The following is a 271,708-nucleotide window of genomic DNA, read 5'->3' as shown; positions in this document are numbered from 1 at the left end:
TTTAAAAACTCCAGTCATGTATTTCCATCGTGGTTAGATGGAACTATTTGAATGCTGGCGGCGAACCTTGTTGGAGTTACTTGGCACACAAACAATTCATCTCTTGGCCGTTATGATACGAATTTACAATGAAGTCTTTGGAGGAACATTTCCATAATTTTATCAATCTCAACAAAACTGGGGAAAATCAGGCCTTCATAATGGCGTGTTCAGTGGAATGCCCAGGAATTTTGTAAAGGAAATGATTATGTTTTCATTTATATTGGCAGTTATTCTTGTATTTCCCCATATTTTTCTGCATTCGACCTCCTATTTTATGACACTTTCGCCAAAGGCGTGATCGAGATGAGCTAGCAAAATTTTAGCAAAGCATCCCCCAGGTGTCTCATTGTAACGATGTTAAATCATAGGAGTACCCCCTCCCCAGTCGGCCTACGTGGAGGAGTGGTTAGCACACCGTGCTACGATGCTATAAGAGCCCAGGTTCGAATCCTGGCCTGGACATGGATATTTGTGAGTGCCCATTCATCAATTTCATCATATCATCACCCATTCTCATCTTCGCAAATTAGCCAAAAGTGGCACGAAAGGCGAAGTAAAATAATGTAAATCAATCACCCCCCCCCCCCTCAGCATGGGCGGAGTTTGAGCTTTTGCTTTGGGGGGCCAGACTCTGGGAGAAGCATATGATATTATAAACTAGGGGATATTCAATAACCCTCAGGTATTGAATATACCCTCATTTATAAGGGGTCTGGAGGCCTTTCCCCGGAAATAAAAAAAAACGAATTTAAAAACACTGCGTTTTAGGCCTTTTAGATTTGAAAATGTTAAATTTCCTCACTTAAGCAAACAAATATTAATTAGTATATTTGTTGTCAGTTTTAAAAGAAGCAAAACAGTACGATTACTGCAATTTATATTTCATTATTTTTTTATTGATACAATACTCATATTACTTTAAAAAAGTTACGGTACAATAGTAAGGTTCAGAAATTTTAGAAAAATTAAATTGAAAAGTTCTTTTGATGCCTCAGCAGTAATGTTGACTCAACACAAAGTAATTTTACATTTTTCTTTCTTCAAACTGTACACATCAATCAAATCGTCTAAGACCCGCTATTGCGGCACAATTACTGCACATGCCATCATGTCGAACGTCAAGATTTGCGGTATGGCTTCATAACAAAAATGTAGTAACTGAAATTAGTCGTGTGTTTTTTAGACTTTTTTAAGTAGGGGGGCCTGTCCGCCTATGCCCCTCAGCTAACCCCAAAGCTCGACCAAACACTTCCCCGACCCCAGCTAACATTTTTCACTACAAGAGCACAGCCTCATGAACCCCTCCTGAGCACTCCAACTGTCCCATGCCATCTTTCATGCATACCTAGGTTACAGCAGTGGCATATATAAGAATATAGTCTTCCATTTTACCACCAGCAAACCAACTTTTTTCATACATGTATAAATTGATGGAAAATTTGAAATTGTCGGACTACTGTATTTTTTCTTGTGTGACTGCACTGCTTTGGTGTTTTATTTCTATCTAATTAATATATAATAAATACAGTTGAACCTGACATATGCCGAGGTGAAGAGAAAATAATATGTTTGAGAATTACTTACAAATCAGATTTATATACCATGTCATATCATTATTAGAATACAGTAATTGTATCTATCTGTCATAAACATAACTATCATCCTATTCCTAATAATCAGGGAGGCAGTGGTGTTTTTTGTAATTTCATTCATTCTCTATCTCAACCACCTAACTTATTACTTCAATTCCTTTAGCTAACAGGGCTCCCACATAGTCAAATGGTTAGTTAGCACTCTTGACTTTTGTGTAAGCGCTTGTTGGTTCATTTCTCAGTGGGAGCCCCCAAACTTTTGACATTGACAGCATCATGAGGACAATTGGACCCTTTCCCCTTGTGTAGATCTGGCCCGATATTTTGCTCTTTCCACTTGTAAGTTGGACCTCATCCTACATGGACCTCTAAAGCTCCTCTGTTGAACTGAGTCAAACTTTCAGAATATTCCGCAGAGTATCAGTACTTAGTGAAATTAGTCACATTTGGCAGCATTGAATATCACCAACAGTTGCATAAATACATATTGCTTTGGTCAGTTTTTCATTGTTGTTTGATCTAATTGTTGGAAAAAAAGAAGACTGTACTACTGTAGTTTTGTTCAAAGAATCCCAGCCTCCTACTTGCTGAATGTTTTGAAATATACTATAACATGCTATACAAAATACAGGGTGAGTCAAAAGTCCTGACCACCCCTTATAAAATGAAATGGAGTATAGATTGCAGCAATTGGTCATGGTAGTAATATGTTACGCCTAAGGGGAATCTTTTTGGTGCATGTCATGACAACGTCCGCCATCTTGGATCCAATTTCATTTCTTTCAATGGGAAGGGGGAGTGACAGCTCGTGGTGAACCAAAGTGGAGGGGCGATAGCTCACAAATTTGGTCTATTTTACTTTGCCTTTTGTGCCACATTTGGCTAATTTGCGAAAATGGAGATGAGTGATATGATGAAATTGATGAATGGACACTCAGAAACATCCATGGCCATACCAGGATTCGAACCCGGGACCCCTGGTGTTGTAGCACTTTGTGCTAACCACTCCGCCACGGGGACCGGCACAAATTTGCTCTACTAGTAATGTAAGTTTAAATGATGAATTTCGTATAACAGTCAACGTGATAAGAAATTGATATGTTCTTGTTTACCGAATATCATGTTTTACACGTTTGCACATATGATAATAAATTAATAATTATTTAACAGTAATGCAAAGAAGCTGGAAGAAGAAATAGAATTCTAACAGATTTAGTCGTTTAACAGAGGGGAAAATTCATAAGAAGGGATATTAATTTTTACACAACTTGATAAGCACAATGACGAATATTTAAATGCATTGATCGTGAAAATTTCTAGTAAAAAAGTTACACAGAAAATGTTTCCTGTCCAACATGACTAATTAATATGTGAAATAGGGCACCAAAATAAATATCTCACTGGAAAGGTGATATCTGCGTTACCGAAAGCTCTAAAGTAAAAACTTCAAACTTACCAGAAATCTTCAGACATGCTTGTAACTGAAATTCATCCTTCTGTCCTTAAACGTGAAATTTGCGAGTGAACTCACAACCTTACTTCTTTGACACTTGTTCTAGATTCAAATTCGGCGTAGGTTTTTTATGTTTATTTTTTCATTCAGACTTCTGGTAGAAAAACTTCAAACCAACAATTTCTCCACACTGTTCATCGCGACAAATGCACAACTACAGCACACAAGTACCGAAGAAGCTTCACTTTTCCATGGAAAATGAAGAAACAAGTGTCAATACAATACTATCGTTTTCCCATCCGGTCGTTTTATTGCTTCGGGGTTGCCAGACAATTTTGCCAAATTTTAAGAAATTTGTAGTTCACAGGTTCCTGTAGCTGCTCTTGGTGAGTTTAGATGACGAGTTTCCAATTTATTTAACATCCACCTTGAAAAGAAATTGGACTACTTGGACACATTATCAGGATTTTTTTCAAACATGCTAATCAAAACATGTAATTAAATCTACATGATGTACTTTTCACTAAACTCAGAAAAAATACAACACACATATACGATAATTTTGCGTGTAACAAGAATCTATAGCTGACTTCCGTGGCTAGCATACCGCATTACAAAGCCAGGGCTCCTGGGTTTGAATCCCGGCATGGGTATGTGTGTTTTTTGTGAGTGCCCCTCTATCAATTTCATTATATCATCACTCATCCTCATCGTCGTGATTACCGAAAAGTAGCAGAAAGCGACGGTAAATAACAATTAAGCAAGAGTCTGTACATTTTCAGTTACCGATATTTTCTTTCCTCATTGGAAATTGCGTTATTTATTGCTCTGCTCTTGTGTCATAAGTGAATAAGATTATGGAATACAGAATGATTTTTTCAACGGTTGGTAATGTTCTTTCTTATGTTAACTTCATTGCTTCTGGCAACTCTTCATTGTTTACCGTTCGACGGAGAGGGGGCCAGTTTCGCCTAGGGGGTGGGTTTCGGATGACAAACCCTCCATCCTCCAAGCAGAGATCCCGCGCGTGTTATTCCCTCCAGTTCCCTCGCGACCCGGCCTGAGAATGCTCTACGTCTCCTAAAGTAGGAGGACGGCACCCCGCCACATTTCTCTCCAAGTTGCGTATTCCCCGCACGGTGGCATGCAAACTTCGCAATTGTTGCGGAAGAATGAATACAGAACCGACTAACCAACGATTTATAAGCAATGGAATATTTGCAATTCAGACAATGTAAAAGCTAATATATAAATGTTAATGTAATGTTTATTCACTTGTGGTTACACATGGAAGTGCCGCGTCCGTATCGTCCTTATGAGCGGCTGCCCCTGGGAAGGGGGGGCATGTGGGGGTATGGTTTTGGACTAGAATTTCACTAGGAATTCAGTGGTGAAGTCAAATTTATGAAAACTTTAATGAGGTAAGTTTAATTTTATTTATCCCAACACTATACTTGCTAATAATTTTAAGACTTGTAAACAATAAAAATGATTGATAACTAATGAAAACTTAAAAATGAAGAAAAATATTCCAAGCTAGGGAACGGCAGATATGGTAGTTTTATTCAGAGTTGAAAGGATTAAAAGAGTGTGTTGGCTCATTAACCTGGAGAGGTTTTCTCTATGTGCAGACAACACTAATTGTATGCCAAAAAAATATAAAATGGAATTTGTCGATTACACCATTCTCTATGTTTTTGATTATATTTTTGGCTTGACAATATATAAATAATAATTAGCTTTTACACCATACAAGTGGCATTTTATTTGTTCTACAAGTTAAATTGCTATAGAAGTGCACACTTGGGGAACAGAACCTCCCCACTGCAACACTGAACATCAACATTCACCCAAAATCATTTCCTTTTGTGACATTTCCTACAGAGAAGTGTACAGTCCATTCTTCTTTGTGAAGAGAACTGTTACGGACATGAGCTATCTTGACATGTTGCAACATTGTACATTTTCAGAGTTGGAAATCCCATTCAGCAAGATGGAAGTTTTGTCTCACTTTCAGAAGTGGGTCTGAAGTTATCTAAATGCACATCTTCCAAACGTTAGACATGCTACTCAACATGACCGGTTTTTTGGCAATTGGCCACTACTATGACCAGACCTAACACCCTACCTTTTGGCATGTTAAGACAACTATGTGCTTGCCACAGTTGGAGCAATGAATCCATCCGGAAGCAAGTGATAATGGCACAGGAGCTGAACATTTCACAACAATCAATGTCCAGGGTACTTAATGAAGACCTTGGAATTGGAGCATACCGGTGGAGTAATGGAAATTTCCCTCTGAAGAAGCAGAGGGAACTGAAATCGAGACGGCTCCTGCAGCGGTACGTTGCCAATGGGCATTGCAGGATTCTCTTCACTGAAAAAAGTTTTAACCGCCAAAATGAAAGGGTGTATGCTTCAAACCCTTGAGAAGTTTGTGAGAGAGTTGCCAAAAATCAGAGATGCCATCAGCCCTCCTCAGTCAGCCAATGAACACCTTGGAATTGGAGCATACTGGTGGAGTAATGGAAATTTCCCTCTGAAGAAGCAGAGGGAACTGAAATCGAGATGGCTCCTGCAGCAGTTTGGTGGGGGACCAGGCCTCATTTTTTAGAAAAGGGCTTAAAAGCCGTGCAAAAATGTATGTGGAAAATGTCCTGGACCCTCTCGTGACACTGTTCACGAGAATCCTCGACGTTCAAGAAATATTCTGCCCCAGCTCATAAGGCAAGGATGGCGCGGCAGTGACTGGAGACCGGTGTATTCGATTTCATCTCCACTTATAATTGGCCATCTGATAGCCATTATCTCAGTACCTTGGACTACAAACTGTGCCCAGAGCTAGAGGGGACTGTCTGCAAGAAGAGGCACCCTATAACTGAAAGTTAAAAGTGCTCCTTGATAGCAGCAGGGGTGGACTTTCCCATCAAGACCATCCATGCTGAAATAGATGCCTGGCCAGGAAGACTTCGAGCCTGTGTGAGGGCGAAAAGTGTACATTTTGAAAACTGATTGGTGCTATTTGTGTAATATACAGGGTGATTTTTTATACATGGCACCATTTGTTTTGTGTACAGAAAGTAGTGATATTTGTGTTCTCAGGAAGAAGTGTGTTGGGGAAAGTGTCGAGAACCATATTCAAAAGCATCGTTGCATTGTAGCGGCGACCGGCACACCTATCATTCCACAAAACAGGACACAAGTTCAGATGAGCTGCGTAGAATAATCGTGCACCCATATGCAAACGTTGCTGAATGTTGTCGATTCTTCCACCTGCTGGTTTCAACAAGATGGTGGGAGCCCTCACACGGCAACAATAGTTCGTGATTATCTTGAGGAGATGTTTGATGACCATGTGTTGTCTAATCGTTATCACCAAGTGCACAGGAAGGGGTTTGAATGGCCACCAATGTCACTGGATATGACCCCTATGACTATTTTCTTTGGGGTTACCTTAAAGACATAGTATTTCAGACTAACACTACAACAATTCAAGAACTGAAAAATGCCGTAGAAGCAGAAATATTCAATATTTTTGAGGAGACATTAGCAGCAATGGTGTGCAATTTTGTTGTCAGGTTGTGCCATGTCTGTGATAGGCAAGAGGCACACATTGAACATATTGTGGTTTAAACTCCCAAGTCTGTAGAACATTCCACTGAAATTTGAAAGGTGTATGACACGTGGTTCGTAAATTATGGCTAATTCCAATGGTTCCATGTATAAAAAATCACCCTGTATGTAAGTGTAACACTAAAAGAACATTTAAAAATCTGAAACCATATTCAATTTATTCAGAAAACAGTGTGTAACAGTATTTATGGCAAGACTAGGTAGACAGTTTTGCCCAGAGACAACACTTGGATCTGTCTCTTCTAGTGAAAATTTCATCTCTTCTCATGTCTAGTCTCGTGAACAACACTAATAATACATAGTAACTGTTATAATTCCCTTGGGAATACACTACTTGCTATTCATATAGTAGAGATGCTTTAATGACAACGTAATCAACTTCCATCCTCCATTGCTCTATTGTTTATTCAGTCAAATTTTCCTCACAATCCCCCCTCCCCCCCACACACAAGTTAAGTGGACCAAACCAGCTCCCACAAACCTGCCTGTGGGCACCCTTATTTCACAACGTACTGATTTATTTCTTGCAGATGTAAAGAAATTGACCCCCCACTTTACTCAGTATGGCCTTAAAAGTTTTCTTTCTAAATTTAAAGTTGTTTAAAGGGTTTGTGAACTTCCTCACATTCCTCCTAGTGTAGTTCAAAGATTTATAAGACTCGGAACTGGAATCCTAATAAGCAACATCAGTGTCGAAGCAAAGTTACCAAATTGAAGAAGTTAAAGTGAAAACAGCTCCTCCCCCACTCCTAAATGCGAGCAATAGATAAGTTTTTCTTTTTTACATTTTCTATATATCCATAACTTTTGTTCAATCGTTACGAGGGTTACTATTTATATTTTGAGCTTGGCAACACTGATTGAAGTTAGGCGCGATTTGACGTTTGCACGGAATCGTCTGGCATTATTGACCATAACGTACTTCAAATGTTTTGTCAATAGCTTCATTTGTGTTGTTTATGTTGCCTTGGAAATTGCACGACAACAATAAAATGGAATTAACTCGTGAACATTTTCGTGCGATGACTTTTTACGATTTTCAACGTGGATTATCAAGACAAGAGTGCATCGATCAACTTACTTCCACATTTGGCGATGAAGCCCCATCCTTTGCCACTGTGAAATGCTGGTATAACGAATTTAATCGTGGCCGCCATTCGCTCACCGACGAGATTCGCGAAGGTCGTCCAAAATCAGTTGTTGTTCAAGAAAACATTGATGCTGTGCAAAACCTAATACTGCAAGATTGTCATGTGACATACTGTGAGATTGAGGCAACCATAGGCATTAGTTCCACCAGCATATATTTGGATCCCACACAATTTGACAAAAACTCAAAAGGACGCTCGCGTCAATTGGTGCAAACAAATGCTCAATAAATACAATCGTGGTGCTTCAAAAGACGTATACAAGATTGTAACAGGTGACGAATCATGGATATATGCATATGAGCCGGAACGTAAACAGCAGTCGACTGTATGGGTGTTTCAAGATGAACCCAATCCAACACAAGTTGTTCGCGCTCGAAGCACATCGAAACAAATGGTCGCCTGTTTTTTCGGGAAAACTGGTCATGTGGCAACTGTGCCTTTAGAGGAACGTAGAACAGTCAACTCTGAATGGTACACAACAATTTGTTTGCCAGAGGTCTTCGGTCAAATACGGAAAACAAACAAAAGCGTCGGATCATTCTTCATCAAGACAATGCCAGCTGTCACACATCTCATCTAACAACCGACTTTATGAACAGTCAAAAAATCAAATTGATGGGTCATCCGCCGTACAGTCCTGATTTGGCACCCAATGACTTCTTCTTGTTCCCAAATGTCAAGAATAAATTGCATGGACAACGATTTTCGTCGGCGGAAGACGCCGTTGATGTGTTCAAAAACCATATTATGGAGGTGTCTCAAGAAGATTGGAAAAACTGCTTTGACAAATGATTCGAATGAATGCAAAAGTGTATTGACCATAAAGGAGAATACTTCGAAAAACAATAAAGCAGTTTTCAATGCCAAATTCCTGTTTTTTCATTGTTAGGCTCAAAATATAAATAGTGACCCTCGTGCTGTTTTGATGTTGAATTCCAAATTGAGGAGATTAAACAGCCTTCAAATGTGTAAGTTCCTTCTTTGAACAATGGTTACAGTTGAGTAAAAATGCAACTCTGTTTGGTAATATGAAAAACATAGTTTATTGCCATCACAGGATAGTGTCTGTGGTTTACCTGGCTGTAATAACTTAAATCTACAAAAGTATTAAATAAGATTGTTCAGGTTCTTTTTTAACATATAATATATAATACATTTGAAAAATACAAGGAATCACACTTTTTCTTGTATATGAACACAGAGATTTATCTGTGGTGTTTTCAAGAAACAGGAGGAGGGGGTGCAAAAACGACAATTTTTTTTTTGCAAACATACTCAACACAGAAATCTATGTTATCTGTAATAATCTATACAAAAACACACATGATGCTTGGGTAACAATAAAATATGCAAGTTTCATATACTGAAAAACATGGTATCTATTTAAACATAGTATCAAGCACTTATCTCAATATAATCCCTGCTTGCAGGAGGTTTTTATCTTCTGGAATGACTGAGGATGTGGGGGAAATCGAAAGGAACGATAAAACCAGGAGTGAAAAAGAAAACGCCCCACAGTTATTTGCATCAGATCAAAACAGAAAGCCTCCTGCTATTATTTAATGCCTGGGATATGCTTTGAGAAATGCTTCCAGGCACCACTAATTTTTCCCTCATCACAGTTTTTGATCCCATGATTTGGCAAAAAAAAAAAAAACACAATTCATTCAATCCTCAATTTATGCAATGACTTAGATACAAAAAAAACAAACAAATAGAGGTGAAAACTGGCAAAAAATTAACATGAGACTCTTATTCACAAATATCAACATATTATTTTTCCCTTTGCACTTATGTTATCCTCTACCAAGTTCATTGCCTCAAAGAAAATCCTATTAATTATTAATTACAACTGCAGTGCAACAGAAGAGGCAAATTTATTTCTAGAAGCCTCAGGACAGAAAATTTTTACTCCAACCAGAGAAATCACCACTTTAAAAAACTAGAAGAGCACTTCAGCTAAAAGATGACGACTCAAAGATACTACATGTGCATAAAAATCAATCTCACAGGTCCCCTGGTCTCTAAAAACATTCCCTCCACCATTCACAAACAAAACACCTTAAAAAACACCATATTGCAGTTGGAAGTATTGAGACAGCAGGCTCATGAAATGCTAGTATTCACCCGGAATTTCTTTCAGTCTTCCTACACTTTTCCACTTCACGTCCCTAATTTTCATGCTAAGTTAGTAACATCTGATATTAACGGTAGTATTACATATATTTTTTTTAAATAATGGTGAATTTCCCCACAAATTATATTAAATTACGGTGCTACCTGTATTCTATTGTATGAAAAAATGCATATTGAACAAGAAGTTGAACCTTATGGATTCCTGGTCAGACCTCTGCTTTTCACAAATGAATTCCTGTTTCTTTCATTCTAACAAAATATAATCAACGGTATCTATAAATAACATTGGGGAAATGTTTTGTCATACATATAATAATAGATTTTAATGTGTTCTAATTGTTCATTCTTAATTAACTCATAGATCTACAACTTTCCTATAGCTTTCCATATTCGTATTGCTTCAGTAGGTGAAATGTCAGATAAGCTAACAAACAATCAGACTAATTTAATTGTCAGTGATCAACAATAAGTCAACTGTAAAATGACAAAATCAGATCTGGACCATTGACTTAGGCAGTTCAATATTCACTGTGAACTTGACAATTATGTTCAGCACGAGTTAAAAGTCAATTCTGTTATGAAAATTTGTTTTTCTAGTCAAGAAAACACAGGCTGCGATATTCAGCACTACCAGTAAACTACATACGTATTAAAGTGTCTGATCCTACTTCAGAGATAGTAAAATTCATTCTACATTATATCACATAACATTGCATTTTTTCCAACAACAATCATTACATTACATGTATGAGTTTACTTTGTACTAAAATTATACATAGAATGAAGCCAGGAAGTGAAAATATAAACCTCAGTAATATAAACAAAGATTACATATATTTATCATTAATTCATCTGGCTGACTGTGAACATCTCCATGACTTCAAAAAGACACAATTGTAGTTTATTATATTTGCTTGATTAATGTGAGACTGTTCAAAAATTGACATGGAACCACATTTACTTGTGAAATGAACTGACAAAACTTTAATTAATTCAACCAATACAAAATGAGCAGATCCAATTTATACAATTTTATTATTCCTAATGAATTTTCATCATCATGTCTGACATACAATCACCTCCTTAACACAATTTACACAACTAAGTCAAAGGAGGTAAAAAACAAATTAGCAAAATAGAAGGGGGTGCAGGAAGACTGTCAACATGGGGCAACCAAGTGTCATACAGATTTCAATCTTTATTACTGTGAAACTTTAATAGGATTTTTCTCCCCCAAACCACAAGAACTTGGTAAGGACAAGTCTCTTACTTTTATTTCTTACTTTTCTAGATAGGCACAGCAAATATTCAGACTTTGTGATTCATTGTTTACAAAAACATCCCACTATAAGCTCTGTTATTCCACCTATAATTTTTCACATACTCTCCTACAGCAGCACAGTACAAAACTCATCAAATAAATAATTTCCTTGCTGGAACATGTGACCAACAATCACATACTTAATATAGAAACGAGTATTTTATAGGCCTTTTCAACGACATCTGCCACGAAATGGTCTACCAAAAAAGGAAACAAACGCACTTAAAAAAAAAAATTAAACGTACTCACTAGAATGCAACAATAGAATAATAATAGTAATAAAAACAGGTGGGTTTGTTTCGTTCTTATGTAGAACAAAAGTGCAAACTTCAAATTGTTGCTTCAGTCTATTCGTCAACATGGTATTTTATCTGCTTTTAATACTTAAGTTTCTTTCAGAACCTTTTTCTCATGCTACACATACAGCAATGGCAGTACACCACTCTCAACACAGAGCACACTTACACACTACACACATGTTTGTTCTTGCAGACATCTGGGAAATTTCACACTTTTTTTAATATCTTTCGCATCGAAAAACAGTTTTTTCTTTCACTCATACTTTCTCTCGCATGCTCCCTCACACAAAATATGTTAAAGAAGTACAAGATGATCAATCCAAACTTTCTTCACTATCATAATCTTCTTCACAACATTCTTCCTCATCCTCAACTTCAATATGTTCTAGCTTTCGTTTAACACCATGTCTCGTTAAATTTGCACTGGGAGCAGCACCTTTGTCCAGTTCTGAAGGCTCTTTCCTAAATTCATAGACTAGAGGAAATATGTGTTCTATAGCAGCCTGCACATCTGCGACACGAGGAGCTGAGGAGAGAAACACACGTGAACTAAAATTGGTAGATACACATGTATAACAGAAGATTCCAAATACAGCATTAGCCATTTTACATTAGAACGTATTAACAACAGAACATAACGACAAAAATAATAACAATATAAAATTACATGTGGTTAAGAAACGTACATACTTTTAGTTAACATTCTTCTAAAACGTGCCGAATTTTCAAAAATCTCTGACTTGTTAGATTATTATATTGGCTAGGCAGACTATGGAACAGAATGCTGGATCAGTCACTCGGCTTCTGAGAAGCGAAACGTTAAGTGCTCCTTGTCGAGCGGGCAGGCACTCGAAAGTGAATTTCCTGGAGAAGGCAGTCATTTCTGATGTTGCCATTCACTAATTTATGCAGGAATATATGGTCTGCCAGTCTATGTTTCTCGTGAGGAGGATGGATATTTAACATTTGCAGAAGGATGGTCTTTTCCAAATGTTGTGTGGACGGAATTCGGTGTCGAACAATGGCCAGAAAGAAATTTAGGATGGAATTTAGTCTAAGTTTGAGGGCGTGCCATAGACCAGATCAGAGAGCAGTATTCAATTTTTGGTGAAACAAAAGATTTGTAAAAAGTGCTGAGAGCAGACAGATTGTTTAGTTTGGTAAAACAATAGAGTAGACTCAGCATATGCATGGAACCCTTAGTGACTGCGGAAATACCCTTAGATGGTGGGCTGCTTTCTAAGGTACGTATTAGCCTCACTGTCGAGGTTGTCCTCAGAGCAAAATCTGAATGATTGATGGATTGAAATCAATTTTTTGGGTGCGTCAACACTTACACTCATCACATTATATGGGACCTAGCCCTTATTGTAACTAAAATCAACACTTGTCTCTAGAAGAACTAAAATCTCCTTCCCCATAGCAGATTCTGTAAAGGGCTATCAGCACATATAAGGACAAAACACAACCCAGTCCCTTACAACCTGAAACTAATGATAGTAGTCACAAAAGATACCTTGTTTTGTTCAGAATAGATCAGCATGCTTGCTAATGACAAAACTGTGTATGTAATTAGAAAAATAAAATTTAAAAGCTTTTTCTTCAATAAAAATCAAGTTTGAATGCAGTTATGAATAGAAAAATGTGTACATAACCAGGACAATTATCAACGGAACTAATGAAATAGTAAAAAGTGCATGGTTATATTTTAAGTTGTCCTTGCTACAGGTTTGAAACCTTAACAGATCTTCTTTCAAACATCACTCATCAAAAGTAACAGCTCTTCTATCAAACATCACTCATCAAAAGTACTTCACCTATCATTTCCTATTTTTAAAAAAAATTCAGCATGTTAGATATTCTAATGCTACACATGACATGGTATCATTACAATGATACATTTTTATTATATACTTATGGAGTTTATTGTGTCTGAAAGGTTCTTGCAACACACACTGTCCCAAGAGAACATGACTTTTTGCCTTAGATCACATGCACCTACAGATTAGGTGAATCAATAAAACAAACATCTCTCCACTAGAGTTTTGCATGAGACCACTTTTACTCACTCGTAATCATTCGAGCCTCGCACCCTTGAGCATATACAATCAAAACATTTTAATGTGACAATTATTGTAAAATATCCATCCTGGCAGTTTCAGCCCACAATTATCTATTTCATTTTCATATATCACTGTGTATTGGTAAAATAGACAAAACTACATTTGGAGATGATAACTATGTTCACTTTCCCTGCATCTTTCACTTCACGATCCATATTTGAGAGCCCACTGCCACAGACAAATGACAGTTAAACATGTACTACTGGGCATCGAGAGTATGTCGCTCGTTTTACCCGGTTGAGCATTTTTCGTTCACGTCGTCATGGCAAGTGAAGAGCTCTCAATTTCGTATGCTATCTAGCATAGTTCCTGCAAACTATTGGTTGCTCGAGCAAAAAGCTCTTGCTGCAGCACTCTCTCTCCCTCTTATTACCAAGGTTAGACCCAGCATTCACAGCACATAGAAATATTACCACTTTGAGCACTGAATATGCAAGCAAGTAGCTGTGGGCGTGCAGCTTCGCAGTAATGCAAATCCATCATTTTGCTGCAGAGTGTATTAAGATATCTGATACTTGCGTATATAATTTCAAGTTTGCCATGTTCTGTGGACAATAGAAATTTTGAAAGGACACTTAAACAAACATCTTCCTTACATATTTATTACCTACTGCACATCCAACCACAATCTCTTATAGTGGCACTACCCACAGTGAAACTACCCACTCATTCAGAGTGCAGGTAATATTTACAGCTCTTGCTTTGTAGTGAATTGGTCATGAATTTATTCCATGTTGAGGCACAAATTCAATCACCAAGGTTTGCATGCAAAACAAAGTGGGTTCAGCCAAAGTGAACACCTAGTTTGCATAATTCAGCAAACATTCTGCATTTTTTTAAAAAAAATATCCATTATGATAACATTTGGGCATAATGGATTTCATTAGAATATATCACTTCCAGATCACAATTGGTAGGTCCAGCTGATCTCCATCTGTAGTTCTTTTGCACATTACACTTCAAGCACGGACCAGGATTGTTTCAGGGATATGAATGAGATGTGATCTCTCTGTAAACAAAACAGGGATTGTCAACCAAGTCCTTGTAGAATGGGTTCCAAGTTCAAGCCCTTGTGGAGGCACATTGCATAGTGGTTAGAACTTTAAACTGTAGGTCCAGTCCTGATTAGCCTATATGAAAATAAAGTAAACAAAACAACTCTATGACATTGCTGTTCTACCTCGTGGGTATATCGTGATAAGGATGAATGACAAATGGAAAATTTGGCACACACATAACGAAACTGTCCATGCCTTGTAGACATAATCATTACAATGATCACTTCATGATGGAGGCTTGATACAAACATGTTAAAACAATGGTGATTAAAATGTTCTGATATATTTGAGAGAAATTAAATAAACACATTACTGGGCATTGAGCAACAAGAGAAAATATCTTTTGAAACATTATTAGGGGAAATATCAAAATTCTTGAAATGCACACAGATTCACATTACTAAATAAAAGTAAAAGTAGTTTTTTTTTAAGGGATTATCACAAAAATTTAATGAAGGTCCAAACAAGAGTCTACTATATTGGGCAGATTTCACAACAATTTAACAACCGTTAAATAAGAGAAAAGTTGCAAGGATCAGGAAGTGTGCTATACAGAATGGATATTCTGCTCAAGAATAACACCATTAAGCCTTGTTTCCATGATTATGAAAAACTAACTGATAACTGATAACTACTTGATACAGAGTCTGAAGAAGACCTTGCTAGAAGGTTGAAACGTTACGTTTAGTTTTTGTTTTTAATAAAATAAATTACTGCCTTGGTCAGCATATTTAGTTTTTCATGCTCAAGAAATTGATACAATTATTATCTGTAAGACAGAAAAAAGTTGCCAAAAGGAACAAAAAGAGGGCAATAAAAAAAAAGTATTTATTGAATAAGATGCCCTACACGTCCTCATGCATTCTGCAAAGATTTGTTAATGACTGCACACCAAGATAATCATTGGTCAGACTTTATGTTCATGATACAGGCTATTTCCAGAATTTTCAGTTTATTGACAATTGTTAGCATAAGAAGATAGAAGGTAACTAAAAATGGGATGAAAATAATGCAATGTGAAAAACATAAACAGAAGATATTGACGTCAATAACTCTAAGATTATTCATTTCCTAAAGTTGGTGTCAGAATGAACATTTGCAACGAATTTATCAAAATTCAATACTGACAATAAAAGAACACACAGCATTGAAACCTACAATATATATTTTTTGTGCATTAAATAACTCATTTTAAATTAACGTATTGGATCTTGTCAAATAAATATTCCAGGTGAAAAAAATCAATTTAAGATTGTTTCAGTGATCATTCTATTCTATTCAGTAGTCCAGACTTTAAAAAAAATTGGGGGACACAAGATTGACAAAAATGCTATTTATATATGTATCATATATCATATCACCTTTTGAGGAATGTGTTGTTATCCATTCTATTATATTTGATACATGAAACCTACATACCTGTTACAGTGACACTGCCTGTGGAAAATATTTTCAGCGTCGCCTTTGGTTCTTTCAATTTGTATGTGACTCCTGGGTGAAGCTCTGGTTCATAGCTAAAATTGAACATGGTTGTCAATACAAAATAGCAAGCCAATCCGTTACTTTCTTACACACAAGGAATTAATCCTACTGCTTGGCTCCCTCACATATAACTAAAATCATTTTTCTATTTTAAAAACACAGACAGAACGACCAAATTTTCAAGAATTAGATCTGTTCGGCGTTCCATCCCAGAAGTCTGTGGATCCATGCTGTGCATAATGATAGAGAAGGGGAGAAAGCGAGTGGGTGAAGCAAAGCAATGCACGTTGTTGCGGACAGCTGATGGCTGAAGCCTTGTTGTTCCCTCCATGCAACTCCCTTCCCCCCCATGTGCTCATTGGTCGAGCCCTCTCGAGTCACTTCTTGCACACAAGACTTGTTTTCGGTCAATTGCTCCACAGACTCCTGGGACAGAGTGCAATAGTCTTGAGGTGCTGTAAACCTTATTTCTATTGCAAGAATATAGGAAACTGTGGATGCAATCATCATAAACTTTACCCCGAATGGCCTATGAGGAATTCCAAGTAGACATATATTTTGAACTATAAGCAGGATTATTCAAAAGTAGAGACTGTTCTTTAAAAAAATATTTCTGTTTTGAAAATGCCATAAATGATCCTAGTCCAAGGTCAAATGGAATCTTAAGTTCAACTATTAGTTCTAGGTGTCTAGAAAATTTAAAAAAACACTTTTTCCAGAAGCTAATATTTCTATAAACAGACACTGGGTGCGTTCCAAAAGTCTTCATGAAACTAACGCATTCAACAAAAATAACTAGGCTCGTGAATCTGGTGAAACCCGTTATTTTACAGACTTACGGGACACTCTAGGCAAAAGCGCAGGCTTTAGAGAAAGTTTCCACATGGCATCCAGGGAAGGAATATCCTTATGGCAAAAATAAACTATAATGTGGACTCTGTTACTCATTTTAATCACATTCTAAGAACGGTTAAGGCATACTCATCTTGTGCATGTTGTTTCATATATCACTTTCTGTTAATATTATAATACATATTCCTAACTAGTGCAGTTTGAATCCATCACCATATGCGTTGTCTGCATGCAGCAGATGATTCTCAGCTAACAAACCAGCCTCCTGGCCTGTGTGTTTGGTGAATCTCATTCTTGCACGAAATGCACGGAATGAGAATTTTGGGACAGCATAATGAAACTCACGGAAGCACTTATGGGACAGCCAGTTACCACAACTCATTTAACACGTTAAATGCATGCGACTTTTATTGACACAGGAAAATCATCTTATGCCTCATTTCATTCGCAATTTAAATAACACATTCACCCCTTCGATAGATGTATACAATCAGATGACATGGATGGATTTTAAACTTTGTCTATAGAAATGTATTTATAAACATCTACACAAAATTTGCTTCCATATTTATATGGATAATGAAATAACAACAGTGAAAGTTGACACTACTTAATTTACAATAGAGACTGAGGATTTAAAAACATTTACTGTATTTTAATCGTACTTTTGGCACATCTTTTATATATCATTTTTCTCTTGTATCAAATAGATATTACAAAATGAAAAGAAACAAGGGTACACAGTTAAGGCATTAAGCCACTCACAGTCTAGTGTATATCACAGTCTAATCTAGCTGGCAATGGATCTGTGTGTGTACTTCATTGCATGATGGGCCTCCCCAATGGTGTATTGATAACACAAGGGCTCCCGGGTTCAAACCCTGGTGAAAGCATGTTGGACAGTGGTTTGGACTTCACTTTAAGCTGTTGGCCCAGTCCTGCTTAGCCTATTTGAGCATGAAGTGCACTTGACACAAACTACTGACATTTCATGATGAGTGTTTGATACATGAAAAAAATATGCGTAAAAAGATTAGGAGATACCACTGCAGTTGCCTTCACTGTCGGCACTATCAGTAGTGTCACATGACCAGTTAAACAAGACGTTCACTTGTCAGGTGGAAGAACGTGTTACTCCCTCACTGGCCACAAGGAAGTCTAGATCTAACACCCTGTGCTGCCTCCCCCATTTTTCTTAGTTGGTATATTTCATAGTCAAGAGTTTCACTGATCCACTTCCTGTATTCCTGTAAATGAACAGGATCTGAAACGAGACATCACAAGAGCTATTGCAAGTGTTGACAAAGACAAGATCCGTGGTGGCAATGAACTGATCTTGGCTACAGCTACTTTTCCATGTAACCGAGGATGCACACACAGAACATCTGCCACATCAGTGGCCAAGCATGTTTAACGGTTAACCTGGAGATATTTCACACTGAAGTGACATGTGACAAAGAACAAGTAGCAAGTGGCAGGCAACATGCGAAGTTTGGAGTTTCACATCAACAGTCTGGATAAAGCAAAGAGCTTAAGCAGTAGTGTGGCTCCATGTTGACTGTCTAGTTGACACACACAGTCACATCCCAATGTAGCATTCATGGCAGCACCTTAAGTGGAAAATGTTAGCTGGGGGATGCACCAATGGTTTAACACGGTGACAATGACACAACTGGGGCGGATAACATCTCCTTCACTTCAAGAATTGTACAAAGATATATTCCAGCCGATACGTGCACAAGCAAAAATGATACAGCCAAAAGAACATTCTATTTAAATTCTTAAACACTGTACATATTGATTCTTATTTCAGGTTCAAAATATTTCACTGCCAGTTAGCTTCTTATCTAGAGTTTTGGTACACAAGAGTCATTGATTGCACATGTGCGACTGTGGTGATACCATGCAACCTATATAAAAATGATCTGGTCCGAGTGCAACCCATGCAACAAAGCAGCATATCACTGCCAAGAGGTATGTAGTGTATCGCTTGTCACTTCGACCTCACCAACATGGGTTCCCCATGAGTGTACTGGCCTGGGTGTTTCTTTGCGAATGTCAGTTCGACAATTTCAGCTAAACATTAAAATTGGCCACTTGTGGTAGAAAAGGAGGGGACTGCACAAATTATTTTATTCGCATAGTATTTCCGCTGTAACTAACAGACAGCATAAGGAATTGATAAAGTATATTTTATGACTGGCTAAAACTTTTCTCAAAACATATAGGCCTAGGTTTTTATACAGAGCATTCCCTGACATTCACTACGAGACTCGGCGGCAAGCGGCCCGGCATCAGTGCTTGTCTTTCCCGGTGAACGGGTCCGTGACACTTGCACACTACAGTCTGTTTTTTTCGCTCTCTTTCCCTTTCTGTTGACGTTGCAGACTGACGCCAGTATAATCCTCCCTCGGAAGTTGTGTTGTGTCGTGTCCGTGTTCAACATTGTGGCTTAATATGGCACCACAAAAGTTTACATTACAACAAAGGATTTATCTTGTCCAGTGTTACTTCGTAAAGAAGAATTGTGGAGTAGTGCAACGTTTTGCAACAAAATTTCCTGGTGTTCCCGTTCCACATAGGACCACTATATTAAACCTCGTAAAAAGTTTAGAGTAACAGGGTCAGTTCTGAATAAAAGTGGAAAGAAAAATGGGGAAATTTAAAAAAATAAAGTATACAAAGACAATCCGCACATCATCCGTGAGTTAAAAGAGAGTATTGTATGAGAAATCGGGAGAATTACAGTAGACGAACTTGCACGAGTAAATGTCAATTTCCTTCGGAGATGACAGGAATGTGTTGCGGCAGAGGGATGTCATTTTCAACACCTTCTGTAGTCAAGGTTAGTACACAATATGAAAACTGTAATTTTAATAGCTGACCCTTGCGACTGTCGCGGACCCGTTCACCGGGAAAGACAAATGCTGATGCCGGGCCGCTTGCCGCTGAGTCTTGTAGCAAATGTCAGGGAATGTTCTGTATATTCATTACATGTCAGTGATATGTTCTTCAGGTGCCTTTCGCTAAAAATTTACAATGCTGGAAAATATAGAATCCAAAAATATATAATTGGGGTTGTATAGAATCATAAATATTCTTAGAAGTACTGATTCAGTCATGGTGATAGAGTCGGTAGGGTATCCGGCTGCCATGCGGGAGACTCAGGTTCGATCTGAGTGGGTGATATAAGATTGGAATTTCTCTCACCTTGTCCCAATATGAACGTGGCTCTGGGGTTCACTCTCTAATAAATAGGTACCTGGATGATAAACCCTGGGAATTGTGGGGGCCTACATTAATGGCACATGGATCTTTACCTTATTTACCTCAGAAGTACTGATTCAGTAAAATTATTGGCAAATTAACATACCAATACATAAATATTGTAGGTTATTAATCAATACCAACGGATTAATGGGCTAATCTCAGCACTCTTTGTGATTATATCAGTAGTGGCTTACATTGTATAGCCTGGTAAAAACAATGTTGGCAAAAAAGGAATGGGACTACGATCAAAAGTTAATATTTTTTAAGGGCTTACCTGGCATTTTCCCTATGCCGCATTGAAAATGGTGTAATTTTTATCGCAAAAGGCATCGAACAGGTTCCTAAAACATTTACAACTCTAAAGTTGTTGAATCTGGTGTTAAAGCCTAGCTTCTGTAAACACCTTGCAAATTTCCTTGCAGCTATTTTGGCTTGATCTTCACTAGTCGCTCCTGTGCAGGTGATTTTTCCTGATGACCAAATTGATGCAGTTGTAAGTGGTTTCCGCAACTTCATTGTTACCATCTGCGGAGAAAGAACATCTGTGAGATGTGTCAAAGTAATTGGTGAGTTATAATTCATGTAATAAGTTTTGCGATACACATGGAAATATGGCATACTGTATTTTTTTTTCAGATAATATGTTAATCTTTCTATTAGCACTCATTTTCATCATCACAGAAAAGAAACACTAAGTAACAAAAATACAAATACAACATTGTCATACATAGTCATCATGCACTTTTTCCTTAATATTGGAAAGACATGGTGAATAACACAGTAAGAAGCAGAGAATAAAACAGCCATTACACTCTCTTATTTAATAAAACATTAAAATGCTGACAAATATATTTTTTATACTATATAAGTTTGCCTTGGTCATAATTTTAATGTTTTATTAACATGGAGACAAGGCTTAACAGCGTTTCTATTATTTAAGTTTCGCAGCACTTAAGGAAAACCAATGTTCAAGAAAGACTTTCATAATGTAGCCAACTTGACAACATAATAATTGTTAATCGGCACCACTGACTATGTTATTTAATTCTGCATAATGGTATTGCAGATAACTGCATAGGACGAAATTCCTGGATCCTGTACTCTGGAGCACAGAAAGTGTAACATTGTTCACAGCTGCTTCAACATTCCAGGGTGAATGTCAGACATTTCTTGTGCACTCACATACAAGCTTTAAGGGGGAAAATACTGTTCCTTGCTATGTTGGTGCTCTGTATGAAGCAAAACCAGAGATCATCCCCAATATTGATGAAGTTATACGGTCGGATGGACCATCATCAGAATTCAAAAATAGATTCATGACCCTTTTTGTACAATAACTTTGTCGTAAATACAGAAAAACATTCGTCTGGAAGTATTTTGCACATGGGAAGGGAGTAGTGGATGTAATTGGCAGACAAGCGTATAGTAATAACTTGTTCATACTCATGTAATAAGTAAAAGTAAATCTGTGTAAATTGTAGAGACTGCTTCAGATTTTCATAACTAATTAGAAACTTCATGCCAAAAACTAAAGTTATTTGATAAATGAAGAAGCAATTTCACAAGAGAGAACTTGGGATGATGTTCAGCCAATTGCAGGCATCAAATCAGTGCATACCACAAAAGCTATTCCAGGTAGAAGTTTATATATCCTTGAGAATGCTGTAACTACTGAATTAGAAATTTATGTGAATGCGAATGCAAACAATAGCATATGTGACTGGGTCAGAGTAAGATATTATGACGAACACTATCCAGGTGAAGTTATGAGAAAGGTTGCTGATGAATATGATATATCCGTAATGGTGAAGGCTGGTGATACCAACCACTGGAAATGGACTTTGAAGACTGATAAGTTATTGTACCCAATCAGGCAACTTGTAAAAAAAAAATTATGCTTCCTCTCCTAGTTAATTCCAGAGGACAGTTCAAGTTTCAAGATGTTATGTTTTGAAGTGTGATGCACGGGACACACAAACTATTTGCACTGGTGCAATGGCTTGTATGGAACTGTAATAATTGCATGTCCAGTTCGTTATGCAGTATATTGAAAGAATATTTTAGTGTGGGAATGTTTTTCTACAAATAATTCCTGGTCCAGAAGAAAAAGTTGCTATTTTGCGTGATGCACGGGACAAGGATGCAGGGTACTTCAAAAAGGTCAGTTTTGCAGTTTATAAAAACACTAATTATTTTACTTTCATATTCAATATGCAGCTAAGTAACCCTATATTTGATAAATAAAAATAATTCAGATATGCTAATTATATACATCTATAAAAATGTATCTGTACCTCAGGTATAGTTTCAGAGTTTTTCGCTTGTAAAATGACAATCAACGTTATAGATGTTTTTTAAAGAATATTTTCTAAATATTTACCTGTTTTTTGTTTTTCATGATGATTTAGACTTTACTCTACCTAAATACCATGGATAAAAATTTAATATTGCAATTTTGTTATTTGATATCCTGGTTTCACTTTTCAGATAAAAGTAAAAAAAAGTAAAACCCAAGAACTTTTATTTTACAAAAATTCCATTTACTGTTAAAGTTAAATGAGAAGACAACCACTGACTTATTTTTAATAGCCTGGATGACTGATGTGGGGGTACCTCCTCTCATGTGCCCCCTGGGTATGACATATACTCTTCTTCCTTTCGGATTTATATTATTTTTCCCATCGCATATTCAGTGCCAACTTTGCGATTCAGTGCCAAAGTGTAAGGGGAAGGAGTTATTTTATTCTTCAAGCCTTCTCCTGGACTAGGATAACAATGTTTCCAAAAAAAAAAAAAAAAAAAATTTTCTTTCTTTTGCATCATTTTCCAGAATTACAACAGCACTATTTCCATCTCGCTTATTCTAATTGTGTTTTTTTCTTCTTTTTCTTTTTTGTTATTTTGTGTTGCTATTCTTCCATTTTCGGCTACTCGCAAAGATAAAGAGAGAACACACATGCCCAGGCCAAATTCGAACCCGGGGTCCTTGCATTCTAACGTATTGTGAAAACAACTTCATCACGAACGTCAAAAATGCATTTTCTTAAAATATATTTTTCACATTTACATTACTTTGATTATAGACGTGGACAGTCCAGTTAATTAATATTTACGCTACAATCTTTCCATTAGCCCTTTTCTTTGAGACTGAGAGACACCAAATTCCCTGCATGTGGTTAAAATGTTTGATAGTAAGCAACACTGCTGCTTTCCGAACACTTACTACGACTGTACTGCCAGACACGAAGCTGGACTTCAACTCAAACAAGTGTGCCACTTTCTCTGAACAGAAGTGTACAAGGTAGGCTAGGTGGGTCAGGAAGTTGGTGATGGGGTTGTGAGGTTTGGGTCTGCTATTGAGGTAGAATTCTATGGAGCGGAGGCCATGGGAGAGGGGTATGTTGGTGTAGAGGGAAGTGACGTCGATGGTGGCAAGGATGGTGTTTGAGGGGAATGGTGGAAGGGTGCGTATTTTCTGGAGGAAGTGGTTGGTGTCAGGGAGGTAGGAGGGCAGAGCTTTCACAAGAGGCTGGAAGTCAACAAAGGCTGAGATTCTTTGGGTAGGTGAGTTGTGGCTGGACACAATGGGTCTGCCAGAATTGCCAGGTTTGTGAATTTTGGGCAGTAGGTAGGTGGGCATGCGGGGGTTGTCAGGAATAAACATGGCTCTGATAGGAGCTGTCAGGCCTTGAGGGGGGCCATGGGTGTGGATTCCACCTCATCCCCCCTTCCCAATCTTCACCTGCCCCACCACTCACAGTTTTCGATGAGCCTGGTGACAGAACAGTGTTTTTTCAGTTTTACGCACTACTTCTTCTTCGATCAAGACCTAGCAACTCTGCAGGTCTCTAACTTCCGGTTCCATTTTTTCGCCTAACACTGAAGATACAGCGAAGGAGTCTGCGAAATTTCAAATTTCTTCCACTGTCTGGTGAGTGTTTCCTTTCTCCTTCTTTGCTTTATATAGACAGGGTGTAACATAAATATATGTCAATACTTGGGAGACATATTCTTCACATGAGACGATGAAATAATGTTATATGAACATGGGTCCAGAAATGAGTCATTGACGCGTGAGAGTGCATTTTCGAAAACGCTGTCAGATGCCACATACCCCACATCTGAACTGGCGAGAAACATGTGGGAGACATTGGCATTGACCCTGGGTGAAATTGGGAGGGATTCGAGAAACATATCGTAGTCAGGAAACGCTTTATTGACATGTTACAGTTCGTATGCTACATACTACACAACATCCCATACCAGACCTGTAAGTAAAAACAAACAGGTTCACAAGAAATGTTCAAAATGTCCACCATGTGCACGGAGACATGCAGAAACCCGCTGTTGCATACACTCCCGAATGTGCTCATGAATCCCTGGAGAGAATTCCGTATCGTATCGCATCCGTCCAGAATACAGACACGAAGACTCTCAGCATCGTGCTCCGGTGTTGCATACACAAAAGCCTTTAAATGCCCCCACAAAAAAAAGTCTAGTGGGTTGGGTTCTGGAGAGTGTGGAGGCCACAGAATTGGTCCACCACTGCCGATCCACCTACCACGGAAATGTCGATGCAGAAACCGACGAACATTCACACTGAAATGGGCAGCAGCTCCATCGTGCATGAGGCACATGTGTCGTGGTATATCAAGTGGCACTTGTTCCAATTGCACAGGTAAGGTGTTCCGGAAGAACGCTTTGTATGTCCGTCTGTTAAGCCTTGGGGGGGGGGGGGGGGACACATAGGGCCCCACCAAGCAATCACCCACAATGCCAGCCCACACATTGACGGCGAACCGGTGTCGATGACGTGATTGCACAATCGCATGCGGATTCGAGTCAGCCCATATGTGTTGATTGTAGAAATTCACAATCTGGTCACGTTGGAAGGCCGCCTCATCGGTAAACATCACAGTTGCAGGGTTTGCACATTGCTGGTGAAACCATTCACAGAACACTACTCCTGCGGGGAAATCGGCATGGTACGGGTACAACCGGTTGTCACGCAATACTCTCCAGACAGTGATGTGGTTCACATTACGTCTGGCTGCTAATTGTCTTGTGCTGACACTCAGTTCGCCTTCAACGGCTTGCAGAATCCCCTCCTCCAGTTGTGGCGTCCTCATCCTCCTCAGCCTCCCCCTGTCACATGTGGCAGGCATGAATGTTCCTTGTTCCCTCAGACGACGATGTATTGCCTGAAACATTCTCCTGTCTGGGCACTGTCATTCTGGGTATCTCTCACGGTACAAATGCTGACACGACTACTATTGCCATATGCTAACCCATACAGGAAATTGGCATCAGCCAATTCTGCATTTGAATGCCTGTGCATTTGACTGTACCTGCACCCATGTCCGTGATGAACACACAACAACTGACAGTACTTCCTTGATGCTGGTCCGGCAAGCATTGACGTAATTCACATGGCAAGCTTACTACGTCTTCCTGTTCACACGGGTGCCACTTGTGGTGAACCGTCAAACTGATGCATTGTACCTTCCCCTCCTCCGTAGGTTCATCCAGGGTTCACCAGAACGTCTACTACATAACATGCAGACTGTGTGTTCTGGTATGGGGTGTTATGTAGTATTTGGCATACGAACTGTAACGTGTCAATGAAGTGTTTCCTGACTACGATGTGTTTCTCGAATTCCCCCCTCCCCAAATTTCAACCGGAATGAATGCCAATGTCTCCCACCATGTTTCCTGCCAGTTCAGATGTGGGGTATGTGGTATCTGACAGCTTTTTCGACATTCCACACTACACCGCTTTCGCCTCGCACAGTGTACAGCGTTTTCGAAAATGCGCTCTCACGTGTCAATGACGCATTTGTGGACCCATGTTCATATAACATTATTTCATCGTCTGCATGTGATGAATATGTCCCCCAAGTATTGACATATATTTATGTTACACCCTGATTATATAAAATAGAATGGAGAAAGAGCCAAATAAATATATGTAAGTAGGAGAGAGTAAACACTTGCTAAATACAGAAGAAAACAGATGGCATCAATGCAACAAGTGATAGGTGACAGGTGTCAATGAGGAAAGTTCTTTAGCGAGTGTTTACTGCATGATTGGTGTTAGGTGAAGTTCGGGAAGGAAAAGAGGGGGGGGGGTGTTAAGTTTAGTCCGAGAGTATAGTGGCATGCAAGCCTGATACGTAGGTCTTTCCCATCGCCTGTGGAAGGTGGTGTCTGTGGATGAGGGTTGTCGTATACCAATTGAACATATACGCCAGACTTGATCTGCATCAGCAGTGAACACCAGACCTGGTTATTGAATGTTGTCAGTTATCAGTCTGTGTATTGCTTCTCTCATGTATGTCTCAAAATCATAGCCGTTCTTCGTGACGAGACTTCTTTCATTTATACCAATATGTAAGTTGTTGTACTTGTTCTGTTACTGTGTTCCTGAATTATACACTTTTGTTTGTGTTACAAATTATGTCTTATTCTTAACTCCATTTCTTGGATAATCGAAGAACTGAAAGAACCCGAAACTCAACAAGGGTAATACGTGCATAATAGCTACATGGAAAGTCCTGAAAGGCAGTGTTATGGCTGTTGGTGTGGGCCAGAGTTTTGGGTTGAAGAAAGGTTTGTTTCCGTGTGGCTATTATCCACTTATTACTCGCATCCCCAGACAACTCCTCCCGCAGGCGATGAGAAAGGTCCTACATATCAGGCACACATGCCACTATATCCCCAGACTATACCAAACCAACCAATAATCAATCCTTTTACTTCCACCTAGCACGAACCATGCAGTAAATACTGACTAAAGAACTTTTCTTGTTGATGCCCGTCACCTATCACTTCTTTCTGGCTACACTGCTACACTGATGCCATCCGTTTTCTTCTGTGAACATGCAACCAGACTGCGAAATTGGGGTTTACTGTCTCCTACTTACTACTTACAGACCTAGATGGAAAAGTAACTTTACCTGATACTGTGATACTGCTGACCATTTACCACCCCCTGTAGCATGTGTGGATAACAACGGCAATTACTAGCGGTTAAGCATATATTCACAAACCAACAGAGATAATACATACCCCATTTTCCCTCCTATATTCCACATTGGCCCCATTTAAAGCTATTTGTCGTAGGTTCAAGTGGCATCTAACACTAAAGCTGCAAACCACATTGTTAATTACAATATCTATTTCAGGAGCATCGGAGTCTGGCTCGGCGGGATCTAGAGCTTCCCCCTCGTCAGCCGTCTCATCCTTCTTCTCATCTCCTACCTCCGTGTGATCAACGTGATTCAAGTTTCCATTCGCCAGAGTGTTCATGCCATTCTTCTGGAGAATTGTAGCCATGTTATTCGCAACTGGCACTGTAACAGAAAACAAAAGTGGATTATTAAAACGACCATTGAGAATTTACTCTCATTTTAATTGGCTAACCATGACCATGTATTTAACAGGGCTGTACCAATGTGAAACTTTCATCAATGTACATACTGTGTCAGTATTTGGAAGTAACAGTTACTTTCACTGTATCACACACTTAAGAGTTATATGGAATAAAGTAATCATACAGGTAAACTTACAGTAACTTTCTTTAACTAAGTTTTTTTAAGTTCACTTCATGCACGGTAAGGCTAATTGGGACAGGACCTACAGTTTAAAGTGGGATCTATATTCACTGCTCGAAAAATCTTCATCAGAGCTAGGCAGCAGCTCTGAAATTCAGGTGCCAGGAAACCACCTACTGGCAATTGTGCATACTATAAGAAGTTGAGCATCACCGTATTCAAAACATTGCTAAATCATGTGAGAAAGCAGAAAATTTGGGGTTGGGGGACAAAAGAGTAAGGAATAATTACTGATTCTATGAAATGTTCACAACGTTGATAAAAAAATCATAACACCATTAAGCCTTGTTTCCATGATATGAAAAACTCAATATGCTGACCAAGGCAGAAATTTATTTTATTATAAAACATAAACTAAACGTAACGTTTCAACCTTGTAGCAAGGTCTTCTGTACACCCAACGATAAAAGAAACAGTAGGCGAATTGTCCACCACCATTTTCATTCGGTCTGAATTACACGATTGAATTACACGATATGATGACACTGAATTGAAATAATAACTTCAATATGCAAAGAACAATGTGTGCTTCGAACCAACATAGTTTCATTACTTAAAACAACACAGGATGTAGAATAAAAAAGTAAATAAAATAGCGGTGGACAATTTGCTTACCATTATCTTTGCCATTGACTTTACTTGGCACAGAGTCTGAAGAAGACCTTGCTAGACGGTTGAAACGTTACGTTTAGTTTATGTTTTAAAATAAAATAAATTTCTGCCTTTGTCAGCATATTGAGTTTTTCAAAAAAATTATTTGCTAACTTGCTATACTGCAATTTGAACTTAGAATCTTCAAAATTTCGTACATGCAAACTTAAAAGAACGGCGACATTACAGCAAAAGATCACAGTCACCAGGCTGAATTTTTTAGTCGCCATGGCAACCTGGCGACTGGGATTTTTAGAGCCCTGTCTATATCACTATGTGCCCCACCTGGTATTGAACTCTGGACCCCTTGATTGCAAGGGAACAATGTTGCCACTGCACCACTGGGGAGCACAGCAACTCAGCTAGATTTAAAAAGTAACTTTCCAAAACTGGAGTATACAGTATAGTGGAACCACAAGCAAAAAAACCTGTGGAGAACCCCGACTCCTGTGCACCGTACTCCTGCATGGAGGGGAGGAGCATATTGAAGCATGCTTTCTTATGGCCAAAGCGAATGGAGGAAGGGAAAAGTGCATGGAGACTTTTTGTCGAAGGTTCTTTTCGTTGTGGTCGCTCTATAGAACCTCAATTTTATTTTTCAGAAGACTAAGGTGAAAAAACTTGAAATGTAAAATCTGGGAAAATTTAGTAACATTTTTGCTATATTGGGACCATAAATACTGAATGTACAATGCGGAAAAATGTAAAATTCAGGAGCAGAAATCAGGGTTTCACAGTATATGTAAACTTTACTAATATTGTTGCACTAAACAATAATTTAATAACAGGATATAGATAACATTTCATGAAAACAACGTGTACATCATAGTAATCCTAACCTACTCAAATAAATACTTACTGGTACACTGCAAGGAGTGCTAGAAATGGGAGGATATGCATGAGTGTGTTTGCGAGTGCCTCTTCAACAATTTGATCTAATCAACACTCACCCCCATTGTTGAAATTAGCCAAAAGTGACAGAAATGCAATGTGAAATAACGAAAGTACAAAATACAAAACTGAACGTGCAGGTTAATATGAACACATGGTGTTGGTTACTGTAATTTTATCACTTTGAGGATTTCCAAAGGATGATTTAGATAAATGGACAAGGATTACAGGGGGGAGCTGTAATCAAAACATGCCCCAAAAGTATAATGATGCAAAATGTTTAGGAAAGCATAGTGCAATTAGAATAATCTAAGGAAATCAAATATATAAGTTAATCTTCTAATGCAAGAGAAAGGCACAAGACAATGACATGATTAGCAATTCTAGAGTTAACTATAATGAAATAGCTACTGGTCATTCACAAAATGCAGAAGCATGCTTGATGGAAAAAACATTCTACATTCATGATGCAGCAAGAATATAGCATTCACTTCAAGCTAGCAAGTATCCATTGATTTCCAAGACTTGGATAAAAATGATATTGTTGTTCTGTCACTTTAGGATGAAAAGATAGGAATAGCCAGTCCTTGAACCTAGAACATCCATTGGGATCATGAATCAAATACTCAATGTGATCAAATCGACTATCAAGGCAGCACACCGAGTATAGTGTCTGTGCAGGAAGTTAGGTTCAATCTCGTGGAAAGCATATTGCACAAATGAATAAAGCATATTTTTCCAGCATGGGAAACATATTTTCACATGCAGGAATAGTAAGGTATTCAAACCTAACAATTCTAACCTACTCAAAACATGAAGGTTTACACTGTATGAAGCTTAGCCTAATTAATATGCTGAGAGAAACAGCCCTGACCCATCCATTCAAGATGCTGACATAGGCACATAAGAGCATGATTATGCTTCCAAGTAAATATTCAGAGAAAAAAATAATGGGATGGATGTAGAAATGCAGGACTCCCTTAACCCATTCTGCCCATAATTTTTTAGGGGGGTGGGGCAAATATGACAATTTTGACATATATTACAAGCTTATGATAGTATTCAAGCAGTGTGTGTCAATTGCCCATTTTATTTTTTACATGCTTTTACAGTGGGCAAATCTATTACACAAATTAACAAATGAGTCATCTACTAAATAATTACATGCATTTTTGTTACACATCTTCATGAATATTTTTCATTGCTGAATGAATCACCCTTTGTGTGAGTATCAATAATATGCATAAGAAATAATTTCCAACGATTTACATATAATGTGCAGAGAAACACATCCAGTCCTCATATACAACTAAACAGAAATGGTTTTACTGTGTGGAAGTGGTTGTATATTTCCGCTGAACTTATTGAAAGGCAAGGAATTTGACTCATACGGCTTCCAAGGATTTATGCACACTACTACTTATGATAATATGCCAGGGCTGTTGCTTTTACACAAATTTTGGCGATCTTAACTACATGTAAATTACATAATGAATAGATGATGTTATGGATCTATTCTTTTACAATTTCTTACATATTCATGTAATAATAACAATGCAATATTATTAATTTACATATTTAATTAATAGTATTTTAATTGAATATAATTATTCTAATTATATTATTATTATTGAGACACTTGGTCAGACCCCCCAAAATGTATTTCTAGATACGTGCCTGTCACATTGGTATGCTTTCCTTCTAGGCTCAGTGGTGGAGGCACATAGTGGTTTGGATCCCACTTTAAACTGTAGGTCCAGTCCCGATTAGCCTTACTGTGCATAAGTGGACTTAAAACACCAAATCAATCAAACCTTTTAGGCTCAGAGTTCAACCTTAGATGCAAAAAAATAAGGTTCATTGTTGTGTATGTAGGAAGCGAAGATAGTTTTGTCGAAAGTGTTTATTTGCTGTTTTGTTCGAGAAAAGGCGTTGAGAAGCATTTTGAGACGTGGTTCGTTGACATTCTACCCAAACTGAACCAAACAGCGTAATTACCATGGATAATCGATAATAGGTATCATTCTGTTCGCAATGAGAATGTACCAAACAATGCTTCAAGAATAAATTACATCAATAGTGGCTTTCGTGGAAGACTGGTAAAAACAAAGTTTACTTTATATCAGTACTTCGTTTATTACACGTATTCCAATCACTAAAAATCCGTTAGTTTCTCAGTCAAAATATATTTTTAAACTTTGTCACGTGGGAGGTAATTTGTTTCTCTGTTCGTGTTCGTATTTCGTTAGCGCCAAGCGTTGACATTTCTCCGCATGAAGATCAGCTGCACGCAAGAACGTTCCACTCCTCGTATGTGCTTTCTCTGCGGACTCTGAGATGCAAATGTGACTGAGAGAATTTTTCATGCTTGACGCGGAGTGATACATCAAGTTGTAGTGCGGTCCCAGCTGACGTCACTGTCAAGATAGGTTATACCTGAGTGTAATTATTCTAGAAAACATGCAAAATTTGATTCTTTTTTTAAAAAAAATCTTTTGCGCAATTTTCACATGAAAAGATGGATTTTGTGATCATATAACATGTATTTTAATATTCTGATGTAATTCTTGAATATTTACAAGCAAATTTCTTAGCAAATTGATATATGTATAATTGGAGTAGAATAATTGATAGGTTTTGATCAATATTTTGAACAACTTTGAATTATTTCAATTTTCAAGTATCGGTGGGAATTGGAATTGGTTCAAACTGGTATCGGTTCAGCTCTAGTTTCACGTTATGTCTGCAATAATTATTTACAATCAGGGTAATCAACCTGATACATACTGCATTTCTCCTTTACCAGATTTACTAGGAATGTAAAAACCAGCTTTTATACACTAACTATATAGGGTACATGTGTATTACAGGGCATCTGGAAACCCTATTCTACACAATGGCTGACAAGGTTTGTTGTACTATCTCTTGACAAATCTGTTCAACTGACACATTACTTTAACATGCCTTTCTTCTGCATCTACTACAATGTACCCAACATCATATCTTCATTATTCATTCCGATATCTTGCAGTTTGTTATTTGTACTGATTCTATGGCACGGTGTGTTCTTATTAAGGCAGTTGAACCCTTTGTCTTTTCCAGCGTAACATTATTAACTTTTTGGAAATTCATTAATTTCACTTGCTGCAAATTTCTTTGTTACATATATTAACTTATTCCCCATACAAATTACGTTCTTCCCGTTCACATGCTACTTTGTTATTTTCTCTCCATCGCACTTCATTTGTTCATGTCATTTAAAGGTGTTGGGTGTCCACCGTCCAGTTTCGCAAATATATTTAGTATATATACAAGGCACTCCATACATACCTTGTAGCCATATAATTTCAGGATTTCTTTATATCAGGTTTTAATTGATTGCTTTATTTTACTTCCCTTTTTGTGCCACCTTTGGCAAATTTGCAAACTTGGGATGAGTGATATGATTAAATTGATGAATGGACACTCACAAATATTCATGTTCAGCCAGGATTCGAACCTGGGTGCCTTTGCCATTGTAGCGCGATGTGCTAACCACTCCGCCATGGGGGCTAGCTTTTCAACGAGGTATTGATACTGCTGTTAAAATATATGTTCTACTTAACTATATATTTTTCTTCCCCTTTTAAATTCTAATGTATTTGTCTCCTTCTGGCTATTTTTTTCTTCATTTTTCTCAAGTCTTTATTGTACTTTCATGAGGATTTTTTATATTACCCCAGGCAATAATCATTCTCATATTTTGTTTCCTTGCTTCTTTTCTCATTCGGAACACACAGCATGCTACGATGCCAGGGGTCCTGGGTTCGAATCCTGGCCTGGGCAGGGGTATTTGTTGTGAGTGTCAATTTATTACTTTCTTCATATCATCACTCATCCTCGCGATTAGCCAATGGTGGCAGAAAAGCAAAGTAAATCAATCAATCATTCGGGGCATTCCACTAATCCATTTAAATAGCAAAATGAATTAATCTGAAAATCATTAATGTCTTAATATCCTTAAGGTATAAATGTTTGTGATGTGTATATTTTACCAACAAAAAAATATTAGCACCTGCAGTCTATACACTTCACAAACAAATGAAGTTATCCACTTATATGATGCTGGGTGGGCACTAGAGCCACTTGAACAGGTGGAAAAAAATCCCGGTTCTCTCCCATCGAACCTGGGTCTCTCGCATGGTAGTCAGATGCTCTAACAACTGAGCTAATGTGGCTTTTTCATGAAATCACTTGATTATGAATATTTTAATCCAATATCATATCCAGAACCTTACATTTTGTGTGTGAAATGTCACATACATAATGCTGGAATGCCTTCCTGCAAGTCTCTTAAGATAAAAGAGTTTTGTCTCCACATGTAAGAACAAATCCAAATAACGTATGTTTGCTTCTTTCAACTTTGAAAACAATGGATATGATCCTCTTGTGTCCAACATTTAGCACATTATTCTGTGGTATGATAGCTTTAAATTTTACTGCAATATAATGGAATATCATCTCATGACCTGCACGTAACAAGAAAATTAAGAATTTAACAGTAATTCCAAATAACGAAACTGTGAATGAGTGTAACAATACAAAATTTTTAGGTGTGTGGACTGATCAAAACATATCATGGAATGTACATGTAGACAATTTAACTAAAAAAAAATAAGTAAATTGTTTTATGGCGAGGATTTGAAGAAATGTTTTATTTATAAATGATTTAAAAACAGTTCATTTTGGACAATACATCCAGTGTTATCATTTGGTCTCAGTTTTGGTGAAAATCCATCAAAATTGCAAAAGGTGTTTGTCTGGCAAAAAATAATCTTAAACACAAAGTTCCCTAGGATATAAAGGTTTAAAGATGTATAACAAGTATCACAAGAAATAAGCAGCTATAATAAAAAAAATTAAAACAGAAATAGGTAAATTATTAATACCTAATATATTCCATGGAAGTAAAAAATCATAATGTCTGATTTTCATCAAAAATATGAATCATATCTACACAGGATCTATTTATTTCTATTTTCTACACATACATAAACAACTCCTGAACAAGTTCTGTAATCGCTTATCCTGTTTCATCATGTACAAATTATAAGGGAATGTTTTATTTTTGTAATAGCAATGTAACTATCATCTTGATTGGTATTGTGACTATTATTCACATGTAACATAAACATTTTATAGTTTTTAGATACTTAGTAGTTCTAAGACTGACCTGTTTAATATCATTGTACATTTTATACTACTAACGATCATATGGATGGTAATAAATCAAATATTCTAAAACAAAATAACTTCCAATATGTTAATACCTTGAGGAACACCTTTACTTGTTTTATATGTATTCAATTGAATTATATACATGACAAGCACCATCAGGTATTATTCATGAGTATCATGCTACAGATTCATTTTCCAATTTGCAATGTTTACCCTTATGGCTTCTATCATGTTCTCATGATGGCCTAATGATGTTTGAAGGTTTAGTTTTTTTGTGCCAGCCTTTTGAGATATATATATGGCATTGCTTGACCTCATGGCTTTCATTGTCCTCAGTCAAAATTACAGAGTCGAACTCAAATGTTTACTTCCACAGGCGAAGATATATCAATTTTGCTGATGCTAACTACAAAAGCAGCATGGGGGTAAATGTGGCTAGAAAGGTGTATGCTTGAAACTTTTGCATTGATTTAATTTCAGAAATACTTATAATTTTGATATAAGAAGTGCAGATAGTGTAATTCCTATTATTTTTCATACGACTACCGCATTAAGTAACCCCCCCTTCACCTTTCTCTTGTACTGTTTATGAAGCATGTATGTCTGGCGAAAATTGTGCACTCCTCAAGAATCAATGCCAATGTAATATATCACATAATAAAAGTAAGCATGCATATAATATTGGGACACACCCGTTGCGACACTTTGTCGGTCTATACTGCAGCAATTCTCTACAAATCATATAATGTAATGACAAGGCATCCAACACATTCAGCAGTAGTGTCAGTACATAGGTTTAGTAAAGGTCCTATCCAAGTGAATGTATTCAAAAGGAGTAAATTCAAATCATGTTATTACCGCCTGGGAACATATACGGCAATAAAAACACACATAATTTATTACAGCATCATTATACTGGACTATATTCAATGTGAATTGTAAAAGGATATCCCAGGATACGTTTTCCCATGCAACGCCATCCTCGTATTTTGCCTCCCACGAAGTCAACCCAGAGCTAACTTGTGGGATGCAAGCATGTTCGTGCTCTTGTTTAGTATTCATTCTTTGCAACCTGGAATTTTACTTACAAATAAAGATGCTGCTTTCAGCGAAATTTCATTAATTGAAGCACAACATAACACACATTACGAGAGCCTGCTTTTGTCGTACACTACTCCAATCATTGTGCTCAGCTCGTTCGCCAATAATCCAATGTAACGAAATATTTGATTGGTGCGTACGCCGACCATCCTACATTCTAGACATATCACATAATTTCTTTGAAAATGCAGAGTTATTTAATTGTATGAAAAATCTCTGCACCAAATTATTTCCTGTCCTGTTGTATATTTGATAAATCCAACATTTAAATTAAAATGAATACATCTTATAACATTACAACGAATCAAAACCCTATTCTAATATCACTTTATGTTTTGTTTAAGATGAATTTCAAATAGATCTTATGCTGGCATGAAAAATTTTGATTTTGAATGTTTTTACATCCATCACGGAATGATATTGACAGAAAAACATGTGTTTCAAGATCAACGTGTGGTGTAAATTTTATCCGATTTTTTTTAGTATTAATAATATGTACAGAAAATATATCATTCGTCATTCACTTTTTCATCTCAAGAAGTTTATTACAAATTAGTTCGTTTATTTAGACTGGCAGACTCAAATGGAGTTAATCGTATTTATTAGATGACCTTTCTATAAGATGAATATTTCCCCAATGAATCACCAAGTATTTACCGTAGAGTAAGCTATGTATATACTGCTGACGCTGAGAAACTCTGTGAGGCCAAAGTAAATTACATAGGCATGTGTAATTTAGGGATTTACGGTGCGGGAACCACTATCGCAAAAACCTTTTACACTGTCGGTGGGAAAATTCCAGAAATTAAAAAATCGCTGGACAGGGGAAGAATAACGTGTAAAATTGGAGATTTTCAGTGTCTACACATTTTGAAGAATCCAATGTAAATTATTAAATATAAATAAATTTGCAAATGTTAAAGCTAAAATACAGCGCCTTGCTAAAAGTTGGTGTAGGTTACTCTAATTACTGCATGAAACAGCACCATTATTTCCTACGGAATTCCTATGAATATTTTATGAATGTTGCCATGTGCCGTTCATTTAATTGCAAAATCTTATCACATAGGGTTTAGTTCGCTATTCTATGCATGTATGTTTTGTCATAAACTTGATGCTTTGGGCTCCAATGGTGCTGTGTTGGCTGTAAGTTACGTACATAGTTCTACAATGAACTTTGTGTGTTTCGGGTGTGCGCATAATTGAAGACGTAATCGGTAACGCTTTTTGGAGTTTTATGTCCACATATAAGAAAAATGGAAATAAATTGATGTGTTGCCAACGGTGAATATTACCCACAAAGACTGTTGACAAATTTTAAGGATGTTATACGTTGTGCTTTGCTTGAAAAGAAGAATCGGGTAAAGTGTAGACAATATGGCGTATTCTTTCGCGCTGTAAATCACGCTGTTATCGGACCGAGCGTTGAAGAAGAGGAAAAGGTAGTTAAAGGTATGGACGAAATATACAAACATTGGTAATGTAATATTGCATAAGAATTGCCAAGTGTTAATCTAACTTGAGTTAAATTTGCATGTAAATTTAATGGGTAGCGATTCAACATCAACAATCGGGTTTTTATGTGAATATTGCCTGTTTTCTTAGAAAATAGACAACTCATTTATTTGCCGTACTTTTTAATAGAAATATCATAATATACTTACTCTGAGCTCATTTGGGTAACAGTTTGTTACATCGGAGACACATTTCTTCATTTTTACACAAGGGTAAATATGCGATATCGCCCGAACGGATTTATTCAAATTTACAGGAGAAACTAGGTACTGAAATCAGTTTTTGTAGCATTGTCGAAGTTCTTCGAGGTATTTTCTTTCACGGAAATAGAATGCTGCAGAACAACAAATAATAACTTTTTATGTAAGAAACTTGCATTTTCTGTAAAGCAACAACATTACGCCCTTGTTTCCATTATGTACCTGCAGATGGCGCGAGCGTTGAAAGTCACGCGGTCTCGCCAGTGTTTCCAAACGTGCCTTTTTTTACGAGAATTTTTTTAACTCTGCTTACTAACCTAACCTAACTTTGGCGGAAATGGTTCGTGGGGCTGTCGTGAATGTTTTTTTGGGGGGGCTATCCGTCAATGGTTTGTGATGACATAATGAACATGAAAGTAGGTATTTTTCGATTAAGAAGGTTGAAACACTGCATACCCACTTCAAATCGACAAAACACAAGCACGACGTGCGTTGATACATGACGAGTGCACGCCATATTGTCTGTTACCCAAGTGGAACAAGGAAGACAAATAATGACTTGTAATATGAAAAGTTGACACTATTTTATGGAAAAAGGCATAACTTCACCTTAAAGAATCTTCCTCAATGCAGAATAGGTATGCTAAAATTAACGAAATAAACAAGTGAGAGGCGATAACGCATAATTACCGAAACGACATATGGAAATGAGTTTCTCTAAGGTTTCTAACGTTCGTCGAGGTATTTTCTTTCATCGTTGAATCTATTTGTCTGCACAATTGCCATTGCTTTCCTACGTGAAGCGGATGCTCCATACGTTTGATGACGTAACCCCCTGTCAGTGTTTCCAACCCCCCCCCTTTTTAACTATGCTTTCCTAACCTAATTTTATCGGAAATGTTTCGTGGGGCTATCCGTGAATGGTTCGTGGGGCTATCCGTCAGCTACCTGTGCATAATGTACAATTTGCACACGTGGCGAACACGATAGTAGGTATTTTTCAGTGAATAAGGTTGGAAACACTGCATACCGACAACGGTAGTTAACGTGTGCCCACCATATTGTGTGTTAGGGAAGAGGAAAAAGGAATAACAAAAACTACTCTATCTGGCGATAAGGTGTGGTTAGGTTAGGCAAGCATAGTTAGAAAAACATAAACTAAACCGAAGAGAAACATGCCTGTGAATGATAATCTTCCCAACTCACTAAAAATTTTCAAGTTTCTCGGTGTACAGAGGGTCACCATCACCTTAAATGCTTTGAATCCATTGTAGCAGTTATGTACAATTTCAACTAATATTTTGATCAATTTAATGTAATTGCAATATTTATGAAAAAGTGTTTCAACAATTTTATTGATAGAACAACAGGATAATTTTAAAACATATGCAGGAACACCCACAAAATAGCTGGGGACTAAGTTGAAATCACTGTCTAACAAAGAGGAGAGAGAAGTTCTTCTTTACCGCATTTAGAAAACCTTGATAAATATTGGAAGCCTTATCCTGTAATCTCTAGACATAAAGGTGGGCCAAAGCTCCTTTTGTTTTATTGCAATTTCATGTTGTTTTTTTTAACATGGTACGATTTTGATTTACTTCTGTTAGCACATACTGCGGAGTTTTAGCGAATACTTAAGATTTTGTTCAATATATGCTTTCCTAGTTAGGTTAGGCAGGCCAAGTTTGGTTCTCTTAGCAAGTACATTCCTAAGTACATTCTGCTAATGTTCCGATTTACTTCTACATTAATTCCTACTAGTGTAAGATACTTAACAATGTCTTGTCAATGGAAAATACATTGTCCGTGGGGAGCGCACATGCTTGCGTAAGGTAATTTTTAAGTTGTTTCAACATAAATATCTTTTATTATTATTTTTTCCAAAATCCAAAAAAGTGCTGATTACTTTAAGATAGGTTCAAATTTTGTGATAATGATTTCCAAAATTCTACGATAATTAGTCTTCCTGCTAGGAGAATTTGAAGAAAATCATAAAACAATCGGAACCATTACCCAAAGGTGCTAAAATTATATTCTGCTGAGGCAAATTGATCCACCAGAAATAAGTAAAAGTCTGAGATGAGCATGTGTAAATTGCAGCTGAAATCATTGGCAGTAACAATCTAATGTGATTGAAAACTGCATGTCAATAGTTTATTTCTGATGTTTTGTCATAAATGTCTGTATCGCAGGAAACATAAACTGGACAGTTATTTTGAAATTCAGCGCAATGCTACATTTACAAAAGGATAAATGAATGTTTAACATGAAAATATTCAAAAACTATTGTTTGATCTTCCCCTTTTCCATAGAGAGTGACACAGGAGGAAGTCAAAAAGAGACAAAAGTGTGACCTGAGAGATCAGAAAGTAGTGAGGCAAAGTATATGGAGAGATAAAAGGGTAAAAATTGATTTTTCCAAGAGGGGGTGGGGGAAGGATATTTTGCCCCCTTATATTTCCTCGCCTACCACCAAGGGAAAGGGTGAAGAACAGAGAGACAAGGAAATACAAAGTGTGAAGATAGGAAGGTAGACAGGAAAAGAGATTCTACTCCCAATAACTAGCACCGCTTGGAAACTGGAATGCACCTGCACTATGCTCGGTGTCAAAAATTGTGGTGAACTAGACATGGCTATTATAATAAGTAATTCTGATTAAACTGAGTACTGAATAATTTATAACTTAACAGTTATCAATAAATTATGTGTCCCTTGTGACATAGTGGTCATATGTTGCAGTGTAATCAAGGGGTCCCAGATTCAGTACCTGGTGGAGGCACATAGTGGGCCGGCCCCCACTTTGTATTATTGAAAACAAAATTCACCTTATGTGTATAATTTCTTTTGTGGAATGGAAGTCAGTAAATGTGAAATGAAATATCAAGGGAATCAATGGCAAATGATATTTGCATTGACAGTTCTTATTTTATAAATTAATTAAAGCTCTTTTTTTTTTTTCAGACTAGTTACAATAATAAGAAACATAAACATTAGTTAGAAAGCCTGACAATGGTGAGAAGAAGTGGAAGATTAGAGAAAAGCAGGGAAAAATCCAAGTCATCAGAAATTAAGCCAGCTGATGATAAGACTTCAGAACAAAAGTCAGATCGTAGAGCACTTTCTGACCACAAGCAGAGTACCTCAAGCAAATCCCATAAGCATACCCACCGCCATTCCAAGGAAGATAAACAGAGGAAGAAATCAGTTGAAAATGACTCTGACGACTCTGGAACCGAGAAGAAGAAATCCAAGAAAGAACATGCATCGAAAAGGAAGGAGAATGCAGAGAAACGCAAGGATGCCAAAGTAATTAACGATGAGAAACCAGATTCCGAAAACAACATAGAGGAGCAAGAGGAATTGCCCGTCTCCAATGATGTAAATAAGGTTGAAGTACCGGAATTTAGATTGTGTGATGTTCCGCTTCCAAACGAGGATGCTCCTCCCTTGCCAAAGATGTCGCCAGCTAGGAGGCGGGACTCGGAACCTGATCAGCAACAGGAGCAAGTGGAAACTGAAGAGCCAAAGCCTGTTGACGAGGATGGGTGGAAGGAAGATAAGTCTTTCTGGGAAGAAGGAACAGTTCAGGTAAGTTGTAGAGCAATAGGAAATGTATCCCTGTTTGTGTGAGCCATAATGGTCTGGTCTTTAGGGCATCTGACTCCCATGCAGGAGACCCAGGTTCAGTTCACGGTATGGATGATCTAAGGTTGGAATTTTCCTGTCTTGTCCCTGCACAAAGTGGTGCTCTGGGACCTACCCAACCTCAAATCGATGGGTGCCTTTGGTTAACCCTGGCAGGGTAAAGGCAGCAAGAGCATGCTGCTGATCACATCACTACACATTCCCTAAATCTTCTTTCATGGCACAGTGCTGTATGCAGAGGGAACTTTACCCTTAATGAACCTAACATGCCAAATTTTGGAAAATAGGAACTGATAGGTGAAGTTCTTTTGATGAGTGATGTTTGAAAGAAGATCTCTTAATGATTCAAACCTGTAGCATATTGCCATGTTCATGCAAGCACAGCCTAAGATATAACCATGTACTTTTTACTATTTCATTAGTTCCATTGAAAGGCAACAAAAATTAAGAAATGTTTCACTTCAATTGATCTTGCCATGTTGTCACATTCTTCAGACATGTTCTTTATATTTTTGCATTTACATAGATCGGTAGCCATATTTATTGTAAAATATAAAGTCAATGTATGTTCGGAACGCAGGTTTAGTCCGTGCTGTTTAAGAAATCACTTGGCTAAATTTGTTTTTTTTTTTCCTTAAGGGTCAAATGAAATTCACTTTTCCTGGAAAACATCTCGTATTATTTAAATTTAATTTTAATTGCTCTGATGTAGAATAGTGCGTATTCCAATTTTCTCTTAATAAATCTGTCAAAATATAAAAATCAAAACCCAAAAAAGTGCAGATTTCTATCCTGAGTTGTATGCAGATTACTACCGTGCGTTCATTTCGATCTTCAGCCGAGAGATCGGGAGAAGCATGGCGGGCGGCACTGACGGAGATGCCGTCATTTGCGGCCTGTAATGCCCACTTATTTTTATGGACATATGCAGACATTTATATAAATATTGCAAAACGAGCACTAACCTTTGTTATAAGAGTACTGTTTTAATTTTTGTACCTTAGTGGCTGTATGTGCTAATGATTTTGACACGCCCATCTCCTGTGAAACACGGCGTAGAGGTTTGTTTGGAGAACGTTCTAACACTGCACCAATTTCATCGAGTTTTGCTTCAGTTAGAATCAATTGTTTTTGCTTAGGTGTTTTAAAATTTAACGATCCATTTTATCGTAATTTAAGGACAATATGACTAACCGTATCTCTATGTGGAGGTGAAACGCTTGGGAATTTATGTACAAATTGCCTAGACACGACTCGACACGAGTCTGTTTTCACGTAAGTGTCATACATAAAAATTCTTTGTTCTAACGTGAACCTTGCAGCTGGCATTCCAATTGTCTCACTGACACAACACACATACACACTGCAATAACACAAGTAACGGCAAGTAACCAAGAATAACACTCTTGCGCACAGTACGAAATTAACACGCTCTTGGTATACATCTGCTCGCCACTATATTCACAGCTCTGTCTTAATCTAGTCGCGAAGGAACAAAAACTCGAGCTTGGAGATTTCGGATTGCAAGGAAGCTCACGAAAACCATTGACTTTTAAAGGTTTCGTCTGCAGCGTAATCTTGATACAGTGTTGCACATTCGAAACCTCCAAACGATCCCCATCAATACAAAACTCTTTCAAGGATATAAACTTAAGCAGGACGTTACTGGTCAAAACTATGATTAAAATGTTTTATTATCTGTGACTCTTAACATCGTTTTTAGAGCGTATTTATTTGTGTGATGAATTACAGAAGAACTTTTGCATGTTATAACACAGGTTAGTGCTCGTTTTGCAATATTTATATAAATGTCTGCATATCTCCATAAAAATAAGCGGGCATTACAGGCCGCAAATGTCGACATCTCCGTCAGCGCCGCCCACTACGCTTCTCCCGATCTCTCGGCTGAAGATTGAAATGAACGCATGGTAATACTTAGCAAAATGAACGCATGGTAATACTTAGCACTCCAATTTATATTCAAAGATTGTGTGCATTTTGTGAAAATTTTTTAATAATCATTGTATTTATTTATCTGTTATTACTCTAACTGCCTATCTTTAGTCATGTTTTACAGATAAATGCAAATTCACAGTGAACATTGGTCATATCGAGAAGAAATTCCTTGTCAGAAATGAAATGCCACTGCCGATTCTTGTAGGAAGCTACTCTGTAGTTTCTGGTCACTTCATCAGAATCCCTAAAAAAACTCCCCATTTTCAAAGTTATGCAGTTATAAAAGCAACACTTCTACCACAAGAGATTAACCAGCAGATTACCACCAGAACACAAAGTTTCCCAAACATATGCTTTACAATATTTCAAATGACATCCATTGGGGAAAATATGAACAGAGCCCTGACATGATAAAAACTGAGAAGTACAAGAAAAAAAAGCCAACAAAAGTGGTTTGTTAATCCACTAAGATATATTATAAAGAAGGTTGTTCGCTTTATATCTGAACGTTTTCGATTTCTATGCTGCCACCTGGTGTAGTATCGTGCTGGCAGTAGCAGTGTTGTGTCTGACCTTGTAGGTGCTGGTAGTGAATGTTATCAAATGCCGCCAAAAATCAACCGGTATTGGGAGGGTTACGCAATGGCCCTTTTCCATGCTAAGTTTTCATACGTACGCATTGTGAAACAGTGTCGGGAGAATGGGTTAACACTCGGGGTGACTACTGTGAAAGCTATTGTGGCCAGTTACACACAACAGGCTCTCCTTGCGAAACATTCACCCACGAAAACCACCAGGAGAAGGGCTGCAAGCAAAGTGTCATTAGGAATTCATGTCATTCCGTTTGAAGACATTCCTGTGAAAAGCCCAGATGCCAGTCCAATGGATTTTTGCGCATTTGGACTGTTGAAACGACGTCTTCAACATCGCCGCCCGCGCACCCTGGATGGTCTATGGAAAGCTTGCAGGGAGGAGTGGTACAGAATTCCCATGCCTGTCCTGCACCGTTGCTTGCTGCAATGGAAACTGCAATGCTGGGGGTCCAATAGAACATGATCGGTGGTGGTGGCATGGTATCTCTTAAGGTGAGTACCCGTCAAAAATGGTCGGATATAAAGCGAACAACCCTGTAATCACTGTGTGAACCACCTTCCTAGCTGACTATAGTTCAATGGCTAGCTACCTGATCTACATTAAACCGCAATCGTCTACAAAAAGCAAAATTATGCAAGAATGTTACCGTGATTATTTCATGGGTCACACTTAATTCTAATTGATTATGATTAATGTTCTGGTTTCAGCCTTATGTATTTTAACACAAGTAACATTTTTTTTTGTAGCAGTCTGAAGATAATAAGGAAGATAAAACTGAAGAGATGAAATCTGAAGTTGAGACACCTGAGAGAAGTGATAAGCCTAAACTGCAAAGACGTAGATCATCCAGTCATGATATGGAAGAAAGCAAAGAGGAAAGTGAAGAGAGTCCAAAAGAGGAACCAAAGAGAAGGTGAGTTATATTTTGAACAAACATGTAAAGTTCATTACTAGCAATATCTTGATAAAGTGGGGAACATAAACAGTTACACTGATATGCTTATCTTGGCCAGTAACTATGACTGAACAGAAACCACAGACACACTACAGATGCAGTTTTTCACACAATTCTGGTGCAGAATAAATGAAAACTTCAAATGTTATATATATTTTTAGGATAATTAGACTGTGTAAGTATTGTGCAGTACCGCACCGTAGCCATACTGTCTTAAGGCATCAGGCCTTGGGCTCGTGCTACAGAACGCATGCTGGTTCGAGTCTCCTGGGGGAATTGTAACAACTTTTCTCCTGAAATTTTGGCCAGTGTATGGGACGAGTGCCCAGCCGCCATCATGAAGAAATTGGGGAGCTACGAATGATTAGCGTAACCCGATCAGGGAAAACCTACAACTACTACGGGTTCGTTCTGCTGACCACGCATCACCCCATAACTGATTGGATGATCTCCCACCTCTGCTGAGGCATTTAGGACTGAAGCGGGCAGTTGGTAGGCATGCCCTGGCCCTCCCGGACTGTTGCGCTACAGATTGTTGTTCTTTTTATTATTATTAAGTATTGTGCACATTTTTGCAGACCCCACAAAAGAACAAAATGCCTTTTTGGGTTACAAAAATTCCGACTGATACTTTCCAATACATCAACCAACTCAGTCTGAACGATAACCATAAAGGATTGATTAATCTGTGCAATCTATATTTTTCATTATAGATCTAGAACTGTTTCAAGGGAAAGTCAGCCAGAATCTGGAAAGGAAAGTGACAGTAATGTTGAAAAGAAGGAAGAAAGTCCCTCTAGGAGTCCAGAAAGGATGGTGGAGGCCGACTCTCCAAAAACCCAGGAAGAGCAATGTGTCAGCTCACCAAAAAGTCCAGAAAACAAAGATGAGGGTGAAGTACAAGCTGCTACTCCTGTCAAGTATGTTTATCGTCAGAATATCTAAGCATGTTTTCTTTTGTTTCTCAGTTACATTCAAAGACGTCAATTTTTTTTTGTAAGTCCAAATTGCATGATTGATAGTATTTTTTCTTCTTCTTGGTTCTGGGTATGTATTTATATCCTAATCTTGTTTTTTTTTAACCTTTTGAATGTGTGTAATACTGATTTTTTTTTCCTCCTCATATCGCTCTCTTGAGAATTTTATGTTTTGTTTGTTAAGTTAGTTCCCATAGTTTTAAGAAGTTTTCAGTGTTATGGAAATTGCTCTTGAAAGCAGACAAGCTTCTCACCAACTGAAAATCCTGGAAAAATCAGGAATGCGCCCTATAATGAAACCATTGTCAAACTTTGAGAATTTTGTAAGATTTTAAAAACAAGGAAAGTTTAAGGATTTTTTCCCTTTGCCAGTATACAAGATCTTAAAAAACATATTACATTTTTTTCCCTACAACCAGCTCCATGTGATCATTTTTTCGGTAAAACAGCAGGGAAGAAACTTGCTTATTGAAATTTGCAGATGCTCCATTCTGTATTACAATAATGCTGTAGTATGTGTATTTATACATTTATACTCAGATGCATCTAAATTTTCAACTTCCGGAACTCATGGGGAAGAAAGATATGAAAAGAAAAGGGGGGGGGGAAGCATAGGTGCCGACTCCATGGGGCTTGGGAGGCTCGAGCCCCCCCAATGTTAACGATGTGGGGGCAGAGCCCCCAAATAATTTTGCTTTAGAGGATCTTGTATTATTTTGCTTCTCTTGTAAAGTTTACTCTGAATTGTGCCACATGAATTTAACTTTAAATACACATTTGAAATGTTGTAGACCATCAATTTGGGGGTCTGAGACCGCTAAACCATCAACTTTGGGGAGGGCTATGACCAGAGACAGCAAAACACATGACTTATTACTATATACTAAGTATGTAATTATTAGTATTGTTAAAATTTTTACTAAAAAGAGTTTCAAGAGACGATGTGCATGAACTAGGGTAGTGGATGGGACGTTTGGGCTGCAAATGGCTCTAACATGACACTCAGAACGAGATCATTGATATATTAGGGAGATCTGTTTTGCGCTCCGTGGTAGCAGATATTAAAAGTCGGGAATATTTTGCTATTATGGTTGACGAAACTTGTGACATATCCATCCGTGGACAATTAATATTCTCCATTAGAACTGTGCATAAAAATTTTGATATTTTTGAGGAATTCGTGGGCTTTTATGAGATTCCGAACTCTGAGGCCAAAAGTTAAAAAAGGGAGAGAATGAGTCATTCATTAACTTATTTCAGTGATCAGAGCCCCCCTCCCCAATAATTTTGACAAGTCGGCGCCCATGGGGGGAAGTGTGCTGTTCCCAGATTTTACATTTTCCTGCATTGTATATATTCAATCTTAATGGTCCTAACAGCAAAATGTTATAAAATTTTCCTCAGTTTTACGTTTTCCTGCATTTTGTTTTTTTTAGCTTGATCCCCTGAAAAACATAAAATTTATTACCATGTTGAAGCATTATAGAGTGGTCTGGGAAGTTATATTAAAGTTCATGGAAAAGTAATGGAATTTACATAATTTTTAAATTGTGCCAAATGGATTTAGCACATTATTTTTCCAGCACAATGTGTCAAATCATGGAATTTCAATTGATACGACGACTGGGAACTGTCCCAGAGGTTGATCTTGTGCACCTATGTTTGGCAGAGCATTGGCAAGGACCCATGTTTGATCACTGGACATGATTCCAAGTTAATTATGTGCAGTTTGTAATTGTGGATTTAATTCCAGGGAACAGAAGGTGAAGTCTGATGGAGAAATCAGCGACGGGAGCAGAAGCAGAGACTCAAGTCGTAGTAGGAGCAGAAGCAGCAGCAGGGAAAGTAAGAGATCTATCAGCAAGTCTCCTAGTCCAGTTCGGAAATATGAGAAAGTTTCTCTTAAAAGACCGAGGTGAGAAACATTAAAACAAGAAGGTTCATATTCTCAGATGACATTTAAGTTAAGTTCATTATTTTCCTGTAGTTTACGGTTATTACAAGCATAAGAAAACAGTTTTTCTTTGTGACGTTTCAGGAGAACACACACTCCTTTCATGAGACATTTATTTTCATTTTGACTAAAGATACAGTTATAACAATGGTTAGTAATTTTTTAAACAAAAAGAATCCATTATATAATGGATGTTGTCAATGTTACATTGTAATATAGCAACTTAACTGTGAAAAGAAGCAGTCTGTTTTATTTTTATTTCAGATTTTTTTTTAAAATTATGAATCCCAAATATCGTCATGTAATTCAAATTCATCATTGTTTTCAAAAAGTCTCTTGATGTTTTCTGTTACATTAAATTTTCAAGATGGTGGCTTACTCCATTTGTGAGAAAGAAAACTCCATACTGGATCTATGTTACCATTTTCATTATTTAATTTATTCCAGTGTTCTTCTGCAATGAACGAAGCTTCCCAGACATTCAACTCTGTGTTTCCCGTTAATCTTTTTAAAACCCTTCTCTTTTTAATCAAATGCTTCTCTTCGATGATATGAGTTGACAAACCTGTTCTTGGGTTTAGATTTATAATGTTCAAATCATGTTCGTGCCATCTTATTGCCATTTTCCTTGCTGTTTGTCCCACATAATCCTTTGAACATGAACAACTTATATTATATATTCCTGTGGTTTCCACATCTGGTAGAGTTTCTCATTTTGAATTCATTACATGTACATTCCAAATTTCTTGGTGATTTAAAAACAATTTTGAAATTAAAACTTCTAAAAAATTTTGCAATTTTATATGAGAATCCCTTCTGGAATAGAATACACACAAATTTATTTTCAACAGATTTTTCATCTTTGTCTGTATTTCTCTTTTCCTTTAGTTTTCTTGTGACTTGTTAAGTTGCTATATTATTACAATGTAACATTGACAACATCCATTATATAACGGATTCTTTTTATTTAAAAAATTACTAACCATTGTTATAACTGTATCTTTAGTCAAATTAAAAATAAATGTCTGATGAAAGGAGCGTGTGTTCTCCTGAAACGTCACAAAGAAAAACTGTTTTCTTATGCTTGTAATAACCGTAAACTACAGGAAAATAATTCTACAATGCAAGCAATGCGTACATACAAGAAAAACTATTAAGTTAAGGCAGGGCGCGAAATTTCCGGTCGCCAGGTCGCCATTGGCGACCAAAAGTTTGGGGCTGGCGACTAAAATTTCGTTGTTTCAAATATGTGTCAAACACGCCCGAACATCTCAATCCAACGTTCGTACATGGTTTTGGAAAGCGAGCCGATTGAAAACCCCGCGTCCATTCAATGCCGACACCATCTAATCGGCACAACAGTTCTGCAACTGTTGGGATGCTACCACTTTGGATGCACATGCAACCAAACCCAACCCATTTTCCCTGCTTTGCTTTTCCTCCACTCGGACTTAAGGTGGGGAGGGGAGGGGTAGAGTGGAGCAGACCGTGGCTCAACCGAGACTCCTTGCTTGTGCACGGAAAAACCCTGTTTTCACAGTTGTGAACTGCTCTCGCGCGTGCCAGTGTCCAGTCTTTGTTGACAAAAGGATGCGATAACTGCACTCGTGAAGGTTGGTTGACGTGGTAGTAAATTCGTTCTGTTTACCTTTTTTTTTGGTTCGGTGGTAGTTGCCTGTGAGTGAAGTGGTTCCAGAGAAATACATACATCAATCAGCCTTCTGATTGATGGATGTGTGTGTTCGATATGTGAATGCAAATGATCGGTCACATCAAGGAGGACATTTTAGGAATAATAGAGCTTCCAAACTCTACTTCTGCTGGCTACTTCACAGCCATAACTGATTATTTAGATAAGGCAATAGGTTCAAATAAATACAGAAACAAGTGTTAAATTGTAGGCTTGGGTACTGCAGCAAATATGGTCGGGCACAAATCAGGATAGGCTGTGCAAATTAAAGCTATTTGTAATAAAATGATAAATATTCACTGCCTTGCACACCGTTTGCAGTTAGCTGTGCTGGATGCGTGTGGTGAAGTTGAATATCTTAGAGCATTTGATTCCGTGATTAGGAATATTTTTCAGTGTTATAATGGCTCTTCTAAAAGACTTCACCTCTTGAGAGAAACGGCAGAAGTTATAGAAGAAATTCTAAAACTGAGTGATATCCACACTATTAGGTGGCTAGCCAGCAAGAAGTGCTGTAAGAGCTCTCTTGCAATCATGAAAGCTTGAATAGGTGGCCCATGGAAAAGACAATGATGGCGCTAAAGCTAAGGGTTTGCTGAAAAGTTTGAAGCAATTTAAATTTGTTAAGCTTCTGTACTTCCCTTTTGGATTTCTGCAGGAAATTGAACCCTTGAAGGGTGGCACTATAAAATAAGAATCTTTTGATTGCATCTCTGAAAATAAGAATTGAACACTGGATGACTTACAATCTAATGTTGGACCAAGCGAACAAGATTTCTTGGACCATGTATCCATTTCAGGGAAGATCAGGGATGTGCAAGAGTTTCAGACTGTTAGAGGAAACTTAATTAACAATGCGAAGGTGTACGTCACAGAAAGATTGCAATCTATATCAACAGATGTGATTGCATCTCTGCATGTTTTCGACACCTTGGGTTGGCCTCCCAAAGAAAATATTCTTCAGTTTGAGATAGAAGAAATAAAGAAGCTCTACATGTACTTGAACCCGAGCCTTTATAATGAGAAAATGGATGTTCTGTTAGCAGAGTGGACAGAATACAAACTTTTGTTTCCTTCTCTGACTTTGAATCAGATGCTGGAGAAAATTCACAGTGAGGAGTGTTCAACAAGATTCCCCAATTTGCTCTAGATTTTGACATTTTGTGCTGTTCTACCAGTGAGCACAGTTTCATGTGAGAGAGGTTTCAGCTGTCACAACAGACTGAAGACTACTTAATTACAGGAACTCTCTAAAGATTGAGACACTGGATGAGTTGCTCAGAGTTTTTGTAAATAGACCCCCCCCCTGTCAGAGTTTGACCCAGCAGCTGCGATTGATAAGTGGTACTTCAGTGCAGAACGACAGCGCTAAACAAACATTAATTCTTTTTAATACTTGCTCATATTTTTATTACTTACCAATATAAAATAGTGGCGACCAAAGATTTTAGTCTGGCGACTGACTTCAAACTTTAAATTTCATGCCCTGAGTTAAGGTCTTTTGAACAATTGGTGTGTCTGAAATAATTCACCTGTGCAAAAGCTAATAGTATTTACGTACTAAATTCTTAACCTTAAGGTGTATGCCCACTATGCTGGTTGGTAAGGCCGAGCTCCAAAGCCCTTCTCCTTTGCAGATATCGATGTTCATTTTCCTTATTTCGTAATTTTTATCAAAAATTTGATGATCTTATGAAAGGTTTATTGATTTTTATTACTATTGTTACAGGTCAACTGCAAAACTTATCAGCCCTAGTAAGTCAGAGGATTCTGAAAATAGAACAGATAAGGATGATACACAACCAAGCATTGAAGGTGAAAATAAGGTAAGCTGTTTCAGTATATGTTTTTACTAAGGTAAATGGTGTCTTAGAACTAATTAGGAGGCAAACTTTGATCTTTCGCAAATGCAATAAAACTGAAAAATGTTAATTGATGCAAAAAAGGAGTTTATCTGTGTGCATTGTAATGTTCTAAACATGTTTTTCTTGCATTTGAAATAAGGTAACTTTGGCACGAAATGCAAATTGTGCTCCTTTTCGCAAATTACAACACATTTTATGCTTAAGAAATAAATGTACCATATTTACACATGTAGAATGTGCACTTGTAACAATTTTTTTTCCCCTTAAAAATTATGTGGTAGTTGAAGCTCCATGAAACCATGTGAAAGTGGCTGTTGCCCATGATTTTTCACCTTCTATCCGAATATTATGCATCGCCGATCAAAGCTTTTTTTCTTTTCTTACTGTTATGCCGGAAGGAATGGTAACATCACTACATGCCACTCAAGAAATAACTTCTGACTGAAACTGTCACAGGCATAACTTGGAAAGCTTGCTTCTTGGATGGGGCTTCCTTCATCTTGTCTCCTTGCTTCTGCCACTTGTCTCAGCGACATAAAATTTTCAAGCTGCAACCTGCTGCTGTTTCCGTCTGTGTTCCGCAGAACTTGCAATTTGAAAGCCGCAGTATAACTTGCCCTCTTTTTCATCCTGACCTTAAGCTCTTCCACTACAGAATAAATGGTGAGCTTAAAAGAGTGAAAGGTGAATTTTCTGGGGAAAACATAACTAATGGTTAGGTATATTTATGCATTTCTTACAAGTTCTCATCACTATCTCCACTCATGTTTTTTTTTTATTTATTTTTTATTGTTTTTATTGATGCAAGTATGAACTCTACTTCAGAATACATATGTTCATATATCCAGTATTTGACCTGAAATATACACGATAGGAAGTGTTGACATTCTCTAAGTTGAAATCAAATTATGCTACTTTTTTTGCATGCAATTTGCTTTTTTGGTATTGTTCACAGTTAACTGTTTGCTGTATTATTTGAGAGTATCTTAATTCTGCTTATAGCACACTTTTTTATTAATCAATATTCTAATGCCTTGTAATAACTAAGAAGATAATATATACTATGGTGATATTTGTGCCACAAATAGGAAAGCTAGTGAAAATATTTAATATTGTGTTGTGTAACTATAGCCTTTGATCTCAGGCGTAATGAGCAATGATTTTGCTTCCTGTTCTAGCAGTGATTCATATCTATATGAACATACATACACATGTAGTACTTTCAGTTGTTTTATAAGTAATTTTTGTTATTTCTATTTTTCAGGAGAACATGAGCTTAACAGAGAATACAGGTGAGTAAATTAGTTGTTAACACGCGTAGTTTGTTGAACAAAGGTGGTAAACAGATTATTATGGGTGTCAGACCAGGTTTATAAAAGAACAACACAGAACACAAGAATTGAACAGTCAATGTTTTATTATGTCTGTTTTTGTCTGGATTTGTAAAGGTAAATGAAGAGAAGATTAAAAAAAATCATAAAGGAGAATGCATGAAAGAGAAGCACACCGTTGGTCAATTATAATCTACTTCCTCCGTGTATTATCCAGTGTGGCCTAATTAATTCAGTGTTTTTTGTGTTGTAATGGTTAACCCCAAAAATAAAGTTACTTGTCCACATTTCTTTGTGAAAATGAATTTGGAAACAGGAACATTACATGTAAAATTTGCAAATTTTGCTGATTATTTGCTAATCTATTGGTATTAACTGATAGTGAACTCTGTGAATAAATGTCAGTTATTTTATTATTAAGATTATTTCATATGTAAAATTATGATTATTTAAAAGGACAACTGAGCCATGAACCTGGTGAAACCAGTTATTTTGCAGACTTACGGCATGCTCTAGACTAAAGCGCAGGTGCAACATTTTGTTTACATAAAGTTTCCACATGGTGTCCAGTGGAAGGCATGCCCTTTTGGCAGAAATAAACTCTACTGCTGATACTGTTACTCATTTTAATCACGTAAGAACAGTTAAGGCACGCTCATCTTGTGCATGTTGCTTCATATCGCTCTCTGTTAAAATTGTAATACATTTTTCGAACTAGTGCAGTTCGATTCCATCATGCACGCACGTTGGTCTGCAAGCAGGAGACGATTCTCACCGAACAAACTAGTCTCCTGGCCTGTGTGTTTAGTGAATCTCGTTCTTGCACGGAAAGCAACTTTTTGGACAGCATAACGAACCTCAGGAAAAGTACGAGGACACTTATGGGATGGCCAGTTACCATAACTCGTTTAACATGTTAAACTTGTGCGACTATCGGAACGGGCCCATTATGTAACTGGCAGATTGTTATGATCGAGTATCATTGGTCTGTAATTAGATATTAAAAATTTATAAATATTTTAAACTATGTTAAGTTGTTATAAACCAGTTTGATAGTTGTGAGTTTTAAGTGGTATTTTTTTTTATTGCTAATAATCCAATAGTGTACAACTAGCACAATAACGGAAACTCTTTTTCAGATAGTACAGGTCAAATTTCACCAGACAAAAAGAATTTGATACCTAGAAAGAGGAAGTGGAGAAGCGCTGGATCAGCTGCTAAGAAACCTGTTCTGTCTATTTCCACGGCCTCTTTAAAGGTAAGTAGATTTTGAGCATTTAGAATATGTACATGTTGTTTCCTCTTCACATTAATATTAGAAACAAGCAAGAAAATACATTAATAAGAAACTTCTCTCCTGAGTCTGTATAAAACAAAAACTACACTTCCAGAAATATGTTCTTAAAAATAATGGAAAGCGAGAAACAACTGAATAATCTGTTAATATTGTGCAAAACTTTTCACAGGGATGGCAAAGTTGAGAATAAAACAAATCTAAGTGAAAAATACATTTTCGACCAGGGCTCTGCCCAAACTTTATGAATATAATGGAATAATTAATGTACCTTGATTTTGTAAGGTATATTTCTAAATTTGGAGTTCTTTCTTTTTCTGACAAAATCCATTGCAATTACCTCTTTACATTTATTAACGAAATGGCCAAGTCTTTTATGGAATGTTGGGTATTTAATTTCAATACAATATCAATTATGACAATGAGTTAATGTTACAGTTGTCCTTTATTGGTATTGTTATAGTTTCATATTAGTCCCTTGCTAATGGGACTAGTTATTATTATTAAGTGTGGGTGTGGAAGAAAAATTTTCTTTAACTTGTTCTTGTTCCTGAACAATTGGGAAATTTTGAATGATTATGTATTAAGTGTTTAATTCTTGAAGTTGTTTGTACCATAAGTGTTTTAAAACTTAATGGAAATGGGTATTTTCATGCCAGAAATACAAAAATAATCACTTGAGGAAAAAAATGTGTAGAATTCAAGATATTCGCTGCCAGGAAGTCCAGAAATAGTAGCATATCACATCCCAATCATCGATATTTTTTTTAATTTCCCGTCCTAATGAAAATGTTTAGTCTTGCACACCCTTAATTATTATTTATTATTTTTAACAGATTGTGTTGTTCACATGGTTTGGTTAAATTGTCTCTTCAGAGCTTGATCCCCGAAGCAAGACCTGTCTCCCCAAGTGAGCTTCAGCTGTTGGAGGAAGGAGAATTGGTTGAAGGCCAGGATGCTGAGACTGTTGATCTACCTCCTATGAGGCCGGTTGTTCCTGCTGCCCTTCCCCCGGAACCTCCAAAGCAGCAGCAGCCTGCAATGAGAGAAGAGCCCAGGGGTAAGACTTTTTGTAGAAATATAAAACATTGGCCTTTGTTGTTCTGGCAGGGGGACCTAAATACCAGAAGGAGTGACGCGATGAGGAAATGTTGTAATTGTATGAGTAGTAGGGATGGACCAATATGACATTTTGGCCAATATCAAATTTACCAATACCGATAACAGATATTCTACCGATCCGATATAAAATTAGAAATGTTTCTTGAAGAACATGAAATGTTCATTGATCTTCTTAATAAATGTGTGTTTGGAGTGCAGTGCAAAAGAAGTTGAATATTTAGATATTTACTTTTTTTAGAAAGTAGGGCATGGAGAGTATGCATAAAAATTACAACAAAATGGCAGAATTTTGCACTAAATTATAAGATATTTATCGATATATCGAATCGTTAAACTAATCGGTAATTTTATCGATACACCGATATGCCTATATTGCCCAATACCAATAGAGTATCGATTAATCGGTCCCATTCCTAATGAATAGTAATTGCAAGTGTCATCTTACATTCTAATTAGTGTAAAATCAAATGAAAACTGAAGAAGCAAATACTCTCTCGGCCATGGCTCTTCAAAGTGAATATATATATATGGATAAAAGCAAGGAGGGCCAAAAGGTCTAAGTAAAAATCAAAGAAAGTAAAAGGAAACACTCACCGGACAGTGAAAAAATTGAAAATTTTCGCTAACTTTCGTGTGAGAAGAAAGAGACGGAACCGGAAATTGGAACCCTGCAGAGTTGCCAGGTCCCCATCGAAGAAGAAGCGGACGTCAAACGAAAATAACACTGTTTCGTCACCAGGCTCGCCGGAAACTTTGAGTGGGTGGTATGGGTTGGGAGGGAGGGTGGGCTAAGGTGGGGGCGTTACTGGTTGGACTTGTTCAAGCCAGGTGGAGTAGTTGCACTCATGGCCGATATGTAGGCCCTCTCCCTACTTTTGCGAACAGAGGTGTTGGCTGGTTGGGGTAGGAGATCGATGATTGCTACCCGGAAGCAGTCGTTGAAAGGGATGTTGTGGTGGTTGGTGTGGATGGCGACAGTGAAGTCCAGGTTGTGGGTGGAGGAGCGGTAGTTATTGATGCAGAGGTTGAGGGCAATAGATGTTTCCCCCAGATGTTACAGGTGAGGATGTAGATCAGGTTTGAGGTGTGGCAGGTCCCTTTGGGGTGGAGGGTAAATTTGCCAGTGGCCCTGTGCACCTGGAGGGTGTGAGAGGTAATGAGGATGGGACAGGTTTTGCACCTAGGGCGGTTGCATTTATGGGCAGGCGGGTGTTGGTTGTGTGGTGAAGGAGTGTTGTGGACCTGGATGTTTTGGAGGTTGGGGGGGGAGGGTGTTTGAAAACCACTCTGGGCTTGTCGGGAAATATGTTTTTGGTTTCAGGATCACTGTGGAGAATGGGGAGAAGAGAGAGTAGTGTGTGCCTGATTTCATTGAGGTGGGTATGATATTGGGTGATGAGTGCAGGTGCGTTGGTGGCAGCAATTTCTTGGTGGTAGTGGTGTGTGAGGCAGCTCGCGATATTTGCTTGGTGACCAGGATGGAGGGATAATAATAATTCCCATTATTACATTACATTACATATTGAATTTGCATTATCATATAATTATAAACAATTATCAACCATAAGCAACCAATATACACGTATTACAGCTATTCGTTACATGTAATAAGGGGGGAACCCCCGAAGTAAGCCCGCCTCCTCCCGCATACATTCGAGGGTATGTTATTGTCCTGGTTCCTAAAGATACACAAGGACGTCAGTTGCTCCGAATTTGACTTTATTTTCTCTATTTATTATTATTTGATTGCATTTTAAAATAGGTATAATAATAAATTGTAATGCTATACAAAGGAATATATACATGACACAATTGATGTATACAATACTTTATGTGATATTATTTCTGTTCTGGCATGCAGAACAAAGGCCATGAACCCCATGAGTGACATTACATTACATGTACACATTTTTTTTTAAACCAATTGTGAATAGTGTGAATATAACATTTTCCATTATTGTACTGTTTCTAATTTCGACTCTTATGTTTACATGGTAGGACAGTATTAACAATATTAATAATAATATTTTTAACAACATTATCAAGAACATCTTCAATAACATTCTCAATAACGTTTCCCGGGCAGTGAGACAGGCATGCATAATCTCGGAGTCGCAGTGGATTCCGTTCCGGCATTCCAGAGCGGTTTGATATACAAGATTATTTTCTTCATCAAATTCTCAGAACCCAACTCACAAGTCCTGAACCCCAGTCTGGCATACCAGAGCAGGGAGCCCAAAAGAAGACCCATCCTGCACCCTCACTAATTGCTATTCATTCAGTAAGGAAGAAGAGAGAAAATAAAATTTGGAGAGTGAGATTTGTATTTGAATATTGGTTTCCTTCTCGCTTGTTCTTTAGGATCGTTGCCGCCGCGTGCCCAACTTCTTATCTGGCACACGTCGATACAAGAGTGCAGCGTCTGCATTCCACGGAGGGGACAAGGGATCACGACCGACAAGGAGCAATGTCCGTGTGAAGAACGATGCTTTATTGTCTTTGCGTCTCCACATTATTCTAAGGGCCATGCATTATGTTTCCTGCATCGAGTTTGTTGAAAATGCCAAAAATAAGATAACGTGTAATTAAAATAAAATTGCATCCTATCACACCCGTCTCACTACCTGGGGTCATATCAACGAAAATCAAGTCTGATATCATATTGTAGATTTAACTATTTTAGACTGGTAGACTCGGTGTTTTTGAATTTGCTCCAAGTATGAGATTAACATCATATAACTTAATTTGGAAAACGTAAATGACTCAATTATAAGAACTTTTTGTTTTATTACATTATTATTTAATTATTTAATCAATGTAATGGGAGTAAAAGTACGTGATTAATGTTTATGAAAATAAAAATATGATTTCCCTGTATTACCTTCACCTGTTAAAATTATATATGTGTAAAGTACAGAAAATATAAACATATTAATATTACATACGAAAAATAAAATACCAATTTTGCATATTGTTTGTGAATATTATATTGTGAGATATATATATATAATGACAAAATTACGTTATATGATATAATGTAAAGAAGAAAGAAACATATGTAATTATCATTTCCCTGCGTTACCGTCCCCTATTGCAATAATATATGAGCATTTTAACATTCCATGAAGAACAAATTTGAACGCAATGAACATAGTTAATTACAACAATTGCATAGACCTCTATAATAAATTAGATAAATATGTTAGTTGTTGTTAAATTATAATCTTAAATTCTAATCTCAGTCCCGAGCCCAATTCCCAGGGAGTCCACTGGCTTCCAGCGGTGATTCATTTATTTGATTTAATTTGATCACAAGCTTTCATAAGTAAATTAAAAAATCTCCAGAAGGGAAGCTCCTGGGATGTCAATTTCTTTGTTTTGGGAATTTTGTTTAAAGTTGTTAAATTAGCATTTTTTGGTCCTCCCCGGGGATCGAGCTGAGATCGTTTACTTAATACTGCTTGTTCCTCCTAACGCCGTATCGTCCGTCTCGTGTAGTCCCTTTGTCGCTCCCCAGGTATGTGGGGTGGGTGGATTCTTCTCTTGGCCTCCTCCCTTCGTCCAGCAGCGACGCCCCGATGCATCCTCCGGCGACTCCTCTTCGTGTTGCCCCTGTTTGGGGAGGGGCTTGGGAGGGGGTGCAGGGATTCCTTCTTGGTGTTTCGGTGGGGGCTGGGTGGGGCAGGGGGTCAAAAGGTCGCCAGCGATTGTCTCGCATGAATATCTTCAGCTCCGCATCGGATACCATGTCTGCCAGAGCATTTAGTTTATCAAAATGTGGACTCCTTAGCAGATTGTAGACATCCGGGTGGGGAAGTTCCCGCCTCGCTGCGATGATACTTTTGTCCGAAGCTTGGCAGAAAAATATCTTGTGCTCTGGGGTGTTGATTTCCGTAGAATATCCACGGTTGACCAGGGCCTGGCGAAGGCGGAGGTTAAAATTCTGGCGGGAGGTGGGTGAAGTGTTCAGGTGCTGGCCCCTGAGGGCCAGAGAGAATGGAATGGCTTTTTTGGTGTGGAGCGGGTGGGAGCTGGAGAAGTGTAGGTATTGCATGTCGTGTGTGTGTGTGTGTATATATATATATATATATATATCATAAAATTGCAGCAAGATTAACTTTCAAGCATGTAGAAATTATATTATTTATTATCTCTTATTGCAGGTAAAATTCAGAGGAAGATATCGATAGTGTCAGATGATGCACACGGCCTCCAAAGAACCCCTAGTCCTCCCAGGAACAAAATGTCAAATATCCTGCAGATAACTAACCTTGTTCGTCCCTTCACTGTGAACCAGCTGAAGGAGTTACTGGCACGGACGGGGAAGATTAAGGAAGGTGGCTTCTGGATAAACAACATTAAGTCTGTGTGCTTTGTGGAGGTGTGTTGTGTGTGTTTACAATATATTTTTTTTTCCTTTTACAATGAAGAAATTAAACAAATGGCACCATCCGATCTTTTAGCCTTCCTCCATTTATTTCTTAATAAATCAGTGAAATGTTGGACTTTATTCTGCCCAGTGCATTTAATTTGGTTCCAGGACAAACAATTTAGATCAGAAAATTTATCAGTGACAAATAAAGTGTCAACAAATTGATCCCTTCCCTACTCTTTATACACGAACACTGTTATGATTAGATCATGAATATTGGACCCCTCCAATGGCATGGTGGTAAAGTCGTCGCCTTGTAATCAAGGGGTCCCGGGTTCTATATTCCATGGAAACACTTAGTGGTTTGGATCCCACTTTAAACTGTAGGTCCACTCCCAATTAGCCTATCTGTGCATAAAAGTGGACTTAAAACAAACAAACAAAATCATGAATATTGCCCTAAATTCTATTGTTCCTAAAATTATCTATTTCGAGTATAGCCCATAAATACCTAAAATGCTTTAAAATGGACAGAGAACAACATGTTAAGTGTGAAAAGTATGTTTTGATGCTCAGAACAAAGTCCATGGGTGAATGAAAAGAATGTGAGAAAAAGAGAATACATAGGAAAATGAAATTCAAAATACACGTACCTTGTTTCATGCTGAATACATGATCGTCACAGCAGGTGCTGCAAGTGTCTTCCCTGCACGTCCAGACATGTTTATACATGGCGTTCCACATTGTGAAAAGTCCGATGTAGAGTCTCCGGTGTGATCTCGTGAATCGCATTCTCGATGTTGTTTCGCAACTCTTGCAGTGATCGTGGTTTGTTTCTGTAGACACAACCTTTAAGGAAACCCCATAAAAATAAATCCGGAGGTTTCAAATCTGGGGATCTTGGCGGCCACAATCCTTTGGAGATGATTCTGTCACCAAAAAAGGACTCAATTTCTGCCATGGACACGTTGGAAGTATGCCATGTCGCTCCGTCTTGTTGGAAATCACTGAGACGCAGTTATTCATCATCCAGCTGATTCACAAATGCACTGAAGATGTGTAAGTAAACTTATGTGTTTACTGTATCTTCAAAGAAGATGTGTCCAATGATACGCTGTCGGGAAATTGCACACTAAACTCCCACCTTCAATGGTCCTTTACGGCATCCAAATTCACGTTGAACGGTCTGATACGATCCCGATATCCAATATTTGTTTACAGTGAACACGGGTTCTGGTACGGTTACCGATCCATCCTGGCGATGCAGGGACTCGCGCATCACACTAACCCACACGCGCCACCTACCGTCTTTGTTTTGACACGTGCGTTTATGTTCAACCCTGCCTCGTGTTCAGCATGAAACAAGGTACGTGTATTGTGAATTTCATTTTCCTATGTATGTTTGTTCGGAAATTATAATGTTTTTTTTCGGGTTCGAAAGCTAGTGGGACACCGTTATATTACAAACTTGTAGTCAGTGAATGTTGCAGAAGTACAGTAGAGTTTTGATAATAGGATGCTGTGCATAATCCGAGGCACAAAGCATCATGCTGTTTTGGAAGTACCCATGCCCTATGTGAAACAACAGCCAGGGGCAACACCTGCTAACAGTCTGTTTCTCGGACAATGGTGTGACATCCTGAAGCAGAATGCACTTGACCATTTCTTTAAAATATAAATTCAATATTGCTTAACTTTTTCCCCCCTAACATCAATACTGAACAATGTAAATACAATTATCATAACAATACTGCATTTTCCATTTTTCAGATACTGTATTTTCCCTCCTCCCTCCCTCTTCGAATTTTCCATAGATTATTCCATATAGTCAGAGTTTTATGTAATGTAAGGTTGTCTCAGTCCCTCCTTGAATTGTCGGCACTGTACTGTATTAAATTTTGAATGTGAAAGTTTCAAAGTCCAAGTTGAAATCCTGGCTGTCGTTACAATTAATTATGCATTCTAAACATAGTATTTAGTGCGAACATTTATGTGAATGTGTATATTTAGAAGCACAACATTCATTTGGAAAGCTCTTTAATGTTGGAGACCTTTCATGAACCATGTTTTTTTTATTTTTAATCCATGAATTATCCTCATAATTTTGACAATTTATTCTGTAAAACCTGGTGTTGCTTTTTCAGTCATGAACTATAATTATTTTTCTTTTCAGTATGAAACCGAAGATCAAGCGATCGAAACTCGGCATGCGTTGCATGGTGTACGGTGGCCTGTGTCCAATCCCAAGACTCTTTGTGTTGATTTTGGAAGTAGAGAAAACATGAATTCGCATCGCTCAAAGTCTGATATTGATTCAATTCCAAGGAAAACAGAACCTTTAAGAATAGAGCGGTCGGTTAATGATTGGATGGACATTCCCCGAGAGCACCCTGTGTCTGCTCCGGAAGTTTCAGAGAGGAGAATACATAAGGTGAGTGTGATTGATGGTTTGGTTGCCAAAGAAATTACTATCACGATAAATTGTTTACATTTGGTAGTTATGTGACTACATGGGAAATTTACTGATTTGGATAAACTTTCTTATTTAACAGAAATACAAGGGGCATGCTGAAAGTAATGAGCAACAATTTTTCATGGTTTTTCTTGTATGTATGTATTGCTTGCATTCTAGAATTATTTTTCTTGTAGTCTACGGTTATTACAAGCATAAAAACACAATTTTTGGTAAATAAAAAAGCAAAATTTCTGTACAAAAACAGGATCAGTTTCGGGTTCAAAAGTGGTAAACAAAATAAAATTTTGGTGTTATAGCAGTGAAAAATTGGATCAAAAGCGGTATGTAAAAATGAGATATTGGTTTGAAAATTGTGAATATAATCCTAAATTTGATTTAAAAATGCACTTTTTGCACAAAATAAACATATCCCTGCTAATAGTACATTTACGTAGTTAACAGAGTATTAAGTTTATTCCTGAATAAAGGGTCCATTTTTGCTTCTCAAATATTTACACAAAATTGATCAATTTTCTGTGAATTGCATAACTTGCTGGATAATTCAAACTTCAGAAAGTGTCGAGTCTGTAAATAAACACTAAATTTAGTTTTTAAGAGTATATTTGTCATTTTGCATCATTTCGTGAGGAAAATGCACCTCACACCTTTCTGAAACATGAAAAATTAACATTACAATGTGTTATTTCGTACTTTGTGTTTTTGTCAAAAACGAAATATGCATGTCTCTAATCATCACTCATCCTTACCTTCGAGGAGAGCCAAAAGTGACAGGAAAGCAAATCAAATCAAAAACATTGCAAAACTTGCCAAAGCATTTCTTCATACCTTTCCACACCTTCATCAAAGTTTTCTGATTTCATTTCCTTGACAGTGTATTTTAATTTGTTTCCGTGTTCCAACAAATTGAAAACTGTATTATGTCCGAGCTATGAGCCTTAATTTATAACTCGTGTGTGCATGCCTTTAATTTTATTTGTAAAATTTGCTTTATTTCTGCAGCAGCCACCACCGGTACGAGAATGGGATCTGGACAAAATAGTTCAGATGTCCCCAGATGAGAAGGATTTAAGGTTAGAGAGAGAGAGGAGGGAAAGGGAAAGAGAGCGGGAGAGGGCAAAAGACAAGGAGAGGAAGAGCCGCAAAGAGAGAGGCAGACGAAGTCGAAGTTCTACTCCTCATGAAGTCCAAGGTAAAAAAGTTTTGTTACTTAAAAAACTCTAAAGTAACAATGCACAAGTTATAGTTTCCTACAATGTAAGAGATAATTTGCTGATGTAGTGTTTTGGTCCATTCAGTTTTGAGGGCAAGTGGTTACAGTTGAACCCCAGTTTTATGTTTCCGGTATTTTCATTTTCTCGCATTATACGTTCATTCTTGATGATCCCAATATAGCAAAATGTTATAAAATTTTCCCCAATTTTACATTTTCTCACATTTTAATTGTTTTTCAGATATGAGCAGAAAGAGTAGTATCAATAAAGTTACACAGCATTTTCTATGTAGTTGTTACATAAAAGTACACAGGAAACCGTATCAAGTTGAAACAAAAAAAATGCACCACTAAGTTGGGCCCAATGAATCCGTAGAAAGTATTTGCAACAGCCCGAAAGCCACCCTTTGTGGTTTTAGTGGAGGGCACATGTCCCGTTCGTGCGATTTTCAAATGGGAAGGGTATGTTTGGAATGCAGATTCGGAAAGGCGGGGAAAAAATACAATTGTCATATGAAACATTTGTCTGTACCACCTATTTTCTGTGTAGAAAATGGTTTTGCAAGAAAAGGAAGGTGAGCCAAATCGAGTATACCGAGCTTAACAATTAAGAAAAGTGCAGCATCATAACAGTTTCGGAAAGTTCAGGACACAAGCTTTCCAATGATATGCCACATGACAACTTGACTGCGGGACTAAAAAAGGATGAAACCGTGTGACCCAAAAAAGGGGGTTTAAAGTTAGGGAAGAACTCAAAAATTTCAAATGGCAAGGGGGGGTCGAGTAATACCTCGTTTTAAAGGTCACAGAAAAAGTGAAAAGGATGCAAACATGATTTTGTAATCCACTGACCGGTTTCAAAATGGCGACCAAAACAATTCCGACCCCTGAAGTTGGTGTTCAAAAGTGAGGAATTACGTACGTAAATAGCAAAACACAAACACTGGAGAGAGTACATAAGATCCTGTACAAACAATTATGGTAATGGGTCTGCTCTTGAAACACCATACTACTGTAAGCTTTGTTTGAACTGCAACTTTGACCACCCTTCACACTTTCTCCAGGCTTAGGACTGGCAACGAATGGTGTACTGTCACGCACAATAAGGAATTTGTTGGCATGTTTAACGGCTGCTTCACCAACGAAAAAGGTCCTTTTCTCACAATTGATTGCCAAACCATTGTTTGACTAGAGAAATAGGCCTAACTGAAATGATAAGAAAAACAAAAGAGTAATCAGAAACCAATGAACAACGAAAACGAGAAGAATAGGTAAAGCACCCAGTGTGATGCACATTTACCAACTTACAGTAGATGTTCGAATTGTCTTTTCTCGGTCTCGGTGCATTTCTGCACACGGACACTGAAATCATTCTGTGCTGCAATAACTTCTGCCTCACAAATCTGCCTGCATGCAGCAACTATGCGCCCGATCATGTCGTGCCTCGTTGTAGGGCTGTGAACTGGTGAATGAGAAAATATATCATACGTTTTCATAACCCCTTATTCATAACTTTTGATAACAATCATGACCGAGAAACCAGTGCAAAATAAACCCCCCTCCTGGAAGAGAACACTTTCATTAAATCACACTTTGTTGCATGCTGTACACTTAGGAGCATATTCTGGTTCTATATAAACACAACATCGGAAGATAAATTATGTATTTTTATTTATTCTGAACAACAATGAGCATGATATCCAGCGACAAAACGTGGAAATTACCATAAGTTACCACCGATCAGATGACAAGTTATTTTACATTGTTTGTACTTTATATCTTTTTCATGTAGACAAATATCGGCATAGCCGTTCTTGAAAATCAGCTGATTGAGCAACCTGCGTCTGACTTTATGTACAGTACATGTACTTAACCAAACCAGACGACGGATTAACACACATGAATTCAGCCTAAAGAACTACCAAATTCCGATAGTTTTAATATTGCTCGACAAATTATAAGTTCGTTTGCACTTGAATATTCATAAACTTGAAATGAGATTCTTAACTGCAATCCCTCAGACACACCAGTTTGTACCAGCTGACAGACGTTTACTTACATCACAGAACCCCTCAACAAACACATGACAAGAGCTGGGAACAATCCAGACGACGAGATAAAAACACTAAGACATAGAATTAAAGATTATATACAATGATGATTATTTACAACATCTGTTTTCGCTCTGATGTATATGCTCGCCAAGATGGCTACTCGAAGCATACACTTCCCACCCAAATTAACAATGCCTTGAATTCCCGCATTATGGCCATAATGTACCGCACACGAGAGCTAGCTATATTTACGAAGTAGAGGTTATCTGTTGATCCAAGGATTGACTTGCAATAATGCAATAGCACTTAGGATATGTAAAGTTTGCTACTTACATCTGCTCCTGATACCACAATCCAATGTTCATCGAACAAACGAAGAAAAACTCAAATATCTGTCCCACCTTACTTTTGCGCACAAATATTTTTCGAGTGGTAGGTGTCCTTGACCTTCATGTAATGTTAGCACCATATGGATTTCCTGGATAACTTAAGGATGCTTGGATATTCCTTGATATCCCGTTCATGTACCAAAGTCTACATGTCTTCCTCCATTCTTTCCTTGCGTTCGCACCACGAGTTGTTCCTCCAGGACCCGTTCATGCCTTAAAGAATCCGTTCCTAGATTCCTACGTACAGAGTTGCCATCATCTCACTGGTTAGGTCCATATTTTTACATTTACGACATGTTTGAACTTTACATATCACCTATTTCCAGAACTTTACATATCACTAGAGGCACATATTTTTGGTAAATAAAAAAGCAAAATTTCGGTACAAAAACTGAGTCAATTTCGGGTTCAAAAGCGGTAAATAAAATAAAATATCGGTGTTATAGCGGTGAAAAAATGGATGAAAAGTGGTATATATAAAGACATATTGGTTTTAAAATTGTGAATATAATCCTAAATTTGATTTAAAAACTACACTTATTCCACAGAATTAACATTTCACTTCTAATAGCACATTTATGTAGTTATCATAGTATTAAGTTTATTTCTGTGTAAAGGAGTCCAATTTTGCTTCTCCAAAATTAACAGCAGAATTAATCAATTTTCCGGGAATTGCATAAGTCTCAGGATAATTCAGACCTCAGAAGGTGTCGCGTCGGTGAATAAACCCTGAATTTCGTGTTTAAGAGTTAATTTCGCTTTTTGCAGTTCATTTCACATTATTTCGTGACAAAATATGGTCACAAAATGCATCTCACACCTTTCAAAAACATGAAAAATTAACACTACAATGTGTTTTTTCAAATTTCGTTTTTTTGTCAAAAACGAAATATGCATGCCTCTACATATCACCTATTACCAGATATGACACATAAATTAAAATAATACGAGATCGACTTATGTAAGTGAACGGTTCAGACAAACTGATTCACTTGCTGTCCTTCATACAGCTACCATCAGGTGTATGGAATTTACACTTGTCAATTCATCATGATGAAAGACAAGCGCTTTCCAACAGTTTTGACGAAATTGTCTCCAACATACATAAATCAAAGAAATATGAAAAAAGTATTCACTCAAATTAGATCATTATGACGACATACGTCATAATTGTGGAGAAAAATGTATTTTTGGTTTACATATCAGGTATTTTAATACAGCGAAACCTTGATTGTACGTTTTTTATGGGACAAAGTTGAAAAACTTTGCTGAACAACGTAAAATCTGGGAAATTTTTATAGTATTATGCATATTGGGCCAATCCAGATTAAATGTATAGTGTGAGAAAATGTCAAACTAGGGAATGTAAAATTTAGGTTCCACTGTATGCCTTTAAACTACAAAATCCCTTAAGTGAAAAAGTCCAAAGGGAATAGTTAAAGCACAAGACCTTAGCCTGATTTTTACCCCTCCATTGTCTCAAATGATAGGAATGTGGCAAAGGGGTTGATGTAACGTGCTATGGAATGGAGGTTCCTAGATTTAATTCTTGTATATTCCATTTGAGATACTGTGGCACCACTACTTGTACAGTCATGGACACTTATGCGTTGTAAAGGCCTCATTGAATATCTGGGAGGGGGAGGGGGTTACAATCCAGAAGAATCCATGATACATCACCAAATGCTCATGGTTATTCTTGCTCCTTTATATATATAAACAGAAAGTCCTGTAGCCCACAGAATTTATCTTGACATATTCTTGATTTAATTTCAGCTCGTAAGTCAAAGAAAAAAGAGGAGGATGCACCGGCAAAACTTCTGGATGACTTATTCAGAAAGACAAAATCTACTCCTTGCATATATTGGCTTCCCCTCACCCAAGAACAAGTAAGTTCAGCTACAATAATTTCATGTCAGTTTAATTATTACTTTTAACGGCATTACTTCAGAATTAAACTTCTCATACATTATAGTTACCGATGAGGCAGATTGATCAGTATTCTATCAGTTTCAGGCATATCAGTATAATGTTGCAATATTTATCTATAAATAGTCTAATCTAGTAGTATTAGTTATTTTATTGGATATAAAAATATAGTTCATGCCCCTTAGTTTTTTATAGTACAGAAATGCCTAATTTTGCAGTTCATTTTCAAAACCAAAACCCATTTCTGTCACCAGGTTTCATGCAATAATTAAGGAACTTTTGCAATTTTACATTGGATTGGTAAAATATCTGTTACCGGTATTGGAAAGTTTTATATCAGTACTGTATTGTTTTTGGCAAAAATTACATATTGGTCCATCTTTAATTATAATGGCTTTGTTAATTGTCTATTGTTATTCTTGTAGCAGTAATAATTTCTTTCAACCAGGCGAGAGATCATTTACTGGTATTCTGCTAGTATTAAGTGATGTTGGCATGTAGAATTTTCAATAAAATTGCCAATATTTTTATAGTGTTGGATTGCACAGCTCTTCAATTTCTTTACAATTTTTCATAAAGTCTTGAGCTCATGAGTGTCATAGTTATATAAGAAGCTAATGAATCATAAGGTTCTGTATGGAATGTGTGTTATTTTATATTTGTTTATTTCATGTCGTACTCTACTAGTGTCAATGAAAATTTCGCATACGTTGAAAACTCAGTTTTAAGTTCTTGTATTTAATAGATTTAACACTTTCCCTCATTTTAAGTTGTTTCAACATGGTCAATGCAAAATCTTGTTTCCACTGTTTGAACATTTTCATTACCCATTTTGTGTTCTGCACATTATGTATGCATATTCTTTAATTTTTGTTTTCAAACCTATCGTATAATCTAGGAGTGGCCAAGTCTGGTTAAAATTTTATCTGGATATCGGAATTGTCCAGATTGTCCGAAAGGGTGCATTATCCATATAGTTTTATTGTTCATCCGTTTTAAGGACTATCCACATTATTTTATTAATCATTTTCATGTTTCACTACAGATTTTCTACAAATTGTTCATCAAATCTGGTCTATGTGGATATCAAGATATTTGGATTACTTGGATATCTAGATTATCTGTTGCATTCAAAATAGATATTGGATAATTTGAAATCTGGATTTAGTGGTCATCCCTACTGTGATCATCACCCAAACCCCAAATTAGTCCATTTAGCTAAAATGTTAGTCTTATTTGCCTTAGATGGTAATATCTTCACTTCTTGTTTTGCAGATAGCTGTGAAAGAAGAAATGCGTAGAAAGCACATGGCAGAACATGAAAGGAGAAGGGCAGAGTTAAAGAAAGCTGATAAAGAAAGAGAAAGAGAGAGAGAAAAACAAAGATTCCAACGACGGAATGACAGATCTCGGCAGCGTCCTACAACAAACAGACGCCGTAGTTCCACCAGTCCAAAGAAATAATAGAATCTTTTGAAACATGGCTGTCAACACCCAATTCCAATCAGATGTTATTCTGTGGGATTAATAGCAGAGTGCAGGAAGATAGACCAGAGTTAGCAGACTCTCAACTACCTGGACAAACTTCCGCCAAATATTTTACATTCCCTTGCACACGTCAGGCCATGTCTGCGACAATCTTACCCAGGGATAAAGTTGAGCATCAAGCAAGCGCAGCTGCTATTATAACTGGTCGGTTAATAATCTCAGTTTATTTTTAATTTTTTTTTTAAATTTGAGAATTGGCTTATCTTTGCATTAATGATTAAGAAGGTTTGTTATTTCAGTTTCCCAGAGTTAAAAATGATACAAAATACTCTCTTCAAGTAAAACTTAAATATTCTCTTCCTAATTTGAAAACAAAACTAGCTTTTAGAGCTGAAAGATTACAGTTTTGATGAAAACAATAGAATTTATACATATGTAAAAAAAAAAAAAGTCTTAATTTGTTTTGGGAAAAGATCACTTTACAATTAATTCTAGGTACCCCCTCTGGGTTGAAAAGTTATTTCATGAAACAGAACATACGATCTTGTTGGTTGGGTGACTTTTTTTTTTTTTATTGTTTAAACTTTATAGAGCCATGTTGAATTAGAACAAGGGGACAGAAATGTACATACCCACTGACACAAACATATTCGCTAAATACAAGTAGAAATTCCAAAGTACATGAAGCATGTATATCTGTAGGTTAACTTAGGAAGGATGTCGCTACATTGTTTGTGTATAACATGTACTACCTTACCCTTGTCAACCCACAATTCCTGTCGTTATTCTCTCTCTTTCACCTTTTGTAGATTTTCTTTTCAGGTATTCATCGGCATTGCGTCGACATATGCAGTTTGTGGAAACAGTAACTGCAGCTGTTTATTTTGTCTCATCAGGAAGGTGATCACGCTCCTGGAGGGAATGGCTAGGGTGTATGTGTTGTTTGGAGGCATCTCCATCCCCCCTTAACGCTGGGGACATATTTACAAGGGGTCATTTTTGACCATGAAGAGATGATGCAGAAACGGAAGTAGAGTTGCTTTACCGTGGAAAAAATAATTGGATAATCATCAGCACAAATTATGTACTTCCATGATTAAACCAAGAAAACGTAGACTAACGAAAAGTGGTCATGGAACATTCTTTCAACAAATAAATTTCATACGCAATAAACAACATCGAACATGGATGCTTTTTTAAGAAATGACTGCTTGTTTGTGATCGGAGAAGATATCAAGCCTCTGTATACATGCTTGACAACTTGTATGATGTAATAAAACGTGCTGAATCAAGGAAACTTTTGTTGTGTGATGGTGTTTTGTTAGCTGAAGAAATTGAAGTGTGTGTGTCTACAGTTTTAGAAGGCTTTTGTTTTCATGTAGTAAAGCAACAGAGACACCTTGTGCGTAGGAAGTGAACTGAAAAGTTATTGTCTGTCAATAAAATGTTACGATTGTGTGCAGAATGTGAATGGTTTAAGTATTTCTTGAATTATATGCTTATTTTTAAATGCAAATCTGTCTTTTATTGATAAGCATCATCCCCTGAAGGTACGCAGAAGTTATAAAGAGGATATCTAGGTGGAAAAATGCACTGATCTGAAAAATTCCACCCCAAAAAATGGAATTTTAAAATATCTAAGAGATCAATCAATTCATTACATGTATTTTATCCTGTAGTGGATGGAAGAGATATACACATTGTGGCAATTTGAAATAGAGACTGGTGCTGTAAAAAATAAACAAGTGTTCATAGAAAGTTACTTACCTGGGATTATTCAAAGTAGGACCCTCCTGCATACACACATCATTGCACCCTGCCTACCAAGTGCATGGAAGGATTGCTGAAATTCGTTTTGTGTAATGCTGTTTAAAATCCTTGTCGTAGCCCTTTTGATGGTTGGTACGTCATCAAAGTAAGAACCTTTGAGTGCAGATTTTAGTTCTGGAAATAGAAAATAATCACATGGGACCAGATCTGGTGAATAGGCAGGATGCAACAATGTATGGATTTCCTTTTGGGTCAAAAAGTCTTTATGAATTACAGCCTTGAGACTTTGGACATCGTCATGAAGCAGACATCAGCTGCCATCATCCAGATACTCGGGCATCACATGTGTTATTCTTTGCATCAAACGTTTCATAACCTCAAGATAAAATACAGCAGTAAGAGTCTGTTTGTAATTTCAGTCTTTAGGAATGATTGTCCTCATTTACTCAACCAATTCTAGTGTTCTCACCATCCTTGCTGCACCCGGATACTCTTTATCTTCAATTGACTCCCATCCTTTATGTGAAACACATGTGCCATTCAAATACATGCATACGGGATAAACAATTATCCCCAGGCACATTCAAAACATGTTTGCTCTTTAAATCACGATGCACTTTCAAGACACGTGCCCACATTCAACAATGTCACTCAAGGTCAACGAGCTCTGCACCAATTGTTCGTGAGATATCCCTCACTTATTCGGCACAGTGGTGCCACCTACCGAGGAAAAAATCAGTCAATTTCAAATTGCCGCACTGTGTATATGTCGTGTGAGAACCAATTTATTAAATTTACAGGAGAAAAATAATGTATTCTTAGGGAATATGTCTGACTTAACATGACTACACCTTAGTGCTAAGGATTAAAAGTGAAGAAGATATCTCGATCCGAGTCCAAATAGAGATCATCTTCAGAGGAGTTTATTTAAACAAAAATGGAAGCTGCATTTTTGGAGTTACATTCTATGGTTCTCATATAATGGATATATCCCAGCACATGATATTTCAGTTCTGTCTTTTTTGTTCATTGGTATACATATGAAGGTATGATGTACTCAAATTACAAAACAATATATTCACTATTATTAACAAGCAACCATTGAAAAAGTCCTTTGTTTCCCTCTGTTGTATTATGGGATAGACATGTTCTTAAAGGTTCGCATAACCACTTTTTCGAGATGCAAAATAATCTAACAGTTATTTTTAGTGGTTTTTATTTTATCTGCGACGTTCCATCCTGGTTTCATTCACAGTCGTTAGAAGTTTAGAGTGACTAGCCATGTGACATTGTGTTGTTGTATGTGTATCTTGGTGTAGCTTGAAAAAGTTGTGGGAAACCAGGACAAAATGTCGCAGATAAAATAAAAAGCACTAAAAATAACTGTTAGATTATTTTGCACTTATGGGATAGATTTTATAAAATGGGCTCGTAACTCCTCAACCACTTTTTTTTTTTTTTTTTGTTATATTGCACTTTTACATGTAATATTGAGAACAAAGAACACTTGAACAATGTATGACAGTTATGAGTTACATCTTTCGAAAAGGTTGCTTTTTTCCCAATACATATATTTTGTCATACTTCTCTCTAAATTTGGTCCATAGGGCTGACACTACTTCCAGAAATTGTTGTCGGTGGGAACACTGCCACTTTTATACGTTTTGTTATTTTTTCCCCCAAGAAGTATTGGTTTGTTTTCAACAAAACTTTGCAAGGTCGTACCACTGCTACACTACAATTTTTATCATTCACTTCAGTAAATTGTGGTGGGTACAGGGGCATGCAATTTTTTTTTTTTTAATTTAGATTTTCTTTTCTTCCTTTAACATTCATTATTGGGAGGCACAATGTATAAATTTCACCTCAACTAAAAGCCTTGTGTTTGAGAAAGAAAAACAGATTTCATCTCTCATTGGTTATAGAGCTATGTCCCCCCCGCAAGTTTGAAAAGCAGCACACCTTTCGCTGAGTCTAGATGCCCCCAAACTATTTCGTTTCATGGTGCCAAAGTCAGAATGTAGGCCTATCTAACACTTGCAATGCTCAGTGTGGTTAGGTCGCTTGCCTTAAGTTAAAAAATAAACACACATTTCAAATTCAGAAACATTTTATGTGTAAAAAAGTACTTCGAACAGTGTTAATTCAGTGAAAATATTGGAACATTTTGCACGCAAACTTTGGGCACCACTGGATTAAAGGATTGTCATGGTACATATAAATCCCAATTTATTCAAGGTAGAAATCATAGTGTCTTGACAATCTAAGACAATTTTTCTTATGGCTAAAGCTTCCAAATCCCATGCAAGAAGTCTATTTATCCTGGAAATTGAACAAGTTTTCATTTATTTTGCACCAGCACCAGCATTCCTTTTTTTTTGTGTACGTACCAGGTATTTTAATATTTTCGTGTAATTCTTGAATATTTTCAAGATCAGGCATGTAATTGCAGTACAAAACTTAACAAAATAATATTAATATTTAAATAACTTTTAATTGTTACAATTTTGAACCATTTGTATCTGAGTAAATCAATGAGAATATCAACATTGGTATAGATGTCTGTTCAGTCCTGCTTTGAACTTGACTACATGGATTTTACTTTCATTTTCATAAAATTCATGACAAAATGAGACTTCAGCATTCACTTAGGGAGATTTCACACCAAAGTGGCAGGTGACACATGCCACTTTAGGATTTCACCAATCGACTGCAGGCTTGTGTGCCCTGTCGTACTGCTATGGTGTGAACAGTGGTAATTATTTGGCTCATTCCCAAGCAAAATATGTCTCTTCTGTCTGAAATATATCTTACAGGCTGTTTATATCAAGTGCTTCGAAAGTTGTGCAGCCCTCATTTATTGGATTATAGCATGAAAACTAGAAGATTCCATCCAGGTTTTCTGCATTGTCGTGCTTCATATATTGAAATATTTTTTGCTTTTCATTGCTAGTCAACTCTGTGTTCAGGATAGATTCTTTAATAAAGTAAGATTTGACACTTCAGAAATGAAATTACACTTGCATATTTCTGAAAACTTATGTATTTAATAGAAAGATAAATGTTTCATTCAGTATATACAGTTCAAGTATAAAGCATAAAACACACATAAATCTCAATAATTTCAACACAACAATGATTAATTCTAGTTTGCAGAAAGCAAAAATATGTACATATAGTCATACACATGGTCATATATTACTTAAATGCATTTTAGGTACACATTGTTAAAGTATTATTTATTTCAAGGGTATTAGATACTCTATATATCAAACAACAAACATAGCATTAAAGCTCTTAAAAGCACAGTTAAAAAATGAGAACTAAACATACTCTTCCCTTTGATGTTAATTTATACAACAAATTTAATGTTAACTAATGTCTCCCAACCATCTTCCACGTAACATTTTATTATTAATGACATTCTGTACTATTTTTCAAGAGGCAACATTCATTCAAGACCTATATGCATATTTTTCCAAATAATACTTTTTTGTACAATAAGATAATACCTGGGGTATGTTTCTCATGGGGCATGAATGTTCATTAACTCCTTTATAAGTTTCTACCTGCAGGAAAGGTCATAGTAGCAATTGCACTAAAAAAATTGGCCCTCACTCAACAGATAATTAAAAAATAACGCGAGTTGACAAAGTACATAATTTCCATATACTATGTTAACATGAATTAATGTTAATTACTTCACATATTATTTACTGCTCTTTATCAAAATTATCTGTTCTGCATTCACAAAAGAATCAAGAAAATTCCAAAGCATGACCTCAAATGCTCATACTATGGAAACATTCGTCTTTTTAACATTCATTTGAGAAAAATTGTCCTGCAGAGAGGCACATATTTTTGGTAAACATAAAAGCAAAATTTCGGTACAAAAACAGTCAATTTCGGGTTCAAAAGCGGTAAATAAAATGAAATTTTGCTGTTATAGCGGTGAAAAAGCACCATATAAAATGACATTTTGGTTTTAAAAAATGTGAATATAATCCCAAATTTGATTTAAAGACTGCACTATTACACAAAATAAACATATCCCTTCTAATAGTACATTAAATCATTACCAGAATATTAAGTTTATTCCTGTATAAAGGGGTCCATTTTTGCTTCTCAAATATTTACATTAGAATTAAATCAATTTTCCGTAAATTGCATAACTTGCAGGATACTTCAGAAAGTGTCGCGTCTGTATATAAACCGTAAATTTCGTGTTTAAGAGTATTTCACATTTTGCAATTCATTTCGCATATTTCGTGACAAAACGGGTAGGAAAATGCACCTGACACATTTCAGAAACATTAAAAATTAACAGAATGTGTTATCTCACATTTCGTGTTTTCGTCAAAAACTAAATATGCATGCCTCTACCGATTATGGTATTAAAACTTGGACATTTAAGTTTTTTTATGGGAGGATAGGAACATGCTACCTGTTGTATGAGAATAACAACGTATGTTTTCAACCTCAAGCTAAGAACAGTTATGTTATGTCAAAATCAAATTGCTTCTATTGTTAGGAAAACATTGTGTTCAACCTTGAGAATAATATTACATATAAAAAAAAAAACATTATTACACTAATTGGAAAGATGCACATTGTAAATTAACAAGTGTAAAGTGGTAACACCAACATATAAACACTGTGTTCTTTTTATCTCACAATTTTCTTATCATTTAAGCAGCAAACCTTTTGAAGCATTTTTGATTGCCATTCTATAACGTTGGTTCATATATTAAAAGTTCATCTGCAATATGATATAACTTAAAGGGTTGTAAAATTAAACTCTCACTATGCTGTCAAGGAAGAAAATTCTAGCGCAATAATGAGGCTAAGTGCATTTCGTTTAATGAATAGAGTTGTTGAATGCCATGCAGAAGACTCAGGTTTGATTCCGGTGATCGCAGATGGAAATTTTTCCTGAATAAATTGTCCTGGGTGATTTGACATGGAATAAAATGAGGAGTTGCTCCTCTTGTAGCAATTTACTCTATATTCAATGCCAGAAATCACAGTACTTGCCAAATTATCTTTTACTAATGCTGCTTAAATAATTGGCAGTTACATAAGCTAGGGATGGACTGATATGAAATTTTACAGATATACAAATTTACCAATAACTGATACTCCACTGATCCGATATAAAATTCCAAATGGTGTTTGAAGAACCTGAATGGTTCATTGACCTCCTTAATACATCCATGTTACCATGCAAATGCAATGCAAAAGCTGGATATTTAGACATTTGGTTTTTAACTAAATACGGAATGGACATTATGGTATAAAAATTATAATAAAATAGCAGAATATTGCACTAATTATAAGATATTCATAGATATATCAAATCAGTAACAAAGCAATACACCTACATCGGCTGGCACCGATAGAGTACAGATCAATCTCATCCTTATTAAAAACATATCCATATATTACTAAAAAACAACATGCAGAGTGAATGTCACTTACATTATGGAACACTTATATAAAGTTAAATAAAGTATCATGAACACTTTCCAAGCTGAAAAGAATTAATGGCAAATCTTTGGTGATAGCATTACTCCATACAACCCCTGTTAATGTTTCTGTTTGAGAGTTCAACACTTTTCTGAAGCCCAGTTTGGAATTCTATGTTATCTGGCTCCAGATTCACAGCTTCTTTCATGTCATATATTGCTTTGTCAATGCTTCCTGGAAAGTAAACATACATAACGATATTCACATAGATACATCATGTGCTGAACAGGATATGCATATCACCCGATTATATCAAGTAAGACGAACATGCATAATGATAGTGCAAGGTAGGAAAAATAATGTGTATATGTGGGGCCTGTAACTAAAAATGGTCCAGAAGAATTCAGAACTTGGTTTCTCAGTCTTAAACTTAGCAACATAAACAAAACTTGGTGGGGGCAAGGGGGGTTGGAGCAGCCCCCAAAATCTTCAGGTTACAAAATTTAAAAGTGAAGGATAATTTTTCTAATCTGTAACCTGAGGAGTAAAGAATTGAAGTGTGTTTTTATAATTGCACAAATGTAAGTTATATAAGCAAAATAGTCCTGGATGCTATTTTTACTTGTCGAATCTGTCCCCCCATGCTTAGTAATATTATATACTTAATAGTATAATATTCAATTTGTGCTGACCTTCATTGAGGAGTGGTTACATCATGCTATGATGCCAGGGGTCCCGAGTTTGTGTTTTTGTGTGATGTCCTTTCATCATATCATCACTCATCCTCATCTTTGCGATTAGCTAGTAGTGGCAGAAAAGTGAGGTAAAATAAACCAAATCAATTTGTATCTTTGCTTGATTCCCTAGTGCTTAATGGGAAAAACACTCACTGATAGCATTGTTGAAAAAAGGCAGTTGGTAATTTCACTGTGTTGCAAGTACACGGGCAGACCAATGAAAGCTCAGGCCAATTACTTCTAAAATCAAATACTGTTCAAAACATTCTTTGTGAGCCTGTATGGCAGTGATATATTTTGAAAATTTGAATTGGTTTATTACAACAATTCTTATTTATTGTATATATTTATTATGTATTGTATATATAAAACATCAATGCAAGTAAAACAAAAGATGTCTGACAACTTCAAATTTTCCAGCAATTTCTATAAACATGATAAAAGTTGGTTTATCATTAGTAACATTATACACACACAAATCATGAAAATATATCTGAACCAGAATTTATGCTGAGAGGAAGGACCTATAACCAATGAAATTTGTTTTATGAGCTCTGGAGGAATTGAAAATATTAGTTTCACAAATTTTAGCACTAATGTCCTGTAAGCTCATAATAAATATTTAATTTATAGTTGGTATGGGACCTCAAAACTAGTGTCGGAAATCTGCAAATTGAGATTATTATGTAAACATATATAAATAAACACACACATGAAACTATGTGTACACTAAACTAAATTCTGCACAGCCCTTTAAGAGCTAAAACCTGCCAAGCAGCTTTTCACTTGATGATGCAAGGTTAGGAGTGTTTGGATGTAACAGTAACTTTTTTGATGAATTCTAATTGTAACTAGCTGTTTTTAAAAATAAGTAGCTGTAACAGTTACTATTCATAATAGAAGTAAGATTATCAACAATTACTTTACGACACTTAAATCGTTAACTTGAAAGTTTGTAACATGGGGAAAGGCTAAATTTGGCAACCATGTTTTCAAATATGTCTTCTCTGGATGCTAAGGTGAAATAATTTTCGTGCAATCACCTATGGCAGGGAAGCCACGCCTTACTGCATGCTAAATTGAGAACATCCACACTTTATTGCAATTTGTCATTTATAACTGCACTTGAAGACTTCAATGTTTTGTTCTTTTTTAATTTGTAATTACATTAATATATGAAGACTTATATTACATAGCAGAGACATAAATAACACACCACATATTTATTTTATTAAGATTAATGACCAATCATTGACCACTGATTGTGTGTAATTTGTTTGGGAGAAAATTTCCAGCAGAAAGTAACTGTAAAAGTAATTACAGTTAGTTTGCAGTTACCAGTGACTGTAACACAGTTACTTATTAAAATGCTAATTGCTTGATTAGTTTCAAAAAGCAACTTTCTGAACACTGATGGTCAACACATCAAGTCCCATTGCCACAGTTGTCTGGATTTCTAGGCTGAAGTTCACTACCTTCTTTTTAAGTAACTCCCCAATTATCCTAACGATGCTAGGCTAACATGGAAATTTTGAGGTTCACATGGGGAACAATTGCACTAAAAGCAACAGTGCTAACCATTTGAATCAAATGTAAGGGAAGCCATATATATGCACACCAAACAATATTTTTTTTAAAAAATAGTTCATATTCACAATATCAAAATCTTTATTCCTACCTGATACTAAGTTTCTATTGAATCCTTGATACATGGATTGAGTCTGAAAACCAAATTTTATTTTTCTCCACAGGACTCGTGTGAGTAAAAAAAAAACTCTTTAAAACAATGTCAATTACTTCTGTATTGAAGCCGAAATCAATGAATATTGTGTTTTGAACTAATGTGGAAGATCTTCAGGGTGAGCAACAGTAAATTTCCTTTTTGTTGCAGACATTAGAAATTTATAAATGAATATCTTCTATAATGTCTGTGTAAATGTTTTTTATACTGGGAGTTAATACCATATTAAAAAAGAAATTAAGAAAAAATGTCCAGTAGTGGTTAGGCTAGGTCTCTTTCTAAAATAAATAAATTAAATATTTATTATTTTACACTTTTACTTCCATTCCTCAACATTCTGCACTCTAATCTAGTAGTAGTAGGGAAAAAGAAAGTTGGCACTAAATTCCCACTCTGTGACATCTTGGTTCACCCTTCATTTGTTAAGTTTACCTCTTATTTTTAAATGAGTATCGTCATTCAAGGGCTATCAGGGTGCCTAAATAACATAGATGTAGAGGTGTCATGTGGAAAATGGCACCATGAACTCAAAACAAATTGGGAACCAACTCTTTTGTAATGTTCACTTAGAAGTAACTTACACAATTTCTTTGATCTTAGAAATGTTTATCAAACACTATATTACAGAGAGTAAGCAAGATCAACAGTGTAAAATAATATATATTTTAGGAGTTTCATCATTTGTCACATTGTGAAAATTGAGCTACATTTCTGGTGAACTTCACAGTGGATTAGCTAAACTTTGCACAAAACTGAACATCTATTTTTCAAATACTTTGAAATGACAAGCAACTGTTGCTCTATGATTGTGTGGAATATCACACATAAGGCACAGAACTAATGTCATTATTAGGGCTCGGAAGTTGAAGACCTATAAATTGCGAAAAAAAGACCTATAAAAAGACCTAAAAATATTTTAAAAAAAGGACATATAAATGTGATCCAAATTACTCCCTCTGTCCCATAATTATTGTCCGGTACACCTTTGGTTGTTGTCTCATAATAATTGCCCGATATTCAAACTGTGACATTGGTGCATACAGAAGAAGAACATGGAACAAGGGAATGAGTCATACAACTTTACTACTCAAGGATCAGTACAAATTGTGCTTTCCATCTGCCTCTTCGTCTGTCATTCCTGTACTACCATTTTGGCATACCGGACTATAATTATGGGACAGAGGGAGTAATTAATAACTTCAGTTTTAACCTCCCCACCCCCTCCCTCTGCACGGAGCCTTGAGATCTTTGCAGGCGTGTGCTGTCTGGTTGTATACACAGTGCTGAAAGCTTCAAAACAAGAGAAAGTTGCTACTTAGAGCGCGACCTTCCAGACAACTTACAGTTAAAGGATCTTGTACCGTACATGCTTCAGTCGTCCAAAAATGTTTTTCTCTCGTTTCAGGGATCGGTTCAAATATATTTATTTCTCCCTCTTTTTTTATTTCTTTACTACAGAAATGTTTAAGAGGTGATGAACTGATGATGATTCGAATTGAGAATGGGCAGTAAAAACTTAGTCGAAAGAAGGTGAAGTTGCAAAAAAAAAGCCGTTAAGACCTAAAAAAAAAAAAAGGCTAAAAAAGGACCAATGAGCAAAAAATGCTAAAAAAGGACAAATAAAACCCACCTTTTTCTTGCCTACAATGACCCAAAATGAACATATATTATGTTGGGCCTCGTCTTCGGACACTAGGAAAAAAAAGGATTTTTCCTCAACTTCCGAGCCCTAGTCATTAGCTACTAGCTTAACAGCCTGCAATGGTTACCAATAATTAGCAGGTCATGGCTATCTATGACTTCATCGGTATCAAATGGGCTCTGCACAATGTAAACACATTTATAGGTTGTAACATTCATTGGGCCACCTCGAAATGTCACCAATAAAAAACATCAACATCAATTTGATCAATTGATGGTTCGTGACAAATCCAAGTTGAAACCACAATTATCATCACTAGTGCTCGGAAGTTCAGGAAAAATCCTTTTTTTCCTAGTGTCCGAAGACGAGACTCAACATAATGTTCATTTTGGGTCATTGTAGGCCAGAAAAAGGTGGGTTTAATTTGTCCTTATTTGCCTTTTTCGGCATTTTTTGGCTTATTGGTCCTTTCTTAGCCTATTTTAAGGTCTTAATGGCTTTTTTTTTTTTGCAACTTCACCTTCTTTCGACTATGTTTTTACTGTCCATTCTCAATTCGAATCATCATCAGTTCATCACCTATTAAACATCCTTTCTGTAGTAAAGAAATAAAAAAAAAAAAAGAAAGAAAAAATATATTTTTGGACGACTGAAGCAGGTACGGTACAAGGTCCTTTAACCGTAACTTGTCTGGAAGGTCTCTTGTTTTGAAGCTTTCGGTTTTTCGCACTGTGTGTTCCATACCACCAGAATTTTGTATTTTTTTATTCATTAAATATGTAATTAAAACTGGTTATTAATTAATTTGGATCACATTTATACGTCTTTTTTTTCAGTTTTTAGGTCCTTTTTTTGACATTCCCTAATCATCACCTACTGCTACTTAAGAGACTGACAACATTCCGGTCTAATTCTTTGTGCTACTTCTGCTCCATACCCCCAATGACCTAGGGGCAATAATGTATCATGCTTTTTTGAGCATTATGCATCTCTTATCATAGGATGAAAAGTTTTCATCTCTATCAAAATTAGAGATACCATTTTTTTCAAAGGGGTTGCGAAGCACTTTAATTTTGCTAGTTATTTGATATGTAGCTGGCTTCTAATACTGTTGGTGTAGCAATAATAAACTTACAGAAGCTCTACAGCCCTGTTTCAAAATCACCATGCCTTGCCCTAAAGCAGGCCGAACTTCAAGGCAGAGTGGTTAGAACAGTGCACACATCGGTGATCACTGACGTACAGTGCGCTATGATGCCAGGGGCCATAGGTTCGAATCCTAACCTGTGCATGGGTGTTCTTTGCGAGTGTCCCTTCGATTTCAACATACCATTCCTCATCATCTTCGCGATTAGCCACAAGTGGCAGAATCTTTGTGATTAGCCAAAAGCGGCAGAAAAGCAAAGTAAAATTAACCAAATCAATCAATTACCATAAATTTAGAGTGGACTCTTGTACCAGGCTATCCAGTAATGTGTATAATTTTATATTTACATAGAAGTAGTAAGTATTATGTCACAACATTATGTTTCATGGTTTCAAAAAGTAGTAAACACACAAGCATATATAACCAAATCATGCTCCTAGGATTATTAGTTATATAACTACTGCTATTAGTAAAGTGGTCATTACTTACCCAAGCGATAATGAATTGTTCCTCTGTTGTAGTATGCTGCAGCTAAATTGGGATTGTATTTTAGTGCTTCATTGTAATCTTGGACTGCATCATTAAATTCCACTTGCATATATTTCGAGTGTCCTCGGTTATTATATGCAACTGCTATATTATCATTGCTGTAATGGAATAAGGAGAAGTTAATATAGTACACGAAAAAAAAAAAAAACTTTTTGTACACAAGAGTGAAACCACAACATTAGTTAAATAATTCAGCCACAAGCTCATGCAACGCATGTTTTAATTCTAGAAAAACCTTCTCATAAAATATAACTAATTTGATATGCACGGTTTCGTATTCAAATATGCAATAAATAAATAAAGTACAAAGGGACCACATTGTTTAGTTCCAGGCAGGGTTTACGAGTTGTATAATGACAACAAAATGTACAAGTTTAACTGTTCGTTATATCGGAGACACATTTCTTCATTTTTACAGAAGAAACTACGTTAAATGTCTGTTATATCGGAGACACATTTCTATCGGATATTTTCAGTTTCAAATGGTTCGTACTTACCAATTGTGTATTGCGGAACATAGTTGAAGGTGCCATTATGCTTTTTACATGAAAGTAACTTCGATTTTTCACATTACGAGTAATTCTTTTGGGTCCTTTCTTCCGTTGCGGAACATACAATATGGCGTGCACAGCTGTGGATCATCGCACGTTGTGCTTGTGTTTGTCGATTTGGAGTGGGTATGCAGTGTTTCAACCTTCTTAACTGAAAAATACCTAATTTTGTGTTCATTATGTCATCACAAACCATTGACGGATAGCCCCACGGACCATTTCCGGCAAGGTTAGGTTAGGTTGGATTGGGTTAGGTTAGCATAAAGTAAATGTAAAGTGCTCCCCTGTGCATAGCACCATGCCATGAAGGCGTATAGGGGGTGTGGGGGTAACGCCCCACACTTTCTTGATCCGGTCGTGAGTGGGGGTGATGTGATCAGCATCATGCCCCTGGCCTCCTTTACCCCCCAGGGTTTCCCCCAGGTACCCATGTTATTCGACGCTGGGTGGGCGCCGGGGCCACTTCCATCGTTAGAAAAGTTGGCTAGAATGTACAATATAGAGAAAGTCTCCCATTTCGTTAATTTTCGGTATACTAACTAATTTTGGCCTCCTAATCACTAATCTGTTGTAAAAAACCGGGGGTCACGTCTGGAAATTGTACATTTTGATGAAAAATTGTTCGTTAGCAGCAAAAACCATCCACGGGTAGCCCCACAAACCATTGACATTAGCCCCAAAAACCATCCACGGGTAGCCCCACGAACCATTCACACGAGGTTAGGTTAGGCCTGTTAGGTTAGGTTCCATTAGCACTCATTTCACCCCTAAATTCATCGAATAAATAGGGATCGTACTAGAATTGAACATCATAAATCATTTTCTTGTAAAACAACGGCGTGGTTGGACACAATGACAGGATATTACATTTTTGTTCGTAAAACTACGCATATACACCTATATATATAAAAAATTCAATCGGCTTTTTTTCAAATTTTCAGACGTGACCCCCATTTTCTTTCAACAGATTCGTGATTAGGGGGTCAAAATTAGTTAGTATACCGAAAATTAACAAAATTGGAGACTTTCTCTATATTGTAAATTCGCTCCTAAAAGTTCCCGGATTTGAACCGGCCGGGGATCGAACCCGGGACCTTTAGCATGGTAGTCAGACGCGTTACCGACTGAGCCACCGCGGCTCATCAGGTTAGGTAAGCATAGTTAAAAAAATATTCTCGTAAAAAAAGGCACGTTTGGAAACACTGGCGAGACCTCATGACTTTCGGCGCTCATGCCATCTGCAGGTACATAATGGAAACAGCGGCATAATGTTGTCGCTTTGCACAAAATGCAAGTTTATTATACCAAAAGTGCTTATTTCTTGTTGTGCAGCATTGTACGGTGAGAAAATACCTCCACGAACTTTCAAAATGCTACAAAAACTCATTTCCGGGTACCGTAAGTAGTTTCTTCTGTAACAATGAAGAAATGTGTCTCCGATATAACAGACATTTACCGAAACTACTTATGGAAATGAGTTTCTCTAAGGTTTCCAAAGTTCGTCGAGGTATTTTCTTTCATCGTGGAATCTGTTTGACCGGGAAATCATGTATTTTTCAAGAGAAATATCTCACCGACGCACAAGTTCCATTGCTTTCGCTACGTGAACCGGATGCTGCATACGTTTGATGACGTAACCCCCTGTCAGCCCCATGAACCATTTCCGATAAGGTTAGGTTAGGTTTGGCTACGTTAGGCAAGCATAGTAAGAAAAAAGGGGGTTGAACACTGACAGGGGCTTACGTCATCAAACGTATGCAGCATCTGGTTGTCATAGGGCAAGCAAATGAAAGCAATGGCAATTTTGCGTCGGTGAGATATTTCTCTTGAAAATACACGATTTTCCGGTCAAATAGACTCCACGATGAAAGAAAATACCTCGACGAACGTTGTAACCTTGGAAAAACTCATTTCCGTAAGTAGTTTCTTGTGTAAAATTGAAGAAATGTGTCTCCGATGTATGAAACTGTTAGTAAGTACGAACCATGCAAAACACAAAATATCCGATTTTAATGTGTCTCCGATATAACGAACTGTTACCTTTATTTATTCGTACAACCACATGTGATACTCCTATAGCGTGTAATACATCTGTGCAAAATTTACTAACTTGTCAGAATCTTACCTGATATTTCGATTTTGCAGATGCGTGTCTATGTATTCAGAATATACTTTCTCTGCTGTTCCAAACGCGTTGTTCTTGTAAGCTTTAGTGGCAACATTAACGCAATTTTCTAATTTATCCATTGTCAAGGCCAAGTTTGTTTACATGTTGACGTGAGTAAATATTAGCAATCCTGCGGTCCCATCGAATCGAATCACGACTACCCGCTCCTCTATAGACCGACTCGTCGACAATTACATTCATATGAACGAATCGTTTAAATCGTTCTATTATTTTATTTCGTTCGCAATGCGAACCAGTAGATGATGCGAACTTCGCATCACGAATGAAAGAACGACAATTCAAGGCTACTCCTCATCGAGTTTGTTTCTTTTTCCTTCCCTGTAGGAGTTCCATTTTTTTTTACAAATACATCGGTGATCGAGTCGATCTCCGGGGTGGAGTCGGAGTGATTATTACAGCTTGGGGTCGAATACCTGCAAGCATATTGGTGTTCTTTGTGAGTGTTCCTTCATTAATTTCATCATATCATCATGCTTATCCTCATCGTTGCGCTCTTTGCGCTTAGCCAAAAGTGGCAGAAAACCAACGCTAAATAATGAAAGTCAAATCAAACCTCAGCGATCGAGTGCGCGATATCGTCACGGTAGATTCTGGGGTTGAATACGAGCCTACAGGCCCGTACCTAGAGGGGGGCAGGGGGGGCAACTGCCCTCTCTGAGAGCCTGTTTTGCCACTCCTGTGAGAAATACAGAACACATTCCTACCTGAAGTTCTCAATAATCTTTGCAATTATATCATGTGTTACTCTAGCAACATAACAAAGACATTTATTGATTTTGTGATTTATTAGGGTGTATGGGATTCCGTATAATGTCGTATCGTGAGGGGGGGAGTGGAATTCCCTTCCAGATTCAGATTCGGAAAATGATTTCGCAATTTTCAGTATCTAGAACAGTTGTGACATTTTGAGTAGTCTTGTATTAAAGGTGCCTAAAGGTGTCGGATGTTTTTCTTGGATGTGTTGCTATGAACTTGGAACTGCTTAAATTTTTCTTTCCCAAGTCTACCTTTTGGTAATAGTGATTCATGTGGTAGAGAGAGGGAGTGGATATTTGATTTTTGTTACTTATCGTTGCTTTTCTGCCACTTCTAGCTAATCGCAACAATGAGTGATGACGTGAAATTGATGAAGAGACATTCATAAACAGTGCCGCAACCACAGGGAGGATTGTCCCCCCCCCCCCGACCTTGGACGGAAGTCCATTCTAGGGGAAGCAAACATTGAAGTAAAAAAAAACAAGACTAGGAGAATCTAAGAATAGCAGGACAATTGGACTACTCATGATATAATTAGTTTTTGCGTGTTCCTTGCATTTTTCTTCCAGACTGCCAAGGGCACTTGCAAGGGGCACAAAGGGACAACTGCCCTCCTCAATTTCAAATTTTATTCAAATGAAAATACATTTCGTAATATTTTCTTGCTCGCTTCGCTCGCAATTTCTGCTGTTCTTATAGTCCAACTTTAGAGCCATGGCTATGGGGCGGCGGGAGTCGGCCCTGGGAGCCAAACGATCTATAGTAAAAAAAAAAAAAAAGTGTTAAGGAGAATGCCATGGCGGCCCGTCAAGTTATTTGCGCCCTATTAAAACAATTTCTTTCTATGAAACTTAATATGAAATATTAATGATGATACCGTAATCCAAGAAGTCATTGATCAATCAAGGGATTCCTATTTGTTTGTCAGGTGTCAAAACATGTATTTCAACTATAATATAATACAATTCACACAATATTTTGCAAAATGGTTAACGTAACCAGTAGGTAAACATTGTCTGTAGTGATGCAAGAGTCTCCCCTTTGAAGGAAATAGAGTCCGTGCTGGACTAAGGGACCTATGTTTTAATGATTTAGCAAGTACAAAAAAATGTAATACAATTTTTTACACAATTTTAGATCAAAGTGTAGATAATATGTAACCATTATTATTTAATTACAGTAATTCGATTTTTCTTGCATACTGGAAACTAGAGGGAATAATTATGAAGCGTGAATTATAAAGGACTCCCTTATTCAGTTTTGCAGAGAGGCCCAAAGCTGTTCGTACATATTAATCATCTATTAACATTATCGACCTGTAAATATCAAGTAGATACAGTCCCTATTAGCTTATTTATGTTAAACTTTATATTCTTTGCAGTGGCGTTCCCAGGATTTTCGAAAGGGAGAGATTATGTCTACATTTCTAAGTAGTCAGTCCTCATTTTGCCATATTTTCCTGCCTTTGACGTTTTTTTAAAAAAATATTATCGAAATATTGCTATTTGATGTTGGTCGAAGTTTTTATTGTTCCTTGCAGTTTCAAGATATCATCCCTTTTCTGTTACTTCTCTCTTTTGGGGGAGGGGGCAAGTGCCTCTGTGTACCCTGATATATCTGCCAATGCGAGACAATATATTAAGAAATTGCCCCCTCTAGGATTGACTTCGCCCCCCCCCCCTACAAAGAATTCCTGGCTATGGGCCTGCGAGCCTAGGCATATGTGTTAAAGGCAGCTTTCAGACCGAAGCGACACGCGATACATGTGGCTTGGAACGAGCCAATCAACAGTAACGTTTCACACCGGCGCTGTACCTGCGTTCGATAGGTGAAGTTCTCAAGCGACACGTGTCGCGTGCAATAATAATTATTTTAAGCTAGCAACGCCTATGGTGGACAACATTAGTTTGCAATATTTCTCTTTCGCGTTCATTCTGATGTAGCGCATCATTTTCGCGATTAATACGACGCTTCACGGTTTTCCTCTTGCTTTGCTTCTTACCAGGAACAGTGTGGGAGGGAGACCAGCAGTCGGTAGGTAAGCCAAGGGCTGTAGCGCTGTGGAGTTATGGTTTCATATTTCATTATAATCACAGATCATATATCCCCTGAGGATTATAATTCCCTTCCCCCTCCGTGCTTATCCTCATTTAGTTCAAGATCTCTGGGATAGATGGCAGCACCAAAATGATTCTGCTGAACCGTAAGTAAGAACCAAGTTACGGTCGGCCAATCGCGAGCTGAGAGCTGTGCGCAGAGAAGGAGGAATTGAGGTGTTGGGGTGATACACAGAACTCAAATGCCGTTTCGTTGAAGAACCAGTTATCGTGCAGCGTAGTGAAACTTGTGTCAAGTGTGAAAGAACTGAAAACAGAAGTATTGGAATACGCGTTGGCACGGTAAGTACCTACTGAAATGACATGTTAATTCGATGTATAAAGTTTATTTAAATGTACTGTATGTGTACCAAGACGCGACAAAAAAGAGCAGTTTCAAATTGCGGACAATGTTTGGGTCTTCTTGTTCAGGCATACATTGCCTTATTTGGGGATGAAAATTGAAATTAAGTGCTAGACTATACTTTATTGGAAATTTTACAATTTATCAAAAATATCATTAAATATATAAGTTAGAACAACAATTTTAGTTGGAAAAAACTGTGACTGGCTTGTAGAATTTAAAATTTCGTATTTTTACTTTAGTATTGGTGCCAAAAAGTAAATGTTGACCGTTATTTTGTGAAATTTTCGAGCTTTATAGTCGTTTCGGAGAACAGATGATGAGTATGTGAAGATTGAAAACAAAGGTGAAAGTTTTTGTTCTTTGAACGTAGGTGTACCTGTTGCGTAGGCAAGAACAGGTGAGTTTTATTTGCCATCGTAGGCTACACGCGAAGTCTGGATAAAATACCTACCAGATCTCTGAGCCCTAAGCAGTAAAATTGCATTTATCTTGCACCTCTGTGGAAATGAAATAGTGTACGTGGCCTTTTGGGGGCGGTTATAGGACAAAATATATCCGGTACACCTGTTGGATTGAGAATAGGCGGGAAATGCAGACGGACGCTAAAGAAAAAAACACTGGTTTGAAGCGACTAGAAGTGGTTCGTCTTGTAAAATTAAAGGTCATCTGAACAATAGATTGTCACATAGGACTACTTCTAGCTTCGAATAACCCTATTGGAATATTCAAGAATACATGGTACGACAAAACCAAATACTTATTAAATGTTGTACCAAAAGATAATCGTGGATATGAGTGACACGGTTCACACATCAGGTCAAATATCTGCAATTTCACGAGTCTGAAAAATTAATATATAAGACCCCAAATACTTTTCATTAAATATATTTTTTATTGATGAGCTGTGTTTGGTCACAAGTTGCCTCGTTAGAATTAATATCATTGTTAACTGCTACGATGCAGATGTAATAAGCTGCAGCAGTGGCGGCGATTGGGTTCCAAAAATGGGATTGGGGCAAGTTGTCTAAACGGGGTGGGGGGGGGGCATGGACAGTTTACTTTCCCTTGATACATAAAGGTTTAGCATAGTAGGAGGGCGTAATCGCCGCCACTGAGCTGCACAAATTCTAACGTACATTTGCAACCATGAAATTCGAATCTTGGACGACTGTTTTCGGAGTGCACTTCACTAGTATTTTCAGAACTTAAATATACATATTGGACCACGACAATAACTGAAGGCTGGATTACACTGTAGAATGACATAAATTGGGGTAATAAAGGTGTTCTGTTATCGATACCCGCTGGAGGCAAATGTAACTTCCGTTGTTTTCTACTTGAGAAAAATCAATAGCCTTACGAATTCAACATATACAATAAGTAGTTTAGGTTATTGACCTGGCATGAAATATATCGGAGTTAAAGTTAGACTCGCAAATCGCAACCTGAATCCACTGAGTGGAAAGAAATTTCACTTCGCATTTTCTTTGGACGTGTTTTATTGCATACTCATCTAATCGCTACGTCATACTAAACAGATCGTCAAATTTCCAGAAAGATTGAACCGCTTTCCACATTTGCATATGCATGATGAACCAAGGGTGATTGACTTTATTATAATTTATTGTTTCGTAGAAACTTAATCGATTTTTATTAAATAGACAGACAAGGCAATAAAGAAATGTATCACGATAATCCTATCTTTGTAAGATCTTTAACTTTAGAAACTTTTAGATCCTATTTACTAAAATTAATAGAGGCCTGATACTTCTATTGCACTATGATCTAATTTAAGTATTCAACTTGACTCTGAGATATCGACAAATCAATTTAGTTTGATTGTTCTCTCTTACGGCCAGGTAGATCAATCTTGTTAATTTTTGTTGCCGTAAAGTACATTTTTTTAATAAAAAAAAAGTTGATCAGCCCATCTACTGAAGCATAAGGGTGTTTTCTTCAGTTTTGCTAATTGGTACCGTAAAATTCGTTATTTTTATTGTTACGCGAGTGATCAATGTTAAGGTTTATTTGTGCTCTAGACTTGGAAGGATTCTCGTGTAGTGAAGCATTATTGTTACGATTGATTTCTCCTAGTAATTTTGACCTAGCATGATGATGACGTGATGGAGATCCCTGTCCTAGCGTAGCACGAATTTTGTTATTTTGTGCCTCGCACAAACGTCAATGCATAACCTCTCAGGAATCTGAAGCGCGTGTTGGTATGGAAATAAATATTTTCGAGCATGACACATTGCATGCCAACGTGAGCCCGAACGTGAGTTGTGGGCAGCTACGTTGCCGCTTCTGATACTGGGGAAAATGTACTGAACGGATTTTCGACAAGTTGCACATTTCTCATCGTTGAAATTCTAAATGCTGAGTAGTTGTGCTTAGAATTGAGAACATTTACTGTGGTTTTTACAAGGTTATAACGAAACCATTGTAGATATCTAGACAATGAAGTATTTATTTCATGCAGACACTGCAGTATTGTAGGTGATATTTTAAATGGATATATTTTTTAGAATTTAGGAGAAAATCATTGCTGAGGCAAGTTCGAAGGTTCCACCCCTAAGAGTGAATGGCGATCACCCCATCCACACTCCCAGGATAATGACAACTACCCCCTCCCCCACCCTCAAGAAAAAGGTTTGCCCAGGCATGTGCTCAAATGGGCTATTCTCAACTGAAGCTCATTTAAATTGCTATCCTAACCACTAAACTGCACCGGGATTCGAACCCGGGACACCTTAAATACAAGATGACACTATTGTGTCCGAGCCTGTGTGTGTGCGCGCACGGAGAAGAAATTCTTCTGCAGGCATATTCGTTTCACAACTGTTAAAGGAAAGATTCGCGAGGAAATAGGTCCCTCTCGTTTTTCCTTTTGTTCTGCAGGGAAGCTTACCCCACCCACCCCACCTGTTCGTTTTCCCCTCCGTCTGCTGACCGAATACGGAAGTTGGCACTGAGTGCTGTGTGGCAACAACGAGACGACAAAGACCCTCAGGGCATTGGAGTCTCTGGCCCAGAAAGTAGAGCTACGTGCGAGAGTCTGAGTTGTCTTCGCTGTCATTGTCATTACCAGCGTTGAAATCTCCTTCGTGCTCTCTCATTCAACTTGTACACAGGCACGTAGCCAGGGGGAGGGCTCAGGGGGCTGAAGCACCCTTCGAAATCCTACAAATATTTAATTTAAATAGTATGTGATGGTAATTAATTTTATATAGTTATACTGAGAAATTAATCTTCAGAGCTTCTACCCCCTCCCGACCTTTTCATCTTTAGAAAGCGGCTGCTGATAAGAAGGGATAATAAGACCCTCCGAAAGTAAAATTCTCGCTACGGGCCTGCTCGTACGTACAGTGGGATCCATGAGTATTACCGTTCAAATTGTCCATAATCATGTTCGTGCACTTTATTTGACCCAATAAGAACTTCAAGAATTAAAAGGAAACTCAAAACAAGCTGTCTACAACTTCTGCACAAGCATACATAATAATCCATATATTAAGAACACACAGGATGTAAGAGATACATTAATGAAAATAGTCATGGACAATTTGCACTGTAATACTCATGGATTCCACTGTACAGTTTGAAATAATTTCTGATCTCGGTCGCTGGTAATCAAATTTTCCTTTAGCGGATCACCAGCATGCGGCACCTTTTATATTAGTAATTCTATGTTTTTCTACATATTAGTGACTGTTTTATCTAGAATTTTTCGTTAGGGGATGTAGAGTAAATTTTGTGTCAAAATGTCCATGAATATTTATCTCTAAAAGATTTGTAGGGGAGTTAGGAAAACCTGAGGGTGTTAGGGGTATGTTTATAAATTATTCTCTAGCAGTGGCGTGTCCAAGAAGGAGTTGGCGGAGGTCATAACCCCATTTTGGTCCAATAATCCTCGGTAACACGTCTGACTACCATGCTAAAGGTCCCGGGTTCGATCCCCGGCCGGTTCAAATCCGGGAACTTTTCTAACGGTGGAAGCGGCCCCGGCGCGCACCCAGCGTCGAATAACATGGGTACCTGGGGGAAACCCTGGTGGGTAAAGGCGGTCAGGGGCGTGATGCTGATCACATCACCCCCACTCACGACCGGATCAAGAAAGTGTGGGGCGTTACCCCCGCACCCCCTATACGCCTTCATGGCGTGGTGATATGCACAGGGGAACACTTTACCTTTTACCTTTACCTTTTTAATCCTATAAAAAAGAACGTCAACGGCAGGAATAGATGGCAAAATGAGGGCTCACTACTAAAAAAAGTACAGGTGACCGCCCCTTTTCGAAAATCCTGGGTGCGCCACTGTAGTGATCAAATGGACGAGAAAAGACGCACAAAACAAAATCGGTGCATTACCAGTGGCGGATCCGAAATACTACTTGGGAGGACGTTTTTCGGCTGGAAGTCTGTTCAACCAGGACTTCCGCGTGGCTAAGTGGTTAGCGTTCTCGCCTTTGGTGTGAGCGGTCCCGGATTCGATTCCAGGTGGGAGCTCAAAGCCAGAAAAGATCGGGTTTTCAAGATTATTCAGATTTCATTTTGGAGGCTAGTTGCCGCTTCCTGATGTCATTCGATCGTACTGAACGCAGAAGGCGTTGCAGTGCGTAGGAATGGTCATATTTACATTGTAAATTGGTAATGTGATGTCACACGACAGTTTTTCTTGGGGTGGGGTGGGGGTATGTCTTTTGAAAACTTCACCTTCGCTGCGCCTCTGTTCATTGCGAAAAGCTTCTTAGCAAGGTGTGGATGACCAGTTGCGTAATGTCTATGCGTATTGGATCACACATTAACTTGCTTTTTCACCGAGAGAAATGGTCCACAAGGATATATTGTAATTCTGGTGATTCATGGTGTTGGAAACGTTAGTGACTTACCCACTTCCATGAGTCACTGGCACAGCCCATAACCAATCGCCCTGTTCGGTGAACGCCAAATTTTCAGTTGAACATTTGTGTGGTACCGAGAAAGCCTCGTGGTCAATAAGCAAAGCAAGTTGATCCTAGTTTTGGTGTATTTCAGTAGATATTAATTTTGATTTGGAGCATCAGGTAAGTCCTCAGTGTTTATGTGGAGCATATACATTGTTGAAAAGTCAATTCAGGCGAGCATATTTCAACTCTTCAAGAATATCAAGTTGAGTCTGGGCCATGGTGAGAAGTACGTAAAACTTGAGGACGCATTTTCTTACTTCATTGTGCGTGATACTTAGTGTTGAATTTTGTAAAGATCTAATTTTATTACCTCACGATGTACAATGGTAATGCAAGTCTACAGTTTTTCTTTGTCTTTGTGGGCTTTCGTAAACATTGTCATATCTAATGCAACACGTCGTTGTCTGGCAATAACCATGATGCATTAAACATGTAATGTACACGAGTATGGTTTTGGTTAAAGTCTACTCCATGTTAAGACAGGTTACTCAAGACTCAGTTTAAGTGAGATCCGAACCACACCACTGTGCAGTGCACCTTCTCCGGGAATCGAAACCATTACCCCTGATGGTATGTCCAGACATTTCGTTGGTTGATTGATTGAGTGAGTTGGAGTTTTAAGCCTCGGCTGGATGTTTCTCTCAACAGCTGAAAACTGCTTCTCGTTCTGTTGACAAAATCTCCTAACATATGCCTCCAATTTCGGTGATACTCTGCAAGGCTTTTCTAGAAGGATACACGAAGGGATGTATTGAATAAAAAATCGAATTGGGATTCTAGTTTAGCGTACAAAAAATTGGAAATGCAGCATTAATTTGATGTGAAAGCAGCTTTAAATGGGGCGTTTGAAGAATTTTAAACCATCTTACGGTTTAGGTTCAACATTGTGCATCTTAGTGTCGTGAATTTAGATAGATAATTCCAAGCGTTTGCACAATATCTTCAACAGAAATTACATAATTTTATTACAAAAAATACAAGTATTTAGTTCCCACGCCTTCTAGAAGTTCGAGGATTTTCCGCTTATGGCGCTGCTGTCGCTTATGGGCAAGCAACCCTCTGAATGTGTATTCTCCCATCTGCGGCACCGGTCATGTGCCGCTCGGAGCGGAGGAGGGGGGGGGGAGGGTTAAACACCGCAATTTGCAAACTTATCTTGCTTTGACATCTGGTTTATGTTTTGTCCGCGCAAAGACCTTGGAAACTCAGGGAAGTGCATTCATTCCTTCAGTGGGTGGCTACGTTCAAAATACAAGACAGACAGTCTTGCAAGTCGAGGAAGTGAATCGCCATCACTTAGTTTACACAAATTACGTCGGTTTACAAGTCTGATCCAAAACAAGAAAGCCAGTTACTTCGTTGACTTACTCTGTGATGCTCTCCGATTTTTTTTACATATCTAGGTTATGCATCATAATGGGAATTGAAGAAAATGTAGGATGGAAGAGAGTGGTTCAGAGATTCCCATTTTCGCATTTTGACTTTTTTTTACCTAATACAATTATATTACTTATACTAAATCTTTTGCGGCGCGGTGAGACCCAAGAACTGATTTATTTTAATTTATTGAAGCTCAAAGTAAATAATAGAATAAAAATTTAAATTAACATTCATCATATTATTATTATTATGATCATCATGCGTATTATTATTATTATTATGAAACGTATAAAGCGCAAAATTTAATAGGACGACAATGCTCTGTCTGAGTTTGGTGTGAAGTAACAACATTTTAATAAATTTATTTCCAAACCATGAATTTCATCTGAAATTAATGCTCCCCGATCGCATAGTGGTAACGTCATCACCTTGTAATCAAGAGTTCCCAGGTTAGGGTCCCACTTTAAACTGTAGGTCCAATCCCAATTAGCCTATCTGTGCATAACGTAGGACTTAATACAAAAATTAATGTAATATTATGTAAAAATTGACAATTTTGACTGACGTGTCGGCGTTAAATGAACCTAAAAATTAAAATACAAATTATACAAAAATAACAGAAAATTTACGAAGGGGAAAATTAAAGTTACTGGTTTGAAGATGTAGAGGCTGGGGAAAATGAGACAGGAGACACTTTCCTGGAATCCCCTTCAATTTGAACAGTGACTTGACATTGGTAACATTAACTAAGGAAGCATTCATTCATTAACTGACATTCGAGCCTATTGGACTTATGACTTTGCGGTGCATCACAGTCAGAAATCTGGTGAAATCTTAATATTTAGTTTCAAGTGGGATCCAAACCACTCCTTCGGGAGCGGCGTTCCTTCAACGGCTATTGAACCCGGGGCCCTCTGATTACAAGTAGGCCCTCCTTGGTAATGGTGCATAATATTTGAATACAATTGAATTGTATTCCTTTTCCAGCAGTTTAGCGAGTAAAATTTTAAAATTTCATTTACACTCGAAACTAGGGCGACTTTTTTTTTCGCCTCATTTGAGCTGGAATGAGACTTGGGAGAGTCTAGAACTTGTAATACAGAAAACTCAATTTTATTTATAACTCTTTTATCTCTCTCTGTGTGTAAAACCATAGTATCTTTTTCACGATTAGGTCTTGTTCCATTTTCCCTCCTCCGTTCTTTGCTCTCTCTCCCTGGCTCTTCAGATATAGAGCATCCTTCATTTCTTGCCCTTCTCTTTCTCTCTCTCCCTCCACTTGCTCGTTCTCTATTTCGTTTTCTACCTTTTGTTTCTGTTTCTCATTCTCTCTTTCTATAGATTTCTCTGTATGCCTCTCTTTTTGTTTCTCTTCCTTCCTTTATCTCTTTATCGTTCTGTACTGTTTCTTTTCTTTGTTCCTATTCTCACTCCATCGTGAGAAATGTTTATCTTCATTTCTCTCAATCCACCCCTCCCTCTGTTATTATAGTATGTTTTGGTTGGTTTTCCACTTCCTTTTCTTCTCTTTCAGTCTGTTTTGCCTCTTTATTTCCACTGGAGGCACATGGCACAGTGGTTCGGATCCCACTTTAAACTGTAGGTCCACTCCCGATTAGCCTTTCTGTGCATAAAGTTGACATAAAACCACAAATCAATCAATCAATCTTTATTTTCACTTTCATTCTCTATCCTTTGGTTTTTAAGCATCACGCTCCAGCCTGCTTTAGCCTTCCCCCGCCCCTAGAAGTGTCGTCCTCCACTGGTACCTATTTATTTGAGAATGAGTGAACCCCAGAGCCGTTTTATGCAGAGAGAAGGCCGCAAAAATCCGACCTTACAAAACACGCCCAGGAATCTAATCTTAGTCTCCTGCAGGCCAGTGAGACGCCCAGCCGACTTTACAAAGGGAAAACTTCCCTGTTATTGTCCTTCAATACTTTCTTTTTTTCAAATCAACTTTAATCTCTATTTTCTCATTCGAAAAAGAATAGTTTCGGAGAATTAGAGATTAGAAAAAGGAATTCACCTTGGCTTTTCTGTCACTTTTGAGGCGAGGACTATTTAGGGGAGGGAGATCCAGAGGGCACTGGCATGCATACGCAGAGGGGGTGCTGAAGGATCTACAGCCCCCCCCGAAATTTTTAGAAAATAAAATATTCAAATGAAGGTAGTAATAAAGTCGAAAAAACTCAAAATGGCCCCCAATAACAATTTTTGTGTTTGAATTACTTTTAAAACGAAGGTTTAAAATTTTGAGCTCATACCAAATGAAAATAAAACACCAACACTGAAATTGATTTACGGCAATGTATTCTATCATTTAACCAAATATTTAATCTCCCTCTGTTCAGTAAAGGTTAGATTTATGGCACGGAACCCGCATTCACATTCAGTTGTAGATATTGGTACAATTTCAATTGAATTCACATAATACTTGAGTGAGGTGAAAATGTGTTTTGGCTGACATGACATGTTTCCTGACATGTTTCCATAAAACACACGTTCTTAATCATCTAAATGCCATGTGTGTGCATTTAATAGGACTATATTAAAAAATAAACCTGTCTTCAAAGCGGCCATTCATACTGTGCAACGAAGATTGAAAACAATGCTTTCAAACGTATGGTTTTCCTAGATCGGGGACCACCTCGACTTATTTTTATAAAACACAACAAAATACTACAGATTTCAACAAGCTCTCGAAGAAGATTAAATGACCAAGCAACTCAACATACGTCAGATACACCGCCCAGTTTTAGTGTTCGATACAAGAATACTTGTGAATCACCAGAAGTCTGAAAAAATACCGAATACATGGCATTTAAAAGAGACAGTCAGGGGTGCCAATTTTTTAAAAAAAAAACACTGGGTGGGCTCAAAAATTTGAATTCACAAATCACATAAATTATTGGGTGGACTCGGGTCCCACAGACCCGTATAAATTGGTGTCACTGTACACAGTCACCATAAATTGCATAACGAGATTTTTTTGTATGTACGTAGCTATGGTGTGGTAAACTTAAATGAATCCAAATGGAAAACCATAAGTACGATATAGTTTACAAGTGGGTTGAAAATAATGATCCCAGGTTGAGATGTGTCACTCATAACTAGAAATTTGATGTTTCAAAACAAGACGGGGGGCAGAGGCATGGCGTGCATGTAGCCGCTGTTACCGCAGGTAACACCAAAATATAAAGAATTGAAGAACCTGTCTTAAAATATTATTACGTACATAAACTGCTAATATTGTCGTAAAGTAAACATTGCAGACTGACATTTTTTCTGACACCGGCAAAAGCGAAGAGGAGGACTGATCCGGTACCCTCCTCAGGCAACATGAGGAAAGGGCCCTGAGCCCACCCAAGGAAGACTTTCCGTCGCGGCAAAGACTGTTACGGCGGGAGGAGGAGGCGGGTTATTGCCATGACTGTTTAGCCGCCGCAGTTGCCGGTGATCCTTACCGGATACAGATCAGTGTTGCCATATTCAATTGACAGAAAAGAGCTAAGTCGCCTAATCGGGTCTATCTTACTCTGAAGGTGTCCAGTCACACTGGGGAACGATGGCGCAGTGGTAGTGTTGCAGCCTTATAATCAAGGGATTCCGGGTTCGATACCCGGTGGAGGCACAAGTGGTTCGGATCCAAATTTTAAACTGTCCCGATTAGCATTACTGTGCATGAAGTGGACTTAAATTGCCAAATCAAAATTTTAAAAAATCAAATCACACTGGGGGAAAAGCAAGCTACCAAGTGATATTTTGTATTTACTCTAAATATCAGCAATTACGAAAGTCCTCTTTGTCCTTCTTCGACATCATGGGCGAGAAGGAGAGGAGAGGGATGGGTATGATCAAGGGGTCCGCTGTCCTTCTAAAAATGTCAACCTAAAATTCTATATTTCATACATATAATATTATTTCGGTTACAGAAATTTCTGATAATTGTTGAAAGGTCCAATTGAGATTGACATACGTTGTCGCAGGAATTAAATAATTTCGGATTGAAGCAATGTTCTTGAGATGGTAGAACTGTTTTTTGGTGAAAACATTACTTACAAGCATAATTTCCCGATTGTTATCTTAGCACGCTCTGAACTGTCAGGTGTCCCAGGTTCGAATCCTCAGCAAGAAATGGTTATTCAATGTTCGTTGTTATTATTTTACTTACATAATTATAAAAAATAATAATTACATACACAAATAAATAATAATTTTATTTCAATAATTCACCATGCATCCTCATCGTCACGATTATCCTATAAAGCGAAAGCCTTAAAGGTAGCAAAGGACGTAAAATATACGAAATAGTAGTGGTGTCAGAAATGAGATTTCAGTGGATTTAGCGAAACATGGGAGTGGGAGTAGTTAGGAAACAGATGAAGACTACATCACTCTACATACGTCTTATTTGAAACGAAAAGTTTCGCGCTTTGGGCAAATCTGGTTTCAAATGAACTAAGATGGCACCAGTAGTAGAACTGCACTTCTTGCAGGTTCCGAAGGAAATATTGGGGAAGGGCAGATGCTGAGAGGGGAGGGGGCAAGGAGGGTGCTTCACGTGTTACAAAAGTAAACAACGGTTTGTGGGAGGGACTGTGCAGTGCGAGTTTTGTGAGTGGTGTCTTTCGTCTTTATGTTGTTTTCGGGCATTGTCAATTAATTAATGGAGCTTGCTTCGAGTTCCGAGGTGGCGGGTTCATCCTATCTGAACAGTGTGTGTAATCGTGCGATAGAAGATATTTTGAAGCAATCTTCCGGTTCGTTCTTTTGCAGAAAAAATCGAAATTGTGGTGAAAGGGAGGCCAAAGCCTATTTTGAACGATTTAAAAACCAAATCGTCTGCTGGATATGACCGACATTTCAATGTTTCGTGGTATAACGACTATCCATGGTTATGTGGATGTGCGCAGTTGTCGAAACTCTTTTTTTGGCCATGTACTCAATTTTCGGGTGAAAAAAAAAAAAACTTGTGGAATTCAGGTGTGGATAACATGGACCATGACCATGACGCACCCAAAAATTCAAATTCAAATGAAAGACTTCACTTTATGACAGCATCATAGAACTTTTTTGATTTGATTTGATTGATTTTGCTTTCCTTGTGCCACTTTTGGCTAATTTGCGAAGATGGGGATGAGTGATGATATGATGAAATTGATGAATTGCAGACGTACCAGATTAATATTATATGAACTACTTGGAAGACATTGGGGGGGGGGGGGGCATGAGGTGGGGAGGCGCCCAAGTCTCCCTTAAATGTCCTACTGATAACCGGTAACACTTTTAAAAATCCCACGCCACGCCACTGACGGGGGAAAATCCTTCCTATTGTCCCTTCAAATGTCACCCTGCATTAAAATTATTAGAAATTCGCTACTTTCAAATGACAAAACTCTGATTTTCCGTTTTATATATATATATATATATATATATATATATATATATATATATATATATATATATATATATATATATAATATTGAGGACGAATTTTGTACCTTACAGATGAAAAATGTTCCTGTGCCACTGTTTATGCACGATCCAAGTTCACAAGTTCAGCCCCCCAAAACAAAATATATAGGAAAATATAATTATAATCTCTAATTCATCGTACACAAGTACTGAAATTAAATAATAAAAATATACGTTTTTAGTACTTGTTGTATAATCGAAGGTTATTTATTTCTGCCGAACTTATTGGAAGGCAACGATTATATTGGGAACATACGGTTGTTAAGGCCAGTGTCAAAGAAGATTTATGGAACTAACCAAGAAATTTACTTTTCGTCTACTGGATCCAACCTTCTTTTTTGTTATTCAATAAATATTCGATCCTTGATCTATTTGACATTTATTTCCCCATTTCATTTTTTTGCGATATTAACTACACCTAAATAAAGAATACGTTTTGTTATATCCCTGTTTCTACACCGTCTTTTTGCCTATTCAAGTAATAATAATAATAATAATACATTAATTTACATATTTAATTAATGTCATTAATCTAATGTGAATACTTTAATTTAATCATTTATATTATTACTAATATTATTTCTGAGACTTGGTTCGGACACCCCCCCCGAAATATATTTCTTGATACGTACCTGCTTTTGACTAATCTTGATTGATTGATTTGTTGTTTTAAGTCCACTTTATGCACAGGAAGGCTAATCGAGACTGGACCTACAGTTTAAAGTGGGATCCGAACCACTGTGCCATGTGCCTACAACGGGTATCGAACAGACTAATATTGAGTAATAGAGATCCCGAGTTCGGGGGTTATGTACAGAATGGTATTTTAACGGGAAGGGGAAGTCCTCCATCTACTTGCTAACATTTGGTTATTGTGGGGAGACTATATATGTACAATTTATAATATATCGATGCTTCAAGAGTAGTTGCAGGAAATTTTACAAATACCTCACTCTTTACGTGCATCTATCCATTTTGGACACTTATCAATATCACCAACTATTAGAGCACAGCTAATCATAATTGTGAACTGATAGCAAAACGTTTGTTTGTTAAACTTGTTTTAAGACCAATTATATTCACAGAAAGGCAAATCGGGACTGGACGTATAGTTTAAAGTGGGATCCGAGCCACTCAGTGGCGTAGCGCAGATATTTGGGCCCACCTGCAAGTAAAATATTGAGGGGCCCCATTAGTGCCAAAAAAAAATATGATGCCAGAGTGGGACGGAAGTACAATAGTTAGCTGCCCTCCCCCCTTCGTTGTACAAGAAATTAACTTTTACCTCAAATATTATGCCTTCCCATTTTTTTGTTATCGACTTATATCACTGTAGTACTTTCTTGAAACTAAATCAGGATGGGCTGAATCTCTGAAAAATAACTGGAAGAAGAATCTGGAAATATTTTCTCTACTTCAACGCAGCGACACAGCCAGGAATCACTTTTGGAGGAGGGGGAAGCTTCCAGCTGCCAAATATTTTGTTCGTGATGCTTTGTATTTTTGCTTGAAATATGTTTTATGAAGTTACATATATTACACAGATATTAAAAAGTACTGTTTTGGTGGAATTGTAAAAAAATAGTAAACACTCCTCTTTCGGACTTTGAGGTGAATGTGCCTTCAGCCCCTGGTTCCTCCAGGCCAAGATTCAACGTAAGAGTCGCTCATATTAGCCTTCTAATACTGAGTGAGTAGCCCTAATATACTCAAGCAACAAACTTATCCTTCAGTAATGGGGGTTGAACCGGACATCTAGATTGTCGGTAGTAACCTATCACAAGGTAAATTTCCATCTGCTACGAAGAAATAACTGCGGACTCTAGTCTTTGAGTGATAGATAATAAAGCTGCGAAGGAACTCTATTCACTGAAAATTTATCACTCAATGAAATGTAGCTTCGAAGGACTGAGCCCATCCCAAAATAAAATAAGGTTGCCACAGGTTAGTAGACCTCAACATCATTATTCATAATTTTAACGCTGCCATTCTTTTTTCGATAGACCAGTGATCATACTTTCTTAAAGACTTTTTCATGAAACAAGAACCTTTTTATTAATAGACCATCAGTGCTCGAATTTGCATAATCATTCTCCTTCATCTACTTCATTATCTTCAAGTTGCTCCACACAAGGATCCTTCCTTCTATCCCCAACGCGAACAAGGAAATTTGCAGCTAGGAATTTTCCTTTCGAACACTGCAGATAACAAAATCGTAACACATTAGAAAATAAGAACTAGTTCGACAGAAATGTCCACAAAATGCCAAATTGTAAGAAATATGAACTTACAAAATTACACAAAATAATGGTCACATTCAACTCATAAGTTGTATACCCTGCGTGGCAGAGGATGGAATAATGGTCTTTACAGCAAAGGGATAATTTACTATGGGTCCCACCTTTAACTGAGGTTTTCAGCCCCTTTGAAGTAAAACAAGTGTAGACAATGTGGGAAATTCATTTCAGCTCTTATTTCAATATGAAAAGAATTGGGCCCCTCCTTGAAAATATTTGGTGGGAAGTTACATTTTAAATATCACGTGTAAAACTAAAAGGTTACGAATTAACAATTTTGATGTTTGTTGTAAAATAAGGATCGACTGGTTGAGCAACTGAATATTTCTACTGGATTCCTAACTGTAGACAATTGACACGCTACACTACGTTTACGACAAACTGCGTAGATACAAAGGTATGAGATGAGGGATATTTTCCTATCGATTGACATCTGCGAGCAAGTAAGTTAATTCTGCATTTCGGAGGGGGGCCCATATGACAAGTTACCGGGGCGCCTCTGGCTGAGATAATACGTCACTGCTTGTTATCGCAGACGTCGTATATGATGTTACTGGGAACCAGATTTCTGTTTCGTAAATCTATTTTTTTTATAAGCGACACTATCTGTGGAATTTCTGCGATTATATAAAAAAATCAAGAGCACATTGTGGGGCCCCTACACCTCGCCCCTTCGTATTTTACTACATAATCTATGTTAGTTGGCCATTTTACTGTAACTTAATGAATGTACCGACGGAAACAAAAAGAAACATGCAGCTTCACAGTGCATAGGCTGGTGATCTCAAAGGACGATGTGTAAGCTTTTTTTCAACTAAGGAAAGGAAAACAGTTATTCTTCAGGGTTCCGGAACATCTGTCAATGGCCAGTGGGTACGACCATTCCATTCTCCCCCTCCCTGCAAGATCGTAAAAGCAGCGAGGTAACGATGGTAAGAATATGGGAGGGTTTGTGGCTGGGAAGAAGGAGAATTTCTTGAAAGCGACGTCAGCGCCTCCCTCGTGTTCCCTTGGTACTGTTGTTAGAACGGAACTAACGACACCCTAGAAATTTGGTTTTCTTTCAACATCCAGCCGAGGCTTAAGTCCACTTTATGCACAGTAAGGCTAATGGGACTGGACCTACAGTTTAAAGTGGGATCCGAACCACTATGTGCCTCCCGGGTATCGAACCCGAGACCCCTTGATTACAAGGCGCCGACGCTACCACTACGCCATCGGGGAGGCCTCCAGACATTTCATAAGGGGGAGTAGCCCATTACTTTTTTTCTGATAGTAGTCACTCTGTTTTACTACCACCTTACGCACCCCCATACTCTATTTATTACATGAAAATGTTTAACACAATACTAACTATGGATTGGGCTTCTCCGTTAGCGAAGTGGTAACGTCGTCTCCTTGTAATCCAGTGGTCTCAGGTGCTATACCCGATGGAGGCACCTAGTGGTTCGTATCCCACTTTAAATTGTGGACTCAGCCCTGATTAGCCTATCTCTGCATAAAGTGGACTTTAAACCAAAACTCATCGCGAATACTGACTCAGTGATATATCCGCGCACCCAACATCTTCCTTTAATCGCATCAAAATTTCCTCAACACCCCCAAACCTATTGACCAAATTGATGGTCATTTTATCTCTAAATTTACCCTCACATTTCATAAATATAGTTGGGAAATTCTGTATAAACACCTGGAAAGACCAAATGACATTAGAGCAACCGGCGCGTTACTTCAATAATAGATTTTGTTGTTGGGAAAGCGGCCCTGCCCCTCCTGGCGTCGTCACTCTATCGAGGAGAGGCGAATAGTGTAACATTTGTAATTGAATAGGAAGCAGTCAACACGAGAGAACTGTAGATGTTTGTTCTTTCGCAGCGGAAGTATTGACCTGCGAGGTCGTGTGAAGAAGTTAGCGATGCATCAAATATCAGGGCGGTAAACATGAAATACCGAGTGTTGCCAGTGTTAACAAAATTATGTAAGAAAATGGAATGAATATCTTCATCCTCGTGTAGGTTCTTGGAAGAAAAGCTTCTCGACTGTGCAATGGTTTTACAGTTACCCCCTTCCCCCCAATATTGCTATCTAATAAAACAGGAGTGTGACAGAGAAGGGTTGCCTCGTTTTGATATACTGAACTAGAGACGCGCTTGAACCATATTACGTTATTTTGTAACCAGATACCAACCACAAACTGGCGTACGCAGAGGGGGTGGGCTGATTGGACTACAACCCCCCTTTGAAATTTTGAGAGTGGAAAGTTCTAATAATACTAATTATCTTCTTGTGTATGTAGGCCCCTGGAAAGAGGCTATGTGCTATGCATCTTTACAATTCCAGCCTCTCTCGAAAAACAATCTTTCGTACGCCAGTGCAACCACACTGTGAACATGCATAATTTTGATTGATTGATTTTATTTTACTTCGATTCTTGTGCCACTTTTGGGTAATTTGCGAAGATGTGGATGAGTGATATGATGAAATTGATGAATGGACACTCACAAACATCCATGTCCAGGCCAGGATTCAAACCTGGGACTTCTGTCATCGTAGCGCGATGTGCTAACCACTTCGCCACGGGGGGCAGCGAACCTTCATACTGTCTGTATTGCCACACATATGTATTACATTTGAAACTTCAACGATATTTATCGTTGTGGTAAAAATAACCCATTGTGTATATATAATACAGCAACTTGAATTTCTTACAATCTGAACGATAGCGGATAACTTCGTTATTTCAGTTCCTTAGCAAAATTTGACATTTCACCTTGCCAGTGGTTCATTGGAATAAACTATGCCAATGATTCTTGACTGGGGTTCAAACACGGGCTCCTCGGTTTTGTAGAGCGTTACAATAACCGCTACGCCACGTAGGTCAATTCAACCGTATAAGATTGGCAGGTTAACATAGGCAGTTTGCAACAATATATTCTTGTTACTTTGCTTCTTTCGAGCGAGTTGTAAATATCTTAACTGTGTTTCTGTGTTACAGATAAAGTTTGCATGCTCCGTTTCGTATGTGTGTTAACAGTGGCATTCCTAAATATAGAATATTGTTTAAAGCCATCTGCAAACCTGTGTGTAATTGTATCATTCATTTGCAGCATTATTTACGTATTCTGTTCATATTTTTTCTATTAACTAATTTTTCTTCCGTTTCTCCTGAAAGTTAATCGCGACGATGAGGATGGAAGACTGTCGAAGAAATATGCATTAACTGAATTTGTGAACCCATTTTCCTGGCATAATGCCTTACGCTAACCTCTTGACTATAGTGTTGCCCACGGGACGAGACGGGACAGGCTTTTAAAAATTCGAGACGAGACGAGATTGATCATGTGCCCCGAGACAAACTAATATTTTCGAGACGAGACAGCATTTCACAGCATTTCCACGAGACGAGACAGGCCAAAGTCTCGTCTCGTGGGCAACACTACTTGACTAGGGATCACCAAGTAAAATTTTGTACGGATTATAAGCATATCCGAATTATCAGAGCATTCGGATTACCCGAAATGTCCGGATATCCGAATGTGTGCATTCAGTGACGTGCCCACGATTTTCGAAAGGAGGGGGTTACGCATTTTGCCATCTTTTCCTGCCTTTGGCTCTTGTTTTAGGATTGCAGGGCCAAAGGGGGGGGGTTACAACCCCCCCCCTTGGGCTCTCCACTGTGTGCATTATCCGGACAGTTTTACAGGCTATTCACATATTCTTTTATTCGTCGTAATTAATTAATTAATAATATGCCTACTTATAATTAATTATTAACATGCCTACTTTTAATTAATTTAATTACTACTAATAATACCACTACTACTATTAAGTAGTAGAGATCTACATTAATATATTTATGAAAGTAATAGAACAAAATTACTTTCTAGTCATTCGATTTTTAACGAATTCTAGGTGCATTTTTTTGTTTCTTCGTTACGAAATACTTGTTTAGTCAACGAGGCGAGACTTTTTAAGTGTGAAGAAAATCAAAACAAGAAAATATGTTAAAATAAATTTTAATAATCAAAGTATGGAGCTCATCCAAGGTGGACTAGTCGATAAGGCGTCTGACAACCATGCTGGAGATCCGGCTTCGATTTCCGGAATTGATTAGATTTTATTCTGGGGCTCCAGGGCTCACTCAGCCTCATATCAATGAGTACCTGTTGGCAACCCTGGGGGTTAAAGGCTGCCGGAGTGTGGTGCTGATCACATTACCTCCAAAATGGCCGAGATCGAGAATGCGTGGGACCCCAACCTTACATGTGCCTTCATGGCACGGTGCTATATGCAGGAGGAAATTTACATTACCTTTACCTATGGAACTGACCCAGGATGATGATGATGATGCACGATGTACGAGAATACATGTTGCTGAATTCCACCGAGTCTATTCTTGCGTACAAAAGTAAGTTAAAAGACATTCCAACACATTTATCACTTCTAGTGATTCACAAAGCACTTCTTAAACATTATTTTGTGATGTGGATGTAGATTCAGCATCACTTGAGAGTTCACAAGGGGATGCGAAATCAGTATAATATCACAATAACGTCGACACACAGCGACGAAGCAAGGAATTTTCAAAAAAAAAAAAATGCAAAATCGAACTTTGCGGTCGCTTAGATTGTTTTGACATATCGACGGATCCCAAACGACACTATAGATTTATGAGAAACGCGCCAATACCGCCCTCAAAATCTACCATGCATATGCACGATAATTCACATCTGAATTTACTTGCTGTTCTTACCAACAAAACATTTTACAATAGTTCAGCTTATTGTTGTTCGAATTCAGAAATTCAAATGTGCCACGGTAAAAAAAAATGGGAAGGCCTGGTGACTGTATTGTTGTCAGTGGTCTGGCCTTTGTGTGCATTAGCCGCTTACAACGAACCAAGAATTTTCTTTAGTTAATTCTCATTGTTCACAGAAAAAAATAGATGCTTATTGAACATTGTTGCAGCTGAGGTACAAAACAACTTTTTTTCTCTTTTAAATCCTGGTTGCCCTCATATTTTATGTTCAGCAATTCGTGTTAATTTTTCAAAGCATTCACTCTTAAAGACGCGTGTGTTTGGAATGCTGTGCTTTTCTGTGCTGCATCGGAATAATAATTCAAATTATTATTATTATTAGTAGTAGTAGTATTGTTGAAGATCTTTGGCTGTGTTAAATTGGCCATTTTCATTTTTTTTTTCAACAGCATTTTTCATATTTCAAAAGCTCAAGCAGGGGGTTAAACCCGGTAACCCCCCCCTTGCGTAAGCCACTGGCCTGAATTCCTTCCCGATTCACCGATCATGACCCCCGGCGGAGTGTGACACGTGCAGTCTTATCGAAACTCTTCCAGATTAACAGATTTCTCCCCTTCCCCCGTCCACAATACGCGCCTACCTTCTAACCGAACTTGGCATGTAGAGGAAGAAGGCAAAATATGTCGAGCTTGACAGAAGGATCGGCTTAGCGTTGACTCGGTAATACGAGACCGATAATGGCATTGGGAAACTTCTCAGGAATCTCGGCTATATGATGAAACTGCAGTAAAGGTTGGCTTGTAGGATCAGACGACGTGCAATTTGCAACGAGAATAGATGACATATCGGTGCGACCTCTTACAATCAAGAAAGTGGAGAGGGTAGGGGTGAAATCTATGAATTAGGAACGGGTTCTGCACTTGAAGAGAAGACTGCACGTGTCACACTCCGCCGGGTGAATCGGGAAGGAATTCAGGCAGTCTGTGAATTGGGAATCTGTGAACTGGAAAGACACCCTCGGGAAGTCTACCTCTGTACGTCTTGTGCTTGTATGTTAATTTTAACGCATTTGGATACACACCTCGAGGATGAATGAACAGCATCTACACCTTGACCAGGATCCGAACCTGGCGCGATCCACTGGCAGGTTTTTGGATATATTATATCTAATATATTTTAAGACTAAAATGTTCTGTCTTTTACCACCAAGTTTACAGGCTCGACAATATTTTTAAAATATTCCACTTTATGCTCATGACAGGCCACTCGGACTGGACCTACTGTTTAAATTTGGATCCGAACCACTGTAAAATATGCCTCAAAAGGAGAGTCGATTGATTGATTTGGTTTATTTTACTTCGCTTTTCTTCCGCTCTTGGCTAATCGCGAAGAAGAGGAGTGATATGGTGAAATTGATGATGAGGTACTCATAAAAAGCACATATGCCCAGGACCGGATTCAAACCCTGGACTCCTGGCGTCTTAGCTTGCTGTAAACCACTCCACCATGGAGGTTGACAAAAGGGGGTTCGAACCCGAGACCCCTTGAGACAATAGGTTTTTGTTTTCTTTGTTTATTCACTTCTCATATATGATTGTTCAGTTTACCCTGGTAATGGAGGGAATTAGATACTCAGGCTCAGAAAAGCGAAATAATACAACATTTAATTCTGACATTTCGACAATAGGATCAAAACTTGATTTTTCGAGAAATTGATATTTGGGTCAATTGTAAAGTTTTTAGAAAAATATTTCTACTTAAAAGGGACGAGGAGTAAAAGCTTGGTAGCTCGGCACGCAGACGTTATGGAAATGTATGTTTCACCTGTCCATACTGCAGGGTTTGGGGGGGGGGGGGGAGTGGTTTGACGCAAATCACAAATAGAATTCAACGACAATTCTATTATTCTCCCAATAAGAACGGCTTCTTCTTTTCTTCTAATTTTGCGTATAACAAATTTCAGTATTTTCGTATCGTACGCCGAACTTCTGCTAGATTACGACAAACTCATTCCTCTCGCATTAATGTTTTTCTGTATTTGCAGTCAGACGACATGATTATTAAAACCTACCACTACTTTCAATTGATGATTTAGGCTAACTTTTAAACCCTATTTCCATTTTAGTTCATTTCCTCTTTGTACAAAAATGTTTGTTTGGCATTTTGAAAGTTCGTGGAAGTATTTTCGCAGCTTATTACTTTTATTACACTCTGTTAAACAATTTGAAAATCGAAATTTTCAAAAATGCCCTCTTTGTAATGACAAAACCATTTTCTTGCCCTGATTTCCAAAAAAATTGTCAATTTTTAGTCCGCGCCCGAGACTTTCATGGATAATTGCTCTGACATTTCGACAATAGGATCAAAACTTACTTTTTTTCTCCCTTCTCTGGCTTTTGAAGGTCGTCTGAAATCTCCAACCCGCCAATACGTCAAATACAGAGATGAATATCTTTCATATAATCAACTTGTAATCCCAAAATTATTTGTTTTGTAGTTCTCTGGCTGCCGCTAGGTACTACATAATTTGTATTCATGTCCAGATATTCGCCTCATTACATAGTCCCCCCTTCCTGAAGAGAGGAAAATGAAAGTTTCTTCCTCCATTATTTTGGAGGGTTTGTGAAGTTCATTTTTCTTTAGTTGTAATCCACATTCTTTGCACAAAACAAACATTAGTCATAAGTCATCACTAGAGCCCGGAAGTTCAGGCATTTATTTTCGTTAAAATAGGTAGGCAAAAAGGCATTTATAATGTGGAAAATAGGCACTAAAAATGTAAAAAAGGCAAAATAAACCGAAAAAATGGCACATTTGGAAGTCGCTTACTTTTATATATAATTTCTGGCAACATGTTAAAATCTACATTGGGAAGAGCATTTCAATTTTCTCCGTCTTGATTGCACATAATCACTACAAGGTGTTTTTTTTAAGTTCTCAACATTCATTGATAGTCGTCTGTCAGAGAGAGTGTTTTTCATAATAGAAAATGATCTTTCTACTTCGACAGAAGTTATTGGAGCATACATAGAACAAGCTAATGTAGCTGGACTCATTTTGGTAACAGCATTTTCATCTTTTAGAATATCACAAATTGTTTTCAATTGTTTCAAGTCCTTATTTGCACTCATTACCCGTTTGCACTTTTCCGCAACAGCTGACCCCTTTTCTCCTGGCACGTCCATCATCTGCTGCATAGATTCCTCGAAGATTTTCATGGATGCTACAAGAGTCTCACCTCTTTTTTCTAGCTTTGTAATTGTCTCTGGCAATGCACCATAATGTGCAAAAATAAACGACAGTTCATTCTTCAGTTCTGAATAGCACAGGACTTTTTCACTTCATGAATTGAAGCCGCTTAATTTGGATGAGCATCGATCACCTCACTGATTTTTTCAAGGTTGTTAGCATAATATATAGCTGCTGATATCCAGGTTCCCCATCTCGTCAAGACTGGTTGCGGAGGTAAACTAAGCTCAGGCGTAACTTCCTGAAATTTTCGGGTTTGAGACGGAGATTTCAGAAATATCTTCTTTGTGTTCGAAATCAACCTTTCCACTTCAGCAGTCAATCATGCACAAGGAAATGTTAACCGAAAGGCAATATCCTAACTCAGCATGAAATACTTTTTTCTCACACTTTTCTCCTTCAGCAATGTTGAAACATGCGTGAGTTCAATATTACTTAAATAAGGTGAAAATTATTCACGTAATAAACGGAAGAAAAATAAATGTCAACATTTTTTTTTAAAAAAAATGGTCAAATTTCATTGAAAAAGGCATTATAATTAAAAATAGGCAGTGGGGTCCCAAATAGGCAAAATGAAAAGGCTTCTAAAACATTCGAAACAACATAAAAAACGTATATCCGGAAAAAAATTATCAATATATGCAGTAAATAAAAAGAGGCATTTTGCCAAACTTTCGGGCTCTAGTCATCACCCAACCCCATCTTCGCAAATTATATATATAACAAAAAAGAAACAACCTATTCCAGCCCTGGTTCCCTATTTTTGCAAAACAAAATAGTACGATTTATTGTTTATATAGATAGAATAGTGCAACTGTAGGTTCGAATTGATTCTCGAGGCAGTGAGGTACCTGACTGAAATTCCCCCTTCCACCTGTAACTTCCAAATCCCACGATCACTGAATTGGCAACGTGCTGTAAATCCCTAATTATTACATTTTTTTGGTGTGTGTAGAAGTTATGCAATTACGCGATTACTTTGGAGAAAATGCTGAAGTCTGTTGTGGTCCCTGAAGGAATCCAGATTTATCGGCCAGCTGATCAAGAAACGCTCTTCTCGATGACTAAGCAGAACTCTGTTCCTCCCAGCATTCCAGGGACCAAGGGAAAAAACAACTGAAAGTCCGAGAGAGAAGTTCAGGCCTTCGATTAGCGGCTGTTACACGAATACAGTTTGTCGCAGCAGTCAACTGTGTAAGTTCGTTTACTGCATCAGCGATTTTCCGGATTCCTTGACTACGAAACGCTTCCTGTATTTTTTCAAAGTTGTTTGATATATAAGCAGACACGTTTATTTTATAAACATAACCTAAAAACAGTATTTCAGGATGGTTTTGCTGATTCTGGTCCCGAGTTTTGTGGCAATTTGTTCTTGAATATCTATTTTGTCTGTTTTAGTCACCCATGCTGACAACCTATTTTGCCTCTTATATTACATCCATACATGGAAGTTTGATTTATTATACGTAATGTACGTAATGCACCATTATAATAATCATAAACAGAGTTTCTGGGTTATTGGGTGGCACTATCATATGTAGGATTTTTTTCGGGGGGTCTGGATTTATAAGGGTGGATATTACTTAAACCTGTATTCTATGGGGGCAAGGTTAGCTACGCAATACAATATTTCGCAATTAGCATTTTAACCTTTGTTTTAAAAGTTGAAAAACAAAAATTGTAATCCACTTTGTTTTTCCCCCCGAGTTATTTACTGCTTTCGTTTGAAAGTTTGGATTTTCTTAACATTTCGTAGGGGGCTGTAGTTCCATCAGCTCCCCCTGCGTACGCCAGTTTTGAGTGGTGCCCGTGTATCTATCACATTTATGTACAAAAGTCTATGGTTTTGACATTGTAGGAGATTGATTTGTAATGTACCCAATGTACAGGGTGATTCATACATCAGTCCCTAGTTTTAGCAGGAAATCACTAACTAAAAGTTACAAACGAGCAATAAAAGCATCATTATGCATTACCAATTAAGATCATGTGAATTTACAATGTAAAAGTAAACACACAAGTCTTATACATGATTATTCTGAGGCCAAAACATTTATAGAGCGGAGTCGGAATAATGGTATCTGAAACCGTAGCTAGACTGTCACAGAGTTTACTTTCTATCCATTGGTTCATTTGTAGCTTTCAGTATCTCTCTATACTGCGCAGAAGGAAGCATATTACTACTTTCCGAAAAGCCCTTAGGATTTTATGTTCCACATTGTGGAACTGAAAGCTATCACAACAGTCCAAGTTTGGTTATTTCCCCCGGATGCGATATATCAGAACCAAATTTACGTGTTTTTTAAAGCTCAGATAGAATTGTTCCCCTAACATGTTAGAATTGTTCCCCTAACATGTATTCACGCACATGCACTCATGCCTGATTCTGGGACAAATGAGATAAGGAAAAATAATTTAACCTTCACTCTATTCTCAATTTTTTTCACGTGCTCGTGTAGGGAAACTACCTTCCTAACTTCCTGTAAGTGCACATTATTGTACACTCTCGATCTGCTTTTTTTGCAAAAAAGCAACGCAATAAGTTGACAGATTCGTCATACTCTGAATGAGCGAATGTTTTTCATGCGAATGTCGAAATTTCAGTAACTTTTTATGTAGTAATAACTCATATTAGAAACTATAAATATTATGCTTACGAATCGTATTTTACACTTTGCTTAACATTTCTGCTCGATCGAATTTCTACCATGGAAAATGAAGAAATCTTATAGCATTTTGATGCCATAGCATATTCCTTGGCATATTTCACAAGCATCTCGTATAGCATAACCAATCAGAAGCGAGCTCTTTGGCCCTCCCCGGTGATGTAGTGGTAGTGTCGTCACCTTGTAATCAAGGGGTCCAGGGTTCGATATCCGGTGGAGGCACATAGTGGTTCGGATCCCACTTTAAACTGTAGGTCCAGTCCCGATTAGCCTTACTGTACATAAAATGGACTTAAAACACCAACTTACTCAATCAATTAATCAGAAGCGAGCTTAAATCGATGGCGCTGCTTAAATACATACCTTTTAGCGCATACTGTACAGTATGGAAGAATACATTAGTTGTTTCAATTATAAACCCCGGACACTGGCCCATGGACAGAAATATTTAAATATATAGGTGAGGTTGATTGCTACTAAATGGACGAAGAGGAGGGAACAAAGTAACAATTAATTGAAAGAGTCAATGAAAGAAATGTCTTATGAGATTTCAGTTCAAGTGTCTGCCTGCAACAGCAGGAGGTGGACAAGAAAAACAACTTGTTGTTCCAGTTAGTTTACACGATATCTCATTAATTAAATAAGCATTTGCTCTCTTAAATTGCATCTCTTCCTCTTTAAATTTAATAACCGTTTAACTCAATGTGTCTTTCGTGATGTATATATTTAATGTTTTCTCAACGTTTCGCATCGCAATCGCAAATGATAACCGGAATGTTAGAGGAAACGCTTACGTGCAAAGTACTGTCTGTTATTTAAAAATTGCTGTACAGCATTGATGCTAGCAAAAATGTTGAAGGAAATTCTTCAGTCTAAAGCGGGCCTAAAGCTAAAGGCTACAGTTACTTATCTTAGCTTTCCCCTACCTGCTGTTGCAGTCAGGATCTTGAACTGAAATCTCATAAGACATTTCTTTCATCGACTCTTTCAATTAATTGTTACTATGTTGTTCCCTCCTCTTCGTCCATTTAGTATAAGACATGCTTAGGAGAAAATATCGTTAGATTTTTCACAGTAAACTAACTTCTTGCATTATTAATACATTAGAGTGAATTATTTGTTTGATGTATTGCACCATAACATTTCCTGGCAGAGAATCCGAACGCATTTTGTTCGAGTCCAACGAGCGTCGCACGAAAATTCCAGAACAAAAAGTCTCTCATCGGCATTATATATTTATTCACCTTGGACGTGACCGTTGACGAAAGCTAGGCCAGTCAGAAAGAGATGAATGAACGGGCATTCCACAAGGATTACTTTCTCTTCGACTGGCAGAATGCCAGTGCAATGCAGTGCAGTTGTTACGCAATTGGGAGATAAGTTCCGGGAATGTCGTGCACACTCTTTGATATTTAATCTCTCAAACAAAATTATGTTTTGACTTTACATGTACTCGTATCGCGACCTGCAAATTCCTAGCGAGGTTGCAGTGTTATCCTTAAACGTAATGAAATGAATGGAAAAAGTTGAAATAAAGGTTAGCTTCCAACTTTGGTACTTGCAATGTCTGTTTCAATACGTTCTTTCCTATGAATAAATAACAATTATGTAACCGGTCAACCTTTATAGTCTTTCATTTATTTCAAAGTTCATCCAAGTAATGTATATAAAATGTACATAAAACTTACGAACAATAAGTTAAGTAAAGTGTGAAATACATGCTTGCTGCAGAGGCGTCTCGTGAACGCATGCGTCAATTGTGGGAAAAAGTACAACTTGCTCTGCGACGACATTCATGAGCATTTCTACATTATAATTTCTTCATATAGGAGAAGTATTTATTTTACACGAGAGGGCTGAACTAAGCTTATATTACATTTCTTGGATCTGAAGTGAAAGAAAGTAATAATTCTTTTCCCCAAATTGATGCATGCGTCATTCATTCGAATGTAGAAATGCTCATGAATGTCGTCGCAGAGCAAGCTGTCCTTTTTTCCACAATTGACGCATGCGCAGCATGCACCGCATTCGTTCACGAGATGCCTCTGTTTCTGCAGTTCTAATTATTGTCAAATTGAGCATTTCCACAAGCGATTCGGGGTGTAAGGGGCTACTCCTCCTAAGGGCACCAAAATGTCAACCTTTCTTCCTGGATTTCAGACGTTTGAACTAGAGATTAGCCAAAAGTAGAACCATTTGGATGTAGCTCTTCTGCCAAAGAATCTAGGTTGGCCCATACTCATTTATTCCTAAGATCAAACGGAATCTATCATGATGAGTCCCAATGACCTTTGCTCATATTTTCTTAGAATTGAGGGTTTCCAAAGGTCGCACGAAAGTGACCTATCCCACGAAGGTAATATGCAAGGGAAAGCTAAGTACTGTTAAGGGCTCAAAGCCGTACATTATATACGAAACACAGTTAAGCCGGAAATGATGCTGTTCATCAACTCTTGCACTAATGTGCTCAACTATAAATCTTGTTTCTAGTTCTTTATTATCGAGGATATCGGAAGCATCACACAAGGAACTTTTGAAGTTGTAATTATTACTTTGGACATTGTCATTAAACCACCTGCAGTTTAACCCTAAAGCTGTGCTAATCAGTCGAAATACTATAGTTTAATAAATGTTAATATTTAATTTCGGTGGTTGTGATCTGAAAAATACCAAGTATGGGGTATGAAAAATTTCCAGTGGAGGGGAAATTTTAGTAACTACTCTTGAAGCTTACGGATATGATATATATTATATGTACGTATATGCATATACTGTAGTTAGTTAGTGCCCCCTCTTCCCAAATGCCAAAAGATAGCAACCACGTGGAAAATGCAGAAACCAAAGAGGGGAATTCCCCCTTTCAAATACCAGACATTCAGTGTATTTTTGCAAGAAGTATTGCACCATTAAAAACCTAGCATCGTAGAAATTTATTCTGGTAAATCTAGAATTATACTTTTGTGTGTTTGTTATTTAACATCGCTTTTCTGCCCCCTGTTTCTAATCGCGTCGACGAAGGTGAGATGATTAGATAAAATTGATGAAGGGGCACGCAAATAGCACCCAGGTCAGGACTTGAACCCGCGAACTTCGGTGGCCGACGAGAATAGCTATCGTGAGAATGGAGCGTCCATTCACAAGGAAGACCCAGTCCAGACGTCTGAAAACAGGTTTTATCGTCTGACCACCGGGTTGGCATAACGGTAGGTTGAACGTAAACTAGACGTATCTTTCTGAAGTTAGGACGGGAGATTGTTGCTGTTGGTGAATGGAAACAACAAAGTACTTGAATTTAGATTAAGAGATGTAGGGTACGTTACGTACTAATGGATTATACGGGTATTTGAGATCGAGACCATCGTTTTACATGCAGCCAACGCTGCATTCAGACATGGACGTCCGGAATGAGAGTTCACGCCCCCACTCCAATTGAAAATTAAGCAAGCCAAAAGTATATATTTCACACATAGAATTTAATTTGCGTGTATTATAAGGAACTGACAATGACAAGTACGTCTCGTACAGGGTCGTTACAAGAACGATAAAACTTTTGATTTTTGTCGGGCCAGCACAGTTTTCTTATGTCTGGAAAAATTTCTACGGGCACCCATGCATCCAACTGCTTACGAGAATGCAAGCAAGTCCAAATAAATAGTGAGCTGCACCCCCTCCCCCCGATTGTACAGAACATAATTGTTTTCTTTTACATTTTGACAAAAATGTAAATGAAATCACATTATTTATGCATATTTTGGTAATTTTTTCATAAATCCATATTTTGTTTTATTTTGCTCATGAAGTGCATATTTAGTCCAGGATTGTTAATCTTTTTGCCCAAATGTCCTCTCTTCCACAAAGTACACCCTGAACTGCATTTTCAGACAAACTAGAATCTGACATCTGTACTCGCATCCAGATAAACCTCTGTGGAGGTGTCGTATTCTGTTCATGTGTATTTGTGCTTCTCCCTTCATCCATTTCATCTTATCATCATTCATCTTCATCTTCGAGATTAGCCAAAAATGACAGAAAAGTGAAGTAAAATTAATCGCATCAATCTACTTCTTCGTTAATCGCGACGATGAAGATCGATGATCATGAGAAATTCAACGACACATGCACTTAACACTTCGGCACAGGCTTGACAACAGCAAGAGCAGATATACCTTGCCTCCTTGATGGCGCACTGGTAACTTCGTCGCCTTGTAATCAAGGTGTCCTGGGTTCGACACCCGAAACCCGGTTCATAGTTGTTCGGAATCCACATTAAACTGTAGTTTCAGTCCCGATTAGCCTACCTGTGCATAAAATGGTCTTAAAACAAAGAACTAAAATCACAAACCAAGAGCAGACAATGCCCCGCTTCATGATTTTTTTTTTAAATAAAAGGGTGAAAAAACTCTTAGTTTGTCTGCTTTCCTATCGGCCAGACTGCACAAAATTCTCATTCTGTTTATCCCAGCTTTTTCTCCCTTACGGAACGCTATAGATACAGTTAAGCGACGCTGTGGACCAGTCGCGGTGAACAGTTGCTTTCATCCTCAGAAAGAAAACTTCCCGTTAAAATGTTTTGTTTCGTTCCCAGCGGACAGAGGGCTCTGACGAGACGACGCACCAGAAAGCATCGATGCATTAAATTGGTTCTCAACCCCTGAATTTCTGTGGTGGGAGGATTTAATTGCTTCATTACGAAGTCTGGAGGCGATCTCCATTGTGTTTTGTTCTTTTCCTTTCGCCAGTTGGTTTCTTTTTTCCTGCCGTTGATCCACTTTGGAATCCAACTGATCGAAACGAACTCTCGAGTGGAAACTACTAATCGTACGATAGCGTGACCATTGCAATATTCTTTTTTCTCCTCCTCAATACCAGATCTTACCGAATTACTGTCAGAAATTGTATCGAGATGTAGTAAAAGCCTTTTCTTCCGAAAACTCCATGTGACAAACACTAATATATATTATTTCAGAAAAAAATATACTATGAAATACGGAAATCAAATAACCCCATGCTATTGTGTACGTACGTTTGTTCACGGGGAGGTGGGGTCTACAGCCCCGAGCCTTCATTGCAAAGGTGCCGCACAAGATGGGATACTTTGAAAAGGGCCATAAGGTGAGGAAAAACACTTTTGACCTGTGGTAAATATATATAAAATATAATAATAATAACCCGTGGCTCGACAGGCCTTGGAGGGCCTTGGCCTATCTCCCGGCTGCCAGTCTCCCTCCCACAATCCTACCTAGAGGTGTGGAGATCTTCAACCGGTAATTGGGTGACGTGGGGTCAGCATGTCGAACCCCCAGACGTTATAGGGGATTTCCGAGACCTGGTTACGCTACTCACTCGTAGCTCTCCACTTTCCTCACGATTGTGGGTTGCCAGTACCGGTCCTATACACAGGCCCAGGCGGACTCGAACCCAGGCTGTCCCGCAGTTGGGAGTCCAAAGCACAGCGCCTTAGACCGCACGGCCGCGGAGGAGGACTAAAAATATAACTTGACCTAATAATTATAACTAAAACCGTTATAGCTACATAAAATCAGTTGTCTGTAAGGGAGCCCGAGATGTGGTTACTTCTGGGCCTACACATACATAAACCCCCTTCTTTCTGTGTGTGTGTGTGTGTGTGTGTGTGCGTGTGTTAAAGTATATTTATTTTACGTTTTAGAAATTAAATAATTGCGCTTCCCGTTCTTATGTAATATCTTCTGTTAATTTGGAAAGTCTAGAAATAAAAAAAATGGTAACTACTAATGGTAATAGTTTTCGGGAGGCTTAAGGGGAGTTGATAAGCTCTAAGAAAATATAGGTAGCAAGAGGAAGACAATAAGGGAGAAATAGGCCCAGAAAAGAAGATAACAGATGAAATGAAAGAAAATAAAGTAAACGGTGTAGAAGGTTTTACAATAGAATATCAAAATAAAATTAAAAAATCTTGTTTATTTTTCTCCAAACTGGTCGGTATAAGCTTTCAGTATATAGGGTATATGTTTGAAATACAAAGAAACCCTCATAAAGTGTAATGCAAAAGATAATAGAATCAATATAGGCCACTCTCCAACACAGTAGCATACGTTTCTGTACCCTTAAACGAAATAGGCAACTTCAGTATATCTGTTCTTTCATAATCACTAGAGACCGGATGTTAGGCAAAATGCCTATTCTTTCCTGTTAGAGATATGATGAAAACGAATGTTGCGAAGGCCAGGAGGGAGGAATTAGCTTCATTTAAAGCCAATTTAATTTTGCCTATTTTGCCTATTTCATACGATATTGCCTATATTATTTCATAAATGCCAGATATTGCCTATTTTAGGCATTTTCTTTAAAATTGGGACATGACTGAACTCTGTGCATACAATTTCCTGTTCCCAGGATTAGTTTCCGATGCTTCCAAGAAATTTAAAAATAACAGTTAGCGAGTTATTGCAGCTCAATGAGAACTTGGACAAATTAAGGGCAATTCAACAAGTTCTGAAAGCTGAAAATATACAAACTGAGTTAGATCCACATGTTCTCGCGTGCTTTAAGTATGCTCCGGTAACATCTGCGGAGGTTGAAAGATCTTTTTCAATTCTAAAAAATGTGTTGTCCGATCGCAGACATAACTTGTCGGTTGATCACCTGAAGAAATACCTTGTACCCCAATTAGTGCTTCTTATTCAGAGACTGCCAAACCGTACAGTACAAACTTGAAATGCATTTAAACAGTTTCTTAGTTCGAACTGCCGTGTGGAATATATAGTGTAAATTTTTTAACTGAAATAACCCTGTGTGCAGTGATAAAGTGTATATTTAAATAATTTGCGTACTGGTTGGAAGTAGCCAACAATTTATTTTGTCAGACTATTGTATGTAGCCATTATACAATAAAAAAATTTGGGCTGGCGTGACTCCTGTTTGCAGTGATTTATTAAGTACAACATTGGACTGTTGTCTCTAATGATGAGCTCCTTGTTTATTTTAAGCAACTATAAAGAATGTACAGGTAAGTCTTTATATTATTTAAACACCTATTTCTTTTTGTATGTCTATCTTCATTATTTTGAGTTAAATTTCATTGCCTTTTTATTGCCTATTTGTATTTTAATGCCTATTTTACTGCCTATTTTGAAAATTATAAGTGCTTATTTGCCTGCCTATTTTATATGTTTTTAGTGCCTAAACATCCGGTCTCTAATAATCACCATTTCCCTTTTCTATAAAACTACACGAAGACATCCCTGTTGAATCGTAACAAATGATATTCATGGCATACTGCATAACAGTGGAGAACAACACAGTATTTACTTCATTCTTTTCCTGGTTTTGGTGGAGATAATGAACAGCATCATGAATTTAAAATGAGGCTACAACGAAAAAGGTGCAAATTATAAATAAAGTTGTGATACATAGTGTAATTGTCAAGTTTCATGTAGTCTGATTGTGTCAGTCCTTCATATCCTGCTTCTTTTTATTTTCAGATACTCCAGCAGCCATGTTAATCTGGCGCCTTCTTGCTGTAGTGTCCTTCTATTCGGCAGGAGTTGTTTGCCAGGGGTAAGTAAATATGATGCGTTTTCTTTTTTCATTCATCTTATGAGTGGCGTGTGCAGGAATTTCGAAGGGGGAGAATGTGACGTTTTAAACAGTGAGCACTATATTTGCCAGCTTTCCTACATTGGATGTTTTAAAATTTGAGCTAAAGTGGGATTGTTACTCCGTACCGACCCCTCCGGACACGCCACTGATATTTTCATGTAAATAATATATTGCTAACTCGCTGTGGGTATGGTAGACGAACATACCAATCAGAGGTAATTGTTTCAGATGGTTAATAGAGTATATTGTGATGCGTGAGAATAAGACGGAAGTGGAAGAATGTAGTTTTCAATATTCACAGGCTACAAACTGAACAAAGCAAGAATGAACTGATTTGGAAAAGAGATGATGCCGAAACCCGGAACCGAGGGTATTGGCTTCATCTTGATTTCAAAACTCTCTTCTTATTCTTGTCTTGATTTGGCCTAATTTTCAAATACCCTGAAATCAATTTTAACTACATCATGGAAGAGACTAAGATTTTTTTTTATCACCACCAGTAGGAGAGCTGCGCTATGGTTAGGGATAGACAAGTTCCAAGAAATGTTTTCCAAAAATCGAATAAAAAGCTTGGATGTTATTCTTCCATTTGGATCATGCATGTATTGACAGTCACATAAATAAGCTGAAGTGTCCTTAGCAGGCCGGTATCATTGATTTCAGCATTCTTCAGTGAGATGTCGACTCATGCCAGGAAATTTCTTGGACTGCTGGTATCAGTCTACACCGATTTTATGTATTATGCATTTCTGAGGGCAGTTTAAATTGTTTTTAGAACACTGAACGACCGCTCTTGGCCGACATTTGATTGTAACATACTCACAAAAATTATCTGAGCAATGTCAAGATTTGGGAAAAGCACTGTCATATGTGTGATGTAAGAAGTTATTCAAACGCTAGAAACTCCTCCATTCTTTAATGAAATAAGCAACTAAAACGACTTGACATGTTTTATTTTGCTATTATCACAATATTAGGGGATTTTAACAGTCGATGATTTTTGTCTTTTGTCACTTCCGCTCCTTCAGCGTCTCATTGACAGATGGTACTCAAGTTGCAATATTTCTCTCATGTATTGACCGACTAGATTAGCTCGAGAGAACGAATCTACACGCTGTATGGGAATTAAGTAGAAACATGCGGAAAACCATGCTGTAGATTTCAGATCAGTTTCGGATTGCGTTTGTAGCCGTGCTATTCTTTGGTTTATTGTATCACTCGCTTTGATGTGTTTGTGATTTTTTTTTATTTTACAACTCCTAACCCACTGGCAACACTCCCAGGAAATGATGCAGAGTGAACTCGGGCAGAAACTCGTAAAATCGGCGAACCTATCTACAATTTTTAATCTCCAAAACAGCACCATCTAGCGGTCGAGATTAAAAGTTTCAGCCATGGAATCATGCCGTTAATACATGGAAGCTGGCGAACGGTGGCCTGAAAAGGTTTGGTGGGTGATCACAGCTTACCTGGCTGGGAATAACAATAAGCAACGAAGTCATTAGTCATTGTCACACATCCTTTACCGCAATCATATTCTTCAAACGTGAGGTTGAACCGCAAGAAGTAAATGGCCCAGTAACGTCACGCAGCTGATAGTAGGGTATCCTGAAAGTAGGGTATGATAATATTGGACCTGACTTGGCTGCTTCATATAGCAGCTGTGCATTCTAACGTGACCCAAGAGGCAATAAACACGGATGCGTTTTGCTGACGAAGGGGGTGGATGGAAAGCACGGTTCTCTCAGATAGCCGACGTGATCCAAAGCGAAATATGGGAAGATGTTTCGCGGCTGAATTTTCGAGAATAACACAACCGGTGGTGCTGGGTGGTGTTTTGGTGTAAGCACCACCCTCTTTCTTGATTTGCACCTTCGACTGAAAAATAAAATTTGCGTACACCGTATATTTGGCGGTGCAGGTGTTTTCTCTTCTTTGTGAAATTACACTATAACGACATATTCTCAGAATTAATGTGACTCAACCAGAGTTGTTCGTTTTTAATCACACGCGCCCTCGACCTCACCCTGCCGACTTCCGTGGCGAAGTGGTTAGCACAGCGCGCTAGGATGCCAGAGGTCCCGGGTTCCAATCCCGGCCAGGGCATGGGTGTTCTTTGTGAATGTCAGATTATCAGTTTCGTATAGTCATTACTTATCCTCACCGTCGTGATTATCCAAAGAGAGCAGCCTCATCTTTTGAAAATCCTTTCTCCCTGTGTCTGCACAGTCGCACGTTTAGTTTATTTTCCTTCACGCAACTATATCTTCTTGATTTTGTTATCTGATAATGTTAAAACTTGTGTGAAGAGAGGATGTAATGTATCAGTAAACTTTAGGAATTTGCGTAGGTGAAAATTTTATCAGTTCCCGAATCACTGACGTGTGCACTAGCCATCACACATCATGCTTCACAGTTGACTACGAACCTTTTCCTTCCGGAAGTACCATGCTCCAAACCGGAAGACGAGAAACGCTGCTCAAATGTTAGAACCGCAATTTCAAAGCACCGTACACAATGGGAAAAACCAGTGCGTGCTTTCTCAGTAAAATGCAATGATGTACTCTTCCCTCAGTTTATTACGGTGTAACTTCTGAGAGTTGGTTTCGACTCTTGCATCCCAGTATCGCAGAACAATAACGGGCTTTACATGTTGCGTTGTGACATTGAGAAAAAAAAAACATGAAAATTGCGTGCAATTCTTTAACCTTCATGTGAAATTCAAATGCCTTTAGAGAAAGCATTTGCTCATCTCTCCCGTCCATAGTACAGAGTAGACCGCATAAATGATGAACCAGACGTTTCAGTAGAGTGACCAAACGTCCCGTTTTGACCGGGACAGTCCCGTTTCATAGGCTTGTCCCAGTGGTCCCGTTGATATTATTTAAATAGCACTATTTGTCCCTTTATTGGTACTTCTGACAAATACATCTGGTATTCTCTGTTCAGAAAGGACCGCAAACACGATATAATAATTATTACCTTTTGACCACGGGCGAACATTTATTTATTTCATTTATTGTCTACGATGTATAATTTATGTGATCCTTACAGTTTAATAACTAATAATAAATAATACGTTAATAACAATAATTTCATAATTAAGCCTAACCGAATTTTGAGGCGGTAAACTGACCTCCTTGGGATGCCCCATTTTGGGGTTAAAATATTATGGTCACCCTATAGTATAGGTTGGAGTAAAAAGATCTATTGTGTAACTATTGTTTCGTATCGTATATGTTATTTAATACAATTAGTAATTGTTCATCATTGCTTTTGAATATTCAACGTATGGAGTTCGCAATATAGTACATTTGTATTCTCAAAATGTAGTATATTAGTACAACTATTTTAAGCATCTGGTCAAATGTTTGATTATGAAATTATCATTATTCAGTGACCGGATGCACGAGTTTAATAAAAGGATTTAGAAGATATGAAATCTGTTGACATCAGTAAGGCATACATTTCAGTGCATACATCCTCAGTGTTCGAAATTGGAGCCGCAAAAATGTTTTAAAGTTGGCTTTATGTTCAGATAAGCTAATCTATATCTGTAGTTTAAAGTGGCATCCTAACCACTGTTCAATGTGTCCTGTCAGGAATCGAGCTCGCGACCTCTTAAGTACAAGTAGACCTCGTTAGCCACTTCGCTATTCGGAAGGCCTTAAATTAGAGGTCCCGATATGAGACCGATTCTTCTTTAGCGACTATGTACGTAGAATGTAAATACGACGTTTTTGAAGACTCCGCAGTCGTCATTTGGGGTCATTAGTAGGGAGCGCATACTACGTGTATGTTCATCCAACCCGTCTCTTATGCCAGGATTTAACGTGAGAATGACAAAATAAGAAGCAATGAAACAGTGCACATTTTTGTATTAATGACATTAAACCTTATTAGTCAACAATAACATTTACTTTAAATATTTTTGAGCTTTTGTTTACAATAAGGCGAGGAGGCTTGGGGGGAGGGAAGGAGTCATGCGTCTGGAGGAGGAGGAGGTGAAACCAGTTTGTCCGACCCCCTTTGGAAATTAGCATCGTCGATTTCAAATTACAAAAAAGCAGAAAGGTTTTTATTTTTTTACAGTTAATAACAGAGAGAAAGTTCAATTAGTATTAGAGCAGATTAACCAAGCTAAAAAATTACGGTAGATCGAATAATTGATTGTAATGTACAGGAACCACTTATGTTTTCATATTCTACCATTTAATAATAATAATAAAAGTTTTCAAAATTCCAAAAACTAAAGTTTTATGTGGTAGGTCACACAAAATAGACTGTACGACTAAAATTTCCCTTTTCTTGAACGAGTTGTGTGAACGCTTACAACAAAATAGAATTACTGCATTTCAATACACTGATTTTTTTTTTTAATGAGAAGCAGTTGTGCTGGTTCATTTATCTGGTTTCACTTATCTGGTGGATCGAGTAGAAAATTCTCCCATTTGGAATAAAATTGGTTTATAATGGTTATTATTGTATAACAATAATCACAATGAAGATAGTTTTGTCAATGTCCACACCCTTACAAAAATTTCTTGCGACGTCCATGGTTCGTCGCATCCCTCCGTTGTTTCGCACACTGGTTGTACACCTGCAAGATTTTTCTGCCCACTTTGAGGTGATGAAGCATTGTGGTTCGAAAGACAATGCCCTGTAGAAATGGCAAACTCGCAAACCAGAACAACCACCACCACCACCCTTCCGCCCCTCCTGTGCATGGCGTGACTCCATGCGATTTCCTCTTGACCTGCCAAATCGAACTGGAATGCTAACCTTGCACTCTGGCTGGAACGCCTTTCCATGGAATCTCACTGAAGTATGTTGCAGCGAAGAAAACTGTTTTATCTTTGTGCAAGATCGTATGCCTGGCAGCCGATAGAGATATCGAGGTGATTTGTGGGAATGCACACGTCGGACAAAAGCTATTGTGAGGGAAGTTTCCTTGTTGGGATGGTAGAGTTGCTTCTGGCTTTGTTTATTTGCATTTGCAAAATAATATTTGCATTTCCGACAGTTGGTTGCTCCTTTCCAATTACCTGCGAATAATAAAAATGATAGTTTGTTGTTCCATTCTTTCGGCCATTAAACACGTGCAAGCAGTGGTCCGCGAATTGGTACCAACAACCACCCAAAACTTTCCACAAAGATGTTCATTCTGACGGTACGTTACCCTAAAGCTTGACAGCCACTGAGACGCGGAGAGACGTGGCAACAACGCAACAGACCCGTTTCCGGCATCTCAGTGGGCGATAACCTGCAGGCTTCTGGCACGGAAATTTCCGTTTCGGTTCCGCGCTTTTTACCTGAACAGCATGGAATTGTACTTGTCAGTTGATTTTGATTTAGTACACAGAAAGGAGGCCCAAATAGTCAATAAAAATGTATGATACCGTAAGTAAAGGCTGTGTATGTGGGGTTCATGTGACGTCAGGATTCGCACAACCTTTGTTTGTCGTGTGCAAGGAAATATCGTGGAATTTTGTGCCCCCTGCCCCGATTTTCGGACGCCTATGTCCATAGCATAAATGGCAGACAATCAGTGTTCAGATAATATTCACAAGGTTGCTAGGTATTACTTCATGAAAGCCACAAATTAACACCAGTTCCTTTGCAAAAGAAGGGAAATAATTTATCTGGATATGTACTGCATCCTTTCTCAGGTTTCAAACCTCAAACCTTAAGCCCTTAAGGTGGGGATTGATGTGGTTTATTTTACTTTGCTTTTCTGCCACTTTTGACTAATCGCGAAGCTGAGGATGAGTGATGATATGAAGGGACACTCACAAAGAACACCCATGCCGGGACTGATCCCGATACTCTGGCGTCGTAGTTTAGGTGGAAGGGCGTGGGGGGGGGGGTCGGTTTACATATATAATTTACATAATATAATTGCATTTCGAATCAAGTTACTGAAATTTCCCCCTCACAGTACAACGCCGCTTATTACCCCGGAGTTGAAACCTGACACTGTAGTAACAAAAGCATTGAAGTGACGAGCGTGTGGGCACTGGCTTAGCAACGTCTCATACAGACTTCCACGGCCACTGCCCAAGGAGCTGAGGTTATCCACTCTGAGGGACTCCTGACGTCACACGTGGAGAACGCACCTCAAAAACGTTTAAAAGGAAAAGGTACCAGTCCAGTTACTCTTGAATCGCCGACGGCCTTTCCGTTGACACCTACGACTGCTGGGACAAGGCAACTTTTCTTTTGTTGAAGAGAGGGAGACAGGTTCTGCGAAGAGACAGCCGAGGCATTCTCGTGAGAGTGTGGGAAGGAAACTAAAATAGCCTCAAACCGATGTCTTATAATTGTGAAGTTCCAAATTTTATAAAGAATGACGTAACTCGGAAAACATAGTTTGCAGGTAATCAACTAAAACTATCTGCACCCTTCGTCTCTTGCTGTAATTAGACAATAATCATGTATATTGTAGGCAAAAATATGTGAATATTTTCATCCCCAAACTATTTTCCGAGTTACGCACTACTTCTGGCTATTAATTAAATTAACTCAATTTTTATTTTTAAATATTGAAATTAAATTTAATCAATTATTTAAAAATTGAAATTAAATTTAATTAATATAATTATATCAAGCGTAAAGACACGGGTTATAAACTTATGATCCCCCCTTGCCCTTCGCCGCTCCCCTGTAGGTCTGTTAAGAACTAACGAAAATTATAAAAGTATGATTGTTGAAACATGTAAATAATATTAAGAAAAGTTATTCATAGACAGAAAGGAACATCAAGATTGTGGTAGATGGATCATGAAAATGTTATAAAAATCTGGAGAAGTGAAGGCTGTGTGTGGAACACAATAATTGCACGTACAGTCACGGACACTTCTGGGTTATAACAGTATCACTGACTCAATGGAATCGTTACAACCCAGAATTGTCCATGACTGTACCAGACATATTCGAATAACTTGTTTGTCAGCGTTGAAAGTATTACCAAAAACAAAACCAAGAAAATCTTGTTTCTACAGTATATCCCAGGTGCACAGTCATGTATCAAAGTCTGAAATCCTAGTCGTTTCAGCATGGATTTAACTTGTCCCGCGCATATGTAGCACAAGCTCCCACGCTTCGATGCATGACGTCACAGAAATGTGTGGAATGTACGGAAGTAACCTAACCTACTCATAACAATAGGAGTAATATGTCAACAGGACAAGGTATACTACATCCACGCGCTGTAAACTTGACGTTTCATGGTGTTGCTAATAGATTTAGATTATTATTTGTGTGACGACATACATTTGCTTGTGAAAAGTGAAAACCTACCAAACGCTTCGGATTTCAGAGTGAACTTCAAGACTCATTCAGTGACTCTTGGTGCATAATTACGATTTATGATATTCCATGTAAATGTATGGCCAACACTTTCGACCTGCGAGTTTTGCCAGCTGAACTGATGTGCCTCTAAAGGGGCACGTTTTCACTTAACTCCCATATCCGTACTTAGTGGCGGCGATTGGGTTCCCAAACAAGGGGGACAAAGTGCCAAAACTGGGGGTGGAGACAATTTACTTTTCCCTCGAAGGTAAGGTTTAGCATAGTGCGGGGGCAAAAGTGGCAAATGGGGGGGGGCAATTGCCCCCTCACCCCCTAAACGCCGCCACTGTCCGTACTCCTAAACCCATCAATTGCTGCACATGACCCGATAGATTAACATGGCATCAATTATCAGGCGTCTAATTATGACCCTTCGATAGTTTCTTCTGAGTGGGGGGTTGGGGTTAGGGGTTATGCTTGCTTCTGCTATTGCTTGATTTATATAATTTCTTGTATAATGTGAACTGGTAATTTAAGTATTGAAAAACGAATCTAGGACAATTGCGATAGCGGACAATTGCGATGAAGCCAAAATCACGGACAATTGCGATGATTTTGACGGTGAAGGTCATTTTACAAATTAATGGTAGGACAATGCGACGATCAGGACTTAACCTAACACAGAACTAATAATTCTGTAGAAGGTTGGAACAACAAAATATAGGTGGCTTGGAAGACCGCATCCAAAAATTCATATGTTCTGTCTGGCCTGCCTCAAGAGCCAAGCAGAAGACACCAACATCCAGTACATGCGGATGGAACTTAATCTAGAAGGTTAAAGAAGGAAGAAGCGTGACATTAAAATCGACGAGAGAGTTGGAAAGTGTATTCGCACATATGAGGAAACGGGTCACTTCAAAAGGTGTCTGTTGGCTCTAGCCCATGCTCAAAAACTTGATTGAACCAAATTCCCAGCCGAAAATATCAATATTTTTACATAATTCTCTTGTAAGAGGTATTGTACGGGGTGTTAAGTCACCCTTCAATTTGATAGAAAATTTAATATGTCATCGCAATTGTCCACCCGTCCTTTCACTTCTGTGTTCATCGAAATTGTCCGGCACCTTGAAAAACATCTGAATGGATGAAGCTTTGTAATGCAGCGATCAAAATTTGGATTGCGCTACTTTTGAAACTCTCTGCATTACTAGTATGTGTGGGCACGAAAGTACTTTTGCTGAGTAATCTATAAGAATAGTACCCCTTTCTTTCTACATTATTTGTTTTAGAATGCGTTCCAGGAAAAGCTGACTCACTTCGACTTGAATCTTATAAGGCCAGGTTGACACGGGAATGCATCATGCGATACAGTCTGCTTGCTAAACCTTGTATGGGTTACTGCTTAAAAAATCTTTGTAGCTGTACTATGTACAGTCATGGATAAAAATACTTCCCCCATACAGCCTTAATAGTAATAGTCTTATGTGGGAAGTATTTATTTTAACGACTGTACCGTCACTAGCAATTGGAGCTCTTCAACCGAGTGCGTAGTAGCGGATAATTATATTTAAGTAAATTTTTAACTAGTTAAATGTAATTTTATTTTGTCATTTGTGCAATTTCGCCAAATATTCTCATTCGGCTTGCTTGAAAACAATGCAAGCGACTTCATTTTGACCTTCATTTGGGAAAGACCCACGGAAATCTTCCACGTAGGCCATTAATGCGTGCACAGCCTACTGCCATGCGTCAAATGAGCATTGCATGCAAGCGGCACTTTTTAGGTGCGGATGTTAACCTTCGTTCCTCATCATAATGTGTATGGTTCAAGAATTGTACAAGGTTAAAAAGTTTTATCAATTTGCTTAAAACGTTTTAGCCCCCGTTGCCGTTCAACAATGAAAAACTTTCACGGCGCCTACAGAATATCGAAGTAAAACAACTTTTCTTAATCTTTTGCTCTGTTGAGGTAACGTTTCGAATGATAAGAGCCTTCGAATGACTATATTTTTTATCCTTGTGTGTACGAAACCACGCGATACAGATACTGTTCCCACTGATATTTAAATTTTCTGCGGGAAACTACATTGCGGTCACACTAGTATAATCATGAGAATGTCCGATCTGAGGTCTGTGAATTACTATTGAGAAAAAAAACTTATAATGCAAAAACATGGAATGTATAACGTAGGCATGAATTAAGGGGGAGGGGTTAAAGGCTACTACAACTTCACCCTGGTTGAATTTCTCCTGCCATGATGTTTCCATAGTTTATTCTCGCCTTTCACGTGTTGTTACAGAAAAAAAAAACTGGCAATAATGAGTGTGCAGCGTGGTTGTCTTCACACACGCTAAAAATGATATTTTGCGAGGTGTGTCAGCCTCAACGAATAAATTGTTAAGACGAAGTTGTTCTTTGTCCTCTTCAGACTGTGAATGTCTGTCTGTCAGAGTTGTGGTTTACATAAATATCTCCTGTTCCAACCCGGACAAATACCATCATTTGCTCTCTCTCGCTCTTATTGCCTTTGGGCCGATCTCCGTGACGGTCGAGTTCTGGCCTTGGCACGGGTACTCTATGTAACTGTCCCTTCATGAATTTCATATCACACATCCTTACAAATTTACCAAAAATGGCAGAAAAGTTAAGTAAAATAAATAAACCAAGCAATCGGTTTTTGCCTTTGCACTTCCGTTCTCCTTTCTGGGCCTCCACGATAACGTAATTAGTGTTGCCCACGGGACGAGACGGGACAGGCTTTTAAAAATTCGAGACGAGACGAGATTGACCATGTGTCATAAGACAAACGAATATTTTCGAGACGAGACAGCATTTCCACGAGACTCCACGAGACGAGACAGGCCAAAGTCTCGTCTCGTGGGCAACACTAAACGTAATGGTAATGTCGTAGCCTTATACCCTGGCTCCGGGTTCGTTACCCAGCGGAGGTACGTACATGGTGGTTCGAATTCCACTTTAAACTGTAGATCCAGTATGGATTAGTCTATGTGTGAATAAAGTGTGCTGAAAGCAAACATAAAAAAATATACATAAAATAAACGTCAAACTTATTTTCATTTGTCTTTTTTGTGTGCATATAATGCCCACGGGGGATCGTCTCCCCCAATATTTTTCCTAATTTCGAAAATCGTATTAGTTTTTGAAAGAATGAAGTAATGTTTTTTTGTTTGTTTTTTTCGAAAATAATGGTTTATCGAGTTGAACTATACTCATAAGCATGTATAAGCAGTGGAATAGTGTCTGTCTATAGTCATCGATTTTTTTTTTTTTTTTTTTTTTGTACATCCTGAGAGACTATCTCTTTATTTCATTCATTAGAAGGTGTATTTTCTTTAAAACCATCTCTGAAAACTTAAATGCATTTACATAACTTTTAATTCTTAAAAAGTCCATGACAATTAAAGAATCTGATTCCTGACAGGCAACTTAGTAACACAAAAATACGAAAACGCCGAAATGAATAGAGAGCCGTGCGTGGTATTCTTTACCGCTAACCATACTTACGCTTTCGTCTGCTTTCTGTTGACATGATTCTTACATTTCCAACGTGAGGATCGACAAAGTGGGTGGCGGGCGGCATAGTAAGAAAGTTAAGGAACCGATAAGGTTGTTAATTAACGGCATTTGATTGTTATACTGAAATGTTTCTTTGTCGAAGTTCTGCTATCGTAACTTCTCGAAACGTGAGCATTGTTTACAAGGTCTTTTGTAGAATAAATGTTGCTGTTCTTTCTTCGATCAAAACGTGTGGTTTAAGATTTCGACAACGAAGCCGTACCCTGCTGCAGTTACCATTCCTTGCTTGTTGATTTCATGTGACTGTCTCCTCTTCAGACATTGAATATGGACAGATTTGTAATAAAGATCACAAACACCGATAGTGGTAAGGAGTTGGATACAGAGAGACCAAAGAAGAAGATAAAAGAAGACAGTGGAAATGGGAGTGCGCCTCGTGATAATAGTGGAATGGGAGTGCGCCTCATCAGTTGAAATTACGGCTTCTGAGTGCAGTGCCAGTAATCAACATCAGGCGTCTTCAACAGCATCAGCATGACCAGTTACACAAGATTGTCAATTTCGAATTGCTGCATGTCCTGAAACGGGGGTAAGTACGCCTATGTTTTGCCTATGTTTTCCAGTTCGCCACTGAAGCCAAATCATGTACTGCCACACGTTTTTAGCAATCAACAGGACGTGTTTTAAAATTTCAACCAAAATGGTTTGACTCTTACAAGTGGCTTCATGTTATTAATGGCAAGGTTACTGCCACAAATACCATAGTATCGTCCCAACGAAATTGTTTAGTGACAAAAATGAACTTTGCCTTTGTGACTGCAGGTTTTCGTAATTGGAAGAAAGCATTAGAAAAGTTTTCTGCACACGAAAAGAGCTCAGCTCACCTACAATCGGTTTTGAGACATTATTTCTTTTATGTAATTTTGATAATATTGATAGTCAGTAGCAAACATTGTAATATTTGTAGACGCAGTGAGTAACATTGACCAATCAAGAGAAAAATGTTGCATAATGGTTCATTTCATATTAATAAGTTAGTTTACCGTATTGGTTATATCCTGTATATTAATTAAACATCTGTTACATAAACTTACTTCTTCCATTGTATGGTTTCAATTTCTTGCGCCCCCCCCCAATAATTAGTACCTACCGACGGCCTTGCTAATGCGCTTTCAGGAAGCTTGAGATTTCGTTGTATTCCACCTGTCCCCTTTTTACAAAATGCAATTGTTGTTCCTACTCGAGGTAAACCATGTTCTCTATTACTCCAACACCCTTCATTCCTTACCCAAACTCGCCGAACTTGTGAACGTGCGATTCAGCTTGACATTATGCATTAAAAAAAACTTCAGAATTGATTAATAAATCGTGCAGTTCGCGCAGTATAACGTTGAATTAAACTTCGATGAACGCACACCAGGAGAATTAGAACGTTAATTCCAAGACATGAATTCCTCTAACAAACACAATGCAGCTGACCGGATTCATGGAGCGAGCTACATACATTGTCGACGGCCATGCATGAATCATCTCTCTCGTGTGGGTGGTGTTGCCTGCTCTACTCACTTTCATTTTATCACAGCGGATTTACATCCTGTTTTCACCTGACTTCCTTCACAGTTCTATCAGCGTCATCTGAGAGTTTCTTTACATAATACCTTTTCATATCAGGTACTGAACCTGGCAGATGACGTCGTATTATCTGCACATCTGTACCGTCCTCTTTCTGCCACGATGATTGTAATCCAGTGTTGCCAAAACTTTTTCGTTTCACGGCGCCCTAGTGTTTCAAGATTTTTCCGTAGCACCCATCTAGGCCTATCTAAAGCCCCTATCACACGGAACTGGATTTCTAGTTGGAATGCCCTAGTTGGCGATGAACTGACTTTCTAGGTAGAAATTATGGCCGCCTGGCTGACTGCTTGACTGGTTTTGAGGAATAGGACATGTTCTAATTGCTACTAACTTCTTCGACTAGATTCTGTGGAACAGCCAATCAGAGCAAAGTTTGGCCATGTGAAGATAATCTGTGAGTTTGCGAAGTAGCCTTTTTTGTCTGTGATTTCCGAGTGCATACAGCACGAAAGGCATGTTTACAATTGAAAAAGCTAAAATATTCTTCCATACGTGTATAGTAAACGTTGTAAAGTATGTATTTTATCAGCGCAGTTCTTCTCTACCTAAAACCATTTAATACGAAGCGATATTCCTCTCGGTTGAATAGTTATCGTATTTTAAAAGTGTGAAGTGATACGTTGTTTACATCTCGCGCGGCCGCCATTATGGGAACGAAAGACTATCGACAAGTACGGTGTAACAAGTACCGTGTGAGGCGAAAACTAGCAAATGGGTATAGCCAGTCCAGCGCCAACTAGAGCGTTCCTACTAGAAATCCAGTTCCGTGTGATAGGGGCTTAACACTTGCAACCATGACGTCGCTAGAATTTTTTGTAGGGGGGGGTCGGGCAAATGATTAAAGTTGAATACTAGAAAAATAATAAGTATTATTACCACGGTTATAAATGTTATTATATTATTCGAAATAATAATAATTATTATTATATAAATGGGGAGACTCGATCCACCAATCGAGTCAATACAAACACAACTATTTTCCATTATTTCTTTTGCATTTTATGCAGTTAGTATCTGAAGGCATTTTGATGTTAACCTTTGCACGTCTTCATAATGTTTGTTGTGTGACCTACAACTGTAATTATTAGAATTTTGAAAACTGTGGAACCATTTATTCTTTGGATGAATTGATAGAATATAACCTTGTTGCTGTATTTTTCACTCAACGTTTTCGATCCAATGCATTCTTACTTTGATTATCTAACGAAATGAACTTGATTTCTGTTCTTAACAATAAGAGTACAAACGGCTTTCTTGTATCTTCAAATGAACGATGTCAATTTCCAGGGGGGGGGGGGCACCGACCCGTTCGACCTCCCCTCCCGACGCCCATGCTTGCAACGCTCGCTTAGTGTGGTTAGGTTGCTTGCCTTAAGTTAAAAAATAAACGCATATTTCAAATTCAGAAGCATTTTATTTGTGAAAATCCCTAAAGAAGCACATATTTGGAACAACCATATCATTGATTGAATTTCGCATACTTTGGGAACCACAGTTGTAAAATCAAAAGGGGCAGTAAAAACCGTTAAAATTGGCGCCAAAAGTTATTAAAATAAACATGAACGTGCAATTTGAATTTTATTACGTCACTTTGTCATCAATTGGGATGAACACCCAGATAGCACAGACAACTTGCTGCAAGCATGAAGCAAGCTTACCATGGCAAGCTAAGTAGCTAGCAGCAAGCTTGCATTAAGGAATCTAGTTACCACAATTGGAAGTTGCAGCAAGCTTGCAAAGGCATGCTTGCATCAAGCTTTTCATAACTAGCTGTAAGCTTACAGAATGCAATGCTCGAAGTAAGCCATAATGTGTATCTTTAAGCTAAATTTATTTATATATCTCTGTCTAAACATGGCTGTAATGTACATTGTATACACACATATGTATAACAGCAAAACTAGAAACAATTGGGGCTAATTAACAACAAACACCCATGTTTGTAACATCAAAGTTTCTCTTTGCAGCTTATAAAACTTTTTGATGCTCCCCCCAAATAGGCAATAGTTAGGCTGAAGAGTTCCATGAATTAATCAATCTCAAACTATACACTGGCAATCAATTTTTTTTTTTTTTCTTTTTTTCGAGTGTTAACCTGTTGAGAGGGTTATGCCCTCACTTCGGTAATCTTTGTAGTACTTAGCTCCTGATTATATAGTCTGGGATAAATATATTTATCATGGGAGTTTCATTTTTATTCACCACATTTTATTTTCTGATCTTCGTTGCAACTTCAATATTCACACATCTTTCGAAGGATAATAAAACACATTTCTTCACTAACTACAATTAAAGTTATCCTTATTTATGTTACTAAAACTTATGTTTGTTTTACATTTGAGTCGCACAGCCATCTAGTGTAAGCCGCATGAAATAAAAGCTTTGGTGCTTTATTCACACTGGAAATCATTCCACTGTATTTCGGTTTTATTTTATTTTGTTACTGTTGTTTATGTTTAGTAAGTATCTCTATTGTTATATTAAATGGGTGTCTGTATTGTTTTATTTTTTTTAAAAAGCATCCTATCATGCTAGTTATCACATGCATCAGGCTTACGTCCAGCTTGCCATGTCAAGCTTGCTTTGACAAGCTAAAAGGAAGCTATAGCAAGCTTGCCACAAGCTTATGTGCTATCTGGGTACAGTTGGTGACCAAGTATTTTCCACAGGGTGTAAGGGGTAACCAAAAGTCAACCCCACTTTCCCGCAGTACTCCCCGGTAACTGCTTCTAGCAGGCCAACGAGGCTCTGGCGCCTGGATCCACGGCCAGGATAATCCTCTATTACAGCCTCAGCTTTTAACAGGTAAGGAGATTTTAACCTCGGAAACATTAATATTTTAGTTCCTGTTGAGTAATGAATGAGTAAGTTTAAAAAACTGACTGAGGAAATTTTAATGGGCATCTTTTATTTTCTTGTTACGGGCCTGTCTTCAATTTTGTTTTAGTTAAGGGGCTTATCCCCGCATTGTGTGATGGGCAAAATAGCCCATGTGCTTCTATGCCCATAATATAAAAGTAAATGATCCAATCGCCAGGAGTCCCGAGTTCGAATCCCGGCCTGGGCATGATTGTTCTTTGCGAGTCTCTCTTCATCAATGTCATCACATCATCGCGATTAGCCAAAAGTGACAGAAAAGCAAAGTAAAATAAACCAAATCAGCCAATCAATGACCCAATCAAATTTTTCCACAGTAAATGAGTTCTCGTGTCTGTTAAGATGTCCCTGTATTACGAAAAATAAAAATGCTAGAGAATAATCTGTCCCCAATCTATAACTTAGAGAAATTCTTTCTTTGTAATGTATTTACTTTTAGTACCATTGCGAGTGAATCGTGTTCGGTGTGGACAGGGAAGAAATGTTAATAGTCACTGCCAAAATATTAGCCCCTCCGTCCAAAATAAAATCGTAAATACGTCACTATTCCTCGTAGCTAAACTTCGAGAATAACACAATAGCTCGACAGAATTCTGAAGCCGCCTTCAAATCCCCTACAAATGTGCATGTGGTAAAAGGAGTGGGTTGGCATCTGATTGACGTCACATTGTCAAGGTATGATTCATCAACTAACTATCCAGGTTGCTCATTCTGATAAAGGGAAATAAGGAATTCCCAGAATCTTACATCCGTTTCCATGTGGTAAATGCCACCTTTTCATTTCACCATGAACAAGACATTTGTTTCTACGATGTACTGAAAGCCCAAGCTGCAAAAAAGGCATAAGTATCAAAAAATACCAAAATAAATAGTTTAGGAAATATATCAAATAGGCATTTGTAGGCATTATAAAAATTTGTAATTAGGCTCTAAACAACATGAAACTATTTTTAAGACAAAGTATTTCATTCACTACACGGGAATAAAATAGGCAAAAATCAACATTCTCATTTACCATCAAGTGCTAATGAGGACACGATGACGACAAATCGCGTTTAGGATTCCCCAGGCTTGAAGAGAACGGAAATTTCCACCAAATGTACGGAACTTCCCCAAACATTTGATTTCATATATTCCTACTAATGACGTCAGAAACAACACACAAACCTCAAATTAACGTTCGTTTGTATCAGACTTCGGCCAACACGTTTCGATAAACCGAGAACTTTTGCAATCTGTGCTAGCAGAGCGAACTTACTAGGAAACAAATTGATGCAATGAGACGAATTCATGACTTCTGTTGGGACATTCACATACATAGGCGCCAACTTAATTGGGGGGAGTCATTTTCTGCCCCCCCCCCCATTTACGTAGAGGTACAGATTTTATATAAATTACACATAAAAAAATATTGTTTATGCCAACCTTGCCTCCCCAAAATTTATCTTAAGTTGACGGCTCTGCTCACATAACATGCTTTTATTGCACGAATGCTCGATTCACAATTTCACTGCAGAAGGTTCTGGCTTAGTGCCCTCACCATCGTGATTAACGTAAAAGGCACAAACAAAAGCGAATTTAATGAACCAAATTTACAATATATTTATTCTGGTAGTTGTAATGTTAAATCAACATATATCTAGGTGTGTAATATACACACTTTTCTATTTAAATATTAATCTGCTTTAAATTACTATTGTATTTTTGTGAACAAATGTTGTATTGACAGTTATCGGATTTTAAAAATAAACTTAAAATTTCAACATTATGGAGATTTGTGTGTTTCATATGAGAAATGTATAAGCCCTACTGCCTTGGCCTGAGATGCCAGGAAAGATAGCAACGAGAAGTCTTGTTACATAATATACAATAATGAAAGAAACTTTGAAAAACACGCCACTACAGTAGTATATAATGTAATTGTATCTCAAGTAATTAACTTTCTTTATCACTCGCGACATATCGATTAAGATGGCCCCATGAAATGCCTAGTTTCAATTTACTCTGATGCCTCATCTTTTTAAGGTCTTTCCACCTTTAAATTTAGTTGGACACCTGTACCCGACCAAACACTACTATGCTTTTGAACGACCGTGATGTTCACATGGCATAGCAATATGATCTGGGAGAGTCAAAAGAGTTGTCACCGTTCTTACATGACTTTGTGGACTACCATCTGGGCGATAAAGCGAAGATGATTATTATGGTAAATCCATAGAGGATAAAGAATAAAAGGATTGTAGATGCTTCTGAATCGGCTATCAGAAAGATACCAAAGAAGCAAGGATGTGTGTAGGCACTTGAAATCAGGGTTGTTAAAGGTTCAGGAATTTTAAATAAATTCAATTCCGGTCCAGGAGAGAAAATCAGCAAACATAAATGGGTTCTGGACCGTAAAGAACCTTTATATCTGTAAAGTATTTCATTTCGGCTCTGGAATTGTTTTCCTGATCGATTTAAATACAGCCTAGGAACCTTTTTTGCGGATGAATTTAAATACGGTCCAGAAACTTTTTTTTTTTTCGGATGAATTTAAATACAGCCCAGGAACCTTTTTTGCGGATGAATTTAAATACAGCCCAGGAACCTTTTTTGCGGATGAATTTAAATACGGTCCAGAAACCTTTTTCCCCCGGATGAATTGAAATACGGTCCAGAAACCTTTTTTTTCCCGGATGAATTTAAATACAGCCCAGGAACCTTTTTTGCGGATGAATTTAAATACGGTCTAGAAACCCTTTTCCCCCGGATGAATTTAAATACGGTCCAGAAACCTTTTTTTTCCGGATGAATTTAAATACGGTCCAGAAACCTTTTTTCCCCGGATGAATTTAAATACGGTCCAGAAACCTTTTTTTCCCCGGATGAATTTAAATACGGTCCAGAAACTTTTTTTTTCGGATGAATTTAAATGCAGCCCAGGAACCTTTTTTGCTGATGAATTTAAATACGGTCCAGAAACCCTTTCCCCCCGGATGAATTTAAATACGGTCCAGAAACCTTTTTTTCCCGGATGAATTTAAATACAGCCCAGGAACCTTTTTTGCGGATGAATTTAAATACGGTCTAGAAACCCTTTTCCCCCGGATGAATTTAAATACGGTCCAGAAACTTTTTTTTCCGGATGAATTTAAATACGGTCCAGAAACCTTTTTTTCCCGGATGAATTTAAATACAGCCCAGGAACCTTTTTTGCGGATGAATTTAAATACGGTCTAGAAACCCTTTTCCCCCGGATGAATTTAAATACGGTCCAGAAACCTTTTTTCCCGGATGAATTTAAATACAGCCCAGGAACCTTTTTTGAGGATGAATTTAAATACGGTCCAGAAACCCTTTTCCCCCGGTTGAATTTAAATACGGTCCATAAACCTTTTTTTCCCGGATGAATTTAAATACGGCCCAGAAACCTTTTTTTCCCCGTTTGAATTTAAATACGGTCCAGAAACTTTTTTTTCCCGGATGAATTTAAATACAGAGCAAGGAACCTTTTTTGCGGATGAATTTAAATACGGTCCAGAAACATTTTTTCCCCCGGATGAGTTTAAATACGGTCCAGAAACCTTTTTTCCCCGGATGAATTTAAATACGGTCCAGAAACCTTTTTTCCCCGGATGAATTTAAATACGGTCCAGAAACCTTTTCTTTCCGGATGAATTTAAATACGGTCCAGAAACCTTTTTCCCCCCGGATGAATTTAAATACGGTCCAGGAACTTTTTCCCCCGGATGAATTTAAATACGGTCCAGGAACTTTTCCCCCGGATGAATTTAAATACGGTCCAGGAACATTCCCCCCCCCCCGGATGAATTTAAATACGGTCCAGGAACCTTTTTCTCCCCGGATGAATTTAAATACGGTCCAGGAATTTTTTTCCCCGGATGAATTTAATTACGGTGCAGGAATTTTTTCCCGCGGATGAATTTAAATACGGTCCAGGAACTTTTTCCCCCGGATGAATTTAAATACGGTCCAGGAACCTTTTACCCCCGGATGAATTTAAATACGGTCCAGGAACATTCCCCCCCGGATGAATTTAAATACGGTCCAGAAACCTTTTTCCCCGGATGAATTTAAATACGGTCCAGAAACCTTTTTCCCCCGGATAAATTTAAATACGGTCCAGAAACCTTTTTTCCCCGGATGAATTTAAATACAGCCCAGGAACTTTTTTTGCGGATGAATTTAAATATGGTCCAGAAACCTTTTTTCCCCGGATGAATTTAAATACGGTCCAGAAACATTTTTTCCCCGGATGAATTTAAATACGGTCCAGGAACCTTTTTCCCCCGGATGAATTTAAATACGGTCCAGAAACCTTTTTTCCCCGGATGAATTTAAATACGGTCCAGAAACATTTTTTCCCCGGATGAATTTAAATACGGTCCAGAAACATTTTTCCCCCGGATGAATTTAAATACGGTCCAGAAACATTTTTCCCCCGGATGAATTTAAATACGGTCCAGGAACCTTTTACCCCCGGATGAATTTAAATACGGTCCAGAAACCTTTTTCCCCCGGATGAATTTAAATACGGTCCAGGAATTTTTTTCCCCGGATGAATTTAATTACGGTGCAGGAATTTTTTCCCGCGGATGAATTTAAATACGGTCCAGGAACTTTTTCCCCCGGATGAATTTAAATACGGTCCAGGAACCTTTTACCCCCGGATGAATTTAAATACGGTCCAGGAACATTTCCCCCCCCGGATGAATTTAAATACGGTCCAGAAACCTTTTTTCCCCGGATGAATTTAAATACGGTCCAGAAACCTTTTTCCCCCGGATAAATTTAAATACGGTCCAGAAACCTTTTTGCCCGGATGAATTTAAATACAGCCCAGGAACTTTTTTTGCGGATGAATTTAAATATGGTCCAGAAACCTTTTTTCCCCGGATGAATTTAAATACGGTCCAGAAACATTTTTCCCCGGATGAATTTAAATACGGTCCAGAAACCTTTTTCCCCCGGATGAATTTAAATACGGTCCAGAAACATTTTTTCCCCGGATGAATTTAAATACGGTCCAGAAACATTTTTTCCCCGGATGAATTTAAATACGGTCCAGAAACATTTTTCCCCCGGATGAATTTAAACACGGTCCAGGAACCTTTTACCCCAGGATGAATTTAAATACGGTCCAGGATCCTTTTTCCCCCGGATGAATTTAAATACGGTCCAGAAACATTTTTTCCCCGGATGAATTTAAATACGGTCCAGGAACCTTTTTCCCCCGGATGAATTTAAATACGGTCCAGAAACCTTTTTCCCCCGGATGAATTTAAATACGGTCCAGAAACATTTTTCCCCCGGATGAATTTAAATACGGTCCAGAAACATTTTTCCCCCGGATGAATTTAAATACGGTCCAGGATCCTTTTACCCCCGGATGAATTTAAATACGGTCCAGAAACCTTTTTCCCCCGGATGAATTTAAATACGGTCCAGAAACATTTTTTCCCCGGATGAATTTAAATACGGTCCAGAAACCTTTTTCCCCCGGATGAATTTAAATACGGTCCAGAAACATTTTTTCCCCGGATGAATTTAAATACGGTCCAGAAACATTTTTTCCCCGGATGAATTTAAATACGGTCCAGGAACCTTTTTTCAATGAAACAATACGCAACTTGGACCAATTTTAAATTGTGCAAAAAAAAAAAAAAAAGTTCCTGTCCTGTTGCGGAACCCAATAGAACCCGTTAGAATTTATGGGTTATTGAACCTTGAACAACCCTGCTTGAAATTTTTCAACACCGGATAATACATTGCTTTTTCTTTGTGATTGTTTTTTGGCTATTTTATCACTCATTACATTCTCGATTAAACTAAAGAGGTAGAATAACTAAAATTCGACACATGCAGAGGAAGTGCAATTTCCATGTGGAAAATAGACGCCCAAAGATGAGAAATAGGGCACTGAAGTCATGTGTTCTTTGAATGTGTCCCTCTTCAATTTCATCGTATCATCACTCATCCTCATCTTCGCAATTAGCCAAAAATGGCAGAAAAGCGAAGTAAAATAAATCAACCAATCAAGCTGCAGGGAAAATCAATGTTAGAACAGCATTGTCTGTACTGTGCATGCAAGCTAGACAAGTAACTATAAATACACAGCTCCTACTGATAATAACCTTGGTGCTTTTCATTTGCCTGGAAATCCCAACTCCCCTCTTCCATCAAAGGAAAATATCATAGTTGCATTGCGCCACCGGTTGCACACAGTAATGTTCTCGGTGACCATCTGCAAGCGACCTCTTGAGCCAATTCTCGGCAGAGACCTTCGCTGGATGTCGCTTTTCCTTCATGCAACCAGCCTTCAAGGTTGGGAGCAACACCCACGTGACCCAGAATCTTCTGCGGAGACTCCATTGCCTCGATCACGGCTGCTACGTAACAGTGATGAAACAGCGATTTCTCATCAGTGCCAAGAGACAGAATTGCCTTTGTAGGTTAGTGCAATGCGGCAAAAAAAGAGATTTTTTTCTAGATTGCCGCAGGCAGTCACGATGCGCTCTTCGCAAGCTTTTTGCGGAAGCGCTGTTTGAAATTACTCTGTTGGTAATCTTTAGGAAAATGACCTGCGCTTTCTCTAATTATGGTTTGATTCGTATAAACGACGATACGTAAATGCCCTTCGTCAACATAATGGTCATGAAAACAAAAATATCACAACATATTATAAACTTTGATCTTTTTTCTTATTTAGCGTCCCTTTTCTGTTACTTTTGGCCAATCTCGATTGATTGATTTGGTGTTCTTTATGCACAGTAAGGCTAATTGGGACTGGTCCTACAGTGTAAAGTGGGACCCGAACCACTATGTGCCTCCGCCGGGTATCAAACCCGGGAGACCTTGATTACAAGGCAACGACGCTACCACTGCGCCATTGGAGAGGCCCGGCCAATCTCGAAAATGAGGATGAGTGATATAATGAAATTGATGAAGGGTCACTGACAAAGAGCACCCATGCCCAGTTCCATCCGAAATTTTGAGAAAATCAACATTTCCAAATAAAATAAGTGAAGAACTTTGGAAAAACCAGAGTGATAAATTCAAACTCTCCTTAAAAAGACCCCCGATTGCTATTTTTGAAATTAAGAAGTTCTAAAAATACGGAATATCTTATTGTGTATGAAACCCTTCTACAAAGTAGCTATGTACGTACTATCCACCTTTACAATTTCAGCCCCTCCCGAAAAAAATCCTGCGTATGCTAGTGGTCCTGTATTTTGGAGTTAAATGTTTATATTTCTATTTTGGTTATTTTTCATCGCTTTTCTACCTCTTTGGTTAATCGCGGCGATGAATGACTCACTGATGGAATGGACGATGGGACAAACACAATGATACACACATGCCTGACAGGGTTCGATCCTAGGGCCTCAGGCTTCGTAGTGCGTAACTCTGCCACGGAAGCCAGCGAGATGATTGAATTTGAATCTATCTTTTTCGTTTATGGTTATCCACAGACGTCATCTAGAAAGGCGGTTGAAGAATGATTACCATGTCGCCTGGTACAATATGGGAACTCCATTCGTCCGTTCAGTTTGTTTTCTTACTTGTGCTTGCGTCATTCATATCTCTATGGAGCAAGTCTTCCCCGATGGGCATGGTGCTAACGACGTTGCCTTGTAATCAAGGAGTCCCGTTTTCGATACCTGGTGGCGAGACATAGTGGTTCGGATCCAATTTTAAACTGCAGTCCCAGTCCCGATTAGCCTTTCTGTGCACAAATTGGACTTGGAAACAAACTTAACAACATATAATTTTGTGGAGTTTAAAGATTCAGTATATGGGAATTCACCGAGGAAGGCTGCTTTAACCGTTAACCTGCGTCCTAAATAGTGGGTCTATAATCAGAGTATATTTCTGCCAATATATTTTAGCAGTGTTTCATTAATTTCAAACATAGCAGTTATTAAATGCCTAGGAAGTGGTTGTTGGAAACATGATTACATGTTGCGAGATCATTGTCGGTTACCTTCGGGAAGTAAGAAACGTGTGGCCGTCACTTTTCCTTAAGTGATTTGCAAGTCTGGAGTGTGGGAGGATAGGTGTCGAATGCGTAGGTCTTGTGTCCTTCGATATGTTTGCTGGCATCCTGCTGGGCGTAACCGGGCTCCTCCCTGCGCTACCTGTCCCATTAACCCTTAGCAGTATCCGTCAGGGTAGACATTGCCGTATCCTTTGCGCAAGGATTGCAATCGGTCGCTGCGGTTTAGTAAGTTGCATCATGTGTCTTTGCCCTTTCCGTTATCTTATTTTAGGTATTGACTATGGTCACTGGCGTACGCAGAGGGGGCTGATGAGGCTGCAACCCCTCCGAAATTTTGAGAAAATCGACATTTTCAAATATAAACAGTGAATAATTGCCATTTTTGAGAGTGGAAATATCTTATTGTGTATATCGCTCCTTAGAAAGCAGCCATGTGCTCTCCACCTTTACAATTCCAGCCAATCCCGAAATAAAATCCTGCGTACGCCAGTGACTATGATCAGTCATTCCCTGACGCCCAAATACCGTGCGTCCATTTCGATCTGCAGCCGAGAGATCGGGAGAAGCGTGGCGGGCGGCACTGACGGAGATGCCGACATTTGCGGCCTGAAATGCCCGCTTATTTTTATGGACATATGCAGACATTTATATAAATATTGCAAAACGAGCACTAACCTGTGTTATAAGAGTATGGTTTTAATTTTAGTAGCTTAGTGACTGTATGTGCCGATGATTTTGACACGCCCACCTCTTGTGAAACACGGGGTAGAGGTTTGTTTGGAGAACGTTCTAACGCTGCACCAATATCATCGAGTTTTGGTTCGGTTAGAATCCGTCGTTTTTGCTTAGGTGTTTTAAAATTTAACGATACAGTTTCTCGTAATTTAAGGACAAGATATCTAACCGTATCTCTGTGTGGAGTTGAAACGCATGGGAATTTCTGTACAAATTACCTACACACGTCTCTACACGAGTTTGTTTTCACGTAGGTACGTGTCATACATAAAAAATCTTTGTTCTAACGTGAATCTTGCGGCTGGCATTCCAATCGTCTCACTGACACGTCACACATACACACTACAATAACACAAACAAGTAACTGCAAGTAACCAAGAATAACACTCTTGCGCACAGTACGAAATTAACACGCTCTTGGTTTACATTGTTCGCCACTATATTTACAACTCTGTCTTCATCTAGTCGCGAAGGAACAAAAAACTCGAGCTCGGATATTTCGGATTGCGAGGAAGCTCACGAAAACCATTCACTTTTATCGGTTTCGTCTGCAGTGTAATCCTGATACAGTGTTGCACATTCGAAACCTCCAAACGATTCCCATCGCCACAAAACTCTTTCAAGGATATAAACTTAAGCAGGACGTTACTGATCAAAACCATGATTAAAATGCTTTTTTATCTGTGGCTCTTAACATCGTGTCTATAGCGTATTTATTTGTGTATATAAGAGCAGAACTTGGATGAATTACAGAAGAACTTTTGCGTGTTATAACACAGGTTAGTGATCGTTTTGCAATATTTATATAAATGTCTGCATATGTCTATAAAAATAAGCGGGCATTACAGGCCGCAAATGTCGGCTTCTCCGTCAGCGCCGCCCGCCACGCTTCTCCCGATCTCTCGGCTGCAGATCGAAATGGACGCACGGTATTTCAAGATCGGTTAGAAAGGTGCATTCAGAAACAAACCGAGACCCCTTGACACGGCGCGATTTGAAATTTTATTAGAGAAGGGGACAATGGGTTTTGCTATCTTCATAATCTTACAAATGTTTGCCAATATCTCCCCAGAAAATATTTAGTAATAGGTTGCTAATTCACAAACTTGTATGCAGTACCTTTTAGCCTTTATACAGAGCATTCCCTGACATTCGCTACGAGACTTGGCGGCAAGCGGCCCGGCTTCAGCGCTTGTCTTTCCCGGTGAACGGGTCCGCGACAGTCTGTAGAGTCGGCTATTCAAATTACAGTTTTCATATTGTGTACTTACCTTGACTACAGAAGGTGTTGAAAATGATGTCCCTCTGCTGCAACACATTCCTGGCATCTCCGAAGGAAATTGGCATTTACACGTGCAAGTTCGTTTACTGTAATTCTCGTACAATACTCTCTTTTAACTCACGGATGGTGTGCGGATTGTCTTTGTATATTTTATTTTTTAGATTTCCCATTTTTCTTTCGAGGTTTAATATAGTGGTCCTATGTGGAACATGAACACCAGCAAATTTCGGTGCAAAACGTCGTCGCACTTCTCTACAATTCCTCTTTCCGAGGTAACACTCGATAAATCCTTTGTTGTAATGTAAACTTTTGTGGTGCCATATGAAGCCACAATCTTAAACACACGGACACGACACAACACAACTTCCGAGGGAGGATTATACTGGCGTCAGTCTGCAACGTCAACAGAAACTGAAAGAGAGCGAAAAAAAACAACAGCCTGTAGCGTGCGACTGTCGCGGACCCGTTCACTGGGAGAGACAAGCGCTGATTCCAGGCCGCTTGCCGCCGAGTCTCGTAGCGAATGTCAGGAATGCTCTGTATTATGCATGCTTATAATTGAACGTAAATGGCTTAGAATCTAATATTGATATAAAATGAAACCCAGATCAACACCATTGTAGGTTACATTCCAAAATAAAACTATAACATGTTTAAGTTTTTGACTTATATAAAGGTTCGTCAAAAAAAACCTATTAAATTTATTGTTACTGCTAGCGTGCATATGATAAGAGTAATAGCCGCCCCCGTGACGGAATGGTTAGCACATCGCGCTACGACGCCAGGTGTTCTGGGTTCGAATCCCGGTCTGGGCATGGATGTTTGTGAGTGTCCATTCATCTCTAGTTGGGATGTCATTCATAACCAGAGGGTGGGGTAGTTGAAGACCATGGGGGGAAGTACCCCTAAATCGCACCTTGGTTACAAGGCATGTGTTCTGCAGCAAGCAAATGCAAGCATACCCTTAGTTGCCTCTTATATTCCGTCACATGGTTTCGCTGCTTTCTTTGCCCACCCGGATGCATATTGGAGTTTCCTAAATGGCGTCACAAGCGTGCCTAAGAATACTTACGAGTTCATTCTTCCTAAGGCGTATTAGTTTTATAATTCACGTCCTACGTCTGGAGTCTTGTTTTGGAAACACCTCAGGTGCGAGAGCCAGGGGCTATTGTTCGAGGCTCATGAGTCGTCACAGCTCCAGCGACAGTTGTGCGTGCGTGCGTGGCGGTCGGAATATGATCGCGTACGCCAAGGGCGAATATCCACGAACTGTGTGCTTTGGAATAAAATGAATGCGAGATTTAATGCGTAATAGGCCCATGAAAACTGAGCATGTACTCAAAATCGGCAGCCAACATCCGTGACGGAGTGGTTAGCACAAGCGCCCGGGATCGATTCCCGGCCTGGACGTGGGTGTTCTTTGCAAGCGCCCCTTCATCAATCCTTCATCAATATCTTCATATCATCACTCATCCTCCTATACAACTTTTCCGGAATGTCTGGAGTAGCGACGCGCAGAGGGGAAAGCTTGTGGGCGGGGCCAGACTAGGTGGAGAAGGGTGCGATTGGCTAGTCGAGTCGCCCCTTCCCGCGCGACCCCTCCCCACGTTCATTTGATGGAGGCACAAACCCGCAACGTGCGCCCAGGACGAGTTCGCGTTCTCTTACTCCAGACATTCCGGAAAAGGAATATAGTCGCGATTAGTAGCGGACAACACCCGTAGAACACACATGATCATAATCAAGGCTCGGAAGTTGGCTTACAAATTCTAAAATAATATGAGCCATGTTTGAAATGACATTAAAAAAAAAAAAAACTACCCATTAATTTACCTTAGATGTTAAGGTTAAGTTTTTCGTACTTGAACAATTCGACACAGCCTGAACTTGGCTGATTAAAAGGTGTAGCCAGGCGGGTGGGTGGGGCAGTTAAAAGCTACTGTAAATTTTATTTTGACTGTGTAGTAGCTATCCACCCTCTTGCCTGCTTTCTCTGCATTTCAGCTGAAGTAAAATTGGATTTTACATTATTTAACTGTGGAATCCTCTCGGATATGACTAAAATGTCTATGAAGCAGCGAAATGCAGTTAAAGAACATCAGAAGTTATAACATAATTAAGCCTTGTTTCCATGATATGAAAAAATCAATATGCTGACCAAGGCAGAAAATTTATTTTATTATAAAACATAAACTAAACCTAACGTTTCAACCTTCTAGCAAGATCTTCTTCAGAATCTGCACCAAGTACAAGTGAAACAAGGCACAAAACAGGACGATATATATATACACAAAAATCACTCCCCTCCAGACACAAGACTATTAGAAAGTTGTTTCCCTGGAACATTCCAGCAGGTGGCCTTCCCATGTCAACAGGCGATTTAGTTAAACATTTTCTTTCATCTGGAAGGTGGTTGGACTTTTTATCTCACGCTCTTTTTCCTTTCTTCATTCTTCTTCACTCCTGTTTCTCTCTTGTCCTTTCCACTCTTTCTAACACCCTCTTCCATTCTTTGTTTATCTTCAGTCCCCCATTCCAGTACATTGTGTCTTCTTCACCTTTCTTCTCTATTTCCTTGGTCTCCTTCCATTTTCTCACTAGTATTCTCTTCTCCCTTCCTTAGCCTCATCCCACTCTGTCATGTTCTGTTTCTCTCGTGTGTTTAAATATCGCATTTCTCTCTCTCTTAAGTCGTGCATCATCCCTATGTTGTTTCATTCAACCTGTCTTTGTCTCTTTTTCGTTTCCCCTATGTCACACTCTGACATTCTTTACATTTCACTTCGTATATAATCCCTTCCTCGTCTCCTTCTCTGTTTTCCTTTTTCTTATTTGTATTCTTCGCTATTCTTAAGATGCTTCTCCCTCCCTTCCTGTAAGTTTTAATGCCCGCTTTCCTAAGCACTTTGCATATCTTTTCTGTGGTCTTACCCATACTCCTTATTTCAAACCACCTCTCTTTTTCTTTCTCTTCCAATTTTCCCCTGCCACTTTTCTTCCTTCTGTTTATGTCCAGTCTATCCTCCTCCTCGTAGGCATTCTTTTCCAGCTGTTGCCATGGGCTATTTATTTTGCCTTCTTTTTCACATTCTTTCGTGCATATTTTCTTGATTCTGTCCTCCATATTCTTTATAAAATTTATTTTTGTCACCTCACTTACATCACTTATTTTGTGGCAGAATACCCCTGCTGCATACTTCTTCTGATGCCAAGCGGTTTCAATTTCTTGTCCTCTCTTCCTTTTCATCAATATATCTAGGTAGCTTATCTTGTCTTCTTCTATTTCAAGTTCCAACAATATCCCTCTTTCTTCATCTTGTATTTCTTTGGCAAATATGTCGAGCTGCCTCTTCGTTCCCTTCCATATGCCAAAACAATCGTCCACATATCTACAAAACATAATTATTTTGTCACCTCCTTTTTCTACCACTTTCTTTTCCCATTCATTCATAACCAATTCAGCCAATGCTGGGCTTAGGCTAGAACCTATATTCAGTCCTTCACTCTTTAACATTATTTTATCCCTCATTTTACTGTAACCGTTATTCCAAATGGTTTCCAGCGCCTTCACTACCCTTTCACTATCCCATTCTCCTAGAATTTCTTGTCCCATTTTCAAGGAAATAAATGAAAGGTGAAGAAGACACAATGAACTGTAATGGGGGACTGAAGATAAACAAAGAATGGAAGAAGGTGTTAGAAAGAGGAGAGAAGAAGGAAGAAAGAAAGGAAAAAGAGCGTGAGATAAAGAGTCCAACCACCTTCCAAATGAAAGAAAAATATTTAGCTAAATCGCCTGTCAGGTGAAAGTATAGTTGACAAGGGAAGACCACATGCTGGAATGTTGCAGGGAAACAACTTTCTAATAGTCTTGTCTGGAGGGAGTGATTTTTGTGTATATATATCGTCCTGTTTTGTACCTTGTTTCATTTGCACTTTGTGCAAAGTCTGAAGAAGACCTTGCTAGAAGGTTGAAACGTTACGTTTAGTTTGTTTTATAGTAAAATAAATTTTCTGCCTTGGTCAGCATATTGATTTTTTCACCTCAGAAGTGATAAGTATGCATTAAAAACTACAAAAGTTACTGGGAATGGCCAAGAAACAAACAATATATATACTGGCTCTGAATAAAGGTCAACTGAATATTAGGTCCAGCATCGGTTTCAAGGCATCAGTTTCAGAGCCCTAAACAAATGGCAGATAAGAGAGTATCTGTAACATGGATGAAAATTTCGTATTATCTTCCATGGTATTTACTCAGTTGACAAATGAGTCGATGACTTAAACTCAAACCACCAAAATTATTTTAAAAAATCTCATTATATCCTTGGGTAACTGTGGATATTACTAATGATAATCATAATGGCAGTTAAATCTTTAAAATTCCTGAATATGAACCATGAAACGAGACTATATTTTATGAGAGAAAGATGATTATATTACAGATTATTTTTGAGGACCGATCAAATATAGAAACAATCTTGATTCCTTTGGGCTTGTCTCTGAGAATCAACTGGCGTCCTGGTCTAGTTGTTAGCATAACATACTATAAAACCATGGGAGTTCACTCATCTTCTTCAAATCGTTGAAAAGACAGGACAGCCTGTAGGGGGGTGGTCATTTGCTTTCTTTGAGCATTGTGTGATGGGTGACAAATGTTGGCAAATTCTTTGTGAATTTTAAATAGCGAACTAAGATGACATCAGTATTACCTATTTATAGAGAAATTCATATATTTTTGTAGTAGACATTGTCAACATTGCAGTTCAAAAGATTGAAACATTATGTATCAATTTCTGTGTACAGACTGGTAAAGCCAAGAAACTGGCTGGTGTAATTTCTGCTTACAGTCGTGCTCTGTGCATATATGCTCTGTTGTTTGAATAGTTTTAGGGATATTGTTAATGATAAGGTTTTACGATTGCTACAACATGATCTATCTACGTATGCATGTATGCGGTTTACGATAGTCTCAATAGAGAGGGAAGTTCGTTGTGAATAAAGTATTTTATGGAGTCATAAAAAAAACCGACAGACAATAGTTTATTCTGCCGAGGAACAAAATACAATCGAAAACGAGCCATTGTGCGATTTTTGTTCCTTAGTATTGTTCATGTTATTGCTCAGTGCACACGGGGAAAGTACATGGTTATAGGATGTAGGTCAAGTTGCCGAACAAGTAGTGCTTCTTTCTCTCCTTTTTGTAATACAAGCACACTGAAACAATGTTTTGCATTCGGTGAAATTATTTACCAAGCCGTCCGTCATAAGCTTGAAGTGGAAAGCCTTCCTAAATTGAAAATAAGGCGCACGTTTGGAAACCAATATTCAGATTGAAATGCCACTAAGATTTCAGACTGACCTGAACTTCAAGTGCGTCCCTGTGAACAATAAATAAAAATATTGAATTTCCAACGTAAAAGTTTGTCCTCTTTGTGCTCAGGTAGGATAATAGGAATTGGATCCACAGTTTGAAGTGGGATCCGAACCACTGTGCAATGTGCCTCCGCATCCATTGCAAAGAGACGCTGTTACCACTACACCATCTGCGGGGCCTGAGTTTTCGTCGTCTTCGTCTTAATTTTATTAATTATGAAAAAGGTATGGGCATGATATTTGTAATAGTTTCGACTATATAATCCGATTGTACTAATTTAGTACTAATAGTACTTATTTAGATTTTAGATAACATCGAGTGCAAGCCAAATGAAGATTGTCCTGAATACGCTATGACGTATGAGAGAGAGAATACATCATAGTGTATTTAGGACAACACAACGATGAATCAGTCATTATAATTATTTCCTGTCATCATGTTGGTTATGTGAATTTATTCAAGTCTATTTCAATTGCTGAACTTGTCAGTCTTCGTCGTGATACACGCACACACACGCATATATACATATAATATGATGTTAGCGTGTTCCTTTGAAACTAGACATTTTCGACAAATAATTATTTGACACAGGTCCAAGATATAGCCTGATTTTAATACATAAATAACCATTTGGAAAAGCTGACCCTTGTAATAAACTGATGTCGGTGGACGCGCATTGCGCAGTGGTTCAGTGCCCTCTCTTATTAAGCTGAGATTGAAAATTTTAGGTGAAAAATCACTTTAAAGTACGAAAGCTAATCAATACTAAGGTAACCAAGTTTGACCAGAACACATCTTTACTAAAGAAAAGATATAAAAAATATGATCTGTACTTTTTTTTTTTTTTTTTTTACTTCTTTCAAGGCGGTTGTTTTCTTAAATCGTCACTTAGTAAAGACATTTGTAGTAAAACTAAAACTTACATAAAGAAGACAATGCCAATTACACTTATGTTCAGTTTTTGGACTTTTAACCACTGTATTAAATATTTAAGTACCTACACTTCGGAGGCAGAATCGCCTGCCCCCGTGGCGGAGTTGTTAGCACATCGCGCTACGACGCCAGCAGTTCCGGGTTCGAATCTCGGCCTAGGCATGGATGTTTGTGTGTGTGTCCATTCATCAATTTCATCATATCATCCATCATTCTCATCTTCGCAAATTAGCCAAAAGTGGCACAAAAAAGCGAGGTAAAATAAAGCAAATCAATCAATCGGAGGCAGAATCAGTCTCCGAAACGTAGGTACTTAAATATTTAATACAGTGGTTGAAGTCCAAATACTCAAGATGAATGAATCACCACTGATCAACTACAAAGACCAATTACATTTGTACCCGGCACTGAAAACATATTACATGTACATGATTTTGTTTTTGTACATTACCATTTGGCATTAAAACTTGTTAGAACCTATCTTGACAAAGACCAGGGAGGATTTGCCCGAGAAACAGGCGAACCTTGCAGTGTCAAAACCGAGACGGTAACCCTGCTTGCGACAGAATCCCGAATCAAATGCTATGAGTCTCCGCTGGGCCTCTTGATCACGAAACTGCAGCATAATAACTGCTCATGAACCCACTTTCTAAGGTTCTTGTTTTTCCTACAAGCCAGTTTGATGGATTTCTCACGTTCCAAGATTTTTACAATTTCTTAGTAAAACCAGGCCCGTAACTTGATTTCAGCCACCCCTGAGGCAAGCTATACTTGTCGCCCCAGGTTTTTGGACTATGCTGTTATGTGATAAATTCTAAAGAAAGAGTAACTACATTTTCAAAAGTTGTTCTTTTTGTTTCTGTATCTCGGTGACTGAGTAACGAAGCATTCAGTTATGCAGGAGGATTCAAAGATATTTATTATGTACAGTGGGATCCATGAGTATTACCGTGCAAATTGTCCATCACCATGTTCGTGCACTTTATTTGACCCAATAAGAGCTTCAAGAATTAAAAGAAAACTCAAAACAAGCTGTTGACAACTTCTGCACCAGCATACATAAAAATCCATCGCTTAAAAACATATAGGGCGCAAGAGAAAAGTTAATGAAAATAGTCATAGACAATTTGCACGGTAATACTCATGAATCCCACTGTACAAGCTTGAAGCCTTATACGAGTTTGTATACACCAAACAGCAAAAGTAATAGCATGTGAATTGTCCCATTACCATTTTGCCTCGGTTTGTTTTCTACAATATGATTATCATGTATTGAAACAAAAATGCCAATAAACAGGGAGTAACACCTGCTTCGCACCAACGTAATTTCATTATTAAAAAAAATTAAAGAATGAAATATAGTGATGGACAATTTGTCTATTATTATCTTTGCGGTTGTCTGTAAACAATCATGGGTCTACCTTAGAACCTAACCTTGGGGAGGAGGGGACAGAATCGAACTTGGGGCTTAACTTGGGAAGGGGGGAAGAATCACAAAGTTACCTACCCCGTAAAAATAGCGTGCAGGACTATTTTACGAAATAACTTTTTGCGAAATCATCAAAATTACTCATTACTTTGCTCTCAGGTCTGAGGAGATTAACAAAGGTGTCATTAACTTGTACATTTTTTTAATAAGCCTGCAAATTCTTGACGGCAAGTGCTCTCTTTATCCCGCCAAGTTATGCCTATGTATACAATAATGAAACTGATAATCAACATATAAATCATTTAATACTTCACTGTTTAAGCCTAAAATGTTCCATTCAACAAAAATTATAGTAATTTAATAATAGCACGATAGAAATGCAGTTATTCAAGTTGGAGATAATATATACTCTCAAAGAGTTCTCTTAGTGTGCATGTATTAATGCTGCTACATTATCGAAATTTAGCAATCCTTTGAAAGAGCAGTACCTACTTAGGCAGTTAACCATGGAGAATTGTCATCTTGACAGGAAGACAATGAACGATACTTCCAAACGTGCAACGCAAATGATGAGAAAATGTAAACCACATTACATTTTCAACGCATTTAACATACTGATGACAAATTATGTATGCTAACAATAAAAGCTTGGTGAGCAGAAGGCTAGAAGACCTTAATTCATTCTAGAGGAAACTTGGAAAGACAACTTCCGTACACGCGATGTTCCCTCAAGCGGCAAGATAATTATGAGTGTTATGTAACTTTTATTTTCAACCCATGGGAACATCCTCTGATGTTGTCTTTGTGTATATTCACAAAGCACAGTGTTACTTTCTTTCAAGTTAAGCCTATCATCATTGAGGAAAACAGTTGGGGAGGATTTACAGTCCTATATCGTGGTTCACCTTACCGGAGGTGAAATAATTATCCTTCCACAGCGTTTATTGTTCATCAGCAGCAACTGCTCAATCTTAGAAATTGTTAGAACTACAAGGTCAAAATTTGGTGCTCTTGAAATGCTAACCAAATGCGAACGTTTCCAGCTTATATCAGTGTGCAAATTATACGGGGGGGGGGGGGGGGGGTGCAATGCATTGTTCGATTCAGGTGTAAACAAAAATGTGTGCGTCCTTTTTGAGAGTAGATAAACACACATTACTATGAATACTAACTGTAACAAAACATTATTTCATTTATTTCTTCACCCCAATAACTTAGTAGAGCGTTTGCTGTTCTACCGTTGGATAGTACTTATTTTGTAATTTTATTTTTCACTAATTCTTATTTCATTTTAGAACACGTGTATTAGTTTTTATGTTAAGCAACAAGTTTTTATAGCCAATATTTAAATTAAATTACCATTTTTTGATCTTCCTTTATATGCGAATTACCGAGAAGAGTTAATCAGCTCAATCTTCTTGTGTAAGGATTTAATGTGAGAATGACTAAATGATGAGCCTTGCAGTGATATAATTTTCCTGCCTCATAAATTCCTTTCGTGAAAACTAGTAATATACGTAGTTGAACCTTGATTTTACGTTTTTCAGGGGAAATGCGGGAAAAAGTAAAATGGAGGAAAATTTTATAACGTTTTGCTGTGTTGAGGTCATCAAGATTGAATGTTTAAGCAGGAACATGTAAAATGCGGAAACGTAAAATCGGAGTTCCACTGTAAATACTCTACCCCTCCCCAATAATAACAAATACTTAAAATATTGTTGAGAATTTCTTGATCGCAAGATCTGTATTGCCGTCCGTTCGTTCGCACCCTTACTTACATTATCTCAATTCGTTTGTCTGCACACCCGTGTTAACCTCAGTTGCGTGTTTTTCGGCATTCATTGTAAAGGCAAACAAAATGCAACACAAGGAGGTTCAGCTCGGCACGTTGTATGGGCAGATCTCCGAAAGACTAGTAACCTCCCCGAAAGACGCATGGAATATTTCACATGGCGTTTGGCTCGTTCAGAGTGCCATAGTTGGCATGGACGTCCGGAAGGGGGGGGGGGGCTTCCCTTGGAAAATGAAAGTCAACCAAAAAGAACATTTCACACACACAATTTCATTTCTGTCACAATAATATATGTTAATTATTGCAAGGGCATTGCAGGAACATGATAACTTCAAACTCAAGCATTGTTTTTCGAGGGGATTTACTATTATAGGGGGAAATGTGCCTAGTTTGTCTTCTTGGAAAAAGAAATTTTTTGTTTGTCTCTTCCTCGAAAAAAATCCTGCGGACGTCCATGTATGGGCGTAGTAACTTGGAGAGGGGGTGGGGGGGCAGAATCGAACTTGGGCCTAACCTTAGGGGTTAAACTAAAAAAGTTGAAAATTTTCACCCCGTAAAAATAGCGCCCAGAACTATTTAGATAAGTAACCATTATATTTGTAAACTCATAAGAATTACTATTTGCCTGCACCTTGGGTCTCCAGAGGTTAACAAAAAAATATCCTCAACTTGTAAATTTTAATAAACCTGAAAATTTTAGGGGTGAGAGCCCCCTGTCCCCCAAGTTACGCCTAGGATAATGGGCCATAAGGTTAATAGTGCTAGAGATGGGAAATTTAGAGGACTTGAAACTATAAAATAATATGGCAAGATTTACCTGCTCATATGCAACCTCTAAAACAAAATGATCACCGACAGCTCCCCTTCTTCAGGGTCTTCAATTAATGAGAGAGTAAAGAAGGATCTCTCTCCTTCCGTAACGTCCTACCAGGTCTTCAATGAACATAATGAGATACTTCAAGGAAATCCCCAGATTCTCGGATGTTGCCATGGTGGTAACACTGTTACCTTCTAATGAAGGAATCCAAGGTTCAATCCCCAGTGGAGGCATATTGCACAGTAGTTCAGATCCCACTTTAAACTATAGGTCCAGTACCAATTAGCCTATCTGAGCATAAAGTTGACTTAAACAAACTTTGACATCCTGAATTGCTTATCAATGAGAGGATTTTCCACAGATCCTCTTTATGAATGAAAAGATTCCTACCTGAGGTCACCCACCTGCACATTGTTGAACCCATGCTTCATTGAGAGAGGACAATCTGAAATCTCAAACCAGAGTTTGTTTTTTTCACTCAGTTGCAATTTCATTCAAATTGAGATTGCCTTCCTCCCTTCGACCAAACAGCGAAGAATGATTGGTACAACATTTTTTGTAGTGATTTTCATGAATTGTTTATCTTTGTGTTATTCTACACTAAACTGTATTCTTTTCTTTCTTTTTGCAGATATTACACTATAATTGCACCAAAAGTTTTAAGGCCAAATTCTGAGTTTCATGTAGGTGTGAGTTTACAAGGAACTTCACAGCCAACAACAGTTAAAGTAGAAGTAACTGGAACACAAGATAGTGGAGGAAACTTTATTACAAGTCAGACTGTGGTAGTGGAACCCTATTCTACACATATAATAAAGTTGGAGGTAATTAATTTTCATAATTCTTATTTATCCATTAAGTCATTACAGAAATTTTGCAGGGAATCACACAATAAAGATAAATAGATAATGCATACAGTTCCACAATAATTTAAAGGTAACAGAGGACATGTATGTAAGTCTCATGGATATCCTAATGCATCAGCAAGTTAGTTGTTGTATGAATAGATGCATATTGTTTTACAATTCATAGTCATGTGTTCAGGATTTAAAAATAAGAAAATATTTATAAACAATTTCTGACTTAGTAGAGGCAGTACCGTATTTCACCCCATAATTGTCACAGATTTTATGCCTTTTTTTCCAACCATTATATGAAGCTTTTTTAAAAGTATATTGTGCTGATATTTCTGGTACTTAAAAATCACTTATTACTAGGTAAGCTGTCTTTGCAAAATTAGGATGCACAGATTACTCGTCAATGTACGTTAAAATTCAATCAATGCACATAATTTCTTCGTGACAGATTAGGAAACATTTTTCCAGTGTGGAAAGAAAAGTCGGCACATTAATTGTTATTGATTTGTGCATTATGGTCGAAGTGTTATATTTGAGAAAATTTACTACAGAGTTGCAAAGTATGGATGAACAAAATTTTATCTTCTGTGTCCGATTCTGCACCAGTATCATTGGTTTCATTATCTGATGTGCTGATGCAAGACTATGCGATGAAAGGATATAAACCAACTTTTGGACTGAAAAAAAGAGCAGTGAAATTACAAGAGTACTGATAATTCTGTTGTCCCTTTTGATATTTCTATGATCTTGTGTTCTTAGTTGTTTGATAAAGTTGCCATAGCTAACAGAAATATAGCACTATTAAATATTATTTTATAAATTTAATTATTATTATTCCTTTACAGATTGGTGACTTAGGACCAGGATCGTATAATTTAACAGCAAGGGGTACAAATGGACTGGACTTTGAGAATACAACAAAACTCGAATATGTCCACAAGAGTTACTCTGTGTTCATCCAGACAGACAAAATGGTTTACAAACCAGGGCAAAAAGTTCAGTTCAGGGCTCTTGTGCTGACAAGTCATATGAAACCAGCAGTTACTGGTTCATTGGATATTTACATTCGGGTAAGTCTTGCTTCGTTTTATTACTTTTCTATTGTTTCTCCATTACGCAAGCTGGCAGAGAACCCAACAACAATTATCTGGTTCCACCTTTGGACATGCTTGAGGCAAGGTTTAGTTTACCTTCTGCATTAGTTTCCATTATTTAGTTTTGGATATGTTATTTGTTTCCCACCATCTTTGTATCTTTGGTTTACTTTCCGTTTGGTTACTGGCCATGTTCCTTACTACATTTTAGAACACACAATATGGTTGGTAGTTTGTCATTTTTCGCAAAATATGGGTTCCTTGCAACACTGGCATGTGCCATTTCAAAATGGGAAGACACATAACAGATATGATCAAATTTTATGTTGGGTTACAAGAATACAGGTGGCAAAATGGACTTTTTTGAACAACATGCTGACAAAGAGTGTAATGAGAAAGGAGATTTGTTTTGATATCCTCTAGTCCATGCTAGTGTTCAGCCAACTGATGTAGCAAGCCAATTTTTATTTTCATTTGAGAATTCGACTGTCGATTACCACAATTACTTTCGTCATTAATGCAACTAGTCAGTCATACCTGATCCGTATTTTATTTTATGTGATATTACAGGATGGCAAGGGAAATCGAGTGAAGCAGTGGAATAGAGCATTGACGACAAAAGGTGTGTTCTCAGGCCACCTTCAGCTGTCTGAACATCCAGTGCTTGGTGACTGGAATCTCACGGTTTCTGTACTTGACCAAACTTTCCACAAAACCTTCCAAGTGGCTGAATATGTTCTGCCAAAATACGAAGTCACAATTGATGTTCCTCCATACGCTACTTTCAAGGACTCCAAAATAGCAGCAACAATACATGCAAAGTAAGTGTTAGTATAGCGACATATTGGTAGAATAAAAGTACATAATCAGGGTGGCGACAGACCTGGAAAACCTGGAAAACCGGGAAAAGTCAGGGAATTTGAGGTGTCAAAAAAAAGTCAGGGAAATGTCAGGGAATTTCGTCTTCATCGACCTTTTTTAATTTTTTTTTTATTATTTTTTATTTATTTAAAGATATCGTTATGGAACTCTTCACGAGAACAGGAAACTTCGTTCGTAAGTTTCGGCCTCAACTTTTAGGCCCCTTTTATGCGCAACACAACCACGGCGCCAGAAACCAGTGAAGGCAGGAGGAGAGAGAGAGAGAGAGAAATTTCTCTCGCCCGGGCTTCTCGGCGGGAATTTTAAATTCGAACACTCTTTGGAGGAAAATTGTTATAACTCGGGCACTATGGGAGCAATCTACTTCGGATAACTTTTGTTTTGCAGCCAAAACATCAGCGCATGCAACCGTGTACAATTCAGAACGCGGAACCGAGGATGGGGGGTTTGGGGTCGCGACACCCGAATTTCAATGAAAAAAACATAAAAATCTGGAGTTTGCCCCCTTTTCTCCCGCTATTTGGGAACAAGGCGCGAACTTTGGTGTTCTTTTCAAAGAATGGATATTTCTTAAGAGAATGAAACATGTTTCATGTTCTTAGGTGCCATACAAGTTGAATAATAAGCCAAAATGTGATTTTTTTTTTTACGAAAAATAAGTAATTTGCATTTTTGGAGGAAAATTATTATAACTGGGGCACTATGGGAGCAATCTACTTCGGGTAAGTTTCGTTTTGCAGCTAAAAGATCATAGCATGTAACCATGCACAACTCAGAACGCCGAACCGAGGAAGGGGGGTTTGGGGGCGCGACCACAGACTTTCAATGAAAAAAAAATAATAATCTGGAGTTTGCCCCCTCTTCTCCCGCTATTTTGGGGAGAAGGCGCAAACCTTAATATTCTCTTCAAAGAATGGACGTTTCCTAAGAAATTGAAACATGTTTCATGTTCCTGGGTGCCATACAAGTTGAATAATGAGCCAAAATGTGAAACTCTGTTCGGAAATGTGGAATGGATATGTTGCGGAGAGGGGGATGTTGGTCATCAATATGAATTTCCCAGGCTTGCTCCAGACCTGTGTCAGAGTTTCCACCCAAACATAAGAGTATGAAGGTCCAAAAAGCACATTCATTTCGTAATCAGCACCATGATACCATATGGTATCATCGGGCCAGTACTACCTTACTCTGATGATACCATATGGTATCATCGGGGGAGTAAAGGTTAAGCCTCTAAATATTACGTGGAAAATGCATTGAATTATCATTTTTTCTTCTCCGTATGGGAGTAGTTAAGGGACTTGTCAACAGATGGAGGGGATAAGATCGGGTGTCGCCGTCCGATAGTTGTCGGACGTCGTAATAAGGCATTTTGTTGGGCAAACTGAAGGAACATGGAAACAAATAGGTTCCATTGATACATACGATTTTTGTCGAATATCGCCACCCGACAAAGTATCTCACTACTGAATGCGACAGAAATTGCATGGACTGCAACATCCAACAAAAATCGCATGCATAAACAAGAAGAGCTTTAGACTGCAAATATGTTGCTGGAATTTTATTACTCTTCTGGCTCACTTCACCTTATTTAATGTAGCAGTGCTTACGAAGGTTTTCCTTCATCATCCTGACGTATTACTGGTTTCGCACAAGTTAACATACGTTTACAATGACATTGCGCTATTCTTAGATATCAAGAAGAATCCAACAAAACGGGATATATATTGAATACTATCACGAAAAAGTGAAACATAAATCTGCATTATTGAATGTTATAAAAATTGGCAACCTCAAATTTACTGCAACACTAGTATTGCAATGAAATTAATGCCACTCTCTGTCCTGTCTGTTTAAACTCGTGAGAGATGGTCATTAATCTCTCACTGAGTAAGGTTAATGTCCAATATTATGAAATAAAATACTATTAATAAATACGTAAATGTTTTTATATCATATTTACTCGATTCATTGAATCATAAAAGCAAATCACTTTCTTCAAGAATTGACATTTCTCTGCCAGCCCTGCTAAATTTTCACTTTCCATCTACTGATTTATACGAGGGGTGGCCAGAAAGTAATTTCCGATTAGTAGGGACATTGATTTTTTGCAAACGCCAAAACCGTGAAAAATTGTAATTGCTGCGATGTTATGTTTAGGAATGTGCAGTGATGTCTGGACACATTTTTCGCCTGTTCGAAATATCGAAATAATGCGAATTTGGCATAAAATGCCAATTGTTGTTTTTTTAGCGATTTTTTAAAAGAAATGTACTAAAACAACGAAAAATTCCATGAAATCCAACATTCTTGTCTTTTCTAGGCCATGCTTGTGTACCTAGAACATGCCAGTTTTCCAACATTTTACTCAAGAGTAAACTATAGAGTTATATGTACATGGAATAATCCGACAGCCCACGATTTTTTCAACTTCTATCAAAACCATTTGCATCGCAGAGCAAAGTGGCAGGGTTCTAACAGGAGATCGAGTGCGAATCTACCGTCACACGGGAGCTATATCTTCAGTATTTGTCGCGCGAGATGTGTTTTGAATTACCAAGCTAAGTGCGCACCATCGGCATTTGTCGAGCGAGTAATAATGGAGCTCCAGTCGTTAGGGCATCTGACTGCTATGAATGAGACCCGGGGTCGATTCCCTGCGGGGGAGAACCGGGATGTTTTCCACCTATTTAAACTGCTCCGGCACCCACCCAGCATCATATGAAGCTGGTACCTTCAGGAAACTTTGAGGGATAAAGGTAGCCAGGAGCGTGGTGCTGATCACATCACCCCACCTTCAGCCGTAATCAAGAAAGTGTGGGGCCCTAACTCCACATCCCTATACACCTTCATGGAAAAGTGCAGGGGAGCACTTTACTTTTACTTCCTCAAAAATCTGTTCCAACATATCAAACTGTCATGAAAATACGTAGACCATGTGACCCACAATTTGAAATAATAGTTTAAAAGCACAATGGAGTATTAAGTTTCGGTATATTTGGCAGATAAATGTTCTAAAACATAAAACGCGAATTTTGGGAAACGTAACACTAACAAGTCAAAAAAAGATAATGCCAATTTTTGGTGCTATAATATATCGATATCTGTCACGTGAGATTGATTGATTTTAATTTTTTGGGTGCGTCGCCACTTATGATCATTATGCGCCCTTCAGTATATACGGGGAAAATTCTATTATCTAAAATCCTTACCTTAAAATTAAAAAAGGGGTATGGAAAATAACTTTCCCAAAATAACTTTCAAGATATCAAACTCTCACGAAGAGGCGTAAGCCATGTGACTTACAATTTGAAACAGTAGTTTAAAAACACCATGAAGGTAAAATATCAGATATTTGCCAGAAAATGCGCTAAAATGAAAATGTGAATTTTGGGAAAAATAACACCGTATGGCGTATAGTAAGAAAATAAAAATAAGAAAATACACAATTTGAAAAAAACAACAACAAAATATCAAGGTCCCTACCGATTAGGCATAAATAAAACATGAATATCAGTTGTAATTTATTGCATTAGTAACAGTGAGTCCTAACCTAATTTTTGGCATAATCACCACCGTTGTTCAGGCATTTGTCGTAGCATGGTACTAAATTTGGTATGCCAATGGTAAATGTGTCTAACAGGAAAGACTGGAACTATCTCTACCGCAGTGTAGCTGTCAAATCCTTGCCCTGCCAGAAACCTCTTCAGTTAAACAAAGAGATGAAAGTCGGTACATTCAAGGCCAGGGCTGTACAGGGAGTGGTCCAAGATATCTCACCTGAAGTGATGCAAAAGGCCCGTGTGTACTCAGCTGTATTGGGTTGTGCACATTTGATTGGCCTCCGTGAATTGTCTGCACCATCGTCTGACCATACTACGTATCACTCACGACATCCGGTCTGCACACCTCACACAATTGCTGGTGGCTCTGTGCAAATTCTGAGCGTGCAATGTAGGCTACATCGCAGTTGGTGGGAGACTGTTTGAGAGCTGCAATCTTTAACCTAGAACTGTCCTGAAACGGCTGCATTGTAACTGTACCAGATCACAGCTACATGCCACTTCTTCCTGCCTGCATGTGTGTGTGTCTATCTCTGACCACTAGTGCTGCATATAGGCACCATTGAACGTTTTTACAGGATGCCCCTCGTATATGAACTTGCAGAAGCTTTTATTATTAGTGTGTTCCTGTTTTAATGTGTGGTTAGCTAAATAAGGTACCTATACAATGCAATTGTATAAATTCCTTGCGTTAAATTTCTAATACCTACATACCCTTTTCGTCAGCATTGATGGTATAACTGCATGTTGTCAGTTTCACAGTACTTCACGTGGATATACTGTACTGAAGCAGAAATCCCATTGATAATGTAAGGACATATGACACTTTATTTTGTTCGATTCAATTGTTTCACTTATATGCAAGAGTTAAGTTGTTTGCTTTACAGAGAAGAGAGAAGTAGCTTTATGCATTGAAAACTGAGTCCGCACTCATGGTTCTTGCAAGCAGAGGGTTCCAAACCTTAGTGGAAATATCAAAATATAATACCGAGAATGTATAAGGAGACTGATAAATTACAAATTGTATTTCTTAATCAATCACTCTTCACTCTTATCTCATTTAGTCGTAACTTTAAAAATAATCAAGTATTTTATTTTAAACTTACTGCGTATGACAAAATTCTGTAATCCTTCCCTAGCTTGTGAATTGTAATAACTTTCCAAATTCACTATATTGCAGTTTGAATTCAAATCATAGAGAATAGAGAAATTAAGTCAATTTCATAGAAGATAATATTGGTACTTAACAAAACCATACGTGGATCTGTGTGAGGTTATTATTTCTATTTGCAAAAACATCGATTTAGTTTAGTTTGTAATTGTCAGGGAAAAATGTAAATTTTGTCCTGGAAAACCTGGAAAAGTCAGGGAATTTCATTTCTGCTTGTTTGTAGCCACCCTGATAATTCTGAACTTTTTTTTTTTTTTACTAAAATTGAATTGTTCAGTAAGCACTTTCTGTAAATGCATTCAAACTACTTGATGGTGTATTAAGATTGGTGACAATATGAAAATATGGTCATATGACAAAATATGCATCCAGTATCATGTAGCATGATATTTGTGATGTATATTACATATCATGTGCAAAGTGCTCTTAAAAGTATTTTTAAGTGATTGTATTTTTTTGCTGTTTTATATTTTGCTTTGTAAATAGTAAATTTGTTCATAGTTGTGATAATTTATCTCCAGGATGTGTCTGGCAGGTATATTGCATTGTATTTTATAAAATGTTAAAATCAAATGTCACTGCTGGTATCTTTCCTATATATCCAGACAATATATTGCACTACTCTAATCACCATATTACTTGCATTACTTTCTTGCATTTTGATATGTTAAATATAAGTAAATAATGTGAAGAGTTTTATTAGCACTGCGATGTGCTTGAAATGAGTACCAATTTTTTTCCTAACAATTCATGTACCTTACTTACCCTACATAGATGAAGGGTAAATATTATCTTATTTTAATTTCTAGGTATACCTATGGAAAACCTGTGAAGGGAGAGGCAACTATAACAGCATATCCCATAGTCTTCTCTGGAATTCTTCAACCTATTTACAACGATCCTGTGAGAAAAGTTGTGCCAATTGATGGAAAGGCAACTGTAGAATTTGATATTGTCAAAGAACTCAGGTGAGCACCATGGGGATGGATTTAAAAACAGTTTTTACACTTCTGTAAAATGTTAACATAAATTACATTAATGTTTGCTCATTCTTTTTTTAAAAAAATGACTCATACAAGAGTAAAAATAACTTGTGTTATTATTTGTTGCAGACTGACTGACGATTATGAAAGAAATGTGCAGTTTGATGTCGTGGTCGAGGAGCACTTGACTGGCAGGAGACAGAACAACTCTGCCACCTTGACTCTTCATAAATATAAATACAATATGGAGCTGATAAAAACCTCAGACTACTTTAAACCAGGCTTGAAATATACGGCTTATGTAAGTTTTAGCACAAAAACATAGCTCCTTAAAGTGATTGTTCTGATGAAATTGATCTTATAACGTATACTGTATGTCTGTTAAAGATTCACAGAATTTTTAAGTACCACGCTGTTGGTGTGTTGATATTTGAAATAGTTATATGTTTAAGTATACTTATACCACACTATTGGTATGTTGACATAAGTATACTTATATACAGTGCTTGAAAAATCTTCTTCATAGCTAGGTGCCAGCTCTGAAAATCAGGTGCCATGTAACCACCTACTAGCAATTGCGCATATTATAAGAAGCTGAGCATCACCGTATTCAAGACATCGCTAAATCATGTGAGAAAGCAGGAAATGGAGGGTTGGGAGACAAAGATTAAGAAATTGTTACAGATTCTATGGAATGTTCACAACGTTGATAAAAAAATAATTTGCTAACTTACGCTGTACTAGAATTTGAACTTAGAATCTTCAAAATTTCTTGCATACAAACTTAAAAAGCTGCAATATTACAGCAAGAGTTCAGTCACCAGGCTTGACCTGGCGACTGGGATTTTAGAGCCATGCTTATATATACATATATACTTAAATGTAAGTATTTTGAATATAAATAAAATCAAATACAAAGTTTGTCTCATTATTAATAATAAGCAAAATTAGCATATGCAGTTATATAAATGCCTAAAGTTATGCGAGATATTGTTTTGCAGCCACTTTCAGAGTTTCTTGTGTTTACTTGTGCTCAAGAACGAATATTAACACAAAATGAAGAAAATATCGGAACATATGAATGGGTATCATGTTTCTGTATACTCAATAAGAATATCACACGTTACTATCAACATTTCTCATTGTTATTTCTTTGATTTAACTTTTCAGTTCATAGTTTTAGGGGTTAATTTACGATCAGTGAAATTAGTATTTGCATAGAATTTTTCATATGTTTAGTTATGCGTATAATTTCTCTCTAAAGTTTTTAGTTAAATTTGGACTGTTTAACTAACTGTTTGTATCTGCTCTTAGTTTATTTATTTATTTATGTATTTATTACTGATTACTTACAGATCAAATTGGCATACCATGATGGAACACCTGTTCAGGATTCAACCAATCCAGTTACAATAAAATATGGTTTCACTTACAATCAAGAAGAATATGTTGAAGAGAAATTTAAACTTAATAAGGATGGAATGGTTGAGTTGGTTTTCTACCCACCTCTGAATTCTAATGTAACAACTATTGGAATAGAGGTAAGTTTTCATAACATGTTTTTCCATAAAAAAAATACTTTTGAGATTTGATTTCATAGTATTCCAGTAATAATGATCTTGCAAGATTATTGCTCATAATGTATTGCAATTGCAATGAAACTTCTGTGGTTCATGAGTTGAAATTTTGATTTTGTTCAGTTGAGGGCAAAGGGTAAGGATTGGAATTTTCAGACTGAATCATTCAAATATGTGTATGCACCTCATGTTTTTGTCATGTTGGTTTTCTTGTTTCAAATTTGCCACCTCTGTGGCTAAGTACATTGACTGGTCAAAGGTATGTTTTTCATCAATTTGATCAAATTCATCTCATCACAAGTCAAGCAACCAGGTGCGGCTCGTGCATTATTTACCCGGGGGTTCACTGAAGTGATGTGACATATATTCACTTTCCGCAAAATATACTTCCTTCGCCCAACAAAAGGATGGGGGAGGGTTTAAAAGCTTTGTCAAGAATTCTTTTTATCTGGGAGTATAAGGTTTTGTTGTAGGGGTGTGCGAATAAATTTAGGGCTGAAACTACAATAAATTGTGCCTTTATGAAAAAAAGTTGAGTTTTGTTGGAATATCATGGACGTCCTCAAGTAGGGGCAAGTAATATATTTTTTCCCCACGAGGAGCAAAAAACACTCCTTCAGTCTGAAGTTACTGCAACGCTTTTATAATAATTACCAAAAATTACTGTGACTGAAATTAAATTATATGCGTGTAATATATAATTTTTGGTTTACATTCAATTTCCATGGGGGGGGCGGCCCCCTTTTCCCCTTCCGGACGTCCATGCTGACTAATCAGAACTGGTCCTACATTTGTTAAAGGGAAATGGCAACTAATGGCATGCGCATACTAGAAATTGAACCTGAGACCCTTTCATTTATACGCGACAGGTTTGTTCAAATTTGGGGCAGTGTTGCCACATGAAGGGAAATTTCCCTTTTTGAAGGGAAATTTGGAGCTAATTTTAAGTGAAAAGGGAAAAGGGAAATTTGATTAAAAATAGCGAATTTTCAGGGAAATTTTAAGACAGACTAAACATTAATTATATTAACATTATAACAGATTCCAGTTTTGAAAATGAGAACTTATTATTTTTTTATTTTCTCGTATACTTCGTTCTGAGAGAAAGGGTGGAATTTGGGTTGACCCACATCTGGCTACCGTTTGGGGCCGGAGAGGTCTTTGGCCATTCACCCTTATGGGAGTGGGAGTCCGAGGGTATTGTTTCCCCGGTTCTCTGAATTTTGCCTCAAACACTACACGTGCAAACCATAAAGTTATCTTTGTCGTAAACCTATCTTTACTTCAGTCTTCATTGGACACTGGGTGGGTTATTCGTCGTGTGCGAGTGTTTGGTGGAAGGCTGTGCTCGTCTTGGACGACGGGAGAACAAGGGAAGCAAAGGAAACTATCTGCAACTCCAGAATATATTAGAAAACGTCGTGGAGAATTATCGGAAGATGAAAAAACACCGCGGAAACAAGTTAAAAATTCCATGCAGAGTAGCAAGAAGTGACCAACAATGGATTAAATTTTAATAAAAAACTTGCTGTGTTTTAGAAGTTTCCACCTAATATGTGAAATTTACCAGAATAGAACATTTGCTCAGGTATGTACTGTATATCTTTTTTAATAAAACGCGTATATCCATGCGCTGAACTTAACATTTTTATGGGGAGGCAAAAATGTGATTTTCCACACAAACTCTTCATATGTGCACCTTACTAGAACAGCATTTTGTGTAGAATATTTTTAATTTTCTTCTGATGGTGTGATGAAGACAAGGGGCATTGGCCTCCCTAAATCCAATCTCTGTTTGTGTGTTTTCCTTTTTACTGATGAAAATCTTCAGTTGCCAACTATAACATAGTTTAAGCTTTCATCTAAAAAAAATAAAAAAAAATAGCTTGGTTTAGAAATAAAATCTAAATCTTCCAAAAAAACATTTAAAAGTTATCAATGATTTTATTGTTTATTGATTTGGTTTATTTTACTTCGCTTTTCTGACACTTTTGGCTAATTGCAAAGATGAGGATGAGTAATGATATGATGAAATTTATGGATGGACACTAACAAACAGCCATGCCCAGGCCGGGATTCGAACCCGGTACCCCTGGCGTCGTAGCATTTAAAAGTTAAATTGATTAACATTTTAAACATACATACGAACATGGGTCAACAATAATATTTAATTATTATTATTATTATTAATAATAAATCTTTAGATGAAGGGAAAAAATGGGCGAAAAAGGGAAATTTTACCCCTTGGAAAGGGAAATTGTGCTTACAGATTGTGGCAACACTGATTTGGGGCTGGTCGACCAGCACACGCTTTTTTTCAGTGGACAAGGAAGTTTGTTTACGTTAATTATGTGCATTTCTATCGGTCATTTCTTACCTGCGCGGACAGCAACGCCTACACTGCATCAAATGACATAACCTAGGTAAAGTCCATCCCTCGTTTCACTCGCAGCATCACTTAATACTTTCCAACAAGTATCCAAGCACTTCAAAAACTAAAAAACTTGAGACTTTGACACCGAGCGACAGCGAGTCACGTCTTCGCGCCATTCTTTCTCTTTCGCGAACCCGAAGTGTTTCCACCTTTAAGGAAAAACCTCTGAATGCATGCACAAGGTATTTTGGTAATGTATCTCCTTTATTTTAATTCATCGCATCTAATTCCAGCTTCTATTTGTTTCCACTCATCCATCTCTGACACAATCTTGCATTTATTCCAAGAAGTTCGGTGCAAAAATGATACAAGAGAAGATTGAATATGTAATGTGTGCGCTTCAAACTTGAACCGCACACAGCAACACTGGAAGGGAGGAAGCAGCGAGAAAGGAGCCTTGTCCCGCGGCTTCTGCGAGAGAACGAACTGCGCATGACCGTTGGGTAGAGACATAGGTTCTGGAATCTCACCTCCCATGTATTTTGTCCTATACCCTCCTCGTGCTTCTGCTCCCGCACGAAGCTTTCACAATGGCACGAGCTGTCCTGTGGGGGTTCAACTGAGGGTCTGTATCAGGGCGGCCGATTCGCGGTTTCTTCTTCTCAGCAAGAGAGTTCGCCGTGTTACGGGCACAAATACATGACTTATTGTGTAGAATTTTTAGCGAAATAATGTGAAAATTTAAAGACATTGTTCATTCTCGAGGTGATTATCGTATATTACTGGGGGTTCACTGATCCTGTGCGCTATAGGGCCAACCGCGCCTGCAAGCAACATAAAATAAGAAGAAATACAAAAAAATGTCAATGCACTGAAAATACGTATATAGTGATGTCAATGTGTATTTCTTGTAGGCGAAGTATCTGGAACGTGAGGAATGGTTTTCTACTGTAAGTGCTGCACTTTCTCCAAGCAACACTTTCCTTCAAGCTGTGATGAAAACTGAAAAACCTAAGGTAAGAGTTTATATTTAAAACTACCATAGATGGTACTGCGAATATGTTCACTACTGTTTAGGCTTTAAATCATGTCATGATTGCAGACCTTTCAGTTAAGTATTTGCATTGAAAGGAAAAATCATAATGTCTCATTATAATAACTTTGTTAAATATTAAATGAAATTGAAAATAGAGTTTACCATTGTTACTTGGAGAAACAAAATATCCTTAAGTTAAGGTTGTTGCTGCTGGAGGGGCCAAGTTGGGTGGGTACCTACCCACTTTGATTTAGCAGGAATCTACGCTCTTGGTAATTTTCAGATAAGGTAATAAATATTTTTGTAAGAAGTTAGTTAATTGCATACTTAGAAGCCACTATCACCGAAGCAGAACTGCATGGGAAAACTACTGGTTAGGCAGAGTGGGAGCATTCACAGTTGATATACCACTAGATACCATATTAAAAAGTTCTTAGTTTTTCTTGCTTGATTCTTGCTCCCTGTCCTTCCCCTCTGGTGCCATCACTGGATGCTACTGTCTTAGAAACTTGGTAAAATTTCATGCAGAACAATGAGTTAGGTGGTCAGATACTTGCTTTTTAGATTGTGTATGTTTTCTGTATACTGTAAACTTCTTTTTTATTACTTTCACCAAAATGCAATTAGAACTCTTGTATTTATAATAGCAGCCTTATCACGATGTTTACAATAGTAACACTCATTTTGAATTGAATTCTGCACGATTCTTACACAGGCTTTTGTTACAATTGGCAGGTGAATGAAGATGTGGAGATCCAAGTCAATTCTACAGTTCCACTGAAGTATTTCAACTATGAGGTGTTAGGAAGAGGCGACGTTGTATTTGCGCAAACTGTGCAAGTGAATAATGAGAAAACCCATACATTCAGGTTCCTAGCTACATACGCAATAGCACCTACAGCCCATGTTGTTGTGTATTACGTAAGAGAAGATGGAGAACTGATAGCAGATGCTTTGGATTTTGATGTGGAAGGAGCATTGCAGAATTTTGTAAGTACATTATGTGTAGGCATGGTTTGGCAAGAATTCTTTGAGGATGGATAATTCAGTTAAAATGTTTACAATAGCTGACTCAGCAGCTGAGTATGTATGTTAAGTGGTCGACTTTTGATCTCGTCATCAAAGATCCCACGTTCGAGTCCCAGCCTGGACATGGGTGTTCTTTGGGAGTGTCCCCTTCCATCAATTTTATTTTATCCTCAACATCGCAATTAGCCAAAGAAAGAAGAAATTCAATCCTAAATCGGAAAAATACTATAGATGAGACATATTAATCCTCTATCTGTATTGGCCGATGTAGGCATATCGGTTTATTTGTAAAATTACAGATTATTTTACCGATCCGATATATATAAATATTTTATAATTTAGCACAAAAATGTCATATTTTGTTATAACTTTTATGGATAATCTCCATGCCGGACTTTTTAAAAAGTAAATGTCTAAATATGCAACTTTTTTTGCACTGCAGTCACCTGGAAACAAATATTTATTAAGCAAGGAATGAACCATTCAGGTTCTTCAAGGACTATTTGGAATTTTATATCGGATCGGTAGAATATCAGTTATCAGTATCGATAAATTTTATATTGGTACTTCTTTTATTGCCAAAATCTTTTTATCAGCCCATCCCCCCTTCCCTTCCTAAATACATACAAATATAAAAAAGTTGCAGTAATATTAAAAATTAAGGACTTGCAAGAAATGATTGAATCCTTAATCTCATAGCTTCATGTACTTTTCTAATTTGCTAATGCACATACATAGTATGTGTGCATTTATTACATTTGTAATTGGAAAAAAAAACCATAAGTGGGTTTGAAATTTTGACAGCAAAGATAGTTTTTCTACTCCATCAGCTCATCATAAGCAAAGCATAGAATAAGTTACAAGAGATCCAGTTAGGAATAAAATAACAAAAATTGTGCTGTGTATGAGGGTTCTGGCACAATGTAACAAGAAAACTATATTTATTCTCTTTTAGTTCTTTTGTATTAATAGTTTGAAATTAATTTCAATTGAGGTTGAAATTGAATAGAGAAAATAATATTTAAAGATAAAGAAAGAACTGTCGTATCATATAAGCTTATAAGCTATGTCTAGGAACAATTGTTTGAACTGCATGTAATTTTTATTTTTCAGGTGGACATAGAAGTTAGACCTGAAGAAACTCAACCAGGGAAGGATGTTGACTTAATTGTTCGAACAAAACCAAATTCACTTGTTGGATTGGTTGGAGTAGACCAAAGTGTTCTTTTGCTGAAATCTGGAGCAGATATAACGAAGGTAAAGTTAATATTCATGATTGGGAGAAGAGAGATGCGGTAGCAGATAAATACAGAGAAACAAGTACTCACTTTTTCCGCGAAACTGTTTTTTTCTTATTTGTTCTATTAATTTCAGTGGCCACTGCCACCATCCTCGTTGGAACTTGTACTGTTGCTTGGCGTGCTTCTATTGTTCGTAGTTCTCCGGCTGCCGCTAGGTGCGCTGTTGTTAACTGTACGTCTGCATCCGTGTCGTCTGCTATTTCCTGGCACTAACTGTTGTATTAGGGGAATCAAAGTGTGGTGTGCCTGTCCGCTATCGATGTTTAGCTTGTGTGGGAAGTGCATTATGGTTAATGTTAAAAATTCCGAAACATTCATTCAGTTTAGAATTAATCTTCAACCCCTGTCAAATCATTGCTTTCCCACCTCCGTGGGAGAGTGGCTAGCACAGCATGCTACTGTGCCGGGTGTACAGGGTTCAAAATCCTGGCTTGTGCATGAGTGTTATTTGTGAGTGTCCTTCCATTAATCAATTTTATCATATCATCACTCATTCTCATCTTTGCTATTAGCCATTAGTGGTAGAAAAATGAAATCAATCTCAGGAGATTGTTTTAAGGTAACAATAAACCTTCAATGAATCTAGCCCCCAACAAAAGCAAGATGCTAATCCACAACTCAGTTCATTGAAACAAGACATCAGGCTCAGGGTTCAGTGGAACCATGAAGTTTTAGGTCTACAGTACTGCACTGAGTGAACATAAGTGTGGTTCATTACTTTATTTTGTTTGTAAGTAGCTAATCAATAACTTTGTTTCTGGGAGTGCACTGAGATTTCCAGCTTAACCCACTCTTTCTTTATGGATTTCTAGTATCACGGAAGGTTGAATAATTATTTTTATGGTAGCTGGGATCTTGCAGTACATCTAACACACTCTATATTTTCAGGAGGATGTTTTGACTGAGCTGAGATCTTACGATGGCCATGAAACAAATCCTTACTTGCCTTCATTCAGAGGACTTGGGAGACGAAAGAGGTCATTCTCTTGGTGGCCAGGAACTTCATCTGCAAAGGAGGTGTTTGATGTAAGTTGACAAAGTTCATGTTCCTCTTGGTCAAAATAATGCAGCAGGGCAAAGCTTGTCAAATCAAAAATTTGATTTTTTAAAATCTTTTACTCGTAATTTCTTCAACTATTTTAATTTTGTCAGAATTTAATGTTGTAATAAGTTATTTTGAAACAATATATTCCAATTGAGTTTTCATGCAGCTCTTTTATGTTAGTACTGTACTATAATAAAAACATATATCTCGAACGAGTGTTCTCAGGCTACCATCAGATTAATTCAATGTTATCATCCGACATTTCGAGTGCACACATTACTCTCGTCATGTTCCCTGATGTTTAGAGCAATGTATGTGCTCGGATTAACCTGGCTGGTAACCCAAGAATGCTTGTTTAAATTATGTCACCAGAATATCTAAAATTCCTACAAAACACACATCTATTTTGTACATGATTCTTTCAATTGCAGAAAGCTGGAGTTGTAATTCTAACCAATGGATACGTACATGAACACATGCCAGCCAGTAAGTATTATTCCTATTATTTTTCCTCGACATACTTATAGATTGCACTGAACAATGTGATTACTATATACTGAAGTATGGAAAGTAGCAAAGATTGGCTTGTTTTTACAAAAGTTTACAAATTTCTATTTTCAGCTCACATTTTTAGAAGTCTGTTTACGTTATTAGCATTATTAGTATAGTGATTGTGGACGTGCACACACATTGATAGGAATAGGGAGGTAAAAAGTGTTGGATGTTAGGTAAATTATAGGAGTTGCTGTTAAGAAAAACAAGCACAATTACCTGTGGTATAAAAATAAACAAAAATTAATAGAAAATTTACAAGTAAGTTTCTTGAAATTATTTAGTAACTCACTTACGTCTTCTTAATATGTAATGAGTTGAAATTGAGGTAAAATCGCAGATAAAATTGGTACGTTTTTTAGTTGTATGAAAAATGTCAGTAGTTCGAGATGAAAATCTTGCTAGTCAAGCTACATACTTGCTGTTTTTTATACTTCTAATTTAAAATCAGTGCTGTGAATTTATTAGTGTCAATAAACATATTTGTCGTGAAATATTTGCTTGTCTGGTGTGTCACAAATTTATTGATATTTACAAAAATATTACATAAATTCTAAATTTGAAATTTCAAAATCTGAATTTAACAGTATCATAAATATTAAAATGGTGACCGTGTTATTGGATTTTTATTGTCATCTGATGTTCAGATAAGTATTTTGAAAATGCTATATTTTGTAGTGGCACAAATTTTTTTCAATGTCAATACACTTTATCTACTGTTGAAGTACTGTTCCTTTTAATTTACTTATTTGCTTCATTTTTTCAACTTGCCTATTGCATGCATGTTCATTTAAAGAAATTTGGTTTGAATTATAACATTGTCTCCAGCATTTAATAGGATGAAGATTAGCTTTTCAATATTTGTTTTTGTGATAATTTGGTATATGCTATTTGTGCAAGTTATAATACTAAACATTTGGGTAATTTTAAAATGGTGCAAATTAAATTAATGTTAACGTGTCTGTAACTAACTAAACTAACAGCCAGTAACCATACATTACTGCTGTAAGAATTAACTTTTATTTGTAAATGCTTAATCTTTCAAATAATTTTTTACTGCTAAATGGAACTTTTACTCAAAAAATATAAATGTATTGTCTTAATTCCCTTATCACTTTCAGTTACCTTTGGTCACTTCTATTTTGCAACATTGGGGAAACTCTTTTTTTTCTCCAGGAAAAAATCAGTTTATTAGGTGTGAACAAAATTTACATAAAGAGAAAAGTTCAGAAACACGTGAAATGTTCTTCTGTAGAACTTAATAGAAACTAATAAACTGAAAGGAACTGTTTTTTTTTTGCCTACTAATCTTGGTAGTCAGGATTGTGATAGTGGGTACTGAAATTTATGGAATATTTTTTCAGTATATAAATTGTTCACCACATTTTTCATTCCCAGAAACATTAATAGATTACATTAAGCTTGAAAAAAAATCCATAAAAACACGAAACAGCAGCAGTTACATTAATTTCTAACTCTTCCTTTATTTGTACAAAACACTGATATACGCAACACAGAAACCAAAACACTGTTTTCAATATTTGGATGACCAGAATGGATTTGATCAACTTCAGTCCCCACTGACATGAACAAACAAGTTTGTGAAATGTTGAGAACATGGTGTGTCAATTTCTATGTTGTGTGTATTAGATTATGTACAAATAATGAATTTTGTTTTGTGAAAAATATGTATACGTTAATTGTTAACATTATACACAATCATTTTTAATGTAATGGTAACTATTGAATTTCCCGTAGTTTCTTTAGGAATTGTAGCATTCCTGGCGATGTGATTCGAACAAGTGTTCTCGGGTTACCAGTCAGGTTAAGTTAGTGTTGGCTTCCAATGTTTCGAGCGCATACATTGCTCTCATCATCAGGGAATATACGTTGGAAGCCAACATTGACTTAACCTGGCTGGTAACCCGAGAACACTTGTTCGCATAATTTCTTTATCGCCTCCCTATTACAAGTGGATAATAAATATTCTATTTCTAAAGTTTGATGCACTACGATGGAAATTCTCCTATCATTCAAGACTGATCTTTGATATCAGTGTTGCTACATTGGGGGAGATGCCCCAAGGTTCAATGGGGAATATCATACCCCCCTTACTTCTAGCATTGCTCTTGTGACAAAATGAAGACTTGCTTAATCTTCCCATAAGGGAAGGGGGTACATCGATTCCTGATAATTATGTAAGTGAGGTTCCATTACAAGTTAACTTGAATGTGAATACTTCTTGTTAAATACTAACACTAGCCTTTCTTTTTGTAGTCTACTACAGGTCTAACTTTTTTGGCATGGTACCCGAGTTAGCTGATTCAGAACCATTGAGTTCAGAGGCTAGTGGTGGTGGTGCAGGTGGCTCCTCCATTAGAGTTCGGAAGAACTTCCCCGAGACATGGCTTTGGCAGATGCTTGATTCAGGGTAGGGGAGCTCACAAAGTACTTGTTAGTTATTATAATGCTTCTTTTTTCACAGTAAATATATACATTTTTTTGGCAGTTGATATTATTCGCAGCGATTTTTCAGCACAGGTTAGTTCCTGGTAAGTAAATAAAAACTGCTTACAGTATAAGTTATAAGAAAGTAATTTTCACTGCTATAAAATGTATATCACACTGCACCGTTGTAGTTCAGAGTATTGTGAATATGCACACACAACCAAATCTTGTATTGGTGTACTTATGTTATATGCTTTGGTACACTGCTTAATTTCAGCTTATACTATTTACATGTAATATTGAATTCTCAATTGCATAGTTCCTCTTTTCATTTTAAGTTTTCTAAAGTTGAGTTGTTGTTCTACGTCCACTCCACTTTATGCACAGATAGGCTAATTGGGACTGGGCCAATAGTTTAAAGTGGGATCCGAACCACTATGGACCCAACAGGTATCGAACCTGAGACCCCTTAATTACGAGGCAACAATGTTACCACTACGCCACCTGGAGGTTCTTAAGTTTTTTAAAAAAATACTGCGGTTTGTAGTAGGTAGTACGATAACTTCTTGTAATGTCTGTGTTACTTCTTCTGAACTCTCAATTTAGTAACTGAAAAGACAAAAACAGAGTGACTCTAAAAACTAGCCACTCTGTGAACCAGTGGCGGCGAGTGGGAGGCAACCATGGAGGCAAGGTGCCAAAATTGGCGGGGCAAAGACAGTATATTTCCCTTTGTAGATAAGGCTTAACATAGTGCGGGGGCAAAGTGACGATAAGAGGGGGGCACCTGCCCCTTCCCCCCCTAATCGCTGCCACTGCTGTGAACTCATTGAAAAGATAACCTAGTGTGGTTGGTTAAGTGTACAAAACCTGTTAAGTGTACAAAAACACACACTTATGGACCAATTACATGCATCTGCTTCCTGCATAAATTAAGATTTTTAATGGTTTAGCCAGGGATGTTATGAAATTATGCCACTGTGACTATGGAACTTGCTGAGCAATGTTTTCTGTAAACATAACTCTTGGAAGCCATCAAACTTCTTATGTTGATGAGACATTGCATTTATAATAGAAAATACAGTGTCACAAAACTATTATGCAAGCAAGAAGTTGGATTATATTTTTCTACGGTTAGATAAAATTCATTAAGGTCACTATTTTCTTTAACATTAATATCGCTAATATGTTAACTCAACAAGCTGTTGTATTCAAAGTACTAACTGCTCATTTGCAGACTATGGTAATACCTATAGCTCTGTATTACTGCATGCCCTATGTAGTTGCATGTCTGAAATTCCTCATTAATAACATGGTTACCTCTAATTGGTACTGGTGTAATACTTTTACTTCAGCATTTATGTTCAAAGTAAAAGAATCTGTATCAAACCTATAATTACACAAAATATTTTTGTCGTTATTTATTAAAGTTCATTTTTCTGTTCAAAAATACACATTCTGCTTTCAACTTAGTTTCCCTATTTTTTATAAATATTAGCTACATAGAATTGATAATTAAGGCCAGTTAAATAAAAGAAGATGCGAATTGTATTATGTTTGAAATTGAAAACATTTTATGAAAGCACTCTTTGTATCATATTACTTTCAAGGATATTAAGTAGTAAATGGTTGAAGTCTTCACTAGTGATTTATTTGTTTTATAATTATCACTTTGCATAAAAGGTGTAAATGTACTGATAATTTTTCATGTCCTAAGTGTTCTATCTGCATTTTTTCCAGTTCAATTTTTTTTTTAGGTTGGAAGAACAAGGGGCATAATTTTTTCCTTAAATCTCTGTGTCCTCTTGGCATGTTTGCCTTTAGTTGCACACATTTCTGAACTTTCACTGTTACTGTTTCCAAAATATCAGGTGCAGTCTAAAATTTTCTTTTCACCATACAAATTATTTTTATGTAAAATATATCGAGAACAGTGACTTGTGAAAATGTAAACTTTTTCAAAATTTTGACAAACAAGTCCTAGTGACAGTTTTCAAGTGAATAGAGAAATAGTGTTGTTGCAGTAAGCATCAAAATACTACAGCAGTTATACAAAGCACACACATCCTGTAATTGAAAATGAGGGTGGACCGGTATGAAATTTTTGCCAGTATTCGTGACGTTCCGATATAAAATTAACTGATACTGATGACCAATATTCTACTTGTTCAACCCCTTAATGCATTCTAGGACACTGCAATCCATTTTGGCTAAGGGAAGGTGGGAGGCAACTGCTCATTTTGACTTTGGACCAATATCGATAACAGAGTTGATGCTTTTAGCAACTCCCACTGATACTTGAAAATTGTAACAATTCAAAGCAATTCACACTACCATATTTATATATTTTAATACCATATTTCATGGCATAATCATCACAGATTTTTTGCCAACTTTTTCTGCAAAAAAAGTAGGATACGACCATTATTTTTATTAAAGGAATTGGGTCTGTGTTATTGATACTTAAAAATAATTTATTACTAAACTGCAAGATTAGGATGCATGGAATACTCGTGAATGTACGTTAAAATTGGAAAGTCCAAATTGACGCACATATTCTTCATGACAGTTTAGGGAATATTTTTTCCAGCCTGACAAAAAATACATTGGTTGTTTTTGATTTGTACATAATAGTGAAAATATTACACAAGATAATTTACTGAAGTACGGACCTAAAAAAATTAATATTGTGTGTCCGACTACAGCTGATATCAATAGAGTATAGATAATCTATTCCCAATCTATTACATCCCTAATTTATATCCTCAGAATGAGACAAATAAAGTAATTTAAAAGTCACATTTTAACAGAAAATATGAGGCATTAATAACCTTAAAGAAGTTTGATTTACCATATCACTCAAAGCCCTTCATTTTTCCAACTGACATATTGCTTTGTATATACCGTGCATCCATTTCGATCTTCAGCTGAGAGATCGGGAGAAGCGTGGCGGGCGGCGCTGACGGTGATGCCGACATTTGCGGCCTGTAATGTCTGCTTATTTTTATGGACATATGCAGACATTTATATAAATATTGCAAGACGAGCACTAACCTGTGTTATAAGAGTTGTTCAAACTGATATCCACCAAGTGCCAAGTGTGTAGACTTTCGGGGAGAATACGTTGAATAGCCTGCAACTTTCGTGCCTGTAGCTAAAGTCATTCTGGGTCGGGCTGAGAACTTATCAGCCCCCCTCGTAACGTGAACCTTGCAGCTGGCATTCCAATCCTCTCACTGACACAACACACATACACACTGCAATAACACAAACAAGTAACGGCAAGTAACCAATAATAACACTCTTGCGCACAGTACGAAATTAACACGCTCTTGGTTTACATCTGCTCGCCACTATATTCACAGCTCTGTCGCGAAGGAACAAAAAACTCTAGCTCGGAGATTTCGGATTGCAAGGAAGCTCACGGACACCATTGACTTTTAACGGTTTCGTCTACAGCATAATCTTGATACAGTGTTGCACATTCGAAACTTCCAAACGATCCCCATCGGCTCAAAACTCTTTCAAGGATATGAACTTAAGCAGGACGTTACTGGTCAAAACTATGATTAAAATGTTTTATTATCTGTGGCTCTTAACATCGTTTCTAAAGCGTATTTTTTTGTGTATATAAGGGCAGAACTTGGATGAATTACAGATGATAAATTATAACACAGGTTAGTGCTCGTTTTGCAATATTTATATCATTGTCTGCATATATCCATAAACATAAGCGGGCATTACAGGCCGCAAATGTCGGCATCTCCGCCAGCGCCGCCTGCCACGCTTCTCCTGATCTCTCGGCTGAAGATCGAAATGGACGCACTGTATTTCTTTAAGTTTGTATTACAATAATCTTCAATAAACATACATACAAAGACCTAATTCAGTATTAATTTTGGAACTGCACCTGGTCTTGTAGCATGCATTTCCTCAAGACTTACTTCTCATGACATGAATTGGATTTCAGGCTTTGGTTTTGGGGGAACAATAGCAGTAAATCGCCCTACAAACCGCCCCATTCCAGTGCCTGGTCTTCCAGTTGTGAAGCCTGATTGGGGTCCTCCTGTGGTGTATAGACCAGCAACTCGACCACCTCTCGCAGGGCCGTATGCCTTCTCTCGCATTCCGGCTCCTGTATGGAACAAGCCCCGTGTGTTCCTCATGCATGACATCGCACAAACTTGGCTTTTCATGAACTTTACTACTGGGTATGATGTTGCATGTAAACCTGTATTTAGTTTTTTCCAGCTCTGTGTGTGTGTGTGTCAATGTGTGTGTGTGTGGGGTGGGGGTGTGGGTGTTACACTATAAAGTATATTTTTATTGCATTTTGTGTAGTACTTCGTTACTGTGTTTCATAAACCAGAGCTAGAGCACAGTGTGGCAATATTGTTGATGTGTTAGTACGCACACACAAGCTTCACAATTGACTGAAGTGTAAGGGAAGAAGAGGTGAAAAAGGTCAATCTGTGAAGTTAAAGTTTAATTCAATTGTTTGTTGGCATGATTCACTCAATCAGTATCCACTTATTGCCCCTGGTTTCTTGATGAAAATCTACCCAGTTTTTTTCTTTTTAATTTAGCATTTCTTTGTGTGTGTGATTGAATGCTTCTTGCGTATCTTTATCTTTTTCCTCTATCACATTCACAGTGTCTTTTCCAATATATATAAGGTGTGTTTGGCAGTACACTCTCAAATTATTGCAAGAAATCACTATCCACAATTTGAAATACATAAAGTGAATTCTTGCACTGATGTGGCTTTTAGTTCAAGTAATTGATTTCAGTTTCCACATATGTTCCAAAGAATATTACAATAATAAGTTAAGCAGCATCCTCTTGTGAATGCTTTTCACATTTTGTTGATACATTAATTTTCCCAGTTTTGATAAATATCTGCAAATGCATCTTCAGAAATAAGGCAAAAAACAACTCTGTGTCCAAAATGTGAAAATAAATCTGAACATTTACAAAAATATGAATGAATTCTGCCTATGCCAAAATATGCTTTTTATTGTTTTTTATAAGCATAACATTCAATACCGTAATATAATTTTAATCCATTTTTGGAAAGTAAAACATTGTGGATTTTTTTATTTTCAAGTTTTGTAGCTTATTGAGAGTTAGAAATGACTGTGAGCAATGCAAAGAGGATTAGTTTTTGTCATGAAAGGCATCAATCTAACTTAGGTTAAAATTGTATTTTATGAACGTAATCTCATCATATTAGGCTTATTCTAATGCTTAACCATATATTGCATGTAGAAGTTTGATTTTGAGTTTCTTTATCCTATATTTGCGTGGGTTCACCTTTTTTGTTAGTTGTTGAACAATCTGTATGTAATATTTTCCAAACACCTTATATTGTAAGCATGTACATTTTCTATGTTTCGTACTTTCTTTCAAGTCTCTACTAGAACTTTAATGTGTGCATTTGAGTGGTAGAAATATATATAAATTTTACTTTTATTTGCAAACACATTACCAACCTCTTTTTTACCTGTAGCATGAATGTGAGAGCACAATCTTAAATTTATAATATTAAATAAGTTAGTTATGATTTTAAAAAATTAATGTATCTCTCATTATTTATGTGCAGTGTACTTGTTTTTGGCATGCTTGTTTCAGTTCATTAATGATTTTGAATTAGTTCTGTATAGGCTTAACATAAAGTGAAATATTCATATTTTACATTTTATTCCATGAGGATTAATTTTAATAGAATATGTGAATGTACAGGTAACAGTATGGTATAGTGAAAACAAATTTCAGTCGTTTATTTCTTAATTATTTACATTTGTACTTACCTGTTATGCATAGCGGAACATTTTTTAACATGGGATTTTGCTTTTTACTCTGAAAAAAGCTTAATTTTTCACATTACAAGTATTTATTGCTCGTTGTTAATTCACTTTCGTTACACACAATATGGCAGGCAAATCTTGAATCACGTTGATACGCAGTGTTTCCAAACTTATTAACCGAAAAATGCCGTTCAAACTATTCACAGAAGGTTTTTAAGTGAAAATTGATCCACAAACCATTCACGGAAGGTTAGGTTAGGTTCAGTTAGGTTAGGCAAACATAGAAAATTAAATTGGGAAAAAAAAATCACAATGCAACCTTCACACGTCATCTTGTAAAACTACCGCATGGTTGCTACACTAACAGGGGGTTACATAATCGAACGCTTGGAACATTTGATTCACGTAGTCGACGGTAATGGTCGCAAGAGCTATCGTGCATCAAAGATCCATTTATGTTGAAAAATACATGATTTACCGGCCGAATAAGTTGAACGAAGAGAGAAAACACTTCCACGAGCTTCCAAACATCTACAGAAACTCAGTTCTGTAAGTAGTTTCTCCTGTAAATTTGAAGAAATGTGTTTTCACTATACCATACTGTTACCAATGTACAATATTACTTAATAACTCGTGCATTTATTGTTTTAGAATTGAGTAGCCTAGTTAGATCAATCAATTAAAAAGACGTAATATATTACAGTAAAAATCTGATGTTGTTATTGGATTATTAAAAATAGTTAAATTGATTTGAATAATTACCCTAAATGAGGAAAGTTTTTTTTTTTTATTTAGTATTTTGTGCTAGTAGAATTACTTTTTGTTCCATAAATATTAACTAATTACAAGCAAATGATAATTATCAGAGAGATGAGTTTATTGCATAACAAAATGACTACTACTTGTTTGTAATTTTGCCTTACTTTCCTCAATTAGTAATATATAATTTTGCAAAATTATCATTGTCAACTTTTATAAACAATATGAAATGAAGTTTACAGATTTTGTGCATTTACCATAGTGTTTGTATGCATAGTTTGTAAAGCATGGATTTTGGATTCTGTGAATTTTCTATTTTTTTTAAATATATTTATTGATTTCATATTTCTATTTTTAGAATTGATGGTAAAGCTTCAATGAAGAAGGCTGCTCCAGATACTATTACATCATGGGTCATCACTGGTTTCTCAATTGATTCTATTTATGGACTTGGACTAATTGATGCTCCAAAGAAGGTATGAGCTTTCACAATTATACCAATTATGACTTGCTAGACATTATATTGTCTTTAAATGAATACTGTTCCCTGTTAACTGATATTTTAATAATTACTAGCATTGAGAATATACATGATATGCACAGTGTGACATGTTGCACAACACTTCTGAATAAAGTGCAACCTCGTTTTTATGTTTTTCATGGGATTGACATGTAAAACCTTAAAATGCAGGCAAATTTGATGACACATTGCTTTATAGGGGACCATGGAGATTGTTGATTGATTGAGTTGGTGTTTTAAGTCCACTTTATGCACACTAAGGCTAATTGGGACTGGACCTACAGTTTAAAGTGGAATCCGCACCACTATGTGCCCGGGACTCCTTGATTACAAGGCCACTATGCTACCACTGCACCATCAGGGAGGCCCAACATGGAGATGGAATGTGTAAAGTGAGAAAATGTAATCTAGGATTGTATAATCATTTCCATTGTATTTTAAAATATCTTTTTCATCTTTAATTGTACATGATCTCTGTTAATATATATTCAGGTACCGTTCAGCTGCCTTCCAGTATATTAATTCAAGAGCACAGTAATTAGAAGTTCTTTAAATTTTCCCCAGATTTGTCATTTAAAAAAAAAATGTACAGCAATTAAATCTCTATGTGGAAAACCTTTAATTGGCTTGATGAAATGGACTGAAAGACAATGTCCTACTTCCAATATTAACATAACACTGTCGACATTTCTTGCAAAATTTGTTATCCTTGCAATCTTTTCTTCATGGTATTGCATATAATATATATTGTAATACTATTTACTATCTTTATTTAATCCAGGTGAAAGTTTTCCGGCCATTCTTTGTGTCACTTGACCTTCCATATTCTGTGATTCGAGGAGAAATCGTAGCCATTCCAGTTGTTGTATTTAACTACATGGATAAGGATATAACAGCTGAAGTTACCCTTTCAAATGAAGGAGGAGAATTTGAGTTTCCAGATCTTTCTAATGATGTTAATTCTGTTCCTAGTAAGTACTGAAAATAAAATATTGAACATAAGTTTTCCCTTAAGTCAGAATAAGAATGAGCATTCCACATCAAGTCAACCACATGGTTTCAGATTGTAATGAATTGTAATCGAAATGTAATATACTGAATGCTATCATGAATGTAACGAAAATTTCCAAAATCTGAAGTTACAGTCTTAACCTACGTGAAGTTTTGTATTTCTGCGTTGCATAATTTAATGGTTATTTCAGATTAATTTTGAAGACTCACTGCCTTCATTCACTAAGGGTATGGTGTCTGGAGCAGAGATAGTAGCACATCACTTCTTTGTTAGTTCCCAGGCAGCGGTCCAGCATCATTCACTACGACGTACCCATAGTGAATGAAGGCAGTGAGCCTTCGATATTAATCAGAAATAACCATTGAATTGTGCAACGCAGAAATACGAAATTTCACGTAGGTAATACTAAAAATGTGTTTACTGCATTATTATTATTTACAGCAGGATTAATTCATTTTCCATGAATTGCATAACTCTCAGGATAATTCAAACTTCAGAAAGTGTCATGTCGGTAAATTAACTAACTTTCGTGCTTAAGTGTCCATTTCGCATTTTGCAGTTCATTTCACATCATTTTGTGACAAAACAGGGTAGGAAAATGTGTGAGGTGAATTTTCACATTTCATGTTTTCGTCAAAAACTAAATATGCATGCCTCTACAGATTGCCTTTTTCTGATCAAGTATTGAGTAATCTGTCTCATATGTATATTTTATAGTTGCTAATATGTGTAATACTAAAATCTTTAATCTTGTGTAGAACTGGAGCTGTACCGTAGGAAGCAGGTGACAGTGAAGGCTGGCACAGGAGCCTCCACTTCCTTCATCATTGTTCCTACAAACCTGGGCTACATTGACATCAAAGTGACTGCGAGCAGTGCCCTGGCCGGAGATGCAGTTGTGAGGAAGCTCTTGGTAAAAGTAAGCAACTTTCAGCTTCATTCCATTATTCATCTTTTATTTCTTTTACCAAAATCACAAATTATTGTACTTGCACTAAAAACTCATTTACACAAATAGTATTATCCTGAAAATCCAGTTTATCTGAAATGAATTTTAGTAAATTTCAAAAATATACAATTTTTCCATTCCTATTCTAATAGCATACACAAACGATCCCATAACACTGTATATGTAATATATATTGTAACTCAATTAATAATCTTATTCAGTACAGTGTATCACTTTTGAATATGCTTAATTCTCATACAATAAATTCCAGATCTGGAATCTTGTTTATTTGAAATCAGGACATTCCCATTGAATTCAGATAAATTAGTTTTTGCATACTCTTCAGTGAGTTGCATTCTTCTGCTTCTTTTCCTAATTGTCTTCTTTTTTTGAAAAAAGTGTAACATTTTATTTTTAGGCTGAAGGTGATCCTCAATATTACAACAAGCCTGTGTTAGTTGATCTGAGAAATACCAACTCCCTCTTGACAAACTTTACTGTGGACATTCCATCAAATGCTGTTCCAGGATCGGAGCATATTGAGATATCTACTGTAGGTAAGTCCTGGCCTGAAAGCAAATTTGGTAAATTTCCATATGAAGAAATCAAAATCAGATTTCAATCTACAGGATTACGGGAGATTTGCTACAAAATGCTTTTAAAGCTACTGTGTAAATTTGGCAATGTCTTGGAATGGAAGGGAATTACATTGAGTTGTATTGAATTGTGTTGCAGACTTCGACTATTCATGCTATAAAATTTTTCATCATACAAAATTTCATGTTTCTTCACCATAATGGACAAAGACTTTATAAACACATTGCACTTTCATACCAACAAATTAAAGAAATATGATTATATGTACATGTATTTATGTAGTTTATGTTGTGAAACAAAGGCCTTACTCAATTTGAAAGAGAGATGCTACCAAGTTCAATATTCACAGGACCAATCCTTTCTCTGGAACCATGGAGGGGGAGAAGGGGGGGGGGGTTCCAGTTGGCAGGGTGTCTGGCTGCCATATGGGAGACACAGGCTACATTCCCAGGGTCCAAATTTTTCTCACCTTGTCCCTGCATACAGTGACTCTGGGGTTCACCCATCCTCTTAACAGTTCGATACCTGGGGGAGCAACACTGGATGCTAAAGGTGGCTGGAGAATGACGATAATCACATCACCCTCACAGAAGTGGCTGAGATTGTGAATGTGTGGGCCCAACTTCCACATCTCCTTATGTACTTTCATGGCACGGTGCAATGGGCATGGGGTAACTTGACCATTACTTTACCAATCTTTGATCTGATCAGAATTGCTTACATTTTTATTGAAGTATTCATCCCAATCCTTATGCCACTGATAGCCACAGCAGAGTATTATAGTTATGCATCAGATTGCTATGTATAATATGAAATGTGCTGAAGGAGTTGAAAGAAAATTGCAATGAAACTGATGTATTTTTCCTTTTCTGCAGGTGACATTCTTGGACCGAGTATTCCAAACTTGGACAATCTTCTGAAAATGCCTTTTGGATGTGGGGAACAAAATATGTTAAATTTTGTACCAAATATCGTTGTGGTGAATTATCTAAAGGTAAGTGTCTTTGCCAATGCAAAGCATGAGACAGGTGTAGGAGGTTGAAAGACTGCGAGTGAAGCTTTGCTTAAAAATATCCTTTGTGTCCTCATTACATAGTGTACGTGGAAAGCCTAAAATAAAGTTTCCTTGATGAAATAGAAATGAAAGCTATGACTTTGTAGAGTGCTATTGCAGTCTGGTCAATCTTCATTTGAGGCTTAGGAGCTACAGGGTAGTTGTGTAAATAAGGTAGCAATACCTGTTGTATGAATAAACCTTCTATTAGCCATGCTGTTAAAAAACAATACAATCTTCACGTTTTGCACTGAGGTTCATCACACTTTAAACTTAGATCATTTGAACACAACCAGATGTTAAGATTAGTTACTTATGTACTTTCTTTTCCACTGAATAAGGTTGTAGTAGAAATATATTGAATTTTAATTTTGTGTGTTAAATCTTAGGAATTGTCAATACTTTCAAATGTAATAACACCATTAAGCCTTGTTTCCATGATATAAACATTCAATATGCTGACCAAGGCAGTAATTTAATTTTATTATAAAACATAAACTAAACCTTATAGCAAGGTCGTCTTGAGAGACTGCACCAAGTACAAATGTAACAAGATACAAAAACAAGATGATTTATATACACAAACATTCTCCCCTCCAGACTATTGGAATGTGCCAGAACAACTTTCTAATACTCTGGAGTGGAGAAGGTTTGTGTATATAAATCGTATTGTTGTTGTATCTTGTTACATTTGTACTTGGTGCATAGTCTGAAGAAGACCTTGCTATAACGTTGAAACGTTACGTTTAGTTTATGTTTTATAATAAAATTAAATTACTGCCTTGGTCAGCATATTGAATTTTTATTTCAAATGTAAACATATATTCACTAACAGTTGTGTGGCACACTCGAACTGTAAGCAGTTCTAATAATAACTCTATCATGGACCAATTCCTGCTCAGTAACTGCAACTACAACCAGTTCAAAAAGAATGATCCCGCACCGGGTGCAAGCTTTACGCTCCAGCTACGGGATGTATGCAGGTTTGAGTCTCCTGGGGGAGGCGTAACAACTTTTCCTGAGATTTCGGCCTGTGTATGGAACCGGTGGCGACCCACCATCATGAGGAAATTGGGGAGCTACAAATGAGTGGCGTAACCCAGTCATAGAAAACCTACAAGGACAACTGGGGGTTCGTATATAGTGTTGATCGTACGTCACCGTAACTGGTTGGATGATCTGCCATCTCTGATGGGAGTGAAGCTGGCAGTCAGTAGGTACGCACTGGCCTTCACGGACGGTTGCATCATGGGTTATTACTAGAGGCACATATTTTTGGTAAATAAAAAAGCAACTTTTCGGTATAAAAACAGTCAATTTCGGGTTCAAAAGCGGTAATTAAAATGAAATTTCGCTGTTATAGCATTGAAAAGCTGTATATAAAATGACATTTTGGTTATAAAAATGTGAATATAATCCCAAATTTGATTTAAAAACTGCACTGTTACACAAAATAAACATATATCTTCTAATAGCACATTAAATCATTACCAGAATATTAAGTTTATTCCTGTATAAAGGGGTCCATTTTTGCTTCTCGAATATTTACTGCAGAATTAATCAATTTTCCGTGAATTGCATAACTCACAGGATACTTCACACTTCAGAAAGTGTCGCGTCGGTATATAAACAGTAAATTTCGTGTTTAGGAGTCTATTTCGCATTTTGCAGTTGATTTCGCATCATTTCGTGACTCAACAGGGTAGGAAAATGCACCTCACACCTTTCAGAAACATGAAAAATTAACATTACAATGTGTTATTTCACATTTCGTGTTTTCGTCAAAAACTAAATATGCATGCCTCTAGTTATTACTTAAACCACTCGAACATTTCTTGCAGTAAACAATTTTACCATCAACAAATCTTCAGTCACACAATCTGACACGCGCTCTCTCTTTATCAGGTTCATAATGATATTGCTACAGATTAAGACATTGTCGAACGGCACACTAAGAGCTCCTAACCATTCTTCCAATTTTAGAGATTTCTTCTGTTACACGTGCAGCCTCAAGTTAGTTTTTCAATGTTTCAACAATCTAAATATATAAAGGCAAGTTACAGTCACATATTGCATTGTGGTGATAGCTAGCAGAGAGCAATGATGTCTATCGTATCTGGCTGGAGCAGCAAATGTGTACCACAGCATCTTTTAGCATTATAGAATATTATGCTCACAAGCTGATTAACATTTGATGTCTTAAATTTTGCCCTGAAGGATTACACACAGGATATAATATTTCTTATTTGTAAGCATCGCTTGCAATGCTTAATACATGTCATGACCCTGTTCACTAATAACTAAAAAATAATCATATTTCAGAATACCAATCAATTTACCAAAGCAATTGAAACTAAAGCTTTGAGATTTTTGGAGACTGGTTACCAGCGAGAGTTGACATATAAGAGGGAAGATGGATCCTACAGTGCATTTGGAGACAGAGATGACAACGGAAGCACTTGGTAAGTTTTCTATATATGGAAAAACTGGATACAGATATTTGTTACCTACAAGAGCATCAGATCGAAAGATTTCTGGACCAATAGTAGTGTCCACAGATTAGTCATGTACAGTACTACAAGAGTCTTTAAGTTTCTTATGTGATAGTGGAATCTTTATTTTTCTTTTCATAAATTTTTTTTGCTAAATTCTTTTCTAATATATAAAAATGGATGTACGTATGTGTGTTTGTTCCAGCATAACTTTTGAATGCCTGGAGCAATTTCAACCAAACTTGGTACACGTATCACTTGCAATCTGGAAAGAAGTATTGTGGGGGTGAGACACAATTGGCACCCCTAGGGGTGGGAGTGGGAGGGGTTGACGTAAAAATAATTGAAAACTACCGATATTAGTGTGGAATCTATAGTTTTCGGGGTCGATAAGATGAATAGTAACACTCTCAATGCCGTTCAACTCCAAGACACCCCTGGCACCCCTAGGGGAGGGGGTGAGAAGGGGTGACATGTAAAACGACTGATATTAGTGTGGAATCCATAGTTTTTGGAACCGCTAAGATGAATAGAGACAATCCCAATGCCGTTCAACTCCCAAGTTCATTTTACACTAGGGATGGGACCGATTAATCGGTACTCTATCGGTATCTGCCAATATAGGTATATAGGTTTATCGGTAAAATTACGATTATTTTACCGACCCGATGTATCGATAAATATCTTTTAATTTAGTGCAAAATTCTGCTATTTTGTTGTAATTTTTATGGACAATCTCGATGCCTCACTTTCTAAAAAAGTAATTGTCTAAATATTAAACTACTTTTGCACTGCAGTCACCTCGAAACACACATTTGTTGAGGAGATCAAGGAACATTTCATGTTCTTCAAGTACCATATCTAATTTTATATCGGATCGGTAGAATATCGGTTATCGGTATCTGTAAATTTCATATCTGTACTTTATTGGTATCGGACAAAATTTCATATCGGCCCATCCCTATTTTACACTATAGGTAGAATTCATTATTTTCCTGTCTAATAGAAGATTGGGATAAATACCAGAGCAATGCCCGGGCAATCAGCTAGTAACATATAATGTACTTAATGTATAATACAAGAAAGTGTAAAATCTGGAAATATAAAAATTAAGGTTTCCGCTGAATTGTCTTCTACTGTAGCTGATATTTTGCTACATGCAACAATGGAAATTAAGTTTTATTACTTTTCCTTGTGATTAATATGACTTTTGCTCTCACGTTTCAGAGAATTTTCATGTGTTGTATAGTTTGTATTCTTGTGAGGTTTGAAATTTTCCGTGGTGGAGTGGTTAGCACAGCATGCTACGACGCCAAAGATTTCAGGTTCGAATCGAAGTCTGGGTGTTCTTGCGAGGGTCTCCTCATCAATTTCATCATATCATCATTCATCCCCCTTATCTTTGAGATCAGCTAAAAGCAAAGTAAAATAAACCAATCAATGAACCAGCATCTTCAGTCATAGGTCGAACGTGATGGTGTCTGAATATGATGAACTTGGGAGTGAACAGCATTAAATCACTCTTAACAATACACATATTTGATTCACTTCATGCATCCTGCAAAATATTCCACAGTTTCAAAACACAGTAGAAGTTGGCCTGAAACTGTTTTTTGTAAGCTGATATTTTAATTATCACTTCATAGTCTGTGAAAAATTATTTCCTCCCAATTTTAAAACAAAAGTGCTCAAATGACACAACGGAAAGTCTACAAAGTGAAGTATAGGCCTTGATTTTCTGTTAATGTACCATTCTTTTTCTGAACATTTTCATATTTACAAGAGCAATATGAAACATGATCTTAATTTTGTTCCCTGGGAGTTCTTTGCACAAATAAAATATTTTTTAATGAAGCAAAGTTTTAATTTTTATTGTGTATATTGTAAGACATTAACAGTATATTTTTTTAAAATTTCAATTACAGGCTGACTGCTTTCGTGGCAAAATCTTTCCATCAGGCCCTTCCGTTCATCAACATAGACGAGAGAGTAATTCCTGAAGCCCTTCAGTGGCTGGCTACCAACCAGGCATCCAACGGGAGCTTCCCTGAAGTTGGGAAAGTGAACCACAGGGACATGCAGGGAGGTGCTGCACATGGACTTGCACTTACAGCATACACTCTGATCGCTTTCTTGGAGAACAAGGTACTTGAGCAACATTTATATTTTTTATTTCCTTTGGGAGAACCAAGTGAAAATATTCGTAATGCTAATTAGACTTAAGATGATACTAGTATCTAGGTATGAACCAGTATAAATTTTAAACTGATGCCGATAAAGTACTGTGTTGTACCAATGCCAAAACCGCGAATGTGCAGATTTTGATTTTTTTTTGCCTAGTGCAACCTAATTCTTGTTGATAGATTCTTATGCTAACTTATGTGAGCTGATAGAGAACCATGAGTAGGTACGTATTTTAACGATGAATACTACAATGCTTCATTTCAAAAGTAAGATTTAGCTCATTCATGATTTTGGCATTGGTGCGATGACTTGTGCAAAATTGACCAATATCAGCAATAACATATTCCACCGTATGACATAAAATTACAAATAATTCATGAAAAACTTGAATAGTTCATTCACTTTGTTACTTGATGTATGAAAATATGTCACTGCAGTGGGTTTCACTTTATGGAAACAACATAGACATTTACTTCACAAAACTGGAGTACATGAATTACATACACATTTTTCATAAAAATAACAAAATTTCATGGTTTTGCACAAAGTTATAGGCTGTTTACAGAACACTTATATAAATGGTTATTAAAAAGAAACATCTGTGGTAAGATTCATTCATGCAAGGAAATTAAAAACAAAGGCCTAAAGTTCTTGTCTGTATGCATGCCTCCTTTGATATTGAATCTGGGACACCTTGTTTTTTTTTTTTTACTTAACGTTGCCTTTCTGCCACTTTTGGTTAATTGCAACAGTGAGGATAAATGATGAAATTGATGAAGAGATACTCACAAAGAACACCTATACCCAGGCTGAGATCTTAACCCAGGACCCCCGCTATTGTAGAGTAGGTGATATCCACTCTGAAACGTTCAGAGTGGTTGGAATGCTTAGGTACAAATTAAACATGGATAGATACTATAAAATACATCCTGTACGTAAAACACAAACTAGCTTTAATAATCTTTCAACACATGTAAAACATGGTGTCCAAGAAATCCAAAAATTAACTCTACCTGAATCAACAACAGACTATTGAACATTTTGTTCTTCTTCCTCGTAGCTACATGATTATACATAATATTATGCTCAATCACAACACACTCACCATGAAGGTTGGCTATAAGGGAGGTTGAATTCAAACAGAAGTTGTCATGAGACTTTCAGACCAAATTTGGTAAGTGCACGGCATAGGAACTGCATTGCACACTGGGTCAAGCAGTTCAAATACACTAGCTGTTTGTACGCTAGGAATTGACATCTGAGGATGTGTTGGAGATGCATCTGGTAGAACTGAACTCTCATTGTACCCACAGTCCCCACATGAAATTCTTGGAATAACCCTGTATATACATATGCCTATATTGACCAATGTTACCAATATTGAAAAATCTGTTCAATCTGAAATGTATTTAATACTTGAGAAAAACAAAATGTTACAGTTGTCAAAGATGCTGAATTTATTGCATGTTTCTTTTCCAGCAACTGATTTCTACATACAGGAACACAATAAATAAAGCAGTCGACTACATTGCAAGGAATCTTGATGGATTGGATGACATCTACGCCATAGCTCTGAGCAGTTACGCACTTCACCTTGCAGAGCATCCTTCAAAGGAGTTGCTCTTCACCTTGTTGGAAACCAAAGCAAATTCTACAGGTACTGTTCTTTGTTCAATATGCATGCATTGGCAACTACTTGTGGAGTAACAATTCTAAAGTGATTTTCCTGATTTGTCTTTGTCTCTCCATCAGATGGATGTTTGAATAGTATTAATGTTTGAAGTTGTCAAGCAACTCGTAAAAAACAAATTTGAAGTTCCTTTCATAGTGCTACACACTTAATAATAAAAAGAACCTCGTTGTGTTACTACACGGACAGTGAATACAGAATGAAATCTTGAATATGTTTTTTTTCTTTCTTTTGGGAGGGGGGCAGTATGGATAAAGAACTTAAAATGTAGGAAAATGTAAAAGCTGGAGATGATATAATCTTGGGTTTACAATAATAGAAGAGGTTCCTAATGCTGTTGCCTTGTAATCAAGCGGTCCTGAGTTCAATTCCCCAGAGGTATATTTCAGTTATTTGAATGACACTCGAACTGAATGTAAAGTCTTGATTATTCTGTCTATGAATAGTTAGCTTTGCCAAAAATGCTAGGAAACCTATTTTTGAGGAACTGAATTTATTTCATGCACCATTTGATCCAAGTTGCTTGAGTTAGTACATTTTATTATTGGTCCTAACATGATGTAAGGTCACAGTGTCAGATTGTAATCATTCTTTGCTACTTTTTTTGTGAATGTGTAATCTACGTAAATTTCCACACATTTTTTTGTACTTTCAGCTGACATGAAGTGGTGGAAGAAACCAGTTCCAGCAAAAGACGAGAAAAATCCTTGGTATTCCCTGCCAAATTCAGTGGATGTGGAAATGACTGCATATGCTATGCTTACTTACCTGCAACGTGGGCTCGTTGAAGATTCACTCCCTATAATGAGGTGGCTCGTTACGCAGAGAAATAACAATGGTGGTTTTGCATCAACACAGGTATGATTAAGAATTTCAGCACTCTTCTGGATGTTAAGTTCTAGTTCTGGGAGGGAGAAATATAAACACCTGCTTTGTATGAGTTAGTGTGAAAAGAAGCAGACCTACGTAATTATTTCAAATCATTCTTCTTTGAATTACTACATGAAAGATGAATCTTGTACAATATTTCATAACTCTCGCAAGCGTCAAATCTGTAAGAAGTGTTCAGTTATTTCACTCATTAAGAAGCTTCGTCAGCTGAGATATTTGATAATACTTTTGATAGGCAGTTTACTCCATACAGGAAAATATAGGGGAAAAAATGACACAAATTAGTGATTTTTCTTCTACAATTAGAATTTCAGAAGAGAAAAGGTATGAGAAATTATTACAAGGACATAATTTGAAGTTTTCACCATGTTAGTCTGTTTCCAACCAATAGGGGTCGTGTGAGATACCTAACGAGATTGGGAAAGCAATTTTAACGGGTGAAAATGTCACATGCAACAGCACTGGCAGTCCAGAATTTTGCCTGCAGATACAGATAGCATGTGCCGAAATACTGGCGATGTAATTGCAAAGAAAATAATAATTCTTCCCTGAAAAGATTTTTCGTTACACCTTGGTTCCATGTCTTCACATCTTCACACTTGTGTTGTAGCCTCCCTGTACAAAAAAAAACACTAACAATATAAACTAGTAGTGTTGCCAGGTTTAAATTTCACACAACTTGATTTTGATCAGCATTTCACATCCCTTTTTGTTGGCACACTGTATACAGGAAAACCTCGTTAATACGAAGTTCAAGGGACCAAAAAATGTCAACTTCGTATTAAACGACTTCGAGTTATCCAAACTTTTCAAAATGGCCGCCTGTTTTCAGGTGTAAATAAAGTAGAGTATAAATTCCCCCCACAAAGGATGTTTTATACTTGGTGGTAGCTCAGAAAATAAGCTTTATATGTACTATATAATAATATTGTACGTTTTAAAGAAAGTGTAAAAAATGTTACACAAAATGAGAACACGGAGCTTAACGCGGACACAAAGATTCCAAGGAGACTGTTAACACCATTTATCCTGCGTAGTTATACAACTGGTTATGCACGGGATGCATGTTGTGGCAAAAAGTCTTTTAACAAACGGTATTTTCTTTCAATTGTGCAAAGTCGTTGCTCTTCCACGAAATTCTTACAATTTTAGTTCATAAGAAACCCGTTTGCACGGAGACCTACGGAAAAGGAAAACAATCTCGTTTACTGCAAGAAGTGAAACTCGGAAGAATCTTGAGGGTAGTCACTGGCGCAAGCAAGAGACGGGAGATAATCCGACAGAATGAATATTGGATTTTATGTGCATTCACTAGAACATTGTCCTTTACAGGATTAACTGGTAAGAGAAGATTCTGTTGGGAGAGAACACAACCTTTCCCTGGCAAAAAACAAAAAAATCGGGGCTGTAAATTTCGTTCTGGTTCGGCTGTTAAAAAGACATCATAAAAAAGTCACGTATTCTTTGCTTCAGTTAACTTCATAATCGCCCCCCTCCCCCTTTACAGGGATTAGTTCAAACTCTTCCTCAACTTGCATTGTAATCCACTCTGAAAAAGTAAACACACAATTTGCGATCTGTTTGCACGGAATGTGTATCCTAGGACACGTGCCGCACTCGATAATCACTCTGGTTTGGATCCCACTTCAAACTGTATATTTAATCCCGCTTAGCTCATCAGCATAAAATGAACTAAAAACAAGCTTTACGAAACTTGCTTATTTTCAGATGTATTCCTACATTGAGCATTGCGTATTTTTTTTTTTTTTAACAGCAGCACGCTAATGGTTCTGAAGAAAAGCGGGGATTATATGGCTTTGCGAGATTCAAAACAATGACGCTTATTCCTTCGCACTGGATGAGTCATTGCAGTTACCGGCAAGCGAGAGCTTTCCAGACGCTAGACTAAACACTGGCGCCAGCTGCAGCGTAAACACCATGAGACCGGCTGGAAGTTAGAGCAGCAGGTGGCAGAAGGGAAATCATCAGCATTTTAAAGATAACGCAGTTGTCGAAGATCGAACTTTTATCAGCAGTGTGAAAAAAAAATGATCCTTGTATTACCTTTTATCATGCAACAGACCAGGGACGTAGCTAGGTTGATCAGTTCGAGGGGGCCAAATCTCCAAATTGTTCCTATGCAAATATTACCAGACAGTAAAGTTAAACAACTCTGTGTGATGCGCACCCCCCCCCCCCCACACACACAGAGATATGTTTTATATGTACATTATATTACATTATAATATTGCTACATATATAGTGCATTGGTATATAAAACTACTACGAAGTGTATATAATATATATGTGAATACTGGAGGTCAAATAAACATTAGAGTTCAAGAATTTTCAGGAAGCAAATCAATTTATGAAAGTACTACTATTAAACTATTACCTTACAGTTTTCTTAATGTATTTTACTTTCTGCCTGTCTCAATGACAACTTCTTTTTTATCGAAACTACTGTGGAAGTGCTAATCTGATTTCTTGACATCTGATAAATTATTCTGTGCAGGATTTTTCCTATTTAGCTATTCTGGAGAATCCTCCTGTGGATTGCATTATTGTCTGTCAAGATATTTGATATTTAGTTTCCGGAAAGACAAAACTACTACATTTATTATCAACACAGCTACAAATGCAACCATCATGAGGATTCTTCCAAACCTACAGGTGAAAGGGCCTCGACGATGGTGTAGTGGTAAGGTGGTCGCCTTGTAATCAAGGGGTCCCGGGTAGTGTTACCCACGGGACGAGACGGGACAGGCTCTTAAAAATTCGAGACGAGACGAGATTGATTATGTGTCCCTTTGACAAACGAATATTTTCGAGACGAGACAGCATTTCGCAGCATTTCCACGAGATGAGACAGGCCAAAGTCTCGTCTCGTGGGCAACACTAGTCCCGGGTTCGATATCCGGTGGAGATAATGGCACAGTGGTTCGGATCCCACTTTAAACTGTAGTTCAGTCCTGATTAGCCTTTCTGTGCATAAAGTGAAGACAACAAATCAAACAAACAAACCTACAGATGAAATCTTACACATATTCATTTTTCACAATTTACGAAATCTGCTTAGCACTTTCAGAGGAGAGATGTTTTTGAAAATTCCTCTCTGCTGAGACATGCAAAAATCAGTACAACGAAGCTTGTAAACACAGTTTTAAACTATATACAGGAGTCGCAGCTGTGGACTGTTGACACATTTGTGTTCGTGCTTACTTACGTAGCAATTGCTAATCTTGAGACCGAGGCCATTACCGGAAGTTACATTCTTGGAACTATCAAAGAATGACGTCGTTTCGTTTGTAATGCAAACGAGTCTATGACACGATCAAAATTTAATGACGTTGAAATTTCTTGTTCTATGTTTATGGTTGCCAAAGCAGATGTTCTCTCTTGGTTTGATTTGTTTCTGAGGTAAGATTTTAATCTCTTGTGCACGCTAAAAGATCGTTCACACGCACAAGATGATACCGGTAACGTTAATGCTACTTGTAACAGCTCTGCTGTAATTGGAAAAATTGTTTCCGGCAAAGCTGAATGCAGGTCAGAAATGCTGTTTAGTGTGGTTGTTTGTTTTATATTACGAACATAGTTTTATAGTACCTCAATCTCATGTTGGTTATATTTGATATCAAACTTCTGTGCGAAGGCTTGCGGTTTTCAGTGAATTCACACAAAGCTGCGCTGAATAGCATACTGTTTTTTACTATAAAATCACTGAAAAAACTGTTATACCTGTTCTTTAATTGTAATACAAGTCCACAACGAAATATTTTCATAATTACCATTATTAATTACAACTGAGAATAATTTCTATGTATCAATAAGCACAACACATTTTCAGATTTTAACTATTTAGTATTTTCAGAGCACTCCCGCATATAGTTTTAGTCATTATTTGGTGTCCAGAGAACTCAATCGTTAGGGCGTCTGACTACCATGAGAAAGACCCGGGTTCGATCCCCAGCGGAGGTGAACCGGGATTTTTTCCCATCTGTTCAAGCGGCACGGGCGCCCACCCAGCGTCGTATAAAGTGGGTACATGGAGGGAACTCTGGCGGGTAAAGGCGGCCACCTTCGGCCGTGATCAAGAAAGTATGGAGCCCAAACTCCACACTCTCTAAACGCCTACATGGCATGGTGAAAAGCACAGGGGAGCACTTTACTTTTTACATTATTTGGTATCCAGTATGTCATCATTAACAAAACATATTACATACACGCACACACACATACACAGTTTTTTGGGATAACAATTATAATAAAACCAAATTACAATTAATTAATTAATTAATTAAAGGCAATTACAATAACAATTATAATTTGTTACTTATTAGAAACGGTTATATTGAGAGCGAAGCAAACTAGAAAAATATTACTAATTTCATATCTTTCATTCTTTCAAGCAAGCAATAACAATTTTACTTTCACGAGTCATCATGTAACTAAACTGCTACATTTTCTTCGTCCTCTTGCATCTGCCCCACCTCCCCCCCCCCCCAAGCCCTCCTGCCTCCTCACTCAAGTTATTCCTTGCTCGAGGTCACCGAGGTCATTGGACCGTTCTGGTACTTGGCACCCTGGATAGAAGCAAAATCTAGCAGAATGAACAAAATGAATCTGAAACAAGGATTTACTGGGGAAGGGAAAATTTAACCATATTTGCGTATTGCCTTTCAGAAACTGTGCTCTCAAACAGCAGGGGTACAACCCAGGGATAAGTCTTCTCTACCATTTGATTGTCATTTCCTTCCCTTTATCTTCTCCATCTTTCCCTTGTTCCCTTAAAGCAAGAAAGACCGCTCCTTGCAATTTATCAGGTTCGACAGGTGACGACTGTCCTCTCGCAGGAATATTTTATGACAGGCAGTTCAGAAAGTATTTGGGACGCAGTGCCGCCTTTGGTTGTCCGCAACCTTCGCGCCAACATTTGTTGAACAAGCTTGTTGTATTGTCTCCATTCAAGCTTTGTGCTGGTCTTAGGACCGCCTTGTGCCTTGTCAAGACGTTGCTTTCCTGAAGATAGAAGATCGCGTTTTATTCGTATTTCTGGGCCTCCTCGATGGCGCAATGTAGCGTCGTTGCCTTGTAATTAAGGGGTCCCGGGTTCGATACCCGGTGGAGGCACATAGTGGTTCGGACCCCACTTTAAACTGTAGGTCCAGTCCCCATTAGCCTTACTGTGCATAAAGTGGACTTAAAACAATAACTCAATCAATCAATCGTATTTCTGGCTGCGAATTTAGGCAGGGACGTAATGATAACAATAATAGGACGTTACAAAATCATATTAATAATAGTAATAATGATGACGCCTTTAACATTGAAATTATTTTCAAATTTAAATTCTAGCAGTATTCCATCGCAAGCAGCACTTTACATTACGCGAGTGATTTGTAACTCTCCTCCAAACACAAACGTACGCAGGATTTTCTTTCGGAGGGGAGGTGGAGAGAGACAATATAAAATATTTGGTAATTACCACTTTTGGGATTCCTTTTTAAAGTTGTTCAAAGAGAGAAGTGGTATCTAGGGTCATTTTAGGGGGTGTGGGGGTTGCACTTACCAATTTTTTTTTTTTTTTTCACGAGTTCTTTACAGATTTCATTTCAAAATTTTGTTTTTCTCAAAGTTTCGGGAGAGTTGTAGCCTCATCAGCTCACCCATGTGTACACCAATGTATCAAGATGTAATAGGAAAAATAGGACGCGTGCCACATTTCTTTCGAAAATTGTGCACCTCTAAACTTGCACCCTGCATTATCGCAAAACGACGTTGGTGGTTTGTACAAGTGTCATGAAGACACTGACTTAGGTATTTTCACACTTTGTTTATTTCTGTCTCAGTTCGTGTTATCAGTAGGGAGTGCGTTTTTAATAGCCACAAACCATGCTAAATAGACAGGTAAATTGGCGCCAAAAATGACAACTTCAAAAAGCCCAAAAGTAGGTAGTAAATATCAACTTGTTATTACCTTTCTTTTCAGTTCATTTGTAAGTTTTCCTTCATTAATTGCCATTTACTTTTATTCTATGTATATTTTATTTTTCAAATTTTGTACCGCTTTTTTGTTTCTTTTAGTTAATCGCAATGTTGACGATTATGAATGGCAATTAATGAAGAAAAACTCGCAAACGGCCATCACAATTATATGTAATATGCAGAATATTATTAGCGACTCAAATATTCTGGTTTTTCTTGTTGTTTTTTAACATTCTCAAGAATAAATTCACATTTTCGCTTTATATTGCATATTTCTTATAATGACACGTTCACCACGGTGGGCCTCCCAGGTGTGGTTTACCACGTTCCTTTATAACCAAAGAGTGCCAGGTTCAAGTCCCGGTGGAGGCACATTACACAATGGGTCGGAGTCCAATTGACATTATAAATCCAGTTCCAATTAATATATTTGAGCATAAAATGGACTTTAAACTATTTTTGATTACGATAACAAGTTATTGTAATAATGAAAGAAAATAATATCTCCTTCAGGATTCAAACCTAGGACTCAGTTTTACAGAAATTGTAATCTCTAGACCAGTGGTTCCCAAAGTGTGCGCCGCGGCGCCCTGGTAGGCTTACGGGGCCGCCGCGTGATGTTCCAATATTTTCAATGAAATTCAGTCATCGATATGATTGTTCCAAATACATGTTCTTATTTTGTACTTGTTACATAAAACATGTTTCTGAATTTTAAATATGTTTATTTTTTAACTTAAGGCAAGCAACGTAAGCACACTAACAGAGCGTTACAAGTGTTACATAGGGCCTAACCGGTGGCGTAGTGTTAGAGTTCGCCATCTTGTAATTAAGGGGTCCCGGGTTCGTTACCCGGTGGAGTCACATAGTGGTTCGGATCCCACTTTAAACTGTAGGTCCAGTCCCAATTAGCCTTACTATGCATGGACTTAAAACATCAATTCAGTCAATCAAAGCAAGTACTAGATAGGCCTACATTCATGACGTAGGCGCTGTGGAAAAATCTTGAAACACGAAGGGCGCCGTGAAACGAAAATGTTTGGGAACCCCTGCTCTAGACAGTGGAGATTAGCTTTGTTCCTTCGTTCGTCAGTGATTGGAAACTTTGTGTTATTTACTTTGAACCCAAGAAATTGATATAAATCAGTCCGTATGTTTTAGATACGGGATTCTTGAAACCCCTCCCCTAGAGAAATTTCTGCCCAACGCAGTTGGCTTTCTGTCAGGTACAATTCTCAAAATTAGAATAGGGAAGCTGTGAAATTTTTCCCTCAGCATTTTTTCAATTTGAACACTGGATACAGACATACACATATTTCATTTTTTAAATTTAATCTACGAACATACACACACACACACACACACACACACATATATAATTGTTTTACAAAAGTAATTGGTACTCACTTTGTAATTCGCCCACAGTTCCATGCATTTTAGATAGTATGACGTTCCTTTGTGTTCCTTGATTTTTTCACATGCTTTCTTCCAGTTGCGCATCCCTATTTTCCTGAAATTTGGTTCTGCATATCCTGAATCTGTGCCAAATTTACGGCATGGAAAACAAAAGCATGCGTCAAGTGCCACAGTATATTCTAGCCACGGCGCAGATGCAAACCAGTGTTTTTGAAATGACCGCTTTCGCTTTCCGAACGTAGTATTTGGATAGTTTTGCAAAAGTGGTTGCCTAGGATTATCTACCCAAGATCAGTAATTGTTTTCACATTAGTACATTCACTTGTTTTGTCTAACTTTGGAACGTCAGAACTTGGACCAACACCCTCTTCATTGCCGTCATCTTCCACATGTTTTGAGATAGTTTTAAAATATCCAGTTTTGATAAATTTATCCATTCAAGATGGAAATGCACAACAACGCTAGAACTCTTCCCACACACGAACAAATACACAGTGACCGTAGGAACCCGATAGCAGACCTTGCTCGCAAGCAAGAACACAAAGCTAATCTGTGGCTCTGAAGCTGAAGCATAGAGCAATTTTAAATCTCAGAACAATGTCAGTACTGGAGAACTCTCTCCATAGCCTATGTCGCTCGACCACCTACTGTTGACCGCTCGGCCACGGCGGAGTATTTGATTCCATCTGTATTGGAAGGGTCATTTGCAACAAAAGGGTCGGATCTCTGGTTTCCAGGAACTTAGGGCAAGGGTAATAACCTCTAAGCAGGCAGATTTTATGACCTTGGTTATAATCTGGTAAGCAAGGAAAGGGTGGAATTTTGCTGTCCTACATTTGCTTCCGAAGATTTTCTTCGGAACAGTGTTTCCAACTCTGCTACAAATTTACCAGAAAATAATATGTAGTATTAATTTAGGATAACTTTTAATCGATCAAAATTTTGTTTGCGGGGGCCAGAGTTACAACTGCCGGGGCCAAAGCCCCCGCAGGCCCCCCCCCTAACGACGTCCCTGCAACAGACAATAATACGGGCAATATTTCCTATCCAGACAGCTGCATTCAATCAAGAAAGAGGGACCTGAATTCTGCAATTATCGCATTATGATGCACACCAGTGGCGGATAATAAGCTCTTGTAGGAGAAGGAAAGGGGTCACTTTTCTTTTACTTATCATGCGGTTTTTGTTCGTTTTGAAGAAGGTATTCAGAACTGTTTGCTTTTTTTTTAGACGCCTAAGGAAAGGAGCCAGTGTGCGCACACGAGCAAGAAAATTGTGGCCGAAACAATTAGCAACGGACCCCCCCCCCCCCCCCCCCCCCGTTTGCTGATAGCAAAAGGGGAGAAGTCACGCAGACAACAAAACACTGTTTTGGCAAATTTTATGACCGACACAGTTGGAAAACGTATGAAATGGGAAACTGGAGTTGCAACATACGTAATATCGACGTCAACTTTTGCGGGAAACCTAGATGACAACGCATTAAGCGGGTTGACGATCTTTAGTTGGCCTAGGCGGCTTTGATTATCTGTACCAGTTTCCCTTTTTATAATGAAGTTCTACAGGGCACAAAGAACATGCTTTTAATGAAAGTGGTTACCGGAAGTTGTCGGCTACCAGGCCAAAAGTTGCTCGCTCACGGGAAATTGCTGTATCTCGAGCTCAGAGCTAGACAGATGGGTGAGACTTCCAGGCGCCACGCGTCTTGTATTTTGGAACATTCGTGCGATCTTATCTCGCATTTCTCATCTAGCACTGGTGAATATTTCCAAGGTGGCGCATTCAGCGGGGAAAGAGCTTGACCTCCCATGCACATTGACAAAGAATGTCAATGTCCAGCGGGCATTTCGGGCTACTTCCCTCGAGTTGTTAGCAGGTCTTAGGACAAGGAAACATGTCAAGGTCAAGTTAAAATAACGTCCAAGCTCTCTCCACATTCGATCTTCTCTTGTCGACTTACGCAGGTGTATACTTCGAATTAAGCGAAACCAGTTTTGCGGAAGGGTCTTGTAAACAACTTCGTATTAAAAATTATCCGTATTTCGATTTATCCGTACTGAAATACATTATAAATCCTATCTTATCGGCTGGGGAATGGGAAGAACTTCGGATTAAAGGGTACTTCGTATTAACCAATATCGTATTAACGAGGTTTTCCTGTACTCGTAAAAAAATTTAATGTTTGAATGTTTAGCTTGATTACATTTTGAATGCATTATTATATTAATACCATTAAACTCTACGTCAAATTTAACTTTTTCATGTTCATATATTAACCATTTTCTTCCAGGATACAGTGCTTGGAATATTTGCGCTGGCCCAGTTGGCTGAAAAACTAAATGGAGGACCAACAGACATCACAGTAAGATTCTCCTACCAAGGGTCAGAGCCCAAGACAATATCCATTAATGCCGCAAACAAAATGATCTTGCAGAAACACGAGGTAAGTTTTTCTTTGCCTGTAAAAGTCTTGCTCCATTAATAACGATTGATATTAAAAATATGAGTGGGGATAGACTGCAAAACACATTTTTTCTTATTTTTATGTAATTACCAATATTTCTTTTGCTTTGCAACAACATTGTCAGGATTAGAAATTGTGGTTAGTATGTATTTAATTGATATACCCTGGTACAAGTGACATTCTGACTGCATTTATACTGAGCTATATGGCACAATGTAGGTAAAACTCGCTCTTAGTAAGAAAACTAATTGTTAAAATAATAATTCAGTGTTGCTTGTGAAAGAATGTTAGTTATCTACTGATTTTGGCAACTCCAATTAGTTGGAATTGAGTGTGATGTGGTATTTTTTCACAAATAATGCCGAAGTATTTTATAGAAAGAAGTGAACTTTATATTTGTACCATGAATATAGACATTTACTTTGGCTGTTTTTGCCTGTTTTCCATTCTTACATCATCTGAGAAAATACAATGCACTATTGTTCTATTATATACCATTGCATTCTTTTAAAAATTAATAGTTTTAGTGGTGGACTGGTATGAATTCTTTACCAATATAATGATGAAGTACTGATATCAAATGTATATATTTTGTATATTTATAACTTAGCATTGCTTTTCTGCAACTTAGGCTAATCGCAAAGTCACAAAGATCACACCCAGGATATTTGGTAGTGAGATCAAAAGTTGACCATTTAACACACATGGCTAATGAGCCAGCTGATATCAATAGTGTACAGATCTGATGTAAGTACATACATTCCATCATGTAGAACACGAATGGTTCATTTCATCTGCTTATTGTGTCTGTGATGATGGGTTTTGAGACTTAACAAACATTCAGGTGCATATAGAAATGTATTTTTCCTAGAGAGGGTACATAATTATGTCTTTACGTTCTTATGAATAATAGAAGTAGCAGTTTGTGCACTCAAATAAAATTATGGAAATTTAGAATCATTAATCTTATCAACCATTTTATCATCACATTTCCAAATATTTTATATAGCACCTGAAGAAAATTTGCTGATTTTGATTAAGTGATTATGTACTCATCTGACTAAGTAGATTTTCTTTTAGTGCAGAGTGGTCAGTAATTCATATTTACTTTTCTCCTGTCTGTTTTCCATCTAAATATATCCATCCATACTATTTACCATAGGACTGACTGTTAAATTGTAACTCTGTTGATGTTTTTTTTTCTCTTAATGCAGTTGCCTCCTAAAGTTCGAGAAGTTGATATTGCAGCCACAGGAAGAGGATTTGCTATAATCCAAGTGTCATACCAGTACAACCTGAATGTTACAGGAGCATGGCCGTTGTTCACCCTGGATCCTCAAGTTGACAGAAATTCAGACAGCAATCATTTGCAGTTGTCCATATGTTCAAGGTAAAAAAAGTAAAAAAAACATTGCAATTGGGGGGGGGGGGGGAGATGCCACAATAACTGACTAGCAGAGTTGCATATTTGGTTATTTTCACGGCATGTTAGGGTTGAGCCAATACAGATACTCCCTACGTATAATCAATCCACTGGAGGAGGAAGAGGAAGGGGGGTGTTGTTTTGTACTGTTTCTGTGATTGTCCATCCATTCATTTCACATAATCTGCATACATTCTCCTCGCAATTAGTTAAAAGTGGCAGATAATTTATATGAATAAAACACACACTACACAAAAAAATTACAGCATAATAATGACTGTACATAGAAATTGGAACTGTAAGCCACTCAGATATGCAGAAAATTTGCACGCTTTAATTTGTTTTTAACATGCAGTTTACAAGATTACAAAGGGCATTGTAGACAATTCATCGATACTGTACTCGTGGTGTAACCAAACAAAAACTAACTAAAAAACTTTTTACAGAACATAAGGACACATGACTTCGTGCGTACATTTTTCAGTGACACATGCCTTTGAATAACATTTTTTTATTGCTCATGATATGTAGCATTTAATGGTGCAAAACAAGCAGCAGTAGAACAGAACATCCAAACGATGCTAAGGATACACTGATCAGTCATTTTAATTGCATGCCAGTGGCGTATGCTGGTTTTAACTAGTGGGTAATCTCAGATGCTTGATTCATTCACCCACTCTTGAAGTCTCCCTGCAAATTTACCTCAACATCCATACAGGATTTATGAATATATGTGTTAAAAATTTTACCTTATTGTTGCGACCACTGTCGAATAATTGTTGTGATTGCACTTGCAGTTAATCTACGTTTAGAATTTCAAATAATAAAACAAGAAAATATAATAAATCTATAAGAAAAAACCTGTAACAAAGAATGAAAGGAATGCGGTAGTGAAATTAAAACCTCAATTGAAGTGTAAAATTCAAGTTACCCCAGTTACTTGTGCATTCCCGATTTTTGTTTTTATACACGGAAGTTTAGTTCAAGACCTGTGGTACAAGAGATGCTACTGGCCTACCTACATTAATTATTTCCAATTTCTCCGGAAAATATCCCGTTCCAAATATTTTCACACGCAAATATTGTATTATATCCATTGCCTTTAACTTCAGTAAACACAGGATTAACACGAATACTAAACCACTAACAGCTAAACAAATATTAAATTCTGGAATAGCTACAACACGCATTCAATTCCCTGCGCCAATCTTCTATTGTGGTTCCTTCCTGCTTGACACAGAATTAAATTCCCTATGGATGCTGAAAAATTCCCTTTCCCAGCTTTATATTCCCTGCGATGCACGAGGTTCTATAAGTTGGAATCATTGCGTTTTTTGTTTATATATTTTACATTCAAACATCTTTTATCATTATGATCATTATTAATCTAAAGAGGGGGGAAAAGCAACTTAAATTACCTAATACATGTGTACGTATATATATAATTTATTTCTTATAGTTTTCCCTTTTAAAAATTATTCATTTCTGTGAAAGAAGTACTCTCACTGGTTTTGAAGGCTACAAAGAAATTAATCACACATTTTAAAATACAAAAATGAAAAAAAAAATAGCATATAAATAGTTTAATTACTGCATTAATCGATAGATTATATTGTTATATGACGTCGCTTTTCTGCCACTTTTGGCTAATCACTACGAATGATGATATGAAATTGATGAAGGGACATTTACAAAGAACACCCATGCCCAGAGCGATATTCGAACCCTGGAGCTCTGGCGTCGAAGGGAGCTGTGCTAACACTCCGCAATGAAGGTCGGTGTAATTTCTTGAATTTCTAGTTCAAATTTTACGAGTAATTTATTTAATTACCTTCATCTTCAATATTAAAGTTTTTTTTTTCTTTGACAATATCTGTTGAAATAGCAGAGATCAGGAAGACAGAAGCAAACGTAAAATGAGAATTAACATAGAATTGGTTCGCAAATGTTTTTCAGATTTCCCTGTTTCTTGCGCATTTTCAGATGTATTTCCTCTACTTTCCTTTTCAGTACGTAATTTGTGAACCCAGAATTTTGTTTCCTGAGAAATTTCCCTGTCGTAAACAACACAGCTCCTACGATACAAAGGCCATTGGGGAAGAATGGCAGAAGAGGGAACGGCAAAGGCTCTGGGGTGGAGATTGCGACCGATGGACTCTCTCCAAAAGGAGGTTACCCTTGCCACGGAATAACCGTGCTTGAGAAGCAGTGTTTCCTTCCCCTCCCTCCCGTCAAGGGATTTAAAAGGGAGCCGGTGCAATCTCACCCTGACGTCACCAGATTCCACCAGCTGGAGAAAAAGCCTCACGGACATTCCGCGGCAAACAGTTGAAAACATTTGCACGCTGGTAGCAAAGAAATATGTGAATCAAAGATTGGTTCGAAAAATATTGCGAAGAAAAAACAAACAACTTTTTAAAAAATTATAGCCGGGTCATCTCCGATTATCTAGGTGACCCAGAGTATACGCCGCTGTTGCATGCAAGACTGTTGCTTGACACAATCATCTAGTAAAGGGTTAAATAAAAATAATAAAAGTAGACCCAATGTCCCTGGATGATTGGACTCATACTTTCTTTCCTTGAAAATAAGTTTGCAAATGTCTTTAAAAAGTTCTCAATACTTCAGGGGTTCACTATGTTTAAAATGGGAGAGTTCATACGGCATTTGTACACCAACATTTGTTGGCCCCATTGCAGAGTGGTTAGCAATCTTAGGGGTCCCGGGTTCGAATCCTGGCCTAGATGTTTGCGAGTGTCCATTCATTCATATCATCACATATCCCCATCTTCGCCAAAAGTGGCACAAAAAGTGAAGTAAAATAAAGCAAATAAATCAATCAAGTATTCCAACATTTCACCATCCTTGAATCTATTGAGAATTTAGGATGCTTAAGTTTTTCAGGTTTTTGAATTTGAACATTGACTTTACAAAGATAGGTACTGAATGTCCGTTTACTTGCAGTTTCATTGGTGAAAATGAGAGCAACATGGCAGTGATGGAGGTGACCCTACCTTCTGGTTTCACTGTTGATCGAGACTCTCTGCCAAGCCTGGAGGTTTCACAGCATGTTAAGAAAGTAGAGACAAAGGATGGAGAGACGGTGGTGGTTATGTATTTCGACAAGGTGAGTACAACTCTTGAAAGAAATTAATTTCATTACTGAATGAAAAGTAACTGCTAACTGCAGGAAAATAGTTGCTAAATTAGATTCCTATCTTCTTTTTTGATCAGTTGTAAACACGATTATAAACTAAAAACATAAAATCATATATGACAGGTATCTTGTTTTGATTATTGCAGTAGATAGTACCATAGTATTTTGGAACATTAAAATAAGGTAAATGTGAAATTATTAACTTTCTCTTAATAAGTAACTTTGAGAGATTAATGGAAAGCACTGGCGCATACACCATTTTTCTTTTTTTAGATGACTAAGGAGGAGTACTGTCCAACTGTCTCCGCCTTTAGGACCCACAAAGTTGCAAAGCAGAAGCCTGTTCCTGTAACGCTATATGACTATTATGACTCAAGTAAGTATTCAAAGACATTACATTTTTAATTTATTTTGTAAAATTGGAAATTTGCTCATAGCAATTAGGGTGGAGCTGATATCACTTTGAAACGATATTTAGAGGCATGCATATTTTGAAATAACATATTGCAATGTTAATGTTTCATGTTTCTGAAAGGTGTGGGGTGCATTTTCCTACCTTGTTTTGTCACGAAATAAAACTGCAAAATGCGAAATAGACTCTTAAACACGAAATTTACCATTTATATACAGACGCGACACTTTCTGAAGTTTGAATTATCCTGCGAGTTATGCAATTCACGGTAAAAAGGTAAATTGTTTCCCTGTGCTTAGCACCATGCCTTGAAGGCGTATAGGGGGTATGGGGGTAACGCCCCACACTTTCTTGATTCGGTCGTGAGTGGGGGTGATGTGATCAGCACCACGCCCCAGACTGCCTTTACCCCCCAGGGTTTCCCCTAGGTACCCATGTTATTCGATGCTGGTTGGGCTCTGGGGCCGCTTCCAACGTTAGAAAAGTTCCCGGATTTGAACCGGACGGGGATCGAACCCGGGACCTTTAGCATATTGATTAATTCTGCTGTAAATATTTGAGAAGTTTAACCCTTTACGCAGGGTTAAACGTAATACTCTGGTAACTACATAAATGTGCTATTAGAAGTTATATGTTTATTTTGTGTAATAAGTGCAGTTTTTAAATCAAATTTAGCAATATATTCACAATTTTAAAACAAAAATGTCATATTAAACACCACTTTTGAAGAGATTTTTCACTGCTATAGTACCGAAATTTTATTTTATTTACCAAAAATATGTGCCTCTACCAATACGCTTATATTTACCCACAGATACCGATGCTTGAAAATTGTAATAATTAAAAGTTGTTCAAAATAATTATTAATATTGGTGTACAAGTATTTCAGGCCCAATTAAATGCATCGATTTAATATTCTGCTTTAAAATAGTCAAGAATTAAATCAGAATATTAAAATACCTGATATGTAATCACAAAACCCATTTTTTTCACGCAAAACTGGTGAAAATAAGTAAAATGCACCTGTTTCATTAACCTTTTGGTGCCAGATAGTCTCGATCGAGATGCTCTTAGGTAACCCTTGTGTGCCCGATCATCTCGATCGAGACGCTTTGTCAAGGTTGTAGTTTTTACATTATAACTTCGCAGAAATGATTGTTGCACGTTTTTTTTTCATAAAAATGGCGGGAAAAAGGAACTTCTTTAGTATTTTTTCACGGGAAAAATTTTGCCGATAACTGCATTCGAAGTAAGTTTGTTCATCGGTACCCCGAGGTCAAAAGGAATGTTTTCCGTGCAGGGGGTAGGGGTTTGGGGGGGGTGGGGTAAGAGTTGCAGTTGTTGAAACTGTGTCATAAGAATGGAAGTTTGAGCCACGCTGGGGAAAACCCCAATTTTCTTTTTTAAAAAATTATATATACGCCGAATGTGCACAAATTTTATATTATCTGAATCTGATTCATTCCGCGTACAACGGTATATCATTCATCTCTCTAGGGCAATTAGCCTCAGATCTACACTAATTTCATTGAAACTCTGCATTTTGCTCAAAATCGTCTCTGGCACCAAGGGGGTTACCTGTGAAAATGGCCTTGGGCTCCAAAAGGTTATTATGCCAAGAGTATGGTGGGGAATAATGGATTTTGTAAGTAAATAATTATCTTGTGAGAAATTAAGACTTTATAAATATTTGAAAATGCTTTAAATTGTTTGTTTCCAAGTATCAGCATCCGTATTGGTATCACTTCTGCTCTAATTTATATTCATAAAAATAACAATGAAAGGGTTGTAAGCTAAATTCCAGGTAATTTATACACATATTGGTAATTTTACTCATAAACCAATATACCTACATCAACTGATACTGATAGTGTGTAATTACTTTATCACTCCCCTACTTATTATCCTTATTTCAAATACTAATAATTTTTGTCACTTTACACTTTCAAAACATTTTATCCATTTCAGCACGAAGAGCACGCATGTTCTATGAGCCACAAGAGGCTCACATATGTGACATTTGCGAAGCAGGGGACTGCGATGATGTGTGCACGAACTCCCCAGGATCTCGCAGTGATGTAGACGGCAACAACTCAGGATCCAAGATAGCCGAAGTGCAGGCCACTGGCTTAATGTCCATACTGATAGTGTTGCTGGGCAAGTATGTGCTGTGAACTTGAAAAGAACCGTTTGTGAAAGTTGTTTTATTCCAATATTTAATGGACTGTTACAAGTATATTATGAAATGTTTGCACCAGTTTGTGTGTGTGTAATGAGAGTGCAGATTGTGAGAGATCTGAAGTGATTGAATTGTATTAGTGCCAAGAAATGTGATTGGTGATATGAATAAGTGCTGTGTGGGAGACTTATGAAAGCAATAAAGGAAGGCTTGTATTTTTTGTCGCGTAGACAAATAATCAAGACATTCCAATACATCTAGCCAGAAAATGTTACTTTTGTATTCAAAGGATGGCTTTTAACTTGAGACAATTATAATATTTTTAATATAAAACAGTGAAATAATTAGCAGTCAAAACTGAACTGTTCTCGCATTTAAAATTTTTAACTTTTTTTTTTCTTTCTTCACACTACTGAATTTTAGATTCCATTTCCTAGATATAACCTATTAATAGTGCTGGTAGTGTTGCACTTTTTTAAAGATAAAAATGTAAATTAATGTGTGTACTGTTAATACAAAAAAATATTAAAGGTATTGATTTTTCTGTATTTTTATATTGTCCGTTAACTTTTTTTGGTTTCCCTTTTGGTTTTAGGATAAAAAGAATGCATTGGATGCATAAATACAAATTTGTTCTCTACCTCAACCTACACTTGTAAATTGAAATTCAATAGTGTATCTGTATAACACTGGTGATTTAATCCCTCAGGCCGGGATTTAAAAGCTCCACCTGCTGAACCTCTGGAGGTATTTTCAAGCGAGTAAATTCTCTTTCTGCACCTTCGGCACTATTGGAAGCCAAATCAAAACTAATACCACATCACTTACCAGTTAGGACAAGCAACCATTGTAAAGTTTGACTTACGAAAACAATGTTGTGCAAGTAGTTTTCTTACTTCCCTGTAGGTGGTAGTAAAGGCTAACATTCTTCAGGTTAACTGATTAAAACAGTTTCTATCACCAATAAATGGCATTTGGCAGCAATTTGAAGTCAATCATGCATGTGTCTGTTGTCCTGCCTTGAGGGGTTAATAATATTGCAGGTATCTTTTATCCATCCTACAGCAATTACTTCATAATGTTGCATCTTCCTCACCCTTGCATATCTCGCTGCCATTTTCTATGTAATATAAGTAAGTGCTCATATGTCTGGGCATATAGGGTTTTCTTGGAATAACTTCAATTGGTAGATGCAGTCATGGATACTTCGGAGTTGTAATAAATCCATATGTTCAATGGATTTGTCACAACTGAGAAGTATCCATGACTGTACAAGATCAATTGTATTTTAGCCCTATTATTTAATAATTTAATGCGGTATTATGATGAAACGAAGTACAGTGAAACCCTGCTTTTACATTTGCCTGCATTATTCAATGTTCATGGTCTCAACAGAGCAAAATTCTGTACAATTTTCCTCGATTTTACATTATCCCATATTTTAAGTTATTTCACATTGGTGTCCCCCTGAAAAATGTAAAACCGAGGTTCCACTGTAATTTGGAAAATATATTCTTAGGTATGTGTAGAGGAACGGATCTCACATTCACATATTATCTTGACTGAAATATGACAAGATTCTATCCCTTCAACGTATATCATGTGCACAAAAGATCAGTTTCACTAAGTTAGGTTTTTAGAACCAAAATAAACAAACTACAGGCTACAAAAAATTATTTATATTAATTCTGAAAATTATTTGACTACACTCTTCTAAATAAATACAAAAAAGAAAACACATGTCTTTCTTCAACAAGCACATTTTCAGTTCCTGAGGAAAATATTTATATACATGACAATATATTTCAATATGTTTAATGTAATAATAAAAAAAGAATTATTTTATAATTTTCTAAATCTTAATTATTGCGTTAGACATTTCATGTTGGGAAGGAATGTAATCTTTAACAGTATTACACTTTATATGCACAATGGAAAACAGTTAATTGCAAGCGTAAGAATTCTGTAAAATATTTGAAATGTGTTATGATTTCAGGATGGCCACTCCAGGGCCATGAAAAAATCAAGGGTACAAGCATGTGTTTTCTCTATTTCAATCTTACATATTACTGTCTTGCAGCAACAGACACACACAAATATATTAGCAATATAAAGGCTTTGTGTGATTTCAATGTATCCAAAAATTCTAATTCAATTAAACGGTATATATGTGTATTTAAAATATACCTTCAAATGCAAGTCAGAAATGTTACAGGATGTTACGAAAAATTGTTAACTGTATAAGAATTTCAAACTTGAATTTACCAAATCAATGTCAAGATAGCTTATCTCGCAATAATCTTCAGTCTGTCTGACTGTTCTGCAAAGAGCACTAACAAAGTAAATGGATTTAGAGAATTCTGTTAAATATAAAATCTAAACTGTGAAATACTTCTCAGGGCATTTATAATAAAAATTGCAATTTTTCACATCTACGGAGAAAAATTCATGCAGAATTCCCGGTGAGTGGCCACCCTTGATTTTCTTTCTTCTTTAGCCTGTCTAGTTAGATGCACTTTTTGACACCAGGTACATCCCATGTTAGGCTGGTGCAAGGAAATTGTGTTAACCAAGTAGACGCTGTACGTAAGAAAAGTAGTGACAGTTCAGAAGATCCAACAAATACCTGTCTGCTGCTTTAAACGTTAATTTGATTGGTTAACATGTACCAATTGCACACGGCTCAAGTGTACAGTGCAGACACCAAATACACTACGTAATATCAAAGAATCAAAGAAGATGTCTCGGTGTTGCACTTTTTAACCAACTAGACACACGAGTGCAACCAGTCAAAAAAAAGTGCAGCAAACTAAATGGGGACCTTTTTGAAATTTTGATTTGAATACATTTAAAATATTTCCTTGGACTTGACACATGAGATCATTGGTTGCATTAAAATAAGGAAAATTAATCTATACTGAAATCTTTGTGTTTGTTCTGAATTTGTAAAATTGCTATGATATTCTGACTTATACGCTTTCAATTTCATAAATACGGAGAAACTAGTACCTCGTTCCAACGAGGATGGTGGCAGTGGCCACTGAAATTAATAAAAGAAAAAAAAAACAGCTTCACGGATACAAGTGAGTACTAGTTTCTCCGTATTTATATACTACCGCGTCTCTTTTCCCAATTATGAATTCAATTTCATTTTAGAAAAAAAGTTAAGGTATACTTCTTTGGCAGGGGGGAGACTAAACGTAAAACACTTAAAATTTCCTACAAAGTACTTACATTCATCCATAAAAAACTCAGATTGTTTATTCATGTAACAAAATCAAATTATCCACCTGCAAGAAATACTGGGATTTTGGGGAATGCTTTTTTGACATGTTGACATCTGTCTTAGTGGCACACGTTTGTGACACACACACATCATCCAAAAGGTTGTTCTACATTCCCAAAGGCCTTTTTGGCCACTAAAGTAGGTAACTACGAGCACATACACATATCACCATTGTTTGTACTGACTTTGTCACGTACAAACGTGAGCAAGAAATGCTTGGTTTCAAGTTCTTCCTGCTGACTAGAGATCACTAGGACGTCTTCTCTTTCTCTGCATCTGCCTTTTCTCCCTTTCCGAATAAGCCTCGTATCTTTTTCTTTAATGAGGCTAGCAGACCTTTGTCTTTATTTATGTCTTTTAAGATTAATCTGAAAAAACAAAGTACACATGTAAGTATAGTAAATAATACCATTTGGGGTGGGGCAGGTGAAAAAGGGAGTTTTGTTAACATAAAAGTTTCAAAACTAGCTTTAAATCCACTTTATACACTAAACCTGGCCCTTTGAGTGTTAGGACCTTACAAGCAACATTTTATACAGTGACAAGTGGTCAGTTCATTCAGATTAGTCTACTACAGGCCTCCCCGATGGTGCAGTGGTAACATTGTCACCTTATAATCGAAGGGTCTGGGTTTGATACCCAGTGGTTCAGGTCCTGTCCCAATTAGCCTTTCTGTGCATAAAGTGGACTTCAACTCATTCGTTTGAAGTCTGCCACTATTGATCCTGACCAACTCTCCAATTGTCCTTACGTTAGAGCTCCCTTTGGGAATCGAACCTAGGACCACTCACACCCAAGGTGACAGGATTAATCATTCAGCAATGCAGAACCTCAGTTTATGCCCAGATAGGCTAAACGAGGCAGTTTAAGTGGGACCTAAATGATTGAAATATGTCCAATCATGAACATGAAGTTTCAGGGTGGTTGTGGTAAACGCGGTTTAAAATTACTTACGTGAAATTTAGAAGATTTCGTACTTCCGCGTTGCACAATTTAATGGTTCAATCCTATTAATTTCGAATATCCACTGTCTTCATTCACAAAAGGGTACGGCGTTTGAAGCGGAGATGGTACCGCGTCACTACATTGTTTGTTCCCGGGCGGCGGTGGTTGCGATTTTTCCCGTTCGGCAGCACTGGCACACGCAGCTTGGTTTGTGTCGTCTGCTTCCTGTTGTCCGGTGGCGTTGTCAGTTGGGGGTTGGGGGGCTGGGCAGCGTTGCTCGGTAATGTGCCGTTCCTGTTCCCCGCGTGGCTGGAGGGGGGTCGAGTATGTGCATAGCATCTTTTCTTTTTCAGGTCGGGGATCTTTCTGAGGACAGGGTGCCAAGTTGGGTGTGCTTGCCCATTGTCCAGGTTTAGTGCTGGTTTCTGCTGGATGATGGCATGGGTTTCTTTGATGGTGTTTTCTATGACAGAGCCGGTTGGGTGAAGTATGGATATGGAGGAGATGGTGTGGTTAGTGGAGTGGAAGTGTTGGGAGAGGCCTGATTTAGGTGTGTCGTTTTTGGCATCTTTTACATGTTCGTTAATCCGTTCTTGGATGGTGCGGATGGTTCTGCCAATGTAGGTGTTGTGGCATTGGCATGTGGTCTTGTAGACACCGGGGGATGCAAGTTTGGGTAGGTAGTATCTCTTGAAGTTGGGTAGTGCCCTTCCGATTTGGGATATGGGTTTGTGCGCTACTCGGATGTTGAAGGGTTTGAGGGCTTTGGCAAATTTTCCAGATGTGGTGGGGTGGTAGGGAAAGGCAATCCATTTGGGTTTAGGATTTTGGTTCGGGTTGCTTCTGTTTTTGCGCACCACATGGATAGTTGGCGCTCGGTGTAACTGTTGTTTAAGCCTATTTCCGTTATGCACGCTATTTCATCTTGCAGGTCATCTTCTGTGCAGCTGTGTGTGAATGCTCTTCTGTAAAAGTTCATCCATACTCCAGCTTTCTGTTTTGGTGGGTGGTTGGATTTTGCATGGATATACTGGGTGCCCGAACCTGGTTTCCTGTATACGGATGTGACGAACTTGTCTTGGAGTCGTCGGATGCTGAGGTCGAGAAAGTTGAGGTGGCCATTTTGTTCCCTTTCAACGGTGAAGTTTATGTTGGGATGTATGTTATTGAGGGCAGTTAGGAGATGGGTTAGGTCCTCTTCCTGTTTGTAAATGACTATGGTGTCATCGGCATATCTTTTGTATCTTATATGAGCAAACTCTGGTTGGGTGAGAATTGACTTCTCGGCCACATGCAGCACTATGTTAGATAGGGGTGCGGAAAGGGGGTTGCCCATCGCTAGGCCCCCTGTCTGGTGGAAGAAACTGTCCTCGAACTGGAAATAGTTGTGGGTGAGGCAGGCTTGTAGAAGGTTGCATATTTCATCAGTTACAAATGGAGGCGTGCTATTGCTGAGTAGCCATGTTCTGGTGGAGTCAAGTGCAAGGCTGATCGGAATGGAGGAGTACATGTCCACTACGTCTATGCTGGCTAGTTTGCAGTTGTCGGCTTTGACAAAAGAGGTGACAAATTCTTTTGCTTCGAGGCTGTTTTTTAGGCAGTAGGTGAGTTTGTCATTGTGGGCGGTCAGTTTCTGGAGGAGCCATTTGGTCAGGTGGACACTTGGTTGATTGAAGCCGGCCACTACGATTCTCAAGGGGGTTCCTGGTTTGTGAGTTTTTGGTATGCCATATGCACAGGGAAGGCTGGGGTGGGTGTTCCTTAGTTTCTTCTTTTCACTATCTTCACTACAAAAAGCTGAAACGTGACCCCACAAGCAGATACAATACAGCAATCCGCCGAGCCATAGATAACTGCGCCCTCCTTCAAGATAGTGAAAAGAAGAAACTAAGGAACACCCACCCCAGCCTTCCCTGTGCATATGGCATACCAAAAACTCACAAACCAGGAACCCCCTTGAGAATCATAGTGGCCGGCTTCAATCAACCAAGTGTCCACCTGACCAAATGGCTCCTCCAGAAACTGACCGCCCACAATGACAAACTCACCTACTGCCTAAAAAACAGCCTCGAAGCAATAGAATTTGTCACCTCTTTTGTCAAAGCCGACAACTGCAAACTAGCCAGCATAGACGTAGTGGACATGTACTCCTCCATTCCGATCAGCCTTGCACTTGACTCCACCAGAACATGGCTACTCAGCAATAGCACGCCTCCATTTGTAACTGATGAAATATGCAACCTTCTACAAGCCTGCCTCACCCACAACTATTTCCAGTTCGAGGACAGTTTCTTCCACCAGACAGGGGGCCTAGCGATGGGCAACCCCCTTTCCGCACCCCTATCCAACATAGTGCTGCATGTGGCCGAGAAGTCAATTCTCACCCAACCAGAGTTTGCTCATATAAGATACAAAAGATATGCCGATGACACCATAGTCATTTACAAACAGGAAGAGGACCTAACCCATCTCCTAACTGCCCTCAATAACATACATCCCAACATAAACTTCACCGTTGAAAGGGAACAAAATGGCCACCTCAACTTTCTCGACCTCAGCATCCGACGACTCCAAGACAAGTTCGTCACATCCGTATACAGGAAACCAGGTTCGGGCACCCAGTATATCCATGCAAAATCCAACCACCCACCAAAACAGAAAGCTGGAGTATGGATGAACTTTTACAGAAGAGCATTCACACACAGCTGCACAGAAGATGACCTGCAAGATGAAATAGCGTGCGTAACGGAAATAGGCTTAAACAACGGTTACACCGAGCGCCAACTATCCATGTGGTGCGCAAAAACAGAAGTCCAGTTCAGACACCCAAGAAACAGAGATAACCCGAACCAAAATCCTAAACCCAAATGGATCGCCTTTCCCTACCTCCCCAACACATCTGGAAAATTTGCCAAAGCCCTCAAACCCTTCAACATCCGAGTAGCGCACAAACCCATATCCCAAATCGGAAGGGCACTACCCAACTTCAAGAGATACTACCTACCCAAACTTGCATCCCCCGGTGTCTACAAGACCACATGCCAATGCCACAACACCTACATTGGCAGAACCATCTGCACCGTCCAAGAACGGATTAACGAACATGTAAAAGATGCCAAAAACGACACACCTAAATCAGGCCTCTCCCAACACCTCCACTCCACTAACCACACCATCTCCTCCATATCCATACTTCACCCAACCGGCTCTGTCATAGAAAACACCATCAAAGAAACCCATGCCATCATCCAGCAGAAACCAGCACTAAACCTGGACAATGGGCAAGCACACCCAACTTGGCACCCTGTCCTCAGAAAGATCCCCGACCTGAAAAAGAAAAGATGCTATGCACATACTCGACCCCCCTCCAGCCACGTGGGGAACAGGAACGGCACATTACCGAGCAACGCTGCCCAGCCCCCCAACCCCCAACTGCCAACGCCACCGGACAACAGGAAGCAGACGACACAAACCAAGATGCGCCAGTGCTGCCGAACGGGAAAAATCGCAACCACCTCCGCCCGGGAACAAACAATGTAGTGACGCGGTACCATCTCCGCTTCAAACGCCGTACCCTTTTGTGAATGAAGACAGTGGATCTTCGAAATTAATAGGATTGAACCATTAAATTGTGCAACGCGGAAGTACGAAATCTTCTAAATTTCACGTAAGTAATGAAGTTTCAGGCTCTTCATCACAGAACTTGAAACATTAAACTCATGTTTGAAGTGACACTACTTCCCCAATAAGCTACAGAAATCTCACTTGCTGGGACATAATTAGAAATTATACAAATATAATACTATGGCAAAAAGAAACTATGACGACAGCAATGTATGAGCAAAATCTGATCAAAGGTGGGGTATTATCCTAACATCACATAAATCAAATGAAAATTTTTCTATTGCTACCATCTGCACGATTCCAAGAAACCCTTGACTCACCTTTTTGTTGTGATGTTGTGTAGTGGTCCAAATGCTAATGCCACAACCGTGCATGCTAAGCATATCACATTGTAGGGCATGCTAAAATCTGGAGTTGGCAGAGTAATCAGGAGGCTTTCTGTTCGCAACTGGATGAAGTAGCCTTTCCGTGAAGCATTGAAGCTGCAAATAAAATATTAATGGTGTATTTTAAAATGCCAGCAACGATAGTCAATTGGTAATATTCTTAGTAGTTACAAATATTATAACAAATACTACAGTGCAACTTTTTATAATGCTAATACATCAGTTCTACGCTAAATTAGTCCCATGTTTTATGCAATAACTATGCTATTTCTTAGTGAATGGGTTTGAACGTATGACGTGAATCCTTCAGTCCATGAGGTTTCCGAATCAAATAATTTGGTTTCAATTTCTGAGCTGTATATATTAAGATTATAAATGCAGCACATGGTATCAAAGTGTATTTAAGTCCATTTTTGTCTGAACTGACATGGTATATTTATTATTAGTTGTATTGTTATTAATGTTTCAGGTTACACTTAGTGAACAACATAGTTGCATAATATTAATTATAAGTTTGATATCAAATGTTCCAAAACATTATAGGGGATAACCAAGTGGCTAAAATGTTTGTACAAATACATGAATTACACTAACATACAATTAAAGCAAATACATGCACACATTTTCTGATCATCTTGCAATACACATGATTTGGGATGTGCTAAATGAAACTAAAGAACAAAAAATTTACACACAATTTTCCATCAAGTTTTAAATAACTTATATTCAGCTGTGTGTCCAACAATAAAAGTAAACAAATGCATAGCCTTAGCTCGATGATTAATTGTTATTCATAAACTTACCTTGAAGCAACTGTGCTCCCACTTTGAGGTAGGCCGGTGTAGTTTCTTGCAATGGGCAACATTGTGCTGATGACTGCAGATCCGACGTAGAAGCCATGGTTAGCATCCGGGGGGTACTCCTGCCATTTGAGAAAGATGTAATCAAACTCTATTGATATTTCCATCACGGACCGTGGTGGGAGAGTGACTCCCAGTTCCAGATGGTAAGGCCTTGTTCGCTGCACACCTGGGATGTACTTCTTGAACACTGCAATGTAATGATGCCCATTTCGGTTCCTCAGCATGTGATTTAGTATACCTAACTCATTTCACCTTACCACAGCAAAGATGGCATTTGAGCCGAAACCACTTTCATCTTTCCTTATCTTTTAATCCAACTTAATGTTTTGATAAAAAGCATTTTGCCAGCTCCAAGGGAAGGCTCAAGCATGTCAAAAGAATTTGGAACTATAAAAAGAGGTGTGTTGTAACTTTGTCAAGTTTAATTTACAACGATAACAATATGTTGCATGAAATATCAACTCCTTACAAGGGCTGAGCCAAGGTCAATCAATATTTTTCCAGAGTCCGGGAATTCCGTGGGGTCTGCGAAAATGCTTAGAACGACTTTCACAGAGTCTTACATATGTTGGAAATTATGTAAGATATAATTTTCATTATTTTGATGGCAGCGTTGTGGGGAGAAATGGATGTTGTGATCGAATAATTACCTTACAGGAAATTATGAAGCAGAACTATGTTCCAATTCACAAGTATTGGAATTAGTTATTAGGTCAAAGTGGTATTTCTACTATTCTATTTTTTCAGTAAAAACTGCAAGTTGTTTCTCTTGTAGTTTATGGTTCGTACAAACACATGAACATAATTTTTGATTTAACATAGTTGAAGAATGAATTAATGACAAATAAATGTGTGTTCTGAAACGTTACATAGAAAATTGTGTTTGTGTGTGTATGAACTGCAGGATTGCACTTACATGGCTTGACCTGTTTTCCATTGGTCACTACCTTTACCGTGTGGAAATACACTGGAAGGAACCATGGGATATTTTCCATGTACACAATATTCAAAGGCTGGTGATGACTATTGTGTATTTTCGTCACTATTCCTCCCCTCTCTTGGCCGTAACCTAAAAAATATTTAAGAAAATGCTTGAGGATAATATATATATTGATAGTTGATAAATGTATGAGATTCTCAATTACATAGTTTATTCAATGAGACAATGACCAAGAAGTACTACTGTAGTGGAAAATATATATTAAAATTGTGCAGAAACAGCTTAAATTTGCAACTGAACATTGTGCAGAAATTTAAATTCACACAACATGCGGACAGATTTTTATACAACTTAAAAGTTGGAATTTCAAGTCCTTGGAACTCAACTGAGTTTTCCATATTATACAAGTTTTGTTGAAAGAATTAAAACATAATTTGTACTTATTAAGATAATATTTATCTTGAAATAATCCATTACAAATTCAATTTGCATTTAAACACAAGACACTATATTAAATCCATTTTGTCTACTCAACAAAACAAATCTAAAATCACCCTTAATACATTGACATTTATATAGTGTTCTTGAACTCGGCTAGACCCTGTTACTTTAACAAACACACGTACAATGGCAAATGCTTATTTGTGAATGTACAAGACGGGCACAAATTGAAATGAATATTCCAATTGCTACTAAAGATACATGCAAACCTACACTGCTCTTTGCCAGAGAAATCTGGTTCAGATCAAGTCTACAGGGATTGAATCACAAACTTACCAATTATGTACCGGTTAGCATATAATATTGGTGGCCTGTTGACATTGAACACCTTTTCCTTGCTGTACATAGCAGCAATATTTGCAACAGCTTCCTCTGTTAGTTTTGGAACATCATAAACAGCTATTTTGGAAATCTGACCACCTCGTAAACTTGTCACAATGTCCTGAGGAGGAGGAGTTAACTTCATGCCAGTGTCCTGTGAAAGAGAAAGGATAATTGGATAAATTATGGGTTGGATACCATGGAACCATCATTTAAGTGCTGCCACCTGTATGCAAAAGTTGCAGGTATCTACAATTATTTTACCACCACCTCTAGGCTCTTTTTGTGTATAATTTAGAATGCCATATTTTGGCAAAAGTTGGGATTGTGTAATATTTTTTATAATTTGTGCAGAAGGATAAAGAAGGCCTTTAGTATGCTGGAAATGACTGGAAGTAAGTTTGTAATTGGGAAGAAATAAAATGTATGGTTTAAAGTACAGTGAAATTGCAATTATACGTTTCGCGATAGTACGCGCCACTGATGTAACATGGAGCGACATGAAATATAAAACACACACGCAACATGTGTAACACTAAATTACATAAATTTTCTCTAAAATGTGCACTCTGCCTTTCTTCCAAACAATTTTTCATGCATTTTAGAGAAAATCAATAAAGAGAAGTCTTACTTCTCTCTCTGGTAAATTACAATACGTTACAGAAAAGAAAATACATTGCGAGCGAAGAGAGGAAATAATTTTTAGATCCATTTTCTTGGAAACTGAAAACAATATTGATTTAATAGGATGCAAATAATTCTATGGGGTGCCATGGCATTCTCTCTTTTACAACTTTTTTCATTTAGATTGTTCGGCATCCAGGGCTGACTCCCGTCGCCCCCTAGCTACGGTTCTGAACTTGATGAGAAGAAAAGTATGCATTGCGACCGAAGCGAGCAGGAAAATTTTACGAAATGTATTTTTATTTGCATACAATTTGAAACGGGGGGGGGGGGGGGGGAGGCTGCAGGTGCCCTTGGCTGTCAATGTTTGCCCCCAGAATTGATTTCCCTCCAAGGTTGGGGGAGCAATGGTTATGCCACTGTGTAGCACACCAATCATTCTAAGTTGTTTAGCTTCAATAAAATAAAGACTGTAATAGATTTCTCAAAAATCAAAATTAATTGATTTTTGATTCCAACAAATGTGACTGTCTGGAACAGTGGAGCAGTTTAACCTATGTCTTGCCCCAAACAGGCAAGAAGAGCCACTGCTGTGTCACCTTTCATAGTCGCTAATGCTTAGCTCTTGGGTATCTCATAAAATGCCACAATGTTTGATACGTTTCGTTCCAACTTTGTAAATTTTATCAATAAATAAAAAAAGAAAAACACTTGTGAGAGGCGCAGGAGAAGAATGATCGCCCCCTTCAAGCCTTTAATTCGTCCTTGGAGCAAACTACTAAGATTAATAGTTGTAGTTTGCCTAAATTGTTTCCTTGTCATCCTAGTCATGCTGGGGTATATGTCAGCTGTTCTCTCTCCCTGGCTATGGTCATTCCACAGTGACTGTGCATGAAAATGTGAGTGAGGAGGCAGAAGTGAAAAAAAAGAAGAAAAAAAAGTAAAGTGCTCCCCTGTGCTTAGCACCATGCCATGAAGGTGTATAGGGGTGTGGGGGTAACACCCCACACTTTCTTGATCAGGTTGTGAGTGGGGGTGATGTGATCAGCATCACACCCCTGACCGCCTTTATTCCCCAGGTACCCATGTCATTCGACGCTGGGTGGGTGCCAGGCCCGGATTTGAACCGGCCGGGGATCGAACCTGGGACCTATAGCATGGTAGTCGCCCCCAGTCCCTCTTTGCCCCTTTAGCATTCGTCATTCTTATCTTTGTTCGCCTCCTGTCTCTCGTCGCCCTCCCCCCTTATCATTTGTTGCCCATATCTCTGTTCGCCCCCTATCTCTCCCTGTCCCATCCTTCTTCATTCTTATCTTTGTTCGCCCCCTGTTTCTCTTGCCTTCTTATCATTCATCGCCCCTATCTTTTGTCAGTCTTTGTGCGCCCCCTTATCATTCGTTGCCCATATCTTTGTTTGCCCCCTATCTCTCCCTGCCCCATCCTTCGTCATTCTTATCTTTGTTCGCCACCTGTCTCTCATTGCTCATATTTTTGTCATTCGTTGCACTCACTGTTAAGCTTCCTGCTCCCCATAACGGTAGTTCTTCGTAAAATATATCGCCTTATTGAAGAAATAAAATGAGGCCCTTAAGGGTCTGTCACCCCTCCGTCCCACATTTTTTCACTCTTGTATGTTTCTTAATTGACACTATGTGTGGTATATTTCATTCCAACTGTGTAAATTATTTATCAATATGTGAAAAAATAAAATAGGTCCTTGGTGGGAGTCGCCCACGACGCTCCCTCAAGAGCCTCGGAGAGGGCGGTCGACCCCCTTTTAATCCGCCCTTGATCCAGCGCCCATACAGGGCCGATGCTAGGAGCGAAATTCCTTAATTAACCAAAATTTCCGAATGCCGTGATATCAGTTTTATTATTTTTTCTTCAAAGTTGGGGGATGAGCATTACATATCCTCATAGAGTGGTCTTTTTTCGTGCTTCCCTCGAAATTTGGTTAACCGAATTATTGGGAGGCAAAATGGAAGAGGCCCCGGCGTCCACCCAGCATCGAATAACATGGGTACCCGGGGGAAACCCTGGGGGGTAAAGGCGGTCAGGGGCATGGTGCTGATCACATCACCCCCACTCACGACCGGATCAAGAAAGTGTGGGGCGTTACCCCCACACCCCCTATGCGCCTTCATGGCATGGTGCTAAGCACAGGGCAACACTTTTTTTACAATGTATAAATTTTACCTCCAGTAAAAGCCATGTGTTTAAGAAGAAAACAAAACCAATTTCCTTCTCTCTACGACAATTAGTTCTCGAGCTACGATTTTTTTGTACTAGCAGCAAGTTTGAAAAGTGCATGCTAGCAAAGGTGCCGGCTTCTATGGGAATACACGCATGCGAGGCTCAGTCCGCTAAGATTTTAAGTCCACTTTATGCACAGAAGGCTAATCGGGGCTGGACCTACAGTTTAAAGTTGGATCCAAACCCATATATGCCTCCACCGGGTATCGAACCCGGAACCCCTTGATTACAAAACGACGACATTACCAAGACGCCATCGGGGAGGCAAAAAAGAAATGTATACGTACGTACCCTCCCCCCCCCCTTCCCTCGAAAATCCTGGCACTAGTTTTCAAAGGGATTAATCTTGTGTTATCCCCAAGATAAGAGTTAGGGTTTTGTTTATCAGAAGGCACGACAAGAACGAAAAATTGCATCCTTTATGTTGTACGAGTCATTGCTGTCAGAAAGGATATAAGCAAGGGACTGCTTTGGAAGAGCTAGACATAACATTGGCGCCGGTAGCAGCTTTCCTCCAGACAGACTGGCACCAACGCACAGGTGGCGGAATAGAATGTTCTGCACGTTTTAAAGATAAAGCACTTGTTGAAGACAAGAAAAGCTGGACTACCGCGTTCATGTTTTTTTTTTAGTCAGCAGCTTGCTTATTCCTGAACAAGTTACAGAAAGAAAGGGGGAAGGATTATTGTATTGTAAGGGACACACGAGCAATATTTCATATGCAGATAGCTGCATTAAAAAGAAGGCTGCTCTGTGAATAGTCCTGCACAGTGGTGTGCCCAAGGGGGGGTTGGTGGGGATCCTTCCCCCTTGGCCCAATATTCCTAAAAAAAAAACAACGTTGTAGGCAGGAAAATATGGCAAAATTAGGGCTGACTACTAAAGAAAAGTATACTTAAACCCCTCCCTTTCAAAAATCCTGGGCATGCCACTGACCATGCACAGCAGTTGCAGATTAATTATCTCTTGTGAGAGGAGATTAGCAACTTTTTCACTCGTTCCTAAACCAATATCGGATAACTGGGATTGGCAAATTATTCTTACTTTTCTCCCGGCAAACAAGAAAGGAAAGTTTTCCAAGCAAGTTCCTCCCCCGCTCCCTCTCTCCTTCCCCCTTCTACTATAGATCGACCACAAGGGAAAAAACCTTGGGACGAGAAGTCCCCACGCAGTTTTCCCTTCTTCCCTCCACCTCGTGCCATAAAGAAGCATGGTCCACTCTCCCCCCTGTAGGGTGCACAGGACTCGCGGGTCTGCGCAGGTTGTTTTGCTCGAGGTTCCACTATAGGAATGATTATGTAAATAAAGAAATGGGAATAGTGATTGAGCCATGTTCTCAATTGTCCACATACGTTTTTGTGGGGGGAGGCACAACGAAGACACCCAAGTCATGCTTTTAGAATAGTTAAAACGCTAGAGAAAGCAGCATTTAATGACTATCGTTTGGCAATAATTCGCTTGTTCCCCCGATCGTAAGGCAGGGGTTCAAGGTCGCACGGTGAATGAATAGGCTGCTACAAAAGCAAGAAAGAGGGAAGGAAGAGGTCTCCTGGCAAATTTTATCATCGGTAGGGTTTGGAAAAAGAAAAGTGGGAAACAAGAGTTACAGTAAACATAAGATAGAGATAAACGTCCTAATGTTCAGCATGGTTGTTTTTTCAGGGAATTGGCTGAATGGATTAAGTGGGTAAACCTTGCTTGTGCTCCTTTCACCCCACCCCCTTCCCCCCGTGTCTTCAATGTCTATTTCTCTTGTATTTGTGAATTTACAATAACGATTTACAACAGATTAGTGAAATACAGCAAATTTTGGTGTATAACTGCCACAGACATTGAAAACGATCCTTCGGTGAACGACAAACAACCATGAGAAACAATAACGGTGATTTCAGAAATGTGAAGAAACAGTGTTGCAATAATGGGTAAAAGGGTTTTTCGAAGCAGAAGTTGTGATAATTTGGTCAAGGTCTTAGAGTTTAAAGAGCACCATTGTTGAAGTTCACAGTTTTAAAAATGTACACAATTTATATCTTGTAAATTGTGTGGCATATGGTTATGATGGCAGACACAAAAACAATCAATTTTGTTTGGCAAACTTGGAAGGAATTCAAAGCCTTTAAATGCATAAAACATTTTGTTGGCAAATAAAGAGTTCTTGTAATGGAGACTTCTTAATAATGGACATTTTCACTTTCCACTTTGGTGTCCATTATGGAGAAGTTCCATTTATTTGAAAATGTCATGAAACGACACAGATTTTGTTTTATGTATTTTTCTCCATGTGTAGTACTTTCAATATAACGAGTAATATTCAATTTTACATTATTGAATTTTAAGTCTTACTTCTAATAAGCAATAGGGATGAGCTGATTCTAATGTAAATGTTGGAAAATATCAATGTTTTGGCTGGGATATACATACATAATTACAAATGCTACTTTTTCTGTACATTCAGTATTCCGCAGGGCACACTTTCAGCTATTACAAGCTACAAACAAAATTTCATTTCAGAAGAATATCTAAAATCTGCCCTTCACCAAGAACAAAAACAATTGTTTAAAAAAAATACTGGGGTATTGTTGAAGGGATTTTACATTCAGACAACAAAATTATTAACAAACCTCTGCATTTGTAACATCAACATAAATCTTGCTGCTGTTTGCCAGAGGACATGGCGACTGTAAGCCAGCACCAAATAGTTTCCTTGTGGACCAGTCCTGAGTGGTTATCCTGTGCGACTCTCCCCAAGCAATAACTGGGTCATAGACTAACGAAACAGTCTGTTTCAGTTCTATTGAACTTTTAGAGCAATCCGTATCCTGTAAAGTATGGAGAAAATGTTATTACAAGAATTGTTGGCATTAAATATATTAGGGATGGGACAGATTAATCGGTACTCTAGCGGTATCGGCCAATATAGGCATATTAGTGTATCGGTAAAATTACCGATTATTTTACCGATCCGATAAATATCTGGTAATTTAGTGCAAAATTTTGCCATTTTGTTATAATTTTTATGGATAATCTCCATGCCCTACTTTCTAAAAAAGTAAATGTCTAAATATGCCACTTCTCTTTCAATGCAGTCACTTCGAAATACACATTTATTAAAGAGGTCAATGAACTTTTCAGGTTCTTCAAAGACATTTCTAATTTTATATCGGATTGGTACAATATCGGTTATCACGATACATTTTATATCGGTACTTTATCGGTATCGGCCAAAATTTCATATCTGCTCATCCCTAAAATATATATTTTCTTGTATTAGTTTATCATTAATTTTAAACATACTATCACTCAAAATAATCATAACTTTTACATAAGCATGGTAATACATACTTGCATATTTTATTTCATTTTTATAAATATTTTTACAGCAGCAATTTTATTCTAAAAACCCAATAAACTGTGCAACGTTATGATAACTGGAAGATATTGGCCAAGTTTTAAGTTCAAATAATGCTTAAGTATTAGAATAGGTTCAACAACCTTAAAAAGTGCCATGGGAAATAAGATTAAATGAAAAAAATATAAAATAAATCCTTTCTTATACGGACATTGCTAATATCAATACACTGGTAATTTCTACTTACGCAGTATATTCATAACACAAAAATAGCATGTGGCTATACTATTCATATAGCAATAGAGGTTATAAATAGGACTATGCAGATACAGGTAGCTTTATGCTAATAGCAGTGCTTGTACACTGTAGCAACGTGCTTCAGCAATGTACCCAAGTTTAAAAATATTCTGATTCCGTTTGAGAACATCATGATCTTATTGAGTTCTAATGACGTTATTTAACACGAACTGTTCTATAATCCTGCAATCAATATTGGCAAACACTTGATTAAAATTAGTGACCTTCCCAAAATAATGAAACTTTTTTTTTCTCTCTTTCTTAAGTGAAATTTTCAGCATGTGTATGTGTGCTCTTACAGGTAATACCAATAAGCTCTAATAGAAAGGTAAAAATGCACCTTACCCTGCACATTGAGCGCAAGTGAACTCCCAGTGAGTGGTAGTTTGTCTTGTATATGGAGCCAGCATTCAATATGGTTGATAATCCTCTCTGCAACACAATTCAATGGTTTTAGTATATTAATGAATCTCTAGATAGTATCCACAGGTACAGTATGTTTCTTCTGCACAGCTTTTAAACCAGAGAATTGCAACAGGATTTGCATGAGTACCGATAATGTACTACAAACTTGTTTAATTACATTCTGGTAGAACAACTAATGAGAGAAATGAACAATGAATTGAATTGTTGTTTTAAGTACAGTTTATACACAGAAGGCTAATCAGGACTGGACCTACAGTTTAAAGTGGGATCCGAACCACTGTACAATGTGCCACCACCAGGTATTGAACCTGGACCCCTTGAGTACAAGGTGATGATGTTACCACTATGCCATCGGGGAAGCAAAATGAACAATGAAAACTAACAAAACGTAAGATTCATTGAACCAAAGATAGCAATTTCATGTTATACAGCAAGGAACGAAAGCTGTTTGTGACCAGTGTGCAACCATAGAAGTGACTCTCCCAGCTTTTGTTCATGAAATTAAATTTCTCATGCAATTTTTTAATGTTCATGTATCTCTAGTGTGTTCACAGGCATTTTTGAATGGGTTCTGTCAAAATATTTGAAATGTGTAACTATTAATGAGACCAAAATTACAAGTTTTTACATCTGTAAGAAACATCAAGATTTCATCCAAATAAGTATAAATACATTTTACATATGGCACAAGATTAGACACCTGCATAGGATAGGTAGACAAATGAATATAAGTACTTGATGAAAAAGAAATAAACAGAAGTTCTTGTACCTTGGAATCACAGGGCAGCAATTTCTTCCATGGAGTGAGATTTTCAGTGCAAACAATTTCACGAGGAAGAGAAGCATAACGTAGATATGTAGAATTTGCCTTCCTCTCTGCTGAGTGGGTCGTGCCTGTTGGCTGGAAGGTCCACTCGGGGCTGAGGCTATTGGTTGTGTCAATAAAATTTAAGGAAGCACAAAAAAGTCCAGACAATGCCCCAGTCAGCTCTTTCCATGTTTTATCCACACTTGAAAAATAGCAAGAAAAAATATGTACCTCAATATTATTTATGAAAGAAAATAGGCTAAAGTTCATGCAAATTATCATTAATATTTTTAATTTGAATCCTGTGCCTTTACAGGTATGATGTATACTGGTGATGTTAATGGTATTTTATGTTCTACTTTACCCCTAGTTTTGTATCAATTACTGAAAATTAATGAAAATAATGACAGAAAATTTGATTGCACACTTACATATTTGACTTGAATATACATGATTTCTTGTATCTCTAAAATGACCTATAGTTTTTACCAAGATGACAAAGTTTTAGTTTGAATGTTAACCTTAAATTCTTAGACAGGTTTAAGGAATGCATGGAAATATGTAAGAAGTGTTAGTGTCTTAAGCATGAATCAAACCCAAGAACTCTATTACAAATCTATCTTTAACTACTAAGTTTAATATACACAGCACTTTCTTTCTTTATTTCTTTCCCCTTCTTCTTCTTTATATTCCAGGATTGATTCTCATCAATTTTTGGATTGTTAAATACAAGGGCATTGCAAATAAAAACCAGACACTTGTCACTTCACAAACTTACTCTTTGGTATTTTCTTCAAACCACACCCACAGCTCTGCCCCTGGTGGTGCATCCAACGCAGGATAACCCCACTTCTCATGTCGCCAAAGTCCTTCGGTCAGGCTCAGGTGGAGTTCTTTAACATTGTATCTCCCAACTACTTCACCTAGTGCTCTTGGAAAGAAGCGACAGTGATGAACTGGAAGGAAGAGTACAAGTTCAGATTGAAATTAGATCTTTTCAACATATTCTACTTCAAATTGAATCACAATTTTGATTCACAAGATGAAGCTCTCAATTTTAAGTTGTGGGAAGCAGATGTGTACAAATTTCACTTGCGAAAGATGTCACACTCATATCTTTTTTAGCTGTAAAGAAGAAGCAAACTCCAGAAATACTAAGGCAATCTAACCAAACCTTCCTAATCTACTCACATCAGCAATATTGAAGTAGAATATTTCATCAGCTTAAAAGATGTTCACATTTAAAGGAGATGAAGAAACTGGGGAAACACTAATGCAAGAATCACATCTGCCTTAACTATTTGCATATAAACATTTGGGTAGGAGTGTGATGTTTCAAGTAAACCAACATTTTAAGCAACACAAACTGCACAAATGCACCTGATGCTAAATGTTTTGAATATACCAGCACTAGTCTGTATCCTAAGCAACAGTAAACACATGGTAACTCTTACATGGCAACATACACTGAGTGCTCACTGAATTGCGACCACCCTTCAACACAAGAAGGAACGGCCCAGCAGCTGCTCTGATCACATGACCACCACGACTGGAGTATCATGGTGAATGTATAGACACAACGATACATATCAATCGAAAATGGGAGATGGTCAGGATTTAACGTCATTCCAAAAGGGCATGATTGGTGTGTCAATAACCCAGACAGCGACACTGGTTGGATGCACTAATTCCAGTGCAGTGAAGGTGTACAGAGGGTAGCAAGAAAATGGGGCAAAAGCCACCAAGAGGAAGAATTGCAAGGGCGTACGGAAGGTGACACCATGGGGAGAGCATCGAGTCAAATGGCTCGTGACAGCTGAATGCTGGGAATTACGGGACTAATACAACAGTGGATGCACAACACCCATATCTCAAGGATCTGTGCGGTGAACACTGGCACGCATGAAGTCCCACAGCAGATGACCCACTCTTCACCGCTGACTTTGTCTTGCTTGGTCCCATGAGCATGCTGATTGGACCGTGGACGATTGGAAAAGGGTGTGTTGGTCCGATGAATCACGGTTTTTGCTACACCACTGGGACGGGCGTGTGTGGCGCCAACAGCACAAGGTTATGGACCCTTCCTGCATGGTGAGTGCTGTACAGATGGGTGGGGGTGGCTGTATGGTGTGGGGTTGCTTCTGTTGGCATGGACTGGGAGTATTGGTGTGTATGGACCGCCGTGTGACATCCGTTGTGTATCTGGTGGTGTTAAGGGACCACTTACACCTCACAATTCAACACTACTATCACACGGGGATGGCATTTTCCAGGATGACAATGAACGCTACTTGCTTGGCTGGAGGACCATTCCACAGAGATGCAGCATATGAATTGGCCCCCTAACTCCCCCGATCTTAATCCCATAGAGCATCTGTGGGATGTTGGGGAACGAGCTCTTCGAACCATGCATCCTGCACAGACATCAATTAGTTCGTTATGGGATGCCATCAGGAATATACAGTGTCAGATCTCCGTGGAGACATATCAGCACCTCATGGAATCGATGTCATGTCGTGTCCAGGCCGTCCGCTGAGCCACAGGTGGACCAAATAAGCATTGGGTAGGTGGTTGCAATTCAGTGAGCACTCAGTATATATGTGACAGAAAAGATCTTCTGAGAGAAAAGAGGCAAAGCAAATAGTAATTCTACCTCTTTAGTATGTAAACTTACACACAGTGGCATAGCTAGGGGTGGACGAAGTGGGCGACCAGCCGGGGCCTCACGTTCCATGGGGTTGATACGAAAAATGTAGTAAATAGAAGTGAGAAAATAGATGGAAAAGGCTAATTTTTGTGGACAATAAAATTAAAACAGTCTGTTTTTATCTGGCTTTACATTTTAGATTATAATTTGAATGAATACGTCAAATCAGGGGCGTAACACACAGGTGGGCCCTAAGCCTAAAGTGACCTGGAAATTAGTAAAAATTATTGTCGTATTTCTCAGTTACACAAAAATTGACAATACCATGCTTGGACATTTTAACCTATTTATTCTTTCTTGAATGAAAAGCACTTTCTTTGGTCTCTTCTTCTATCTCTTGACATCTTTAAAAAAGTACTATTACTACTACTTTGTGAAACAGAAAATTCCAGCAGTGTATTACCAGAATATACTTTTGCCATGTATAAATTTCTCCATCACATATTTTTAAATATCATTTTCGTCAGTAATTTATTAATGATAAATTGCTGACGTATCTATGAAGATTTTATATCGATTCACATTGAGAATTCAAATTTAAAGAACGGATGGGGGCCTCAAATTCTAATCTCAACCAGGGCCTCCCAATATGTTGCTACACCACTGCTTATACATGTAGCAGATTAAGGTAACACTTTACTATACCGGAGATGGATTTCTTCAAATTTACAGGAGAAAGTACTTACACAAATCATTTTCTGTAGCGTTGTTGATGTTCGGGAATGTAGTTTTCATCCACTTTAATGCAAATGCATGTGGTTTTCTACGAAAATCTATTTCCGACGTGCTATTGCTGCTGCCGCCATTTGCTTTCTGCACGAGAGCACAATACGCTCTCGTATTGTCCGTATATGTTACATTGAACGAAAGGAGTGCTAATGGAACCAAACCTAACAGGCCTAACCTAATCTACTAGGCATACCTCGTCCCCGTGATGGCTCGTGGAGCTTTCGTGAATTTTTGGGCTAACGTCAATGGTTTTTGGGGCTGCCCGTGGAATGTTTGTGGGAAATAAGGAACAACAGTACGTACTTGTTACTGTAAGAAATATATATTATTTTTGTTAGAAATTCATTATTTCACCTAAAGAAATGTTCCGCAATGCAGAATAGTACGTTAGCAATGTAAAAAATTGCGAAATAAATCATTGATAGGTGTCTCCGGTATAGTAAAGTAGTACCCAGATTAATATGATGGAAAAATTTGAGGTTTACTTCGAGAGGCTGCAAGTTCTTATTCCTGGCCATCTATAATAAGGCACGTTGCTCTATGGCTTGCAAATTCTGGCAGCATGTTAATTTGACTGAATGTCCCAACCCTTTTACCTATGTCATAACTAACCTAGTTGTACACATAAACAACATTCATAAAATTAGATGACCCATAAATAGAGTTTTGTCAATTCTATTGTGAGAGAGAATATTGCTTCTTTACCCACGACATGCATAAGAACTAATATGTATTTTCTCATGCTGTTGCAGATAATGACACTAAATGGTTATGGTTCCAATTGTGCAACGATCTTTGCAAGTTGTACATAGGGATGTAGAATATGTTTAGAATACTGGAAATGACTGTTCAAGTATTTCTGAAGTTTGGATAAACTAATTAGTGCATTTTAAAAAAGCATGCAGTATTAATTTGTGAATACTTATGTTGAGAAAAATTGGCTGTGCAAGTGAATGTGGTCATAAGTTGCCACTGTCTAATGCATTATTTTTTTATTATTGCATGAAAAAAATTTTAAACATGAACAAGGGATGGAGGCCAAGTGTGGGAAGGAAATCACAACTAACTATTCCAACCTATTTAAAACATGTAAATATTAACACTGTAAGCCCAAAATGATGCAATCTTAATGCTAAGAGCACCCAACCTGATCTACCTAAACTACTCACATAAGAATATCTGATCAGGATAGGTTATAATCAGTGTGTTTCCTATAGCATGGTACACGCGGTCTTACCCCCACCCTTTCCAGAACAAGTTATAGTAAATTTAAACATTTTGCAGTGTCATCTACTACAATGCTCTCTAAAATTAACCTATTACCACCTAATAAAAAACAACGGTAACAATTCGATCTCGGCCCAATGTATTTCTTCATTTTTACAGAAGAAACTACTTACGGAAATGAGTTTCTGTAGCAATTTCAATGACCGGGAATTCATGCATTTTTGAAGAAAAATATCTCTCCGACGCACAATTGCCGTTGCTTGTATTTGCTTTCTCTAAGTGAACCGGATGTTCCATACGTTTGATGATGTAACCTCCTGTCAGTGTTTCCAACCATGCCGTTGTTTTGCAAGAAGATGAAAAAAACGAAATATACATTCCTGATATTACTACGAACCCAAATTTTAACTGTTTGCCTAACCTAACCTAACCTTACCGTGAATGGTTTTTGGGGCTATGCGTGAATGGTTTGTGGTGCATTTTTCGGTTAAGAAGGTTGGAAACACTGCATACCCACTGATGATCCACGACGCTACTCAAGCTGTGCCTGCCATATTATGTGTTACGGAAGCAAAAAAGGAAGAATAATAAGGTAAGAGTTCGTTATATCGGAGACACAATAAAATCTGATTTTTTTTGTTTCTCAGGGTTCGTACTTATGAATTGTGTATTGCGAAACACAGTTCAAGGTGCCATTATGCTTTTTACACGAAAACAAACACAATTTTTCACAAGGAGAGTAGTTTTTTATTCTTTTTTTCGCTTCCCTAACACACGTTGACTACTGTTATCGGTATGCAGTGTTTCCAATCTTCTTCACTGAAAAATACCTACTATTGTGTTCGTCACGTGTGCAAATTGCACATTATGCATGGGTAGCTCACGGATAGCCCCACAAACCATTCACGGATAGCCCCACGAACCATTTCCGATAAGGTTAGGTTAGGCAAGCATAGTTAAAAAAAGGGGGTTGGAAACACTGACAGGGGGTTGCATCATCAAATGTATGGAGAATCCGGTTCACGTAGGAAAGCAATGGCAATTGTGCGTCGGTGAGATATTTCTCTTGCAAAATACATGATTTCATCCTGGAATCTATTTCACCGGGAAATCGTGTATTTTTCAACAGAAATATCTCCCCGACACACAATTATTGTTGCTTTCCTTTGTTTGCACTACGTGAACAAAATGTTGCAAACGTTTGATGACGTAACTCCCTGTCAGTGTTTGCAATTATGCCTCTTTTTTTCTTTTATTTTTATTGCAAGAAGGTGACAATTTTAACTATGTTTGCCTAACCTAACCTAACCTAACCTTGCCGTGCATGGTTTGTGGGGCTATCCGTGAATGGTTTGTGTGGCTACGCGTGAATGGTTCATGGGGCTATTCATGAATTGGGGCTATCCGTGCATGGTTCGTGGGGCTATCCGTAAATGGTTCATGGAGATTTTTCAGTTGACAAGGTTGGAAACACTGATGATCTACCACTCTAGTCAAGCTGTCTCGCCATATTGTGTCTTACGGAAGCGCAAAAAAGGAAAAACAATAATTACTCCTCATGTCACAAATTGAAATTATTTTCGTGAGAAAAGCAAAATAACACCTTGAAGAATCTTTCGCAATGCAGAATAGGTAAGTACGAATGTTAAAAATGATGAAATAAACGAGTCAGAGGTGTTGGGACCATGCCGAAGTTTTACCGCAATTTCTACGTCATAAGATGCCTTACCGAATTAATAACAAAAGAGGAAACTATACTTCGGTAACAGTTCGTTAGGCCCAAGTTCCGTTCGTTATATCGGAGACACATTTAAATTGGATATTTTGCATTTTCTCATGGTTCCTACTTACCAATTGTGTATTGCGGAACATAGTTCAAGGTGCCATTATGCTTTTTACACGAAAACAAACACAATTTTTCACATAGAGTGATTATTTTTATTCCTTTTTTAGCTTCCGGAACACACAATATGGCCGGCACATTTTGACTCCAGTTGTGGCTATGCAGTGTTTCAACCTTCTTCACCAAAAAATACCTATCGTGTTCATCACAGGTGGAAATTATACATTATGCACGGGTAGCTGACGGATAGCCCGATGAACCATTGGCAGATAGCCCCACGAACCATTCACAGATAGCCCCACAAACCATTCACAGATAGCACCACAAACCATTCACGGATAGCTCCACGAACCATTCACAGATAGCCCCACAAACCATTCACGGATAGCTCCACGAACCATTATGCATGGTAGCTGAAAAAAAAAGGTAACATTATCGTATGAGGGAAACGGATTCCTTCAAATTTACAGGAGAAAGTACTTACGGAAATCATTTTCTTTAGCGTTGTGGAAGTTCCTGAATGTAGATTTGATCCATTTTAATGTGAATGCGTGTTGTTTTCTGCGAAAATCTCTGTCCGACACGCTGTTTCTGCACGAGAGTGCAATGTTCCGTGTGTTAAGATGATGCAACCCCGTAGCCAGTGTTTCAGCCTCGCCATGTTTTCACTAGAACATGACGTGTCGAGTATTTTTTTTTTTTAACTATGCTTGCCAACCTAACTTAACCTAACCTAACCTTACGGAAAATAGTTTTTGGGGCTAACGTGAATGGTTTTTGAGGCTAACGTCAATGGTTTGCGACGTATTAGCATAATTTCAAATCCGGATTCGTAAGTGTTTCCCTCATACGATAATAGTACCAAATAAAAAAAGTAAAAAAAGTTTGAAACACTGACAGTGGGTTACGTCATCGAACGTGCGGAGCATGCAGTTCACGTACGGGAAGCATGTCAATTGTGCGTCGGTGGGATATTTTTCTTGAAAAATATATGATTTGCCGGTCAAATAGATTCCACGATGATATAAAATACCTCCAAGAACGTTGGAAAGCTTGGAGAAACTCATTTCCGTAAGTAGTCTCTTCTGTAAAAATGAAGAAATTGGTCTCCGATATAACGAACTGTTACCTATACTTCTACATAAAAACTTGCTACAAAAAATTTTAAAACAAAAACTAAACTTACAAGTTTTCGCATTAAAAGCAGAATTCCATAGAGTAGTAAATTGGAAGAAAGCATAAATGTGACCACTTGCAAGTGGTTTCAGCACCAATTCTTCGTGAAATGAATCATCATACCCGAAACAAGGTCCATTCGTCATTAGGAAAACAGCTGTAACTAAGGAAAATTTATAAATTTCCATTTCGCCGCCGTGAAATGAAAAACAAAATCACCGATTCAGCATTTTCACTTGTAACTCGTCGGATGTGATATTTCATTGCATGCACAGCACCGCAGGCTCTGTTTATACTTATCATTTTCAAAAGTAATTTAATACTTATTTTTAAAGATAGAACGGAAAATTAAAATATGATTTCTTATCACTGGTATAAGTTGGACAGTACTACATATAAATTAAGTCAATTAAATATTCGAACGGTGATATTTTGGCTTCGTCTTAGCTCAACTTGTTATTATTCTCGTATATCAATTCTACCTGCACCGACGAGAAGTTTGATAGATGAAATTTTATAGATGAAATAACATTCGTGAATATCTGTACAGTGCTTTCTTTGATAAAAAAAATATTAATATAGGTTCAACTGGACTCGTAAATAGATATTCTTTTTCATACAATAAAAACGATTTTAAAGAAACTATAAAAAAGTATCTGCACGGACAAATCGTTATACAGTTTATTTTATATTATAGCATTAACCAGCAGCGCGCAACAAAATCGTGTAAACTAGAAATGAGGAAAATTCGAAAATTATAAATATTTTGGTGTGTGTGGGAAATCCTGTTTGACTCCCGAATCTAACTGACATTGAGAAAAAAATCATCATCTTGTGAATTAACCAAAATAATGCAATGGTATCGCTGTTCAGAGGTGGACAAACAAAAAGTCCGCCATGAGAAATGGTCTGTTCGCCGGGCATTTCTGCACAAGCACAGCAACAATAACGTAAACGATCGCTTGGATTGCGCACTATCGTTTGACGTGTGAAAGAAGTTGGTGTAGTAGTTTTGATGGTTTGATCATTTATGAGGATAGATTTGATTCAGTATAGATCCAGTGCAGTTTTGAATAATGCAGCAGAAAGTGTGCAAGAATATTCAAGAAATATTTGTGTGTGTGTATTCTTGTACGTTCGGAACAAGTACAAGGCTTAACCTTGACGTTGTTCTTGCATTTTAAAACACTTAATGAGGGGTTACAAAATGGAAGATAAAGACTTGGAAGTGTTTCATAGTGCTTTACATACGCTACTTACGCTTGAAATCAAAGGTAGACATTCATGTACAATACCTGGTTTAATTATTTAGTTGTTATTTTTTTCTTAACCCGGGAGAACGAGCGCGGTGACATCTTAACGCGAGTAGCCGCGCACGAACAAAATGGCCGCAATCTAATATTTAGGTCTATTGGGATTGTTTCATCATATTTTGAATTTTTTTTTTTTTGTTTTGGGAGCGATTTTACAATACCGGGAATTTCTCCATTTTGTTTGAAATTTGGCATACTCGCTAAATTAGGGCTCCTAATCACGAATCTGAAGTTAAAATTTGGCGCTCACGTGTCAAACTTGCAAAATAAGAGGGTCAGTCATCGCAACCGACAATGCACAATTGCTCATTATTTATCGCAAGATTTTCCATTTCGAATACTTAAAGAACGAAATATATATATTCCTGATATTACTACGACCCTAAATTTTTTTAACTATGTTTCCTAACCTAACCACGTGCCAATGGTTCGTGGGGTTAGCGCCAATGGTTCGTGGGGCTAGCTTCAATGGTTCGCAATTATTTTGCAATTTCTAGATCCTGATACTACCAGGACGCGAAGTTTTAACTATGTTTGCCTAACCTAACCACACGTCAATGGTTTGTGGGTCTAGGGTCAATGGTTCACAATTATTTTGCAATTTCTAGACGTTTCCGACAAGTTTTAACTTCAGATTTGTCATTAGCAGGCCTCAATTAGTAAGTATGCCAAATATGAAGAAAATTGGAGAGGAAATGGGGCTAGCCATAATTCAGGAATTTCTATACGTGAGCACCAAATTTTAAGTGCAGATTCGTGATAGGAGACCCAAATTACTAAGTATCCGAAATTTCAAAACCAATTTTTAACTATTGTAACCTATTGTGACGCTACCTAACCTAACCTTACCGTAAATGGTTCGTGGGGCTATGCGTCAGTGGTTGAATTTCCGCTATGAAACATTCCCACATCACACAAAACACCTTCCAGATGTTAGACAATACTACAGGAACTTATTACAGTAAGTAGTTTCTTCTGTAGAAATGAAGAAATCTGTCCGAAGGATAGTAAACTAGAAGTGGAATGTCCAAAATGTGGGAGTGCGTGGAAGCTGGACATTGGACGTAATGGAAGGTGGATATATTTGTGTACGAAGATAATCCAGGAACGTGGTAAAATGAGGTACAAAAGATTTCCGTGTGGATTCAAATGTTCTGCAAGACTGGGCACTTTTATAGGACAAAGTACTCTGACTGTAGAGAAAATCATAAAATTTTGTATACTGTGGCTTAATGAATTATCTTGAATTTATGTTAACGTAACCCAACCTACTGAAATTTGCAGGATTTGTGATGTTGAATAATAGCACCTACCATTTTTTTAACTATGTTAACGTAACCTAACCTAACGTAACAGACGAAAGTAGTTATTTTTCGGTTAGGAAGGTTGGAAACACTGCATACCCACTGATGATAGACAACGCTAGTCAAGATTTGCCCGCCATATTGTGTGTAATGCAAGCGAGAAAGGAACGAACAATAATTACTCGATATGTGCAAAATTGAAATTATTTTCGTGAAAAGAGCGAAATCCCACCTTCAAGAATATTTAGCAATGCAGAATAGGTAAGTACGAATGTGAAAAATAACAAAATAAACAAATTTGAGATGTCTCCCGGAGATCGGAATTTTAAAGAAATATTTTCTGTTTTTTACATTAAGAGTAATATTTTTTTCTTCCTTTTTTTTGCTTGCGTAACGCACAATATGGCGGGCACTGCTTGACTATCATTGTGAATCATCAGTGGGTATGCAGTGTTTCCAACCTTCTTAACCGAAAAATACCTACTATCGTGTTCATCATGTGTGCAAATTGTACATTATGCACGGGTAGCCCCAGGAACTATGCACAGATAGCCCCACAAACCATTGACGGATAGCCCCACGAACCATTTCCGGTAAGGTTTTATTTTGGGTTGCATGCAAAGGTAGCCCCAAAAAACATTCACAGATAGCCACACGAACCATTTCCGGTAAGGTTAGGTTAGGCCAGGGCATGAAATTTCAAGTTTTAAATCAGTCGCCGGACTAAAATCTTTGGTCGCCACTATTTTATATTGATAAATAATAAAAATATGAGCAATTATTAAATATTAATGTTTGTGTAGTGCTGTCGTTCTACACTGAAGTACCACTTATCAATCGCAGCTGCTGGGTCAAACTCTGACAGGGAGGATGGGGGGGGGGTCCGTTTACGGAAACTCTGAGCAAATCATCCAGTGTCTCAGTCAGAGTTCCTGTAAGTAGTGTTGAGTCTGTTGTGACAGCTGAAACCTCCCTCACATGAGGCTGTGCTCACTGGTAGAACAGCACAAAATGTCAAAATCTGGAGCAAGTTGGGGAATCTTGCTGAACATTTTGCACTGTGGATCTTCTCCAGCGTCTGATTCAAAGCTGGAGAAGGAAACAAAAGTTTGTATTCTGTCCACTCTGCTGACAGAACATCCATTTTCTCATTATAAAGGATCGGGTTAAAGTATATGTAGATCTTCTTTATTTCTTCTATCCCAAACTGAAGAATATTTTCTTTGGGAGGCCAACCCAAGGTGTCAAAATCATGCAGAGATGCAATCGCATCTGTTGACATAGACGGCAATGTTTCTGTGATGTACACCTTCGCATTGTTAATTAAGTTTCCTCTAACAGTCTGAAACTCTTGCACATCCCTGATCTTCCCTGAAATGGATACATGGTCCAAGAAGTCTTGTTCGCTTGGTCCAACATTAGATTCCATGTCAGCCAAAACTGAAATACAGTGTTCAATTCTTATTTTCAGAGATGAAATCAAAAGATTCTTATTTTGTAGTGCCACGCTTAAAGGGTTCAATTTCCCGTAGAAATCCAAAAGGAAGTACAGAAGCTTAACAAATTTAAATTGCTTCACACTTGTCAGCAAATCCTTAGCTTTAGCGCCATCATTGTCTTTTCTATGAGCCACCTGTTCAAGATGGGTCACAACAGCTTTCCATGATTGCAAGAGATCTCTTATTGCACGTTCTTTGCTGGCTAACCACCTAATAGTGAGGATATCACTCAGTTTTAGAATTTCTTCTATAACTTCTGCCATTTCTCTCAAGAGGTGAAGTCTTGAGGCATGTTTGACACACATTTGAAACAACGAAATTTTAGTCACCAGCCCAAAACTTTTGGTTGGCGACCGGAAATTTCGTGCCCTGGGTTAGGCAAGCATAATTTAAAACAAAAGGGGCTGGAAACACTGACAGGGGGTTACATCATCAAACGTACGCAGCATCCGGTACACGTAGGGGAAGCAATGGCAATTGTGTGTCGGTCAAATACATTCCACGATTAAAGAAAATACCTCCAGGAACTTTGAAAATGCTAGAGAAACTCATTTCCATAAGTAGTTTCTTCTGTAAAAATGAAGAAATACGTTGGGCCGATATGAAACTGTTACCAAGCTGGTATGAGTTTTTACACTTTTAAAAAAATATTTTCTTTTTGTAAGAATATTTTAGGCGAAGAAAACACGATTTTATTAAAATAGGTAATTGTTTGTTTTTATTCCCTTTTTATGTAGTGAATACAATATAATTATGAAAAGAAGGTAATTTTATATACCTTTGATGCAAAAGTTTTATAAAGAAGACAATTATGACTGGACCCCAAATGGTATTTACAATTGTATGTTTTCTACGTTTACTACTACTTTTTTATTTATTTCGCCTCTTTACTCCAGAACCTCTTGATCACGATCAAGATTTCCATTTGCAAATCCTATACATTAAAAAACTATGCGCTCATCACAGATGCAGAGTGAATAGTGGATGTATGTTCCTTCTTTTTCCGATTCACGTTCTTCGTCGCCAAAAGGTGTCGCCTTAGTCATTCAAATTGCCTTCCAAGCACTTTATCACGTTTCTCCTCCTCCTCGACTCTTTCAAGAAGTCTACCAATTTGATATCTTCTTCCGGGTTCATAATGAAGACAGAAAATCCAATAAAGATCTATTGTTAAATCTATAGCATGAGAAGGCGCACGCGGTCAAAAACACCGCACAAGAAACTAAACTCGGCCTTTTAAATGGTAGAAGATCACTGTAAGAATTGTTGGCTGGCCAGCGCGTCTTCTGCATGTCTAGTATGGATAAGGTGGGATGTAGGAATAAAGAAACAGGCATGCGGAAAGAGGTGAGCAAAGAAACAAATCCCAACCACGCACGTTCTCCCAGGGTAATTTTGTTCAGTGAGTAGGTATACCCTAACCATTTTTTGAATGTAGAGTAACATCTAAGGCACAACCAGTACCGTGATATTCAATGGCGTGTCATTTATTAATTTCACCCATAAGTCTATTACAGTGTGAGATATGAGTACTACTAATATGAAGTAGTCTGATAATTCTTATTAATACAGATTTGTAATTATTCTTAGAGCACTAAAGTTTGATATTGTTTCTAATAGTTGCTGATGCAACTTGCGTCTCATCTTATCAACATAGAAATTTACTTTTTGCTTTGAATATTCTTGAACCTTCGAAGGTTTTCAAGGAGGTAGTTGAAAATAGCAAAAGCAGATCTGTTGCTTTTCTCATTACTTTAGAGTACTACTCCACCAGTCCAAATCAGAGAGCAGCTAATATTATGTCCTTTAGTTTCTAAGAGTGGAATCAATGCAAAACTAATTTATTTGTCCAATTACAGCAAATTGGTTGAGAACCCCTGATTTGGAGCATATTAAAAATGTACCAAAAATGAAGCCTGCAAAGGCATAGTGATAAAATTGTCGCTACATAAGCAAGGGGACCTGGTTTTGATACCCAAAAGAGTCACATAGTTCAAATCCCACTTTAAACTGTAGGTGCAGTCCCAATTAAACTATTTGTGTATAAAGTGGGCTTAAAACAAAATCATCCGCTACCAAAAATACCTATTCATGTGCATCTGAAAGGAACCTAAAACTGAGCTGAGTTTGTATGTTAAAATGATAAATTTATTTTGGTTAAAGAAATAGAATCCTTTAAACTCAATTGCTTTCTTTGTGCGTCATTTTCAGATTCAACGTGCGATTTAGTTAGCTGCTTTGAAGAGAACATACATGGTGCATTGAAGATTCTTAACTGTGGCACTGTACATGATTTGCCGTTGCTTGAAAAGGCAGGGATATTTGTTTCTTCAGAGAGTAGTGTGAGGTAAGTTTTACTCATTTGGTTCCAGTATACACATATCACCTCTTATTTTTTGACACTTCACAATTTTTCTTTTAGTATTAGAATTGTCTTCAGAAGTCTTGGGACCAAAGGAATGAGTATATGCAGATGTACCGAGGGAGCATGGTGCAGAAGATGCATCATATAGCAAAATTCATTATTTTCTGTGCATTTTCCTGTAAGTCTCACTTCAGCACTCAGACTTTGCAAGTCGCATTAGGGCAATTTGTGAGTATATCATTATGTTTGCTTCACTGATGTCATCAGTTCATCATTCATCATCATCATGATTAACCCAAGAGGTTGCAAAGCAGCATAAAGTAACCAAATAGAAATATAGAAAGAAGTCGTGTTATGCATAGATGCAATATATATTTCCATAAGAATGACAGGGGTCCCAGGTTCGAATCCTGGCCTGGTAATCATTATTCTTCATCATATCACAATTAGCCAAAAGGACCGTCCCTATGGTGCAGTGGTTGTGTCGTTGCCTTGTAATCGAGGGGCTCTGGGTTCATTACGCAGTGGAGGTACATAGTGGTTCTGATCCCACTTTAAACTGTAGGTCCAGTCCTACTTGAAAACACCAACACAATCAACAATTAGCTAAAAGTGGCAGAGAAGCAATACTAAATGATTGAAATAAAATCAAGCATTTCCATAATTCAGTTAGGGATGGTTGTTTTAGAGGATTCTGTGTTATCGTTTTGTTTCAAAATTATGGTATGATACATGTTATTTTTTGACATTCTTTCATTCTTGAAAGCCACGGTTGAGTTGACCAGACAGTACAGTATCTGCTATGTGGAAGACTTGGATTTGATTACCAGGGTAGATAATCTAAGGTGGGAATTTTACCAACATTGCCGCTGCATTTAACTTGCTCTCAGGTTCACTCATCCTGTACCTAGGGAGTAAAGGCAGGCAGAGCATGGTGCAGATCACATCTTCATAATGACCAAGATCGAAAAAGTGTGGAGCCCTGCATCTGTTGTGCTTTCAATGCACATTGCAATTATTTTTGGGCATTATTTACCTTGTGGGTCATTTTTCATTTCTGTATGCTGGATAATGTTTACAAGGTCTGTAGGAGGATGAAGAATGTGTTTCAAAGTGAGTCAAAATTAATGTTACCTTCTTGCTCTGTCTGATGTGTTTATGTGTGTGTGTAAAAAAGAACAAGAAGAAACTGCAGAAATAGTAATCTGTTCATGTAATACTTGTGGTAGAAGAAGGATATTTCACAGGAAAAAATAAACTTTAGCTTCAGAGACAAAGGGAATCAGGCACAGACACAATGAGGAGGTTGGTATCCAGCAATCAAATTTTGAGCCCAGTTTAATGCACATTAGACTTTGATTGTGACTATTTTTCTCTTTTTTTTACTTTTCACAATACAGTGGAACCCCGAAAATACGTTTTTCTGGGAACCAAGGTGGAAGAACTTAAAATGTAAAATCGGGGAAAATTTTATAGGATTTTGCTTATTGGGGCCATGAAGATTGAATGTATAATGTTGGAAAATGTAAAATATCTGTTCCGCTGTAGTTATGTATGATGTCAGTAATTCTATCTTGTGTTAGTGTTTTTTGCACACACACAACAATGCATCCACGTCCTGGTGGAGACTCAACTCTGAAACCTTTAGAGATGGGATTACGAGTCTGTGATACCATCCCACCCATATTATCTTTCCACAATCAAAGCAATTTGAAACAAAATAAAATCAATGTTACAGTTGTTTGCTTCCAAATTCAACATAAATCGAATCATGTGTAATTTCTTGCTTTTCTCTTTTTATCTCTAGATGGAGGTTCACGTGTGTAATTCTTCATATTATTCTGTCAGTGAAAGATTACCTGTCAGCAGTGTGTGAACAGACACGTTCGGAGTCAATGCCAGAACAGGCGGCTGCATGCAAAACTCTCCTGAGCATAAAACAAAGGAAGCAGATGCAGAAGGGCCTACAGTTCGTTGTTCGCTTCGGTTTATTGCCTAACCTTCTGCCTGGAGTAGGCATTCCGTTGGAGATCAGATCGCGTACTGTGGAAGATGTGGAGGCACATCTGAAAGAGGAAATCCCTGTAATGGAGGTAAGTTAGTAAGGCATATGATATTGCTTGTGTTTGTGCGAGTTGTGGGGCTTATTTTGGGGGATTCAAGGTGCATGTGTGTGTTAAGGTGCTTTTTTTGACCCCCTACCCCCAGTATTTACACACCAACATGCTTGGGAGTTGGGGCACCCAAAATCAAGCTCACTTCCACTGGACTGCATTGTTGCAGATTAATGAGGGTGTGGCATCTGAACCCACAACCAATATAATTCTCCTGTTCTATTTGTGTTGTTTGCGATTGTCTTTTCATCAATTTCATCACCAAATCAACACCCAAATGTCCATGTAGTACACCCTGGACTGCATTTTGCAGACAAGCGAGGCTGCATCTGGACCCATGGGGATTTGTTGTGTGTTGTCGTGAATGGGCCTGTGAGTCGTACCCCGATATGGAAGTTTCTCGTACAGCACGGGTAAGCTATGGTTAAAACTGAACGTGTAATCATGTCACGTGCAAAATGTAAATGCATGGCAAAAGTTGGTCTATGTGGGCCGGGGCTAGTGATGGCATCATAGTGGGGCAGGTACCACAGTTCACAGCCAAACGAGTGCATGAAAGAGCCAGATCTGGCCCCAAAAAAAGCTAAGGTGGCAACAGTGCCTTAAACATGATTCAAAGTTCTGTTTTGGTGTTTTATACACAAAGCTGCTGGAATGGAAAGGTTACTTACTTTCATTTCTTAACAAATGTTGTTAATCCCATTGAGAGGGTGTGAACTTAGAACACAGTGTGTGCAAGCATCTCCCAGGTACAGTCAACAGCTATTTTCATTATATTTTATTCCACATCCTGAGTTGTCTTGAGGAATGGAATTCTGTTTACCCTCTGCTCACTGACGTTTATATTTCAATTCTTGATCATTATGTTGTCGAGAACAGACTGAATTTTAAATGGAAATGGACAATTCACCTACCTTTTTTGGGGGGGGGGGGAGCACTGGGTGTACCACCTGTGTAGATAATGTGCATAGTCCACTATATATGTATTTATTTCCATTGCATATATATTCGTATATTTTTTTAAAATTATTTGGGAAATATCTCTGCTAAATTTGATAGTATGGTGTTACACAGGCCTATGTTTTTAATGCTGACTTAAACCCATTACAGCTATAAATGTGAATTTATGTCTTATGTACTCTCGGAGAAACTGCCTCGTCCTGCATGGCGTTCCTGAAAGATCGAACGAAAATACAGACTCCCTGGTACTTGACGTTCTCCACAAGAATCTAAACTTACAACACATCACTCTGGAGCACATCGAAAGATCTCACCGCCTTGGCCCTCAAAGAAGAACCGCCGCCGATGCCGTCCGTGAAGGAAGGAGGCCCATCATCTTTCGTCTGACCAGCTACCGCACCAGGGACGAAGTTTGGAGGCGGAAGAAATCTCTGAAAGGGATGAAGCTGCTCATCACCGAATCCCTGACGTCCGTGCGACAAGATGTGTTGCGGAGGGCAAAAGACCGCCACGGCCAACGGAACGTTTGGACCCAAGATGGAAGAATTATCATACTCTTACCGACTGGCCGGAAAGTATCCGTCACAACACTAGCGGCACTTGACAACATGAAATAAATGCGGGAGGAAAAGTAAATTTGCAATAGGATTCATGAGTGTATGTTTAAATAATGCAACTGTGTGTGTGTTGTGTGTTGTGTGTTATGTGTTTTTATTGTGTACAAGCGCGTAAAACTATTTTATCTTTGCATATCAATTTTTCATCCTTGTGCATACGTTCCGTCCATGTGAGTGTCTTTAAATTTAAATCTAATGGAAGTGTATTATTATTTCTGTGTTCACTGCACCTGCCTTTCATCAACGCTACTTTTATGGTAAGTCAAATCTTTTTTAAACTAATTATGTATGTAATCTCTTTTAAAATGTGTGCTTTCCATCCATTTGTCAGCACTTCTAAAAACCGTAAGCAATATTATGGCTGATAGAGACGATCTGTGTAATGTAAATCCGGCAACGCCGACGTCGAACTTTTTCAACCAACTTTGCAACATTTGTATCTCTCCAACAAACAGCAACAATGGCCTTTCCTACTTAACTGCAGTGCTACAAACGGAAACGGTTTATCCATATTCTGGGCCGCAGCTGAATCTTGCACCCGGCAGCTTTAACGCAATTCATATCAACGCGCAAAGTATTCTCGCTCATTTCCTAGAAGTAGAAAATATAATTCAAATAAACAAAGACGTGCATGCCTTACTGGTCTCGGAAACATGGTTGAAGGAGAGTCTTTCGGACGATCTGGTGCATCTTCCGGGATTTCGTTTATTTAGGAAAGACAGAATCGGAAAGAGGGGAGGGGGAGTGGCAATTTATTTGCACGAGGACATGCCTGCCAAAATTATCTCCAAGTCGCCCGATGCCTATGACGGTTTATCGAAATATATAATCCTCGAAATCAGTATCTGTCAACAAAAACTCCTCCTGGCGGTAGTCTATCGTCCACCTTGCACTCGCCTTGATAACTTCGAGAACGACGTTGCAAACTTTCTACCAAAATATTCACACACGATCGTTCTGGGAGATATGAATACCGACCTATGTAGCAAAAAAGGAAAGGTTATAGAATTCCGTGATACATTCTCTGCTTTAAATCTTTCGATATGCCATTTAAATCCAACCCACCACACGGCCACTTCCGACTCATGGCTTGATGTCATCTTGGTTTCTGACGAAAATCGTGTAACGCGCCATGGCCAAATACCAGTGCCTGGAATTTCGTACCACGATTTAATTTACGTGTCCTATTATCTTCGCGTTCCTAAATATAAAGCAAAACAAGTTTCATATAGAGACTTCAAACACATTAACGAAGCCCGCCTAAATGAAGACGCTGCCCTTTTACCATGGCATTTAATCAGTACGTTACCTACAGTGGATGAGCAAGTTTCATTGTTAAATACCTTTATCCTCCAATTGTACGATAAACATGCTCCAGTCAGGAAGAAGCGTGTTTCGCGTCCTCCTGCTCCCTGGCTGACGGACGAGTTGCACCGGCTTATGGCGATGCGTAACAAAGCGTACACCAAATATAGGAAGGGGATCAAGGTTGGTGATCATAACACATCCATCTTTGAAAATTACAGAATCCTGAGGAACCGTTGCACCCAGGAAGTACGAAAATCAAAGCGCCGATTCGCGTCTGAACTACTAACATACGAAAGCTAACCTGACGTCCTCTGGAAAAAATTGAAAATACTGGGAGTTGGGAAGCGGAGAAACCACGAATCCATTAATAAATTTCCACCGGAAGTATTGAACGATCACTTTTGTGATCTTCCGATCGTCGATGATAATGTGAAACACGAAACGATTCGTAACATTGAAACACACTCCACAACTGCTCCAAAATTTTGTTTTTCTTATTTTTCGCCAGAACAGGTCAGAAAATCGTTACAGAAGATAAAGTCATCCGCCGTAGGAGTAGATGAAATTTCTATCCTCATGATTAAAAAAATTCTCTACCACGTACTTGCTCCTATCACTCATATTTTTAATTTTTCTTTAATTACCGGCACATTTCCCTCGTCTTGGAAACTCGCCCTGGTACGCCCTATACCTAAAACAAACAACATAATAAACGTCAGCGATCAAACCCGGGACTATCTAACGCGAAATAATTTAATAGATCCTCTTCAGTCTGGCTTTCGAAGTAACCACAGCACTTGCACGGCTCTTGTCAACGTAACCGATGACATGAGGCTAGCCATGGACAATAAACAACTTACGATTCTGGTACTTCTAGACTTTACAAAAGCTTTTCAGACAATTGATCATGAAATTCTACTCGCTAAATTATCATCGATATTCAATTTTTCCGACTCCATGGTTAATTGGTTCTACTCCTATCTACAAGAACGTCAACAATGTGTCGTTGACCTATATGGAAAATCGTCGTGGAAAAACATTCCATGTGGTGTCCCTCAAGGCACTGTACTCGGCCCCCTCTTATTTGCTATGTATATAAACGACCTCCCGACGGTGCTTAACTGCTGTAAATACCATATCTATGCCGACGATTTTCAGTTATATTTTTCTTTCCCCCCGCAAGAAATACTGCATGCAATAGAAATTGTGAACAATGACCTTAAACAAAAATAAGTACTTGGTCTGCACACCATGGCTTACATCTAAACCTGACTAAAACCCAGTGTATTCTTGTAGGTTCCCCTAGAATTTTGAGCAAAATAGATAAATCTAGCCTCCCTAGACTCAACGTAAATGATATTCATCTGCCCTTCTCCACTACTGTTAAGAATCTGGGTGTGATACTCAACCAACATCTCCCCTGGGCAGAGCAAGTTAACTCTGTATCTAGAAGAGCTTTCGGTGCATTGCATTCACTCTATCAGCTCAAAAACTTCCTCCCTGAACACATAAAAATTAAACTGGTCCAGTCTCTTGTATTTCCCATTGTTGACTATTACTACATTGCTTTCTTGGATGTCAATCAAGAGCAAGCTAAACGACTGCAGCGAATTCAAAATGCCTGCATTCATTTCGTTTTCGATCTAAAATATTCAGAGCATTTGACATCGTACTTTGCGAAGGTCGAGTGGCTTAAATTAAGAGATAAACGTAATTTTCATAAGTTAATTTTACTGTACAAAATCCTCCAATTAAAAGACCCGCAATATCTCTATAACCGATTTCAACATCTTTCCGACTTTCACAGTCGCAACACCAGATCGTGCGAAAGGTCTCTGCTCTCCATTCCACTCCACAAATCCAACTTTTATGCAAATTCTTTTACTGTTAACTCAGCAGGCCTTTGGAACAAGTTGCCACCTGAAATTCATGTCTCTTCCTCAATTGTGACGTTCAAAAAATTGTTAGTTACACATATTATATAATGAAAATTAAATGTTTGATTTCCCTAATAATATGGCGGGTGCAGAGAATGATAGAAGGACGTAAGGCACAAAAATTATTTAGCGTAATAGTTAAGATGAATTATCGTCAAAGTATATAGTTTTGGACTGCGTTTTAAGTATGTGTAATATTGGACTGTGCTTAAGAAAGTGTAGTGTTATGTATATGCTTGTACGTGTGTAAGGGCAAAAATATGTATGTGTGTGTGTGAGTGTGTGTGCCCGTATCTATAGGTTAGATTACCTTTCTTATATGTAATTTTTCTTTGTATTTTTTATTTCTCTGTAATTTTTATATTTTTTCTTTATTTTTTTTTCAATATTTTAATTATTTCATATTCAATTTTTTTTGTAAACATGGTCAAGTGGAAGAAAAGGCTCCACAGCCTTAACTTCGCCATGTAAAAGAAGACGAAATAAATAAATAAATAAATAAATAAAATAAATATTGCAGGTTTACCATGCCAATCTACCATATTTGCACAAAACTTTATAGATTACAGCATACAACTAGCTTTCTTTATTTTACTTATTACATTGCACTTTTTACCTCTTTTGGGTTAATTGCAATGACGAAGATGAATGATCGATCATGAGATGAAAAGACTGAAGAGGCAAATGTATAGAAACAGGTGAGGATTTGAACATAGAACCCAGTCAAGCACTCACCAGTTACCAGAGTTGCAATAAGAATATTAATTTCTATTGATAGGATGAAATTCAATTGTAGAATAGAATTAATAGAAACATTTCACTATTCCTGAACCTTGTGTATATTTTCTGTACATCCTTGTTTCATCTTTCCACCTTCACTACTGTTGTATATATTGCAATTGGATGTCATTGTGTGTTCTAATAATTTTCAGGGCTACAGAAGGCTTGTTGCTGTAACCCAAGCACTTGTGGAGATGTCAAAGGAGCCAGAGCTCAGAAGTTTGGTCATGGCCGACCATTTTGGGGACTTAATCGCTGCCCTTCTTCAGTTGACCTCCGCGCCTCTGAAGAAGCCCGCCAGCAGTTCAAAATCTTCTTCCGTGCAAGGTGAAGCAGGTGTAAGCGACTTTGTGATGACTTACGCAATGTGGGAGGAACTGCAGAGGGAGAGAAAACACTTCTGCTGCTTATTCCAGTCGCTCATTGAAACGTCGCATCAGCCAATGGTCATACGGGAATTGCTGCTGCTTCAAGGTGCATCGCACCAGTCACAAGCCAAGGTATGACACATCAGATATGCATTCAGAACATAGCCATTGTTAGGAACTTATTGAAAAGGATAGACAGACAGAGTGATGTCAGGGCTCCTGGATTCGAATCTCATCCGGCATAGGTTTGGATTGATTGATTGAATTTATTTATTTACTTCGTGTTTCTGCCACTTTTTGCTAATTGTGAAGATGACAATGAATTAGGGATGGGCCGATACCAATAAGGTACCGATAGAAAATTTACCGATAACCGATATTCTACCGATTCGATATAAAATTAGAAATGGAGGTTCATTGACCTTAATTAATGTGTGTCAAAGTGACTGCAGTGAAAAAGAAATTTCATATTTAGGTAAAGGTAAAGTAAAAAAAGGTAAAGTGCTCCCCTGTGCTTAGTACCACTCCATGAAGGCATATAGGGGGTGTGGGGGTAACGCCCTACACTTTCTTGATCCGGTCGTGAGTGGGGGTGATGTGATCAGCATCACGCACCTGACCGCCTTTACCCCCCAGGGTTTCCCCCAGGTACCCATGTCATTCGACCCTGGGTGGGCGCCGGGGCCACTTCCAGCGTTAGAAAAGTTCCCAGATTTGAACCGGTCGGGGATCGAACCTGGGACCTTCAGCATGGTAGTCAGACGCGTTACTGACTGAACCACCGTGGCCAACTTTTTTAGAAAGTAGAGCATGGAGAATATTCATAAAAATTACAACAAAATGGCAGAATTTTGCACTAAATTATCAGATATTTATCGATATATCGGATTGATAAAATAATCGGTAATTTTACCAGTCTTTTGAAGAGAGAGGAGAAAGATAGAAAAAGAAGTTCTCTCTCTCTCTCTCTCTCTCTCTCTCTCTCTATCTCTATCTCTATCTCTCTCTCTCTCTCTCTCTCTCTCTCTCTCTCTCTCTCTCTCTCCCCCCTCTATCTTTCCTTCTTTCTTTTTTTTGGAAAGGAGAGAAGGGAAGAAAGAAGGAGGGGGACAGAGAAAGAGAGGAAAAGGAAGGAAAGAGAGAGATGGGGAAGAACATCTTTTTCTTTCTTTCCAAGGGAGAGAGATAGAGAGAGAGAAAGAAAAGAGGAATTTGCCCTCCTCTCTCTCGCTCTTTTTTATCGATATGCCCATATCGGCCAATACTGATAGAGTACCGATTAATCGGTCCCCTCCCTACAATGAATAGTGACAAGATGGAATAGATGAAAGGACAATCACAAACATATATGGACAGCACACAACACAACCCCATAGAGGAATATACTGGCCATGGGCCCAGATGCCAGGGTATTGTTAGTCTGCAAAATGCAGTCCAGTGGAAGTGAGGTTGTAATTTGGGTGTCTTGAGAAAGTGTCACCCCTTACACCCCATGGGCGTCTATGTGTGCGTCCCTTCATCAGTTTCATATCGTTACTCATACTCATCATTGGAATTAGCCAAAAGTGGCAGAAAATTGATGCTTCATAACAAAAATCAAATCAGATCGCAACTTACACTGAAATACAATCTTGTATCATGCATTGAGTTTTGATTCGTACCATTACTTGGCTTGTCTGCTAAAGAATAAAAATTATGGGAATATCAGGGCCTATCTTAATCCATAACATTGGCAATTTTCTTGTTATTGTATGCTGCATAACACAATGCCTGTGTTGTTTTTCTTTAGAAAAAATTAGTATAACCATGATTTTCCTGCCCTCAGACATAGTACGTACGTGCATTTGTTATGTTAAACATGCAATGGGATGCTTTACTAAACACTCTTTTACAGTACATACATTCATGACTATAATAGCTTTTCACCTTTAATTTTTTAGGCTTCTTCATTCTTTCCAAATTTCTTGTTTTCTTAGCAAATTGCAGTCATGTACTTAGGTTTCAGAAAGTGATACAAGTGCTTCTGTTTTTGGATGATATGGATAACCAGTGTTGATATTACTTATCCTCATTCTCTGATACATGTACTATGCGTTTCAAACTGAACAAGCTACATGAAATAATTTGTGGTGCACAGAACCCAATGAAGCTTTCAGACCAAAGTGACAAGCAAAACGCATTACTTGAAAACTACCCTTCAGAAATAATGCAATTTTTTGTACTGGACTAACATGACAAACTCCACTTTTTGCCAGTATATCACTTGGTAGTGTGCACGACCTCATCTCAGTCTGGTGATCGCATGATCTGTGAATACTTTTTTTGGTATACGAGAGTGTACCCAAAAAAACCTGATTTTTTTAAAAACCATTTGTTTTTACAAAACAACCGTATCACCTTCAAAGTACTCTCCATGACACTTAATACATTTGTCCAAGCTGTGATTCCATTCTTGGAAACATTTTATAAACTCATCTGTTGTGATGGCTGACAGCTCCGTCGTTTTTTTTCTTCACCTCTTCTGCTTCGTCAAATTGCTGTTCCTTCATGTCCCACTTCATTTGGGGAAACTAAAAAAAAGTTGCATGGAGGGAGGTCAGGTGAGTAAGGGGTGTGGGGCAAGAGTGTCATGCTGTTTTTTTGCTCTTCTTTCAAAGCATGGCATGTTTCCACCCGACACTCTTAGCTGGTCACTCAGATCCCAAGGCACAAATTTTGCAGCGCCCCTTCTCATTCCCAAATCTTCCGTTAAAATTTGCTGAATCGAGCTCCAAGATAGTCCAGATAACGTCCCCAGCTCTTCAATGGTCCGTCGTCGGTCTTCGAGCACAAGTTCACGAATTTTGTCGACATTTTCGTCCATTCTGGAATTTGACGGACGTCTAGAACAAGGTTTGTCATCAATCGACATATCACCTTTTTTGAAGTGAGATAACCACTCGTACACTTGAGTTTTCCCTATAGCGCTGTCCTTGTAAGCTGTGTTCAACATCACAACAGTTTCTGTGGCATTTTTCCTGAGCAGGAAACAAAATTTCACAGCCGCACGCTGTTCTCTTACATCGGCCATCACAAGAAACGAGGTGTGAGCGAAACTGCTTGTATGAAAAACATCACCATGACCAGAGACAACCTTCCCCAGCAAAGCCACTGGGTGCACTGAACTCAGAACGAGTTGCCTAGCGGGAAAAAATTGTACTACGGAAGTTCCACCCAGCGCTTTGGAAGCCCCTCGTATTGGACCTGAACATGGTGCTTATAGCTTCTCAAACCCCAGTGTTACATGCCTCTTGTCTCTTTGGGCTGAAAGTTCCCTAAGTTGTGAAAGTTAAGTCTTAATCAAGGCCCTCCACCATTTAAGCTTTCAAGCAAGTCTCTGATCTTCACAGTTTTCACAACTTTGTTCTCTGTTAGTTGCAATGTTCATTCTGGATACCTATTATAATAGGATATCAGGGAACCAGGTTAGAGCCATAGTTGGGCCCCATAAAATATTGTAATGTTTAGAGTTTCACAGTATAAAGTTATTTACATTTTTTTAATGATGACTTGTCTGCAAAGTGTGTATACTGAATATTAATATGATTTATTATGTCACAGAAGAAGTATTTGTCCCCACCAATGTGGATTAAGAGGGCTTGCAGCCAGCACCTGACAACATGTGTATTGAAGCCTGGTGGTTTGAACTCTCTTGTTCGTGCTGTTTGTGACCTGAGTGCAGACACAGGCAGTGACTGGAGCAAGCAAGATGTCTTGGCAAGACTTATCACAGCAATTTGTGAAGCTCTTCCTGAAAAGGCTTCTGAAAATATTTGCCCTCAGGTAAGAGACTGATATTACAGTTCTGCATGCAGGTAAAATTTATTTGTAGATTTCCTGTGAAGGCACAGAAGAGGATTTTATGTTGGTGTTCTACTAGTTTTGGCTTATCGTAATGATGAGGATGAATGATGATCAGATGAAATTGATGAGGGAGGACCTTTCAAGACTCGAACCTGGAATATTTAAGTGGTAAGACCAAATCCCAACCATTTAATGGATTTGGTCACAAATGTAGCTAATGATCAATAATTTGGTAACTCATCTCACCCATGTGACGATGCATTGGTTACTCAATTTCAGAAACAACTAACAGTGGACTGGATCAGTGAAGATTTAATTTCTTGCTTATAAAGGTACACAGAGGCATGAACATTTTGTTTTTGACGAAAACATTAAATAACTCGAGAACACAATGTTGCAATGTTAATTTTTCATGTTCTTGAAAGGTATGAGGTGCATTTTCATAACATGTTTTATCATGAAATGATGGGAAATGAACAGCAAAATGCAAAATAAACTCTTAAACATGAAATTTAGAATTTATTTACTGACACCACACTTTTTAAAGTCCAATTTATCCTGTGAGTTATTCAAATCATGGAAAATTTATTAATTCTGCTGTAAATATTTGTGAAGCAAAAATGGGACTCCTTTATACAGGAATAAACTTAATACTCTGATATTTATATAAATATGCTATTAGAAGGGAAATTTTTATTTTGTGTAATAAGTGTAGTTTTTAAATAAAATTTATCCCAAAATGTGCCTAGTTTTGTACCGAAATCTTGATCTTTATTGCACCATAAATATGTGGCCCTAGTGCTCTACAATTGTGCAGGAGTGCAAACATTCTAAAATTATAATACGTTAACACTTATATATATTCAGAAATTTTTGAGTAGTGAATTTAATTAAAAGGTTTGTAAAGTTTCCACGCCATCAACTGTATGAGATCAGTACCTTATCTAGTTATATTTGTAATTTGCATAGTACATATGATGTGTGTTTAAAAACAACAACAACAACAACAACTGTTCCCTTCTGGTCAATTTTTAGTATTTCCTTCAATTTTGATATTATCCAGCTTTGTGGTCCTGTTTCCTTTCCTATACAGTTAAAAACAGCAAAATCCACAAATCATTTCTGTGTGTTCATTGGTCATGATTAGGGAGACAAATTTATGGTAAATAAAAACTGAGGAGAGCGGTAAATAAAATGTTAGATCAGCGGTATATACCAGCTGTGGAAAAAAAAAATGGCACACACTTTTTCATCATGAGAGGAAACAACATACAAAAGAGCTATAAATTGATAAACTACTTCATTTTTATATACTGTACACATACACAAGTACTTAGCTGTCCAACCAAAAGGAAAACATCAACCCAAAATCACTTCATTTCTAAATTGCATATCTCAAGTGATTTATTCATTGTATGTATTTAAAGGATATCCTTGCTGTCCAACAAATAAAATAATCACTACTGCACATACACAAACACATGTTGAAAATCACATGATGATAAACAAAATTCATTCATGACTGAACACAAATTACACCATTGTTTCCCTTGATGTGCGGGAACAGACTAATTTTATCGCTGGTACAGCTAGCAAGTTCAATGAAACTGGAAGTTGAGTAGACATTCGGGGGAAGAAAGGAATGCAGCTTGACAGGGAACGAAGTTTTCGAACTGAGATTATGTGCACGGGAAATCCCAATTTGCAGCGTCTTCCTGATGTGATCGAAGATAAAACGTTCTTCAGCTGCAAGTGGTAGGAAACTTTAGGCAAACGTTTTCGTTACAAATCGACAGTTTGCGCGCACAACCTTGATTGCCGGTTTTTGCATGTTTTCTACTTAATTTGATGATATTTCATGGTTATTTCGCAAAAAAGCCTTCATTTCGTGGAAAAGCACACATTTCACATTACTTCGTGAATAAAACTCATGCATATTTCATCATTGGAGGTGTAGTTACGTGCAGAATGTTCAAAATTGCATCTTTTTTCATATTTTGTGATTTCGCGCATCGCAAAAATTCAATGTCCCTAGTCATGATGCATAGATCTGCTGCAAATACATTGTATTCATTATTCAGATATTTCATCTTGCTTTCTAACTCTTTTCTTCTACAAAATGACGATATATCTATGTTTAATTTTTTATTAAGAAAAGTGTCATTTCATTTTAGGTAATAGACCTTTTGTGCCTAGAAGACGATCCACACAACCTGCAATACATCGAAGTTGCTAGAATGTGCATGAAGACAATGTCCGAAAAGAACCCTACTATATTCGAGGAAAACCTACTTAAATCTCTAACTTATCCCCTAGTGAAATGTACAAGCACAGTCTCTAATGAAACAGGAAGGGTCTTAGTGTCAGAGAAAGAAATGGAATTCTGCATTAAATGTTTGCACAGAAGTTTCGTTCCTAAAAGTGATTTGACTGCCGTGTCCGTAAAGTGGCTTCTTCCGGTATCAGGCGTGTTGTACAAATTGTATACAAGAGCACACAACAGTGTTTCGTACTTGAAAAGTAACATTCAGGAATTATTAGTGAAAGTGCTGCGTGAGTGTAATTCTGATTTCCGAGAGAATGCGTTCTGCGTGTTCATATACTGCGAAAAGTCAAGTACCATCTTGGATGTTAACTCGGAAGTGGAATTTGAGTTTGGATCTTCAGGTGGTATTCAAGTGGTTAGAATGGAAGGAAATGACGGGGAGGATATGTTTTCTTCAAACGTTGATGACAATACTGATTGTTTGCTTGACTTGCTGGAATGTAACGAAAGTGGACAACTTCTGTATCACCTCTTTGTGTTCCTGTTGAAGAATCTTAGTGAGAAGTTGTGCGGTGGTGACGAACTTCCATCGTTGTCCAACAATACTCTGATGGACATTGAAGACCATGTGGAAATCATACTAGGGCATTCAAAGAAACACTTATTAACGTTAAATCTTCTCAGTTCCCTAATTGAAAATGCATCAGTTAAGAAGAGCATAGAAGAGAATCCATCCGTGGTAATAGACTTCTTAGAAGTTCTTCTTACTAAAATAGCCTCTAGCCTTGCTGATGGTACTGCAGATGCAGAAGACGAGCATTCAGAAGGTTTGTTTGTGAGTTTAATGGTCTTGAGTGTTCTTGTTGTGGATCGCAAGTTAAAGCCCAACGAATGGGAAACACTACAAGGAACTGTCAAACCTTTAAAAGTCATAATGGATAAAGTTTCAAATACAGAACTGCAGTTTCTTGCAGAGGAGTTGTATGAAATGATTCTCACCCGTGGTGTACATTCTACTAAAAAGTTTGAAAAGACAAGGAGCGCATGCGGCTCATCAGCAAGTCCCACACAGAACAAGGAAAACAAAAAATCTCCACCCAGTCATAAAACCAAACGTTCACCTATGCCAGACCCACAAAAAGATAAAGAATCAGATGCAAAAAGTAAGACTAAGCTATTCAATACGAATGCTGAAAGTGGTCAGAGCAGTAGATTTCAAAAAGCCTTGTTTGACCTCTTTGATCCTATGATACCAGTTCGTGGACATGCCCTTCTGGAATTGTCAAAATTGGTTAAAGAGAGAGATGCAGAAACCGTGAAGGAAAAGAGTACAGTTCTTCATATTTTTCAGGTTTGTACTTTATTTACTCATTCATTAATTTTCTTCATGAACTAGAATAATTTCCAGTACAAAAATATTAACCAAAACTAAAAATTCATAATAAGCATTGGTCAGCGTTGGTTTCAGACAAATGAAAAATGTATTTTTGAAGATAGACTTATCCCAGGAACAGGTACATTTTAGTAGCAAAGATAACTAAAATTTCCCATCTTGTGTTTGGGTTGCTGTTTGTCAAGACAATGATCTTGTATACTTGAGTTTCAATTATTCAAAATTATGTGCAATTGTCCATGTTTCCACAAATGAACATTCAATTAATGATTAGATAAAGCCACATCACAGAAGTAATATTAAGTGATTGTTCGCAACTTTATTTAAACAGTATCATAATTATTCTAGTTAGTATGTCATATGCCATTCAATTCTAAGTCTATTGTGTAAATTGTTTCTTTTATGAGTTTTTACGATTTTATTAAGAGTTACTTTTGACATTTTTTTGCCACACATATTCTCAAAACTAGGGAAAATCTGTGTGAAAAAAGAAGGCTTTCCCGATGGCATAGTGGTAGTGTCGTTGACTTGTAATTAAAGGGGTCCCGGGTTTGATACCTGGTGGAGGCACATCTAGTGGTTCGGATTCCACTTTAAACTGTAGGTCCAGTCCCAATTAGCCTTACTGTGCATAAAGTGGACTTGAAACACCAACTCAATCAATCAAAATTTGGAAAATATCCCAGAAATCTTATAATTGTGCTTTAGCTTTGGTTAGCGTATGAGCAGCCCACTTTATTTTTTCTTTCCTCATACCGGGTGTTTCAACAGAAATGCCGTGATTTCAAATGACCCTAAAATAAATATTTAGTATATTCACAGTAATAATTTGTATATGTTATGATTGACAAAAGTCTAAAATTTAATTTTTGGCAACCTATAATCTACATGAACGAAGGAGATGCCTCTGTACGCACAAAAGGTTTTGGTATGGTGGTGTATCGAAACGTGGCTTAATTGGACGTTTCTTTTTTGATGGCTATGTCACATCAGAAAATTATTTGCAAATGCTGCAGGAATACTGTACTTCATTCCTGGTCTTCGACGGAAACGTTGTCCAATTCGTCAGCAATGGTTCCAGCAAGACGGAGCTAGGCTGCATACAACTCAACATCGCTACACACATTTATTTCAAAATGGTTTAGAGTGGCCTCCAACTAGCCCTGATTTAAACCAGTGAGACTATTTCTTGTGGGGTTTCCTAAAGCAGGGAGTTTTCAAACGAGGACTGCGATTACTAGATGATTTAAAAGCAAACATCCAACACTGTACTGCACAAGTTAGTCGTGCAACCCTTTGTCAGATATTTGACATGTGCAACCAGGTGCAAGAAGTGATAAGTCGTCAAGGTGGACATTTCAAACATGTTTTCCATTAAACTTTTGCGTTTTCTCTATCAGATTATGTAAATATTTTTTTGGGTAGTTATCATAAATATTTTAAAATGCCATTTGAAATCACGGCGTTTCTGTTGAAACACCCGGTAGTATTCAACGATGTTTGGCGTGATTTGCAATGCTATTACCATGTTCCTATAAAACATTATGTAATGGCCAAACACAAGGACAGGAATATAAGAATATATGATAGAAGTATAATTTTAATACACGTGTTCACACAGTATTTTGTGCCGTACTAAGTAACAATCGGATCTTCCTATCCATCATAAGAGTGAATGATTTTCTATTTCCATATTCTAGGAAAACCTTGACCATGGAGACTCCTATATTTATTTAATGTCTGTGAAAGGATTAGCAACAATGGCATACGTATTTCCTGATAATGTTATTAAAACACTATGTGATGAATACATGGAAATCAGGACCAAGCCAAACAAGGAACCTGAAGATGTGGCAGATCTTAGAATTAAAATTGGAGAGGTTTTACTGCAAGTAACAAAGTCATTAGGTTTGTATTATTATTTTCGCTATTTGTGCAAAAATAAACAGAAAAGCGTATTGGGAAAATGCTGCAGCGGAACCTTGGTTATATTTTGTTCAGAAGCCAAAGGCTAAAATTTAACATGTAAAAAAGTATAATGTAAAATCAGGATTCCACCGTATATCCAAGATTTATAAATTTTCTAATTTGCAATTGGTGAAACAAGAAGCCATGAGGTAGATAATGTTTACAGTTTCAAAATAATATTCAGTTGGATATTGTAAGCTTTGTTGATGATGAGACTGGCTTGTGTGTTAACGTTATAAGGCAGGATCAAATAAGTAATAGAATGTAAGAACAATTGACAGGGAAGATAAGCATGATTTCACTTAAGTTCAGGACAAATGTAACTGAAATTCCAATTTACAAGTGTTGCCGAAAGTGTTTGTTGTTTAGTACAGTGAAACCTCAATTTTACGTTTTGCAGGAGGATCAAGATTAAAAATGTGAAAATTAGGGGAAAATTTTATAACGTTTTGCTGTATTGAGGCTGTGAAGACCTGAGCTTCAAGTTGAAAATGTTAGCCAGGGGATGTTGGTCAACCTTTGGGGTTAACTGGGAGGATGATCCTGTAGTCTAACATGACAACAGTCAGACAGTTGGAGAGATGCTTTTCAAAAATTTTGCTAGCTGGGAGGGAAAACATTTCCCTGCATCCTACTCACTGTGATCACTGGTAAAGATTGTAGAATGCAGGAAACTAAAAATGGACATTTCATTTTTTTCTCTTGGTTAATTGTGACATTAAGAATTAATGGTAAACCGGTGAAATAGACAAACAATGAAACTTCCATCTCATACTCGGGATTCGAACCTAGGACCTTTTATTTCATTGAGAACTTTGTTAACATGTTCACCAAGGGTGCTGGCTCTCGTTTGTTAGTTCAGTTGTATATGAGTATAGTGTTGAATCCTGGTTAAGGTATGTGTTGTGACTTTGTTCCTACAATAATCCTTTTCATCAAATCATCATTTGATTTATTTGCATCCAAGGACTACAATTTTGTACAAGTGGGTACATCTGTAGTATAGAACATGTCAAAATGGAATATATAATAAATAACCCGTGCACAAGATAAATTAGTTGTAATTGACATGATGTACAGCACATGTATGCTAACTAACCACACTAGCGTTATCGTTTTTGTTACTTTGATTATACATATACAAAACCTGGAAACCCTAACACTTATACACAATGTCTGTAGTTCTATCTGCAATCATAAGGTAAGTGTTGCCTCTGTGTATTCTTCATCATCATACTTTGCTGTTTCCTGCCTCTGGCTGGATCGGTATAGAAGTCAAGCCTCTTCATTTTCTTCTGGTCTTTCACCACTCCTTCTTTCCATCGTGTTCCAATCTTGTCCTCTTCTCCTAACACTCTCCGCTATCTGCTCTTTCCACCGACAGCTTGGCCTTCCCTTTGACCTTACTCCCACTCCTTGAGCATTGTAAGCTCCTACTGCCAGTCTTTCTGCACCCATCCTCTTCACGTGTCCTGATCTATTCTGTCCTGAAGCTCCACCACCCCCAACTGTCTGTCGGATCTCCTCATTCCTGTGTATTCTTGTGTGGAGTCAATTGTATGTTCAATTAGCATTGATTTGATTTTATGCTTGAATCTTCCCACTCTTGGTTCATGTCTTAACTATCTGGGCAACTTGTTATACAATGCTCCTCATTGTTGTTAACCCAAGGTGTAGAAAAAGTAACATAAAATTACCAGAATGGAAATAGATATTAAATGTTTCCAGACTACTAATTCAGCCACATTCATAGAAGTAATGGCAAGAAAACCTTCTAATTGTTTACTACAAGCCCAAATTGGTCCTAGACATAATTGAATAAATTCAGAATGAAAATTTTCAACACTGTACCACCATTCTCCATTCACTGCAAGAATGAAGTTGATGTAAATAAAGCCACGTGTCTTCTGCTCTGGTGTTATTTTGGTTGTAGTTGTACAGCTTATGATATGAGGTCCCACAACTTCAGTATAGCAGCTACGTTCAGTGGTATGGCTTTATCACACACACTATATTCCTACGTGCAAGATTCCCACACAACTGCCATTCAAACAGCCAATGGAATTTCTCAGAAATCACATGGATTTGTTTACATTGACTTCATTCTTACAGCAGATAGTGATTAAATATCGGCCACCTGTAATACAGTAGTTACAGCTTGGCTCTTTCAATCTATTTGTGGTATATTTGGTATTTAATGAGAAACTTGTAAATCATAAAAAGCTTGTCTGCTAAATGGCACTCAATTTTTAGGTGAAATGGCACCGAAGTACAAGACCCCATTGCTGAATGCATTCTTGGTTGGCACAAGAGACCCAGATCACTTGGTCAGAGCTTCCAGTCTTTCCAATCTTGGTGAAATTTGTAGAGTGTTGAGGTTCCAGATAGGACCTATTATTCAGGAGGTAAGTGAAATTGTGGCTTCCAAACATCCAAAGCATATCCTGCAGAGATTGATGCTTAGACTGTGTCTGTGTGCTTTAGCACCTATACTTTCAAAATGTAAGGCTGTGAGATACATCAATATTGACTCAATGTTTTAAAAGTAATGAAGCATCAATATTGAAACAATATCAGCCTCGATATATCGATAATACCCACATTGATATTGACATTATCACAATCTGTGATGGCCTTCCAAGTACTACCTTGTGCTTGATTTGTACATTGAGAATGAAACAGCACCATTCATTCTCACTTATTTTTATTTTCGTGATAAGAAGGGTGGTTCAGAACTACATACAACAGAGCAAATGACTCCATTGTGTTGTGGAACTCCTATTTTAACTTAGGTTTATCCAAAGAAAATGCAATTCTCTGAATATTCAAACGATATCAAACAAATTTATATTGCACAGCGCCTACCTAAAAACTGTTCATTCTATTGCCTGTTGAATATTTTTATATATATTTATTACATCTAAAGTCTTTACACTGATATTGATGCCAGCATTCGTAAAGATTGTTAGCAATATTGTCACTTTTAATAGAAAACCTGGAAAAGTCAGTGAAGTCAATCTAGGAGTGAAAAAAAGCAGAGAATTTTGAGAATCCATCCAAAATATGAAGAAGTCTGGGTAATTGAAGTGTTTATTTGTACTTGCCCGGATTTTGGAATGTAAATACATTCTACTTGGAAATATATTAAAAATGATTTTTTTGTTTATTTCTGTTAATTCATTTTGGATAATGTTGAATAATCCTTCTCTCCACAATAGATAGTATGGTTTAACACTTAAAACTTTAGGAGGTCAACAGTACAACAGAATTGTCTGGAAACTGACTTTAAAATTACCTGGAGAAGTCATGGAATTAGTTTGGGCAGAATGAGTGTGAATCTTATTTTAACATTTCAACAATTTGAAATTATTCTCATTTACTTATAAATGTCAGAACATTACTGTATTGCACTGTAACTATATCAAGCAAATTACTAGTTTTGTACTAAAATTTTCTTAGATTCATGTATGATATTAAAAATTCATTTAATTTTTGACATAATGTTTTTGCACATACAATTCAAATTTTGTACCCCTCTAGGATATTGAGAATTGTAATGTTCATGCAATACCTGAATTCCAGAATTAGTACATAATTAATTGAAAACATTATTTACCAAATTCAAAACTGGTGATGCTACTTTGTAAATGCCATTTCCCCCCTCTGATGAAGTAATTATTATCCTTTGCCTCTAATACATATAATCTGTATTGGAGATAAATCCACCTGATAATAGCAATGTTGGTTAATATCGTTGCTTCTGTCTTTCAGATCCTTCTGTGTGTGAGGTCCATTGTGAGAACTGATCCTGCAGTTGAGGTTAGAAGAGCTGCAGTCATGGTTATAACACTGTTGCTAAATGGATTGGGAGTAGATGCAATAAAGGTAAATTGTTTTTATTCTTTCAAAGTTAGTCACAGCTAGTTGATGAATATAAGAAGTTCAGTTAGTTCTTATTGGAAAATTTTCTGTTTTTATTAACTTTCATAATTTTATTGTGAAATTAAAGTGCCTTGTCAATAATTGTCAATTGTAAAATGGCTGAAATTGCTGCTATGCAGCCTTCACTTTTTGAAGTTCTTGTTTGGAAATTTGTAAAGAGCAAAGTGCATGTTGCATGTGAAACATGAAATATTGAATAGTTGGTTATCTACATTATTTTGCAAGCAAACAGTTTTAATTTACCTACTTCTTTTTTCAATTGCATTTAAGCTGTTTTATCTAATTGTTGAATATTAATTTATGCAACAAATTATAACTAGTAAACAATAATATCAGAAACAGTAACCTAACCCAGGTGGCTTTTTCTGAACGTCTCGTTCATATCTTTAGACTGGAAGAAGGGAAATCCTAAATACTGCCAATGTCTTATTGGTTAACAATGCTCTGTGTGGCATTTTCAAACACAACTCAAATTATGAAATGAAAGTATAAGGATAAATGACTTTTAAAATGAAGTACTTACAGTATACACCATTTAAAATACACTAAAGTTGCTGACCAAAGCAGTTTATTAAAAATCAAAAACACTTTACACGTTACGTTTCTACTCTATATGAGGAAGACCCTGATTTAGAGTAGAATTTGGTTTGAGTTGATGTTTTAAGTCCACTTTGTGCACAGTAAGGCTAATTGGGACTGGACCTACAGTTTAAAGTGGAATCCGAACCACTATGTGCCTCCACCGGGTATCGAACCCGGGACCCCTTGATTACAAGGTGACGATGCTACCACTGCACCATCGGGGAGGTCCTGATATAGAGTAGAAACGTAGTGTGTAAAGTGTTTTTATTTTTTAATAAAATGCCTTGGTCAGCAACTTTTGTTTATTTAATATGGAAACAGGACTTAATTGTGTTACCATTTAAAATCTTTTTTATGCTTTAAATTGGAAGAAATGGGGTTCATATTTGTGTATCTCCTGCACCCTTTTGATAGCTTTAACAATATGCCCTTGATTTATTTGATCTGATCTTTGTTATTTAGCAGCACTTTTATGCCACTTTTGGCTAATCCCACCATCATAATGAGTGATATGATGAAATTAATGAAGTGACACTCGCAGAGAACACCCATTCCCAGGCTGGGATTCGAACCCAGGACCCCTAGCATCGTAGCACACTGTTCTAACCACTCTGCACTACTTGGATTCCCTTACCAATGACAGTCACTCAGACCACAGAATTGGAATTGCTAGGAATATGGCATATTCTTTGTAAGAAAATGGGTTCAGTTGAAACTAAGTTATTTTGGATATCTTGATAGTTCATACTAGGTCCTTGCTGAAACATTTCTTGGTAAAATTGCACCCAATTATACAAATGATAATACCTATTTGTTCAAGTACCCCATTACCTTGAATATAGCTGTGAAGAAATTTGGGAACTTATTGCAACACTTTCTGCACAAGTTTTAATATACATCACTCTATTTCACAAACTTGTCACCTGTAGGTTTCCTTCTTCGCCTAGCCCGACCCTGTGGCCGAGTGGTTAGCACATCGCGCTGCGACGTCAAGGGTCCTGGGTTCGAATCCCGGTCAGGCTTGGTTGTTTGTGAATGTCCATTCATCAATTTCATCATTTTATCACTCATCCCCATCTTCGCAAATTAGCCAAGAGGCACAAAACGCGAAGTAAAATAAACTAAATCAATCAATCAATCAATCAAACCTTCTTTGCCTTGTAATAAAGGAGTCCCAGGTTCAATACTCAGTGGTGGTACTTAGTGGTTTGGATTCCACTTGAAACTGTAAGACTAGTCATGATTAGCCTTTCTGTGCATGAAGTGTACTTAAAAAACAAACTAATGCATACATACATATATACGTACCCGCAGGTCTCGATACACAGTTTTCTCATGAATTAAAGCTCTAAATTAATTTCAGTTGAAGGCAATGGGGGGAGGGACGAGAAGGAAAGAAACAATAAATATATAGTTGGAGTCATAACTGCCAATTAAGGCAGAACATTTTTTACATTCTATTTGTTTTGCAATTCCACCACCTTAGATAAGAGTTTTGCATCTGGTTAGTATCTCTGTAAATCTATAAGGCACATACATCCTCATTTGCTATCACATTTTTAGTATAAATAAAGTGTGGGGTAGAGTAAATCAATGTGATGCTTATTCATCATTATGCACCATTCCCTGTAGATGGAACCTCTAAATTAATATGTGGATTCATTCGTAGTATTTCTCTCTTCCACTGTCTCCCCCCTCCATCTTGCCCTCCTTTATTTTTAGATAGTTTTGTCCTTTTTACTTTAATGTTTGCCAGTATACCCATGTCCATTGTGTTAGATGTCATTTTCATGAGTTCTGATCATTTTTACGACAAGGATTAATGCTTGGCTGGACCTTTGGATGACACTAGTGAAGCCATTTTTGAATCTCATCTCATTCTAAAAAAAACATTTTGATATTCTAAAATCTGAAAAATTACATCTGCTTAGAATTCTTCTAGAGAAATAATAATTGAGAGGGATGTGACGAAGCTGAAAATTTACCGATGCCAATGTACTCACTGATAATTTTTGGAACCGATACCGATGCCGATATTTAACTGATTCCGATACATAAGATTATTAAACAGAAATGGGATGTTATTTTCTGCATGACAAAAATAAATTTGGTATGTTCATTTCTATTGCATATCATATGTATATACATATATATTCTCAAGAGATGCGAATGTATATATGCATGTACAAAAGGAACCTACTTCTTCTCTTATCGCAAATCTGTTCAGCAACAGTGAACACTCAATCACTGAATACTGATGCAGCAGGTATGCTCAAGTATTTTCTCAGCACTTGCTTCAGGTTTGAATACTCATTTTTGAATTTCCAATACAACAGCAGATCCTGGTTCAGCAATGTACTGTTTTATTTCCGATTTATAGTTAGGTTGATCCTCTGAATGCGAGTTCGCAATAATTTTATTACAAAAACTCTACAATAATGATGAATCATAACCAAATTTCCAATAAATAAAACTTATTAGTAGGTAAAACTCTAGTATAATCTGTACTGGTTTAAATATCGGATTTTTGCCGATTCCGATATCGATATGTAAATTTCTGCCGATTTTCATACATCTGTAATCGGCTTCGGCACATCCCTAATAGCAATAGTATAATATGCTCTCAGTCACAAAACTATTGCAAGCGTCTAGAAAACATCAAAAACAAACCACACGAAGATTCACTTGAATGCTCTAGAAGCAATTCTAAGCAGATGTAATTTTTCAGATTTTGGATTTCATAAAGGTCTTTCAGGAGAGGAAATTTCGAAAATGGATCTGCTGGCATCGGCCATTGCTCCAGCTGAGCTTTAGCTGTTTGTCTCAGTAAACTTACAGGGAGAAAATAAACTGTAGGGAATGATGTCAGTAACAGAAAAAAAGTTGCCTCGTATTATTGCTTTCTTTTATCTTCAGTTTAGTATGCTTGATGTAGTGGTTATAATGAGACATTGCCTCACCACTTTAGCTTGTAGGAGTGTGACTTTTGTGCTTTTGTCCATTACGATAAACAGTTTGTGGTGATTCAATGATTTTTTTTTTCCATACTCAAGGTGTTGCAGGATGTGCTGCTCGAGTTGTATCGAACTTTAAAGCTTGTGCATCAGCAAGAATCGGATGATGTGGTCAAGCTTCATGTGGAGCTAGCGCTGGATGAGCTAAACAAAGCAACAGTGGACTTCATGTTTCCCAAGCTTGGCTTGAAGAAGACAATCAATGTACTTTTCCCTCCAGATTCACTGTGATGGGAAGTGTGGTGCATCTTTTATACCGTGAAAAATGACTAGTATTACACCCTGTATCGTACCTTGTCCTTATGTATCCTCTTTATCCATGTATCCTCTTTTGGTTGCTCATCGCTGAATTTTACCTTAGCATACTAAGAAAATACCTCATGGTCTTAGCCATCCCTCTAACTGTCTTCCACTGCTAATCTTACTACATTCAAGACATTTCCTTCTTTCGTGATGCGTACTTCTCAGGCTCTGTCAGTCTTTAAACCTGGAGTGTCAGAATTTATTATTTAGATTTTCAAGCATTGGGATATTGCTTTTTTTGGCCTTGTTTCAATTTGCTGCAAATACTGTTGACCAGGGACCAGACCGTGAATTTGTCTGATTTTTCAAATATTGTTGTCAAAGGGCACTCTGTATCTTTGCTTGTATTGTACTCTTACCAATATCAGTACTCCTATAATTTATTTCTGATGCTGCAAATTGGGCACATAAACAATTAAAATTTTCATTGAATAGTTAGAAACGAAAGAACATCAATATTAATAGGATTGTATCCAGTATTCCAACATTTAAAAATTTTGATTTTTTAAAGTTTACATTTACGACATAATTTTCCTGCAGATATAATTGATTCTGCCAGTTTGTATATCACAGAATATCAATACTCTTATGACAATGACTAAATACATGCACTTGCCAGAAGTTGTATGTATATCTGCTAATTTGACTTAATTCTTGTCACTTTATGAAGTTACTATAGTTAACCTATTTACACTTCTGTCGTCTGTTTCCTATCTGCTTTACTCCTGAACAAAGCACCAATGAATTGGTGAATCTACTTGCTAAATATTTTTTCTGCATCCTTCTACATTTTATTTATTCTTTGTCTCTGACCTAAGGTATGAGAAATTCTCATGTCTATAAATTGGCATATTCTCTACTATCAATCAGAACTGAAGTTCCTCATGTCCATATATTTCGAAATATATTGAAGAGCAACAGGGTTTTTACCTCTCACGCCTTTCCTTGAAATTTATATTTGCCAGTGAAGTTATTTTCAGTCAGTGTCAACTGTGCTGCTCTTCTGAAGTGTTTCCAGCCCTCTGAAGTGTATAAAGGATGTACAAATTTCAAAATAACAAACATGATGTGATTTCATGTATGAAACACTTATTTGTAAATAGTAATGATTTGCGAGGTCTGTACATAGAAGTTTAATACATTTTTAAAGAGTATTTTTAGACCAAGTTTTATTTGAAAATTGCCTGAATTAATACTGTTACCGTATTTGGTTTGATTTGGTGTTTTAAGTCTACTTTGTGCACAGTACGGCTAATCAGGACTGGACCTACAGTTTTAAGTGGGATCCAAACCACTATGTGCCTCCACCGGGTATCGAACCCGGGACCTCTTGATTACAAGGCAACGACTCTACCACTGCGGCATCAGGGAGGCATGTTAATGTATTTACTCATGTATAATGCACACTTTTTTCCAAAATTTTTGCACCCGAAAACTGTGGTGCGTATTATGCACGGAATAATTCAGAGAGCCAACATGAAACTGTACAGGGTCATTCCATGATTTTGTGACATTTGCATTGATTTTTCATGTTTATGGAACCCTATCATGTTATATATTGTTGTAAAGCTTAAATTCTGCAGTTTCTAAATATGGCAACACTATTCTATTGAAGATGGCAACCCTAATGTGCAATGCAATTGAAATAAGCTCATCACAAATTGAAGGAACCTTCTCCTCTTGGTCCACATAACAACAGATGACTTATTAAATAGGTAGGATGTCATTCACTTTTGATCTGCATAGCAACAATTTTACGACCTACAACTAAGAAAGCCATTTCTTGAACCTGGATTATACTGCACATTATATACAAGACATAATTTTTTGTAAGTTTTGCCCCCTCAAAAACCAGGATGCGCATTATACACACATGTGAGTAAATACGGTACTTCGCTTGTTTTTCATACATTCAGTTTTAATAATAAAAGTTGTACAATGGAGAGAAATCTTTTCAATTTCATTGAACCAAAGACAATGCTGTTCCTACTTAGACATAAGGGAAGAAGTTAGCAGCGATTCTCCAGTTTCTTGAATGAATAATGTTATTTTTTTTTTATTTGCAATACATCCATATTTATTTCTTATCAAAGCTGAGCCAATACCAAAGTTCAATTCCTTCCGTATTTCAACTATAACATGACTGAAACAGAATATTATAAATGTATTGTATATTCCACTGCAACTATAACATATTAATCTATCAGAATTTTGGGAAAATCAGAATATTAGAACAGCTGTCACTTAAAAATAACTTTCACACACAATAATGGCATATAATCAATGACAGTTATGCATTTTGCACAATTCCCAGGATATTTAAGCTGCATAAGTGTTGTGAGGCATTTTATGGATCACACAAGATACACAGAGCCTGGGAAATTATCGAACCTATCTCTATGGCAGAATGGTCATCACAATGTGCTTCAAAGCCAGAGATCTCAGGTTCAAACCTTGGTTAAGGCATGGGTGTATTATTGTGTTCATCCTATCATGCATATAATCAGTTTATTTGTTCTCATTGTTGCTATTAACACATTCGGGTCTGGCCTCATAATACAGCATTGTTACCTCTGGTCTGCGGTTTTTGGATGTTTTTCAAAAAATCATAGAAAAAATATTTTTCATTTGTTTTTATTAAACCACATAT

At 37.7% G+C, this 271,708-nt stretch overlaps 6 protein-coding genes across 10 annotated transcripts; 3 read left to right on the top strand and 3 right to left on the bottom strand.

Annotated features, from left to right (window-relative positions):
• Positions 1-8,882: 8,882 nt before the first annotated feature.
• Trf2 (TATA box binding protein-related factor 2) lies at positions 8,883-36,008 on the bottom strand. The gene is made up of 5 exons (XM_083139157.1): positions 35,873-36,008; positions 27,481-27,764; positions 20,687-20,937; positions 16,228-16,322; positions 8,883-12,153 (listed from the first exon to the last, which is right to left on the bottom strand). The coding sequence occupies exons 2-5, from the start codon at positions 27,745-27,747 to the stop codon at positions 11,942-11,944; spliced, it is 825 nt and encodes a 274-aa protein (XP_082995283.1). The 5' UTR covers positions 27,748-27,764; positions 35,873-36,008; the 3' UTR covers positions 8,883-11,941.
• A 1,047-nt stretch (positions 36,009-37,055) lies between these two features.
• Acn (apoptotic chromatin condensation inducer acinus) lies at positions 37,056-70,418 on the top strand. Of its 4 annotated transcripts, XR_014443590.1 has the most exons (15): positions 37,056-37,337; positions 40,563-41,189; positions 44,543-44,709; positions 45,465-45,671; positions 47,482-47,643; positions 51,102-51,198; positions 52,502-52,529; positions 53,708-53,826; positions 54,739-54,922; positions 59,148-59,365; positions 61,530-61,787; positions 62,832-63,021; positions 67,262-67,374; positions 68,690-69,106; positions 69,799-70,418. XR_014443590.1 is itself a non-coding variant. In XM_083139156.1 (14 exons), the coding sequence occupies exons 2-14, from the start codon at positions 40,611-40,613 to the stop codon at positions 68,876-68,878; spliced, it is 2,508 nt and encodes an 835-aa protein (XP_082995282.1). In that variant the 5' UTR covers positions 37,056-37,337; positions 40,563-40,610; the 3' UTR covers positions 68,879-70,418. The 4 variants fall into 4 exon arrangements, 3 of the variants coding, with proteins under 3 accessions (XP_082995282.1, XP_082995281.1, XP_082995279.1); XM_083139156.1 differs by having other exon boundaries at positions 44,546-44,709; positions 68,690-70,418; XM_083139155.1 differs by having other exon boundaries at positions 62,835-63,021; positions 68,690-70,418.
• A 3,281-nt stretch (positions 70,419-73,699) lies between these two features.
• LOC146001617 (tetratricopeptide repeat protein 32-like) lies at positions 73,700-84,887 on the bottom strand. The gene is made up of 3 exons (XM_083139152.1): positions 84,631-84,887; positions 81,895-82,052; positions 73,700-76,372 (listed from the first exon to the last, which is right to left on the bottom strand). Exons 1-3 carry the CDS (start codon positions 84,750-84,752, stop codon positions 76,239-76,241), a joined length of 414 nt encoding a protein of 137 aa, XP_082995278.1. The 5' UTR covers positions 84,753-84,887; the 3' UTR covers positions 73,700-76,238.
• A 2,796-nt stretch (positions 84,888-87,683) lies between these two features.
• LOC146001616 (CD109 antigen-like) lies at positions 87,684-211,425 on the top strand. Of its 2 annotated transcripts, none has more exons than XM_083139150.1 (28): positions 87,684-87,848; positions 120,150-120,225; positions 156,603-156,795; positions 157,674-157,898; positions 158,493-158,743; positions 164,348-164,506; positions 164,651-164,822; positions 165,877-166,062; positions 169,387-169,488; positions 170,244-170,498; positions 171,651-171,794; positions 172,727-172,864; positions 173,315-173,369; positions 179,854-180,094; positions 182,808-182,925; positions 183,751-183,940; positions 184,740-184,900; positions 185,349-185,487; positions 186,403-186,521; positions 188,904-189,043; positions 190,999-191,218; positions 192,737-192,914; positions 193,603-193,805; positions 203,533-203,685; positions 204,921-205,096; positions 208,094-208,256; positions 208,560-208,662; positions 210,667-211,425. In XM_083139150.1, the coding sequence occupies exons 2-28, from the start codon at positions 120,164-120,166 to the stop codon at positions 210,870-210,872; spliced, it is 4,452 nt and encodes a 1,483-aa protein (XP_082995276.1). In that variant the 5' UTR covers positions 87,684-87,848; positions 120,150-120,163; the 3' UTR covers positions 210,873-211,425. The 2 variants fall into 2 exon arrangements, with proteins under 2 accessions (XP_082995276.1, XP_082995277.1); XM_083139151.1 differs by lacking the exon at positions 179,854-180,094 and adding an exon at positions 175,713-175,866 and having other exon boundaries at positions 87,685-87,848.
• Positions 211,426-213,009: 1,584 nt separating this feature from the next.
• On the bottom strand, positions 213,010-237,506 carry PIG-T (phosphatidylinositol glycan anchor biosynthesis class T). The gene is made up of 10 exons (XM_083139149.1): positions 237,193-237,506; positions 230,279-230,456; positions 229,462-229,702; positions 228,612-228,698; positions 227,242-227,439; positions 221,699-221,897; positions 220,898-221,050; positions 219,922-220,168; positions 219,053-219,214; positions 213,010-214,531 (listed from the first exon to the last, which is right to left on the bottom strand). Exons 1-10 carry the CDS (start codon positions 237,368-237,370, stop codon positions 214,414-214,416), a joined length of 1,761 nt encoding a protein of 586 aa, XP_082995275.1. The 5' UTR covers positions 237,371-237,506; the 3' UTR covers positions 213,010-214,413.
• Positions 237,507-238,116: 610 nt separating this feature from the next.
• Positions 238,117-270,170, top strand: Tango6 (transport and golgi organization 6). The gene is made up of 10 exons (XM_083139148.1): positions 238,117-238,456; positions 243,510-243,645; positions 245,471-245,756; positions 251,532-251,879; positions 255,348-255,569; positions 257,765-259,207; positions 260,950-261,157; positions 263,471-263,622; positions 264,989-265,102; positions 268,795-270,170. The coding sequence occupies exons 1-10, from the start codon at positions 238,375-238,377 to the stop codon at positions 268,984-268,986; spliced, it is 3,183 nt and encodes a 1,060-aa protein (XP_082995274.1). The 5' UTR covers positions 238,117-238,374; the 3' UTR covers positions 268,987-270,170.
• Positions 270,171-271,708: the final 1,538 nt, after the last annotated feature.

Source organism: Lepisma saccharinum, chromosome 17 (assembly GCF_977018435.1).
Source record: "Lepisma saccharinum chromosome 17, izLepSacc3.1, whole genome shotgun sequence".
Lineage (NCBI taxonomy): Eukaryota > Metazoa > Arthropoda > Insecta > Zygentoma > Lepismatidae > Lepisma > Lepisma saccharinum.
This window is presented reverse-complemented; position numbering and strand designations above follow the sequence as displayed.

Coding starts and splice junctions, on each gene's coding strand:
- Tango6 (XM_083139148.1), top strand. CDS start 238,375: ATGAGGGGTTACAAAATGGAAGATAAAGACTTGGAAGTGTTTCATAGT. Junction 243,646..245,470: donor TCTTCAGAGAGTAGTGTGAG/GTAAGTTTTACT, acceptor TTTTATCTCTAG/ATGGAGGTTCACGTGTGTAA. Junction 245,757..251,531: donor AGGAAATCCCTGTAATGGAG/GTAAGTTAGTAA, acceptor AATAATTTTCAG/GGCTACAGAAGGCTTGTTGC.
- LOC146001617 (XM_083139152.1), bottom strand. CDS start 84,752: ATGGATAAATTAGAAAATTGCGTTAATGTTGCCACTAAAGCTTACAAG. Junction 82,053..84,630: donor CTGCAAAATCGAAATATCAG/GTAAGATTCTGA, acceptor ATTCCATTACAG/CAATGATAATATAGCAGTTG. Junction 76,373..81,894: donor AACAATTCATTATCGCTTGG/GTAAGTAATGAC, acceptor TTTACTTTCCAG/GAAGCATTGACAAAGCAATA.
- PIG-T (XM_083139149.1), bottom strand. CDS start 237,370: ATGGAAATTTATAAATTTTCCTTAGTTACAGCTGTTTTCCTAATGACG. Junction 229,703..230,278: donor TTTGAAGAAAATACCAAAGA/GTAAGTTTGTGA, acceptor CTATTTTTCAAG/TGTGGATAAAACATGGAAAG. Junction 219,215..219,921: donor GGGAGCACAGTTGCTTCAAG/GTAAGTTTATGA, acceptor TTTTATTTGCAG/CTTCAATGCTTCACGGAAAG.
- Trf2 (XM_083139157.1), bottom strand. CDS start 27,747: ATGGCTACAATTCTCCAGAAGAATGGCATGAACACTCTGGCGAATGGA. Junction 20,938..27,480: donor AATATAGGAGGGAAAATGGG/GTATGTATTATC, acceptor CTTTCTCCGCAG/ATGGTAACAATGAAGTTGCG. Junction 12,154..16,227: donor AGGCAGTGTCACTGTAACAG/GTATGTAGGTTT, acceptor TTCTCTCCTCAG/CTCCTCGTGTCGCAGATGTG.
- Acn (XM_083139153.1), top strand. CDS start 40,611: ATGGTGAGAAGAAGTGGAAGATTAGAGAAAAGCAGGGAAAAATCCAAG. Junction 45,672..47,481: donor CAAGCTGCTACTCCTGTCAA/GTATGTTTATCG, acceptor ATTTAATTCCAG/GGAACAGAAGGTGAAGTCTG. Junction 51,199..52,501: donor GCATTGAAGGTGAAAATAAG/GTAAGCTGTTTC, acceptor TCTATTTTTCAG/GAGAACATGAGCTTAACAGA.
- LOC146001616 (XM_083139150.1), top strand. CDS start 120,164: ATGTTAATCTGGCGCCTTCTTGCTGTAGTGTCCTTCTATTCGGCAGGA. Junction 184,901..185,348: donor TGAGGAAGCTCTTGGTAAAA/GTAAGCAACTTT, acceptor TTTTATTTTTAG/GCTGAAGGTGATCCTCAATA. Junction 189,044..190,998: donor GATGACAACGGAAGCACTTG/GTAAGTTTTCTA, acceptor TTTCAATTACAG/GCTGACTGCTTTCGTGGCAA.